The 288,358-nt window shown below is 45.3% G+C and overlaps 3 protein-coding genes across 5 annotated transcripts in view; 2 read left to right on the top strand and 1 right to left on the bottom strand.

Annotated features, from left to right (window-relative positions):
- Positions 1-53,546: 53,546 nt before the first annotated feature.
- Positions 53,547-218,337, top strand: LOC134344219 (DENN domain-containing protein 2C-like). 3 transcript variants are annotated; one of them, XM_063043651.1, is made up of 20 exons: positions 53,547-54,289; positions 109,002-109,094; positions 111,698-112,795; positions 123,383-123,531; positions 134,604-134,710; positions 139,762-139,953; positions 143,536-143,632; positions 160,556-160,600; positions 165,561-165,748; positions 178,174-178,283; positions 180,675-180,744; positions 185,755-185,832; positions 197,849-197,989; positions 199,018-199,166; positions 199,920-200,097; positions 202,756-202,797; positions 203,832-203,943; positions 207,795-208,034; positions 211,327-211,413; positions 215,571-218,337. In XM_063043651.1, exons 2-20 carry the CDS (start codon positions 109,033-109,035, stop codon positions 215,600-215,602), a joined length of 3,177 nt encoding a protein of 1,058 aa, XP_062899721.1. In that variant the 5' UTR covers positions 53,547-54,289; positions 109,002-109,032; the 3' UTR covers positions 215,603-218,337. The 3 variants fall into 3 exon arrangements, with proteins under 3 accessions (XP_062899721.1, XP_062899720.1, XP_062899722.1); XM_063043650.1 differs by having other exon boundaries at positions 53,547-54,689; XM_063043652.1 differs by lacking the exon at positions 53,547-54,289 and adding an exon at positions 82,178-84,270.
- A 52,805-nt stretch (positions 218,338-271,142) lies between these two features.
- The window catches only part of LOC134343730 (GATA zinc finger domain-containing protein 14-like), a 55,433-nt gene continuing 38,217 nt past the window's right edge, over positions 271,143-288,358 (top strand). The window contains exons 1-3 of the mRNA XM_063042479.1: positions 271,143-271,229; positions 271,362-276,014; positions 283,281-283,450. Of these exons, the coding sequence (XP_062898549.1) occupies positions 271,143-271,229; positions 271,362-272,783 (1,509 nt within the window). The 3' untranslated portion in view covers positions 272,784-276,014; positions 283,281-283,450. The remainder of the gene's footprint in view (positions 271,230-271,361; positions 276,015-283,280; positions 283,451-288,358) is intronic.
- Positions 276,126-288,358, bottom strand: part of LOC134344218 (AT-rich interactive domain-containing protein 2-like) — a 378,430-nt gene continuing 366,197 nt past the window's right edge. The window contains exons 18-21 of the mRNA XM_063043648.1: positions 287,957-288,045; positions 282,599-282,722; positions 279,469-279,560; positions 276,126-279,160 (exon numbers count right to left, since the gene is read on the bottom strand). Coding sequence (XP_062899718.1) covers positions 279,028-279,160; positions 279,469-279,560; positions 282,599-282,722; positions 287,957-288,045 — 438 coding nt within the window. The 3' untranslated portion in view covers positions 276,126-279,027. The remainder of the gene's footprint in view (positions 279,161-279,468; positions 279,561-282,598; positions 282,723-287,956; positions 288,046-288,358) is intronic.

The following is a 288,358-nucleotide window of genomic DNA, read 5'->3' as shown; positions in this document are numbered from 1 at the left end:
GACACTGCTGGGTAGTGATCACTGACCCTCTGGCCCTATCGCTAGTGAACACTGACCCTCTGACCAATTCGGAGTGACCGCTGACCCTCTGACCTCATTGGGAGTGATCACTGACCCTCTGACACGTTGGGAGTGATCACTGACCCTCTGACCCATTGGGAGTGATCACTGTCCCTCTGACCCATTGGGAGTGATCACTGATACTCTGACCCATTGGGAGTGATCACTGACCCTCTGGCCCCATTGGGAGTGATCACTGACCCTCTGAAACGTTAGGAGGGTTCACTGACCCTCTAACCCATTGGGAGTGATCATTGACCCTCTGACCCATTGGAAGTGATCAGAGATCCTGTGACCCCATTGGTAGTGACCACTGACCCTCTGACATGTTGGAAGGGATCACTGACCCTCTGACCCATTGGGAGTGAGCAGAGATCCTCTGATCCGTTGGGAGTGATCACTGACCCTCTGACCCCATTGGGAGTGATCATGGACCCTGACACGTTTGGAGTGATCATTGACACTCTGACCTTTTGGGAGTGAGCACTGACCCTGTGACCCATTGGGAGAGATCACTGACCATTAGAGACATTAGGAGTGATCACTGACCATCTGACCCATTGGGAATGATCACTGAATCTCTGACCCATTGGGAGTGATCACTGACCCTCTGACTCGTTGGGAGTGATCACTGACCCTCTGACCCTGTTGGGAGTGATCACTGACACTCTGACCTGTTGGGAGTGATCACTGACCCTCTGACCCGTTAGGGCTAATCACTGACCATCTGACCCGTTGGGAGTGATCACTGACCCTCTGACCACATTGGGAATGATCACTGACCCACTGACCCTATTCGGAGTGATCATGGACTCTCTGACCCGTTGGGAGTGATCACTGACACTCTGACGCGTTGGGAGTGACCGCTGCCCTCTGACACTTTGGGAGTGATCACTGATACTCTGACCCATTGGGAATGATCACTGACCCCCTGAACCGTTGGGAGTGATCACTGACACTCTCACTCTCACCCTTTGGGAGTGATCACTGACCCTGTGAACCATTGGGAGAGATCACTGACCATTTGAGACATTAGGAGTGATCACTGACCCTCTAACCCGTTGGGAGTGATCTCTGACCCTCTGACCAATTGGGAGTGACCACCTGACCCTCTGACTCCATTGGGAGTGATCACTGAACACTCTGACACGTTGGGAGTGATCACTGATACTCTGACCCCATTGGGAGTGATCACTGATACTCTGACCCATTGGGAATGATCACTGACCCTCTGGCCCCATCGCGAGTGATCACTGACCCTCTGACCAATTCGGAGTGACCGCTGACCCTCTGACCCCATTGGGAGTGATCACTGACCCTCTGACACGTTGGGAGTGATCACTGACCCTCTGACCCATTGGGAGTGATCATTGACCCTCTGACCCATTGGGAGGGATCAGAGATCCTCTGACCCCATTGGGAGTGAGTACTGATCCTCTGACCCGTTGGGAGTGATCACTGACCCTGTGACGCATTGGGAGTGATCACTGACCCTCTGACTCGTTGGGAGTGATCACTGACCCTCTGACCCCATTAGGAGTGATCACTGACACTCTGACCCGTTAGGAGTGACCACTTTCACTCTGACACGCTGGGAGTGATCACTGATACTCTGACCCATTGGGAATGATCACTGACCGTCCAGCCCCATCGCGAGTGATCACTGACCCGCTGAAACGTTGGGAGGGTTCACTGACCCTCTAACCCATTGGGAGTGATCATTGACCCTCTGACCCATTGGAAGTGATCAGAGATCCTGTGACCCCATTGGGAGTGATCACTGACCCTCTGACACGTTGGGAGGGATCACTGACCCTCTGACCCATTGGGAGTGATCACTGACCCTCTGACCCATTGGGAGTGATCACTGACGCTCTGATCCCATTGGGAGTGATCACTGACCCTCTGACCCCATTGGGAGTGATCACTGACACTCTGACCCGTTAGGAGTGACCACTGTCCCTCTGACACTTTGGGAGTGATCACTGATACTCTGACCCATTGGGAGTGATCACTGACCCTCTGACACGTTGGGAGTGATCACTGACACTGACACTCTCACTCTCACCCTTTGGGAGTGATCACTGACCCTGTGACCCATTGGAGTGATCACTGACCCTCAGACACATTCGGAGTGATCACTGACCCTCTGACCCGTTGAGAGTTATCTCTGACATTCTGACCCCATTGGGAGTGATCACAGACTCTCCAACCCGTTGGTAGTGTTCACTGACACTCAGACCCGTTAGGAGTGACCACTGTCCCTCCGACACGCTGGGAGTGATCACTGATACTCTGACCCATTGGGAATAATCACTGACACTCTGACATGCTGGGAATGATCACCGACCCTCTGGCCCCATAGCGAGTGATCACTGACCCTCTGACCAATTGGGAGTGACCGCTGACACTCTGACCCCATTGGGAGTGATCATGAACCCTCTGACCTGTTGGGAGTGATCACTGACCCTCTGACCCCATTGGGAGTGATCACTGACCCTCTGACTCGTTGGGAGTGATCACTGACACTCTGACCCGTTAGGAGTGACCACTGTCCCTCTGACACGCTGGGAGTGATCACTGATACTCTGACCCATTGGGAATGATCACTGACACTCTGACATGCTGGGAATGATCACTGACACTCTGGCCCCATCGCGAGTGATCAGTGACCCTCTGACCAATTCGGAGTGACCGCTGACCCTCTGACCCCATTGGGAGTGATCACTGACCCTCTGACACATTGGAAGGGATCACTGACCCGCCGACCCATTGGGAGAGATGACTGACCATTAGAGACATTAGGAGTGATCACTGACCCTCTGACCCGTTGGGAGTGATCTCTGACGCTCTGACCCCAGTGGGAGTGATCACAGACTCTCCAACCCGTTCGGAGTGTTCACCGACACTCTGACCCGTTAGGAGTGACCACTGTCCCTCTGACACGCTGGGAGTGATCACTGATACTCTGACACATTGGGAATGATCACTGACACTCTGACACGCTGGGAATGATCACTGACCCTCTGACCCATTGGGAGTGATCATTGTCCCTCTGACCCGTTGGGAATGATCAGAGATCCTCTGACCCCATTGGGAGTGAGCACTGACGCTCTGACCCGTTGGAAGTGCTCACTAACCCGGTGACGCATTGCGAGTGATCATTAACCCTCTGACACGCTAGGAGTGACCACTGACCCTCTGACCACATTGGGAGTGATCACTGACACTCTGACACGTTGGGAGGGATCACTGACCTTCTGACCCATTGGGAGTGAGCACTGACCCTCTGACCCGTTGGGAGTGACCGCTGACCCTCTGACCAAATTGAGAGTGATCACTGATACTTTGATCCGTTGGGAGTGATCACTGACAATCTGACACATTAGGAGTGATCACTGTCACTCTGACCCATTGGGAGTGATCACGGACCATCTGACCCGTTGGGAGTGATCACTGACCCTCTGACCAATTGGGAGTGAACGCTAATCCTCTGACCCGTTGGTTGTGATCATCTGATCCTCTAACCCCTTTGGGAGTGATTACTGACCTTCTGACCCATAGAAAGAGTACAATACATAGTTCAATCCGATCATCTGAATCTCAGAACATCAAACACTCCTCCACGAATCAGAATACGACCCATCCAAACGGTGGCCTCCAGAGCGAGGGATCACTGACCCTCTGACCAGTTGGGTGTGGTCATTGACCCTCTGACACGCTGGGAGTGATCACTGACCCTCTGACTCCGTTGGGAGTGATCACTGACCCTGTGACCCATTGGGAGTGATCACTGACAATCTGACACATTAGGAGTGATCACTGACCCTCTGAGCCCATTGGGAGTGATCACTGACACTCTGACACGTTGGGAGTAATCATTGACACTCTGACCCCACTGGGAGTTACCGCTGACCCTCTGACGGCACTGGGATTAACCGCTGACCCTCTTACCCCATTGGGAATGATCATGTACCCTCTGACCGGTTGTGAGTGATCACTGAAACTTTGACCCGTTGGGAGTGTTCCCTGACACTCTGACCTGTTAGGAGTGACCACTGTCCTTCTGACGCGCTGGGAGTGATCACTGATACTCTGACCCATTGGGAATGATCACTGAATCTCTGACACGCTGGGAATGATCACCGACCCTCTGGCAACATCGCGAGTGATCACTGATCCTCTGACCCCATTGGGAGTAGCACTGATCCTCTGACCCGTTGGGAGTGATCACTGACCCTGTGACGCATTGGGAGTGATCACTGACCCTGTGACCCATCGGAGTGATCACTGACCCTCAGACACATTAGGAGTGATCACTGACCCTCTGACCCGTTTGGGAGTGATCACTGACCCTCTGACCAATTGGGAGTGACCGCTGACACTCTGACGCGTTGGGAATGATCACCGACCCTCTGGCCCCATAGCGAATGATCACTGACCCTCTGACCAATTGGGAGTGACCGCTGACCCTCTGACCCCATTGGGAGTGATCACTGACCCTCTGACTCGTTGGGAGGGATCACTGACCCTCTGACCCATTGGGAATGATCACTGACACTCTGACACGCTGGGAATGATCACTGACCCTCTGGCCCTATCGCGAGTGATCACTCACCCTCTGACCAATTCGGAGTGACCGCTGACCCTCTGACCCAAAAGGGAGTCAGCACTGACCCTCTGACCAGTTGGGAGTGATCACTGACCCTGTGACGCATTGGGAGTGATCACTAACCCTCTGACACATTAGGAGTGACCACTGACCCTCTGAGCCCATTGGGAGTGATCACTGACCCACCGAACCGTTGGGAGTGACCGCTGACCCTCTGACACTTTGGGAGTGATCTCTGATACTCTGACCCATTGGGAGTGATCACTGACCCTCTGACACGTTAGGAGTGATCACTGTCCCTCTGACCCCATTGGAAGTGATCACTGACACTCTGACCCGTTAGGAGTGACCACTGTCCCTCTGACACGCTGGGAGTGATCACTGACCTTCTGACCCATTGGGAATGATCACTGAACGTCCGGCCCCATCGCAAGTGATCACTGACCCGCTGAAACGTTGGGAGGGTTCACTGACCCTCTAACCCATTGGGAGTGATCATTGACCCTCTGACCCATTGGAAGTGATCAGAGATCCTGTGATCCCATTGGGAGTGATCACTGACCCTCTGACACGTTGGGAGTGATCACTGACCCTCTGACCCATTGGGAGTGATCACTGACCCTCTGACCCATTGGGAGTGATCAGAGATCCTCTGACCCCATTGGGAGTGACCACTGACGCTCTGACCCGTTGGAAGTGCTCACTGACCCTGTGACGCATTGCGAGTGATCACTAACCCTCTGACACACTAGGAGTGACCACTGACCCTCTGACCACATTGGGAGTGATCACTGACACTCTGACACTTTGGGAGGGATCACTGACCTTCTGACCCACTCGGAGTGAGCACTGACCCTCTGACCCGTTGGGAGTGACCGCTGACCCTCTGACCAAATTGAGAGTGATCACTGATACTTTGATCCGTTGGGAGTGATCACTGACAATCTGACACATTAGGAGTGATCACTGACCCTCTGACCAATTGGGAGTGACCGCTGACCCTCTGACCCCGTTGGGAGTGATCACTGACCCTCTGACCAATTGGGAGTGAACGCTGATCCTCTGACCCGTTGGTTGTGATACCTGACCCTCTAACCCCTTTGGGAGTGATCACTGACCTTCTGACCCACAGGGAGAGTACAATACACAGTTCAATCCGATCATATGAATCTCAGAACATCAAACACTCCTCCATGAATCAGAACACGACCCATCCAAACGGTGGCCTCCAGAGGGAGGGATCACTGGCCCTCTGACCAGTTGGGTGTGGTCATTGACCCTCTGACACGCTGGGAGTGATCACTGACCCTCTGACCCCGTTGGGAGTGATCACTGACCCTGTGACCCATTGGGTGTGATCACTGACAATCTGACACATTAGGAGTGATCACTGACCCTTTGAGCCCATTGGGAGTGATCACTGACATTCTGACCCGTTGGGAGTAATCATTGACACTATGACCCCACTGGGAGTAACCGCTGACCCTCTGACGGCACTGGGATTAACCGCTGACCCTCTGACCCCATTGAGAGTGATCACTGATACTCTGACCCGTTGGGAGTGATCACTGACAATCTGACACATTAGGAGTGATCACGGACCCTCTGACCCGTTGGGAATAATCACTGACACTCTGACCCCACTGGGAGTAACCACTGACCCTCTGACTCCATTGAGAGTGATCACTGATACTCTGACCCGTTGGTAGTGACCGCTGACCCTCTGACACTTTGGGAGTGATCACTGACACTTTGACCCGTTGGGAATAACCGCTGTTCCCCTGACACTTTGGGAGTGATCACTGACCCTCTGAACCCATTGTAAGTGATCACTGACACTCTGACCCGTTGGGAGTGATCACTGACCCTCTGACCCCGTTGGGGGTGATCACTGATTCTCTGACCCCATTGGGAGCGAGCACTGACGCTCTGACCCGTTGGGAGTGATCACTGACCCTGTGACGCATTGGAAGTTGATCACTACCCTCTGACACATTAGGAGTGATCACTGACTCTCTGACCCCATTGGGAATGATCACTGACACTCTGACCCGTTGGGAGTGATCACTGTCCCTCTGACACGCTGGGAGTGATCACTGATACTCTGGCCCCATCGCGAGTGATCGCTGACCCTCTGACCAATTCGGAGTGACCGCTGACCCTCTGACCCCGTTGGGAGTGATCACTGACCCTCTGACACGTTGGGAGGGATCACTGACCCTCTGACCCATTGGGAATGATCACTGACACTCGGACACGCTGGGAATGATCACTGACCCTCTGGCCCTATCGCGATGATCACTCACCCTCTGACCAATTCGGAGTGACCGCTGACCCTCTGACCCCATTGGGAGTGATCACTGACCCCCTGAACCGTTGGGAGTGACCGCTGACCCTCTGACACTTTGGGAGTGATCACTAATACTCTGAGCCATTGGGAATGATCACTGACACTCTGACCCGTTAGGAGTGACCACTGTCCCTCTGACACGCTGGGAGTGATCACTGATACTCTGACCCATTGGGAATGATCACTGAATCTCCGGCCCCATCGCAAGTGATCACTGACCCGCTGAAACGTTGGGAGGTTTCACTGATCCTCTAACCCATTGGGAGTGATCATTGACCCTCTGAACCATTGGAAGTGATCAGAGATCCTGTGACCCCATTGGGAGTGATCACTGACCCTCTGACACGTTGGGAGGGATCACTGACCCTCTGAACCCATTGTAAGTGATCATGGACACTCTATCCCATTGGGAGTGACCGCTGACCCTCTGACCCCTTTGGGAGTGAGCACTGACGCTCTGACCCCTTTGGGAGTGATCACTGACACTTTGACCCGTTGGGAATAACCGCTGTTCCCCTGACACTTTGGGAGTGATCACTGATACTCTGGCCCATTCGGAGTGATCACTGACCCTCTCACCCTTTGGGAGTGATCACTGACTATTAGAGACATTAGGAGCGATCACTGACCCTCTGACCCGTTGAGCGTTATCTCTGACCCTCTGACCCCATTTGGCGTGATCACGGACTCTCCGACCCGTTGGGAGTTTTCACTGACACTCTGACCGGTTGGGAGTGACCGCTGTCCCTCTGACACGTTGGGAGTGTTCACTGACACTCTGACCCATTGGGAATGATCACTGACACTCTGACATGCTGGGAATGATCACTGACACTCTGGCCCCATCGCGAGTGATCAGTGACCCTCTGACCAATTGGGAGTGACCGCTGACCCTCTGAACTCATTGTGGCTGATCATGGACCCTCTGACACGTTGGACGTGATCACTGACCCTCTGACCCATTGGGAGTGATCACTGACCCTCTGACCCATTGGGAGGGATCAGAGATCCTCTGACCCCATTGGGAGTGAGTACTGATCCTCTGACCCGTTGGGAGTGATCACTGACCCTGTGACGCATTGGGAGTGATCACTGACCCTGTGACCCATAGGAGTGACCACTGACCCTCTGACCACATTGGGAGTGATCACTGACACTCTGACACGTTGGGAGGGATCACTGACCTTCTGACCCATTGGGAATGAGCACTGACCCTCTGACCCGTTGGGAGTGACCGCTGACCCTCTGACCAAATTGAGAGTGATCACTGATACTTTGATCCGTTGGGAGTGATCACTGACAATCTGACACATTAGGAGTGATCACTGTCACTCTGACCCATTGGGAGTGATCACGGACCATCTGACCCCGTTGGGAGTGATCACTGACCCTCTGACCAATTGGGAGTGAACGCTGATCCTCTGACCCGTTGGTTGTGATACCTGACCCTCTAACCCCTTTGGGAGTGATCACTGACCTTCTGACCCATAGGGAGAGTACAATACACAGTTCAATCCGATCATCTGAATCTCAGAACATCAAACACTCCTCCACGAATCAGAATACGACCCATCCAAACGGTGGCCTCCAGAGGGAGGGATCACTGACCCTCTGACCAGTTGGGTGTGGTCATTGACCCTCTGACACGCTGGGAGTGATCACTGACCCTCTGACCCCGTTGGGAGTGATGACTGACCCTGTGACCCATTGGGTGTGATCACTGACAATCTGACACGTTAGGAGTGATCACTGACCCTCTGAGCCCATTGGGAGTGATCACTGACACTCTGACCCGTTGGGAGTGTTCACTGACACTCTGACCCCACTGGGAGTAACCGCTGACCCTCTGACGGCACTGGGATTAACCGCTGACCCTCTGACCCCATTGAGAGTGATCACTGATACTTTGACCCGTTGGGAGTGATCACTGAACATCTGACCACATTGCGCATGATCACTGTCACTCTGACCCATTGGGAGTGACCACGGACCCTCTGACCCGTTGGGAGTAATCACTGACCATCTGACCCCATTGGGAGTGATCACTGACACTCTGACCCGTTAGGAGTGACCACTATCCCTCTGACACGCTGGGAGTGATCACTGATACTCTGACCCATTGGGAATGATCACTGACCGTCCGGCCCCATCGCAAGTGATCACTGACCCGCTGAAACGTTGGGAGGTTTCACTGATCCTCTAACCCATTGGGAGTGATCACTGACCCTGTGACCCGTTGGGAGTGATCACTGACCCTCTGACCCCATTGGGAGTGATCACTGACCCTCTGACACGTTGGGAGGGATCACTGACCCTCTGACCCATTGGGAGTGATCATTGTCCCTCTGACCCATTGGGAGTGATCAGAGATCCTCTGACCCCATTGGGAGTGAGCACTGACGCTCTGACCCCTTTGGGAGTGATCACTGACACTTTGACCCATTGGGAATAACCGCTGTTCCCCTGACACTTTGGGAGTGATCACTGATACTCTGTCCCATTCGGAGTGATCACTGACCCTCTCACCCTTTGGGAGTGATCACTGACTATTAGAGACATTAGGAGTGATAACTGACCCTCTGACCCGTTGGGAGTGATCTCTGACCTTCTGACCCCATTGGGAGTGATCACAGACTCTCCAACCCGTTGGTAGTGTTCACTGACACTCAGACCCGTTAGGAGTGACCACTGTTCCTCTGACACGCTGGGAGTGATCACTGATACTCTGACCCATTGGGAATGATCACTGACACTCTGACATGCTGGGAATGATCACTGACCCTCTGGCCCCATCGCGAGTGATCACTGACCCTCTGACCAATTCGGAGTGACCGCTGACCCTCTGACCCCATTGGGAGTGATCACTGACCCTCTGACCCGTTGGGAGGGATCACTGACCCTCTGACCCATTGGGAGTGATCATTGACCCTCTGACCCATTGGGAGTGATCACTGATCCTCTGACCCCATTGGGAGTGAGCACTGACGCTCTGACCCGTTGGAAGTGCTCACTGACCCTGTGACGCATTGCGAGTGATCACTAACCCTCTGACACACTAGGAGTGACCACTGACCCTCTGACCACATTGGGAGTGATCACTGACACTCTGACACGTTGGGAGGGATCACTGACCTTCTGACCCATTGGGAATGAGCACTGACCCTCTGACCCGTTGGGAGTGACCGCTGACCCTCTGACCAAATTGAGAGTGATCACTGATACTTTGATCCGTTGGGAGTGATCACTGACAATCTGACACATTGGGAGTGATCACTGACCCTCTGACCAATTGGGAGTGACCTAATCCTCTGACCAGTGGGTTGTGATATCTGATCCTCTAACCCCTTTGGGAGTGATCACTGACCTTCTGACCCATAGAAAGAGTACAATACACAGTTCAATCCAATCATCTGAATCTCAGAACATCAAACACTCCTCCACGAATCAGAATACGACCCATCCAAACGGTGGCCTCCAGAGGGAGGGATCACTGACCCTCTGACCAGTTGGGTGTGGTCATTGACCCTCTGACCCGCTGGGAGTGATCACTGACCCTCTGACCCCGTTGGGAGTGATCACTGACCCTGTGACCCATTGGGTGTGATCACTGACAATCTGACACATTAGGAGTGATCACTGACCCTCTGAGCCCATTGGGAGTGATCACTGACACTCTGACCCGTTGGGAGTAATCATTGACACTCTGACCCCACTGGGAGTAACCGCTGACCCTCTGACCGCACTGGGAGTAACCGCCGACCCTCTGACCCCATTGAGAGTGATCACTGATACTCTGACCCGTTGGGAGTGACCACTGACCATTAGACACATTAGGAGTGATCACTGACTCTCTGACACGTTGTGAGTGATCTCTGACCCTCTGACCCCACTGGGAGTGACCACTGACCCTCTGACTCCATTGAGAGTGATCACTGATACTCTGACCCGTTGGTAGTGACCGCTGAACCTCTGACACTTTGGGAGTGATCACTGACACTTTGACCCGTTGGGAATAACCGCTGTTCCCCTGACACTTTGGGAGTGATCACTGACCCTCTGACCCCATTGGGAGTGATCACTGACACTCTGACCCGTTGGGGTTATCACTGACCCTCTGACCCCATCGCGAGTGATCACTGATTCTCTGACCCCATTGGGAGCGAGCACTGACGCTCTGACCCGTTGGGAGTGATCACTGACCCTGTGACGCATTGGGAGTTGATCACTGACCCTCTGACCCATTAGGAGTGATCACTGACTCTCTGACCCCATTGGGAGTGATCACTGACACTCTGACCCGTTAGGAGTGATCACTGACCCTCTGACACGCTGGGAGTGATCACTGATACTCTGACACGCTGGGAGTGATCACTGACCCTCTGACTCCATTGGGAGTGATCACTGACCCTCTGACCAATTGGGAGTGACTGCTGACCCTCTGACCCATTGGGAGTGATCACTGACCCTCTGACCCGTTGGGAGTGATCACTGACCCTCTGACCCATTGGGAGTGATCACTGACACTCTGACACGCTGGGAATGATCACTGACCCTCTGGCCCCATCGCGAGTGATCACTGACCCTCTGACCAATTCGGAGTGACCGCTGACCCTCTGACCCCATTGGGAGTGATCACTGACCCTCTGACCCGTTGGGAGTGATCACTGACCCTCTGACCCCATTGGGAGTGATCACTGACCCTCTGACGCATTGGGAGTGATCACTGACCCTCTGACCCCATTGGGAGTGATCACTGACCCTCTGACGCGTTGGGAGTGACCACTGACCCTCTGACACTTTGGGAGTGATCACTGATACTCTGACCCATTGGGAATGATCACTGACCCCCTGAACCGTTGGGAGTGATCACTGACACTCTCACTCTCACCCTTTGGGAGTGATCACTGACCCTGTGACCCATTGGGAGAGATCACTGACCATTAGAGACATTAGGAGTGATCACTGACCCTCTGACCCGTTGGGAGTGATCTCTGACCCTCTGACCCCATTGGGAATGATCACTGACACTCTGACCCGTTGGGAGTGATCACTGACCCTCTGACCCGTTGGGAGTGATCACTGATACTCTGACCCATTGGGAATGATCACTGACCCTCTGGCCCTATTCGGAGTGATCACTGACCCTCTGACCCGTTGGGAGTGATCACTGACCCTCTGACCCCATTGGGAGTGATCACTGACCCTCTGACCCATTGGGAGTGATCACTGAACCCTCTGACCTCATTGGGAGTGATCACTGACCCTCTGACCCGTTGGGAGTGATCACTGACCCTCTGACCCATTGGGAGTGATCACTGACCCTCTGACCCATTGGGAGTGATCACTGACCCTCTGACCCCATTGGGAGTGAGCACTGACGCTCTGACCCCTTTGGGAGTGATCACTGACACTCTGACCCGTTGGGAGTAACCACTGTTCCCCTGACACTTTGGGAGTGATCACTGATACTCTGACCCATTCGGAGTGATCACTGACCCTCTGACCCTTTGGGAGTGATCACTGACTATTAGAGACATTAGGGGTGATAACTGACCCTCTGACCTGTGGGAGTAATCACTGACCCTCTGACCCCATTGGGAGTGATCACAGACTCTCCAGCCCGTTGGGAGTGTTCACTGACACTCTGACCCGTTAGGAGTGACCACTGTTCCTCTGACACGCTGGGAGTGATCACTGATACTCTGACCCGTTGGGAATAATCACTGACACTCTGACATGCTGGGAATGATCACTGACCCTCTGGCCCCATCGCGAGTGATCACTGACCCTCTGACCAATTCGGAGTGACCGCTGACCCTCTGACCCCATTGGGAGTGATCACTGACCCTCTGACACGTTGGGAGGGATCACTGACCCTCTGACCCATTGGGAGTGATCATTGACCCTCTGACCCATTGGGAGTGATCAGAGATCCTCTGACCCCATTGGGAGTGAGTACTGATCCTCTGACCCGTTGGGAGTGATCACTGACCCTGTGACGCATTGGGAGTGATCACTGACCCTGTGACCCATCGGAGTGATCACTGACCCTCAGACACATTAGGAGCGATCACTGACCCTCTGACCCGTTGAGCGTTATCTCTGACCCTCTGACCCCATTGGGCGTGATCACTGACCCTCTGACCCGTTGGGAGTGACCGCTGACCCTCTGACCAAATTGAGAGTGATCACTGATACTTTGATCCGTTGGGAGTGATCACTGACAATCTGACACATTAGGAGTGATCACTGTCACTCTGACCCATTGGGAGTGATCACGGACCATCTGACCCGTTGGGAGTGATCACTGACCCTGACCCTCTGACCAATTGGGAGTGACCGCTGACACTCTGACGCGTTGGGAATGATCACCGACCCTCTGGCCCCTTTGGGAGTGATCACTGACCTTCTGACCCATAGGGAGAGTACAATACACAGTTCAATCCGATCATCTGAACCTCAGAACATCAAACACTCCTCCACGAATCAAAATACGACCCATCCAAACGGTGGCCTCCAGAGGGAGGGATCACTGAACCGCTGACCAGTTGGGAGTGATCACTGACCCTCTGACACGCTGGGAGTAATCACTGACCCTCTGACCCCGTTGGGAGTGATCACTGACCCTCTGACCCATTGGGAGTGTTCACTGACACTCTGACCCATTGGGAATGATCACTGACACTCTGACATGCTGGGAATGATCACTGACACTCTGACCCGTTGGGAGTAATCATTGACACTCTGACCCCACTGGGAGTAACCGCTGACCCTCTGGTGGCACTGGGATTAACCGCTGACCCTCTGACCCCATTGAGAGTGATCACTGATACTTTGACCCGTTGGGAGTGATCACTGACAATCTGACACATTAGGAGTGATCACTGACCCTCTGACCCGTTGGGAGTGATCACTGACACTCTGACCCCACTGGGAGTATCACTGACCCTCTGACTCCATTGAGAGTGATCACTGATACTCTGACCCGTTGGGAGTGACCGCTGACCCTCTGACACTTTGGGAGTGATCACTGACACTCTGACCCGTTGGGAGGACCACTGACCCTCTGACACTTTGGGAGTGATCACTGTCCCTCTGACCCCATTGGAAGTGATCACTGACACTCTGACCCGTTGGGATTAACCGCTGACCCTCTGACCCCATTGGGAGTGATCGCTGACCCTCTGACCCCATTGGGAGTGATCACTGACGCTCTGACCCGTTGGGAGTGATCACTGACCCTCTGACGATTGAAGTTGATCACTGCCCTCTGACACATTGAGAGTGATCACTGACTCTCTGACCCCATTGGGAGTGATCACTGACACTCTGACCCATTGGGAGTGATCACTGATCCCTCTGACACATGGGAGTGATCACTGACTCTCTGACACGTTGGGAATGATCACTGACCCTCTGGCCCCATCGCGAGTGATCACTGACCCTCTGACCAATTGGGAGTGACCACTGACCCTCTGACCCCATTGGGAGTGATCACTGACCCTCTGACACGTTGGGAGTGATCACTGACCCTCTGACCCATTGGGAGTGATCACTGACACTCGGACCGCTGGGAATGATCACTGACCCTCTGGCCCATTGGGAGTGATCACTGACCCTCTGACCCGTTGGGAGTGATCACTGACCCTCTGACCCCATTGGGAGTGATCACTGACCCTCTGACCCCATTGGGAGTGAGCACTGATCCTGTGACGCATTGGGAGTGATCACTGGAGTGACCACTGACCCTCTGACCCGTTGGGAGTGATCACTGACACTCTGACGCGTTGGGAGTGACCGCTGCCCTCTGACACTTTGGGAGTGATCACTGATACTCTGACCCATTGGGAATGATCACTGACCCCCTGAACCGTTGGGAGTGATCACTGACACTCTCACTCTCACCCTTTGGGAGTGATCACTGACCCTGTGACCCATTGGGAGAGATCACTGACCATTAGAGACATTAGGAGTGATCACTGACCCTCTAACCCGTTGGGAGTGATCTCTGACCCTCTGACCAATTGGGAGTGACCACCTGACCCTCTGACTCCATTGGGAGTGATCACTGACACTCTGACCCGTTGGGAGTGATCACTGATACTCTGACCCATTGGGAATGATCACTGACCGTCCGGCCCCATTGCAAGTGATCACTGACCCGCTGAAACGTTGGGAGGTTTCACTGATCCTCTGACCCGTTGGGAGTGATCTCTGACCCTCTGACCAATTGGGAGTGACCACCTGACCCTCTGACTCCATTGGGAGTGATCATGAACCCTCTAACCCGTTGGGAGTGATCACTGACCCTCTGACCTCATTGGGAGTGATCACTGACCCTCTGACCCGTTGTGAGTGATCACTGACCCTCTGACCCCATTGGGAGTGATCACTGACCCTCTGACTCCATTGAGAGTGATCACTGATACTCTGACCCGTTGGGAGTGACCGCTGACCCTCTGACACTTTGGGAGTGATCACTGATACTCTGACCCATTGGAGTGATCACTGACCCTCTGACCCTTGGGAGTGATCACTGACTATTAGAGACATTAGGAGTGATCACTGACCCTCTGACCCGTTGGGAGTGATCACTGACCCTCTGACCCCATTGGGAGTGATCACTGACTCTCTGACCCGTTGGAGTGATCACTGACACTCTGACCCGTTGGGAGTGACACTGACCTCTGACACGTTGGGAGTGATCACTGACCTCTGACCCGTTGGGAATATCACTGACACTCTGACATGCTGGGATAATCACTGACCCTCTGACCCTATCGCGAGTGATCACTGACCCTCTGACCAATTGGGAGTGACCACCTGACCCTCTGACTCCATTGGGAGTGATCATGAACCCTCTGACACGTTGGGAGTGATCACTGACCCTCTGACCCATTGGGAGTGATCACTGACCCTCTGACCCATTGGGAGTGATCACTGACCCTCTGACCCCATTGGGAGTGATCACTGACCCTCTGACCCGTTGGGAGTGATCACTGACCCTCTGACCCGTTGGGAGTGATCACTGACCCTCTGACCCGTTGGGAGTGATCACTGACCCTCTGACCCCATTGGGAGTGATCACTGACACTCTGACCCGTTGGGAGTGATCACTGACCCTCTGATCCATTGAGAGTGATCACTGACCCTCTGACCCGTTGGGAGTGATCACTGACCCTCTGACCAATTGGGAGTGATCACTGACCCTCTGACCCGTTGGGAGTGAACACTGACCCTCTGACCCATTGGGAGTGATCACTGACCCTCTGACCCATTGGGAGTGATCACTGACCCTTCTGACCCGTTGGGAGTGATCACTGACCCTCTGACCAATTGGGAGTGAACGCTGATCTCTGACCCGTTGGTTGTGATACTGACCTCTAACCCCTTTGGGAGTGATCACTGACCTTCTGACCCATAGAAAGAGTACAATACACAGTTCAATCCAATCATCTGAATCTCAGAACATCAAACACTCCTCCACGAATCAGAATACGACCCATCCAAACGGTGGCCTCCAGAGGGAGGGATCACTGACCCTCTGACCAGTTGGGTGTGGTCATTGACCCTCTGACACGCTGGGAGTGATCACTGACCCTCTGACCCCGTTGGGAGTGATACTGACCCTGTGACCCATTGGGAGTGATCACTGACAATCTGACCCATTGGGAGTGATCACTGACCCTTCTGACCCGTTGTTAGTGATCACTGACACTCTGACCTGTTGGGAGTGATCACTGATACTCTGACCCTTTGGGAGTGATTACTTACCCTCTGACCCCATTGGGAATGATTACTGACCCTCTGACCCCATTCGGAGTGATCATGGACTCTCTGACCCGTTGGGAGTGATCACTGACATTCTGACCTGTTGGGAGTGATCACTGACTCTCTGACCCGTTGGGAGTGATCACTGACCGTCTGACCCGTTGGGAGTGAACACTGACCCTCTGACCCATTGGGAGTGATCACTGACCCTCTGACCCATTGGGAGTGATCACTGACCGTCTGACCCGTTGGGAGTGAACACTGACACTCTGATCCATTGGGAGTGATCACTGACCCTTCTGACCCGTTGGGAGTGATCACTGACCCTCTGACCCCATTGGGAATGATCACTGACCCTCTGACCCTATTCGGAGTGATCATGGACACTCTGACCCGTTGGGAGTGATCACTGACACTCTGACGCGTTGGGAGTGACCGCTGCCCTCTGACACTTTGGGAGTGATCACTGATACTCTGACCCCATTGGGAGTGATCACTGATACTCTGACCCTTTGAGAGTAATCACTAACCCTCTGACCCGTTGGGAGTGATCACTAACCCTCTGGCCCCATTCGGAGTGATCACTGACCCTCTAACCCAATGGGAGTGATCACTGACCCTCTGACCCGTTGGGAGTGATCACTGACCCTCTGACCCCATTGGGAGAGAGCACTGACCCTCTGACCCGTTGGGAGTGATCACTGACCCTCTGACCCATTGGGAGTGATCACTGACCCTCTGACCTCATTGGGAGTGATCACTGACCCTCTGACCCGTTGGGAGTGATCACTGACCCTCTGACCCTGTTGGGAGTGATCACTGACACTCTGACCCATTGGGAGTGATCACTGACACTCTGACCAGTTGGGAGTGATCACTGACCCTTCTGACCCATCGGCAGTGATCGCTGAACCTCTGACCCCATTGGGAGTGATCACTGACCCTTCTGACCTGTTGGGAGTGATCACTGACCCTCTGACCCATCGGGAGTGATCGCTGAACCTCTGATAACATTGGGAGTGATCACTGACCCTCTGACCCGTTGGGAGTGATCACTGACCCTCTGACCCGTTGTTAGTGATCACTGACACTCTGACCTGTTGGGAGTGATCACTGACACTCTGACCTGTTGGGAGTGATCACTGACCCTCTGACCCTATTCGGAGTGATCATGGACTCTCTGACCCGTTGGGAGTGATCACTGACACTCTGACCCATTGGGAGTGATCACTGACACTCTGACCAGTTGGGAGTGATCACTGACCCTTCTGACCCATCGGGAGTGATCGCTGAACCTCTGATAACATTGGGAGTGATCACTGACCCTTCTGACCCGTTGGGAGTGATCAATGACCCTTCTGACCCGTTGTTAGTGATCACTGACACTCTGACCTGTTGGGAGTGATCACTGATACTCTGACCCTTTGGGAGTGATTACTGACCCTCTGACCCCATTGGGAATGATTACTGACCCTCTGACCCCATTCGGAGTGATCATGGACTCTCTGACCCGTTGGGAGTGATCACTGACATTCTGACCTGTTGGGAGTGAACACTGACTCTCTGATCCATTGGGAGTGATCACTGACCCTTCTGACCCGTTGGGAGTGATCACTGACCCTTCTGACCCATCGGCAGTGATCGCTGAACCTCTGACCCCATTGGGAATGATCACTGATACTCTGACCCTTTGAGAGTAATCACTAACCCTCTGACCCGTTGGGAGTTATCACTAACCCTCTGGCCCCATTCGGAGTGATCACTGACCCTCTAACCCAATGGGAGTGATCACTGACCCTCTGACCCGTTCGGAGTGATCACTGACCCTCTGACCCCATTGGGAGAGAGCACTGACCGTCTGACCCGTTGGGAGTGATCACTGACTCTCTGACCCATTAGGAGTGATCACTGACCCTCTGGCCCCATTCGGAGTGATCACTGACCCTCTGACTCGTTGGGAGTGATCACTGACCCTCTGACCCTGTTGGGAGTGATCACTGACACTCTGACCCATTGGGAGTGATCACTGACACTCTGACGAGTTGGGAGTGATCACTGACCCTTCTGACCCATCGGCAGTGATCGCTGAACCTCTGACCCCATTGGGAGTGATCACTGACCCTTCTGACCTGTTGGGAGTGATCACTGACACTCTGACCCATTGGGAGTGATCACTGACACTCTGACCCATTGGGAGTGATCACTGACACTCTGACCAGTTGGGAGTGATCACTGACCCTTCTGACCCGTTGGGAGTGATCACTGACCCTCTGACCACATTGGGAATGATCACTGACCCTCTGACCCTATTCGGAGTGATCATGGACTCTCTGACCCGTTGGGAGTGATCACTGACACTCTGATGCGTTGGGAGTATTCACTGACCCTCTGACACTTTGGGAGTGATCACTGATACTCTGACCCATTGGGAGTGATCACTGACACTCTGACCAGCTGGGAGTGATCACTGACCCTTCTGACTCATCGGGAGTAATCACTGAACCTCTGCCCACATTGGGAGTGATCACTGACACTCTGACCCGTTAAGAGTGATCACTGACTCTCTGACGCGTTGTAAGTGCCCGCTGCCCTCTGACACTTTGGGAGGAATCACTGATACTCTGACCGATTGGGAGTAATCACTGACCCTCTGACCCGTTGAGTGTGATCACTGACTCTCTGACCCCATTGGGAGAGAGCACTGACCCTCTGACCTGTTGGAAGTGATCACTGAGCCTCTGACCTCTTTCGGAGTGATCACTGACCCATTGATCCATGGGAGTGATCACTGATCCTCTGACCCATTGGGAGTGATCACTCACCCTCTGGCCCCATTCGGAGTGATCACTGACCCTCTGACTCGTTGGGAGTATTCACTGACCCTCTGACCCTTGTGGGAGTGATCACTGACACTCTGACCCATTAGGAGTATACACTGACACTCTGACCAGCTGGGAGTTATCACTGACCCTTCTGACCCATCGGGAGTGATCACTGACCCTCAGACCCATTGGGAGTGATCACTGACACTCTGACATGTTAGGAGTGATCACTGACTGTCTGACCCATTGGCAGTGAATACTGACCCTCTGACCCTATTGCGAATGATCACTGACCCTCTGACCCAATTCGGAGTGATCATGGACTCTATGACCCGTTGGGAGTGATCACTGACACTCTGACCCGTTGGGAGTGATCACTGACCCTCTGACACTTTGGGAGTGATCACTGATACTCTGACCTCATTGGGAGTGATCACTGATACACTGACCCATTGGGAGTAATCACTGACCCTCTGACCCGTTGGGAGTGATCACTGACCCTCTGACCCGTTGGGAGTGATCACTGACCCTCTGGCCCCATTCGGAGTGATCACTGACCCTCTGAACCCATTGGGAATGATCACTGACCCTCTGACCTCATTTGGAGTGATCATGGACTCTCTGACCCGTTGGGAGTGATCACTGACCCTCTGGCCCCATTCGGAGTGATCACTGACCCTCTGAACCCATTGGGAATGATCACTGACCCTCTGGCCCCATTCGGAGTGATCACTGACTCTCTGACCCGTTGGGAGTGATCACTGACACTCTGACGCGTTAAGAGTGATCACTGACTCTCTGACGCGTTGTAAGTGCCCACTGCCCTCTGACACTTTGGGAGTAATCACTGACCCTCTGACCCGTTGAGTGCGATCACTGACTCTCTGACCCCATTGGGAGAGAGCACTGACCCTCTGACCTGTTGGAAGTGATCACTGAGCCTCTGACCTGTTTGGGGTGATCACTGACCATCTGACCCGTTGTGTGTCATCACTGACACTCTGACCTGTTGGGAGTGATTACTGACCCTCTGACCCCATTGGGAATGATCACTGACCTTCTGACCTCATTCGGAGTGATCACTGACCATTTGATCCATGGGAGTGATCACTGACACTCTGACCTCATTGGGAGTGATCACTGATGCACTGACCCATTGGGAGTAATCACTGAGCCTCTGACCCGTTGGGAGTGATCACTGACTCTCTGACCCCATTGGGAGAGAGCACTGACCCTCTGACCTGTTTGGGGTGATCACTGACCATCTGACCCGTTGTGTGTGATCACTGACACTCTGACCTGTTGGGAGTGATCACTGACCCTCTGACCCCATTGGGAATGATCACTGACCCTCTGACCCCATTCGGAGTGATCATGGACTCTCTGACCCGTTGGGAGTGATCACTGACACTCTGATGCGTTGAGAGTGACCGCTGCCCTCTGACACTTTGGGAGTGATCACTGATAATCTGACCTCATTGGGAGTGATCACTGATACACTGACCCATTGGGAGTAATCACTGACCCTCTGACCCATTGGGAGTGATCACTGACCCTCTGGCCCCATTCGGAGTGATCACTGACCCTCTGACCCGTTGGGAGTGATCACTGACCCTCTGACCCGTTTGGGGTGATCACTGACCATCTGACCCGTTGGGAGTGATCACTGACCCTCTGACCCATTGGGAGTGATTACTGACCCTTCTGATCTGTTGGGAGTGATCACTGACACTCTGACCCGTTGGGAGTGATCACTGACCCTCTGACCACATTGGGAATGATCACTGACCCTCTGACCCTATTCGGAGTGATCATGGACTCTCTGACCCGTTGGGAGTGATCACTGACACTCTGACGCGTTGGGAGTGACCGCTGCCCTCTGACACTTTGGGAGTGATCACTGATACTCTGACCCTGTTGGGAGAGATCACTGATACTCTGACCCATTGGGAGTAATCACTGACCCTCTGACCCACTGGGAGTGATCACTGACCCTCTGGCCCCATTCGGAGTGATCACTGACCCTCTGACCCAATGGGAGTGATCACTGACCCTCTGACCCGTTGGGAGTGATCACTGACCCTCTGACCCCATTGGGAGTGATCACTGACCCTCTGACCCATTGGGAGTGATCACTGACCCTCTGACCCATTGGGAGTGATCACTGACCCTCTGACCCGTTGGGAGTGATCACTGACCCTCTGACCCATTGGGAGTGATCACTGACCCTCTGGCCCCATTCGGAGTGATCACTGACCCTCTGACTCGTTGGGAGTGATCACTGACCCTCTGACCCTGTTGGGAGTGATCACTGACACTCTGACCCATTGGGAGTATACACTGACACTCTGACCAGTTGGGAGTTATCACTGACCCTCTGACCCATTGGGAGTGATCACTGACCCTCTGACCCCATTGGGAGTGATCACTGACCCTCTGACCCGTTGGGAGTGATTACTGACCCTCTGACCCTATTGGGAATGATCACTGACCCTCTGACCCTATTCGGAGTGATCATGGACTCTCTGACCCGTTGGGAGTGATCACTGACACTCTGACGCGTTGGGAGTGACCACTGCCCTCTGACACTTTGGGAGTGATCACTGACCCTCTGAACCATTCGGAGTGATCACTGACCCTCTGAACCCATTGGGAATGATCACTGACCCTCTGACCTCATTTAGAGTGATCATGGACTCTCCGACCCATTGGGAGTGATCACTGACACTCTGACGCGTTGTAAGTGTACGCTGCCCTCTGACACTTTGGGAGGAATCACTGATACTCTGACCCATTGGGAGTAATCACTGACCCTCTGACCCGTTGGGAGTGATCACTGACCCTCTGACCCCATTGGGAGTGATCACTGACCCTCTGACCTGTTGGGAGTGATCACTGACCCTCTGACCTCACTGGGAGTGATCACTGACCCTCTGACCCGTTGGGAGTGATCACTGACACTCTGACCTGTTGGGACTGATCACTGACCCTCTGACCCCATTGGGAGTGATCACTGACCTTCTGACCTCATTCGGAGTGATCACTGACCCTCTGACCCATTGGGAGTGATCACTGACCCTCTGACCCGTTGGGAGTGATCACTGACCCTCTGACCCATTGGGAGTGATCACTGACCCTCTGGCCCCATTCGGAGTGATCACTGACCCTCTGACTCGTTGGGAGTGATCACTGACCCTCTGACCCTTTGGGAGTATTCACTGACTCTCTGACCCATTGGGAGTATACACTGACACTCTGACCAGTTGGGAGTTATCACTGACCCTTCTGACCCATCGGGAGTGATCACTGAACCTCTGACCCCATTGGGAGTGATCACTGACACTCTGACATGTTAGGAGTGATCACTGACTGTCTGACCCATTGGGAGTGATTACTGACCCTCTGACCCCATTGGGAATGATTACTGACCCTCTGACCCCATTCGGAGTGATCATGGACTCTCTGACCCGTTGGGAGTGATCACTGACATTCTGACCTGTTGGGAGTGATCACTGACTCTCTGACACTTTGGGAGTGATCACTGACCCTCTGGCCCCATTCGGAGTGATCACTGACCCTCTGAACCCATTGGGAATGATCACTGACCCTCTGACCTCATTTAGAGTGATCATAGACTCTCCGACCCGTTGGGAGTGATCACTGACACTCTGACGCGTTGTAAGTGCACGCTGCCCTCTGACACTTTGGGAGGAATCACTGATATTCTGACCCATTGGGAGTAATCACTGACCCTCTGACCCGTTGAGTGTAATCACTGACTCTCTGACCCCATTGGGAGAGAGCACTGACCCTCTGACCTGTTGGAAGTGATCACTGAGCCTCTGACCTGTTTGGGGTGATCACTGACCATCTGACCCGTTGTGTGTCATCACTGACACTCTGACCTGTTGGGAGCGATTACTGACCCTCTGACCCCATTGGGAATGATCACTGACCTTCTGACCTCATTCGAAGTGATCACTTACCCTTTGATCCATGGGAGTGATCACTGACCCTCTGACCCGTTGGGAGTGATTACTGACCCTCTGACCCATTGGGAGTGATCACTGACCCTCTGGCCCCATTCGGAGTGATCACTGACCCTCTGACCCGTTGGGAGTGATCACTGACCCTCTGACCCTTGTGGGAGTGATCACTGACTCTCTGACCCATTGGGAGTATACACTGACACTCTGACCAGTTGGGAGTTATCACTGACCCTTCTGACCCATCGGGAGTGATCACTGAACCTCTGACCCCATTGGGAGTGATCACTGACACTCTGACATGTTAGGAGTGATCACTGACTGTCTGACCCATTGGGAGTGATTACTGACCCTCTGACCCCATTGGGAATGATTACTGACCCTCTGACCCCATTCGGAGTGATCATGGACTCTCTGACCCGTTGGGAGTGATCACTGACACTCTGATGCGTTGGGAGTGACTACTGCCCTCTGACACTTTGGGAGTGATCACTGATACTCTGACCCTGTTGGGAGAGATCACTGATACTCTGACCCATTGGGAGTAATCACTGACCCTCTGACCCACTGGGAGTGATCACTGACCCTCTGGCCCCATTCGGAGTGATCACTGACCTTCTGACCCGTTGGGAGTGATCACTGACCCTCTGACCCTGTTGGGAGTGATCACTGACCCTCTGACACCATTGGGAGTGATCACTGACCATCTGACCTGTTGGGAGTGATCACTGACCCTCTGACCCGTTAGGGGTGATCACTGACCGTCTGACCCATTGGGAGTGAACACTGACCCTCTGACCCATTGGGAGTGATCACTGACCCTCTGACCCGTTGGGAGTGATCACTGACCATCTGACCCGTTGGGAGTGATCACTGACCCTCTGACCCATTGGGAGTGATCACTGACCCTCTGACCCCATTGGGAGTGATCATGGACCCTGACACGTTTGGAGTGATCATTGACACTCTGACGCGTTGGGAGTGACCGCTGCCCTCTGACACTTTGGGAGTGATCACTGATACTCTGACCCATTGACAGTAATCACTAACCCTCTGACCCGTTGGGATGATCACTGATCCTCTGACCCATCTGGAGTGATCATTGACCCTCTGATCCCATTTGGAGTGATCACGGACCCTCTGACCCATTGGGAGTGATCACTGACACTCTGACCTGTTGGGAGTGATCATTAACTGTCTACCCATTGGGAGTGATTACTGACCCTCTGATCACATTGGGAATGATCACTGACCTTCTGACCCCATTTGGAGTGATCATGGACTCTCTGACCCGTTGGGAGTGATCACTGACACTCTGACGCGTTGGGAGTGACCACTGCCCTCTGACACTTTGGGAGTGATCACTGATACTCTGACCCATTGGGAGTAATCACTGACCCTCTGACCCGTTGAGTGTGATCACTGACCCTCTGGCCCCATACGGAGTGATCAGTAACCCTCTGACCCAATGGGAGTGATCACTGACCCTCTGACCCGTTCAGAGTGATCACTGACTCTCTGACCCCATTGGGAGAGAGCACTGACCCTCTGACCTGTTGGGAGTGATCACTGACCCTCTGACCTGTTTGGGGTGATTACTGACCATCTGACCCATTGTGTGTGATCACTGACACTCTGACCTGTTGGGAGTAATCACTGACCCTCTGACCCCATTGGGAATGATCACTGACCTTCTGACCTCATTCGGAGTGATCACTGACCCTCTGACCCATGGGAGTGATCACTGACCCTCTGACCCATTGGGAGTGATCACTGACCCTCTGGCCCCATTCGGAGTATTCACTGACACTCTGACCAGTTGGGAGTGATCACTGACCCTTCTGACCCGTTGGGAGTGATCACTGACACTCTGACCTGTTGGGAGTGATCACTGACCGTCTGACCCATTGGGAGTGATCACTGACCCTCTGACCCTATTGGGAATGATCACTGACCCTCTGATCCCATTCGGTGTGATCACTGAGCCTCTGACCCGTTGGGAGTGATCACTGACCCTCTGACCCGTTGAGTGTGATCACTGACTCTCTGACCCCATTGGGAGAGAGCACTGACCATCTGACCTGTTTGGGGTGATCACTGACCATCTGACCCGTTGTGTGTGATCACTGACACTCTGACGTGTTGGGAGTGATCACTGACCATCTGATGCCATTGGGAATGATCACTGACCTTCTGACCTCATTCGGAGTGATCACTGACACTTTGACCCATGGGAGTGATCAATGACCCTCTGACCCATTGGGAGTGATCACTGACCCTCTGGCCCCATTCGGAGTATTCACTGACACTCTGACCAGTTGGGAGTTATCACTGAGCCTTCTGACCCATCGGGAGTGATCACTGAACATCTGACCCCATTGGGAGTGATCACTGACCCTTCTGACCCGTTGGGAGTGATCACTGACACTCTGACCTGTTGGGAGTGATCACTGACCGTCTGACCCTTTGGGAGTGATCACTGACACTCTGACCTGTTGGGAGTGATCACTGACCCTCTGACCCCATTGGGAATGATCACTGACCCTCTGACCCCATTCGGAGTGATCATGGACTCTCTGACCAGTTGGGAGTGATCACTGACACTCTGACCTCATTGGGAGTGATCACTGATGCACTGACCCATTGGGAGTAATCACTGAGCCTCTGACCCGTTGGGAGAGATCACTGACCCTCTGGCCCCATTCGGAGTGATCACTGACCCTCTGACCCAATGGGAGTGATCACTGACCCTCTGACCCATCCAGAGTGATCACTGACCCTCTGACCCCATTGGGAGAGAACACTGACCCTCTGACCTTTTGGCAGTGATCACTGACCTCTGACCCGTTTGGGGTGATCACTGACCATCTGACCCGTTGGGAGTGATCACTGACTCTCTGACCCATTGGGAGTGATTACTGACCCTTCTGATCTATTGGGAGTGATCACTGACACTCTGACCTGTTGGGAGTGATCACTGACCCTTTGACCCCATTGGGAATGATCACTGACCCTCTGACCCCATTCGGAGTGATCATGGACTCTCTGACCCGTTGTAAGTGATCACTGACACTCTGACCCCATTGGGAATGATCACTGACCCTCTGACCCCATTCGGAGTGATCATGGACTCTCTGACCCGTTGGGAGTGATCACTGACATTCTGACCCGTTGGGAGTGATCACTGACCCTCTGACCCATTGGGAGTGATCACTGACCCTCTGACCCGTTGGGAGTGATCACTGACCCTCTGGCCCCATTCGGAGTGATCACTGACCCTCTGACCCAATGGGAGTGATCACTGACCCTCTGACCCAACCAGAGTGATCACTGACCCTCTGAGCCCATTGGGAGAGAGCACTGACCCTCTGACCCTGTTGGGAGTGATCACTGACCCTCTGACCCGTTAGGGCTAATCACTGACCATCTGACCCGTTGGGAGTGAACACTGACCCTCTGACCCATTGGGAGTGATCACTGACCCTTCTGACCCATTGGGAGTGATCACTGACCCTTCTGACCCGTTGGGAGTGATCACTGACCCTCTGACCCCATTGGGAATGATCACTGACCCTCTGACCCCATTCGGAGTGATCATGGACTCTCTGACCCGTTGTAAGTGATCACTGACACTCTGATGCGTTGGGAGTGACCACTGCCCTCTGACACTTTGGGAGTGATCACTGATACTCTGACCCCATTGGGAGTGATCACTGATACTCTGACCCATTGACAGTGATCACTAACCCTCTGACCCGTTGGGAGTGATCACTGACCCTCTGACCCATTGGGAGTGATCACTGACCCTCTGACCCATTGGGAGTGATCACTGACCCTCTGACCCGTTTGGGAGTGATCACTGACCCTCTGACCCATTGGGAGTGATCACTGACCCTCTGACCCGTTGGGAGTGATCACTGACCCTCTGACCCGTTGGGAGTGATCACTGACCCTCTGGCCCCATTGGGAGAGAGCACTGACCCTCTGACCTTTTGGCAGTGATCACTGACCTCTGACCCGTTTGGGGTGATCACTGACCATCTGACCCGTTGGGAGTGATCACTGACCCTCTGACCCAATGGGAGTGGTCACTAACCCTCTGACCCGTTGGGAGTGATCACTGACCCTCTGATCCCATTGGGAGTGATCACTGACCATCTGACCCGTTGGGAGTGATCACTGACCCTCTGACCCATTGGGAGTGATCACTGACACTCTGTCCTGTTGGGAGTGATCACTGACCATCTGACCCCATTGGGAGTGATCACTGACCCTTTGACCCGTTGGGAGTGATCACTGATGCTCTTATACATTAGTAATGATCACTGACCCTCTGACCCCATTGGAAGTGATCTCGGACCCTCTAACCCCGTTGAGAGTGATCACTGATCTTCTGACCCATCTGGAGTGATCACTGACCCTCTGACCCCATTGGGAGTGATCACGGACCCCCTGACCCGTTGGGAGTGATCACTGACCCTGTGACCCACTGGGAGTGATCACTGACCTATGACCCATTGGGAGTGACTGCTGTCCATCTGACACATTGGGAGTGATCACTGACCCTCTGACCCCATCGCGAGTGATCACTAACACTCTGACCCATTGGGAGTGACCTCTGACCCTCTGACCCCATTGAGAGTGATCACTGACCCTCTGACCCCATTGGGAGTGATCACTGTCCCTCTGACAAGTTGGGAGTGATCACTGACCATCTGACCCATTTGGGGTGAGCGCTGACCCTCTGACCCATTGGGAGTGATCACTGACCCTCTGACCCAAAGGGAGTGATCACTGACCCTCTGACCCTGGGAGTGATCACTGACCGGGTCTGACCCATTGGGAGTGATCCCAGACCCTCTGACCCATTGGGAGTGATCACTGACTGGGTCTGAACGCCTTCACCTCGATGCATCAATCCTCCTCACTGCTTCAAGATGGAGTTGGTCATGACCTCACGTCCCATTGTTGTTTTTCCTCCATGAGTCAGCCTGTGTTCTCGGTCCCTTTCGGCCCTCTCTCATCTCTGGTCTCCATGAGACAGCTCTCTGGATCAGCATAGTGGTGGATCATTTGATCGAGATCCAAACTGTACGTCACAGGCACTAACAGTGTCTGTAACACTAACAATATGAAAAGGACAAGCAAAAGGCTTAGAAAAAGTGATATAATGTGTGGAAGATGTTGCTCAAGGAATCATTGTTTGCTGGTGCCATCTTGACACTACAAAACACTTTATGTAACAGCAGGATAGCAGCTGACTTTGAGTCTGACAGTTCGTATTGTCAGGCTCTGTACCTCCTCCCCAACAAGAGAGAGGAGAAGACAGATTGACTGGTCTGGGAGGGGTCCTTGATTATGTTGGTTGGTCTTGAATGCACATGCTGTCCAGATGGACCATTGGGGAAAATAACTAAGTGTAGAAGAGGGAGGCAGTTCCCCCCCCCCCCAGCTCTTCTGGCCAGTTTCAACATGGAAATTGTGTCAGCCCAATGACCCAAGCCGATCAGACTATAAGAAACCAGCTTCCGTTCACAAACTGTGCAAATGCTTGCTATACTGCCCTCTGATGGGAAAGGCTGGTGCTGCAACTCTAACTCACTTAAATAATCATCTCTCTTGACAGACAATAAACTTGGATTAATTCAGCAGATTTCAATTCCTCAGGACATTTCATGGTTTTGAAGTGCAATGTGTTTCACTTGCAGACACACAGCACTGACACAGAACAGATCAAAATGTGAAATAATTCTGATGTGACAGTGGTGAAGACATCATCTCCTTGCTGACAACCAACCCAGACACACTTCAAAGATGCACGTCTTTCCCACTACTCTACTCTCTCTATACTCAAGACTGTGTGGCTAAGCACAGCCCAAAAGCCATCTGCAAATCTGTCATAACACCACTATTGTTGATCGAGTATCAGAGGCGGTGCCCAGGAGTGAGGCAGACCAGCTGGCTGAGCGGTATCGCAACAACAACCTTGCAAGTTCAAGGAGTTGGCTGTTGACTTCAAGAAGGAAAAGTCAGGGGGGGACACCAGTCCTCATTGAGGGGTCAGCGGTGAAAAGGATGAGCAGCTTCATGTTCCCGGGTGCCAACATCTCAGAGTACCTATCCTGTGCCCAACACATTGATACAATCATGAAGAAATCTTGCCAGTGACTAGTCCTTGTTAGGAATTGGAGTAAGTATGGTCTGTCACCAAAGATCCTAGCAGCTTTCTATAGATGTACAGTGAAGAACACTCAGACAGTTGCATCACATTCTGGTGTGGATGCTCCAGTGCACAGGATTGTAAACTCAATCAGCTCCATCATGGGCAATAGCCTCCTTACAAAACCAGGATAGGTGGTACCTCAGGAAGGCAGCATCCATCATTAAGGACCCTTGCTGTTCAGGATATGGCTGCTTCTCATTACTACCATCAGGGAGGAGGTACAGGAATCTAAAGGCCCACTAAAGACTCAATGTTGTAGGAACAACTTCTTCCCTTCCATCATCAAATTTCTGAATGGTCCATGAACCCATGAACTCCACTTTGCTACTTCAGTCCTGAAGAAGAGTCTTAGCCTGAAATAGGCATCCGTCAGTCTCGTGAGACCATGGATTTGCGCCTTGGAAGGTTCCCAGGGCACAGGCCTGTGCAAGGTTGTATGGAAGACGGGCAGTTGCCCATGCTGCAAGTCTCCCCTCTCCACGCCACTGATGTTGTCCAAGGGAAGGGCACTAGGGCCGATACAGCTTGGCACCGGTGTCGTCGCAGGGCAATGTGTGGTTAAGTGCCTTGCTCAAGGACACACACGCTGCCTCAGCTGAGGCTCGAACTAGTGACCTTCAGATCACTAGGCGAACGCCTTAACCACTTGGCCATGCGTCAACCTGAAATGTTGACTATTTATTCATTTCCATGGATGCTGCCTGACCTACTGAGTTCTTCCAATATTTTGTGCATGTTACTTTGCTCTTGTTTTATTTAATTGTCATATTTATTTATTTTGTCATTTATAGTAATTTTAAGTCTTTGCACTGCACTGCTGCCACAAACCAAAAAACTTCACATAAGAGTCAGTGATGATAAACCTAATATACCGTATTAATATTTTAGGTAAAATGGAGAGACCTGCTGTCCTTGGAAATAGTGCAAAGTGCAATCCAGGATTGGCCCTTAGCTTAGAAATTGTGTTGTGTCATAAAAGGCTGTAATGCAGTGCACCAGTATCTGTTTCAGATGTTACAGGTCTCAGTATTGCCCATACTGCAACAATATTTGTTGCAACTTTTCCCTTGTAGGCTGCAGAATATATGAAAGAAATGCCGTGCCCCTCAACCAAGACTGGATCCAGAGTGAGTGTGGTAGTAGTGTTGGGGTGCAGGCAGCTATCAGAGGCCCATCAAACATCTGAGATTCAATTGGCATCAATGGCCATTTGGACTTTGGAATTGTTGCAGGAATGACCAGTGATTACTCCTGATTCAAGTCCCACAAGAAGAAAGTATCTCACAAGGAAGAAAGGGTCCGAGGCTCATGGAGAACCTGAAAAAGATGTGATCCCTTTCATACAGGATCCAACAAACCGTTATACTGTGAGTTACTGTGAATTCCCTTAAAGAGCCCTCAGTGAACAAGATTAGTAAATGTCTGGACACTCTGTAACAGAAATACTTTGCACAAGAAGAAAGCATCACACATGGAAGAAAGCATTTGATAAACACCTGAAATGGAAATAGAAAGATATTCACAAATGCCATTCATGCCAGAAAGTGCCCAGCCACCTATCCAATCATACAAAACATTCTCAAAGTTGCTGGTGAATGCAGCAGGCCAGGCAGCATCTCTAGGAAGATGTACAGTCGACGTTTCAGGCCGAAAGTAAGGGTCTCGGCCTGAAACATCGACTGTACCTCTTCCTAGAGATGCTGCCTGGCCTGCTGCGTTCACCAGCAACTTTGATGTGTGTTGCTTGAATTTCCAGCATCTGCAGAATTCCTGTTGTTTGAACAGTCACTCAGACTCAGCCACTACTGTTTGGCTGCCCATTTATCTGGTCTGGTCTTTGCTAGTATTACTCACAAGTTATCCCGAACCTGTAATGCAAGAATATTTCTTTTGGTATCTTATCTAAATTTACTTACCATTAGTTTACAGTTTTCTTGATACGTCTTAACAATGGCATTCACTAGATAAACCATGGCATTGTACAAAGGGATTTCTGGGATCTGAAGCTTAAAGTCATACCATTTAAGCTGCATTTAAACTGTTAAACCACTAAAACATTCAAAGTATGTTTAATTGTTAACCTGTTGTGTACTTTTGGATCTCCTGTTGTCTGATCACAGTGAAAGAATCACAATCAGAAACAGGTTTATTATCACCAGCATGTGACGTGAAATTTGTTAACTTAGCAGCAGCAGTTCAATGCAATGCATAATCTAGCAGAGGGAAAAAATAATACTATTTTTTTTAAAAATAATGATAATAATCAATAAACAAGTAAATCAATTACATACGCAAACACGAGAAAATCTCCAGATGCTGGAAATTCAAGCAACACACACAAAATGCTGGTAGAACACAGCAGGTCAGGCAGCATTTTGTGTGTGTTAAATCAATTACATATATTGAATAGATTTTTAAAATGTGCAAAAATAGAAATACTGTATATTAAAAAAAAGTGAGGTAGTGTCCAAAGCTTCAATGTCCATTTAGGAATCGGATGGCAGAGGGGAAGAAGCTGTTCCTGAATCGCTGAGTGTGTGCCTTCAGGCTCCTGTACCTCCTACCTGATGGTAACAGTGAGAAAAGGGCATGCCCTGGGTGCTGGAGGTCTGTCAAAATGGACGTTGCCCTTCTGAGACACTGCTCCCTGAATCTGATCCTGATTCTGACCTCAGCCCAGCCCAGTGTGCGCTCTTCACTCAGCTGGGGAATACCTGGACAATGAAGGCTCATACGTTAGGATACTCTTCAGTGACCACAGCCCAGCATTCAACGTTATTGTCACATTGACATTCATCACCAAGTTCCAAGATCTAGGCCTTGATACCTCCTTGTGTAACTGGATGCTATTATTTCCTCACTTGCAGGCTCCAATCAGTTCAGACCGGCAATAATATTTCCTCTAAAGTCACCTATAGCATAGGTGCTCCACAGGGCTGTGCTTGGCCCCCTGTTCTACTTGTCTTATACCTATGACTGTGTGGCAAAGTACAGTTCCAATGCTGCTGCAGTTAAGTTTGCTGACACCCCTGTTGCTGGCTGAATCAAAGATATTAAAGAATGGCAAAATGGGAGAGATTGAAAATCTGATTGGATGGGACCATAACAACAACCACAACTGAACCCTAAGAGACAATTAACGACTACAGGAGATTGAAGCTGGAAGTCCATGAGCCAGGCTTCATTAGGGGATCGGAGGTGGAAAGGGAACACACAGGGAAATCAAGGGAACACACAGCAGTCCCCATCGAGGGACCAGCAGTGCAAAGGGGGAGCAGTTTCAAACTTCTAGGTGTCAACATCTCTGACAATCTATCCAGGGCCCGACATATTGATGCAATTACAAAGAAGGCACGACAGTGGTTCTATTTCATTTGGAGCTTGAGGAGAATTGATATGTCTCTGCAACTTGGAGCATTGTGAGCAGTCTCGGGGCCCTTATCTAAGAAACGACATGCTGGTATTTGAGAGAGACCACAGGAGGTTCATGAAAGTTATCACAGGAATGATGATAAAAAATGAAATCAAATCATTAGAAAGAGGTGACAAAGGGTGGGAAGGTGTTGAATCGTTGTGGATAGAACTAAGGAACTGCAAGAATAAAAGACCCTGAGGGGAGTTGTATACACCCCCCCGAACAGTAGTAAGAATGTGGCCTACAAATTGTAATGGGAGATAGAAAATGCATGCCAAAAGGACAATGTGACAGTAGTCATGGGGGACTTCAATACGCAGGTTGATTGAGAAAATCAGGTTGGTGTTGGATTACAGGAGTGAGAGTTTCTAAATGCCTACAAGATGGCTTTTCAGAGCAGCTGGTGGTTGAGCCCACTAGAGGATCAGCTATTCTGGATTGGGTGTTGTGCAACAAACCAGAATTGATTAGAGAGCTAAAGGTAAAAGAACCCTTAGAGGAAAGTGATCATAATATGATCGAATTCAGCCTGAAATGTGAGATGGAGAAGCTAAAGTCAGATCTATCAGTATTACAGTGGAGTAAAGGGAATCACAGAGGCATGAGAGAGGAGTTGGCCAAAATTGATTGGAAAAGAACACTGGCAGGGATGACAGAGAGCAGCAATGGCTGGAGTTTCTGGAACCAAATCAGAAGGCACAGGATATATACATCCTAAAGAAGGAGGAAGTATTTCAAAGGAAAGATGACACAACCATGGCTAACAAGAGAAGTCTAAGCCAAAGAGAGGGCATATAATAGAGCAAAAATTAGTGGGGAGTTAGAGGACTGAGAAGCTTTTAAAAACCAACAGAAGGCTACTAAAAGAGTCATTAAGGTATCAAAGATGGAATACAAAAGTAAGCTAATAATATTAAAGCAGATACCAAAAGTTTCTTCAGATACATAAAGTGTAAAAGAGAGGCGAGAGTGTATATCAAACCACTGAAAAACGATGCTGGAGAGGTGTTTATGGGGGACCACAAAACAGCATACAAGCTGAATAAATATTTTGCATCAGTCTTCACTGTGGAAGATACTAGCAGTATGATGGAAGTTCCAGGTGTCAGGGGCCACAAAGTGTGTGAAGTTATCATTACTAGAGAAAAGGTTTTAGGCAAACTGAAAGGTCTGAAGGTAGATAAGTCACTTGGACTCAGTGGTGTACACCATAGGGTTCTGAAAGAGGGGTTGAAGAGATTGTGGAGGCACTAGTAATGATCTTTCAAGAATCACTGGATTCTGGAATTGTTCTGGAAGACTAGAAAATTGCAAATGTCACTCCACTTTTCAAGAATGGAGAGGGGCAGAAGAAAGGAAACTATAGGCCAGTTAGTCTGACCTCAATGTTGGGAAGATGTTGGAGTCAATTATTAAGGATGAGGTCTCAGGGTACTTAGGATATAGCCAGCATAGTTTCCTCAAGAGACAATCTTGTCTGAAAAAGCCATTGGAATTCTTTGAAGAAATAAAAAGCGGAATAGACGTAGAAGAATCGGTGGATATTGTGTACTTGAATTTTCGGAAGGCCTTTGACAAGGTGCCACACATGAGACTGCTTAACAAGCTACAAGCCCATGGGATTACAGGGAAGGTTCTAGCATGGATAACCAGTGGGTGATGGCAGGAGGCAAAGAGTGGGGGAATAAAGGGAGCCTTTTCTGGCTGGCTGCCAGTGTCTAGTGGTGTTCCACAGGGGTCTGTGTTGGGACCGATTCTTTTTACGTTGTACGTCAATAATTTGGATGATGGAATTGAAGGCTTTTTTGCAAAGTTTGCAGAAGATATGAAGATAGGTGGAGGGGCAGGTAGTTGTGATGACGTAGGGAGGCTACAGAAGGACTTAAAGAGATTAAGAGAATGGGCAAAGAAATGGGAGATGGAATAATGTCAGGAAGTGTATGACCATGCACTTTAGTAGAAGAAATGAAATGGTTGATTATTTTCTAAATGAAGAGGAAATGCAAAATCTGAGGTACAAAGGGACTTGGGAGTCCCTGTGCAAGATTCCCTAAAAGTTAATTTACAGGTTGAGTCTGTGGTGAGGAAGGCAGATGCAATGTTAGCATTCATTTCAAGACGACTAGAATATAAAGGCAAGAACATAATGTTGAGACTTTATGAAGCACTGGTCAGGCCTCACGTGGAGTATTGTGAGCAGGTTTGGGCATCTTACCTGGAACTGGAGAGGGTTCAAAGGAGGTTCACAAAAATGATTCCAGGATTGAATGGCTTGTCATATAAGAACATTTGATGGTTCTGGGCCTGTATTCACTGGAACTCAGAAAAATGAGAGGTGACCTCATTGAAGCCTACTGAATGGTGAAAGTCCTTAATAGAGTGGTTGTGGAGAGGATGTTTCCTCTGCTGGAAGAGTCTAAGATCAGAGGACACAGCCTCAGAATAGAGGGGTGTCCTTTTAAAACTGAGATGAGAAGGAATTTCTTTAGCCAGAGAGTGATGAATCTATGGAAATCTTTGCCACAGGCAGCTGTGGAGGCCAAGTTTTTATGTATATTTAAGGCAGAGGTTGACAGATTCTTGATTAGTCAGGGCATGAAGGGATATGAGGAGAAGGCAGGAGACTGAGGCTGAGAGGAAAATTGGATCCGCCATGATGAAATGGTGGAGCAGACTTGATGGGCCAAATGGCGTAATTCTGCTTCTATACTTTATACTTTATACTTCATTGTCGCCAAACAATTGATACTAGAACGTACAATCATCCCTGCGATATTTGATTCTGCGCTTCGCGCTCCCTGGAGTACAAATCGATAGTAAATATTAAAAATTTAAATTATAAATCATAAATAGAAAATAGAAAATGGGAAGTAAGGTAGTGCAAAAATCCGAGAGGCAGGTCCAGATATTTGGAGGGTACGGCCCATATCCGGGTCAGGATCCGTTCATTAGTCTTATCACAGCTGGAAAGAAGCTGTTCCCAAATCTGTCCGTATGAGTCTTCAAGCTCCTGAGCCTTCTCCCGGAGGGAAGAGGGACAAAAAGTGTGTTGGCTGGGTGGGTCGTGTCCTTGATTATCCTGGCAGCACTGCTCCGACAGCGTGCGGTGTAAAGTGAGTCCAAGGATGGAGGATTGGTTTGTGTGAAGTCTTATGGAAGACAGCTGTGTATGCCAAGTCTTGGTTATATTTAAGGCAGAGGTTAATAGGTTCTTGATCAATCAGGGCATCGAAGGTCTTGGGGAGAAGGCAGGAGAATGGGATTGAAAAGGATAATAAATCAGCCACAATGGGATGTTGGAGCAGACTTGATGGGCCAAATAGCCTATTTCTGCTCCTAGGTCTTATGGTCTTACATCTCCAAAGACACTCGAAATTTTTACAGATGTACTGTGGAGAGCAGGCTGACTGGTTGCATCACTCTTTGGGATGGAGGGGCCACTGCACAGGATCGGAAAAAGCTGCAGAAAGCTTCAAATTCAAAGTTCAAGGTCCAAGGTAAATTTATTATCAAAGTACACACATGTCATGGCATACAACCCTAAGATTCATTTTTTTGTGGGTATACTCAGTAAATATATAACAATAACCATAGAAGAATCAATGGAAGACCATACCAACTAGGCATCCAACCAGTGTGCAAAAGACAACAAACTGTGCAAATACAAATAGCAAAAAAATACTAACAACAAATAAATAAGCAATAAATATTGAGAATGTAAGATGAATTGTCCCTGAAGCCTGTGACAAATTCATGCAGATTTACAGATCATTCCTTGAACACGGCCTAGTCCACTGAGTTGAAGCGATCCTGTGATCACTCCCCTGCCTCTTGCAACCACCCCTTTATTGTCCTCATCCTGTAGTTTTGCTCTTTAGCCTCTACCTGCATGCACCTGATCGAATTTACGAAAATGCGTTCTGGGCATGGAACGGTAGGCATTCCTTATCCTAGAATAACAGCGCTCGAGTGTGTTGGGACCTCCAGTGCTACCGGTAATTGGGCAAAATTTTCTTCAAACGAGCCTGGTCAAAGTCCTCAGCAATGATTTGAAAATGTCAGGATGGACTATTTCTTGTTTGGAGACTGCATCATGCAGCATCTCAAGCATGTGATTATAGTCGGCCACTGATAGTATGTAAACTGTGGTCAGGATTATGGAGGTGAACTCCCTAGGTAAATAGAACAGGCGGCATTTGATCATGAGGTATTTGAGGTCAGGGGAACGTGTGTTTAACAATATCGCCACATCAGAGCACCATAAGAGTCTTTATGAAACGCACACCTCCATCTTTTGCCTTTTTCAAATCAGCAGTTTGGTCCATTTGGCCTTCTGTTTGTTTGCTGTATCTGGCATTCCCGAAGAAAGTCACATCTCACTCAGACATAGAACACAACAATCTCTCATTTCCCTGCAATCTTGCCCTCAGGTCCTTAATTTTGTTCTCCAGCGACTGCACATTTGTTAACAAGATGCTGGGCAGAGGGGGCCTCATCCCTCTGTGTTTCAGCTTGGCCTGTAGCTCCTCCCTCCTGCCTTGCTTTGGCCATGGCGATGAACTTTCATCCACTTAAAGCTGCCATAACTGCTTGGTCCACCAAGTCATTCAGACGATTGTGAAATCTGTAGATCTTTAAGTTGATTTAAAAATACATTGCTTAAAGGGAAATCACATGTGTCAGATTGCAGCAAGAGTAATTCGAAATGGTATACTTAGAAGTATTGGCTGTAGGCCGCAGGATGTCACCATGGTTGACAAGCAGCACCACTTTGCAAAGACAGCTGTATCATGGGCACTGGCCTCCTCAGCATCAAGGACATCTTCAAAAGGTGGCTGCTCAAAAAGGTGGCATCCGTTATTAAGGACCCCCATCACCCAGGACGTGCCCTCTTCTCATTGCTACCATCAAGGAGGAGGTATGGGAGCCTGAAGACACACGCTCAAGCTTTTAGAAATAGCCTCTTCTCCTCCACCATCAGATTTTTGAATAGATAATGAACTCATATACCCTACCTCCTTTCCTTTTTCCTTTTTTTACTGTCTTTTTCACTTTTTATTTAATTTATTTTTAATATATTTCTTGTTGCAATTGACAATTTTCTTACTATGTACTGCTGTCGCAAAGCAACCAATTCCATGACCTGTGCCAGCGATGTTAAACCCGATTCTGATTCTGATATGGTGGATACAGCCCGATCCATCCATCACAGGCAAAGGCCTCCCACCACTGGAGTGTGGAGTGGCATCTATCATCGAGAACCCCGACCATCCAGGCCTTGCTCTCTTCTCACCATTACTATTGGGCAGTAGGTACAAGGAGCCTTCATGCTCAGGAACAGCTATTACCCTGCAACCGTCCGGCTCCTGAACCAGTGTGGATAGCTTCACTCACTCCAACATTGAACTGATAGTCCACACTGCACAGGCTCATTTTCAACTCGTGTTCTCAGTATTATTTATTTTTTATTTATACAACTTGTCATCTTTGTTTATGTATAGATTTTCATAAATTCTATTCGATTTCTTTATTTTCCTGTTAATGCCTGCAAGAAAATGAATCTCAGGGTAGTACGTAGTCGCATATGCGTACTTTGATAATGAATTTACTTTGACTTTGACTTGAGATCACGATGTTCAACCTGCTGATACCACTGCTCTCTTCATTCCATTAGAGTGCCCATGTGATTTTGAAAGCCTCTCTGATTATTCACACCATAACAAAAGAATCATGTTTGCATGATTTGTTTGATTTCTTTTCCTCTGAGCACATTGGGGGTTGGTCTTTATTTTTTTTAAATTGGGTTATTTCGGGTTCCTTGCTTTGTGACTGCTGGTAAGCAAGCAAATCTCAAGGTTGTATAATTTATACATTCTTTGATAATAAATGCACTTCAAATCTTGAACCTTTGAACCTTGAGGAAGCAATCCATTAGTTTGAAGTAAACAGGACAGTAAAAACAGAAAATGCTGGAGACAGTCAACAGACCAAGCAGCATCTGTGGAGAGAGAGGCAGAGCTGCTTCATTCTGAAATATCCTTTGCTCACCGACACTACCTGACCTGTTGAATACATCTAATATTTCCTGTTTTATTTCAAATTTCCAGCATCTGCAGGTTTTAAAAATTCACAACCATTATGTAGTGATGTTGTAAAATCATGCTAACAAATAAACTGTTGAATTAAATAACTTTAAAATGTAATATTGAAATGAGAGGAAGAGTCATTTGACTGAAAACTTTTCACTTCTGTTTGAAAGCAGGATTGAAGTGAAACTATGAGTACTTGCTTTTTCACACATTTAGTCACTTCCCCAGATGGGAATTCATCCTGTCAGTCCAGCATTTCCTTCTCAACTTTAACTGTGGCTAAATTGGAAAACACTTCTGCTCTCCACTGAAGGATGTTAGCTCAAGTCTTGTTCTAGACACTGGAGCATAAAAATCCCAGCGAGCATTCCAGAGCCATACTGTTGCCCTGCCTTTGAGGTGGCGGTTTGCTCAGGATAGAACAGATCCCATTAAACTACTTCCAAGGATGAGCAACCTTGGCCCCATGATCAGTACTTACCCTCAATCAACACAACTTCATATTGTTGTTACAGGAGCTGTTACTGGATGCCTTTGCAAACCACAGCAAGAGACTTGAGGGCTGTCGGGATAAGGAAGCTGGACCAGCCACGATTTTGTTGTGGAATGGTCAAGCAGACTTGAGGGGCCACTTTCTCTTCTCCTGCTCTTACGTGTTTGATGGTGTCCCAGCATGGTCACGAGCTCTTTACTCATCATGACAGCCAAGTTCCATGGGACACATCCAGCTTTAACAGTACAGCACAGTTCAGCATGCTGTGCCAAACTTATTAAACACCTAACTAAACTAATCCTTTCCACCTGCCTGCACAACGGCCATATCCCTTCAGATCCTGCACATTTAAGAGCCTCCAACATACTTCCCTCCACCACCACCCCAGCAGCACATTCCAGACACCCACTCACCTCCCTCTTGCCCAGCACATCTCCTTTTAAATGACACCCTCCCCCTCTCGCTGTCTGTCAGAATGTGGGAAAAGGACAGATACTCCATTACACAAGAAAGTCTGCAGATGTTGGAAATCTAAAGCAACACATGCAAACTGCTGGAGGAACTCAGCAGGTCAGGCAGCATCTATAGAAAAGAGTAAACAGTCAATGTTTCAGGTTGAGATCATTCCGCAGGATTGGGAAGGAGGGGGGAAGATGACTGAATTAAAAAGGTGGAGGAGGGGAAAGAGGCTAGCTGGAAGGTGATTGGTGAAGCCAGGTGGGTGGGAAAGGTCAAGGGCTGGAGAAAAAGGAACCTGATAGGAGAGGAGAGTGGACCATAGGGGAAAGGGAAGGAGGAGGGGCCCAGGGGGAAAGTAATAGGCAGGTGAGAAAAGGTAAAAGGTCAGAGTGGGGAATAGAGGAAGTGGGGTAAGATTTGTTCACCGGAAGGATAAATCAATATTCATGCCATCAGGTTGGAGGCTACCCAGACAGAATATAAGGTGTTGCTCCTCCACCCTGAGGGTGGCCTGATCTTGGCACAAGAGGAGGCCAGGGACCAACACGTCGGACCGGGAATGGGAATCAGAATTAAAATGTCTGGCCACTGAGAAGTGACGCTTCTATGGATGGTGCAGAAGTGCTCGATAAAGCCCTTGCCCCAATCTACTACGGGTCTCACCGTTGTAAAGGAGGCCACATGGGGAGCACCAGACATAATAGACAACCCCAGCAGATCCACAGGTGAAGGACTGAATGGAGGTAAGGGAGGAATTGCATCGGCAGGTGTAGCAAGCACGTAGGCGCCTGCAGGGATAAGTGCTGAGATGGAGATTAGTGGGGAGCGACGAATGGACAAGAGAATCACAAAGTGAGCGATGCCTGCAGGAAGTGGAGGGAGGGGTGGAAGGCAAAGGTAGGTTTCGTGGTAGGATCCCTTTGGAGATGGCAGAAGTTGCAGAGGATGATGTGTTGGATGTGGAGGCTGATGGGGTGGTAGGTAAGGACAAGAGGAACTCTATCGCTGTTAAGGTGACGGGAAGATGGGTGAGCGTGGATGTTCAGGAAATGGAGGAGATGTGGGTGAGGGCAGCATTAATAGTGGAGGGAGGGAAATCCCATTCTTTGAAGAAGGAGGACATGGAATGGAGAGCTGCATCCTGGGAACTGATGCAATGGAGAAACATGAATAGCATTTTTACAGGAGATGGATGAGCTGGGAAGAGGTATAGCCGAGATAACCATGGGGATCGGCTGGTTTATAAAAGATGTAGGTCGACAGTTTTTCTCCAAAGATGGAGACAGAGAGATCAAGAAAGGGGAGGGAGGTATCAGAGATAGGCTGAGTGAATTTAAGGGCAGGGCAGAAGTTAGAAGCAAAGTTGATGGAATTGACGAGCTCAGCTCAGCATGGGTGCATGAAGCAGCAGCACCAATGCAGTTGTCAATGTAGCGGAGGAAGAGTTGGAGAGTATAACCAGGGAAGGCTTTTGAACATAAACTGTTCTACATAGCCGATAAAGAGGCAGGCACAGCTTGGGCCCACGCGAGTGCCCATGGCTACTCCTCGGGTTTGGAGTAAGTGGGAGGAGCCAAAGGAAATTTTTTTTCAGGATGAGGACCAGTTCCGCAAGATGGAGAAACAAGCCCTGAGAAGACCCTCAGAGTCCTGAGCTGAGTTCCTGTTTCATTTTAACTTTTGCCATCTGAAGAGAGCTGTACACACAAATAAATTTTAGATGCCCCCTAGCACCACGTTTAGGGCAAGGCATTAGAGGTTTAGAGTAGTTTTAAGAATTATTCTTCTTGCCCAAAGCATGGTTGGAATATAGAATGCAGATGGAGGAAGCAAGTACTCTCTTCTCATTTGAGAACTATCTAGACAAGAACTTGGAGAAGATTAAGTGCTGGTAAATGGGATGAGTGAGGAAGGTCAGCATAGACGTGCTGGGCTAAAGGTCCTTTTCCTGTACTTTATGACATTACGACTTTTAAATTGAATGCAAGTGAGATTTCAGAGAAACTGCATGAGCTACTCTACCTCAGCAGCTGTTATCAACCTTGAACAGTAGATGGCATACTTGTTATTCAATGTACCAACCACCATATCTTATGAGACCAGACACAGCTGAAAGAAGCTGAGGCAAACATCACAAAATCATGGGTTAGTAAACAAAGCCATTCAGTCCATCAAGGCCGTGTCAACTCATTGCATTGTCAGTGCAGAAAGTTGCACTTCCCTGCCCTTACCCCGCTGAAGTGTACTTCTTTCTTCCAAGCATCGATCCAATTCCCCTTTTAGAGTAAAACCATGATAACTATGAAAGGAAATTAAAATTTCCATTGGAATCGCTTTATTATTTGGATAGCTGCGATAAGAAAGGTATCTTTGCCCTCTTTGAAGCATCTATTGATTTTCAACACCATATGTGTTTGGGGAGAGGTTATTGAGAGACATAAAAGGGCCAAGTTAAAGTGTGGGGCACAAAAGCAACCAAAACTGGCAGATGCAGGATATCTGAAGGAAATGCTGGGCAGGTCAAGGCAGAAGGAAGAAGCAGAGTTAGTGTTTCAGTTCCATGACCTTTCAGCAAAGCTAGGGAAAGTTAGAAAACAGGCAGAGAAGGGGAGGGGCACGGGAACAACGGGAAGCTGTGATAGGGTGAGACTTCCCTGCACTGCCCTGTCAGACAATACGTTCCAGATGTTAACTACTTACTGCATTGAAATGTGTTTTCCTCATGTTGCTGCTGGGCCTTTTGTGAATCAATTGCATCTTAGATATAACATTGACCCTCCTGCACAGATCGATGCAGACCCCTTAACCTACAAAATCTGCATGACCAGCAACCACCCATTTTTACTAATCCAACCCAGAAGCACTCTCTCCTTCCCACATTCTGACAAATTCCCCTCAAATACTACTGCTTATCTGCACACTCAATACAATTTCCAATGGACAATTAACCCACTAACCCACACAACACACACAAAGTGCTGGGGAAATTCAGCAGGTCAGGCAGCATCTTTGGAAATGAATAAACAGTTGGGCCAAGGCCCCTCTCCAGGACCGGAAAAGAGAGGGAAGACACTAGAATAAAAAGGTGAGGGCGAGGGGAAAGAAAATAGCTGGAAGGTGATAGGTGAAGCCAGGTGGGTGGAAAAGGTCGAGGGCTGGAGAAGAAGGAACCTGATAGGAAAGGAGAGTGGACTATAGGAGAAAGGGAAGGAGGAGGAGGCCTAGGGGGAAATAACAGGCAGGTGAGAAGAAATAAAAGATGAGAGTGGAGAATAAAGGAAGCTGGGGTGGGGGGAGATTTGTTTCTGGAAGGAGAAATTGATATTCATGCCATGAGATTACAGACTATCCAGATGGAACATAAGGTGTTATTCCTCCACCCTGAGGGTGACCTCATTTTGGCACATGAGGAGACCATGGTTCGACATGTCGTAATGGGAATGGGAATCGGATTTAAAACGTTTGGCAACCAGGAAGTCCCACTTGCGGCGGGTGGTACAGAGGTGCTCAACTAACACACACATCTTGGTTGTGAGAGGAAACGGGAACTCCCAGAAAAAAGGCAGCACGGTAGTGTAGTGGTTAGCACAACGGTTTACAGTACAGGTGACCCGGGTTCAATTCCTGCCACTGTCTATAAGCAGCTTGTACTTTCTTCCCGTGACTTTGGGTGCTCTGGTTTCTTCCCACAGTAGGACAGGAAGGGCCTATTCTGTGTTGTATCTTCATAATTAAATAAACAAATAAACACACCATTACAGAGAGAATGTGTAATCCACACGGACAGCACAAGAAGTCAGGTCACTGGAGCCCCATGGTTGTGGCAAAATGAGCCATGACTCTGCGCTGTTTCATCTCCTGGCTCTTCCTTCCATAACGTATCATCTCACTACTTCCTGCAGCGGGGCCCGTTCATTCTGCTTGAGTGCCCAGACACTCGTGAAAACCTTACTTTCCAAGTCTGCGTCACCTGCACAGTTTGAAAGTGTCACTGCACATCTATATCCAAGTTATGAATAAACTACAGCAAAGGTATTAGTCCCAGCACTAACACCAAGGAACATGAGTACCATTCATCATTCTTTTTCTCATTCACACATGTGCTTTCATTTTGCCTTTTACTCCACAGGTGACAAATCTGTGAACAAGCTGGTGAAGTGACACTGTATCGAACGTCTTTTGGAAGTTCATTGACACCACAGTAACTGCACTATCTTCTTTTCCTCTCTGCCAATTCATCAAAAAAATTCAGTCTGGTTAGTTGACCAAGACTTGCCTTTTACAAATAAGTGCTGGCTTCTGTAACATTGTCCATCACAATCCAAGTGTGTTCGTTCTAGAGTTTTGTTTCTCAAAGCCTCCACGTTACTTAGGTGTAAGTGAGTGTCCTCTGGTTTTATCCGAACTCCATTTTTAATGAGTGATGTTTCCAAATGCCTGCTGCTCTGACACATTCCTTGTATCTCAGAGTAATTGGGAGGTTATGAGCAATGCCTCTGTAATTTAAAGCCTTGCTTCTTTCCGCAGTTTAGAATGCACCCCATCTGGAATTTGTGAACTATCTACATTAAGGACAGACTTTCCAGTTCGTCTGTCTTGTCAGATTTTTATCCCGTGCCACAATGTAGCCTCTTCGTTTTTCTCTATGGTTGTTAGACTCTTTTAGATCCAAACTGGTCTTGCACTTCCTTTTATTATATTTTCACAATTGAAATCCCCTGGGTTCCTTGGCTGCGTAAGTAAAGAGTAAAGATGTGAACCAGGGCATTACACTATTTAAGAGCCTACCAAAGATATTTGGCTGTTTTTGTAATGTTAACTACCATATTCTCTGTCCTTATCCTTTCTCATTTTCTCCCTGTGTTTTCTAAATTCAGTCTGGCTCTCTGTGGTACTATTACTCTGATGTCTGCCACGGACCCACTTTCTCTGAACCATCTTATTTTCCTTTAAACCCTGGTTTTAATTGCCTTACACTTGCACCTGCTAAGTACAGTGCAACTGTGATAACCTGGCATCTGTTGTTTGGAAATCCATAAGATATAGGAGCAGAATTAGGCCATTTGGCCCATCAATGATTCTTTTGGCCCATGGCTGATCTTTTTACCCCTCCTCAGCCCCACTCCCCGACCTTCTCCCAGTAACCTTTGATGCCACGTCTGCCTTAAATACATCCAACTACCTGGTCTCCACAGCTGTCTGTGGTAATAAATTCCACAAATTCACCTCCTTCTGGCTAAAGAAATTTCTCTGCATCTCTATTTTAAATGGATGCTCCTCTATCCTGAGGCTGTGTCCTCTTGTCCTAGACTCCCCCACCATGGGAAACATCCTTTCCACATCTACTCTGTCTGGGCCTTTCAACATTTGAAAGGTTTCAATGAGATCCCCCCTCATCCTTCTAAATTCCAGTGAGTACAAACCCAGAGCCCTCAAACATTTCTTGTATGATAACCCTTTCATTCCCGGAATCAACCTTGTGAACCTAAATCCTGACAGTGTGGCATCTGGGGTTGATGGTGGTTGGGGGAGTGGAGGGTCATTCACTCATCAATCCAGAGTCGGGACCTGGGATGCTAACTGTGTGCAGGTTGTGGGGTCAGAGCCTGGTTTGGGTTGGGTTAATCTGAAACCTGCAAACCCCTCTGTTCCCCTCTCCCTTTCAAGTCACCGGGTTTAATGGACAACTTACTCACTATGCAACATGGAGAAAAGTCAAATCAAAGTGCGTTTGGATACTAATCGAAGTGACATCCAAAAGTCTACAAAATCAATGAGCTTTCCATGATGGTGCCAATAACCTATGGTGACAGCTTACAGATAGCTTACAAAACTACGGGATACTCTCCATCTCCTAGACTTTTTCTTCTGAACTGCAATCAATTGCAGCCTGTAATTTCCCTTTTAAGAATTTATTTTTTGGACTACTGAATGAATTGATGCTTCTGAGATCTCCCAGGGGATTCAGCATGAAGTGGAACCGTGGTCGACCCCGGGTGTGGCTGCGTCGATCTCTAACGGCGGAAAGTAAACCCATGGTTTGCTCCATTACTCTGTGTCAATTAATGTGTCGAGCAAGATTAAAACTGGCAGGGATGAGAGCGAAAAGCTAATAGGTGTTCAGTGCCACCTGCCTGTATTTGACTGGAGGAAGGTTCATGAGTCTTGGGTCCCATGCTTCAAGGTCTGATCGCCTCCAGGGCTTGTGGATGTGGGCTTTCTTTCAGCTGCGGTTTGATGTTTAAGTTCCCCCGTGCTGAAGGCGCTTTACTATTTGTGCAATTTGTTGGAGGCACTTCCGCGTGGAACTGGAACCGTGGCTTGCAGCCAATGACCCAGCGCTGAACTGAGTAACTCCGTAGAGGTGGTTGCGGCTGTCAACTCCCGGACCGGCTTCACTCACCTCGACGGCTCTTTTGGGGATTCTGTGCTTGGACGTTTAATGTTCTGTGTGTTACTTGCTTGATTTTCGTTGTTTGCGCGATTTGTTCTTTGTTGGTGCAGTTTTGATGATCTTATTGCATGCGAGGTTTCTTTAAATGGGTTCGAAGGTGTTTCTTTGTTTTGTGGCTGCCTGTGAAAAGCTTGTATACTGTATACACACTTTGATCCATGTACTTTGAACTTAGAACCGCTAAAGACCCAAAAATGTTGTTGTTACTATCCTAACGTGCTTATGTTGTGCTCACTCCATTTCTGCTTTAAGAAACACACACTGTCAAGTTCTGTTTTGTCTCCCCTTCTTTGATTCTGATTGACCATGGCCAGGTCCATTCTCAACCCTCTAGCTCTGGCCTTTCTCTTCAGTTAATCACTTTTGCTCCACATTGTTCCTTACCCTTCTCTTTGGCTAGTCTGCATCCTATGGTTTGGTCTGGGTATGTCTAGCAAATTTCTACAGAAGTGTGGTGGAGTGCATCACCGCCTGGTATGGAGGACTGTAGATTAGCCAGCTCTATCATCCCCACCACTGGCGACATCTTCAAGAGGCAACGTCTGAAGAAGGCAGCATCTATCATTAAGCACCCCCACCATCTGGGACATATACCCCCTTCCCATTTCTACCACAAAAGAGGAGGTACTGGAGCTTGAAGACCCACATTAGGAACAGTTTCTTCCCCCTTGCCGTTAGTTTTGGGAGCGGTTATTCTGATTCACCTTGCATCTGGGAACATTTAGCACCAAACTTGCCCAACCTGGTCTGAGCCAGCTAACTCCCAATTAATGCTAAAATATCAGAATTCCACAGTGGTACTTTGCATCTGTTCTGAAATGAATAAATATCATGTTTGTTTATTTATTTATTTGCTGATTTATTTACAATATCTGTTTATCTTGTTAGTCCTGACGAAGGGTCTCGGCCTGAAACGTCGACTGCGCCTCTTCCTATAGATGCTGCCTGGCCTGCTGCGTTCACCAGCAACTTTGATGTATGTTGCTTGAATTTCCAGCATCTGCAGAATTCCTGTTGTTTATCTTGTTATTTGTTTGTTTATTTATTTATGTATGTATCTATCTATCTATCCTCAGCTCGAGCTGGTAAAGTCTGAGGTACGGGCATAACCAAGTACCTTCATTTGTCAATTGCTTTTGGACTTTCAGACTACTCTAGCGGTGTTTAGTACTGTGGCTTTCTGGAGATTTATATCAATATTGCTGTGTAGGCCTAATTGTTTCGTGCTATTTTGCACTGACTTTGGGATGATACCAGTTGTAGATATTACTAATGGGACAATGTATACTCTGTTCATGTTCCATAGTCTTTCAGTTTCCTCTTTTAATGCAGCATATTTCTGGTGTTTTTCACTTCTTGACTTCTGTATGTGTGTTTGGAATGGCTATAAGTTGTTCTTGCTTGTTTATCCTGTAATATCATATCTGGACGGTTATTATGGATTGTCCTATCTGTAATAACCAATCAGTCATATTGTAATTTGTGAGAAGTTGACTCTAAAACTGGATCAGGCTTGTATTTATAGAAAGCTATGCTGTCTTTTATAAGTTTGAATTTTAAAGCAAGATTTTGGTGAATGATGTTTGCCATTTGATTGTGCCTGTGTAAGTAATCAGATTGAGTTAAACTGCTGCAGGATATTGTAATGAGTTGAATTGTTTCCGGTTTCTCTTGGCATTTTTTGCAATTATCATCTGGAATTTGTTGGTATTTTATTACGTATTTTTGATATTTTATTGTTTTAACCACCTGGTCCTGCATTGTCACAAGGAACCCTTCTGTTTCTGGGAAGAGGTCTCCAACTCTGAGCCAGGTGTTCAACGCTTCCTTGTCAACACCTAATCTGCTCAGATCGTGAAGATGTCTTCCAAGGAGGGTCATGATCTTCCATTGGTTAACTTTTTCTTCTATAATAGTAATTTCTTCATTTGTCTTGGTTGTGCTTTCATTTAAGTTTAGTGGTGTGTATTTCTTATCAGAATTGCCTATGCACACATGGAGTGCTTAATCCTGTTTTTGTTGATGAAAATACATCCTTAGAAGTTTTATCTGACTATTGTGTAATTTTTTTATGTCTGTTATCCTCTTCCTCCTCCTGTCTAGGTAGTGTTAATCCAAGCTCATTCAAGTGTTTTCTAAAATTTGTCATTTCAGTACTTATTTTTCTTTGTAAGTTTTCCAGATCATTTTCGGACCAACATATTATGCCAAAAAATTATGCTAATATGTGTCTATTGTCGTTGTTATATTTTTACTATTGAGCTCTCTTTGGCAGATTTTCTTAAGCCTTGAAGTAAGTTTTGTTGAAAATTTTCCTTTTGTCGCACTATGATCATTTTCTTTAATTGTAGATATCCCAGATACTTAGATGTTTCATATTGATCCATCTGTGTATTGTATCCTGCTGCTCTGTTTTATATTCTATAGGCTCTGTTGCACCTTTCTCTGTGTTTAATGTTCGGCACTTGTCTAGTCCAAAGCCCATGTTTAGATCTCTCAAAAATAGTTCCACTATTTAAATTAATTGCTTTAGCTTTACTGATGAAGGAGTGTATAATTTCAAATCATCCATGTGTAGATGGTGTGTCAACGTATAATTTGGTTGTTTCTGATTTGATACCCTATTTTCGTCCAATTCAGTAAATTAGAGAGGAGTTTAAAGCTGGACAAAACCATAGTAGACTCAAAGAGTCATGTTGGAAAATGCCTTGGCTTATTTTGATTAAAATGGTGGTTCTTTTTTGGTTGTTGATATAGTGATTACAGTATGCCAATGCTTCACCAGATGTTGGAGGAATTTCATAAGTAGTGGGTCTGGTTTATGTATATTGAGAGCTGCTATTAACCATGAGTGTGGGGCAGAATCAATGCTTCTTGGTAGACAATGTAATAAACTGAAAGATTTCTGCCTTTCCACCAGGCTTGATTTGGAATTACAGAATCTAATATTTTGATGTGTCATTTTAGATTTCTCCTTTAGGTAAGGGATATGTTTTGCCTTCTCTCAAAAACTCGGGCACTTTTTCAAGATTTTGAAGAAAGTTGTTGATATGTATTAATAGGTACGGATAAGGGCAAGTAAAATTTTTATACCAATAATTATGGATATTATCATTCCTGTACTTTTCCAGTTGTGGGTGTTTTTTATAACCGCCTTTAGCAAAACCATTGTAACTTCAGGTGTTTGCTTGTCTTCAACTGTGAATGTGTTCTTTTTCCTCCCTAATTGAGCTTGCTTCTTGATTATTCATGGTAAATTTTCCAGTTTGGTTTCAGACCAAGATATTATGCTAAAAGAATATGTTAATATGGGTATAGTGAAAGTGTTTATTGCTTTTGTTGTTATTATTAATATTATTTCTTTTTCTATTTGCACAGTTTATTGTCTTTTGCACATTGGTTAGCTGTCCGTCCTATTGGGGGCGATCTTTCATTGATTCTATTGTGTTTCTTGTATTTACTGTGCATGCCCACAAGAAAATGAATCTCAGGGTTGTACAAGGTGGCATATATGTGCTTTGATAATAAATTTACCTTGAACTTTGAACTGTTGAACTTTAAACTTTATCACTGTTTATGTGTGTCCACTGCAAACTTCACCCCCATCGAAGTAGATACAGAGTCCATGGAGAGGACGAGGCTGTTTTCTGTGATGTACCACAGTACTGGTATCTATCCAGGGTACGTACCTAAGACTTTTGCACAGTATTGTAGTAATTTTATGCTGCTCCTGCTGAAAAAAAAATATGTGAGTGATGATAAATCTGATTCTGACATGGGTCTCCATTGTGGACTGAGAGTGGGAAGGGGGGCAGAGAGAGGGGAATTGTGGCTGGGAAAAGGGGAAATGCGAGGGGAGGGAGTGGGAAGAACCACAGAGACATTCTGTAATGATCAATAAACCAATTGTTTGGAATTAAATGACCTTGTCTGGTGTCTCAGGACTGGGGGCTTAGTGCACAACTCACCCCCCTCCTACCCAGCACTCCTCTGCCACCTGCTCCACCCTCACCATTCCCAACATCCTTTGCTCCCACCAGACTTACAAACACGCTATCCGCTCCATGTTCGCAAGTACAGTACTGTGCAAAAGTCTTAGCTCTATATACATGCCTGAGACCTGCAGAGGTGAACACAGCTGTGTTCACAACTCTGCAAGTCCTTGCAGTCCAGTGCAGGGCAGCTGCCATGCCAAACTGTTATGCATCCCGACGGGGTACTTTCTATGGTGCCTCAGTAAGGGTCGATCGGGACATGCCCAGTTTCATTAGCCTCCTGAAGAACCGGAGCTTTCTTGGCCATGGTGTCTACATGGTTGGAACAGCACAGGCCTGGTGACTGGGGATGCTCACACCCAAGAACCTAAAGCTCTAAACCCTCCAGCACCAACACCACTGATGTAAATATGAGCATGTGCAACATCCCCCCCAACCCCCCACTTCCTGAAGTCATTGACCAGCTCTCTTGTTTCATTGACTTTGACGGAAGAATTTTTTCTTATGACAGCATGTCATTAAGATCTCCATCTCCTTCACATACCTTGGCTCATCCTTATTTGCATATTGTTAGTTGTTAATTGTGGCTGAGCTGTCTGAAGCCGGTGTAAAGAGTGAGAGATAAATAAGAATATGGGAAGGGAAAAAAAAGTCATAGAACAGTGGGTTATATAACATAGCTGCTGTTGGAAAATCTGGAATTAAAGAGAAAGCTGGAAATAGCTAACAGAGCAGGTCAGATCAGTCTGAAGGGAGTAAAATTGACTTAACATTATGGGTTCATTAGAACGGTCTGGTCGTGAAATGAACAGGAAAGGGCTGTTATCTGAAATTGTTGAATGACAGAACAGTGCAAGGGGTCATGGGATCAGAAAGGAGAACGAACTGACACGATCATCCCTATGGAATGAGCAGGGTCATCACTCAGACAGTGCTTGTTTTCCCTATTTTAGAGGAGACCACATCATGGGCACTGAATTAGTACATTGAATTGAAAAGAGGTAGAAGTGTGTCAGAAGTGTTTAATATCACCGGCATATGTTACGAAATTTGTTGTTATGCGGCAGCAGTACAATGGTTTCAATAGGTTTCAAAAGGTACATTTAATGTCAGAGAAATATATCCAATAGACATCCTGAAATGCTTTTTCTTCACAAACATCCACGAAAACAGAGGAGTGCCCCAAAGAATGAATGGCAGTTAAATGTTAGAACCCAAACCCAAAACCCCAAACCCTCCCTTCAACTCCCCCCTCCCACCCATAAGCAGCAGCAAAGTGACGACTCCCCCCACTCCCCACCAGCAAAAATGCATCAGCACCCTCCACTGAGCACTCAATCGTGCAGCAAAGCACCAATAAAGACACAGATTTGCAGTACCCCAAAGACTATTCATTCACCCGGTAATTTGACATACCACAGGCTCTCTGTCTCCCTAATAAGGGGGGAAAAAAGGTGTCTCTGTTTCACAGTGAGCGGGAAAACATAACAAAACAACTTGCCGATTTATGGCGTTAAAAGTCTATTGTGTCGCTTTTTTTCAAACTCTCTATAAACTGTATGTTACAGTAAGAAATATATAGATTTAAAAATTAAATAGTACAAAAAGAGGAAAAAGTAGTGAGGTAGTGAAAAAGGATCTAGCGCCTTCCTGGCGTATATGATGAATAAACTCTTCTCGGGCTTCCGGCCGGGTACAGGTATCAATTATAACCAACATTTCGATGACAAACGCTGCCATCTTCATTAGCGATAATGCCTGGGCACGTCAAGTCTGGTGGTATTTATACCCCGTAGTCCGTCCCTCCTGATTGGTTAGTCCTCTTCCAATCAGGTTTCCGCTCTCCCACCTTGTTTACAATTGAATTCTAGTTCTTACTTAGAGCGAGACCTTCGTCTTTGTTAAAATTCTTTTTCTCTAGTTATTGGTTTTTGGGACTGCCTAGTAAAGGAAGCCATTGAAATAAAAATAGAGAAAAAGAATTTTAACAAAGGCAAAGGTCTCACTCTTAATAAGAAATGGAATTCGATTGTTAATAAGGTGGGAGAGCAGAACCCTGATTGGATGAAGACTAACCAACTAGGAAGGGTGGTCTACGGGGGGGGGTATAAATACCACTGGACAAAACATGCCTAGGCTTTGTCCCTGATGAAGATGCAGGAGTTTGTCATTGTAAAGTTGGTTATAATCGATACCTGTACCCAGCTGGAAGCCCGAGAAGAGTTTATTTGTAGTGAGACAGTGTTCATGGGTTTAATGTCCATTCAGAAATCTGATGGCAAAAGAGGAGAATTGATGAGTGTGTGCCTTCAGGCACCTGTACCTCCACTCTGACGGTAGCAATGAGAAGAGGGAACGTTCTGGGTGATGGGGGTCCTTATTGATGGATGCTGCCTTTTTGATGCATCGCTCCTTGAAGATGTCCAGAATGCTGGGGAGGCTGGTGCCCATGATGGAGCTGACTGAGTTCACAACTTTCTGCAGCTTCTTTTGATCCATGCAAGTGCATCTCCATACCAGATGGTGATGCAACCAGTCGGAATATCAAGCACTGGTAAATCAAGGCAACTGAGCTGCTGTGTTGTCTAGAAGACATTTCGCCTCTCATCCGAGAGTCTTCTTCAGTTCTTATCCGTGGTGGGTAGTTCTGATCCATCTGTGAATAGAGTTTACAAGCCGGAAAACTACCCAGCACGGATCAGAACTGAAGAAGCCTCTTGGATGAGAGACGAAATGTCTCCTAGGCAACACAGCAAGTCCAGTTGCCTTGACTTACTAGTGCTTGACATACAAGGACCTGGATGACTGAGAACCTCCATCGACATAATGCCAGTCAGAATCCTCTCCATGGTACCTATGTAGGAACTTGCAATTGTCTTTGATGACATACTGGATCTCCTCAAATGGAGCCCTCCATGTTGAGATGGTAAGAGATAAAGGGCATAGAAGGGGAGTGGGTCTGGTACCAGTTATGTCATTCTCTCCGACCCAAACTTCTGACTTTTTCCTCTAGTATTGAAGAGTCTGCACTGTATCTCTTGGTCCAGAGACGCTGCCTGAACTGCTGAATATTTCCCGTACTTCCTGTTCTTTAGAACCATTAACTCTGTTACCCCCTCCACACATCCTGCATGACCTCGAGCCTCTGCCTGAAATATTAACCCTTTCTCTGCCCACTCTGCCGAGCTTCGTGAACACAGTTTCATCTAATTCCCTTTCGTATGTGAATTTGGGATGTCGTTTCGCCGCCTGCTCGGGCCGTATACACGCGAACGCAAGGAATTGGGAAGTAACATCGCTGGGCACGACTGGAGTGTCGGAGCAGGCGTTATCCTGCCTGCGCTGTGTGGCTGGGTTCATTGATATGCAGGCACACGACTTCCGCTGAGGTCGGTCCAGCCAGAATCTCAGTGAACGTACGGCCGGAGTGGAGTAGCCTCGACCACTACACTACGGTCTGTGCATGTTCTCGAGCCCGGGAGTAATCTCGCTGAAACAGGAAAGGTGCCTGAAATTAACCGGCTGATAAAATGGAAATTGACAGCTGCCGAGACGGGGTGGTAAGCAAAAGGCTTTTCCATATGAATTTGTTTGCAAAGTTTATTGAAACTTTTTAAAGTGACTCATTCTGCTGCCTTCATCTGCGGAGTAGAATTTGCCGTCGATGTGTGAAACAGTTGGCCTTTGGTTTGTTAAAGGCGGCCACTTACCCGGGCTCCAATAAGAGTCTAGTCTTACCAAACCCCTCCTAGTTAAACCGGCTCCGAATCCATTTCTTCTCCGTTGCCTGTCACTCGTACGTAATGATTTAAGACACAATGCGAAGAGAAGACCGGCTAGTTTTTTTCAGAAGCAAATGAGGTTGATGTTCTCTCCCGCACTCGTGAGGAGTTTGTCTCGCTCTTGGTTTGCCGGTCGGTGTGGGGCGAGGGAAGCTGACTGCAGAAAGCCAGGGAATAGGTAAGGAGTTGGGTGACTGACGTCCCAGCACACATCTGCCTGGCTGGGATTGTATCAACAAAGTAGATACAATTGTCGAGTTTTGTTTTCTAATGCGGGCGGGGCCACATTTAGGAACACTTCATTTATTTCGCCCCGACGTTAAGAACCTGAGTTCAGTTGAATGTCTGCAGCGAGGAGTCCCGTTGCCGTGTCGAGGGGCACTGGTGTGGCTGGAACTGGGGCGGGCGTCTCTTTCCCCAGACTTCCCCGTGGTCTGGCCTCCCGATAGCTGGATTTCTGCCGCCTTGTTTCCACAGTGTGTCATGATCAGCCTCGACGTGTGCAATTGGAGCTGAATGCCGCTTTCCAGAGGGAGAGTTTTGATCTCTGGCTGGTGGTCCTGGAGAAATGCTGGAGTGGGGGTGTGGGGTGGGGGTGGAGGGAAGTGGTCTGGTTTCCAATCCTTTAGGTTAGTCTGTGAACTGAAATTTAATCTCCAGGAAATTGATGCAGCCAACATTCAAAGCGGCGTGAAGCAAGACAGTGCGGGTTACTTCTAAAACTTTCGGTTATACTGTACAGTAATTAGAAAAGTTTTGAAGTGGTAGAAAGTAACACTCTCTTCGGTTTGTAATTGTTGCGAAATGCTGTTGTACCTGGCGGATGGAGCCTTGGTGCAGGAGGAGACGGTGGACAGTCAGAGCTGGCAGCGCGGTTGCAGTGTTAACCGTCCTTTGGGTAAACACGTACAGTAGAGATTAGTTCCTCTGGGAAAATTGGCCCACCTGCGAAAGATGGAGGCTTGTACCTTTAATAAGGTCTTCCTTGGCTTGTGGCAAGGTGGTTTTCAGCTGATTAGCACTTTTATAAAATTGTAGCCATTGATAGAGGAGATATGGCATATTAATTCCTGAAAGCGAGGTTCCATAAACTGTCATGTGATAATGACAAGTAGCCTCTCCCTGATTACGACACACGAGCAGAATTAGGCCATTCGGCCCATTGAGTCTGCTCCACCCTTCCGCCATGGCTGATTTATCATCCCTCTCAACCCCGTTCTCCTGCCTTCTCCCCATAGCCTTTCACGTCCTGACTAATCAAGAGCTGATCAACTCCTCCTCAATTATAACCAATGACCTGGCCTCCACATGTTAATGTGTTTTGAGAAATAAGTAATGGTCAAGACAGCCTATTCGCCAAGAAGTGTGTGGTGTCTTTTATGTTATTTTTAATTTGGGCAAGTATAAGTTGCTGCACTTTGGGAAGTTTCACTCAAGAGGAAAGTGTGCAGTAAACTGCTGGACCCTCGGAGGCACTGATGCACAGGGGGGCCTCGGGGTGCATACATAGTCCCCTTGGCTATATTTAAGAGGGAGTTAGATATGGCCCTTGTGGTTACGGGGGTCAGGGGGTATGGAGGGAAGGCTGGGGCGGGGTTCTGAGTTGGATGATCAGCCATGATCATAGTAAATGGCCGTGCAGGCTTGAAGGGCCGAATGGCCTACTCCTGCACCTATTTTCTATGTTTCTATAACGAAGCTGTGTAGCCTGCTTGCCTTCAATCATCACGACAGTGAATGTGCAAAGCCATGTTGCCATGTATGCAACTTTGGTGAGACCACAGCTGGTACACTGTGTGCTGGTCTGGTCACCGCATTCCAGAAAGGTTGTGGAAGCTTGGAGAAGGTGCAGCAAAGGTTCACCAGGGTGCTGCCTGGATTAGAGAGTATTAGCTACAAGGAGAGGTCTGACAAACTTGGACTGTTTTCTCTGGAGTGTTGGTGGCCAAGGGGAGACTTAATACAATTATGAGAGGCATAGATAGGGTAGGTACCTTTTCACACCATGCTGAAAATGTCAGATACTGGGGGACATAGCTAGAAAGTGGAGGGAGGAGTGCAAAACAAGTTTTTTAGAGAGTAATGGATGTCTGGGTCAAAGAGAGATGGAAGCAGGGATAACAGTGAGATTAGAAGGCATTTAGGCAGACACCTGCCATCCAGGATATGGATGTTCTGCACACAGGTGGGGTTAATTTGTAGTGGCATCATGGTCAGTATATACATTGTGGCCTGAAGTGCCTGTTCCTATGCAATTCTTTGCAAAATGGGGTTAATACAGATGGATGCCCACTTTAGGCTGAATGTGATGGGTCAAGTGCCCCATTTGATGCAGTATAACTCTTAACTATAACATCTGTCAAAGCACTCATAGATGGACATTGATTGGAATGTGGGGAGAATTAACAGTGATTAATGAATGCTTGAAGTTCAAAGTAAATTTATTATCAAAGTACATGTATGTCACAGTACACAACCCAGAGAATCATTTTCCTGTGGGTCCTCAATAAATCTACAGAATAAAAACCATAACAGAACCAATGAAAGGCCACCCAACCAGGGCATTCAACCAGCGAGTAGAAGGCAACACACTGTGAAAATATAAAAAGAAGAAATAATAATAAATAAATAAACAAAAGCAGTAAGCATCAAGAACATGAGGTAAAGAGTCCATTGTTTGTGGGAACATTTCAATGATGGGGCAAGTGAAGCTGAGTGAAGTTATCCTGTTTGATTCAAGAGCCTGATGTTTGAGGGGCGATAACTTTCTGACCCTGGTGGTGTAAGTTCTAAGGCTCCTGTACCGGTTTCCTGATAAGAAGAGGGCATGTCCTGGGTGGTGGGAGTAAATGATGATGGACACTGCCTTCCTGTGACAGCGTTCCATGTAGATGTGCTCAATGGTTGGGAGGGGTTTACCTGTGATGGACTGGGCCAAATCCACTACTTTTTGTGGGATTTTCCGTTTAAGGGCATTAGTGTTTCCATACCAGGCTGTGGTGCAACCAGTCAATACGTTCTCCACTACACGTATAGAGACGTTTGTCAAAGTTTTAGATGTCGTGCTAAATCTCTGCAAACTCCTAGGGAAGTAGAGGTGCTGCTGTGCTCACCTTCTAATTGCCCTTAAGTGCTGGGCCCAGGACAGGTCCTCCAGAATTTAAAGTTGCTGACCCTCTCCACCTCTGACCTTCTGAGGACTGGCTCAGGGACCTCTGGTTTCCTTCTCCTGAAGTCTATAAATCAGCTCCTTTGTCTTGCTGACATTGAGTAAGAGGTTGTTATTATGACACCACTCAGCCAGATTTTCAATCTCCCTCCAATATGCTGATTCATCAGCATCTTTTATTTGGCCCGTGAGAGTGGTGTCATTGAACATGGCATTGAAGCTGTGCTTGGCCACAGAGTGAGTAGAGCAGGAGGTGAAGTACACAGTCTGGTTGTGCATCTGTGCTGATGGAGATAGTGAAGGGGATGTTGTCGCCAATCCAGACTGACTAGTATACATGGGTGTTTGATGGATGGCATGGCATTAGTGGCCTGGGGGGGTCGGCCTCCATGCTACCGGACTCGATGCTCTCAGCAGCACAGGATTGTTGGTTCAGATCCCTGCAGTGGGGCTCGAACTAACTTCTGGAGGGCAGACTGCAGCCACTGAGCCACAGAATGGCAGCAGAAGGGGAGAGAGACTAGGGGATGGAATTAGCAGACAAGCTTTGCTCTTTGGGAGTCTCATGGAAAAAGCATGTTTGTTCGATGGAGCTGACTCCTTGAAGGCCCTCAATAGATAATAAGATACAAGTGGAACGAATGTTAAGTAGTGTTCAGACTTTCTCTTTGATTATTCAAGTGGCAGAACCATGCAAATACTAAATGGAGTAAAGGTTGCTATTACTGGGATGACTCAATTAGAAAGATAGTGTCAAAACAGGAAATGCTGGAAGCTTTCAGCTGGTCAGACAGCACTCACAGAGAAATAGAGTTAAGCTTTGAGGTTGATTTTAATGAAAAATCTACAACTCAATATTTTAACACACTGCATCTTCTCAAGCATTGCCTGATCTGTGAATTTACGCCAACTTATAATTTCTGATTTACAGTGGTGTTTTAGTGTTACCATACAGGTGGAAGACAGTGGATCTGTTGGTTAATTAGGTCATTGGATAATCGAGACAGCCACTTACTTGGGACAACTCTTTTATTTAAAAAAAACAAAAACACATCAAGAAAATAGCTGGGATTCCCCTCATTTATTTGGGACACCACACAGCTTAATTGGAGCAGGAGATGGTTGCCACACATTAGTTAGTGTCAGTTGTGTGGCTGTTAGACACTATAACGTACTAGAGCGAACAGTTTTTTAAATAGCATCACTTTCATGTTTGTGTACACAAAGCAGTGACTTTTGTTGCTGATAGTTGGCGAGTCACTGTAAATACAACTCAGAACGGTTTTGCTCACTGTGGTTTCAGGCATTCAGACTTAGAGATGCCAGAGACAGCTGGGGGTGAAAATGAAACAATTTCACAACTCCAGGTTACAAACTATGAAGAATTTGAAAGTATCAACAATCATCTTGAATGTTAGAATGAAAATGAAGATTTGGGGGATGTAATCATTGAAGGCACTGTTTAAAGGCAGTTCACCATATACACTAGGTGTCTGAATTGTTTTTGTTCATTTACAGTCTATCAAAAGGACATGTCAGCGTACAGCCAGATAACTGTTAGGAACTAATAAGTTTTATCGTACCATAGTAATTTTGTAGTGTTCTAATTTATTCTATATTTTATTTAACTACATAATTTGTTACTTAGTTAAACAGTAGCTTGTCTTTTTTTTACACACCTTTCTAACTATTTTCATGAAACTTTGGCGAACTGGGCAGCCGCTTAATTGAGTCGTGAAGTATTGGTCCCAATGTGTCCCAGTTAATGGGAATCCACTGCACTTTGAAATTTGCCCTTGTTGCTAAGCATAATGAAAGATGACCGTGGCTTTCAGTTCTGTACGCAGGAGGTTGGTGCATATTTTGCATCTCTAAGCAGCAGAGCGAGTGTCAGCTGCGACTGAGGAGAGCTGTGCTTGCTGATAGCAGCAATGTCCCCAAGAGAAGGCTGTGAGGGAGAGATAGAGGAGACAGCAAATAAGCCAAAACCTAAATGACCTCAAATGAAAGATCCTGAGATATGGAGCATTGAATTTGTAGCTTTATGTCCTGAGTATTTCAACAAGGCTTCGCTTGTTTGAAGCTCTGAATGTTGAAATGAGAATTCTTTGCTCTGCTTCATGTTGTACAATGGAATCTGATCTGATCTGAGGGGAGGGTCTCTGATTAAATGTCTCACTGTCTGTGCGATGTTCCTTTCCTTTACAATGGGCGGCGTTGGCGTGGGGGCATATCACGGGAGCAGAACCTGAACCATGCCGTGTTACTGCAGTCACCAGGAATTCACTTCCTTGTGAGGATCCCAGCTCCCCAATTTCTCCTGGAGCCTTGGGAAATCCAGATCAATCCACAACATTCCTGCAAATAAGTAATGAGGAAAGCACAGGCAATGGAAAGTGGAGCTTTATATAAAATAATGGACAATTTTTGTATTGTCAGTGGTGGAAAGGCGATTTGATAGGATGTTTTCTTGGCCATCTGCGGTTATGGGAAGTGGATGGATGACTTTTCTTCCTAAGATAACAAATAAAAACAAGAAAATCTAAAGAGATAGAAATAGGACATATACATTTTTTAAAAAACTGCTGGACATTTGGCTCAATTTAACACCAACTGTCCATTTTCCCCTCACAGATTCTGCCTGGCCTGCTGAATTCCTCCAACAGTCTGTTTTTTTTGATCCAGATTCTCGTTACTTCTGCTTCTTGCATTGTAAAATAAGGACCATGGTTCTCAAGAAAGAGGTTGGTCTCTGCTCTATTAGGCTTGACCTGTGACTGAAAGTGTCTGTTGCCTAGGCAGCCTGGCCTTCATTCAGAGACTTTCTCATTCTGTTTACAAAGTTCAAGGTACATTTATTATCAAAGTATGTACAGTTGCAAGAAAAAGTTGTGAACCCTTTGCAATTACCTGTTTTTCTGCATTAATTACTCATAAAATGTGGTCTGATCTTCATCTAGGTCACAATAATAGACAAACACATTCTGCCTAAACTGGTAACACACAAACAATCGTACTTTTCTTGTCTTTATTGAACACAATGTTTAATCGCTCACGTTCCAGGCTGGAAAAAGTATGTGAACCCTTGTATTTACTAACTGGTAGAACCTCCTTAGCAGTAATAACCTCCACCAAATGTTTCCTGTAGCTGCTGACCAGACTTGCACAGCAGTGAGGAGGAATTACACTATAGACCATTCCTCCATATAAAACTGTTTCAGTTCATTAGTATTTCTGGGTTACCTTGCCTCAGCATTTCAATTGGGTTAAAGTCTGGACTCTGACTTGGCCATTCCAAAACACAAATTTTTTTCTTTTTAAACCATTCTGTTGTTGATTTACTCTTGTGTTTCAGGTCATTGTCTTGTTGCATCATCCAAGCTTCAGTTGACAGACTACTACCGTGACATTCTCCTGTAAAGTGTCTTGATACAATTTTGAATTCATTGTTCCCTCAACGATTGCAAGCTGTCCAGGCCCTGAGGCAGCAAAGCAGCTCCAAACCATAATGCTCCTTCCACCATGGTTCACAATTGGGATGAGGTTTTGGTGTTGGTCAGTAGTGTCCCTTTTTCCCTCCGAACATAGTTGAACTTTTCTGCCAAAATGTTCAATTTTTGTCTCATTTGTCCACAGAACATTGTTCCAGAAGTGTTGTGGAACATCCAGGTGGTCTTTTGCAAACTTGAGACATGTAGCAATGTTGTTGTTGTTTTTTTTTGGAGAGCAGCAGTTTCCTCTGTGGTGTCCTTCCATGAACACCATTCTTGTTCAGTCTTTTTCTTCTAGTGTGGATGCATGAACAGAGACTTCAGCAAGTTCTAGAGATTTCTGCAGGTCTTTTGCTGTTTCCCTTGGGTTCTTTTTCACCTCCTTCAGCACTGCACGTTGTGCTCTTGCTGTGATCTTTGCAGGATGTCCACGCCTAGGAGAGTAGCAACAGTACTGAATTTCCTCCATTTGTAGACAATTTCTCTTACTGCAGACTGATGAACATTCAGGTCTTTAGGAATGCTTTTGTAGCTTTTTCCAGCTTCATGGATCTCTACAATTCTTCTCAGTACCTCTGAAAGTTGTTTTGATTGAGACATGGTGCACATAAACAGATCTAACTTGAGAAGAGCAGGCTCTGTCAGTAACCTGACCTTGTGTCTTTTTATACAGCAGGGCACCTCCACAACCCACACCTCCAATCTCATTCCATTGATGGGAACACCTGACTCCAAATAGCTCTTGTAGAAGGCATTACCCCAGAGGTTCACATTCTTTTTTGAACCTGGACTATGACTATTTAAATGGTGTACTTGGTACTGATGAGAAGTATAAATGTTGGTGTTATTACTTTAGGCAGATTGTGTTGTCTATTATCATGACCTAGATGAAGATTAGACCACATTTTTTAAGGAATTAATGCAGGAAACCAGGTAATTGCAAAGGGTTCACAAAATTTTTCTAGCAACTATACTCCATACAACCTTGAGATTCATCTCCTTACGGAAATTACAAGACAAAGAAACCTATTTAAAGCACACCGTTAAAGACCGTCAGACTCCCAATGTGCAGAAAAAAAGCAATAAAATAGGCAAATAACAATGTGAAGGGCAAAAAATTCTGCCAGTACCTTGATTGACATTCAGGTCCTCAAACACGACCAGTTGTCTGTAGGTGAGTGGCTAGTGCATTATTCTGCACTCCCAGAACTTCAGTACAAGCGGTAAAATTCACTTAAATGAAGCACTGCAGAGGGTTGAAGCTTTGCACAGCAGAAGTTGATCACTCCTTCTGGAGTTGTCTGAGATATCCCCAGCTTGTTCAGTTCTGTGGAGCTGCAGACCAAGTTATTTTGGTCCCAGTGTGCTTCGCACAACAGAACCTTTAGACAGTAGCTGCAGAGTCATTAGAGGTGGATATAGCCACCACACTTCTCAGTTTTGTTGTGCATGCTGTTGCTTACCACATCAGAATTAGGTTTATTATCACCGGCATGTGTTATGAAATTTGTTAACTTAGTGGCAGCAGTTCAATGCAATACATAAAATAGAATAAAAAAAAGTAAATAAATCAATTACAGTATAAGTAAATTGAATAGATTAAAAATTGTGCCAAAACAAATAATATATATTAAAAAAAGTGAGGTAGTGTTCACAGGTTCAATGTCCATTTAGGAATTGGATAGCAGAGGGGAAGAAGCTTTTCCTGAATCTCTGAGTGTGTGCCTTCAGGCTTCTAATGGTAACCATGAGAAAAGAGCACACCCTGGGTGCTGGGGGTCCTAATGATGGATGCTGCCTTTCTGAGATACTGCTTCTTGAAGATGTCCTGGGTACTTTGTAGGCTAGTGCCCAAGATGGAGCTGACTAAATTTACAATCCTCTGAAGCTTCTTTCAGTCCTGTGCAGTAGCAATCCCCCCTCCCTGCCCCCGTACCAGACAGTGATACATCCTGTCAGAATTCTCTCCAGAGTACATCTATGATTGTTTTTGAGTGTTATTAATTTTGTTGACATGCCAAATCTCTATAAACTCCTAATGAAGTATAAGCGCTGTCTTGCCGCCTTTATAGCATCAATATGTTGGGACCAAATTAAGTCCTCAGAGATCTTGACACTCAGGAACTTGAAGCTGCTCTCTCTCTTCTCTTCTGATCCCTCTATGTTCCTTCATCTTACCCTTTCTGAAGTCCACAATCAGCTCTTTCGTCTTACTGACGTTGAGTGTAAGGTTGTTGCTGCCATACCATTCCACCAGTTGGCATATCTCACTCCTGTACGCCCTCTCATCTCCATCTGAGATTCTACCAACAATGGATGTTTCATCAGCAAGTTTATAGATGGTATTTGAGCTGTGCCTAGCCACAGTATTGTGTATACAGAGAGTAGAGCAGTGGGTGAAGCACATACCCCTGAGGTGCACCAGTGTTGATCGTCAGCGAGGAGGATGTGTTATCACCAATCCACACAGACTGTGGTCTTCCAGTTAGTAAGTTGAGGATCCAATTGCAGAGGGAGGTACAGAGGCCCAGGTTCTGCAACTTCATAATCGGGACTGTGGGAATGATAGTATTAAATGCTGAGCTCTAGCCGATGAACAGCATCCTGACATAGGTGTTTGTGTTGTCTAGGTGGTCTAAAGCCTTGTGGAGAGCCATTGAGATTGCATCTGCCGTTGACCTATTGTGGAAATAGGCAAATTGCAATGGGTCCAGGTCCTTGCTGAGACAGGAGTTCAGTCTAGTCATGACCAACCTCTCAAAGCATTTCATCACTGTCGATGTGAGTGCTACCAGGCAATAGTTATTAAGGCAGCTCACGTTATTTTTCTTAGGCACTGGTATAATTGTTGCCTTTTTGAAGCAAGTGGGGACTTCTGCCTGTAGTAGTGAGAAGTTGAAAATGCCCTTCAATACTCCTGCCAGTTGGTTGGCACAGGTTTTCAGAGCATTACCAGGTACTCAGTTGGGGCCTTCCACCTTGCAAGGGTTAACCTTCTTTATAGACAGCGTCTGACATTGGACTCTGAGACAGAGATCACAGGGTCACAGGGTACAGCAGGGATCTTCACAGCTGTAATTCTCTTTTTCAAAGCGGACGTAAAAGGCATTGAGTTCATCTGGTAGTGAAGCATTGCTGCCATCCATACTATTGGGTTTTGCTTTGTGGGAAGTAATGTCTTGCAAACCCTGCCAGAGTTGTTGTTCATCTGATGTCACCTCCAATTTCGTTCCAAATTGTCTCTTCGCCCTTGAAATAGCCCACCGCAAGTCATACCTAGCTTTCTGGTACAGATCTGGGTTGCCAGACTTGAATGCCACAGATCTAGCCTTTAGCAGATGACGTACCTCCTGGTTTATCCACAGCTTTTGGTTTGGGAATGTACAACAAGTCTTTGTAGGCACACACTCATCCACACAGGTTTTAATGAAGTCAGTAACAACCACAGCATACTCATCCAGGTTCAAAGATGAATCCCTGAGTACAGTCTAGTCCACTGATTCAAAGCAGTCCTGTAAGTACTCCTGTGATTCCCTTGTCCATACCTTCTTGGTCCTCACTACTGATGCCGCAGTCTTCAGTCTCTGCCTGTACTCAGGGAGTAGAAATACAGTCAGGTGATCAGACTTCCCAAAGTGAGGGCGTGGAATAGCATGGTAGGCATTCTTGATGGTGGTGTAACAATGGTCCAGTGTGTTGTTTCCTCTGGTATTGTAAGTGATACGTTGATGGTAATTGCTTAGTGATTTTTTTCAGACTGGCCTGGTTAAAATCCCCCAAAACAATGGTGAAGGCGTTAGGGTGTGCTGTTTCATGCATGTTGATCCCATTACTCAGACAATCCAAACCTGCTTGACACTGGCCTGAGATCAGAGGTGTATCTATGGAAAATAGTGCCTATGGCAAGCACTGAAATTGCGCCCCTGTCCAAACATCTGACACCCATCTTTTAGATCATTTTACCATAATATCAGAGCTCGAAAATACAAGTCAAGCTCGTTAATCTTTTAATTAACAAATTATGGCACTACATGAAAATTATAACTGCACCTTCCTTGCTTTCACTGATGCAAATTGGTCTATGATGTGATCAAAGTCAGTTTTTTCTGTTTCTTCTGTTTCTACTCTCAGCAGAGCAAGATCACAGAGTCTGCCTTGACCCATGGAGGCTCTCAGATACGAAAGTATTAGTTTTAACTTGCTGAATGATCTCTTACAGCTGGCGATGGTTAGCATTATCTGAATAGCAATGTGAAGATTGGGGAAGATGCTCTCATCTCCATACAGAACAATAAATTCAAGAAGCCCGTCAGGTCTTGATATTTTCATGTTGACCTGCCTTGATAGCAATATTCTGCAATCCAAAATTTTTTCAGATGGCTGCTGTCCATCAGCTTTACAGCTGTACAATTCGCCCAAATTTTCACACTTCTTTAGGTTGTTACTGTCGGCGCTGTAACACAGTCCCTCAACATTGAGAAGGAACCCAAACTTGGCATCAGTGTCATGCAAACAAGCGAACCTTCAGTCCATTTCTCTGTGAAGACGGTCGAGTGTTCCCTTCATGACTCTTTCCATTTCCTCCTTAGCTGTTAGCCCAGCGTCTCTCGAGTACTCATTCATTTCTTTCGTCTCTGACATCTTTCAGCTCCACTTTCCTCCTTCGTGAAGAAACGTTTCACGGTCTTCTTACACAATGCTCTGAAATAAGGCCATCCTAGTGCTTCTCACCCATGATAATCAAAGACAGATAATACATCTGAAGAAAATGCTTTTCTCACTATCCAAGAATGGCTTGTCTGACTTTAATAGCCCGGGGCACACGCCATACCTACCATACCTTAGATACGCCACTGCCTGAGATGGAATGTATACCGCTACCAAAATGATCACAGAAATCTCCCGTGATGGGTAAAATGTGTTGTGAAACTTGTACATTTGGTACAAAGAAGCCTCGTAGCCATCATGCCGAGATGACCCTTTACTGCATTAAGTTAGGGGGTACTTCCCTGTTTCTTTCTGAACTCTTGAAAGGTTTTTTTTCCTGTAATTGTGTAACTGTTAAAAATTATGAAGAACTTGGAGCTGTTTCTCAGGTTGAGTATTACAGTTTAAAGTGTAAAAGCTCTTCTGCCACCCAAGATCTTTGACCTGTGCCTCTAGATATTGACACTGCTGGGTTGGGATGTCTTTCCACAATTGACCAATGTCAGGCTGGCACTGGAGAAGCTGAGCACCCCAATCAATAATCATGTGACAGTGCACGCCGATGCCTTCCCGATCACTGCCGAGGACTTCAACCAGGCCGGCGTGAAGAAGTCGCTGACCGACTACCACCAACACGTTCCCTGTGCAATCAGCGGAGACCAGGCACACCACCACTGTTATGTCAGCATCAAGAGCCCTTGCTGTGCCACCCCGTGCTACGCTCTGTCAAGTCTGATCACTCGTACTCCGGGCAGATAGACTGAGGACTGCAGCACCAGTCAGGAGAGGTGGAGGAGTACTTCGAGGGCTGCTCAGAATCGGTGGTCTGGACTGTATCATCGGTGACTCAACATCAGAACCTCTTTCAAGAGGGTGAATCCTTGCACAGCATCAGGCCCCAATCGTGCACCTGGCAGGGTACTGAAAAACCATGCCAACCGACCGGCTGGAGGGTTCAAAGGTTCATTTATTATCAAAATATGCAATCCTGAAATTCTTCAATTCTGGGTGGCCCTGAAATCAAGAAAGAAAACAAAGGCAGCATGATCATCGACCCCCAAAGTCCTACCTCCCCACCAAAAAAATACAAAGGAAAACGAAACAGGCGCATTAACTCCCAAATCCCTCCTCCTGTACAAAGAAATGAACAAAATGGATCAGGCACATTGAGATGCCAAATCCCTGTTCCCACACAAAAAACAGATCAGGCACATGAACCCCAAAATCCACCCCCCCCCGCACAAAAAAAGACAAAACTGATCAGGGGCATTGACCCCCCCCAACAATCTCCCTCCCCACACAGAAAGCAAACAAATGGATCAGATACATCAACCCCAAAATCCCCCCCCACACAAAAAACACCAAACAAAATGGATCAACACCATCTTCAATCTCTCACTGCTGCAGTCAGCTTCTCACTAGCTTCAAAGGGCGTCAATTATATCACTTGGGGTGAGCTACCTCAGCAGTTTTCACATGATAGCACTCACATCTGTGGGGTAAAATGCTTTGGGAGGTTGATCATGGCGAGAATCAACTCCTGCCTGAGCAAGGACCTGGACTTGCTCCAATTTTCGTACTGGAGAACCATGGCTCCATCAAGCTGTTGTTTATTGATTACAGCTCAGCGTGCAACACCATTGTCCCCTCAGTACTAATCAATAAGCTTCAAAACCACCGGGGCTTTTGACCTCCCTCTGCATCTGGATCCTTGGCTTCCTCATCGGGAGACCACGGTCCATGCAGATTAGAAATAATATCTGACAATCAGCATAAGCACACCACTACTCCACTCTCTACACTCGAGCCTGGCCAGGCGCAGCTCAAATAAATTTGCTGATGACAAAACAGTTGCCGGCATCTCAGGTGGTGACAAGGAAGCGTACATGAGTGAGAGAGGTCCGATGAGTGAGTGCTATCGCAACAGCAACCTTGCATTCACTGTCCGTGAAACCAAGGAATTGAGTGTGGACCTCAGGAGTGGAAAACTGGGCAAACACACAGCAGTTCTTGATGAGGGGTCAGCAGTGGAAAAGGTGAGCAGCTTCAACTCCTTGGGTGTTAACATCTCTGAAGATCTGTCCTGGGCCCAGCGTGTTGGTGCAATTATGAAGAGGACATGCCAGCAGCTATATTTCATTAGGAGATTGAGGAGACTTGGTATGTCACCAATGACTCTTAGTAAATTTCTACAAATGTCCCATGGCAAGCATTTTGACTGGCTGCATCGCAGTCTGATATGGATGTGCCAATGGAAAAAGCTGCAGAGAAAACAGTGGGCTCCATCATGGGCACTAGCCTCACCAGCTTGGAGGTTAATTTCAAAAGGCAGCATCCATCCTGTCGGACCTTCACCATTCAGGGCATGTCCTGTCTTCTTATCACTACATCAAGGAGCGGTAGAGGAGCCTAAAGGTGACCTTTCAATGTTTTAGTAACAGCTTCTTCCTCCATGCCATCATATTTTTGTACTGTCCATCAACATTGCTTCACTATTTTGCTCTTTTTGAATTATTTACTTTTTATTTATGCTCTTTGTAATTTATAGTAATGTTCATATCACACTGTATAGCTGCCCCAAAGCAATACATTTCACGACATACAGTATGTGAGTGACAATAAGCCTGTTTCTGATTATCACTTTGCATAATTTTGAGTAACTGATAATATTCCTCCTTAACCTGCTCTGTTCTAAGAAGAATGACCACAGCACTGCAGTTTTCGCTGAACTGAAGCCTTACATCCCTCCAACCTTACAGCTTGCAATTACACCGTGAGTAAAATTAGCCTTATTTCTTTCTGATGTGGGAGCTGTTCAGTTGGTGCATTGAGACTGTCAGCTTGGTTCTCTTGAGGTCAAGGTTTGATGAGGCTACCACTGACTTGTTTGAACGCACACTTGTATCAACATAACTCCCTCTATAAGGAGACCTACTATGAACAAAGGGACAGAGCGGCCATGGGGTTGCCCTCGTCACCGGCTATTTCTAATTTCTACATGGAGGATTTTGAGGAGAGTTCATCGGCCTTGCGCCCCAAATGCTGCTTCAGTTACGTCGATGACACTTTTCTAGTGCGGCTTCATGGATTCCAGGCATTCCAGCAGTTCAGTGACCATCGGAACAGCAAACACTCAGTTTACGTTGGAGATGGAGAAGAATGGTTGCCTCCCGTTCCTGGACATTCTGATGCCACGGAAACCGGGCGGTGGCCTCAGACATTGCGTCTGTCGAAACCCTCTCATGTGGTTTTGTACCTCAACAATAATGGAGAGCAGACATGGTGTCTGTCGAAACCCTCTCACATAGTTTTGTACTTCAACAATAACAGCCACCATCACGCCTCCCAATGTACTTTGGTTAAACGTGCAAAAACTATTTCAGACCTGGAGAGTCTCAGCAAGGAAATGAGACAATTCTGCACGTCATTCCAACAGAATGGCTACAAGGTGAAGGAAATTAATTGGGCTCTTAACAAGTCTGACAGAAAACCAGGGGACCTTACAACGAGGAGGAACCCGCCGCTACTGCTGTCATGGTTTCTGGAAGGACGCCAGGATCCTTAAGAAGTACCAGATTAATACAATCCACAATCCCATAAGGAAGCTCAAAGAACAATTTATGCAGGTCAAAGGTGACCTGGGACTTGGGACAGCTGGTGTTTACAGGATTCACTGTGAATGCGGAGCAGCATATATCAGCCAGAAGGGACACACGGTGGAAACCCGCATCATGGAGCATAGGACGTGTATCCGTTTGGGTTACCTGGAGAAATCAGTACTAAGAGAACATTGTATTCATAATGGCCATAAGATTGACTTCGATGGTGTTAAATTTCTGGGCCGTACTAATAATGTCTTTTGGGACCACCTGGTAAAGGAAGCCATTGAGATAAAACTAGAGGAAAAGAATTTTAACAAAGACTTGGAGGAAACCAGAGTACCTGAAGGCATCACGGTGTCATGGTCATGGAGAGAGTGTGCAAACTGCACACAATTGGCACCCAGTCTCATGATTAAACCTGGATTACTGGTGCCATGGTTTAGTAGCTTAACGCCAAAGCTAGATCTTCTCCAAACTAATGCTGACTATTGGTGAATCTCCTGGGCACACCTTGCTATGTGATGAAAGACTTGTCGAATATGTCCTGCCCTTTTTTTCCCAATCTGTCACAACTTGAGATGACTGGATTTGTGTTCCCCTGCCACCGCCCTTTTGCATTTGAGTTTTTGTTCTATAAGTGTAACAAAAAAAGCCATTTCACTTGGTTAAAGGATTTTTTCTTTATTATTGTCACATGTATCAAAGTTGAATGAAAAGCTTTTCATTCCATAACTAATCGCATCGAGGTAATAAAGAGGAAAACAATGCAGAATCAAATGCCCCCCTCCTCTCATGACAGAGACTGCAGTGTGGTTTGACTGCAATCCGCCATGTACTGTGTGAGCAAGGTAGAATCCTTCTCTTGTACAAGAGCTGAACTTCACTGGAAAATAATTGTGATCCCAGTGGACATGATGGAAAATCCTGTGATTTCCACATTTGCTGTTTTTCTTGAGTTGCAGAGGGAAGGTGGAAACTAGCTGCAAAGGGAGAAAATTCTATATTGGGTGTCACATCACTAAGGCAAAATCTGTACCTCCCCCCCCACCATTTCTGAACTTCTGCAGTAGTTTAACTCAGTGAATAGTTCTCTTGCACCTGTTAAAGCTGTGGGTGAAGTCCCATCGCAAAGAACAGTAGCATGAGCATAAAATATAGGCTGGTGTTCTTGGCATGCACTGAAGGAATATTGTCCTGGGCTTTCAGGTTCATAAGCACACCTCAAGGATGTTTGCTTAGTCCACTATCGTACTCTCTCTCCACTCACAACTGTGTGGCTAGGATGAAGAAGGGTCTCGGCCCGAAACATTGACTGTTTATTCATTTCCGTAGCTGCTGCCTGACATGATGAGAATCTCTTGTGTTTATGATAGCAGCTTCAAGTTCCTGGCTGTCAGCATCTCAGAGGATCTGTCCTGCACCCAACACACTGATGCAATCGTAAAGAAAGCACGTCAGCTGCTATACCACGTTAGAATTTTGAAGAGATTTGATATGTTATGAAAGGTGTGCAGATGGCGTACAGATTTATGCAGGCGAGTTGAAACATCATTTGGTATAGAACCTCCAATGCACAGGATCACAAGAAGCTGCAGAGGGTGGTGACTCGGCCAGTCTGATCATGGGGGCAACGCTCCCCATCATTAAGGACATCTTCAAGGGGTGGTGGCTCAAGACGGTGGCATCCATCATTGAGGACCCTCCCCATCCAGGACATGTCTTCTTCTCGTTGGGGAGGAGGTATAGGAGTGCTATTTCATGATTCCTGTTTTAGCACTATATTGGTATTAGCATAGCACTATTACAATGCCTTGGCTGGTGGCGTAATGGCATCAGTGCCGGACTTCGGAATGAAGGCTCCCGAGTTCGAATCCAGCCGGCTCCCTAGCACGCTTTCCATCCATGCTGGGTTGAGCGTCGAGCTAGCAACTCAGCCTCGCAAAAATAAGGAAGCCTGCTAAAAAAAACGCCATCATGACGGCGTCCTGATGACTTCACTTGAAGTTAAGGGCTTTCTTCTTCTTCACCTTCATTACAATGCCAGTGGCCTGGATTCAATTAAGCCGTTGTCAATGAGGAGTTTGGATGTTCTCCTCGTGAAGTGTAAGTTTCCTCCGGGTTCTCTGGTCTCCTTCCCTGCTGTATCTCTAAATAAAAAATAAATGTGTTAATTTTGTAATTTATAGGATTATTTATCTTTGCACTGTACTGCTGTAGCAAAACAAATTTCATGTCATGCAACAGTATTAAGAAACCCGATTCTGATATTAAGGCATCCATGGTTGGACCTTATGGTAAGAGGTGCTTCATCCTACACTGTTCAGACCATCAAGCACCCATCTACACTAAATCTACTTTTCCTTTTGCATAAATGACCCCCCCCCAAACATTCCTGAATTTTCCCCGACTATCTACCTACATGGTAGCCAATTAACCCACTGACTTCCACGTGTTTGGTATGTGTGTGAAAGATAGAGAGCTGGACTAAACCCGTGTGGTCTCGGGGAGAATGCAAACTCCACACAGACAGCACTGGATGTCAGGATCAAACCGTGAGAATCCAGGATCAAACATTCCTGGGACTGAGAGAGTGCAGCACTTGCCACCTTGCCAGCTTGATCATTCGAGCACCTTTTGAAAGAGTACGGGACAGCAGAATCTGCTAAGGTAGATTCTGATCATTCATTACGTTGCATTAAGAGTGAAGTGACCTTCCCAGGTACATACTTTAAAGTTATTCTTGTTGCTGTACTCCACATCGCACACACTACCCTGAGAATATTTTTTAAAAAAAACATTGATCTGAGAAGGTGCTTGAGACATCCAAGGTGATGGACGATGCTATATCAGTACAAGTCATTTTACTCTCTCTGTGACTGTAGGTTTGCTACCTTTAAGTAAGGTGTGTGTGTCTCTTCTGCTTTCCTTTGAGAGGGTTACAGTAAAGACTTGGCAACTTTGAAGGCCAGCATCTATTGCCATTCCTGAATGGCACTGAGAAGGTGGCAGGCAACCTCTTGAACAAGCCTACCAGTGAAGGTACTCTCACTGCTGGGGAGGGAGTTCCAGGACTTCAACCCAACAATGATGAAAGGCCAGAGATTGTATTTTCAATTCAGGGTAGTGGGTGACTTGAAGGGAACCTGCAAGTGCTGGTGGTTCTCTGTCCCTAAACTTGGTAGCTTCTTTGTGGAGGTTGCAGGCTGTGCGAGTGAGTAGTCTGAGGACTAACTGCAGAGCACTTTGTAAATGGTACACACTACAAACACTGTAGTGACGTGGAGGAGATGAATACTTAGGGTTGTGGATGAATACCCCGGATGGTGTCAGATGTTTCCTTTACTGTTGCAACAGTTCTCATCCAGACGTGCAAAGTGTTTCCCATTACGCCACTGGCTTGTGCAGTGTAAATAGGGGAAAGGAACGGACAGAACTCGAGAATGCCCTGGTAGAGTAGCGGTGAGCTTATTACAACACGGGTCGGAGTTGGATTCCAGCATCCTCTGTGTGCCCGTGGAGTTCCTCCAGGTGCTCCGGTTTCCTTCCACAGTTCAAAGATGTACTGGCTGGTGGGTAAATCGTCCCGTGATTAGACTAGGGTTAAATCGGTGGGAGGGGGGTGAGGCGGGGAGGGTCAAAGGGCCAGAATGGCCTGTTCTGTGTTGTATCTCTAAATCGTAAAGTAATGCATGTTTAGTCGGCTGTTGTACTCTCTCTACAGTTATTACTGTGTAGCGAGGCACTGTTCAAATGCCATCACTAAATTCGCCAATGACACGACAGTTCCTGGCAGAGTCTCAGCTGGCGATGAGCAGATGTACAGGAGTGAGATGGGTCAGCTAGATGAGTGCTGTTGCAATGACAACCTTGCACGGAGTTTTAACAAATTCACAGCCGGCAGGTAAGCCTTGACTGTAAGGGGTTATAATGGTAACACAGGATTACAACCAGTGATGGCATTGGTCTGGCTGAGGCCAAGCTGTCTCATTGGCAGTGAGGTTGGTGCCGCTGGGTAATGGTCGAAGAGTTCTATTCTAGTGGCACTGTGAGTAAGGAGACACACTATCTTAAATGTCACCAAGGACGGTAATAAATTTCTACAGATTTACAGTGGGGAGCATTCTGACCGGTTGTATCGCTGCCTGGAATGTGCAGAGTCAAAGAAAAAAAGTTGCAGAAATGGGCAGACTCAGCCAACTTCATCACCATCGTTACTCCCCCCACCTCGGGGGACATCTTCAAGAGGATCCTCACCACCCGGGTGGGGACGTGCCCCCTTCTCATTACCAACATCAGGGAGGAGGTACAGGAGTCTGAGGACCTGCACTCAATATTTTAGAAACAGCACTTTCCCCTCAGCTATTAGGTTTCTGAATGGTCCATGAATACTACCTCTTTGCACGATTTATTTATTATAAACTTATAACTTTTTTTATATCCTGCACTGCACTGCTGCCACAGAACAACAAATTTCATGAACACAAGAAATTCTGCAGATGCATGAAATCTAGAATAAAACACACAAAATGCTGGAGTGACTCAGCGCGTCACCAGGATGAGGCTTCACTTCCTCCACCATTGATGCTGCCCTCACTTGCATCTCCTCCATCTCCTGGACATCTGCCCTCACCCCATCTTTCCACTGCTTCAACAGGAATAAAGTTGCTCTTCTCTTTACCTAGTATCTCATCAGCCTTCGCATCCAGCACAACGTTCTCCACAATTTCTGCGTATCTGACCACCAAACCCGTCTTTACCTTCCCCCCACCCCCACACTGTCTGCTTTCTGCAGTGATTGCTCTCTTTGTGAGTCCCTTGTCCATCATCCCTCCCCACTGATCTCCCTTCTAGCACTTATCCCTGCAAGTGGAAGAAATGCTGCACCTTCCCATTCATTTCCTCCCTTACCTCCATTCAGGGCCTCAAACAGTCCTTCCAGGTGAGGCATCACTTCACCTGCAAATCTGTTGGGGCAGTCTACTGTACCCAGTGCTCCTAATGTGGCCTCCTCTACTTTGATGAAACTTGACCTGGATTGGGGGCTGCTTTGTCAAGCACCTTTGCTCCATCCCCAGCAAGCTGGTGGTCAACTATTTGAATACCAATCTCCATTCCCATTCTGATGTGTCCATGACCTCTTCTACTGCCATGATGAGGCCACTGTCCAGTTGGAGGAACAACACCTCATATTCTGTCTAGGTAGTCTCCAACCTGATGGCGTGAACATCAATTTTTGGTGATTTTAACATTCTCCTTCGTTCTTCTTCCATTCCTCACTCTGACTCTACTCTTACCTCTTCTCCTCACCTGCCTATCACCTCCCCCTGATGTCCCCCCTCCTTCCTTTCCACCTATGGGCCACTCTCTGGGCCCTTCAACTTTTCCACCCATCACCTCCCAGCTTCTTGTCTTCCAGGTTGTACTCCTTCCCCTCCTCCTATCTTCTGATTTCGGCTTCTTCCCCTTTCCTTTCCAGTCCTGATGAAGGGTCTTATCCCAAAATGATGCTGGCTGAGTTGCTGAGTTCCTCCAGTATTTTGTATTTATTACAACAAATTTCATGGTGTATGTCAGTGGAAAAGAAAAGCCTGTTTCTGATTTCTTTTACAATCATGAATGTTGACTTCATCAACTGATCTTGGTTAGGAAACTCACTATGCTGTTTTTAATTAATTGAAGTTTGCACTGTATTGTCTCTGCATAAACATCAATGTAACTATGTTGACCCCAGGCCAATAACCTAATACATAAATTCCACTGTTCCCTCTGTACCAATACTCAGAACACTTCTCCAATTTATAACACTGAAATAGAAGATCGTCCATTGGCCAAGTGATTGTTCCTTTTTATTCTCCCAGCCCCTGGTATGTTATTCTTCCTTGCAGCAGTTGATCTCTGGAATTCTCACCACTTTATATTTGAAGATCTTCATTCTTATAGTCTCTCCGTATCAGTTCAAATTTTGTGTTCCAATCTTGTTGGCTCAAGGTTGTCTGACTGACCTGTGTCAGACTGCCATCAGATGTAGCCAGCTCTGTCTGTTGTATTCAATTCTGATTCAAACTAGTTCAACCAGGTCACCCAGACACTGGGCTGAGATAACGAGATAACTTCTGCAAGCCTGCCATCGTACATGATGAATAGCTTACCTGGGAATTCTGACCTCAGGTTTAGCAGACCAATAGCAAAAAGTCATGTTTAATTGCTTTGATTAGGTTATCTCAGAGCAAGAATCAGTTCACAAAATGGAGGTTACAGAACAGCTTCACAAAATGGCAGCCTCCATTTCTTCAAGCACAAAGACGTTTTGTTTGTCTACTTTCACTGTCCTTGACTCATTCAGGTTTGATGTTTCCTTCCATATTTTAATTCCTTCACGGCCACTAATGATTATTTCTGTGCACTTCAGCTCTGTCTTGTTTAGAGTTGATTGACGGGGCCACATCTAAAACTGTGGGGAATATGGACTGAGGGTCATTTGCAGGAGGGTGGAGGGGGAAACTTACTGATGTGACAAGCTATTATCCCCTGCCAGACCTGGGGTGGCACTGAGTTGGGCATGGCTGTGGTGGAGATGCATCCTGCCAGATCTGCTGTTGGTTTAGCGGAGCGTGAACTGTTGTGGATGTGTGAGGCTCCCGACAGGATGGGCAGATGTGGAGGCATGACTTGGGTGAAAGGCCACACTTGGCTTGAGAAGAATCACATTGTTAGATGGGTTATGACTGAGCGGGTGAAGGAGGTCATGACTGACAATTGGGACTATTGGTGATTTTTTGATTCAAAGATCCCATGAGCTAATGGGAATATGAGGTACAGATAGCACAGGACAGGCATGAAGAGGCCAGTGAACTTGCACCTACTTCCAGTTACCTGTGCTCTAACAAGTAAAGTATCCATCTCCTGGAAATTGAAACAAATGGGTAAGATCACTTGACTGATTGATCCAAACTTCAAGGAAATATTAAAGCAATTTTTAAAATCTATAACTATGCAGTTGAAAAATTCTAAGCTCCTTTGGAGCATGTGTCCACCACAGGGACCATAATCAGCAGCAGCAATGTGTTTTTTTAGAATAAAAAACATTACTTGCCAATTCTCAATTTTTTAAGTTCTTTACTCCTCATTTGAAGCATTTGGCTACATTTAAATGCTGGTGTTAGGGTTGCCAACTTTCTCACGCCCAAATAAAGGACAAAAGTAGCAGTCAAATACGGGACACTTGTGTTTACCCCGAGAAAGACTACCGTGACCATGAAGCCTTGCGCGGGCACCTGTGTGCGCATGCGTGATGTGCGCATGCGTGATGTGCGCATGCGTGACGTGCGCATGCGTGACGTGCGCATGCGTGTACACGCCAATTTTTTTTCGACAAATCAGTTTTGTCTTAATCTTCCCGATTCTGATACACTGTACATACATTATTTCTACTTTATATAGGTTGTGTATTTATCATAGCATTCCTGCTTTTACTATATGTTAGTGTTATTTTAGGTTTTCTGTGTTACTTGGTATGATTTGGTAGGTTATTTTTTGGGTCTGGGAACGCTCAAAAATTTTTCCCATATAAATTAATGGTAATTGCTTCTGCGCTTTACGCCATTTCAGCTTACAAACGGTTTCACAGAAGTGCTCTACCTTAGCAGGGGAAATACGGGACAAGGGCTGTCTCGTATGGGACAAGCCAATTTAGCCCAATATACAGGATGTCCCGGCTAATACGGGACAGTTGGCAACCCTAGCTGGTGTACGCACTGGAGCCTGTAACTCAATTCTGCCTGGATTCTTGCTCGGTTGATGGTAGAGTGGGAGAGTCTGTATGGGCTGTGGTTACTGCTATGATTTACAGGATAGGGGAAACCAGTATTCCTTGTAATTATTGGCGGGGTTTGGGGGGTGGTAGTAGTTGGGTATGTGTTATACTCCTCTACTTGAAAGCTGAGGCCTGGCTCTAGTGTTAGGCTAGAGTGGTTGAAGTAGGTATTGAGGTGGTGGGGAACTCCAGGGCCTGGTTCTGGTGGAGGGGACTGTGCATGGTTGGTTCAATGTGCAGATTGACTAGTGAAATGAATTTTAGACAAAACTGTGTCTGATGGTTGTCTATTTAATCTGTGTAACTTTTTCTTGATGCCCCTGCCCTAGTGGCAACTCCAGAGGTGTGTTGTTAAAAGGGAATAAGTTGCTTTGTGGGGCCATTGCCAAAGAAATTTTGAACTACTTAAAGAGACGTTGGGACAGTGGAATAAGAGCTTGATCAGGAGTCACTTTGAAAGAAGAAAGAGAAGTGAGACTTCTCTGTGGATGGTCAATTTAAAATCGAAAGTGCAATAGTTAATGTCATCAGTGGAATACACCTTTACAGAGGACACCAGCACCATGGTTTGTAGATACACTTCTAGTGTGTTGTGCGATTCTAAGCATACTTGCATGATAAGTCCTGGTTTGCTGAGCTGTATGGGAGATTGCAAAGCCCAGAATTTGGCTCTGATATCCTCCCCTTGGTTAATGGTAGGGGTCCAAAGCATTTAAAAAAAAAGAGGTTGGGGTCCCTGCTCTACAGTAATCAACAGCTTCAGCTTGAGATATAACCATTAAGTGTTGGAATGTTACTTCGGAAGGGAGCCATGTGACGGGTTTCATGTTTCAACATTCCCGATGGAAAAATTTGGCCCAGAATCTTTGTATGGCGTAGTTCACTCAATTGACTAACTGTTTCTTTGCCGGGTTGGTGGATCACATGCTTGTAAACACATTCTGACAACAAAATAGAGCTTCAATTGTGACTGGTATAAGGTGTTTGCCTGTCTGGGAGCTGTGTGCAAGTCCAGCTCAAGGCTGGTGGTGTGGCAGATTCCTCTGCTTGTAACCCAGCTGTACGGATGTGAAGTGGAATTGAACCCAGGAAACTTGGAACCGATAATGTTCAGGTAATTGACTGCAGAGATTTTGGCTCTCAAAGTCAGCATGATGTACCTACATGTTGGGCTTGGGAATAAGGTGTAGCACTGAAATTCCAGATGGCATAGAGGTGACTATTCCATGGCAGATTCCCATTCTGACTCATTTATTCATCACATGTACATTGAAACATACAATGAAATGCACCCATTTACATTAACAACCAACACAACCTAAGGATGCGTTGGAGGCTACCCACAAGTGTCACAACATGTTCCGGCACCAATATAGCATTCTAGAAATGTTCAGCGGAACCATGCAAGCAACAACAGCAAAAAAAACCAAAACAAGCTCCTTTTCCTACCCCCACCCCACCCCACCCACTCAGACATGGACAGTCCTCTCAACAGCAGGACAGGCTGCCTCCGGGCCTCCACGATCCAGTGGACTCACAGACCACTAGACGTTGGACCTCAGTGGAATCGCAAACCCATGGCTTTGCCCATTTGGGCCTTGACTTCTGATTGGACTTTGGGCTTTGATCTTTGGTATCAACTCGCGACGATGGGACTCTGAACTCCAGGCCTGAAACACCTGACTTGCTGGCCCTCATACCTCCTGTCCACATGGAGCTCCAGTCACAGGATCTGCTGACCTGAGGGTCACCAGCCCTTGTCCTCATTGTTCTTCGTTTGCAGAGGGAGTTGTGCCCAGATGTGGTGGTTTAGCATGTTGCTCCAGACCTTAACCAGGGCTTGTAAATTAAAACACCACATGGCAGGGAGGGAATTAAACTTTAAAGTTTTTATTTAAATTGTACAGAAGCTAAAAATAGGATATCATTAAAGTGACTGTGTATCAATTTGAAGGGATTCAAAATGTAAGTTGCATCCTTAGGGTGATGCCAGTCTCTTGTAGTGATATGTCAACAGGAAGGACTGATTGGATCTTCATGCCGTATGCAAGATAAGCTTTTCAATGTACCTTAGTACATGTGACGACAATAAACCAGTTTCAGTTGCAAAGGGTGAGACAAACAAGTAACACCGCGACGCTGTGCTCCTGAAGGGACAGTCAGAGTGTGAAGGATAAATGACAGCGAGTGTTGGAGAAGCACTTCAGCTAGAGATGCCAGAATTGTGGCACAGATACAGAAAAATGCCAGGGAAACAGCAGTTCGAGTAGCATCCGGTGAGAAGGAAAGGGTTAATCAGAATCAGATTTAATGTCACTGTCATATATAGCGACATTTGCTGTCTTTAAAACAGTAGTACAATGCAATGCATAATGGGGGAAAAACTGAATACCAGTGTGTGGGCATGTTAGATTAAATTCGTGCAAAATAGAAATAAAAAATGCATTGAGGTGGTGTTCATGGGTTCACTGTCCATTCAGAAAACGCTAGAGGGGAAGAAGCAGTTCCTGAATCGTTGAGTTTATTGCCTTCACACTTCTGTACCTCCTTCCTGATAGCGATGAGAACAGGGTCATGACCTGGGTGTTGGGGGTCCTTAATGAAGGACGCCGCCCTTTCCCTGAGACATTGCTCCCTGAGGATGACCCGGGTACAATGGAGACTATTGCCCATGATGAAGCTGACTAAGCCACAACTCTCTGGAACTTGCTTCGATTCTATGCAGTAGCTCCCTCACCCACCATACCAGACGGTGATGCAGCCAGTCAGAATGCTGTCCGTGGTACATGGGTAGAAATTTGCAAGTGTGTTTGGTGACATACCAAATCTCCTCAAACTCCTAATGAAATACACAGGAAAGATCGAGTAATTACAGCACTTTTTGCTTGGCATAGGTTGTGAAATTTGTTGTTTTGTGGCACAAGTTACAATAAATAAATAATGCAAAAGAGGCAGTGTTCATGGACCCTTCAGAAATTGATGACAAGAGCAAAGAATTTGTTCCTAGAACACAGTGTGGGTCTTCAGTCTCCTATACCGCCGCCACCCCCAACACACAGTGGTAGCAATGGGGAGGAGTCATGCTACAGGTGGTGAGGGTCTTTAATGATGGATGCCACATTCCTGAAGCACATCTCCTGACAATCTCCTTCACGGTGGGGAGGGTTGTACCCATGATGGAACTGGAGCTGACTGCATTTACAAACCTCTGCAGCATCCATCCTCTGTGGTGATGCCCCCAATCAGAATGATCTCTTTCACACATCTCTAGAAATTTGCTAGTCTTTGGTGACTTACCAAATCACCTCAAACTCCTAATGAAGTATAGCCACTGTCATGCATTCATCAATGTAACAGATCCTAGGAACTTGAAGCTACTCACCTTTTCTACCTTTGGCCCCTCAAAGACTGATATATGTTCTCCTCATTTCCCCTTCCTGAAGTCCACAATTGGCTCCTTGGTCTTGCTGCCATCGAATACAAAGTCATTGTTGTGACATCACTCAACCACCCGATCTATCTCGCTCCTCTCCAACTCGTTGCCGTTTAAGAATCTATCAATGACAGTGGTGTCATGGGTGAGTTTACTGATGGCATTTCAACTGTGCCTAGTCGCCGAACCATGGGTCTAGAAAGAGTAGAGCATTGGGATAACTACGTTGTCTTGAGGTGCACCAGTGTCGACAGTTAGTGAGGAGATGCTATTTCTAATCTCCACTGATTGTGATCTCCAAATAAGGAAGTTGAGAATCCAGTTGCAGGAGGAGGTTACACAGGCCCAGGTCTTGAAGATTGTTGATTACTATTGAGGGGATAATGATGCTGAATACTGACCACTATCGTAAACAGATGTCTGACCTACGTTTTACTGTTGTCCAGCTGTTCCAAGGCCGAATGTAGCAGAAAACAAATTGTAGTGGGTTCAAGTCATTGGTGAGGCAGGAGTTAATAGTCATAATCAGCCTTTCAAAGCACCTCATCACAGTAGGTGTGAGTGCTACTTGCTGATGGTTATTTGGGCTGCTCCCCTGCTCTTCCTGAGCATAACTGTTGTCCTTTGGAAGCAAGTGAGAACTCCTGACTGCAGCAGTGAGAGGCTGAAGATGGTCTTGAGCACCCCAGCCATTTGGTTGACACAAGTTTTCAGTACACGGCTATGTACACCATCTGGGTGTGATGGCTTGTAAGCTGTTGTAGAAGCCTCCCACTTTCAAATCTCTTACTAACTCTTCCTTCAGTTAGTCCTGACGAAGGGTCGCGGCCTGAAACGTCGACTGTACCTCTTCCTAGAGATGCTGTCTGGCCTGCTGCGTTCACCAGCAACTTTGATGTGTGTTGCTAGAAATGTTTATTCTGGATATGGGGAAAAAAATAGGGAGGGCGCATTTGGAATTGCTCAGCATTTGGTAGCTTTGCATTCTCCTGGATCCCCAGTGGATTGTGTGGCTGGAGTGGTGGGCCATGCAGAGATCTTTGCCTGTTGGTGTAGCTTGCGTACAAACCAAAGTGCCCAGCATTGGAGTAGGCCAGCCATTACAATGCCTTCAGAACTTCTGCCTCACTGATGCTCCTGATAAGGAGAGAGCAGAGGGGTCTTATTTCATGGGGGTAAATACTAACACCAAAATGTTGGACCAAGATGGCTTTCTTAATTTTTTTTTTTGATGGAGACTGAGGAGGAATTCCAAGCCCCCAACTCTATCAAGTATTGGTTTCTGTTACAGAAAACTGAAAATCTCAAAGCAATAATCCAAACAAAAATGAAACTGCTGAACTGAGTTCTAAATTAATTATTTTCAAATGCAAACAATTCTGACAAACAGTTTCACTGAGATTTTAACAATCCAGTCTTCTGCCCTCTTCCCGCCTGTGACCACATTCAGTTTATTAGATGCTAATAAACTAATCTCCATCATGAAGGAAGATTGTCCAACCTCATCTCCAGTTGTTAGAAGGTTCCTTGCACACCATGCTCCTTGAGCATACATATATCGTTGTTGAGCTTCTAAGGTGGATCCACAGGAACAGACAAATGTACAGTGAGCTTGTGTTAATGTTGGTGTCAATGGGGATGAGAGAGAAAGTAATAATCGCCCTGGATTCCTGGACAATTCTTTGACCATTAGGTCTGGTCATTATGCTATGTCTAATGAATTTGTTTTATACCGGAATTAGTTCTCTCCAATTTACCAAGCTGCCTTACTCCTCACTACCCAGACTGCAAAGTACATCACTCTGATCTTTGTGTAATGTCAGCCATTGGCCTCATCAAAATGAGTTAACCTAGGATCAATAACCCAAGCCATTCCTGATCCGTGACTATCACAGAACGTGGAGCGGAACAAAACTGGAACAGGCCCTTTGGCCCACAATGTCTGAATGAACTATAATGCCAAATTAAATAAATCCATCTGCGTGCACATTCTCCATATCCCTCTATCCCCTCCGTGTTCATGTACATAGTAAACTTGTTATCAAAGTACATATGTCACCATGTACATTCTTGAAGTTCATTGTCTTGATAGAATAATAACCATAACAGAATCAATGAAAGACCGCTCCAGCTTGGATGTTCAACCAGTGTGCAAAACACAACAAACTGCAAATACAAAAAGTAAGAAAAAATAATAATATATGAGCAACAAATATCGAGAACATGAGATGAAGAGCGCATGAAAGTGAGTCCGTAGGTTGTGGGACATTTCAATCATGGGGCAAGTGAAGTTGGGTGAAGTTATCCCCTTTGGTTGAGGAGCCTGATGGTTGAGGGGTATAACTGTTGCTGAACCTGGAGCTGTGAGTCCTGAGGCTCCTGTACCTTCTTCCTGATGGCAGCAGCGAGGAGAGAGCATGACCTGGGTGGTGGGGGCGCCTGATGATGGATACCGCTCTCCTGTGACAAAGCTTCCAAGTGTACCTGCTCCCATCACCATTACTGCAAGAGCCCTAAATCTGTGTGTGGGAGGGTGGAGAAACCTGGCCTGAACACCACTGTTAAACTTCCCCATCTTATCTTAATGGGTATTTGACATTTCCACACTGGAAAAGGACTCTTACCTACTTGATTTTTCCTCTCATAATATGATATACAGTTCGAGTTGCCAAATTTCTCACTCCCAAATAAGGGACAGTTGGCAACCCTTTATACAGTACCTCTATCAGGTGTCCCCTCAGCCTCTCCTTATAGCTAATACTCTATAATCCAAGCAGCATAGTGCTGAACTCCTGCACCCTCTCCAAAGCCTGCCCATCCTTCCCGTAATAGGGTTGTCAGGAGGACAGACCATACAATGCATCGGATCACAGTCTGGCTCCGTGTCGCTGGAATGAATCTCTAATCCCTTTCAAGGGTCTATATTGTGCCTGCCCCAGGCTGGGCTGGGAGTCACAGTACAGCCTTTGTGCCTTGTGTAGCTATATTTGGGTACTTCTTGTTCTTTGGTAAGCCACAAAACACCAGAGGGGTTGCTGGAGCAGAAACAGATTTGTATCTGTAAGCTAGGGTGCCAATTAATGCCAGCTGGCAGTGCAAGCACCAGTTTGACAGATTGTGTTGTGGACCGATATGTGATGTGTGGAGACGAGGAGCAGTGGGGGTAATAGTGCAGGGTGACTGATTGCTTCCTGTGGTTGGCTAGAGCTGTTGCACATCGTGGGAGAATCCAAAGCCAAGGATGTGGAGTAAAATTGCAAGGCCTAGCCACAATCCCTTGCAGCACAACAGGAAATGCAGTCAGTTCCTCTGAAGGACAAGACTGGGTTTCAGCAACTTTTCAATTCACTCTCCAGGGATGTTACGACAGGACAGGTTGAATGATTGCACTGGAGCCTTGGCTTGTATCTCCCTCTCCCTCTTTATATTCTACCTTAAAAGAAACAGCTGCAATAAAGAATGAGGATATTTTTATTCCATATTCCTAGTGGAATGATGAGCAACCAGCGTGCTCAAAATCCGGCTACAGGCATGTGGATCAAAGGTAATGTGAAATTGTGATACCGGTTCTTCTGTGACCGGTTAATAATGAAGGAAATGTGCATGGTGAAGATTTTTGTATTTCTTATAGTCTAGCATATCGGAAGTGCTATTGCAAAATTTCCAGTCAAAAATGGAAACTTTCCAGTCAAAAACTTGTGTGGACTGCAGGAAAGTATAACGTGAGGTTAACCCACTTTAAACATAGTGAGTTGTGTATTGTGACTATTGATAGGACTTTGGTGTAAGTAGGAAAATCCGTACTGCCTGGATAATAACTGTCAGAAGGGAGTAAATTAGCGAGGAAATCCACAGTACGTACTCAAATCTCTCAAAGCAGCTCCGCCATCCATTTCAGGTTTTCATATCTCCAACCCTCATAGTGATCGTAATCACGTCAGCTCGCGATCAGAATTGGGGCTTTCAATACTAATGTGTTAGCGAAAGGGCACTGAAGATGGTGGAGATGCCAAAACTGAGAGGATAGGGCGGGGCTAAAGGTGAACTGGTGGACATTTTATTTTTAAATTATGAAACGATTTGCTAAAGCAATGAATGAGTTTTCAATTGTGGGAGATGCCAATCTGGAGGTCACAAATTAAAAAAGACCTTGTAAATGAAACCAATATATCAGCCTAGGATTTCAGGTGAAACTTCTATTTAAAACAGAGCTGTTATAATGTCACATCTACTACAAGGCAATTTGTCACAAATCACATTTGACATTTTAGAGGAAACTGGGAGAACTGCTGAGGGCAAAAATAACTGCATGGGCTGGATGGGTGGTACCTCTTCTCTCAAGTGGCCACATCTAATCTGAAGGGCCGTTGGAATGAAATATCTGAAGAGCAAAGTGGAAAGCAGCATCTATGGAGGGAAATGAGCTTTAAAAAAAAAGGCCCCGACTTAAAATGTCGACTGTCCATGGATGCTGTTTTCACCTGAGTTTCTGTGCTGCTCCAGATTCCAGCATCTGCAATCTCTTGGGTCTGAATGGTCTGAAACTGGTAAATCGGTTTATTATTATCGTGTGTACCAAGGTACAGTGGGAAAACTTTGCCATTCATACAGATCATTTCATCGGAACAGAACATTGAGATGGTGCGAGGGAAAAGCAATAACTGGATGTAGAATAAACTGTGTAAAAAGCTGCATTCTGCACACCTGTGGACCCCAGTGTCGATGAGCCCAGAATCTGTGTGGAAAGCTGCATTCTGCACACCTGTGGACCCCAGTGTCGATGAGCCCAGAATCTGTGTGGAAAGCTGCATTCTGCACACCTGTGGACCCCAGTGTCGATGAGCCCAGAATCTGTGTGGAAAGCTGCATTCTGCACACCTGTGGACCCCAGTGTCGATGAGCCCAGAATCTGTGTGGAAAGCTGCATTCTGCACACCTGTGGACCCCAGTGTCGATGAGCCCAGAATCTGTGTGGAAAGCTGCATTCTGTGCACACCGGTAGATTCCAGACACACTGTGAGGTTAGTATTCACCCACCCACACAGCAGCTTACTATCAATACTCTCAGTGGACTGCTCGAGAGGGCTGTGGCTCACAGATGGGGTTCATCGAGTTTGGGATGTGAAAGGGTGAGGGGGGAATATACAGACAGCTGCTGACCACAGGAGCTAGGGACGATGGGGGGAGGATGGTCGTAGGCACTGAGGGACTGGGAAGCTGGTCTTGGGTGCCAGGGATTGATCTGGACAGGTTGTGTATGTATTCTGGATCAATTGCTCACAGCTTGGGTGCTGGTGTTTGATTCCTTCAGGCCATACTGGTTTAACGTCCTCCTTCATCTTACCTGGGGGAAGTTCTTGTATAGAAGAAAATGTCGGAAAAGTGATTTAATAAATAATATTCAAAAGGCAAAATCTGCATTCATTATGACTTTATGGGAGGATGTTTCTTCCTGAAGAGGCTGACTGTAGGTATCTTCAGACCTTCAAATTCATACACAATGATAATGGCTGCCTTGTGTTGAATAAAGTACTGGAAATACTCAGTTGGTCGGGCAGCAGTGGAAGTAGAAACCAAGATAAAGTTTCAGGCTGGAGATGCTCTCTGCAATTTCTGCTTTAATTTCAGAATTTCAGCATCTGCAGATTTTTAAAAAATTGTTCAGTTCTACTACAAGGTGATTTTATGTGTTGTCAATGCAGTCTATAATAGTGAAAATTCAAATTGGAATTTCATTTGACAAAAGCAGATTTTCTTTTTTAAAGAGACAAGATTCTGCAGATGCTAGAAAGCTCGAACAACACACTCAAAATGGTAGACAAGCTCAGCATGTCAGACATCATCTCTGGTGGGGAATAAACAATTGGCATTTTGTGCTGAGCCCTTTCATCAGGACCTGTTCAAAACGGTGAAGGGTCTCGACCGGAAACATTAACTGTTTATTCCCGTCCATAGATGCTGCCTGGCTTGCTGAGTTCCTCCGCCATTTTGAGTGTGTTCTTTTTCGGTCGGGATTCTGCTAAAGCACGTATTGAATGGAAATGCACGAGCTGCAGTTTGTTTCCATTTGTCACAAGTAGCCGGTACCATTGTCTGACCTGTTAGCAGTGCAAGTTCCCACCGCTCTGCTTTCAATTCAGTCACTGTCGACTTCCTGCCTTGGTTTTAAAGGCAGTAAATAAGTTGCAGATGGCCGTTGTTGTCAAATCATCCCCAGGACTGGCGTGGCTCCACGTTGGAATCCGTGTACTCTGGGGACACTGGATGATTCAATGGGTGAGAAAATGTTGGCCGAAACTAACTGAATGAAAGTTGCCCTGTTCTCAGTTACATTTGTGTAGACTTGGCTCACTTTAAGCAAAACTATAAAGTCGGTCAGAACTTCACTTTTTCAAGATGAGTGTTTGAGAAGTGCTCAGATTTTTCTGAGATTTTTCTGTAGCTCATGATAAGGAGTTTTCATCTGTCCCTCCAGTGCTTGGCCTAATCTGCAAAAGCTTGATTTTTTTTTCTTTTTTTCCTTAAGGTGGGTATTCTCCAGCTGCTTGGGTTCCCACCACAGTCTAAGGACCCGCTGGTCGGTAGGGTAACTAGTCTTTGTAAATTATCATGTGATTAGGCCAGGGGATTGCTGGGCCGTATGGCTCGCAGGTCTGGAAGGGCCTATTCCACACTGTATCTCAGTAAATGAGTACTAAACTGTTCCTCGTCTCAGTACAGTCTTAAATCACAAGCCAGACTTTTTTGGCCAAGAAGCTCCCTTTCAATATGCTAACTGGGGTCTGGTGCAGCCTTAACCTGAAAGGAGGCTGGGTAAGAGAGCAATGGCTTCTCTGTGTGCTGTGTTTTGGAATCAGGCCCAAAAGAGGCCAAGTGATGTACAGTTTCAAATATATTTTTGTTCTTAGTGTAACCCTTTCATAGTATTGTACAAATGGTGGTGGTTCTTAATTTGCGCTTCACTTTTGCTTTATTTCTTAATTGCCCCATACTTGATACACTGTCATAAAATTCAGATACATTACACTGAGTAGCATTGAATCTAAACCAGTGATCCCCAACCCTGGGCCACGGACCAGTACCAGGCCGCAAAGCATGTGCTACCGGGCCGAGAGGAAATGATATTATTTGGCGGTATGAAGCGATATGAGTCAGCTGCACTTTTCCTCATTCCTTGTCATATCCACTGTTGAACTTGAACGTACGTGAGGTCATTACCCACGCGAGGTCATCAGTCTGTATGAGTGAAAAACAAATGTCGCTTGAGAGTTTCTTTGGAAGACGTGGTAGGGGACATAAAAGGCCTAACGATGCTGATAACGCAGAGACAGCTGAGGCAGAGACTGCAAAAAAAAGGAAAGCTTCCTTCAACAGAAAATACGACGAGTCGTACATAAAATATGGCTTTATTGCGATCGGTGACTCGCACGCTCCAAGCCCCCTGTGTGTGATATGTGGAGACAGGCTGTCTAATGAGGCAATGAAGCCCTCAAAACTGCTTCAGCACCTTGAGTCCAAGCACCCTGCACTTAAAGACAAACCCGTTGAGTTTTTTGAGGGGAAAAACCGGGAGCAAGCGGGCCAGAGTCACCGATGGCTATCTGTCTGACATCTTCAACCTGCTGAATGAACTCAGTTTGTCACTTCAGGGAAGAATGACGACTGTCTTCAAGTTGGCAGATAAAGTGTCTGCTTTCACAGCCAAACTGGAACTGTGGGGACAGCGAGTGGACAGGGGCATATTTAACTTGTTCCCAACATTAACTGGGATTTTGGGAGAGACTGAGGCTGCACCGTCTTTCTCACAGCTGGTGCGCGATCACCTAACTTCGCTGTCGGCAGAATTCGAGCATTACTTCCCAACCGCAAATGATCCAAGATGTGCAAAGGAATGGGTCCGTGAGCCATTTGTGAATGCCCCCGGTGAATCATCCATGTCAGCACGGGGAGAAGATCAACTCCTTGAGCTTGCAAATGACGGTGGGCTGAAAAGTATGTTTGACATAACATCTCTGCTGGCATTCCGGATCAAAGTCAAGGCTGAATATCCTGACATAGCCACGAAAGCGCTGAAGACGTTGCTTCCATTTCCAACATCATATCTCTGCGAAGCAGGATTTTCTGCAATGAATGCAGTGAAAACTAAATTGCGGAATAGATTGGACATAAGGAACCCCCTTCGTGTATCGCTGTCTTCCATCACCCCTCGATGGGACCGTCTTGGTGCAGGGAAACGAGCCCGGGGCTCGCACTGATTCAGCGATATTGGTGTGTTGCAATGATTTTATAAGTTCATACGAGGAAAATATGCGCTGTGTTTAATATCCAAACGTTACTTAAAATGTTACGATGCTATTGACTTATAAGTGACTTATAATTGATTTATCATTATATTCATGGGAGGAAAATATGTGCTGTGTGTTTAATATTAAATACATTAGATAAACCCTTTCAGAAATGAAATTAAGTGTATTATTAACCCCTTGTAAGTGACTTATAGTTTCACCTATATTCCAGTCGTGATTAACGCATCCCCCCCACCCACCCCTGTTGGCCGGTCCGCAAGAATATTGTCAATATTAAACCGGTCTGTGGTGCAAAAAATGTTGGGGACCCCTGATCTAAACCACTCAGCTTTACACTTTGATTGAAGTCATTTAACATTTCTTTGGTAAATCAGGCTGTTGAATAAAAACTACATATTGGATTAAGACTCATGTACTGTCATTGTCAGACTAAGGAATGTTGTTTATATTCTTTAATGGGGAACTTCGTTATGTACCATGTTGTATGACAAATTTTTCTACAGAAGTCATTTGCCATTGCCACCTTCTGGGCAGTGTCTTTACAAGATGGGTGACCCCAGCCATTATCAATACTCTTCAGAGATTGTCTGCCTGGTGTCAGTGGTGGCATAACTAGGACTTGTGATGTGCACCAGCTGCTCATACGACCATCCACCACCTGCTCCCATGGCTTCAAGTGACCCTGATTCGGGGGGGGGGTGGTGGGAAGGGGAGCTAAATCTCACCTTAAACCTATGCCCTCTAACTTTAATTCCTTTTCCATGGAGGAGAAAGACTGTGCGTTCACACTACATGTATGAAACCATGATTTCATACGTCTCCAAGGAGTAAGGTCCTAGCCCGCCCAACCTGTCGCTTTATCTTAGGCCCTCAAATCCTGTTGACGTTCCCACATGCAGTCTTTCCAGTTTAATGATGCCCATCCTGTAACAGGGTAACCAAAACTATACACAATGCCCACTGTGATCTTGCACAACTACAACATACCATTCCAACTCTTTCATTCAGGACCCCTACTGATCGTGCCCAGTGTACCAAATGTCGCCTTCATCACCCTGTCTACCTGTGATAACACTTGTAATCCTAGTTGCCTCTGTTCTACAATTCTCCCAGGTCCCTATCACCACGCTGAGGTAGAGCTACTCTGATTGCCAGTAGGACTGTGGAGCCAATATTAGAGAGGTTATTTATTAGAGATTTGAGCAAATAATCTGGGCCAAGAGCAATGAATCCAGTGGTAGTAATTAAAGAAGGGATATTCCTGTTTAGGTTATCTCTAACTGTGGTGTTGATTTCACAGCACTTTCCATTGTCAACAATAGAAGTGGAAAACTGTTTAAAACATATCAGCATTTCAGTCTGGGGAACTGGATCAACCCCTAGGCGGAGCTTGTCTGAATAATTAACCCTGCTGACGAGTGAGCAGAGCTTCGCTCAGCAAAATGCACCAAATCCTGGAGGAACTCAGCAGGCCAGGCAACATATGTGGACAGTGAAAGAGAATTAAGGTTTCAGGCTGATGGCCTTACACCAGAGTATTATTGAATTTGCTGGGAGTCGGGGTGGCGTGATGCTGGTGGTAAGTCTTGTTCCCATGGATGAGGCACGTGATCAACTGAGATGGTTCCAGGTCCCAGCTTGGATAATTGTTGCCTGGCCTTTTTGGTTTGTTCCAACGCATTACAAAATGCTGGAGGGCAGCATCTAAGGAGAGGAATAAAACATTCAACGTTTCAGACCAAGACCCTTCCTCAGGACTGGAAAGGAAGGGGGCAGAAGCCAGAATAAGAAGGTGGGGAAAGAGGGGAAGGAGTGCAAGTTGGCAGGTGAGAGTGTGGAGAGAGCTGCCAACAGAAGGGGTGGATGTGGGTTTGATTTTGATATTTAAGAGAAATTGGGATATGTACATGGATGGGAGGGGTATGGAGGTGTGGGACCCAGGTAGAGTTCGATGGGACTCAGCAGAATAATAGTTTGGCATGGACTAAATGGGCCGAAGGCCCTCTTTCTCTGCTCTAGTCTCTTGACTCTAAATAAGAAACTTCGATTCTCAAGCCGCACAGTGTCTCGGCCATGTTGTGGGGGGTTTGGGTGTGGGCTTGGAAGAGAAGGCTGGGACAATCCAGGCCTAAAATTCTGTCCAGTCTGCAGGGGACGGGTTTGTAACCCAGATTAAGCATGTTCTCTGGTGATTATTGACATCGTGAGGTGGGCATCTTGTGGAACAGAAAGCAGCCTGTCAGCCCAGTTACTCCCCTGTAAGATGTGCCCACTTACAGCCCTTTCTCTATCTATAAGGAGGATGTGAAGAGTGAAGAAGTTTCCCCTGATGTTCCCCTTAAACACTTCACCTTTCACCCTTAACCCACGACCTCTAGTTCTAGTCTCACTAAACCTCAGTGGACAAAGCCTCCCCAGGAGATGAATGCCCCTGGAGTTTTGTTTGGCTGGGAAGTTGTAGGTAGAGTAGGAAGAGGAAAGAGTGAGTGACGCAAGAAATGTTTGGCAGAGCAGGACACCCCCACCCCCACTTCCTGTGCACACCCCCCCCCCCCGACCAGTGACAGAGCTGGGATCTCTCTGAGCAGCTGATGTGCTGTTGCTTTGCAGGAAATGTAACTTACTGCTCCTGCTGGAGGCAGCATTTGGGACCCTGGGGTGAGGGAGGCAGCAAGCAGGTGCTGCTGATCTTTGGCAGTTCATTAAGAATGAGTTCAGCACAGGGATTGGGAAGAAATATCCGTGCAGATTGGAGCAGCTATATTTATTGGCAGCGAAACAGGAGCTTAGTTTGTGCACGTCTTACCATCTACCCGTCTGTCTGCCTGACTGTTTGCCGGATACTGTCTTTGTCTTTGCCTTTGTTGGGAATATTTGAGTTGCTTCCTTCCATGCACAACGGGAGACAATGTGCTGTTATTTACTATTGTGTTGGAAGAGCTGTGCACAGCCAAAGCTCCAGAGCAGCTAGGCTCTGATCCAGCTCAGCATTTTGAGTGTGTCATTGTATTTTCCACTGTAATTGGACACTTTGGAGAAAGAAGCCTGGAATCTGCCTGTTTGTGATTTGCGTCTAGCTGTGCGATCATTTGATTCATTATGGACCCTGCCTGGTGTTCCATAGTTTTAAAACCAATTTTCTTGGTACATACACAAACCACGAGGCACATTGTCAAATGCTTGATTATCATTACATTATTTATCTAATTTTCCTAATTAGTACTTCAATTAGGCATCTTGTCATTTACTTGGTTGAAACAGGGAAAGATTTTCTGTGGATGGTAGTTAATTGTCCTGGAAAAATAAATTCCCGCTAAGCTTTCCTTGGTCTTTAAGTTAATTGACGTTACCTCTTATTGTTTTGAAAGGTACTGGATTCTTAAGGGGCTTGTAAGAGCAGATCCAGAGAAAATGCTTTCTCTCACTGAGGTGTCTAGTATTGAAAGTCACAATCTTGGAGTAAAGGTGTAGCCTGCTGTGGACTGAGATGATGAGATGTTGCTTCACCCAAAAGATGAATCTTTGAACTTCTGTACTGTGGAGGCTCAGTCACTGATTTCATTCAAGACTGAGCTGAGCTGATTGTATATTCGAGGACCTGAGGGGTAGGGACAGGACAGGGAAATGGGAGCGGTATGGAAGATCGGGTGTAATTTCAATGCATGGCTGATTTGCAGGAGGAACCATTCAGCTCCTGTGGTGATATTGTCTTTTTTTTCCATTCCCTCACTCAGTCGTAGACTTGTTTAGCACAGAAATATGCTGACCATCAAACACTAATCCCATTTATTTCCTTTCTCACTTTACTTTCAAGTCCTTTCTCCTCCCTCCCCCTCCTCACCAGTGGTACAGCAATGCACTGAGGTCAGTTAGCCGACTAGCCACACATCTGTGGGATGTGAGAGAATACTACTGTGCTGATTCTGCCTGCTTTTCCTCCTAGTGACTCTGTTATTCCTTTCAAACGCATCCAGCCGCTGTGTCGTACCTTAAAAACTGCTTGCAGTGTAATTACTTGTCATCGTCTATGTGCTAATGATCTGGATGAAGGAATTGATGACTCTGAGGCCAAGTTTGAGGGGTTGAGGTGGTGGGTGGGGGGGTGGGGAAGGTGTAATATATCAGCCATGATGGAATGGTGGAGTAAACTCTGGACGAAGTGGTCTAGTTCTGTTCCTGTGTCTTATGGTCTGGTAGAGCTGAGGTAGCAGGGAGTCTGCAGAAGGACTTGGGCAGATTAGGAGAATGGGCAAAAATGTGACAGATGGAATACAGCATAGGGAAGTGTATGGTCATGCATTTAGGTAGAAGGAATAAAGGTGCAGGTTATTTTCTAAATGGGGAACAAGTTGAGAAATCAGAGGTGCAAAGGACTTTGGAGTCTTCATGTAGGGTTCCATGAAGATTAACTTGCATGTTGAGTCAATAGTAAGAAAGGCAAATGCAATATTAACATATATATTGAGAGCACTAGAATATAAAAGCAAGGATGTAATGCTAAAGCTTTGTAATGCATTGGTCAGACCATATTTGGAGTATTGTGAGGCCCCATATCTAAGGAAGGAACAGCTGGCTTTGGAGAGGGTCCAGAGGCAGTTTATGAGAAGGATCCCGGGAATGAAATGGTTAACGTATAAGGAATGTTTGATGGTTCTAGACCTGTACTCATAGGATTTTAGATGAATGACAAGGAGATCTCTTTTAAACCTCCTGAATATTGATAGACCAAGATAGTGGATGTAGCGAGGATGTTTCCACTAGGGCCAAAGGACACAGCCTTAGAATAGAAGGACGTCCTTTTAGAACAGGAATAAAGAGGAGTATCTTTAGCCAGAGGGTGGTGAATCTGGAATCCGTTGCCATGGATAGCTGTGGATGCTGTTGTGTTGGGTATATTTAAAGCAGAGGTTGAGGAGTTTGATTAGTAAGGATGTCAAATGTTATGCTGAAACTAGAGCCGGTTCACGAAAATGATTCCAAGGTTGAACGGCTTGTCATATGAAGAGCGTCTGATGGTTCTGGGCCTGTGTTCACTAGAATTCAGAAGAATGAGGGGGGACATCATCGAAACCTATTGAATGGTGAAATGCCTTGATAGAGTGAATGAGGAGAGGGTGTTTCCTTTGGTGGGAGAGACTCAGAATAGAGGGGCCTCCTTTTAGAATGGAGATGAGGAGGAACTTCTTTAGGCAGAGGGTGGTGAATCTGTGGAATTCGTTGCCGCAGGCAGCTGTGGAGGCCAAGTCTTATTATGCATATTTAAGGCAGAGGCCGTTGGTCAGGGCATGAAGGGATATGGAGAGAGGCCAGGAGATTGGGGCTGAGAGGAAAATTGGATCAGCCATGATGAAATGGTGAGCAGACTCCATGGGCCAAGTGGCCTAATTCTGCTCCTGTATCTTATGGCCTTGTGTTTATGGTAGAAGGCAGGAGGATTGGGTTGAGAGGGAAAATAAATCGGCCAAATGGCCGAGCAGGTTCAATGGGACAAGTGGCTTAATTCTGCTGTTATGTCTGATGGTCTCAATATAATTTACAATGGACTTGTTTTCCTTTGGTGTCCAAGAAGACTGTCGTAACCTGCCTCAGTAACTATCACTCAGTAGCACTTGCATCCACCGTGAGAGGTTGGTGATGAAACCTATCAACTCCTGCCTGAGGATCTGCTCCATTTTACCTACCCCCACAACAGGTTAGCAGCTGATGGCTCTTCACTCAGCTCTGGTACATCTAGACATTGAGGATGCATACGAGGGGTGATTGATACGTTTGTGGCTTAAGGTAGAAGGAGTCAATTTTAGAAAACCTAGCACATTTATTTTTCCTACGTTTACACACTTAGTTCAGTGGTCGTGGAGCATACGGATCCCTTCTTTGTAGAAGTCGGGGTCTGGGACCTCCAGAAAGTGGTCCACATCAGGGGTGATTGATAAGTTTGTGGCCTAAAGGAAATGAGGAGAAACTTCAAACTTTCTGCATATTCACTCAAAGAGTTGAACTACACGTGCATGTAACGAGAGCAGTAGGACACATCTCCTTCTACCTTAGGCCATGAACTTATCAATCACCCCTGCTGTGGACCACTTCTACAAAGAAGGGATTCGTATTATGCTCCACGACCACTGGACTAAGTGTGTAAATGTAGGAAGGGACTATGTTGAAAAATAAATGTGCTAGGTTTTCTAACATTGACTCCTTCTACCTTAGGCCACAAACTTATCAATCACCCCTCGTACATCAGGATGCTCTTCATTGATTGTGCTCAGAATTCCACACTCTCATCCCTTTGAACCTAATCAGTAAGCTTCAAGACCTAAGGCTTGATACCTCATGCAAATGGATTTTTGATTTCCTCATTCAGTTTAGATTGTCAACAGTATCTCCTCCACGATCTCCATCAGCACAGCTGCTCCACAAGGTAGTGTGCTTAGCCTGCAGCTCGACTCAGTTTATACTTGTGACTGTGAGGCTGTGACAGCTCCAATGCCTTACTGAAGAATGCCAAAGACACTGCCATTGGCCTAATCAAAGGCGGCAATGAATCAGCAGATTGAAAATCTGACTGAGTGATGCCACAGCAACCTCTCACTCAGTATCAGCAGAGCCATGAGCCAGTCCCCATCGGGGGATCAGAGGTGGAGAGGGTCAGCGGGTTTAAATTCCTCAGTGCTTTCATTTCAGGGGACTTGTCCTGGGACCAGCGTGTAAGTGCCATTGCAAAGTAGGCACAGCAGAGCCATGAGCCAGTCCCCATCGGGGGATCAGAGGTGGAGAGGGTCAGCGGGTTTAAATTCCTCGGTGCTTTCATTTCAGGGGACTTGTCCTGGGACCAGCGTGTAAGTGCCATTGCAAAGAAGGCACGGCAGAGCCTTGACTCTCTTTGAAGTTTTCACAGATCCAGCATGTCATCTAAAACAGTGTTTTCCAACTTTTTTTTAGCATTTTCATACTTGTCTTTAAACGCTTTCACAGTACCTATGCACTGTACAGCAGCTTCGATATCAATGTGATCCTAGAGTTTGATGGTTTTTAGCGAGAGTTGAAATATCTGGTTCAAGTTGAGACTGCAAAAGCCGCAAGTCCCCACACGTAACAATGTTTAAGGGGTTTCTATTTTTTGAGTATGCGGTTCGCTGCACTGAAGCCCCTTACAACAAGGTTTTTTTTATATGCTATATTCTGCCAAAGCCTTGGTGAGCACTTTATTTCAAGTGGTTGTCTTGGAGGAAAGATTCTGTGAGTGGTCCCCCATGTCCTTCTCACAGCACAGTTTTTTTTTACGAGGCTGAGTTGCGAGCTTGACACTCAACCAGGCACGGATGGAAAGCATGCCCAGGAGTGGCTCGACTGGATTCAAACTCAGGAACTTCCGCTCCGGAGTCCAGCGCTGATGTCACTGCGCCACCAGCCGGTGCTACAACAAGGTTGGAGGGTGGAAATGCAATGAAGAGCGGTTTGGTTCTTCTGCAAAGACCAGGAAACTTTGTTTGACAGTGTAGCTACATACCGCAAAAGCTGATCTTTTGGAAAAGCATTTTTGCTTTCTTGTTATTCTGAATTACGATAATTTCTTCTTGCAATCACTCTTCCTGTTCTACCATAAATGTCGCACGTAAGTTAATCTCAGGGTATTTAGTGATATATAAATACTTTGATAATAGATTTACTTTGGACTTTGAAATCTTGTAGGACATGGGACTCAGAAAATTTGAGTATAAAGTCAGGAAATCATATTTCAGCTGTATGAAACTTTGTTTAGGCTGAATTGTGAGTGTTGTGTGCAGCTCTGGTAACCACATTACAGGGAGGAGGTAGAGGCTTTTCAGAGGGTACAGAAGAGGTTCACCAGGATGTTGCCTGGATTGGAGAGTATTAGCTATAAGAAGTTGTACAAACTTGTATTCTTTACTGTAGAGCAGGTGTTCCCAACCTTTTTAATGCCATGGATCTTTATCACTAACTGAGGGGTCCATAGGTTGGGAAACCTGCTCTAGGATTTCCAAGGCTGATGGACGACCTGATAGAAGTTTATAAAACTGAGAGGCCTGGATAGAGTAGATAGTGTAAATGTCAAATACAAGAGAGCTTTGCTTTAAAGTGAGAGAGGGAAACTAAAGTGGATGTCCATGGCAAGTTTATTTTTCTCACAAAGAATGGTAGGTCAGGAACGTGCTAGCTGGTTACAGAAGCAGGTGCAAGAGCAGCAGTTCAGAAACATTTGACCTACCACAGCCAGTGGCTTAGAAAGTATTGGTTTATTATTGACACGTGTACCAGTGGAAAAAAACCTTGTCTTGCACACTGTTCATACAGATCAAATCATTCTAATGCATTGAGGTGGAGCAAGGTCAAACTACAATTCAGAATAAAGTGCAACAGCTACAGAGAAAGTGCCGTTCAGGTAAATGATAAGGTAGATTGTGATGTCCAGAGTCCATCTCGTCAGACAGCGAAGAACAGCTGAGGAAATGGAATTTGGAAAGGCCGATTCCCATCCGGGAAACTCATCCACTCTGGAGTTGAGCTGGTTCCAGTTTCTCATTGCATCTATATTCTTAGCTGTCAGCAAAAATGAGCCATTTATGCATTGCAGCTACTTGTCTGTAGTGTATTGCAGTTGACAAAAGCTTTTCTGTCCAAACATTTGGTACCAGTTTCAGCAGGCAGTGAGGCGGTGGCTGCCCTACGGCTAATGTGGAGTTAGGAATGTTGGCACCAGCTGAATTGACTGGGATTGCGTTGTTGCAGTAGGATGCCTCGATATTCTCATCCCTATTCATGAAGTGGCAATTAATTCAGGCATTTGATCAAATCACAAAGCATGTTGGTTAAGGTTCAGAGCTGATGCTTGAACTTCCTTTGTTCTGCTGTGACCATAATTTAGTACTATGAGGAGCTATGATTGCCGAGCAGAATGTAACTCCAGAGGGAAGCTGTCCTTTTACAGGACTACAGATGAACGTGTGTGGGATAAATTTAATGTGCAAGTCAGCAGTCCTGGCTTCTGCTGGTGCTCAGTGTGGTTTGCTTTGAGAGTCTGCCTCCATTCTGTCTCTGGAGAAAGTTGCAATTGTGGCAGGAGATTCCACAAGGTAAATGTGAAGTGAGAGATCAAAACGTGTGCATGGGCTGTAACAATGTATTGGTAATGTCTGAGCGCAGGGTCTGGGGAAACCCGGGTAGCTCTGAGCACCAGCTGGATGTAGTCCAAATCTTCACTGACACGAACTGTACAAAAGGGCTGAATCTTTAAGCTGGTAATTTTGTTCATAATAGTGTGATGATTAATGCTCTTGGTGAAGGATGTAATGTTATGATCATACATATTGCTCAATATTAGACTGTGCAGCAACGTGCACTATACATTATTACATATGGTAGCTTGACAAAAGTATTCCACACTCAGCAGCACAAATTGTATAGTAACGTGTACGTTGTGTAAATTGAGGTAAAGTATATTGTCAGCAAATCTGACCTAGGTTTCTAGTGGTGCATTGTATATAATTGCACATCAGTACTACACAATAATGTGTGTATGGAATTCGCACTACATTGTGTTGTCCTCTGGTCATGCATGCATGGCTATTCAGTAATAATACACATTTTATCAACTTTGGTACAATACTCACTACATAATTTTTAAAGATAAACTATATCAGAAATGTCATACCAATATTCTAAGTCGAACCTGACCAGAGGGCTTAAAAAGAGGATTTTCATAGCAATCAGAGTCCATTCTCACGTACGGATGCGAGACATGGACACTCACCAAGACGATGTGAAAATCTCTTGATGGTTGCTATACGCAAATGCTCCGGATGGTTCCTTACGTGAGTTGGCAACAACACATGACGAACGTCGAGCTCTATAACAACCTACCAATGCTCACCATTAATATCGAGGTGAGAAGACTGCAACTAGCGGGGCACTGTCTACGCCACCCCGAGCTACCTGCCAGGCTACTCATCATATGGGAGCCCAAGCACGGGAGGATGAACCCTGGGCTATGAACCCAAGACTATGGTCAACACGCTCCTAGAAGACAGCGGCGCGGCTAATGTAGATGAACTAAACACACTGATGAGGGAGAGGGAGAAGTGGAGAGTCTGTCATCGTGCCCGACGCCGGCCCCCTAGGCCTGAGTCGACGTAGTAGTAATATTCTAATACAAATATATAAAAATGAAGTCTTGTGTATTTAATATTTCAGTAATATTTAACAAATATTGTAAACATATTTGGTACAAAGTTCATTACAGGTTATATGTAGAAATATGTAAATGGCATATGTCTTAAGTGCATGCTTTGCTAAAGTAAAATCTAAATGGAGACACATTATCCCTATGTCTTTGTTTAGGTTCTGTGTTTTTCCCTTGATCTGTTTTAGAGTTACAGAACATTAACAGTGGCAACGAGCAAGATTTAAAATAAACCCAGGACGACTACCTACCTGTTGAAGCTCAGTGAGACATTAGAGTTTAAAAAAACCACAGCATGTGTTTTTTTTCTTTGAAAGGGGGAGAGTAAGACATTTTGAGTTTTTTAAATAAAGGCAGAAAATGGAGGAAATTCATGCATGAACAGTGAGTACTGGTTGATAAGAATAATAAACACAGTAATAAATAAAAGGAGAAATCACTGGCTATGGTGGAAAGATAGATGTGTTCCATTGCACAAAAGATAACTGGCTGTTGCATACTGAACAATTTGAGAAGTATTTTGAAACAACTGAAATAGCTGAAGAGTAACAAGTACCATTTTTGCTGAGTGTAATAGATGGAAGAGCATACAGTTTTCTTGGAAGTTTGACTGCTCCAACCAAAACAGCCTAAGTGAGCTTTAGCTGATATCGTGAAAGTAATGGAGGAACATTTAGAACCAAAATCGTTGTTGGTTACAGAACACTTCAGGTTTCATAAGCAGAATCAAAAGGAAGGGGAATCCATTTCAGCTTATGTGGCTGAATTGAAGAAATTGAGCATTGCCAGTTCAGAAACCAAAAGCTGCTCCTAAATGACACAACTGAAATCACTGTATCAATAGAAACACGGCAGACGCAATTGAGTTGCAGTTGGGAATGAAAATGAGCATGAACAAAATTGCCAAGCCTATACAGAAACACAAACACGAGGAAATCTGCAGGTGCTGGAAATTCAGGCAACACACACAAAATGCTGGTGGAACGCAGCAGGCCAGGCAGCATCTCTAGGAAGAAGCACAGTCGATGTTTTGGGCTGAGACCCTTCGTCAGGACTAACTGAAAGAAGAGATAGTAAGAGATTTGAAAGTGGGAGGGGGAGATCTGAAATGATAGGAGAAGACAGGAGGGGGAGGGATAAAGCTAAGAGCAGGAAAGTTGATTGGCAAAAGGGACACAAGGCTGGAGAAGGGAGAGCATCATGGGACAAGAGGCCTAGGGAGAAAGAAAAGGAGAGGGGAGCACCAGAGGAAGATGGACAGCAGGCAAGGAGTGATTGTGAGAGGGACAGAGAGAGGAAAAAAAAAGGAAAAAATATAAATAAATAAGGGATGGGGTAAGAAGGGGAGGAGGGGCATTAAGGGAAGTTATACTTTTGTATTTGTATCTTATTCCAATGCTTTGAACTGCTGCTGGATTATTGCTGTGAATGGCCCAGAACAAAAGAACTTCTCATCAATCTTTGGCTCAGTCTTTGAACACCTCTGTGATTGAAATATTGTGCTATATTTATCTGCTTGCCAGTTGTTCACCAAGCAGTCACAGATTAACCAAATAGAAATACTATCTGTTGTCACTATTATGAAAAATAATCAATAATCAACTGCTATTCTCTAGGAAGCAGGTGTGATGAAGGTGTTTGTTATTAGTCAGAGTTTGTATCTTTTCTGCAAGAACTCGAACACTGGTTTGCAAATTGGAAAAGGTCATGGGGTAAAAATAAGAACTCACTAATTTTATAAACTGAAATCTTGGTGGCCACGTGGAAGTAACCATCAGCAGACTTAGTGGAACGAGGAACATTTGAAGGGTTTCAACAAGCAACTGTATGATAAATAAGGTGAGGGTTGAGGCTTAATGCTCATTTGTGCAGATCCAGTGTTACTTCAGTCTGAATCTGCTGGGGCATCAACAAATGTTCTGAGTTTGGTTTAATTCCCTTAAAGGAATTGGGGCCACCTCAGTCATGGCTCCCACTCTAGTACCAGTATGGTAATCTTCTGTGGAAAACCATCGGTGCAGGGATGAGATGAGGAGTATTCTTGGCTCTGACGTCACTTAGCAATCTAAATACTACTTTGGGCTAAGAGGGTCAAACTGGGGGTAGATTGCATGATAGCTCCTCGATTATTGATGTTCAAGCAACGGTTCATCTAATTGATATGGTTACAATGATTTTAAAAGGGGAAATAGTGACTATTTACCTCCTAAAGGAGTCTAGAACAAGGAGACATAGCTTTTGAGAAACAGTTGGCCTGTGTAGGAAGTTTTCAACAGTGTTCAGTGAAATCTCTTAACTATCTCTCCAGTCCATTCATGAAGCAAGGAGTGAGTGGATTTGGAGAGTAAATTTACCTGAGCCTATCATCCCTATGGGGTCATAGGCCACTGACAGCAGCATGCCAGAGTCCTCTGTTCTGGGCCAGTCTTTCACTCCCAAGTGAAAATCCTTCCTCTCCCAGAGAAGAGGTCTTTGGAGCATCTGTTGGTGTTTCTGTAGCTCTTGGTTTTTAATAGAATATGGTTGCTAGCCCTTTGTCCAACCCCCCTGATCTTGCAGCTGGACAGATTTAGGGAAATTTAAAGCTGAGGGGTTATTTTTTCAGGAAGGGCAGGACCATGGTATACAGTGAGAACCAAATGCAGATTAGCTGTGCTCTGATCAGATAGACTAGGTGTGCTACTTTTGAAATAGTGTGTTGTTAAAGTTTGTCTGGAAACTCAGTAACTTGATTTTAGAGAGAAGGGTAGGGCCCAGTGAGTCAGCACGCTAACTACATTCAGCCCCATAAAAGGTGACACCTGAAGATTAGACCTGCTCTGTTTTTCCAGTTGTTTTGCTGGATTGCAGTCATGTGATTTCCTGAAGTTGTCTCCATGGAAATGCCAAATCAAAAAGGGCTCTATTCTGATTACCTGTGGTGGTGCTGCCCTTGCTGGTTACTCAACAAAAAGTACTCACAACTTTTCTTGCATGATCTGTCCAGATAACTTGGACACCTTTGGTGTGGATCCAGTCACCACTTGATTTTAATCATATTGAAAGCAATGCTGGAAAGGTGGATATGATCTTTCAATTCTTCGTTCTATGTTGATGGTAGATTTAGACATTTTGTCAGAACGTCTTCATTTAATCCCCAGCAGTCAGTAGCCAGCATATTGGATTTAGCTGCTGACGTACTTGGCATTGAATTGTTGTGATGAAAAGCTATCAATGCAAAGCACTGACAATTTCTTCCTCCATGACCAGGATCACCGGCATGAAATGTGTTGATATGTGGCAGCGGTACAATGTGTAAGTAATAGAAACCGTAACATACATTAAGAGTGCATATGTACATAATTTTTAAAAGTTCATGGGTTCAATGTCCATTCAGAAATCTGTTGGTAGAGGGGAAGAAGAATATGTGGCTTCAGACTCCTGTGCTAGCTCACTGATGGTAGCAACGAGGTGTTAGGGGTCGTTAATGATGAATGCCATCTTTTCCCGGCATCACACCTGGATGTCCTGGATACTGGGGAGGCTAATTGCTATCTTGCCTTCTTTGTAACTGCATCAATATGTTATGCCCAGGATAGGTCCTCAAAGATGTTGATACCTAGGAACTTGAAATTACTCACTCACTCTCTCCACTTCTGATCCCTCTAAGGACTGGTGTGTGTTCCATCATCTTTACCCTTTGTGAAGTCCACCATCATTTATTTGGTCTTACCGACATTGAGTGCAGGTTGTTGCCACGACTCCGCTCAACTAGCTGATATCAACTATCTCACTCTGGTACACCCTCTCATCACTATCTGAAATTTGCTAGTAATAGTTGGTGCTACTAGAAAATTTATAGATGATATTTGAGCTGTGCCTAGCCACACAGTCATGGGCATAGAGAGAGTAGAGCAGTGGGCTAAGCACACATCCTTAAAGTGCACCAGTGTTGATTATCTACAAGGTGGAGATGTTATTTCCAGTCTGCACAGAGGGCGGTCTTCTGATGAGGAAGTGGAGGATCCAGTTGCAGAGGGAGGTACAGAGGCCCAGGTTCTGGAGGTTTTTGATCAGATCTGTAGGAATGATTGTGTTGAACACTGAGCTGCTGTCAATAAACAGCAGCCTGGCGTATGTGTTAGTATTGTGTCCAGGTGATTCAAGCCGTGTGAAGAGCCAATGAGATCGCATCAGCTGTAGACTATTGTGGTGATGGGCAAATTGGGTCCAGGTCTTTCCTTGAAACAGGAGTTGACTCTAGCCATAACCTACTTCTCAAAGCACTTCATCACCGTAGACATTACTGCTACTGGACCGTAGTTGTTAAGGCAGCTCACCCTGTTCTTGGACACTTGCCTTATCTGCTGTATACTTCCAGCATTTAGTTTTTATTTAGAGGACCAGAGAGCAGTGTTGGGTCAAGGACAGGACAGAACAGGCACTGTTATCCATGTTTGCTTTAAGGCCTACGATCATGAGTCATTGGAGCATTCAAACTCTGAGCCCGTGAATTTTACTTGACATAAATAAACCAGCAGAGAAGGTGGTTTGGTTTCAAAGGAAGTGGGCATTTTTGCATTTCGAGTAGTTCTTGAGTAATCAAATGTTTGTGCAATAGTTGTCCTCATTTTGGCAAAGACGCTTGTGGCACAATGTGGAATTGCATGGAATTTTACCAGAGAGGAATGGATTATTCAATTCGTGTTTGAGTCTCTTTCAACCTTGCTACATGCCTTTCTGATGCTATCCTCCCCAATTTCTGTCAACACCACCACACGTACCACTTGTACTTCTATTAAAATGGTTGCAAATCACCGTACTTAACTCGTTGCTAATCTTCATGCTTTTTTTAATCAAAAAAAAAGACAGCTTGTGAAATTGGCACTGGTATAATGTCTGTTGTCGTGCTGTAGTCAATGGGAAGGGTCATTCCGTACCAGCAACTCTGAAAAGACAGGCAATGCTAGGATTGTTCCCAGAAACATTGTAAGCAGTTGCCCCACCCCCATCCAGTCACCTCCTCAAGTCCTCACTTAAAGCCTGGGTAACAAAAATATTGTTTTGTTACCCTTGTGTTTTAAAGGCCCCCCCCCCGATTGTTACACAGTTTGAGATGGACTTATGTCGGCAGTAAGCACCAATCTTCCTTTCCACCTCCCTGTATTTCCATCTGCCTCCCAAACCCGCCAGCATGGATGTAGCCCCACCTTCTGCTGTCAAGTTCAAGTTTATGAACTCAAAAGTATGCGCCCAGACCCAAGGGGAGCTTTTAACCCACTTTAAGACAAAATAAATAGTTCCTTAATACAGCAAGATGGACTCCTGACCTCACAATCTATCTTGTTATGATCTTGCACCCCACTGTCCACCTGCTCTGCACTTTCTGTGTAGCTGTTACACTTTATTCTGCAGTGTTACTGTTTTACCTTGTTCTGTCTCAGTGTAACACACATCAAAGTTGCTGGTGAACGCAGCAGGCCAGGCAGCATCTCTAGGAAGAGATGCAGTCGACGTTTCAGGCCGAGACCCTTCGTCAGGACTAACTGAAGGAAGAGTGAGTAAGGGATTTGAAAGTTGGAGGGGGAGGGGGAGATCCAAAATGATAGGAGAAGACAGGAGGGGGAGGGATGGAGCCGAGAGCTGGACAGGTGATTGGCAAAAGGGATACGAGAGGATCATGGGACAGGAGGTCCGGGAAGAAAGACAAAGTGGGGGTGGGGGGAACCCAGAGGATGGGCAAGGGGTATATTCAGAGGAACAGAGGGAGAAAAAGGAGAGTGAGAGAAAGAATATGTGTATAAAAATGAGTAACAGATGGGGTACGAGGGGGAGGTGGGGCATTAGCGGAAGTTAGAGAATTCGATGTTCATGCCATCAGGTTGGAGGCTACCCAGACGGAATATAAGGTGTTGTTCCTCCAACCTGAGTGTGGCTTCATCTTTACAGTAGAGGAGGCCGTGGATAGACATGTCAGAATGGGAATGGGATGTGGAATTAGAATGTGTGGCCACTGGGAGATCCTGCTTTCTCTGGCGGACAGAGCGTAGGTGTTCAGCAAAGCGGTCTCCCAGTCTGCGTCGGGTCTTGCCAATATATAAAAGGCCACATCGGGAGCACCGGACGCAGTATATCACCCCAGCCGACTCACAGGTGAAGTGTTGCCTCACCTGGAAGGACTGTTTGGGGCCCTGAATGGTGGTAAGGGAGGAAGTGTAAGGGCATGTATAGCGTAGGGAGCGACCACTAAGCACATCTTTCCCTCCCCCCACCTCTGCTTTCCGCAGGGATCGCTCCCTACGCGATTCCCTTGTCCATTCGTCCCCCCCATCCCTCCCCACTGATCTCCCACCTGGCACTTATCCATGTAAGCGGAACAAGTGCTACACATGCCCTTACACTTCCTCCCTTACCACCATTCAGGGCCCCAAACAGTCCTTCCAGGTGAGGCAACACTTCACCTGTGAGTCAGCTGGGGTGATATACTGCATCCGGTGCTCCCGATGTGGCCTTTTATATATTGGCGAGACCCGACGCAGACTGGGAGACCGCTTTGCTGAATACCTACGCTCTGTCCACCAGAGAAAGCAGGATCTCCCAGTGGCCACACATTTTAATTCCACATCCCATTCCCATTCTGACATGTCTATCCACGGCCTCCTCTACTGTAAAGATGAGGCCACACTCAGGTTGGAGGAACAACACCTTATATTCCGTCTGGGTAGCCTCCAACCTGATGGTATGAACATCGACTTCTCTAACTTCCGCTAATGCCCCACCTCCCCCTCGTACCCCATCTGTTACTTATTTTTATATACACATTCTTTATCTCACTCTCCTTTTTCTCCCTCTGTCCCTCTGAATATACCCCTTGCCCATCCTCTAGGTTCCCCCCCCGCCCGGCTTTGTCTTTCTCCCCGGACCTCCTGTCCCATGACCCTCTCATATCCCTTTTGCCTATCACCTGTCCAGCTCTTGGCTCCATCCCTCCCCCTCCTGTCTTCTCCTATCATTTTGCATCTCCCCCTCCCCCTCCCACTTTCAAATCCCTTACTCACTCTTCCTTCAGTTAGTCCTGACGAAGGGTCTCGGCCTGAAACGTTGACTGCACCTCTTCCTATAGATGCTGCTTGGCCTGCTGTGTTCACCAGCAACTTTGATGTGTGTTGCTTGAATTTCCAGCATCTGCAGAATTCCTGTTGTTTGCGTTCTATCTCAGTGTGCTGTGTCTGTAGAAGCCGCATGCAGCACAAGCTTTCCTCTGTATCTTGGTACATGTGACAGTAATAAACCCATTCCAATTCTAATTTGGTTGAGATTCCGATATATACACGCATATCAAAATAGACAGTGAAATGTATCATTTGCATTAACAACCAACATTCGCTTTGTGCCATGCCGTGACATTTAATGTGGGTGATCATGGTCTTTCCATGACTATGATTGTTTTCTACAGAAGTGGTTTGCCGCTGCTGCCTTCTGGGTCGTGTTGTTATACGCCAGGTGACCCCGTCATTATCAGTACTCTTCAGCGATTGTCTGCCTTGTCACCAACGCACCCGAGGATGTGCTAGGGGCAGGCCAAGTACATCCTTGTTGCCACTCATTCCAACGTAGCATGCCTACAATGCTCGGCAGAACAACACAGAACACAACAAGCAACAAAACAACAACAGCAAAACAATCCCTGTTCTTGTACTTGGCCTCCAGCAGACTGGTGGATTTGCAGACATTAGGCCTTCGACCTCCCTAGCAGACCTGGAATTCTGGCCATTGGGCATCGACCCCTGAACTTCTGATCAATCTCCAGACTTCGATCAGGACTTCTGATCAACCTTCAAGCTTTGGTCTTCAATATCGATCCAGGGCTTGCCGATGGCAACGAATGAGGACCCAAACTCCGGATTTGCCGATGACGGGATCCTGCACACTAGGCCTGGCCTTGCTGAGGCACAGGTGCAATTGAAGTACTTGCAGCCACATCACAGGCATGCAGGTACAGACACTCAATACATGGAACAAATTAAAGCTGGATGTTAAGTTGTGGTCAGTGTAAGGGGTCAGCTTAGGGGTACCTCAGTTATCTGTGTCCAGCCAGCTGGCACATTCCCTTACAGTGCAGTCACTGTTTGGTTGTTGGTGTCCTGGGAGTTATGTCAGGGCTAGCACCACCAAGCTGGATTCTACCTTGTCGGTTTTTGGGTGGAGACTACTGAGTTCTGGAGATTATTTTAAAATTAATGATTGTAGGTGATTAGCAGACCGCTCTTTGCCTGTATAAAACTTGGACTGCTCTGCAGCCCGAGTCTCTGAATGAACAGGGGTGCTTGGAACCGCAAACTTGTTCTTCGAGTGAAGGCTTACCCGTCCCCACGCGAGCATTAGTGGGCCTCTGTCCCCTGGGTAACTCGCGCAATCTGACTGCATTCAGTGTTGTGCAGGCCCGGCTTGGCCCTCTGGGCTGTGGCTGCTGTCGTTCTGGGTCCTGGTGTTGTACCATTTCCCCTTGGAGAGGGTGAACCACTGCACGGCTTCCTGTCACTCTGGCTGCGTCACACCTGGGCCTGCGATGCTGGAGAGGATGACTAGAGGATATGGATTTAGGGGATGTGGTAAGAGTTTTACAGGGGGTGTGAAAGGGACTACTTCACTCAGAGGGTGATGTGATGAGGTGAGTACGTAGGATGCACTGCCAGAAAGAGTGGTAGAAGAGGAGTCACTGACAGTGTCAAGATGAGCACTTGAATCACCGAGGCATAGAGGGCAATGGGCCAAGTGCTGGAAGATAGGATTAATATGGATCTGTGCTCACTGGTCAGCATGGATGTAGGGGCCCGAATGGTCTACCTGCATGGTTTATGATATTATAAGACTCTCAGGCATTGCTGCAAAGTCCAGAGAAGGCGAATTCCTGCCCTAGCAAAATTCAACACTCACACAACTTGCGTAGTGCCATGGAAAGCAAGACTTGTTACCCTCGGAGTTCAACGTAAGTTCATGATGTTCTCACTCTCCTCTCCTGCACTTTCACTCAGTCGCCTGTGCTCCCAGCCTCGCCCATGACTCCCTGTTGGTGAACTAGTTTATGATGTTCCTGGTTTGATTCCTCATTGAGATTTTTATCAGTAGAAGGAAGTGTCCGTTTCGACAGGACCTGTGTAACTGGATGCTGAGGTTGTGGTCATAGTCACAGTCCATCTTGCTTTCTGCTCTTTTACCCTCCCCATGGAGCAGGGTCCATAGATTACCTGTCTCGATACGGATTTGCTGTTCAGTTCCCTGCCTGACCCGCTGAGTTCCTCCAGCGCATTGTGAATTCACTGCCTCTTATCAGCCTGTTTTTTGAACGTTGGTGGAAGTAAAAGGCAGCGCTGGAGTTTGGACCCAAAACTCAGCGGGTCAGGCAGCATCTGTGGGAGTGTGGGGGTTGGGGGAGTATGTAACGTGTAAGTTGTCTTGTTTTTTGTGTTGCAAACTTGTTGCAGGTGAAGGGTCTTAACTCAAACTGTTAGCATCACACTTTCTGTGGCCCCTGATGCTGTTTGACCTGCTGAATCCCTCCGGCACTCTGTTCTGCATTCGTGAATGTTGCCCAGATCTGACTGTACACTGGCATGGGCTTTCAATTGCTGAAGAGGTACAAGTTGCCACTTTTGTGTGTAGTTGGGGACACCTCCTTACAAGAATGTGGCTGCCCTGTTACCACTGCTGCCAAGACGACCTCTGCTTGGTGTTTTATCCTTAGCTGACATTGTTCCTGTTTAAACAGCACTTTGTGTCCTTCCCTTCCAGGTGACCGTGGGAGTTCTCAGGAGATGGAGTAATGAGTAGGAGCAGGCTTGGGACAGCTTCTAAGGAGCCCCTCAATCCCCTGGGTTCTGGCAGGTCAGTTCATCTGAGGCATTGTGCTTTCTGTCAATCTCATAACCAGATTTGTTGCAATACATGGGCAGTGTTTTATTGACTATCCCTCATTTATCCAGGACTGGGGTGGTACTTATGTCGATCACCTTAGTGGGTCAGCAGGAATAATGGGACAGATTTCCCCTCTGGTGGGGAGTCAGTGGTGTGTTTTTGCTGCTGCAGCTGGTAGATTGTACATTTCAGCCTACTCATCCTGAATTTCAGCTAGCGCAGTGGTGCTGTGGGTAGTCACGTTGCAGTCTCTCCACCCAAACTGCCAACCACCCCTCCTTCCTCCACAGATGCCACTCGACCCACAGAATCTTTCCCGCAATTTGTTTTTTTTTTGGTGTAGCAAGTAGTTTTGCTGCCTCTTTGGCCTAGGTTGAGTTGTGAACTTTGGAGCTGACTGTGTGTGGAGTTTGTGTGTTCCCCGTGTGACTACGAGGGTGGACGCTGGGCGTTCCAGTGTCCTCACGTGTTCCAAAGACCTGCAGCTCAGAAGGTGGTTGCTTGCTCTAAAGTGCCCCTAGTGTGGGCAGACGATAGGAGAACTGGGGAATGCTAATGGGTGTGAGGGAGATAATAGGCTGCAGGAAGTGAGCTGATATACTGACGGATGGAATGGTTTCTGGCAGTGTATTGTAAGCAAATTATGGAATAATCTGAGCTGTTGCAGTTTAGTTTGAACTTGGGTCTTTGGATCTCTTGAAACTTTACCCACCAGTCACAGGGTAAACATGTCCCTTGCCCCTCCCATCTCCTCCTTCCAAACCACCCTCAACAATCCCCTCATTCCCACCCCATCCCCCTTCAAGCAATGGCAGCTACCCTCTGTGAAACCTACTGAGCTCGTTCTAACACTCTTCCCTGGAGTAAGCCACAGTAATGATTACTTAAAGCTGAGGAAGGGCCAATTTACATTTTTCTTGTTGCTTTGGATTTTCTGTTGGAGTTAATCACAGTGTCAACCAAAAATGCTTGTGATGCATTCTCTAGGCCCAGAGGTGCATGAGGAGCTGCTCAGGATGATGAGTGAGTAGAGAGCGAGTGAGAATGCTTTGCGCTGTGGAACACGGGGTCCTGTGTCATCACTGCACCTCCACTTTTCACCCCTTCCCACACCCCACCCCCACCCTGGGGGCTATGGTGACCTGAAAATCATATCAGCACAGGGTGAAGAGGGGAAACAAATCTCATTCTGTAGTTCCCTGCCTGCCTGGAGGGTAAGGCAGTGAAGGGGTGGCAACTCCGATACTGCTGCCTTGTGCACGGATTTGAGGCGGCAGCAGAGAGTTACAGGTGGTCTACATCCCACTGCCCGCTGTGTGCTTGACTTGATATAGCCCTTTACTCTCCTCCCGATGTGGCTGCACAAAATGGGGTGCCCTTGTCGTCCCTCACCAGTTTTTACAGAAAGCATCCTGTCTGGATGTACAATGGCTCGGTATGGCAACTGCTCTGCCTGAGAGTACGGAGTAAAGGGCACAGTTCAGCATCTCCCGGAAACCAGCCTGCCCTCGGTGACCTCTGTCTGAATTTCTCAGTACCCCGGTAAAGCAGGCAACATAATCAAAGACCCCACACTGACCATTCTTTCTTCTTTCCCCTTCTCCCCTTCTCCTACCCCCCCCCCACCACCCAAAGGGCTGAGTATACAAAATCCTGAAAACACAGCCCACCAGGCCCAAAGATGGCTTATATCCTGCATTTATAAGGTTCTTGGATGAACCTCTTGAATGATGAGGTGGACCTTTGACCTCACAATCTACCTCTTTGTGGCCTCGTACCTTATTGTCTGCCTCATCTGCACTTCCCCTGTAACGGAAGCACTTTATTAATGATGCCGTGTTATTGCTTTTTCCCTTGTACTACCTCCATGCGCTGATGTAGTGGAACTATGTTGTAGGGATGGCATGCAAAACCGTGTTTGTTCACTGTGTGTGTGACGATAGTAATTTACAATTTACGGGTTTCCACTGTTACTTTACTCCCTTCCAGCAGGCAGCTTCTGAACCCCTCCTCACCTAGTATCAATACTTCTGTGCCATGCCTTTCACAAGGTCTAAGTGTTAATTCCTGCTACCTATCCATTAGTGTTGTGGCCTCACTGACTCATTGAGGAAAACAATGTAGGAGATTTGCTGTGAAACTTAATGAGGGAAGTTTCATCTATTTGAGAAAAAATACCAAATGGAAAGCTGAATGGACTTCAGAGATGATTGTAAATGTTTTTTTTTCTGCTACCTGCCTCCCCATGTACTTCAAAAACTTTGTGTTTCAATATTTTGTCAGTTTCCTGTGATTTTTTTAAAATACTCGGTCACCTCTGTTCCGGTAACTCTGTAGTTTTCCCTCTCTGCTTTGCACATGAGCTGAATGTTGTCCGGCAGATCTGCCAACTCAGATGTTGCTGATTGTCATGTGATCAATTCTTATTCCTTGGCTTCATTTTCCCATTCCCCTGCCAAGTAATAGTCCCTTTTGACACTGAGCTGCCAATTTTTCCCTCTTGCTATTACGCCTCTTAGTCAACAGGGTGACTAATCAGGTTTTAATACAGTCATATGTTTTTGTTTTGGCAGTGTCAAGAACATAGTGAAAAAAATCGAAGACTCCCTGAGCCAGAGGTCTTGTACTACAACCAGCAAGACTCTCTGGAAATACAACTGGCCTCTGACCAAGAATCTGGAGAAGGCTAGACCCTCTGAGGTTCCCAAGTTAGAACCACAGCCTCCTCTATCGGGAAAGCCAGCGCTCGCAGGGGACATTGGTTCAAGCAGAACGGGGCCAAATGACCCGCAGCTGCCCAGATACAAAGCATCGGGGAGGGGGGTTGCCATTCAAAATGGACAAGCGGTGAAGAATTTACCAAAGAAAATGCACTCATCAGATAGTGCCCCAAATCTTGGCGAGCGCGTTACTTCCCGGCACCATGGCGTGAATATTAAACAAAAAATTTTGCAATGGGAGGGGAAATCCAATGTTGTCTCCAGCCCAAACAAGCAGACGGATGGTGCTTTTCCTTCGGAGCATGAGTGTTTGTTTCCTTCAGATGCAAAAACTGAGAGTCTAGTGGACAACAATAAGAGGGGCCTAGTGAAAGCAAAAAGCCTGGGCCTGGACTTCAGGGAAGGATGGAATGCAAGTGACCAAAAGGTAAAAAGTACTGTTGACAAAAATGGAGGAGAACCAAATACAAGAGTGTTGTCCTCTGTCCTCTCTCAAACAAAGAAACTGGAGAACTTGGCCAAGAAGACTCCAGACTCTGCAAAGTTGCTACCTCCAGGAAATTTTTATACATCGCAGAAATTTTGGAGGAAGATTCAAGACATTCCGCAGGATCAAAATGCAGTATCTGCCTCAGAACTGAAAAGGAAGCGAGAAAGTTCTAGTTCAACTGAAAAAGACTTGGATTTGTCAAATTTTAAGGTCAGCGATACTGGCACCAGGAATGCAGAGAATGTGTACAGCGCGGATTCTGAGGAAACAGCGGAATCGTGTGGGATTAATCCCGTTCCCAAACCTCGTCGGACATTTAAGTATGCTGTAGATAAAAATTCTGGCTTTGCCTCTCAAGTGAAGGGGATGTCCCCAAGAGGAAATGCACCCCCACTGCCAATGCACCCACCTCCTTCAGCAAGGACACCTGGGACTGAATCACAACTAATAAAGGCAAAAAGGTAGGCTGATCTCCACTCATTTCTGAGCCTATTATTTCTGGAGAATTTACTGTTTTCAGATGTAGATTGTTACAGATCAATATTGGCTGAAAGATATCAGTGAATGCCAGGCAAAGGTGATGTGATTGTTAAAGTTCCAGATGATTACGTGGGTGGATAATGAGAAAGCTGACAACACCGGTGTGTCACCTTAGTTGGTTCTGTTCACTTATTATATTTGATTGTTGCTCATTGCATATTCGACCTACATGTTGCATATGGTTTAATGGTGATTACCAGATTTTGAGTGTCAAGATATTTCTGATCCCCTGTTTCATTCTGTTGCTATTTAAGCAAAGATCAGTGTTCCACAAAGCACTTTAGCTATCTTATTCTCCACTTCCTTGTTCCCCATTACAATCTGGCTGCCACAAAGTGCCGGATATCCCAGTGGCTCCATCCACTGCAAAAGGCAGGATGTCCCAGTAACACCTGTATCTGCTGCTCCTGGTGCTGTCTCCATGAAATCCTCTACTCTCTATCAGTGAGACCCAAGGTAGATCGGGGGACTGCTTTGTCAAATTCTTCCACTCCATCCGCTACGACAGGCGGGATTTCCTGGTGGCTACCCATTTCAATTTGATTTCCCGTTCCCGTTCCGACATGTTTGTCCATGGCCTCCTCTACCGCTACGATGAGCCACACCCAGATTGGCAAAGCAACACCTCATATTCCGTCTAGGTAACCTCCAGACTGATGGCTTGGACATCAGTTTGTTGAACCTCCGGTAATTTCTACCCTCTCCCTCCTCCCTTTTTTCATTCCCCAATCTGGTTCCCTTTACCTGCCCATCACATTCCTCTGGTGCCCACCTCCATGCTCTTCCATGGGCCACCATCCTCTCCTATCTTCGCCTATTAGGTTTACCTCCTCCGCCTAACACTTCCCAGCTTCTTAATTCATTCCCCCTCCCCATCTACCCAGATCCCTGCCAACTGGTTTGACCTAACTCCTGCCAGCTTGTACTTCTTCCTCACCCCACCACTTTCTTATTCTGACCTCTGCCCCCTTTCCCTCCCAGTCCTGTAGAAGGGTCTCAGCCCAAAACATCTACTCTTTGTTCCCCTCTACAGTTGCTGCCTGACTTGCTGAGTTCTTCCAGCATTTTGCGTGTGTTGTTCAAGATTCCCAGCACTGGTAGAAACTCTTGTTTCCAATACCCTAGGGGGTCCTGTGTTGCAGCTGTCACGTTTTTTCAGATAGGTTCACTCCTCCCAATCACTCCAGCTCCATGACTCCTACTACTGTCCAGCCCCAGAGTGTTTGAATTCTAGTCGTGGCCTTTTCCACATGGTCCCCATCTTCGCTCACCTTTGGACTCCTGCCTTCAGCCACCTGAACATTTGTTCTTAAATCCCTCTACCTTTCCTTTCAATGAGATGGCTCTTCATCTCTTTGACCATGCAGTGTCCCGAGCAAATGACCAAATGCATAAAGGTTGGTGTTATATTTTGCCTGAAAACTGGCCTTTTTAAGAATCTCAGGAAGCTTCATTGCATTAAGATTCCCACATGAATCTAGCTGGTGATTTTTTCATTATGCCATGTTGCAAGGTCCTGGTGTATGCGGAAACCTAGATTGTTTAGCAGTTCCAGTGGATCAGCATAGGTGAAATCCTAGTATTCTGCTTCCTTTCTGGTTATGTGATCTAATGGTTCCTCTTGCCAAGGAGACAGACCATGTCTCCATGAGTCACTGTTTTGCTAAGCTTGGCTGGGACAGCGATGAGCAAACAGGAAGATTCAAAATTATGAATCTCTGTTCTTCCAGCTCCTGGAATTGTCAATTAGTGGCCTACTTGTCTGTGTTTACCCTCCATAATTGAATAGCCTTCGTGTGCATTCACTAGATGCAGAGATTCACAATACAGAAACAGGTCCTTGAGGTTATCCAATCTGTGCCGTAACATTAATCTGCCCAGACCATAGCCCCCCGTACCCCTCCCACCTATCTACCCATCTAAATTTCTCTTAAATGCTGAAGTCGACCCCAGATCCACCACTTGCATTGGCAGCTCATTCCGCACTCTTCCCCACCCTCTGAGTGAAGAAGTTCTCCCTCATGCTCCCCTTAAAACATTTCACCTTTCACCCTTAATCTAGTTGTAGTCTCGCCCAACCTCAGCAGAAAAAGTCTGCTTGCATTTACCCCGGTGTAGATCAAACTTTGTCATCGTCGTCTTCTTTCTCTTCTTGCTATCCATCCCATAGGATGATGATGGTTCCTTTCAGTCAGTTAGTGGGGTTTGATATGTGCATCCTGGAGTGACTGTACAGGCCGATCCTTGACGGGCACTGCTTGCCACATACTTGGCAGGTGAGGCCTGGAGGGGCAGCAGGGCAGAAGCTCTGTTGTGGCGCTTCCTGTGCCTTTCCTCTGTTGCCTCGTTGAGCTTGTTCTCAGCAGCGTCCACACCTTTTCTGATGGCGTCCCTCCACTGTGAGCGATCTTGAGCCAGATCCTCCCATGTTGATGGGGCAATGTCAGCTTTCTTGAGGCTCCTGTGCAGAACATCCTTGTACCGTAGTCACTGGCCTCGTTTTCAGGTACCACTGGACAGTCGGCCGTACAAGATGTCCTTGGGCAGGCTTCCGCCAGGCATTCTGACAACATGTCCTGCCCAGCGCAGTTGGGCTGACATCACCAAGGTTGAAACTGCTGGCATTCCGGCTCGAGAGAGGACCTCGGTATTGGAGACCTTGTCTCGCCGGGTGATCTTCATCAGAGAACGTAGGTAACGCTGCTGCAGTTGGTCAAGCTGGTGTAAGTGTTTCTGATATGGGCACCTAGTCTTACATCCGTATAACAAGGTTGATATGACAACGGCCCTGTATACCTTGCACTTGGTGGCCAACCTGATGTTCTGTGACCAAACTCAATCTTTCAGCTGGCCAAAGACAAAGCGGGCTTTTCTGGTTCTTGACTCAATCTACATCCAGAGAAGCTGAGGATGCTATTATGCTGCTGCCCAGGCAGCAAAACTTGTTGACAGCATTGAGACGAGTGTCATCAATGAGGACAGTTGGTTCTTCGTAGCTTGAGCCAGGAGCCAGTTGGTACGAAACTTCCGTCTTTTTCAGGCTGGTTGTCAGTCCGAAGCTTTTGGCTGCACTGGCAAAGCAATTGGTGATCTCCTGTAAATTTTTGAGAGAATGGGTAACCAGTGCACAGTCATCAGCAAACTGTAGCTCATGCACCACAATGTCCCTGACTTTTGTTTTTGCTCTCAATCTTGCAAGGTTGAGGAGCCCGCCATCAGCCCTTGTTTGTAGGAAGACCCCTAACTTCAGGTCTGATGTGGCATCCTGAAGAACAGTAGTGAAGAATAGTCCAAACAGAGTAGGAGCCAGGACACAACCCTGTTCTACGCCGTTGCTGATGGAACATGGGTCTGACAACTCACTACACATGTTGATGCGGCCTTCCATGCCTTCGTGGAACTGACGGATGATGTTGGTTAGCCTTCCCTACCAACAGTGTCAAGCGCTTTGGTTAGATCAACAAATGTGACATAGAGACTTCTCTGCTGCTCAACACATTTCTCCTGGAGCTGCCTCAGTGAAAAGATCATGTCCACTGTACGACGGCCTGTTCGAAAACCACACTGGCTTTCTGGAAGGATGTTGTCACTGATGTTGGACACCAAGCGTCTAAGGATGATCTTCGGAAGGCATTTTCCCACAACTGACAGAAGAGAGATGCCACGGTAATTGTTGCAGTCTGTCTTGTCTCCCTTGTTCTAGTAGATGGTCACAATTGATGCATCTTTGAAGTCTTGTGGTAGTTCTGCAGCTCCACACAACTTTGTGAACAGCTGGTGCAGGCATGATGTCAGTGTGTGACCACCATACTGGTAGATCTCGGCTGTGACCCGGTCAGGTCCTGGTGCTTTGTTACGTTTTAACTGCTTGATGGCTTTGATGACCTCGTGAAGAGTAGGGGGAGCATCTAGCTCGAACAGTATGGGTCAAGGGTTTACTCTGCCCAGTGCTTCATCAGTGTTGGTTCCTGGTCTGTTCAGCAGCTCGTGGAAGTGTTCTTGCCATCTTTTCATGTGCTCTGACTTCTCAGTGAAGATGGATGTACTGTCCTTGCTCAGGAGTTGTGAGGTACCTTGTTTTGATGGACCATACACAACCTTGATTGCTTCAGAGATGCTTTTTGAGTCATTACAGTCAGCGAAGGCTTGTAACTCCTTGGCCTTGTTTGCCCACCATTGGTCTTTCATAGCCCTGAGCTGCCTCTGCAAAGTTGATTTTACACTCAAAAAGGCACGTTTTTTGGAACTGGAGTTTGGGTTTCGAAGAAGATCCTGGTGTGCAGCTGCCTTAGTTCTCAGAAGGTCTTGCGCAGATTGGTTGCTCTCATCAAACCAGTCCTGATGCTTGCGCTTGACTTTCCCCAAGGTGACATGGGCAGCGCTGTAGACCGTTCCTTTGAAGGCATTCCAGTGCTCAGTAATATCGTCTGGTGGATTCTCAACCAGTCTGCTCAGGGCAGTTTCCATAGAGGATTTCAGGGCATCAGCACACTCGCGATGTTTCTATTTGGTGGTGTTCAGCTTTTTTGGTGGTTTGGCAGCATTCAGTCTGCGTGGAGGTTTGATCGATAGACATAGATCCGACCACATCATTTGATGATCAGCTGAGCACTCAACTCCACGCTGAACTCTGGCGATACGAACGTCAGAGATGTCTTGTTGTTGGGTGATGACATAGACAATGAGATGCCAGCATTTAGATTGTGGATGCATCCATGTGCAGTTGAGCTTGTGTGGTAATCTGAACAGTGTGTTAGTAATGCACAGTTTGAATTCTGTGCACATCGAGAGGAGCAGTAGACCATTACTGTTACTGTTGCCAACCCCTTGGCATCCAATCACACCAGGCCACACAGTGGACTCCTTGCCAACCTGAGCATTAAAATCCCCCAGCAATAGCAGCTAATCGGAAGTTGCCACGCTACTGATGGTGGTTTTCAGCTCACTGTAGGATGCCTCCTTGACTTCACTGGGATCAGTCAGAGTTGGGGCGTAAACGTTGACTATGGTGAGGTGGCATTTTCCTTGCAAAACTGTATGCAAGGTCTGGATTCGATCATTTACAGCAACAGACAAGGTTGGTAGCTTTGCTGCGAGGCAGTTCTTGTTAGCCAAGCACACACCAGATTCTCTTCATTCTTCTTCGGGCCTGCCAGACCAGAAGAATGTGTGCCCTCCTTTCTCTTCACAATGCGCGCCCTCTCCAGCGAGACAGGACTCCTGGAAGGCCGCAATGTCCACTCTGTAGTCCTTGAGCACATGAGCAACAAGTGCAGTGCCTCTCTCTGGGTGATCTGAGTTAGCATTGTCCAACAGAGTTCATATGTTCCATGAGGCGACGATCAAATTCTGCTTGTGATTCTTACTGCTAACGCTGGACGACCCGCCAGCTGCGGCAGACTGGCCAGGTTGGTGTGAGCGGGCTTTGTTTGAGCCACCTTGTCTAGGCCCTTCCCTAATTGTAGCGTGAGCAGTGACTCCCTAAGCAGGGCTGCTCAGACACAGAGGGTGCTGCCTCACCGGATCTCCGCTCTGTAATCCATGTGCGACCACTCTCCCCCTGCCCCCTGCCCCCTGCATGCAGACTTGTGACTACAGCTCCCAGCTAGTCAAGCCTACTGCTTCGCCACTTGTCCGTCGCTACAGGACTTGGGTGTGTTGAGGATACCCCACTCCTCAGAAAGGAACAGTGTGTGCGTGAATGGATTTTAGGTGAGAAGGGGGTTGCACAGGTCCAGACCCACCCTCTCGACATCCCCTCCCGGATCCAGCGGCATGGTGGGGTCCAAGACGGCTGGGGGAAGTTCTGTTGAAGTGAATGGCCAGACCAAGCTTCGATGCAAGGGATGCCCTTTCCGCGCTTCATGGCACGTGTTTGCTAGATGGCCGTTGACCCTACGAGAGGGTTCATCCGCCCTTTGACAGGTCTTGTTTTTCATCCTGCAGGGTGTCTAGCCACTTTGTATACGTCTATCAAATCTCCCCTCAATCTATGTTGTATGGAATAAATTCAGGTCCTCAAGTCCTGGCATCGTCCTTGTAAATTCTCTCTGCATTCTTTCAATCTTATTTACATCTTTCCCGTAAGTAAGTGAACAAAACTTCACACAATACTCCAAATAAGGCCTCACCAACATCTTTTACAATATCAACATAACACCCCAACTCCTGTACTCAACACTTTGATTTATAAAGACTATGGGGTGGGGTGGAGATTCGTCTCTACCAGTGCAGGTGTAAGGTGCTGCGTCCCTCTGCTAGCCTGCAGGTCACCGTTGGGCAAGGTGTAGCCCCTGCTTAGTCGCCCTCCCCCCACCTGCTGATTAGGATCACGTGGAGCCATGGGAGCAGGTGGTGGATGGTCATATGAGAAGCTGGTGCAGATCACAAGCTCTCGCTGTGCAACCACTGACACCAGGCAGACCATCTCTAATGATTATTGATAACGGCTAGGGTCACAAATGTGCTTTCTTTATGACCCTATCTACCTGTGACACCACCTCAATTAATTATGGAGCTGTAGTCCCAGATCCCTCTGTTCTACCTCACACCTCAGTGTCCTACACTGTGTAAGACCCACCCTGGTTGGTCTTTGCAAAGTGCAAAAGCTCATACTTGGCAGATGGAATTTAAAACAGGCTTTTTTTTCCACACATTTTTCCAGCTGATTCAGATCCTACTGCAAGCCTTGATAGTCTTCCTCGCTGTCCTTTGCACCACCAATCTTGGTGATCTCCGCAAATTTGATCCAGTTAACAGTATTAGCGTTCAGGTTATTGACGTAAATGACACAGAACAATGGACCCAGCACCAGTCCCTGTGACACACCACCAGTCAGAGGACTTCAGTCAGAAAGGCAATCATCTATAACCACTTGGCTTCTTCTATGAAGCCAATGTCCAATCCAATTTACTACCTCATCTTGAGTGTCAAGCGACTGAACCTTCTTGACCAACCTCCCATGTGAGACCTTGTCAAAGGCCTTTCTAAAGTCCATATAGACAGCATTCACTGCCTTGCCTTTTACAACTTTCCTGGTAACTTCCTTGAAAAACTCTATAAGATTGGTTAAAAGTGACTTACCACGCATGAAGCCAAGTTGACTACCCCCAATCAGTCCCTGTTTATTCAAATATCTATATATCCAGTCTCTTAGAATACCTTCTAATAACTTTCCCACTATTGATGTCAGGCCCACTGGCTTATAATTTCCTGGCTTATTCTTGGATCTTTTCTTAAACAATGGAGCAGCATTACTACCCCGCAATCCTCCCGCACCACACCCATGGCTAAGGATGTTTTAAATATCTCTAAGGCCGCTGCAATTTCTGCACCAGCCTCCCACAGGGTCCGAGGGAACGCTTTGGCAGGTCCTCGGGATTTGTCCTAAATTGCCCCAAGGCAGCAAACACTTCCTCATTTGTAACCTTGCTGCTGCATTTCCTCACATCTATTTACTGTGTCCAACTCCTGAGTGAATACAACTGCAAAGAATCCATTTAATGTCTCTTTTGACTCTATGCACAGATTACCAGTGTGATTTTACAGAGGGCTAATTTTGTCGCTTGCAATCCTTTTGCTCTTTATATATCTGTAGAAGCTGTTAGGATTCTTCTTCAGTTTGTCTGCGAGAGCAACTCCATACCTTCTTTCAGCCCTCCAGATTTTTTTTCTTAAGCGTTCCCCTGTATTTCTTGTGCTCAAGTATCTTTCTTGTTCCTGCCTGCCTGCCTATACCGGCTATGCACCTCCTTTTTGTTACACAGGGCCTCAATATCTCTCAAAACCCAACATTCCCTAAACTGGTTGTCTTTGCCTTTTATTCTGATGGGAGCAGCCAAGTTCTGTACTCAATTGGCGTTTATCCAATATAGAATCTCAACGCAAGGACCTTTTCCATAATTACTTTGAAACTAATGGCATTACGATCACTAGATACAAAGTGTTCCCCCTGCATAAACATCTGTAACCTGCCCTGGCTTATTCCTTCATAGGAGATCTAGTACTGCATTCTCTCTAGATGTGACTTCTATGTACCGATTAAGGAAATTTTCCTGAGCACATTGGACAATTTCTATCCATCTAGTCCTTTTACAGTACGAGTTGGTTCCTCCTGCCCCAGCTTCTTGGCCGCATGTTAAACAGTACGATCTAAGCTGATGAAGGATCCCAGCCCAAAATGTCCACTGTTTATTCCCATCCATAGATGCTGCCTGACCTGCTGGGCTCCTCTAGCACATTGTGTGTATTGTTCTAGATTTCCAGCATCTGCAGTACTTTGTGTCTATGATAAACTTTATGATCTTACTGTATCTGGCCTCACTAGCACGTGGCACAGGTAACAGTCATGAGATCGCAACCCTGGAGGTCCTGTCCTTTAACTTAGCACCTAACTCCCTGAACTGACTTTGCAGGGCCTCGTCACCATCCCACCCATGTCATTGGTACTGATGTGGACCATGAGCTCTGGCTGATCACCCTCCCATTTAAGAATGCTGTAGAGTGAATCCGAGATGTTGCCTCCCGGGTGTTAGGGTTGGAGACAAACCATCCAGGAATCTCGTTCTTATCCACAAGTCTCCTTTCTGTTTCCCTAACCAACGAATGCCCAATTACTGGGTTGCAGAGACCTACTTAACTGTGGATTCTCCCAGGTAAAGCGTGGGTAAAATCTGTCAACAATATCCTGATCTGTCTGGTACTTTCAATAGCTTTACCCACATTAAATAATTTGACAATAAGTGCAGAGGCTCTTCGATAAGAAAAATCACTGCTCTGGAGGCTGCAGGTTGCTGCAACAACATTTCATTCTGGTGTAGCTAGTCCCGAATCGAAGTGTGGGAAATGTGAAGCCTGCTTTGGGAATGGGATTAAAGAACTGCAGGAGAAATCCCAGTCTGGTGCTTCCCTTTCCCATGACATTTCAGAAATTACTGACTGTACCTTTCCACTTTAATGAGCTGTTGAACTAGGCCTCTGTTGGTTGTGATAAATAGTGCTAAATGTTGAGGGCTCTGTCAAAGGAAGAGATCACTTGGTAGACGGAAGAAAAGACTAAAAGATGATCTTCATAAATCCTTGGTGGAGGGTGGGGTGGTTGGGGGAGCAATGCAGTATTCCCACTAGCTTCCAGAAATCCCTGGCCCATGGCGGGGAAGGAACATTCAGTCTGGGAGAAGCAGGAGTCAGTGCTGCAGAGATGGCAGGTAGAGCAGATCATCTTGCCCCAGCACCCAGCCACCTTGTGAGGCACAATCCCCATCCTGCCCCAGCTGTGTGACAGACTGCAGTTTTATCATTGCCCTCATCCACACCCAGAAGTGGGTGCGAGTGATCACGTCTGAAGTAGTAACAGGTTTGTGTCAACAGAGGAGACTAAAAGCTGGAGTGCTGACCCAGTGGAGTCAGCGGCCTGTCAGCCTACACAGACCATTGTGTCAGGCTGCACAAGGGGGGAAATAGGACAGGTCAGATGAGACAACCGATTGATGACCCCATCATACACACTGAACATTAAAACAACAATCCACACATGAATGTAAAGGAGATGCAGGTGGAAAGGTGTAAATCTATGAATGACTATGGGGCATAACTAGCAATGGAATGATAACAGACCTTGGAACTTGCCACCCAAATTATCAGAATGTACCTTTGAATACGATCTGTTAAAAGACCAAGTGAGACCCATCTCCACGTTGGAATAATAATAATGTCTCAGAAATCTTGCTCTGATTAGGAGGGGCATCTCTGTTGGGTGACTCCAAGGAATGCCATAGGCATAGTTTCTCTGTTTCTGTCTCTCCTCATGACCTTCTCTTCCACCTGTGTTTCTCTTCCCTTCTGTCTCCCTCCTGCCACTGTACCCTCCCCCATGCAACTTTCCTCTCTCTCTCTCTCTCTCTCTCTCTATCTCGTGCATCGCTAACTTTCCTCTCCAACAGATACAGTATGTCTCGTGCCTCCCATTATCACCTCCATACCTATCCCCATCCCTCCACGACCACCTTAGTGTTGTATTCAGAGATTTCTTCGTCAAGCTGACCAGTTGTCTATCTTGGCAGCCATACTTGCTCCTGCCATGATCTTTAATCTTTGAAATTGACGTCCCACTACCATCCTCACTCTATATGCTTCCATTTTTTTTGCCACGTAAGAGGTTCGGATTAAATCTGGTTTTTTTTGGTCTGGGTGTCTGGTTGTGTATCCCATTAGAAGTCTTGGTGACATTTTATTTGACGTCAATGGTGTGGAGAACTGTTTACAGCAGAACTTTTGTGCTGTATTCAGGATGCTAGACGTGGTCGTATGTGCCCCTGTGTACCTGCCTGCCTTCTCTCCTTCCTTGGCTTCCCACTGTTTCCTCCTTTTCTTTGTCCTTCTTCGCTCCCCCTATCCTGGTGTTCTTCCCTGCCTATCCAGTTTCTTTCTTTCCCTTCCCCTCTCCGAGCCCATTTAGCTCTGAACTGCAAGCCTGACTCCAAACATTGCAACTCACTCTCTATTTGTAGGAAGTCCTTCGAATTTGAGGATGTGGACAGTCTCAAGGTCCTCCTGACTCCTGTAGGTCACGAGAAGAATCACAGACAAGGTGTTAAGGATATGGAGAAGACACTTCCCCAAACGCTGTCCGAAGAGAACATCTACGAAGATATCATAAGTAAGCAGTCGAATTTGGAGATGAAAGTATTCTTTGCCATACTGGTGTGATTATTTTTGCTCTGCCTGTTGCTACTTTCCACCACACTGCATTTTGCAATGCATTCCTCGATATAGCTTTTCTTTTCTATTATTTATTGATCGATCAGTAGAAATGGAACATTCTAGAAGTTAGGGGAACAGTACATGGCTCCTTCAATAAAACCATAGGCACAAAAATGGGGCCTTCAGACCACTACATTCCTGCTAGCCCTTTTGTTCATCTGCACTGACCCCATGTACGCATTAGAGCTGTATCCTTCTACACTTCTCTTGGTTAATTGCTTTTCAAAGTACCTCAGCACCATCTCCTCTGGCTGCAAGTTCCAGATTGCAGCGGTTTCCTGTCTATTTAAAAACACAGTATTGTGCAAAAATTCTATGTGCAGATAGGGAACTTATGACTTTTGCACAGTACTGTAATAATTTTATGTGTTGCACGGTACTGCTGCTGCAAATTTTAAAAAATCATGGCATATGTGAGTGATGATAAACGTGATTCTGATATGGGTCTCCATAGTGGACTGAGAGTGGAACAGGGGCAGGGAGAGGGGAATCATGGTTGACAAAAGGGGAACGGTTAGTGGAGAGAGCAGGAAACACCAGAGAGACATTCCGTAATGATCAATAAACCAGTTGTTTGGAATCAAAGACCCTTGCCTGGTGTCTCAGGGGTGGGTGTGTCTGCACCCGTGCCACTCCCTGCCCTGGCACTCCTCTGCCACCTGACCCACACCCTTCCCGCGGTGCCCCAATCTTGCCATTCTCAACATCCTTTGCTCCTGCCAGATTTACAAATTCCCTCTCCGCTCCATATTGACAAAATGCAGTACTGTGCAAAAGACTTGGGCACCCGAGCTATATACAGTATGTCCCTAAGACTTTTGCACAGAAATCCCCTTTAAAACGTTTCCCTTCTCAACTTAAACCTTTGCCCTTGTGTATTTTAAATCATTTTCCATGGTGAAAAGATTCTGACTTTCTACCCTACTATGCATTTCGTAATATAATATACTTGCATCAGATCATGCCTCGGGCTACTCAGCTCCTGGGAAAACAAGCCCAGCGTATCCATTCTGTCCCCATCACTTTAGCTGTTACATTAATGGTGTGTGTATGTGTATGTACTTGTGTGCATCAGCCCCACATTTCAGGCCTTTCCATCAAGAACTCTTGACTTCCCGGCCCACCTCATCATGGCCCTTGTACCATATTGTCTGCCTGCACTGCACTGCACTCTCTCTGTAACTGTGATACTTTATTCCACTTTGTACTACCTCAATGCTCTTGTGTTTCGGATGATTGGTATGACAAGCTAAATTTTTCACTATATCTCAGTACATGTGACAATAGTAAACCAGTTAACATCATCAATCCCAAACTTTAGAAATTTGTTTTCCTACTTTCCTCTCCGGCTTTCATTTATTTGGGAAAAAAAAGCTTCCCAATTCTCTAACTGCCTGTCCTATTGATTTCTGTGCTGTCAAGACGACAGCATTTCCCTCTGTATCGTCATAACAAAAGCTCTCGTCATTGACTTCAGGAAGAGGGTGGTGTACGTGTGCTTGTCCATATCAACAATATTGAGATTGAGAAGGATGACAACCAAGAGGTGGATCACTAATTATCTGTCCTGATCCAACCTTGCAGGCATCACAGCCAGGAGAGCTCATCAATGCCTCTGCCTCCTCAGGAACATAGAACAGTGCAGGCTGTTCCTACCCACACTGAGCTGACATTTTAATTTTCAAGGTCAATCTAACTGTTCCTTTCCATGTGGCCCTCCATTTTCCTTTCATCCTTGTGACTATCATGTAGTCTCTTAAATGTATCTGCCTCTACCAACACCTCTGACAGTGCATTCTGTGCACTTTTCTCTGGGTGTTTAATTAAAAAAAACTACCTTTTACAGCACCCCCCATACTTTTCTCCAATCAGCTCTCATTAGCCAATGTTGCCCTGGGAAATGCCACTGGCTTTCCACTCTGTCTCTTGTCATCTTATACACTCTAACCAGGTCTCATCTCATCCTCTTTTGCTCCAAAGAGAAAAGCCCTGGCTTGCTCAACCTTTCATCATTAGACATGCTTTCTAATCCAGACCGCATACTGGTAAATCTCCTTTGCACCCTCTCCAGAGCTTCCACTTGCTTTCTATAATGAGGTGACCAGAGATGAACACAATATTCCAGGTGTGGTCTAGTCATGGTTTTACAGAGCTGCAATATGACCTCACGGCTCAAATTCAATCCCACAAATAACAAAGGCCAACATACCAGATGCCTTCTTAACCACCCTATCAATTTGTGTGATAACTTTGAGGGGTCCAGGGTCAAGACCCTCTGTTCCTCCACACTTCGAAGAATCTTCTAATTATTCTTGTACTCGGCCTTCAAGTTCAATCTACCAAGGTGTAGGACTTCACACTTTTCTAGATTGAACTCTATCTGCCACTTCTCAGCCCAGCTCTCCATTCCGTCGAAGTCTCGTTGTAACCTATGACAACTTTCTAATCTATCCACTTCCTCACCCGAGTCATTGATTAAAGATGACTTGCAGGGATCCCAGACAGATCCTTGCAGAACACCACTGGTCACAAGCCTCTAGGCAGAAAACCCTCCATCTACTACCACCCTCTGCCTTCTGTGGGCAAACCAACTCACTATCCACGCAGCCAAGTTTCCCTGGATCCCATGCCTCTTGACTTTCTGGATGAGACTAGCATGGGGAGCCTTGTCAAATTCCTTATTAGCATGCATATCAACAACAACCACTGCGCTACCCCTTTATTTTGTCACTTCCTTGAAAAAGTCTGTCAGGCTTGTGAGGCACAGACTGCGTCTCACCAAGCCACCTGACTATCCCGAATGAGACTATTCTCCAAATGCTTGTAAATCCTGTCTCTGAGAACCCTCTCCGGTAGTTTGTCCATCACTGATGTAAAGCTCACTAGTCTAATTCCCAAAATTGTCTATATTCCCTTTCTTAAACAAAGGAATAACATTTGTTCTCCTCCAGTATTCCGGTACTACTCCTGTGGCCAGTGAGGATGCAAAGATCATTGCTAATAGTGCAGCTTCCTGTGCTAATCTGTGATATATACCATCTGGCCCTAGGGTCTTGTCTACCCTCATGTTTTTCAAAGGTTCCTACTCATCATCTGTCTTAACCTCTGCGTTCCAGCACATTGGCTTGTTTTATGCTGACCTCCCATTCATCAAGGTCACTCTTACTGGTAAATACTGAAGCAAAGTTTTCATTGAGATCCTACCCTCAGTCTAGCAATCCTCCTATTCTTCAAGTGATTCCTTAACTCTACTCGACGAGGCCTTCTCATCCGCCCCTTCTAGCTCTCTTAAGCTCTTCCAGGCCACCTTGTAAAACGCAAGAGTCATGTCTTGTTTTTGCTTTCAAAACATTAAATATACCTCCTTCTTCCTCTTGATTAAATGTTCCAGCTTTCTTATTATCCAAGGTTCCTTCACCCTACATCTTTTCCCTGCTTCTATAGAATAAACCTATCCAGAAACCCCTGCAAGTACTCCAAAAACAATCTCCTAATTTCCATTGTACATTTCCCTGGGTACATCTGTTCCCAATTACCATTCCAAGATCCTGCCTAATAGCATCATAATTAGCCCTCCCCAATTAAATACTTTCCCATGCCGTCTGCTCCTATGCTAAAGGTCAGGGAGTTATGGTCACTGTTGAAAGTTTGTTCACTGAGATCTGTCACCTGATGAGGTTAGTTGCCCAGTACTAAGTCCACTATGGCTTCTCCTCCAGTTAGCCCGTCCTCATATTATGTCGAAAATCTTCCTGGACACACCTAATCAATAAGTAATGATCTTTCAAAAATCACAAGTTCTGGGATGGTTCAGGAGGACTGGACAGTTGAAAATATCACTCCACTCTTTAAGAAGGGAGGGAGGGAGGCAGAAAAAGGAGCTAGTGGTAGACCTGAGGAGAGCTAAGGTACCAGTGACCCCTGTTTCCATCCAGGGGGTCAGTGTGGACATGGTGGAGGATTACAAATACCTGGTGATACGAATTGACAATACACTGGACTGGTCAAAGAACACTGAGGCTGTCTACAAGAAGGGTCAGAGCCGTCTCTATTTCCTGAGGAGACTGAGGTCCTTTAACATCTGCCGGACGATGCTGAGGATGTTCTACGAGTCTGTGGTGGCCAGTGCTATCATGTTTGCTGTTGTGTGCTGGGGCAGCAGGCTGAGGGTAACAGACACCAACAGAATCAACAAACTTATTCGTAAGGCCAGTGATGTTGTGGGGATGGAACTGGACTCTCTCATGGTGGTGTCTGAAAAGAGGATGCTGTCCAAGTTGCATGCCATCTTGGTCAATGTCTCCCATCCACTACATAATGTACTGGTTGGGCACAGCAGTACATTCAGCCAGAGACTCATTCCACCGAGATGCAACACAGAGCGTCATAGGAAGTCATTCCTGCCTGTGGCCATCAAACTTTACAACTCCTCCCTTGGAGGGTCAGACACCCTGAGCCAATAGGCTGGTCCTGCACTTATTTCATAATTTACTGGCATAACTTACATATTACTATTTAACTATTTATGGTTCTATTACTATTTATTATTTATGGTGCAACTGTAACAAAAACCAATTTCCCCCGGGATCAATAAAGTATGACTATGAAAAGTAAATTTTAATCCAGCTAGCCTGACTGCAGTGGTTGGGAATATGTGTGTTAATAAGGATGGGGTTTCGAGGCACCCGAGTATGCATGGAAAAAAAGTAGGCCAAAGTCAGCATGGTTTCCTTAAGGGGAAATCTTGCCTGACAAATCCGTTGGAATTCTTTGAGGAAATAATGGGCAGGATAGACAAAGGAGAGCCAGTGGATGTTGTTTACTTGGATTTTCAGAAGGTCTTTGACAAGATGCCATACATGAGTGTGCTTAACAAGATAAGAACTCATGATATTACAGGAAAGATACTAGCATGGATAGAAGATTGGCTGACTGGCAAGAGGTAAAGAGTTGGAATAAGAGGGCATTTTCTGGTTAGCTACTGGTGGCTAGTCATGTGCTGCTGGGGTCGGCTTCTTTTCACGTATGTGAATGATTTGGATGTCGGAATCTGCAGAAGCACCTGGACAGATTTGGAGAATGGGCAGTAGACTGGCAGATGGATTGTAGCATGGAGAAGTGTATGGTGATACTCTTTGGAAGAAGGAATAAAGACGCAGACTATTTTTAAGTGGGGAGAAAATTCAAAAATCTAAAGTGCAAAGAAACTTGGGAGTCCTTGTGCAGGATTCCCTAAAGGTTAACTTGCAGGTTGAGTCGGTGGTAAGGAAGGCAAATGCAATGCTATCATTCATTTCAAAAGGACTAGAATACAAAATGCTGAGGCTTTATAAGATCATAAGACATAGGAGCAGAATTAGGCCATCTGGCCCATCGAGTCTGCTCCGCCATTCAATCATGGCTGATCCTTTCTTTTTCTCCTCCTCAAACCCACTTCCCAGCCCTCTCCCCGTAATCTTTGATGCTACATCCAGTCAAGAACCCATCAACCTCCGCTTTAAATATACCGAACGACCTGGCCTCCACAGCTGCTTGTGACAGCAAATAAGGCTACACTGGTCAGACTACAGTCAGAGTATTGTGAGCAGTTTTGGACTCCTAATCTAAGAAAGGATATGTTGGCATTCGAGAGGGTCCAGAGGAGACTGACAAAAATGATCGTGGGATTAATGTATGAGGAGTGTTTGATGGCTCTGGAATGATGGGGATTGGGGATCTCATTGAAGGGTCTGATAGAATGGATGTAGGAAAGATGTTTCCAATAATGATGAGTCTAGGACCAGAGGGCACAGCCTTGGACTAGAAGGACTTCCATTTAGAACAGGTGAGGAAAAATTTCTTTAGCCCAGAGGGTGGTGAATCTGTGGAATTCATTGCCATGGACAGCTGTGGAGGCCAAGTAACTGGGTATGTTTAAAGCGGAGGTTAATGGGTTCTTGATTAGTCAGGGCATGAAAGGTTATGGGGAGAAGGCAGGAGAATGGGGTTGAGAGGGGTAATAAATCAGCCGCGGTGGAATGACAGAGAAGACCTGATGGGCCAAATGGCCTAATTCTGCTCCTATGTCCTGTGGCCCATCTAAACCTTGCACTAAGGAGGTGCCAATCAATATTAGGGAAGCTGAAGTCCCCTGTGACAGCTACCCTGTTATTTTTGCACCTTTACAAAATCTGCCTCCTGATCTGAAGATATTGGCAAGCCTATGGAATACTCTCAATGGAGCAATTTCTCCCTTACTGTTTCTAATTTCAATCCACACTGACTCAGTGGGCAATGTCAGAATGTCCTCTTTTCTGCAGCCCTGATACTATCCCTGATTCACAATGCCACTCCCTCATCTCTCTTACCTCTCTCCCTGTCCCTTCCAAACGTCTAAAAACCCAGAACATCCAGCAGCCAATCCCACCCTTGTGACAGCCGAGTCTCCTTAATGGCCACAGCGCCATAGTTCCATGTACTGATTCAACTGTTTTTTAAAATGTTATTTTTGTTAGGGTGGTGAACTTGCTTGTTTAGAGATACAGCATGGAGCCTGCCCTTCTGGCACAATGAGCCCAGCATCAGAGGGCAATTTACAATGACCAGTGAACCTGCTAACTGGTACGTCTTGACTGTGAGAGGAAATTGGAGTAGCCGGAGGAAACCCATGCATTCACAGGGAGAACATAGGAACTCCAGAATTGAACTCTAAATTCTGGACTACCCCAAGCTGTTGTAGCACATTGCTAACTGGTATGCTGGCCCACTTCAGTTAATGAAAGAGGCATTTCTCCTTTGAACTTCACCAACTTTCCTCGATGCATCCCATCTGCATAACATCTCGGTATGATAACTGCTCTGCACGTAACTACAAGGAACTGCAGGGTTGTGGACACAGCTCAACGCCTGTCTCCCCTCTATACGGCACACAGAAAATGCTGGAGGAACTCAGCAGGTCAGGCAGCATCTACAGGAAAAGAATAAACAGTTGACATCTCAGGGTGAGACTCTTCACGAGTCCTGATGAAGGGTCTTGGCACAAAACATCAACTGTTTACTCCTTTCCATAGATGCTACCTGGCCTGCTGAGTTCCTCCAGCATTTTGTGTGTGTCTTACTTGGATTGTTAGCATCTGCAGGTTTTCTTGTGTTCGTGGTCCCCTCTATGGGCTCTATTTATAATCCTCACTGCCTCAGTAAGGCAACCAGCATAAATTGAGACATTCTCTCTTGTTCCTCCTCCAGTCAGGCAGAAAATACAAAAGCCTGAAACACGTACCACCTGGCTGAGGGACAAATTCTGCCCTACAGTTATAAATTTATTTGTTTATTTATTTATTGAAATACAGCATGGAGTTGGCCCTTCTGGTGTCTCAAGCTGCAATACTCAGCAAACCACCGATTTAACCCCAGCCTAATCATGGGACAGTTTACAATGATCAAATCAACCTACCAGCTGGTACATATTTTGACTGTGGGAGGAAACCGGAGCACCCGGAGGAAACCCGAGTGGTCACAGACAGCGGCGGGAATTGAATCAGGGTCGCCTGTTCTGTAAAGCATTGTGCTGACCACTCCGCTGGTAGATGATGAACTTGTGGAAGGCAGATAGTCCCCTCGTACGATGAGTTGGACTCTTGACCTCCTGATCTCCCTCTTCAAGACCTTATTGTTTACCTGCACTGCACGTTGACATTATTTTCCCTTGTTTAACCTCACTGTACTGCGTAATGATCTGATCTGTATGAACAGCATGCTTTTTTTTATATCTTGGTACACATGACAATAATAAACCAGCTCCAATTTCCTTACAAGAGATAACCCTTGGGTTATTTCATCAATTCATACACAAATACAAAAAAAAGCTGGAGGAAGCAATTAGATCCCCTATGCCAGTGCCACTATTCAGTAAAATAGAACATAGTCCTGTACAACACAGAACAAGCCCATCAGCTCACAGTGTTGTGGCTTGCTAACTAAACCAATGATCCCCAATTAATCTAATTCCTCTGCCCTTTGCATTGATCATATCCCCTCCTCCATATTCATGTGCCCATCTAAGAGCCTGTTAAGCACCCTATGCTAATCTCCCTCTACCACCATCCCTGCCAATGTATTCCAGGCCCCCACTGCTCTGTGTATTTTATTTTTGAAAAACTTGATTGGCACATTTTTAGTAGCTCCCCCTACTCCAGCCCCACCTCCACCCATCCCATGTGCCTTAACGTACTAGACATTTCATTTCTGGGCAAAACTACCGACTGTCTTTCTATGAACTTCCAAATCTTTCTCACCCTCTGCTGCTCTCGGGGGGAAACGGCCCCAGCCTGTCCAACCCCTCCTCAGAAAGGAGCACATGTCCTCCACACCATGCAACGTCCTGGTGAACCACCTCTGCACAAAGCCTCCATTTCCTTCCTGTAATGTGGCCAAGACTCTAAATGTGACCTGGCCAGAGTTTTGTAAAGCCACCTCCAATATCAGTTGAAGTCACTTGTTGCAAGCTCCTTCTCCCTGGCTGGAAGTGGTCCAGCAGTTCCCTGGAATGTAACCTCCCCTGCTACAAATTGCCTGTCGAAGTCCTGGAGTGTGGAGCCGACGCTGTCAGTATCTGTGTGCTGGGTGGGTTGTGGAGAGCTGTGAGAAGCTCTGGTCCTCAGTTTCTAGATGCCTTTGATCCACCTCTTTGGTTACAGCAACACGTGGGTTGGAAAGAATTCAACATGTTAGGGCAGCACAGGTAGAGCAGTGCATTGTATCCAGTGCTGACCCTCAGCAGCTCGAGGAGCATCTGTGGGAGGAAAGGAATTGTTGACATTTTGGGTCGAAGCCCTGCGTTGGGACTCAGGGTGGAGAGGAGATGAAAAGGCGAAGGGGACTGGTGAGATGGGAGTCTGAGGTGACAAGTGGACTGAGGAGGGGAATGTAAGATGATGAACAGTCTGTGCTGGGAGGGGCTGTGTCTCCACAGCACCTCCTCTTGTTGGTCAGCAGTCCCCACCCGAAACAGGAAGATGGGCACCTGGGGCCGAGTCATGCCTGTTTTAAGGGGGGGGGGCGGGGTGCTGAGATATTGTCAGATGGAAGATCTTTTCCTTTAAGGAAACGCAGTGGTAGTCTCATCTGTTTGGTGATGATTTTGAATTTCAGTGCCACACCACCATCCAATCACTTCATTAGTGGAGGGTCTAGTTGGTGTTCCTGCTGAATAACTGACGGCACAGGAAATGGCTAATGGCCACATTCTGTACATCGAAGCCATTACATAAACTGTGCATGACTCCATTCTTAACATATTTCATCTAATTCCAATTGTAAACCCTCATGCTCAAATCCTTCGTATAAATGACAGACGCCGAGCAGATGCAACATCTAGAACCAATTTCTAGGCAGTGTTCAATGCAGTATCTCCAAGGAGAATGTGTACTCTCCACGAGTGACCGCTAGCCAAAAGGTAGCGTTGAGCAGACTGACAGCATAACTAGTAGCCTTTTTCCTGCCAAGCAAACCCACCCCTGGATAGAGTCTGACATGTCCTCTGGGAAGCCTCCTGTATATAAGGAGTTGCCCTGTAAAGATGACATCTGGGGTTCCAGTGTCAAAGGTAGTGCATTCCAGCTCAAGGCCAGACCACTATGAATCCATAAATGCATTTATATTGCAATAAGGACCACTCTTCCTTCATGCATAAAAACAGAAGAAAACCTTCTGCCCATCAGGTTCCTGCTGGCTAGTAGCAGAGCTGTTTCTCCCCTTGTTTCCCTGTAGCCCATCTGGGAGGTGTGGGACTTGTTCTCTTGTACCCACACTTCTCTTGTTGCTTAATGACATTAAGCAGAAGTGGCCAGAAGCTAATTAACCTACCTGCACGTTTGTTGGCATGTGGGAGGAAGCTGGAACATCCTGGACAAACCCATTTTTGGTACGAGCAGTGAAGGGCCTGGCCCTGGAACTGTGGGACTGCAGCGCAGTGTGATGCAGCACATGGTCATCCAGTTAGAGAGTAACCAGCTATCAGTGCAATGCTGAAAGTGATCACACTCACACCACCAGGTTCAGGAACAGTTATCACCCCTCGACCATCAGGCTCTTGAACCACAGGGGATAACTTCGCCTAACCTCACTTGCCCCATCATTGAAATGTTCCCACAACCAATGGACTTACTTTCAAGGACCCTTCATCTCATGTTCTTGATATTTATTGCTTATTTATTATTTTTATTATTATTTATTATTATTGTTCCATTATTTTTTGTATTTGCAGTTTGTTGTCTTCTGCACTCTGGTTGAATGTCCAAGTTGGGCAGCCTCTCAGTGATTCTGTTATGGTTATTATTCTATAGATTTATTGAGTGTGCACACAAGGAAATGAATCTCAGGGTTTATATGATGATGTATGTGTACTTTGATAATAAATTTACTTTGAACTTCGATCCTTCTGTTTCAGAGAACAAACTCTGCCATGTTGAACGCAGTGTCCCTCTTACATTCTCTGTTAAATGCCGAGGTAGTTATCCCTTGACAATCATCTGCATTGGTTGATGGGTCTGTGATTATACAGAAGGGGTGATCTGCTTGGAAAAACATACCATCCTAAGGAGGCATGACAGTGTATTAATGTTTTCACCAACAGAAAACTCGTGAACAGGGGTTAGAGTTTCAAGAAAAGAGGGTGATCGTATAAAAGCAGGTGACACGGAAATCTCTTCTTGTGGAGGGTAGTGAATCTCTGATTCTCTAGCCCAGAGCTGGGGAAGCTGGCTCAGCAGGAGAAGGTAAAATAGAGAGAGATAATTCTGGAAGCTTGATATTTGGGATAGTGGGCTGTGGGAATCTGGCACAGAGGAGGAGATGTGTCCTGGGATAGATCAGCCATGACTATATTAAATGTTGGGGCAGGAATGAGGGGTGGAATGGGCTACTCTTATTTTCCAGTGTCCCAGTATGCAGAAATCAGGCATTCTGAGTCTTCTTCTGCGTTGACTCTAGGTCCTTCGAAGGAGAATCCATACGAAGACGTCAAGTTCTCACCGTTTCTATCTCGGGGAAGGCGAGTTTGGGCATCACCACCGAGTCGACCCAGGAGGCCTCCAGAGGTAGGAATCCCAAACAGCATGTCCTTTACACCTCTACTTTTCAGGATCCCGGAAATAAAAGTGGACTTATTAAGCACTTTTCACAATATGTCTTGAATCCACTGCTGGCAGTTTTGCAGTGTGGTCCCTGTGTGGGACAGGAAATGTAGCTGCTAGTTTAGGCTCAGCCAGGTCTCACCAGAAGCACACTTGTGATGTTGGATGGTTGAGAAACATGTCTGGGCCAAGCCACTGGAGAGAACTTGTTACATAGAACAATACAGCACAGGAACAAGCCCTTCAGCCCACAGTGTCGTGCTGAACAAATATAATCATTCTTGCCTGCACATAGTCCATATCGCTCCATTCCCTCTTTTCCCATCCAACTATCTAAGAGCATTTTAAGTGCCTCTATTAAACCTGCCTCCACTACCACCAGTGCCAGTGCATTCCAGGCACTCACCACTCTGTTTCAAAAACAAACTTGCCCCGCATACTCGCCCCTTGTACCTTAAATGCATTCCCCTATTGTTAGACCGTTTGACCACAGGGAAGAAAATTACCAGCTGTCTATCTATGACTTTCATAATTTATAAACTTCCATCGGTCTCACCTTGGCCTTCGCTACTTCAGAGAAAATAACCCTAGTTTGTCAATCCTCTCTTTATGGCGCGTGCCCTCTAATCCAGGTTGCATCCTGGTGAACAACATCTGCACCCTCTCCAAAGTCTTGACGGTCTTCCTATAACAGAGTAACCTGAACTGAATGCAGCAGTCTGGGAGCAGCCTTACCAGAGCTCGATAAAGCCAAAAGCTTGGCTTCTTGTCTCACAAGCCTGATGCCTAGAATAATAAAGGCAAGTATGCCATATGCCAACAAAATTGGCAACATTATTGGAGGAGGCTATTCAACTCGTCTGGTCCATATTGACTCCCGAGGGAGCAGTTTCATTCTCCTTCCATGGTCCACTCTTTTTATTTTACCTTTAACCTGTCCACTGTGGCAATTTGTGGTAACTAACTAACCCTCTAGCACGTTTTTGGGATATGGTTGGAAACCAGAGCACCCAACTGAAATCCACTCGGTCAGTTAAGAACGTGCCTATCTGGTTGAAGATATCACAGGAGCTGGGGTAGCAGCACGATCTGCAGCATGACTGCTCTAACCTCTCATGTTTCAAAGTGTAGCCAAGAGGCTGTGTATCCATGCACTAAGTGAAACCATGGATTAATATGATTTAAGGCAGGGGTGCCCAAACTTTTTTGTGCCATGGACCAATACCATTGAGCGAGGAGTCCATGGACCCCAGGGTGGATATTTAAAATATTGTAGTTGTACAAAACATTGGTGGGGTTACACCTGGAGTATTATGTATATTTTTGATTACCCTTTTGTAGGAAAGACGTAGTTATGCTGGGAAGAAGTGCAAAGATTTACAGGAATATTGCCAGGACTTGGGGGCATTAGTTACAGTGAGAGGTTGGGATTGTATTCTTAAGACTCTGAAGGGTAATCTTAGAAGTGAATTAGGGGCAGAAAATGGGTGAAGGCAGACAATTGTTTCCCCAGAGCAAGGGAATCAAAAACAGGAAGGCAGAGGTTAAAGGAGAAAGATTTTAAAGAGACCTAAGGGGCAACGTCTTCACTCATAAGGAACTAGCTGCCAGAGGAAGTGGTTGAGGCAGGTACAATAATAACATTAAAAGACATTTGGACAGGTAAGCAGGTAGGATAGGTTTAGACCAAGGGTTCCCAACCTGGGGTCCATGCACACTTGCTTAATGGTATTTCTCCATGGCATAACAAAGGTTAGGAACCCCTGGTTTAGAGGGATGTGGGTGAGTAGGACTAGCTCAGATGGGTGTCTTGGTTAGCATGGATGGGTTGGGCCAAATTGCCTGTTTCCCTGCGGTATTGCTCTTGACTGCATCAGTCAGCTTCTGTTAAGACCAAGTTGTCATTTTGGGTTGATGACCTTTCATTAGATGGGTTAAAATAAAAGGAGAGAAAATAGAGGGGCTGAGAGAGTAAGAGAGAAGCTCAGTGATGGGATAGAAGCCAGTAGATTCTGAGTGACACAAATGATGGTACCAGCTAAAACAGGCAAAGACTGAGGTAGTGTCTGATGGGGATTAGTCTCGCTTCAACTGCAGTGCAGTAATTGGGTCTGTGGGCAGTGAGAAGGGAAGAGATAAAAGGCAGCTGTTAAATTGCACTAAAGGTGAGGAGAGTTGATTTGGGTCCCTGTTCAACGATGAAGAGCAGGTGAGATGAACGTATAGATGGATTGGATTTTGGTAAAACAGCTTGATCAGCCCTGGACACCAGAATCTTTTAAAATAGTAAGCAACGCCAGAAATGAGATGAGTGTAGGTAGGTGTGGGGTAGCGGGGTGAGATATGTCTCTACTAAAGGACGTATAAGGTACTCCATCCCTCCGCTACCCTGCAGGTCACCCTGGGCCAAGGTGTAGCACCTGCTTAGCCCCCCCAGTCAGGGTCAGGTCATGGGAGCAGGTGGTGGATGGTCGTATGAGCAGCTGGTGCACATCAAAAGCCTTGGTTGTGCGACCACTGAAGCCAGGCGGACAATCTCTGAAGAGTATTGATAATGACTGGGGTCACCCATCTTGTAAAGACACTGCCCAGAAGAAGGCAATGGCAAACCACTTCTGTAGAATAATTTGCCAAGAACAATCATGGTCATGGAAAGAGCATGATCGCCCATGTCATATGGCACGGCACATAATGAATGAACGGACGCAGTTAGGTGTACGCAGGAGAGAAAGAACTGATCAGGAAGAAGTGCTTTGTGGGGTGAGAACAGACTGAAAAGGAGTTCACCAAGATGGTCTTGCTTGTGAATCTTGAGCAGGGAATAGAATTGGGCTATGTGTGTTTTGATGATCAGGGCTGAGGGAAGATTCCACATTCGAAACAGAGTTAAGTGTTTTGGTAACAAAGGTCTGGTGTTCAGTGGTGGAGCTCTGGTCCAGAGCAAAGAGGAAGTGTCTGAGATCTGAGGTCCATATGTACAAGTGTGTTAGCAAAGCAACACTAGTAGTGCCTTTATTGATAGGTCTGATGACACTGATGGGGTTAATTATAACTGAGCAGAGAGGGTTAGGCAAGAGTGAGAGGGTGCAGTGAAAAAATTTGAAGGTCTGTGTCAGGCCAGAAGTTGATCATAAATAAATCGGGTAAGATGCTAGAGCAGTGTGTCTAGATTCACAATCAGGATTAAAGACTAGCAAGTGAAATGGGTGTATACGAGGTGGGTAAGTGGAGTTAGAATATAGTCAGAATTAAGTAAAATAGGAAAATGAGGATGGAAGCAGGTCCTCCGGTTGGAACTGATGATTCAAAGAAATGAAAAAGTGGAAAAGAAACTGAAAATGCTGCAGGATCCAGACTAGGAGAGAGGCAGGATCAGGGGAAGAGAAATTCAGGAGTTGAAATCTGTAATATTCTTGAATCTCTTTGACTTGTGATTGACTCACTTGTGGTTCATTGGTGCTGGATTCTTGATGTTGTGAACGTGGGACATAGAACTTGAATACTTTGACTGGATAGTAAGATGTTGCCAAGAATACCACTGATCAAAGAAACGCAGACAAATTGTACCCTCTGCTTGGGGAATCGAGAATAAGGGGATCCACCCCTAAAGATTGAAGATGTTTTCCTCACTAGCTACAATATCGGGGAGCACGTTGGCACCGGAGTGGATGGCGATACTTGCAGGACGTCCCCAGCACATCTTCGGGCTGTGTTGGTTGTTGACATAAACAATGCGCTTCACTGTATGTTTCAATGTGCATGTGACAAATAGAACTAATATTTATTTTAAAAGGTATTTGGAAATTGGAAGGTCTTAAGCAGGCTGTTGTGGTTAGCAAACATTACTACTTTTGTGTTAGCCAGGGATACTGATAGTTACAGAGCAAACCAGGAAACATAGAATTAAGAGTGGGATCAGCTGCTATCTTACTGAGTAATTGGTGGGTTGGAATTAACTACCCTGAGCTGCATTGGACAGATTGTAAGCAGCAATACCTGCCTCAGTCCAGCAGAAGTAACTGCACTGAAAATGCTGTCTGAAGTATGCAAGCTACGGCCAGAGGCAATAGGAATGAGCCTCTCACCAGTGTGGCTTACACACTTTACACCATGTTCTAGTGACAGTACATAACTACAGGTGTCCCCCGCTTTTCAAAAGTTCGCTTTACGCCACTTGGCTTTCAGCATTTGTTTTGCAGCGAGCTGTTATAGAGGCAACGCGCACCCCGAGCAGCGGGACTGATGCCGCCAAGCCCCTTCCCCACAAACTACACTCCGCTATCAAGTCGCCATAGCTTTGAACTGTGCCTGTGAGCATCTGTGCTTTATCTCGATTTATTTTCTGCATCCGTTAACAAGATGTGTCCTAAGGTATCAGAAAAGCCTAAGAGAGCTCGTAAGGGTGTTATGCTTAGCGTAAAACTGGACGTAATTAAGTGTTTTGATCATGGTGAATGAAATAAAGACATTGTGCGTGCATTGAACTTGCCTGCGTCCACCAGTCATACTATTTACACGCAGAAGAAAGAATTTTGAAAGCTGCCGATGTTACCATTGGTTCTGCTAGTAGCAAAGTGGTCTCTTTTAGTCGATATCCAGTGTTATTTTAGGTTTTATGTGTTATTTGGTATGATTTGGTAGGTTATTTTTGGGTCTGGGAATGCTCAAAAATTTTTCCCATATAAATTAATGGTAATTGCTTCTTCGCTTTATGCCATTTCGGCACGAAAGGTTTCATAGGAACGCTCTACCTTCGGATAGCAGGGGAAACTTGGACCACTTTGTTTTGAGGCACTGATTCTGTTTTATGACCACAGTATCGTGACTGACTTTAAAATGTGGAAAAGACTGTGTTAAACTGAGCAAACTGCCAGCCTAGAAAAAGTTTTTAGATGGGTATTTAAGTATGTGCAAAGGAAAGTTATCTGATTAGATGGTGCTTTTTTCCCAGCTCTTTCAGGTCAGGAATGGGCAACCTCAACCTAATGTTTGTATATTTATTCCACTCCCGTCAGCTCCCACCAAAGCCCCCCGGTCTTCAGGGACAAGCTCAGGAAAGTAAAACGTTGAAAGCTGGAGAGCAGAGGAAGGTTGGTAAGGACTGCACAGTACCTCTGCTTCGCTCTAGTCCCCTGTCTGTGCCGGGCACCCCTGAGGATTCTGTCAGTGGAGACGTGTTTGTGAAAAAACGAAAGAAGATCCCTTTGGTGAGTTAATTGTGCAATCTGGTTGGTTGTTTATACAGCAGATCTCCAATAATCCACTATTTTGCTATGTTTTAGAATCTCATTCATCAGGTAAGGTTGGTCTCTTGCTGAGGCACCATTTGCCATCTTCCCTTCCAGATCTGGATTCACCGCAACATGTTACTATTCGACTATCTTAACGTGCTGATTAATGTGGAATAACATCTGGTCACAGAGTCATAAAGCACTGCAGCACAGAAACAGTACTGAACTGTTGTTCTGCCTAGACCCATCAACTCACACCTGGACCATAGCCCTCCCATCAGTGTACTCATCCAAACCTCTTCAATGTAGACGTTCATCCAGATCCACCATTTCCACCGGCAGCTCAGTCCACATTTCCATCACTTCTCCCTCAGTTTCCCCTTAAATATTTCACCTTTCAACCTTCACCTATACCCTCTAGTTCTAGTCTCACTCAACCTCAGTGGGAAAAGACTGCTGTACCCCTCTTGATTTTGTATACCTCTATCCAATCTCCTAGACTCCAGAGAAAATGATCCAACTTATTCAAACTTTTCCTATAACTTAGGTCCTCAATTCCCAGCAACATCTTGGCGTACATTTTCTGTTGCTTTCTTTCAATCTAATTGGTATCTTCACTGTAGGCAGGTGACCAATTTGGCCTCACCAACTTGCTCAACTTCAACATAACATCCAAAGTACTCCTGTACTCAGTTCGATTTATGAAGGCCAATTTGCCAAATGCTCTCTTTCCGACACTATCTACCCGTGACACCACTTTCTAGGAATTATGGATCTCTTTTCCCAGATCCTCCTTTTTCTACTGCACTCCTCAATGCTGTACTGGTCATTATGTATGTCCTCTCCCGGTTTGTCCTTCCATATTACAACACCTCACTCTTGCCTCCATCTGCCATCTTTCAGCCCACTTTTTTTGCAGCTGGTTCAGATCCCATTTCAAGTTTTCATGGCCTTCCTGGTTATCCATTAAGCCCCAAATGTTGGTGTCATCCACAAATCTGCGGATCCAGTTAACCACATTATCATCCACAGTATTGATATAGATGACAAACAACGACAGACCCAGCAGCAGTATCTGTGGCACTCCACTAGTCACAGGCCTCCAGTTAGAGAGGCAACCATCTAATACGACTCTCTGACTTCTCCCACTAAGTTAATGTCTAATCCAGTTTACTACTTCACCCTGAATGCCAAGTGACTGAACCTTCTAGACCAGCCTCCAATGCATGAGGGACCTGGTCAAAGGCCTCATTAAAGTCCATGTGGCCACAATATCCACTGCCTTTCCTTTACCAGCTTCCCTGGTAACCTCCTTGAAAAATTCTAAGATTGGTTAGACACGACGTATCATGCACAAAGGAGCATATCATGGGAGGCTAATCCAGAAGATTAAAATGCACGGGGCAAATTAGCTGTTTGGATTCAGAACTGGCTTTCCACAAAGACAAAGAGTAGTGTTTGAAGGGAGTTATTTGAGCTGGAGGTTTGTAATTAGAGGTATTCCGCAGGGATCTGTGCTGGGACCTCTGGTGTTCATGATGTATATAAATGACCTGGATGAAAATGTAGATGGGTGTATTTATAAATTTGCAGATGATACCAAGCTTGCTAGAGTTGTGGATCGTGTAGAAGACTGGCAAAGAATACAGCGTGATGTAGATCAGTTGCAGATATGGGCAGAGAAATGACAGGTGGAGTTTAACCCAGATAAAAGTGAGGCGTTGCACCTCGGCAGGGCAAATGCAGGGAGACAGTACATGGTTAAGGGCAAGATCATTAAGTGTTGCTGAACAGAGAGATCTTGGGATCCAAGTTCATAGCTTCATGAAAGTGGCTACACAGGTCGAAAAGGTGGTTAAGAAAGCTTATCGAATGCTTACTTTTATTAGTCAAGGCATTAAGTTGAAAGGTCAAGATGTTGTGTTGTAACTTCATAAAACTCTGTTAGGCCACATCTGGAGTATTGCACATTGGAGTATAGGTCGCCCCACTGTAGGAAGGATGTCGAGGCTTTGGAGAGGGCGCAGAAGAGGATGCTGCCTGGTTCAGATGGAATGTGCTATCATGAGAGGCTGGATAAACTTGGCTTGTTTCCTCTGGAGCGTCAGAGGCTGTGGGGAGATCTGATAGAGGTTTACGAGATTATGAGAGACATGGATAGAGTGGACAGAGAGCATCTGTTTCCCAGGGTAGAAATGACTAATACGAGAGGGCATTCATTGGAGGTGAGAGGGGTTAGGTTCAAGGGGGGAGGTGAGGGGTAAGTGCTTTTAATCCAAGAGTCATGGATGCCTGGAGCGTGCTGCTTGGTCTGGTGATAGGGGCAAATACATTGGAGGCTTTTAAGCGATACTTGGATCAGCACATGGATGTAGGGAAACTGGAGGGATATGGCCACGGTGTAGGTCGGAGGGATTCATGTTTGGGTGTCTTTGATTTGCTTTTTGCTGGTTCAGCACAACACTGTGGGCCGAATGGCCTGTTCCTGTACTGTATTGTTCTTTGTTCAAAACCAGATACTTGTATATATCCTGTCTGTTAGCATACCTTCAAATAATTTACCCACAACTGATGTCAGACTCTGGTCTACAATTTCCCAGCTTATTCTTAGGGGCTTTCTTGAACAATGGAACATTGGCTATACTCCAGTTCTCTGACACCTTGCCTATGGTTAAGGATTTTTTTAATTCCTCTTCCAAGCCCCCTGTAATTTCTGCAGTAGTTGGGGTCATGGAAAGACCATGATCACCCATGCCTTACGAAATGGCTCATAACAAAAGAGTGAATTGTTCGGCTTCGCGCACTGGTGACCGCACTGACCTTCAAGTTGACCAATTTTCTGAAAACTGATCATTTGGAAAATCTGCTGGTCCAGCATCACCAAGTCCAATGTATGCTGGATTGTTGTATCTTCAACTTTAGGAGAACACCAACAGAATGTCACTTAAAATAATTGCCATGGGAAGGTTCTGCACTGTGTTTGGTGTGTTATCAGAAAATTAAGATGTCTAAATTTTAAGCACAGTGCTTAAGATGATTACACCTTTGTGCAAGGTACTAGGTCAGAGGTACTTACCTGTGTTTTTCAGAAGTGTGGCAGTTTGCGTTTTACCCCACAATAAACAGACTCCAGTATTTGTGGAATGCCATAATCTCACTGGTTTAGTGTGATTGCAGATGCTCGAATCTTCAGCAAATAAACTGCTGGAGAAACTCGGTGGGTCAAGCACCATCGGTGGGTAGGAGAGGAATTAATCTGAGTCTTGATTTTAAATATCAGCAGTTTCTCTCTCCCCACAGATGCTGCTCAACGCTCTGAGTTCATCCAGCAGTTAGTTTTTATATTTGCTCTGGTGTTGGGGAGAAAATTACCTTGTACTTTTATAGGGAGCAATCACATAATAGTTACTGCTCCAAGTTAGTACATAACTTGCCACACTGGATAAAGTCTTCGGCATTTGCAACACCATACCCTACTGGTCCCCTGTGTTCCACGGTTTCTAGCAGATAGAATGGACAGTGATGCTCTGGTGAATGACAGCTGTCATTTCCTTCCAGCTGGTTCTGAAGATCCAGGCAGCATATGATGCAAAAAGAGGAAAGAAAAAGGTGAGAGCTCTGACGTTCACAGGACCAGAGTCCACACCACAGAAAGGTAAAAAGTTTGTGCTTGCATGTTTATACTGAAAGTTTCCGACTAAATCATAAAAATCCAGTAACTCTAGACTTTGTATCACACATTGGAATTTTTAAAAGTCCGTGTAAACAACTTCTCAATGACAATCTACTTAAGTGGAAAATTTAGATAATATAGAAGGCACTTTTATATTAAATATTTCTAGTTTCCTTTTTATTCAACAGAGTAAGTTCGATTCACTGTGGCAATTTGTGGTGCTCCTGCTTATTCAGCAGGATCTAGTTTATCAGACAGAACAATGGCAGATTGCCACTTCCGAAAGTGGGGCATTGTATTTGGTAGGTTGTCAGGAAACTGTCTAAAAGGAATAGGCTGAGAAAGTTGGTCAGTGGTGGGAATAGTTCAGAATCACAGAACTCTCAACAACAAGTGCATTGAACTTGGCATTCTTGCGATCTAAAGTAAGTTTGTATTCGAAGTATATATATGTCGCCATATACGATCCTGAGATTCATTGTCTTGTGGGCATACCCAATAAATCTATAGAATAATAACTATAACAGAATGAATAAAAGACTGCCCAAACAGGGCATTCAATCAGAGTGCACAAGACAACAAACTGTGCAAATACAAAAAGAAATAATCAATAAATACGCGATAAATATTGAGAACATGAGATGAAGAGTCCTTGAAAGTGAGTCCATAAGCTGTGGGAACAGTTCAATGATGGGGCAATTAAAGTTCAGTGAAGATATCCCCTTTGGTTCAAGAGCCTGATGGTTGAGGGATAGTAGCTGTTCCTGAACCTGGTGTGAGTCCTGAAGCTGCTGTACCTTCTTCCTAATGGCCACAATGAGAAGAGAGCATGTCCTGGATGGTGTGGATCCCTGCTGATGGATGCTGCTTTCCAGCGACAGTGTTTCATGTAGATGTGCTCAGTGGTTGGGAGGGCTTAACCCGTGGTGGTTTGGGCCTTAGCCACTACTTCGCTGACAATAAAGCAGCGACTTATCCTGGCAGCGAGTGCCATGGCTCTTGCTGTGTGTGTATGGCAACAATCACAGTGTAATAGTACGTTTGAACTGCAGGTGGGAGCCAAGTCAATGGGGTAGTGTGACCAACAGTACTATCGTGGCAGCAGCTAATGCTGCAAGTTTGATTCAGGAGATGCTGGTGGAACTCCTGTGTTGTCGGATGGTGTGAACTTTAATCTTGTACAGTAATGACCCAGGAACTGTGGTCAGTTGCAAGCAATCTCATTCAACACACAACCTCGTGGTTTCCACAGTCAACAACCTGTCCCAAGCTTCACCAAAATCCTTCGTGCCAGCAGGTATTTGCCCATTGTTCTGGGGTTACAAAATGGGGGAAGACTGCTATTTCAGTTACCAAAGCTACTAAATTGTAAATATCTTTGGATGGTTCTGATATTCAGAATATTTCAAGCTGTTAACATGAATCTTTAATAAAAACTTTTTAAATGTTCAAAAAAGATTTAAACATTCTAAAATTAAGTGTTGCTGTATCAAAGTGGAGGTTGATAGTTTCTTGATTAGTAAGAGATCAAAGCTTATGGGGCGAAGGCAGGAGAATGGGGTTCAGGCGGATAATACATCGGCCATGATGAAATGGCAGAGCAGACTAGGTGGCCTAATGCTGCTCCTGTTCCTTATGGCCTTAACAAGGATGTGATTGAATTAGAGAGCATGCAGAAAAGAAGTTCACAAGTATGTTACATGGATTGGAGAGCTAGAGTTTTTTTTTAAAGTTTGGATAGGCAGTGAAGGCAGCTGAGGGTTGACCTTACTAGAGGCTTATAAAACTGGGGACACAAAGGTAATTCTTTCTCTCAGCCAGGAGAGAGGCACCTGAAACTGGATTGCAGAGGTTTAAGGTGGAGGAAGGATTTGAAGGGGATCTAACAGGCAAATCTTTCATACGGCAGGTGATGGGTATGTGGAACAAGCTGCCAGAGGAAGTGCTAGAGGCAGCTGTACACTTAAATATTTAACGTAGAAACATAGAAAACCTACAGCACAATACAGACCCTTCGGCCCACAATGCTGTGCCAAACATGTACTTACTTTAGAAATTACCTAGGGCTACCCATAGTCCTCGATTTTTCTGAGCTCCATGTACATATCCAGGAGTCTTTTAAAAGACCCTATCGTATCCGCCTCCACCACCATCACCAGCAGCCCATTCCACACACTCACCACTCCCTGTGAGAAAAAAAAACTTACCCTTGACATCTCCTCTGTACCTACTTCCAAGCACCTTAAAACTGTGCCCTCTTGTGTTAGCCATTTCGGCCCTGGGAAAAAGCCTCTGACTATCCACACGATCAATGCCTCCCATCATCTTATACACCTCTATCAGATCACCTCTCATCCTCCGTCATTCCAAGGAGAAAAGGCCGAGTTCACTCAACCTATTCTCGTAAGACATGCTCCCCAATCCAGACAACATTCTTGTAAGTCTCCTCTGCACACTTTCTATGGTTTCCACATCCTTCCTGTAGTGAGGTGACCAGAACTGAGCACAGTACTCCAAGTGCGGTCTGACTAGGGTCCTATATAGCTGCAACATTACCTCTTGGCTTTTAAACTCAGTCTCACGGTTGCTGAAGGCCAATACATCATATGCCTTCTTAACCACAGAGTCAATCTGCACAGCTGCTTTAAGTGTCTATGGACTCGGACCCCAAGATCCCTCTGATCCTCCACACTGCCAAGAGTCTTACCATTAATACTATATTCTGCCATCATACTTGACCTACCAAAATAAACCACCTCACACTTATCTGGGTTGAACCCCATCTGCCACTTCTCAGCCCAGTTTTGCATCCCATCAATGTCCCGCTGTAAATTCTGACAGCCCTCCACACTATCCACAACACCCCCAACCCTTGTGTCATCAGCAAATTTACTAACCCATCCCTCCACTTCCTCATCCAGGTCATTTATAAAAATCACAAAGAGAAGGGGTCCCAGAACAGATCCCTGAGACACACCACTGGTCACTGACCTCCATGCAGAATATGACCCGTCTACAACCACACTTTGCCTTCTGTGAGTAAGCCAATTCTGGATCCACAAAGCAAGGTCCCCTTGGATCCCATGCCTCCTTACTTTTTCAATAAGCCTTGCATGGGGTACCTTATCAAATTCCTTGCTGAAATCCATATATGCTACATCTACTGCTCTAACTTCAATCAATGTGTTTAGTCACATCCTCAGAAAATTCAATCGGGCTCGTAAGGCACGACCTGCCCTTGACAAAGCCATTCTGACTATTCCTAATCATATTATGCGTTTCCAAATGTTCATAAATCCTGCCACTCAGGATCTTTTCCATCAACTTACCAACCACTGAAGTAAGACTCACTGGTCTGTAATTTCCTGGGCTATCTCTACTCCCTTTCTTGAATAAGGGAACAACATCCTCAACCCTCCAATCCTCCAGACCCTCTCCTGTCCCCATTGATGATGCAAGGATCATCGCCAGAGGCTCAGCAATCTCCTCCCTCGCCTCCCACAGTAGCCTGGGGTACATCTCAACTAGTCCCAGTGACATATCCAACTTGATGCTTTCTGAAAGCTCCAGCACATCCTCTTTCTTAATATCTATATGCTCAAGCTTTTCAGCCCGCTGCAAGTCATCCCTACAATCGCCAAGATCCTTTTCCATACTGAATACTGAAGCCAAGTATTCATTAAGTACCTCTGCTCTCTCCTCTGGTTCCATACACACTTTTCCACTGTCACACTTGATTGGTCCTATACTCTCATGTCTTATGCTCTTGCTCTTCACATACTTGTAGAATGCCTTGGGGTTTTCCTTAATCCTGCCCACCAAGGTCTTCTCATGGCCCCTTCTGGCTCTCCTAATTTCATTCTTAAGCTCCTTCCTGCTAGTCTTATAATCTTCTAGATCTCTATCATTACCCAGTTTTTTGAATCTTTCGTAAGCTTTTCCTTTCTTCTTGAATAGATTTTCAACCGCCTTTGTACACCACGGTTCCTGTACCCTACCATCCTTTCCCTGTCTCATTAGAACGTATCTATGCAGATCTCCACACAAATATCCCCTGAACATTTGCCACATTTCTGCCATACATTTCCCTGAAGAACATCTGTTCCCAATTTATGCTTCCTACCTGATAGCCTCATATTTCCCCTTACTCCAATTAAACATTTTCCTAACTTATCTGTTCCTATCCCTCACCAATGCTATGGTAAAGGAGATGGAATTGTGATCACTATCTCCAAAATGCTCTCCCACTGAGAGACCTGACACCTGAGCAGGTTCATTTCCCAATACCAGATCAAGTACAGCCTCTCCTCTTGTTGGCTTATCTACATATTGTGTCAGGAAACCTTCCTGAACATACCTAACAAATATTCGGACTGCTACATTGGACCAATTAGATTAGCTTATTTCAGCATCTTGGTAAGCACAGGCAAGTTGGACTGCAAAGCCTGTTTTCACATTATATAATTCGAAGCACTCAAGCATTTACAGTCCCTAGTTTTTATTGTTTTACAACATTGAATCATAGTGGATTTAATTTGGCTGTTTTTTGACACTGGTCAACAGAAAAAGACTCGTGTCAAAATGAAAACAGATCTCTAGAACATGATTTAAAATAATTGCATATATAAAACACAAAGTGATTGTATAAGTGTTCACCCCCTTTAATATGACATACCAAATCATCAATAATGCACCCACTTGGTTTTAGAAGTCACATAATTAGTTAAATGACGATCACCTTGTGCTGTCGAGGTGTTTCAATTGATTGTGATAAAAATACACCTGTATCTGGAAGGTCCAAATACTGGTGAGTCAGTATCCTGGCAAAAACTACGCCATGAAGACGAAAGAATACTCGAAGCAACTCTGTGAAAAGGTTATTGAAAAGCACAAGTCAGAAGATAAGTGCAAGAAAATTTTCAAGTCACTGAATATCCCTTGGGGTAGAGTTAAGTCAATTATCAAGAAATGGTAAGAATATGGCACAGCTGTAAATATGCCCAGATCAGGCTGCCCTCAAAAACTAAGTGAACGTGCAAGAAGGGGATTAGTGAGGGAGGCCACAAAGAGACCTGTGACAACTCTGGAGGAGTTACAAGCTTCAGTGGCTGAGCTGGGAGAGGCTGCACATACAACAACTGTTGTCCGGGTGCTTCACCAGCTGCAGCTTCATGGGAGAGTGACAAAGAGAAAACCACTGTTGAAAAATACTCACATGAGATATCAAATAGAGTTTGCCAGAAGGCATGAAGTCAGCTGGAAGAAGGTTCTATGGTCTGAGGAAACCGAAATAAAGCTTTTTGGCCATCAGACTAAACGCTATGTTCTGAATAAGCCAAACACCACACATCATAAAAAGCACACCATCCCTACCATGAAGCATAGTGGTGTCTGCATCATGCTGTGGGGATGCTTCACTGTAGCAGGCCCTGGAAGGCTTGTGAAGGTAGAGGGTAAAATGAATGCAGCAAAATACAGGGAAATCCTGGAGGAAAACCTGATGCTGTCTGCTCGAGAACTGCGACTTGGGACAAGGTTTGTTTTCCAGCAAGACAAAGACCCAAGCATAAAGCCAAAGCTACACAGGAATAGCTTAAAAACAACAAAGTTAATGTCCTGGAGTGGCCAAGTCAGGGTCCAGGCTATAATTCAATTGAGAATTTGTGGCTGGACTTAAAAAGGTCTGTTCACCCACAAACCCCATGCAATCTGACAGAGCTTGAGTAGTTTTGTAAAGAAGAATGGGGAAAATTTTTGCAGAGCCCAGATGTGCAAAGCTGATAGAGATCTATCCACAGAGACTCAAGGCTGTAATTGCTGCCAAAGGTGCATCTACTAAATACTGACTTGAAGGGAGTGATTAATTAAGCAATCAATTATTTGTTTAATAATTGTAATAAATTTAGACTAATTTGCAGAAATTTATTTTCATTTTGGCACTGAAGAGGCTTTTCTGGTGATCAATGTCAAAAAAAAGCCAAATTAATTCCACTGTGATTCAAAGTTGTTAAACAATAAAACATGAAAACTTCCGGGGGGGTGGGGTAAATACTTTTTATAGGTCCTGTAAATAATATTTTAAAAGAAATTTCAATTACCAAGTCCCTCACAACAGTACTTCTCGTATTGGACGTTCACAAATCTTCCATGCATGCTGGATCAGGTTTTCACTAGAGGTGACCCAGTGGTCAGATTACTGGATTGGTAATGGTGGCCGAGACAAAGCAATCCCAAGAAAAGGGTTCATATACCAGCATACCAGTAGTGCAGTTTAACTTCAGACTATAACATCAATAGTAATGATAGTAATGCTTTAGTAATGATAACCGCAAGTTATATAAGTTGTTGGAAGGAAAGGGTAAAATGATGGAGCAAAGATAGTTCAGATGATATTGACGGGGGTTGTAGAACTGGAATGACAGGGCTGAGGGTGAGGCAGCTGGTATACAAGTAGATGCAGTGTGCAGTGAGACTGTGAAGAAGGACAGGCAGATGACAGGGCAAAATCGCATTCTGTGGGATGAACTGAAATGTATCGTGGGAGCAAAGTTGAAAAGGATGATGAATACAGGACTGAATGTGATATATTTGAACGCATCTAGTGTACAGAATATGGTAAATGATCTCCTAGTGCAGTTAGAGATTGGCAGGTACAACTTTGTGGGCCATCTCTGAGTAGTGTCTGAAAGAAGAACATAGTTGGGAGCTCAACATCCAAGGATAGGCAGGGGGAGTGGGGTGGTTCTGTTGGTTCAAAAAAAATGAAATCAAATCCTTAGAAAGATTGGAAGATGTAGAATCCTTGTGGGTAGAGTTAAGAAACTGCAAGGTTTAAAATACCCTGATGGGAGGTAGATCCTTCACATCATGGTGGTGTGAGGAGGTCGAGAAGAAGAGGAAGGTCAAGCGGCCAGCAATGGCAGATGAGAAGGCTTGGCATGTGTTTGATGAGGATATCAGTATGATGTTGGAGAACATCCTCAGGGAAACATCAAAGAGAAAGTTGGAAGTGATGGGCGATATGATTTACGATGTTGGAAAGTACCAGTTCGGTTTGGTTGAGATGAAGAAAGCAAAGCCTACACAGACACCAAGCAGGTGCCAGAAGGAGATTAGTAGGTTGAGGAGAGAGCTTAGATCGTTGAGACAGAGGTGGAAGGTAGCAAGTGAGGGTGACAAGCCAGGGCTTGCTGATCTCCGAGAGCATTTTCGAATAAAGTTAGCATCACTCCATCGTGCAGAGTCACAACATAAAAAGAGAAAGAAGAGAGAGAAGGCAGGAAAGTCATTCTTTGAGAACCCTCACCAGTTCACAAAGAAATTGTTTGAACAAGGTAAGAGCGGGCAGCTTAACATCTCTCAACAAGAACTTGAGGATCACCTGGCAAGCACTTACTCTAACGAACAGCGGGAGGCTCCTTTGCTTGACATTTCAGGGCTTGTGAAGCCTACCAAGCCAGGAGTGAAGTTCGATCTGTCAGAACCCAAACTGGCAGAAGTCGAATGGTTTATCGGAAAGGCAAGGTCAGGCTCAGTGCCAGGACCTCATGGAGTGCCGTATAAGGTGTTCAGGAAGTCTGAAGAACTGAGGAAATACTTGTGGAGATTGTTAAAGGTGGAGTGGAGACAAGGTGTTGTTCCTTTGTCATGGAGTGAGGCTGAAGGAGTGTACATCCCAAAGGAAGAGAATTCTACTACATTGAATTAGTTCCAACCAATTTCACTCCTGAATGTAGAGGGGAAGATTATGTTTGGCATTCTAGCAGAAAGAATATCTTCATTTGTGATAGAGAATGGATTGGTAAACACATCTGTGCAGAAGGCAGGAATACCAGGCTTCCCGGGATGCCTTGAACATACTAGTATGATATGGCATACCATCCAGGAGTCAAAAAGTTTGAGAAGAAATCTGGCTGTAATTTGGCTTGATCTGGCAAATGCATATGGTTCTGTTCCCCATGTCCTGACTGAGTTTGCGATGGAGTTCCTATGGATTCCTGCTAAGGTGAGTAACTCTGTTATGCAGTACTACAACGATTTCCGGATGAGGTTTTCCACTCAGCAGTTTACAACTAGGTGGCAGAGCTTGGATGCTGGAATCCCAATGGGATGTGCGATTTCACCCATCCTTTTTGTGTTAGTCATGGAGGTCATTGTGAGGGCTGCAGAATCAGTGGGACCAGGTGTCGCACTTGATGGCGGAGAGGAGTTACCACGAATACGAGCGTTCATGGATGATCTCGCCCTTTTGGGTCCCAGCACAGTGGAAAGTGTACTATCCAGACTCGAGGAGCTAATGGATTGGGGAAGAATGAAGTTCAAGACCAAGAGCCTTGTTCTTAGGAGAGGAAAGCTGGTTGACTTTCATTTCACCCTTTGTGGAGAGGAGATTACATCCATTCAGGACCAACCAGTGAAGAGCCTCGGGCGATGGTACACAGAGGAGCTGAGAGACGCCAAGAGGGTTCAGGAGAACAGATCAGCAGAGGTTTGATGTCTGTTGACAAGTGTGGCTTGCCTGGCAAGTTGAAGTTGTGGTGCTTGCAGCACGGACTGATGCCACGGATAATGTGGCCACTAACTGTCTATGGAGTGGCAATGTCCCATGTTGAGGCAATGGAACGGAAGATCAACAAGTATGTGAAGAAGTGGCTTGGAGTACCGAGCAGCCTCACCAATGTTGCAATCCACAGTAGCCAGACAAAACTTACCATCCCAGTGCAATCCTTTGTTGAAGAGGTCAAGGTAGCCAAGGTAACATCATTCTTGATGCTTCGAGACTCAAAAGACCCTGTCGTCAAGAACACCCAGCCAGATGCGAGATCAGGCAGGAAGTGGTCAGCCCGTGTAGCAGTTGATGAGGCTGAGTCTAGATTGAAGCGCAAGGAGACGGTTGGGGCTACCCATCTAGGTCACCAGGGACTTGGGTGGAAAACCCACAAGTGGTGGTCATCTTCTGCAGGTAAGGAGCGCTGTGAGCTTGTAACACAAGAAATACGAGAGGTAGAAGAGGAGAAGAGGTTAACTAAGACAGCTGGCCTGGCCAAACAAGGGACTTGGACCCGGTGGGAAAGTGTTGAACAACGACATCTATCTTGGAATGTTCTGTGGCAGATGGAACGGCTCCGCATTTCTTTTCTATACAGAGCAGCGTACGATCTGCTCCCAACACCTGCCAACCTCAGCACCTGATATGAAGATAAGACAGACAGGTGTGCTGCTTGTGGCGAGAAGGGAACATATCAACATATCTTGAGTGCGTGCAGAGTCAATCTTTCCAGCGGCATGTACACTTGGAGACATAACAACTTTTTCAAAGTTGTAACAGAAGTGGTTGAGTTGAGAGTACTGCAGCACAACTTATCTCATGCCCCATGTTGCACAGAACATCACGTATCATTTGTGAAAGAAGGCTCCAAGTTGAGGGTGTACAGCATAGGCTCACGATCAAGCATACTTTCTTCAGCCAATGATTGGTGTGTCAAGGCTGACCTGGACGGGAAAGGCAGTTTCCCGGAGCAAATAGCTTTCACCACATTGCGTCCAGATATAATCGTATGGTCTGACAGCAGTAGAGAAGTGGTTATTGGTGAACTCACAGTCCCCTGGGAAGACAACATCGATGAAGCCCATGAGCGCAAGTTAACCAAGTATGCAGAATTAAGATCAGAGTGCAGAGACAGAGGGTGGAAGGTCTCATGCTATCCATTCGAGCAGGTTGCTGTGGCTTTATTGCGTTCACTTTCCAGAAGTGGCTGTGTGACCTTGGCTTCACTAGAAGAGAGATCAAGTCAACCAGCAGGGCTGTAGCTGAGGCAGCAGAGAAAGGATCAGCACGGGTGTGGACCAAGTACGTCGAGAGGGGCAGATAGTCAGACAGTGTATCCATCTTTTTCCAAACCCTTCAGTAGTTGCATAGACACCTGAAGAGTGGACTATCTGTTGAATGGAAGTGACCAACAACTCTGACAGAGGCAAATGCCAGGTTTTTAAGCTCACCAGTGGGAGGTGGTGCTTTAGCACTGCTGGCCCACCACCTCGAGGGAGTCTTGATCATAAGCGGGCCGAAACTCCTGAAGACAGGTGGCAGATCAACTGATGATCCCACTGGTGATAGCACAGGACAGTTAACATCTTAGTCCAAGTATATTTTCGATTCTTACAGGCCTCCAAATAGTAGCCAGGATGTGAGATACAAATTACAAAAGGAGATGGAAAGGGCATGTAAAAAGGACAATGTTATGATAGTGATGGGACATTCCAATATGCAGGTAAATTAGGTTGGAGCTGGGTCCCAAGAGAGGGAGTTTGTAGAATGCCTACAAGGTGGCTTTATAGAACAACTTGTAGTTAACCCCAGTGGGGAAAGATAATTCTGAATCGTGTGTTGTGTAATGAACCAGATTTAATTAGGGAGCTTAAAGTAAAGGAATCTTTAGGAGGCAGTGATCATAATATGATAGAATTCACCCTGCAATTTCAGCAGGAGAAGCTAAAAGTGGATGTGTCAATATTACAGTGGAATAAAGGGAATTATAGAGGCATGAGGGAGGAGCTGGCCAAAGTTGATTGGAAGGGGACACTAGTGGGGATGACAGCAGAACAGCAATGGCTAGTGTTTATGGGGGAAATTCAGAAGGCGCATGATAAATACATCCCAACAATGAAGAAGTATTCTAAAAGGGGATGATACAACCATGGCTGACAAAGAAAGTCAAAGACAGCATAAAAGCAAAGGAGAGGACTTAGAATATAGTAAAAATGAGTTAGGACTGGAAAAACTGTCACGTACTCTTTAAGAAGGGAGGGAGGCAGAAGAAAGGAAATTATAGGCCAGTTAGCCTGACTTCAGTGTATGGGAAGTTGTTGGAGGCCATTATTGAGGATGAGGTTTTGGGAAACTTGAAGGTGCATGACAAAATAGGCCAAAATCAACATGGTTTCTTGCCAGATCTTGCCTGACAAATCTTTTGGAATTCTTGAGGAAATAACAGGTAGGATAGACAAAGGAGAGTCAGTGCATGTTATGTATCTGGATTTTCAAAAGGCCTTTGACTAGCTGCCACACATGAGGCTGCTTAACAGGATAAGAGCCCATGGTATTATAGGAAAGATACCACCGTGGATAGAAGATTGGCTGACTGGCAGCAGGCAAAGAGTGTGAATAAAAGGGGCCTTTTCTGGTTGGTTGCCGATGACTAGCGGGCATTAGGGTTGGGATAGCTGACAAAGAACATCGGCAGTCCAGGCTGCTTGAAGCGACCAGGCACCTGCAAGCAGAGGCATGAGGGCAGGTGACTTGGTAACTCAACGTGCCCGGTGTTCAAGCCTTGAGTTTTGAGTCCTGTCATTGGCTAGTCAGTGAGCTGATACCTAAGATCACTGGGTAGCCCAGAATTGGAAGCCTGAAGACCGGAGGTCTGTCCTAGAGTTGGAGGACTGTTCGTGTGTGTGGGTGGGTAGAAGGCAGGATGAGGCTGAGGAAAGAGGCTTGTTGTGTTCTGTGCCGTTTTGCCTAGCATTATGGGTGCAGTGGAAAGTGTAGCAACACTTACGGGCTGTTCCCAGCACACCCTTGGGTGTGTTGGTTGTTAATGCAAATGATGCATTTCACAGTAGGTTTTGGTGTACACGTTATAAATAAATTTGCATCAGTAAAGGAGTTGAAGACACTATAGATCAGCCATGACTATTGAACGGCAGAGCAGGCTTGTAGGGCTGAGTGACTTACAGATCCAACTTAACTGTGTTCTTACGTGATGTCCAGTTCTTGGGTGCTTAGAAAGCAATGGGTTTGAATCCTCCTTCAAAAAGCAGGTACCAGTGTGAAAAAGGTCACCCAAAAATGGCCTAGCATTCCTTGAAATTCTAATGCTGAGCGTATTATGGAAGTACAACATCCCAATCATTGAGTGTGTGACTCTGTTAAGGAGACATTTCCCTTCAAAATCCTTATGGTCTTAGGCAACTAAGCATCCTAGATTTCAGTGGGCTTGTTCTACAAGTGTTCACACTGTAACAACACTACAGAGTCGATAGAAGCTCCCAGAGCAGCAACATCTACAACTACAGGAAATGCTGTTGTAGGACAGCAGCATCCATCATCAGAGATCCTCACCACCAAGGCCACGCTCTTTTCTCACTGCTGCCATCAGGTCGAAGGCACGAGCGCCTCAGGACACACACCACCAGGTTCAAAAAACAGTTACTACCCCTCAACCATCAGGCTCTTGAACAAAACAGGATAACTACACTAATATATTGAGATTCCTACAATCAATTATCTCACTTTAAGGATGCTTTATCTTGTTATTTCATGTTCTCATTATTTATTGCTATGTATTTATATTTGCATTTGCACAGCTTGTCTTCTATGCTATTGGTCTGTCATTGATCTTGTTTACAGTTACTATTCTATAGATTTTCTGAGTATGCCCGTAGAAAAAAGATTCTCAGGGTTGACTGTGGTGGTGTATGTACTCTGATAATAAATTTTAATTTGAACTTTGTTCTCATTGCTGCTATCCACTGTTAAAGTTCTGATATTCCCTACTTATATCAAACTTTGTGCTGAGCCTTGCTGACAATGATTGACTATTCTGCCTTTTGTTTTTGCCCTGTGATTGTTGGCCTTTTCCTTCCCCACTTCTGAGGCTGCAGGCTCTCCACAGCTCTGAGTGGGGAATTAAAGCTAACATTTGGTAAATTATGTGGTCTTATAGCTTGTGGAAATGAGCCCTTCAGCCCATCAAGTTCATGCCAATCCACAAACACCCACCTGTGTGAGCCAGTTGTCCTGCATTTGGTAAACAGCCTTGGCAATTTGAGTGTTTGTCCAGATACTTAAACATTATGAGAGCGCCTGGCTCCACCACCCATTCAGATTGTGTGTTCCTGAGTCCAACCACCTGGCTAATAGGCTTACATGTATTGGAAAAGGTTGCATAATTGGAAAGACTCAGCAGTCCAACTCCTCTAGCATTTTGCGTATGTTGCTTGGATTTCCAGCATCTCCAGATTTTCTCTTGTTTGTAATTGGAAAAACTCTGGAAAATGTTATTTTTCTAATCCACTCTTAAACCTCTGAGATTTGTCTTCAACCCTATTGTGTGGGGGAAAAAAATTCCTTCTATCTACCTTATCTATGCCCTTATAATACTGTATACTTCTATCAACTTCCCCAGCCTCCTCTGCTTCAAGATCCAGACTTTCCATCCCAGGAAGTCCTGGTAAATCTCCTCCTCACCCTCTCTAGTGTAATCAAACTCTTCCATAATGTGTTGGTTAAAGTTATCCCCACTACTCCGACTGTGGCCTCACCAAAATTTTATAAAGTTGCACCATAACCTCCCTACTTTTGTCTTGTCAGTCTTGGCAAATAAAGGTTAGTATCTCAAATGTCACCTTCATGGATTTTCAAACATGAACACTGAAGTCCCTTATTTCCCTTCCCTGCTCACTGGAGCCTACTGTTCATCATGTATGTCCCACCCTCAAAGGGCATCACCTCGTCATCTCATCCTGCTGCCTTTGACAATTCTACTTAAAAACACCCACACTAGCAATTTGTATGCCATCTGCAACTTACTAATCATACGTCCTATATTCATATCCAAATCACTAATCTATGTAACAAACAGTAGGGTGTCCCGGCACCAATAACAACAAAAGCAACCATCCCTCATTGCCCTCTACCTCTAAACCAAGGCAATTTTGGATCCAGTTTGCTTACTTGACCTGGATTCCATGGGCTCTAACCTTCTGGACCAGCTTCCTTGTTGAAGTCCACGTGGAATACATCAAATGCAATGCCCTCATCTGTCTGGCAGAATCTCCCCCAGACAACACTGTGCTGATTATCTTTGGTTGTTCTCTCATTTTTCAGAGCAGGTTATTGCTATCCTTCAGAGCTTTTCCCTGTAATTTCCCCATAAGTGTTGTTAGACTCTCAGACCTGTAATAACCTAATTAATCCCTGCCGTCACCTTGAACAAGGGTGGCATATTTGCTGTCCTTTGGCACCTCACTATGGCCAGTGAAGCATATACAGTCTGTCCATTTGTTCCGTGTAGCTGAAGTTTCGATTTCTAAAAAACATCCTTGTACATCTCCTCTGCACCCTCTCTAGTACAATTACATCTTGGCCCTAATGTGGTAACCAGGACAATATACAGTCCATAAGCTGTGAAATGCTTGTGGTTATTGCATCTTCTACCTGTGCAAAACTCCAGCCTCCGTTTTGGTTCCTCTGATTGTTTTTATTGCCCTGTTATTCTTTTGCTGTGCAGTGTCTTGAGTTTGATAAATGTTTGAAGTCTGCGTACAAAATTCATGTTGTTCTTTTTAGATTATGAGAACACTCAGTCCTCTTTTATTGTCATTTAGAAATGCGTGCATGCATTAAGAAATGATACAATGTTTCTCCGGAGTGATATCACAGAAAAACAGGACAAACCAAAGACTAACACTGACAGAACCACATAACTATAACATATAGTTACAGCAGTGCAAAGCAATACCATAATTTGATGAAGAACAAACCATGTGCATGGTAAAAAAAAGTCTCAGAAGTCCCCGAGTCGATCGACTCCCGAGTCCCCGATAGCAGGCAGCAAAAGGGAGAAACTCCCTGCCATAAACCTCCAGGCGCCGACAACTGCTGATGCCTTGGAAGCAGCCAACCACAGCCGACACTGAGTCCATCCGTCCGAAAACTTTGAGCCTCTGACCAGCCCCTCCGATACAGCCTCCTGAGCGCCATCCTCTGCCGAGCGCCTTCGACCTCACCCCAGCCGCTGAAACAAGCAAAGCCGAGGATTTTGGGGCCTTCTGCTCCAGAGATTCCGGTTACCACACAGTAGCAGCGGCAGCGAAGCGGGCATTTCAGAAGTTTTCCAGATGTTCCCCCGTACTCTCACGTCTGTCTCCATCAAATCAGAATTGTGCACGGTCCCCTACTTGACAGATAACAGATATTCATCACCGGAGAGACCGCGCACGCTGCAGTCGCACCGCCATCTTCACCTCCTTTCAAGAGCCAAGAGAGATATTTGATGCAAAACAACACACACAAAGTACTGGAGGAACTTGGAAGGTCAGGCAACCTCTATGCAGGGGCTCCCAACCTATTTTATGCCACAGACCCCCTACCCTTAACCGAGGGGTCTATGGACATTCAGGTTGGTGATCCCTGAGATGAAAATGAATAAGCAGTTGATGTTTCAGGCCGAGACCCTCCTTCAGCAGAACTGCAGAAGGATCTTGGTCCGAAATGTTGACTGTTTATTCATTTCCATAGGTGCTGCCTGACCGGCTGAGCTCCTTCACCATTTTGTGTGTGTGTGTGTGTCTATCTGCATCTGTGTGTGTGTGTGTGTGTGTGTGTGTGTGTGTGTGTGTGTGTGTGTGTGTGTGTGTGAATTCGTTCCTTTGGAGTTTCAGCATCTACAGAATTTCTCATTTAGAGATACTAGATGTATGGATTTCTGTTCTCCATCTCTTGTAAAGAACTGATCTGAATAATGGGGTGAAGAATCATAAGCACTTGTTATTGTTCTGGATACTAAACAGTCCATACTGTTCCAGTCCATACTGTTCCAGTCCATACAACCAGCAGAGGATGGCTGGCTGAGAGTATAAGGGTACAACGCTTCCTGATGACCATGGGTTGGCTTGACTCGAGCTTCCTTCCCCTTGAGTGGCCAAAGCACCACAACGTTTCTGAGCTCTTTATTTCCTCATCTCAGATGAGTTTGAGCACTCACTTCCAAGTAAAAGGTCAGGGTTCAAATTCCATTCCGGAGTCCGGAGCAGAAACTCTGGGCTGATATTCCTGTGCAGCACTGGGCGAGGTTACATAGGGTGCTGCAATGTAACACTGTGGTGTCATCTCTCTCTGGCTTGACCCTAAGCATTTCCCATAACAGAAAGCCAGGAGAGTTTGCACTGGTGTCCAGACCTGCAGACTCTTCGGCTAACCGTGCTTTTAGTTTGCTGTTTGTCGGCATCTTGCTGTTCACTGGTTGCTGCATTTCTGGCACAACTGTACTTGGCTATTATAGGCTACCTAGAGGTCTAAAACAAAAATAAATCTTTTTTTTCTTATCATCTGACAGATATCCGGCATATCTTGAGTTCCACAATCACAGGCCTTCTTATTCAGCACCTTATTAAATCCATTCCTTTTAAGACAGGGTGATTTAAAATAAGTACCAGTAATGGATTCATCAGATATTGCAGTTTGAGTGTAGAGAGACGCGAGTCTGTTCCTGGCCTCCCTCTGGTCATGAGGAGGAGGAGTTAGCTGTATTCCACCAGTCCTTTCACTTCTTTCTCACCATCTCTCATTCAAGCCAGCATCTCTCTCACTTCTCTTGATCCAAGAATCTATTGCTTTTGGCTTTCAATATAAACCACAATGTCCATTGCATACTTGGGTAGAACATTCCAAAGATTTATACCCCTTTAAGAAATGTCTCTCTCGGGCAGAGACCCTGATCCTTAATCCAGAGTCTGTGCCCTGCCAACCTCCTCTCCACCCTTGCTCTGAGCTCCACCCTGAGGCACAACCTGCAAGCCTCCTTTCAAAATCCTGTATGTCTAACAGAAATCGCCTCTCCTAAACTCCAGCAAGTGTGTACCATCTTCTTCCCTGACCCGCAGCACTGTCTGCACACTACACTTGCACTCCAGCTCCCCAGCTTTGCGTTCTGGACCAAGGGTTTCCGAGCAGTCGCATCCTGGATTATCTGGGTTTTAGATTAGGAACGATATTTTTGTATCTGACATAAATCCAAATCGCCCAATCTTGCTTCTCTGGAGGGGTTGGGAACATCACATTGCACTTTAAGGGTGTGGTTCAGCCATTTAACCTTTCTAATCTCTCTACGTTCTTCTCTCTTTCAGATGAGAATAGTGAGACGGAGAGCGATACGGAAGAGCAACAGAAAGGTGAAAATGACCTTGTGATGTGTGCATTTGGATGGGATGTTGGCAGTGGTCTTCATTTTTAGACAGTCCTCTGGGACTGGGGATGCCCTGTTCTGGAGTTGCTTTGATGAGGGGCTGCAGTCTATTCATCAACAGGGACAGATGTGCCCTTGGGGAGGAGGCTGCTGGTTAGTTTGAGGCAGACACCCCACTATCCATAGATCGGAATTCCCAATGCCATTCCGAATACTCCCCCTCCCAGTGAATGTTTGTGGATAAGAGATTCCAGAGAGTTGGGGAGGACAAATGAGAATCAGTTTTATTATCCCTGAAATGTGTTGATCTATGGCAGCAGTACAATGCAATATATAAAGAGTTACAATAAAACAAATAAATAAATCCTTCAAAAGAAGAGCAGCAAGGTAGTGGGCCACTCGGGAATCTGATGGCGGAGGGGAGGAATCTGTACCTAAAACAGTGTGCGGGCTCAGGCTCCTGTGCCACCTCCCTGATGTTGGTAATGAGAAGAGGGCACGTCCTGGATAGTGACAATCCTTAATTGTGAATAAGCATCAACTCTTGAAGATGTCCTCCGTGGTGAGGAGGGTTGTGCCCGTGATGAAGCTGGCGTGAGTCTACAACCCACTTTCGATCCTATGCATTGGAGCTCCCATACCAGGTCAGAATGTAGCTACTCAGAATGCTTTCCACAGTTCATCTGTAGAAATATGCTGGAGTCTTTGGTGAAATGCCAAATTTCCTCATACCTCTAATAAAATATAGCCACTGAGCTCATCCTTCAGTCTTCACTCTGTCCACCGACTAATCTCTTACCATGACAGAGGTCAGACTCGAGTGCATGTTCCAGTGGTCCAGGATCACGCATGCAAACCACATGCCCTGCCCAATGTAAGTCACTGAGCAGAATAAGGGCCAGAACACTGCTAATGACAGCTTTGGAGGGGACGTCTGCGTTGGTTTCCTTATCCTTCCAGTGTCTAAGATAAGCTGCTGAGGGCAGATGACTTATAACCTACTTTCCTTTCGAATGAAACAAGTTGGCAGACAGTATATTATTCCACATGGTTAGTATCCCTCTGACCTGGCACAGATTTACAACATTCCTGAAGTTCACTGATGCAGGCCAACTAAGAGCTGAACCTTTCATTTTTACAAACCTCTCATATTCCAACATTTTTCCTGTTTTAGGATTTTCTTATCCTGACCCTCGATGATTTTATAATGTACAGAGGGCAAGGAGTCAAATTAGCATGAACACCTCATGGAGCGATAGTAACCCTAAGCCATCTCCAAGCAGATCCAAACTATTTCAGATCTTTGGCGATTGACCATCCAACTTTGTTCTGGAAACTGGAGAAATAAGTTTTCAGGAGAGACTGGGGAACTACTACCTAATCTAAGATAATCTTGGACTCCAAAGTTTAAAGGATAGAGTAGATACACGAAAAGAAATACAACTAAATACTTTATTAATAACACTTATGTAAAAAAACACTGTGGTAAACGATTGCCATAAACAATGAAGTGGTGAACAAAGGCAAGGCTGACTCGAGGGTCAACCTTGTGCGGGCATGGGGCAAGGTTGAGGTATGTTCGAGGAGAAGGTGGGGTGAGGTTGAGGCAGATTCAAGGCCCATCCACCTAAACCAAGAGCGAGGTTTGGTCGATCTAAGCACTGGGCTGGTTTGGAAAGGTCAGGTACAGTCTGAATCGTGGCAATGGGGGTCTAGGCCCAGAGTGTATCGATGCAACAAAGCCTGGGTCTTGGAGGAATGACACGATGTTTGGAAGGTTTAAACAACAGGCCAGATGGGTTGAAAAGGGAGAGTTTCAGGACCAGAGGTGAAGGTTGGGCCAGTTCTGCTCACAGCTCCATGACATTTACTCCACTCTTCACTGTGCTGAGGCTGTGGGCTTGGTATCTTGGGGGGCTCGATGATGTTTACTCTGCTATGTTTTGAACTGAGTCTGAGGATGTGGGCCTGCCCTGGCTGTCCCAGGCTTCATGTCTAGGGACCAACTTTCATTCTAAAGTAGTTTTGTGAAGTGTCTGAAGGATGTCGTCATTGGTTGCATTGTTCACTGGCGCCATCTTCTGTCCTCTAGAAAGGGCGACAATCATACCAGTGCCCAAGAACAGCAGGGTGAGCTGCTTGAATGACTATCACCCTGTAGTACTCACATTTACTGTGCTGAAGTGCTTTGAGCGATTTGGTCATGGCCAGAGTGAACACCTGCCTAAGCAAGGACCTAGATCGGTTGCAGTTAGCCTGTCACCATGATAGATCTACCACGAATGCAATCTCACAGCTCCTCTCAGCATTCCATCACCTTGACAATAGGAATACCTACTGCTTGCTGTTTATTGACTACAGCTCGGCATTCAACACATCCATACCCTCAGTACTAATCAACAAGCTCCAAAACCTGGGCCCCTGTTCCTCCCTCTGCAACTGGACCCTTGACTTCCTCACCAGGAGACCACACCTGTGCAGATCAGTAATAACATCTCCTCCTCACTGACAATCAACACTGGTACACCTCAATGATGTGTGCTTAGCCCTCTGCTCTACTCTGTCTATACCCATGACTGTGTGGCAAGGCACACTCAAATGCCAGCTATAAATTTGCCAACAGCACGACTATTGGCCCAATCTCCGCTGGTGACGAGGAGGCATACAGGAGTGAGATAGATCAGCTAGTTGAGTGATACCAAAAAAAAAACAACCTTGCACTCAGTATCAATAAAACCAAGGAAATGATTGTGGACTTCAGCAAGTGGAAGTCAGGAGAACATACACCAGTCCTCTTCGAGGTATCAGAAGCGGAAAAGCTGAGCAGTTTCAAGCTGATGGGTGTCAACATCTCTGAAGCTCTATCCTGGGTCTAACGTATTGATACAGTTACAAAGAAGGCACAAAAGTGGTTGTATTTCATTAGGCGTTTGAGGAGACTTGGTATGTCACCAAAGATTCTCAAATTTCTACAGGTGTACCCGTGGAGAGCATTTTAACTGGTTGCATCACCGTCTGGTATGGAGTGTCATCACCACCGCACAGGATTGGGAAAAATTTGCAGAAAATTGTAAACTCAGCCTGCTCCATCAAGGGCACTAGCCTCCCCAGCATCGAGGACTCCTTCAAAAAGCAATGCCACAATAAGGCTGCATCCATCATTAAGGACCCCCATCACCCAGGACATGCCCTCTTCTCATTGCCATCATCAGGGAGAAGTTACAAAAAAAACCTGAGGACACACACTGAGTATTCCGGGGACAGCTTCTTCCCCTTCACCGTCAGATTTCTGAATGGATAATGAACCCATGAGCACGAGTCCACTTTTTTTTTTGCTCTCTTTTTGCACTACTTTAATTTTATTTATATATTATTGTGTTTTATTTTTCACTTATTGAGTATTGCAATTTACTGCCACTGCAAAACAACAAATTTCACAATAATGCCAGTGATTTTAAACCTGATTCTGATTCAGGCACAGGGTACTGATTTTTGGCTGGTCACCCATAATAATATTGAATAGTAGTGGAGTGGATAGCCTCCTCCCACGTTCTGATAGAACCTTTGGTGAGGTACAGCAATTTTAAAGGGTGTCATTGACACAGCTGAGTTGGGCTTCTGACATTGGTGATAAAGCAGCAATGGCTGTGTTTTAAATCTGGTCTGTTCTGGTGTAGAATCCATCCACTCATGCTACAATGCACGTATGTTGTTCCTGCTGACACGTAATTCTGCACTCGAACAGTGCCATAAAAAGCATTCACCACCCCCCACCCCCGGAAGTTTTCATGTTTTATTGTTTTACAGCATTGAATCACAGTGGATCTAATTTGGCTTTGCTGACACAGATCAACAGAAAAAGACTTGCATGTCAAAGAGAAATCTAATCTCTACTAAATTATCTAAATTAATTACTAAGAAAATGCAAAGTAATTGCTTAAGTATTCAAGTCAGTATTTAGTAGATGCACCTTTGGTAGCAATTACAGCCTTGAGTCTGTGTGGATAGGTCTCTATCAGCTTTGCACATCTGGACACTGCAACTTCTTCCCCATTCTTTACAAAACTGCTCAAGCTCTGTCAGATTGCATGGGAATCATGAGTGAACAGCCCTTTTCATGTCCAGCCACAAATTCTCAATTGGATTGAGGTTGGACTCTTGACTTGTCAACTCCACGACATTAACTTTGTTGTTTTTAAGCCATTCTTGTGTAGCTTTGGCTTTGTGCTTGGGGTCATTGTCTTGCTGGAAGACAAATCTTCTCCCAAGTCGCAGTTCTCTTGCAGATTGCATCAGGTTTTCCTCCAGGATTTTCCTGTATTTTGCTGCATTCATTTTACGCTCTAATGTCATAAGCCTTCCAGGGCCTGCTACAGTGAAGCATCCCCACAGCATGATGCAGCCACCATCATGCCTCACAGTAGAGATGGTCTGTTTTGTTGATGTGTGTTGTTTGGCTTATAGCAAACATAGCGTTTAGTCTGATGGCCAAAAAGCTCAATTTTGGTTTCATCAGACCATAGAAACTTCTTCCAGCTGATTTCAGAATCTCCGACATGCCTCCTGACAAACTTGAGCCAAGATTTCATGAGAGTTTTTTTCAACAGTGGCTTTCTCTTTGCCACTCTCCCATAAAGCTGCGACTGATGAAGCACCCAGGCAACAGTCGTTGGGTGCACAGTGATTTAATGTTGTAAAACTGTAAAACAGAAAAACTCTTGGGGGGGGGGGTGAATACTTTTTATTGGCACTGTATGTCACCCTGTTAACCCAGCCCCTGAATTTCACTGTCACTGTGCTAGCTGAAGGTAGCTCTGTTCCATTTAATACATTATTCTCCATTGGAACCTCTCAACTCATCCTGAAACAAGTTTCTCTCATTTGATATCAGTGCAGTGCTTTTCCATGTGTGAGTAAAGTAACCCTTCTGGTTTTGATGTTCGCAGCACACAGCCAGCGCCTGGTGTATGTACATTCCACGTTGAAAAGGAACACACGTTACCAGACTCTCGAACGAGATTTAATCGAGTTGCAGGAGCAGCAGCTTTTTGAGTACTTTGTGGTGGTGTCTCTTCGGAAGAAAGCTCCCTCCAACACTTATGAGCCGCAGGTCACGCAGCAGTTCCCAAGTAAGGTAAGACGGATTTGCACGCTGTGCGCATACATTTATGAATGACATCATGAAAGCTCACCCACATTGTTGCGTATACTTTCCAAGCAATCCTGTTTTTGCTGCAAGTAACCACATCCAAATCATCAGGGAATATTTCCAAGATCCCCAGCTGAAACCTGTATTTCAATGCGAGGTCAGTGTAATTCTGAACTGGCACTGCGTTCCCTTGCTCTGAGGTCAGTACAGTGAAGGATCAGGCCTGCGTTCCCTTGCTCTGAGGTCAGTACAGTGAAGGATCAGGCCTGCGTTCCCTTGCTCTGAGGTCAGTACAGTGAAGGATCAGGCCTGCGTTCCCTTGCTCTGAGGTCAGTACAGTGAAGGATCAGGCCTGCGTTCCCTTGCTCTGAGGTCAGTACAGTGAAGGATCAGGCCTGCGTTCCCTTGCTCTGAGGTCAGTACAGTGAAGGATCAGGCCTGCGTTCCCTTGCTCTGAGGTCAGTACAGTGAAGGATCAGGCCTGCGTTCCCTTGCTCTGAGGTCAGTACAGTGAAGGATCAGGCCTGCGTTCCCTTGCTCTGAGGTCAGTACAGTGAAGGATCAGGCCTGCGTTCCCTTGCTCTGAGGTCAGTACAGTGAAGGATCAGGCCTGCGTTCCCTTGCTCTGAGGTCAGTACAGTGAAGGATCAGGCCTGCGTTCCCTTGCTCTGAGGTCAGTACAGTGAAGGATCAGGCCTGCGTTCCCTTGCTCTGAGGTCAGAAAACTATTGGACTGGGACATGTTCTCCTTCACTCAGACCAATTGGCACCGTAGAGCACTAATTATTCTTACATATTTAATCTGGCACTCAGTGAATCCGCTCCCCCCCCCCCCGCCGCCCCCCAAAGTTTGTACTGTTTTAACCAGCTTAGCCTATTCTGGCCTCTTTCTGCCATTGTTCATTCATTATGTGCCTTGTCCTGTGATGTGGCCGATCATGGTCTTTCCATGACCATGACTGTTCTTGGCAAATATTTCTACAGAAGTGGTTTGCCATTGCCTGGCATATTCTTTACATTAATAACCCCGGCCATTATCAATATTCTTCACAGATTGTCTGCCTTGCATCAGTGGTTACCTAACCCGGGCTTGTAATATTCACTACCTGCTCATATGACCAACTACCACCTATTTCTGCTATACCTGTGCTGTTAGCACACACTCTACCTGGTTTGAATGACTACAGTATCTGACTCTAAAGGGTTAGGACCCTGTCTTGGTCCTGACTACCATTTTGGTTCTGTCTGGTGTTACAGGTCTTCCATTTCACCTTCTTAAGGTTTACTGATGAGATTTGCCACCATTGTTCTCCTGTCATTATCAAAATCACAGAAATAGCCCACCTCCAGACATTGAAAATAGAGTGTACCTTAATCTTCAGTTTTAACACCTTGGGGATGTAGGCCAGTTCCAGGTAAAACACCTGACCTACAGAACCACCTACAATCGAACAAGCTCCCGTAATATTGCTAATTTCAAAAATTTGATGTACAGTTGTAAGAAGAAGTTTGTGAACCCTTCACAATTACCTGGTTTTCTCATTTGTTACTCATAAAATGTGGTGCGATCTTCCTCTAAGTCACAATAATAGACAAACACAATCTGTTTAAACTGATGACACACAAACAATTGTACTTTTCATGTCTTCATTGAACACATTGTTTAATCATTCACAGTCCTGGCAGGAAAAATTATGTAAACCCTTGTATTTACTAACTGGTCGAACCTCCTTTAGCATCAATAACCTCCACCAAATGTTTCCTGCAGCAGATGATAAAACTTGCACAACAGCGAGGAGGAATATTTTACCATTCCTCCATACAAAACTGTTTCAGTTCATCAGTATTTCTAGGATATTTTGCATGACTGTGCCACAGCATCTCAATTGGGGAAAGGTCTGGACTCTGACTTAGCCTTTCTAAAACATAAATTTTCTTCTTTTTCTTCTTTTTAAACCATTTTGTTTCGGATCATTGTCTTATTGCATCACCCAACTTCTGTTAAGCTTCAGGTGACATTCTACCCTGTCAGCTACTCTTGACATTGTCCTGTTAAATGTCTTGATACAATTTTGAATTCATTGTTCCCTCACTGATTTGCAAGCTGTCCAGGCCCTGAGGCGGCAAAGCAGCCCCAAACCATGATGCTCCTTCCACCAGTTGGGATGAGGTTTTGATGTTGGTGTGCAGTGCCCTTTTCCCTCCAAACATAGCAGTGAGCATTTTTGCCAAGAAGTGCAACTTTTGTCTCATTTGTCCACAGAACATTGTCCCAGAAGCATTGTGGAACATCCAGGTGGTCTTTGCAACCTTGAGACGTGCAGCAATTTTGTGTTTTTATTTTTGGAGAGCAGTGGTTTCCTCCATGGTGACCTTCCATGAACACCATTCTTGTTCAGTGTTTTTCTTATAGTGGACACATGAACAGAGACTTTAGCAAGTTCTAGAGATTTCTGCAGGTCTTTTGCTGTTACCTTTGGGTTCTTTTTCACCTCCTTCAGCATTGCACATTGAGCTCTTGGTGTGATCTTTGGAGGATGCCCACTCCTAGGGAGAGTAGCAACATTACTGAGTTTCCTCCATACGTAGACAATTTCTCTTACTGTGGACTGATTAACACTCAGGTCTTTAGAAATGCTTTTGTAGCCTTTTCCAGCTACACACATCTTTACAATTCTTCTAAGGTCCTCTGAAAGTTTTGGTCGAGGCATGGTGCACATAAGCAGATCTTTCTTGAGAAGAGCAGGCTGCGTCAGTAACTTGACCTTGTGTGTCTTTTTATAGGGCAGGGCACCTCCACACCCTACACCTCCAATCTCATCTCAATGATTGGAACACCTGACTCCAAATAGCTTTTGTAGAAAGCATTACCCCAGAGGTTCACATTCTTTTCGAACCTAGACTGTGATTATTTAAATGGTGTACTTAGTATTGATGAGAAGAAATATGAATGTTTGCATGTTATTAGTTCAGGCAGATTGTGCTTGTCTGTTTGTGACTTAGATGAAGATGTGACTGCATTTTATGAGCAGAGAACCAGATAATTATAAAGGGTTCACAAACTTTTTCTTGCAACTGGTACATGTTTCCTTCCCGTGAACGGCAGGACCAATTTTCTCTGTTTCTCTGCCTTTAGCAATTGTTCTTTATCAGTCTCGTGCTCTGTTGATGCCATTCATTACGATACTGTGAAGGCGTTTTTACCAAATCGAGTGATAGTTCTCTATTTTCCAACTTGCGGGCTAACTCAACTAGAAATGCCTGTGAAAATGGAAACTGTTCATTGCTTGATGATGGCCTACAGCAAAGAAGGAAAGAAAATCCAATTATTGGCTAGAGCTGACAGAATAGCAGCTGGCCATGAGTAGCTGTCGGGGGCGGGGGGGGGGGAGGGGATAGGCAGCCAGTGCAGAGTAAACCTGTGGCCGTTCCCCCCGCGACAGGTATATTACTTTGGATACCGTTGGGAGTGAGGGGGATTGATCTAGCAGCTAAAGGCCACAGCGGTCTGGTCTCTGCCACTGGATCTGTCTCTGTGGCTCAGAAGGGAATGGGGGAGAAGAGGCCAGGTGTAGTGATACGGGATTCAGTGGTTAGGGGAACAGAAGGGAGGGTCTGTGGACATTGCCTCCCAGATGCCAGGGTATGGGACATGTCAGGTTGAGTCCACAGCATTCATAAGTGGGAAGGAGAGCAGCCAGGGGAGCAGTCGGTAATGGTACCAGTGATATGGGGAGGATGGGTGACGAGGTTCTACAAAGAGAGTTGGGTGCTAATTTGAAGGACAGGCCCTCAATTGTTGTGATCTCAGAATTACTACCCATGCCATGTGCGAGTGAGGCCAGAAAGAGGAAGGGTATTCCTGGTCCTCTGGTTAAGATTCTAGATCAGAGAAGGACCAGCTTTGATGGTATCAAAAAGGCTCTGGCAAATATGCATGAATGGAGCCAAAAGGGATGGGGGAGATCGTAAATGGATTTTTTGCATCTGTATTGACTCGGGAGGCAGACACAGAATCGAATGAAATGAGGCAAAGCAGCAGCGTGGTCATGAACCATATACAGGTTACAAAGGAGGAGGTATTTGTTGTCTTGGGGCAAATTATGATGGATAAATCCCCAGTGCCTGCCACTATGATCCCTTGAACCTTGTGGGAGGCTAGTACTGAAACTGCAGGGGCTCTAGCTGAGAGATTTTAAATATCCTTAGCTACGGGTGAGGTGTCAGAGGACTGGGGGATAGCTAATGTTGTTTTCTTGTTTAAGAAAGGCTCGAAGAATAAGCCGTGAAATTGTAGGCCACTGCGTGTCACATCAGTACTGGGAAAGTTATTGGAAGATGTTGTAAGAGACTGGAAATGGAAGTATTTGGAAAGAGTGGCAGAAGCCATTGTGCATGGTCGGTCATATCTAACCAAACCTAGAGTTTTTTGAGGAAGTTACCAGAGATGTTGATGAAGGCATATCTACACGGACTTTAGCAAGGCCTATAATAAGGTCCTGCGGGAGGTTGGTCAAGAAGGTATTTCAAGATGAAGTAGTAAATTGGGTTACCATTTTGGATATTGTTGTGGGGGATGACCTCCGAGGGGAATGCCACAGAGACCAGGCTGCTGGCACTGAGCATGGGTCCATGTAGCAGAAGGGAAAGAGGGAGAAGAGGGGAACGGTAGTGATAGGGGACTCAGTAGTCAGAGGAACAGACAGGAGATTCTGTGGACGTGAACAGGACACCCGAATGGTATGTTGCCTCCCAGGTGCCAGGGTCAGGGACGTCTCGGATCGTGTCCACAACATTTTGGAGGAAGAGCAGCCACATATCCTGCTACATATTGGTACCAATGGCAAAGGAAGGAAAAGCAAAGAGATCCCCAAGAGAGAATTTAGAAAGCTGGGCAGAAAGCTAAGAAGCAGGACCTCCTGGGTAGTAATTTCTGCATTGCTGCCTGTACCACGCACCAGTGAGAGTAGAAACAGGATAAATGCAGATAAATGTGTGGCTGAGAAGCTGGTGCAGGGAGAAGGGCTTCAGGTTCTTGGATCATTGGGATCTCTTCTGGGGGAGGTATGACCTGTACAAAAGTGACCGGTTGCACCTGAACAAGGAGGGGAGGGACCAATATTCTCGTGAGCAGGGTTGTTAGAGCTGTTGGGAGGGATTTATCTAATTTGGCAGGAGGATGGGAACATGAGTGAAGGGATGCAGGATAGGGGAGATGGTAAAAAAGCAAAGATAGCGTGCCGTCAGACTGTCAGGAAGGGCAAGCAGATGATAGGACAAAACTGCAACCAGCAGGGTGATTATCAGTACACTAGGGATGCAGAATACATTACTCAGTGTTATATCTCAGTGCACAGAGTATAAGAAATAAGGTGGATGATCTTGTTCCTTTATTACAGGTTGTCAGGTATGACATTGTGGCCCTCACTGAATTGTGGCTGAAGGATGGTTGTAGTTGGGAGCTGAATGTCCAGGGTTACACATTGGATTGGGGGTATAGGAAGGTCGGCAGAGGGGGTGGCATTGCTTTGCTGGTAAAGAATAGCATCAAATCAGTAGAAAGATATGACATGGGATCCGAAGACGTTAAATCCTTGTGGGTTGAGTTAGAAAACTGCAAGGGTAAAAGGATGTTGATGGCAATTATATACAGGCCTCCCAATAGTGGCTGGAAGGTGGACCACAGATTACAACAGGAAATAGAAAAGGCGAGTCAAAAGGGTGATGTTATGCTAGTCATGGGAGATTTTAACATGCAGGTCTATTGGGAAAATTATGTTGGCAATCGGTCTCGAGAGAGAGTTTGTTGAATGCCTACGAGACGACTTGTCATTGAGCCTGCTAGATGATCAGCTATACTGGACTGGGTGTAATGTACTGAAATGGAGATTATTGGGAAGCTTAAGGTAAAAGAACCCTTAGTAGACAGTGATCACAATATGATTGAGTTCCACTTGATAGGGAGAAAGTAAAGTCTGATGTAGCAGTATTTCCGTGAAGTAAAGGAAATTACAGCGGTATGAGAGAGGAGTTGGCCAAAGTAAATTGGAAGGAGATATTGTCAGGGATGACAGCAGATCAGCAATGGCATGAGTTTCTGGGAAATATAAGGTAGGTACAGCACAGATGTATTCCAAAAATGAAGAAATACTCAAATGATGAAATAGCATAAGGGAAGTCAAAGCTAATATAAAAGCAAAAGAGAGGGCATACAACAAAGCAAAAATTAGTGGGAAGATAGAGGATTGGGAAGCTGTTAAAAACCTACAGAGAGTAACTAAAAGAATCATTTGGAGGGAAAAGCAAGCTAGTAAACAATATCAAATGGATAGTAAAAACTTTTTCAAGTATGAGTGGATATAGGACCACTAGAAAATGAGCTGAAGAGATAACGGGGGACAAGAAGATGGCAGATGAGCTAAATGAGTATTTTGCATCAGTCTTCACTGTGGAAGACACTAGCAGTGTGCCCAATGTTGTAGTGTGTGAAGGAAGAGAAGTGAGTGCACAGGGTAAGGTGCTCAAAAAGCTGAAAGACCTAAGGGTACATAAATCACCTGGACCCGATGTACTGCACCCTAGGGTTCTGAAACAGGTAATGGTAGAGATTGTGGAGACATAAGTAATGATCTTTCAAAAATCATTGCACTCCAGCATGGTGCCAGAGGACTGAAAAATTGTAAATGTCACTCCACTCTTTAGGAAAGGAGGAAGACAGCAGAAAGGAAATTATAGACCAGTTAGCCTGACCTCAGTGGTTGGAAAGATGTTGGAGTCAATTGCTGAGGATGAGGTTATGGAGTGAGCACTTGGTGACACAGGACAAGATAGGACAAAGTCAGCATGGTTTCTTTAAGGAGACATCTTGCCTGCCAAACCTGTTGGAATTCTTTGAGGAGATTATAAGTAAGATGGATAAAGGGGATGCATTAGATGTTGTATATTTGGACATTCAGAAAGCTTTTGACAAGGTGCCACACCTGCTTACTAAGTTAAGAGCCCATGGTATTACCGGAAAGTTACTGTCTTGATTAGAGCATTGGCTGATTGGTAGGAGGCAGCGAGTGGGAATAAAAAGATCCTTTTCCAGTAGGCTGCCAGTGACTAATGGTGTTCTGCAGGGGTCGGTGTTGGGACCACTTCTTTTTATGCTCTTTATCAATGATTTAGATGATCAAATAGAGGGCTTTGTTACCAAGTTTGCAGATGATACGTAGACTGGTGGAGGGGCAGGTGGTATTAACAAAACAGGAAGACTGCAGAAGGATTAGGAGAATGGGCAAGAAAATAGTAAATGAAGTATAATGTTGGAAAATGCATGGTCTCGCACTTTGGTAGTAGAAATAAATGTGTGGACTATTTTCTAAATGGGGAGAAAATCCAAAAATCTGAGATGCAAAGGGACTTGGGAGTCCTTGTGCAGAATATCCTAAAGGTTAACTTGCCGGTTGAGTCGGTGGTGAGGAAGGCAAATGCCATTGTTACGTACCCCGTAACTGGGTTGCCAAACCAGCAGAAATGGATCACTCAGTTGGAGTCTGGATTACTAGAACTAAGAAAGTTTTATTAAAGAAACAAGCAACACAGTAATCGAAAGGATAATAAATGCAACAGTTTAGCAATGATAAACACACATGTGCACAGAATTAAGATAACAGCATCAATCAAGCTCTATCGTTGTCTAGGGGTAAATGACCAAATTTCAAAGTGACTCAAAGTTCAGTCCAATTTAGTAGTTCAGTTCGCAGTAATCGTTGCCATGGCGATGGACAACGTGGGGGAGAGAGAGAGAGAGAACGGGAACAACTGATCATTCAGACACGGCTTCACTCACAGACCGGCGATATTTCTCACAAGCAGCTTTTGGGCGGGTCCTTGGTGATGTCACCTGAGGTCACCGACTGTGACCCCTCCTCCAGATGCGGTCGACCCTCTGCAGTGAACCCAGCACCCAGGCAAGGGCGGACACACACCGGGTTCCCGCTGATCGTACCTTTCCACCCTGTGCGTTGTCCAGTACTTCCCACCTACTCGTGAGAGGCTCATCGCTTCCAGGGTCTCGTTACCTCGGGTGTCGTGTGTGTCTTGCCTTAGCGAACCTGTCCCTTTTTATCCCCCTGCTGGGGTATCGCCTGTCCATCACTTCAAACAGTTCAGGGTTCAAAGGGGGAGCCGCTCCAGACAGCTCTCTACACATCTCCAGGTGCTGTTTCATTGTGTCCCTTATCTCTCTCTTGAGGACAGGTGGCAGACCAACTGCTGATCACACAGGACAGCTAACATCTTATCTATGTGTATTCTCGTCACACCATGTTGGCATTTATTTCAAGAAATTTGGGATACAAGAGCAGGGATGTGATGCTGAGGCCTTATAAGGCACTGATGAGGCCTCTCCTTAACTATTGTGAACAGTCTTGAGCTCCTCATCTTAGAAAAAATGTGCTGGCATTGGAGAGGGTTCAGAGGAGGTTGACAAGGATGATTCTGGGAATGAAACAGTTATCATTTGAGGAATGTTTGATGGCTCTGGATCTGCACTCGCTGGAATTCTGAAGGATGGGGAGGTGTTGGAGATCTCATTGAAACCACTCATATGTTGAAAGCCTAGACAGAGTAGATGTGGAAATGATGTTTCCCATGGTGGGGGAGTCTAGGACAAGAGGGCACAGCCTCAGCATAGAGGGGCGTCCATTTAAAACAGAGATGTGGAGAAATTTCTTTGGCCAGAAGATGGTAAATTTGTGGAATATGTTACCACAGACAGCTGTGGAGACCAGGTCATTGGGTGTATTTAAGGCAGGGACTGATAGGTTCTTGATTAGATACGACATCAAAGGTTATGGGGAGAAAGCCGATGAGTTGTGCTGAGGAGGGGGAAAGATGAATCAGCCATGATGAAATGGTGGAGCAGACTTAATGGGCCAAATGGCCTAATTCTGGTCCTATGTCTTATGGTCTAAATTGGATTAGATATTGGCTTTGCGGGAAAGCCAGGGAACGGTAGTAGATATTGCCTCTCTGACTGGAGGCCTGTGCCCAATTGAGTGCCACAGGTATCAGTGCTGGGTCTGTTGTTGTCTGTCATCTATGTCAAGTATCTGGATAGTAATGTAATAAACTGAATCAATAGTTTTGCGGATGATGCCAAGATTGGGGGTGTAGTGGACAATGAGAAAGACTATCAAAGCCCTCAGTGGGATATGGACCACTGGAAAAATGGTCTGAAAAATGACAATTCATTGCAGACGTGTGAAATGTTGCACTTTGGGAAGACAAGTCAGAGTAGGTCTTACACAGTGATCAGTGAGGAGTGAGGTAAAACAGGGATCTGGGAATACAGATCCATAATTCCTTGAAAGTGGTGTCACAGGTAGCTGGGTGGTAAAGAAAGCTTTAGACACGTTGGCCTTCGGAAATCGAAGTATTGAGTTCAGAAGTTGGGATGTTATGTTGAAGTTGTATAAGACATCGGTGATGTCTAATTTGAAGTATTTTGTGCAGTTTTTAGTCACCTACCTACAGGAAAGAAGTCAAAAAGAATGAAAGAGTAAAGAGAAGACGTACAAGGATGTTGCCAGGACTTGAGGACCTGAATTATAGGGAAGGATTGAGCAGGTTAAGACTTCATTCCCTAGAACATAGAAGACTGAGAGGAGATTTGATAGAGATGTACAAAATTGAGGGGTATAGACAGGATAAATGCAAGCAGGCTTTTTCCACTGGGGTTGGGTGAGATTAGAACGAGAGGTTGGTCATGGGTTAACGGTGAAAGGTGGAATGTTTCAGGGAAGCACTTGGGGGAATTTAACGCAGAGTGGTGAGAGTGAGGAACGACCTGAAAGCAGAAGTGGTGGAGGTGGGTGCAATTTTACTTTACTTTATTGTTGCCAAACAATTGAAACTAGCGTGTACAATCATCACAGCGATATTCGATTCTGCGCTTTGCACTCCCTGGAGTACAAATCAATAGTAAATATTAAAAATTTAATTTATAAATCATAAATAGAAAAGGGAAAGTAAGGTAGTGCAAAAAAACTGAGAGGCAGGTCCGGATATTTGAAGGGTATGGCCCAGATCCGGGTCAGGATCCGTTCAGCAGTCTTATCACAGTTGGAAAGAAGCTGTTTCCAAATCTGGCCGTATGAATCTTCAAGCTCCTGAGCCTTCTCCCGGAGGGAAGAGGGACGAAAAGTGTGTTGGCTGGATGGGTCGTGTCCTTGATTATCCTGGCAGCACTGCTCCGACAGCGTGCGGTGTAAAGTGAGTCCACGGACGGAAGATTGGTTTGTGTGGTGTGCTGCGCCGTGTTCACGATCTTCTGCAGCTTCTTCCGGTCTTGGACAGGACAACTTCCATACCAGGTTGTGATGCACCCTAGAAGAATGCTTTCTACGGTGCATCTATAAAAATTATTGAGGGTTTTAGGGGACAGGCCAAATTTCTTTAGCTTTCTCAGGAAGTAAAGGTGCTGATGGGCCTTCTTGGCAGGGAACTCTGCTTGGTTGGACCAAGTCAGATCATTTGTGATATTGACCCCAAGGAACTTAAAGCTTTTGACCTGTTCCACTTGTGCACCACCGATGTAAGTGGGGTCGTGTGGTCCGCTACTCTTTCTGAAGTCAACAACCAATTCCTTCGCCTTGCTGACCTTGAGGGATAGGTTATTGTCTTCGTACCATAGAACATAGGACATAGAATAGTACAGCACAGTACAGGCCCTTCAGCCCACATTGTTGTGCCGACCCTCAAACCCTGCCTCCCATATAACCCCAACCTTAAATTCCTCCATATACCTGTCTAGTAGTCTCTTAAATTTCACTAGTGTATCTGCCTCCACCACTGACTCAGGCAGTGCATTCCACGTGCCAACCGCTCTCTGAGTAAAAAACTTTCCTCTCATATCCCCCTTGAACTTCCCACCCCTTACCTTAAAGCCATGTCCCCTTGTATTGAGCAGTGGTGCCCTGGGGAAAAGGCGCTGGCTATCCACTCTATCTATTCCTCTTATTATCTTGTACACCTCTATCATGTCTCCTCTCATCCTCCTTCTCTGCAAAGAGTAAAGCCCTAGCTCCCTTAATCTCTGATCATAATCCATACTCTCTAAACCAGGCAGCATCCTGGTAAATCTCCTCTGTACCCTTTCCAACGCTTCCACATCCTTCCTATAGTGAGGTGACCAGAACTGGACACAGTACTCCAAGTGTGGCCTAACCAGAGTTTTATAGAGCTGCATCATTACCTCGTGACTCTTAAACTCTATCCCTCGATTTATGAAAGCTAACACCCCACAAGCTTTCTTAAGGAAGATGCCACCAGGTTCTTAATTTCCTCTCTGTACTCAAACTCATCATTACCCAAGATACGGCCTGCAATTGTGGTGTAATCAGCAAACTTATATATAGAGTGCAAAGGAAACTTGGCTACACAATCATGGGTGTACAGTGAGTACAGCAGGGGGCTGGGTACACAGCCTTGTGGGGCTCCGGTGCTCAGAGTGATTGTAGATGAGAGCTTGTCCCCTATTTTTACAGCCTGGGTTCTGTCTGTGAGGAAGTTGAAGATCCAGCTGCAGATCTGAGTGCTAAGGCCCAGGTTCCGGAGCTTAGGAATCAGTTTGTTTGGAATGACGGTATTAAAGGCAGAGCTGTAGTCAATGAAAAGGAGCCGTACATATTCTCCAGGTGTTCTAAGGATTTCAGCATTTCAGAGAAGTTTAGATAGGTGCGTGGATGGGAGAGGTATGCAGTGCTGTGTCCAGGTGCAGGTTGATGGGGTTAGGCAGATTAATAATTCAGCATGAACTAGGTGGGCCAAAGAGCCTGTTTCTGTGTCTAACATGGACTACGACCTCTGGCTGTTCACCCTCCCACTTAACAATGTGGAAGATTCAATCTGAGATGTCCCGGACCCTGGCACCCGGGCGGCAACATACCATCCAGGAATCTCATTCTTGCCCTCAAAAGCTCCTGTCTGTTCCCCTAACTATTGAATCCCCTATCACCACAGTGTGCCTCCTCTTCCCCACCCACCTTTCCACAACCTCTAACCTTTGTGATGCCTGTTGCAGTTGCGAAGCTAAGAGGAGCTCTTGTATGAGGAAAAGCCACTGGGAAGCAAAGGAGTTGGATATTGTTCTTGGGAGCGAGAGAGGTTCAAGGAATATGGTGGGAGGGGGAAGCTGGAACAAGCTACTGAATTAGGATGATTAACCATGCACAACAGAACAGGCTTGAGGAGCTGGATGACCTACTTTATTTTTTTAGGTAAGCTGTGCTACCAATGGACTAGGAACATTCATCACAGTTGAGCAACACCTGGAATGCGGGGGCATTTAGCCGGGGAACAAGGTGATCCTGAGCTGTGTACATTGTTTGCTTCATGAGGCTTCTTCACGTGGTCTGTTACAGTTCGAGAAATCAACAAGGCAAGCTCGTGATGCCGAGGAGAGACTGAAGGCTATCCCACAATTCTGCTTCCCGGATATCAGTGAATGGGCTGCGGTTTCCCACCTGAACAGGTAGGGCTCCTGGGCTCCTGGGACCCTGGGTGGTTTTTGAAAATGGGGCCTCTTTCCTGTCACATGAAAGCAGCCCAGTGAAATTCCAACAGCAGCCGGTGGTGAATTTGACAGAGCAGCACATTTCCTCCGAGTTGCCACAACTTAATGGTAGGTCTGGTAGAAGCCCTACCGTGTACTGTTCTCATTTACAGTCAGGCCAGCCCATAGCAAGTTCTGGGTGAAAGTGAAAAATAGGAATAAATATCGGTCAGGATACTGGAATGAGCTCCTGCCCTTCATTTGATGAAGAGTTTATTGGCGTCCATTTGGCAAAGAGTATAGCACGGTACAGCACAGGAAGGGGTCCTTTGGACTACTGTTCTTGGCGAATGTGATGCTTGTCTGTTTGCACATGGCCAATGTCCTTCTGTTCCACGGCTAATCGTGTGTCTGTCTAAATGTCTCAGATGTTGCTATTGTATCTGCTTCCCCCACCTCCCCGGCAGTGGGTTCTGAACACCTATCACTTTACGTTAAAGAAGAAAGCTTGACTCATATATCTTTAATCTTTCCCCTCTCACCTTAAGTATTTGGCAATTACGATTTGGAAAAAAGATTCAGAATTGTACCCTATCAATATTTACTGTAATGTTATTTACACTTGTACAGCAGGGAAACAGGCCATTCGGCCCAACTCATCCATGCCATCCTGATGAAGGGTCTCGGCCCAAAACGTTGACTGTGTACTCCTTTCGGTAGATGCTGCCTGGCCTGCTGAGTTCCTCCAGCATTTTGTGCGTATTGCTTTGATTTCCAGCATCTGCAGATCACTATCCATGTGCTTGCCTAGATGGCTTGCAAATGATGATTATGTGGCCACCTCAGCCACTATTACTGGCAGCTCATTCCAAATATGCACCACCTTTTGCGTGAAAAAGCTGCTCCTGATGCCCTATATAAGTCGCTTGCCTCTGATCTTAAACTTGTGCTCACTTTTTTGTTTAATCACGCCCTCTGGAAAAAAGGCTGCGTCTATACCAGTCAGGGACCTTATGCATTCCAGGGAATAAAGTTTTGGTCTGTACTCCCTCTTCTCATGACTCAGGACCCCCAGCCCAAACAACATCTTGATAAATCCTTTCTGCACTTTTGCTAGTTTAATAACATCTTCCCTGTAATGGGATGATGAAAACTATACACAATACTCCACGTACAACCTTGCTGAAGTCTTATATAACTGCAACATCACTTCCCAACTTCTGACTGAAAGCCAGCACACCACACACTACCCTCACCTCTCTACCCCTGTGACACCACTTTTAGTGAACCCCATAACACTGCCCAGGGCCCTGCCACTCACTGTATAAATCCTGCCCTAGTTTGATCTGCGAAAATGCAATACCTCATACTTATCTGAATTGAAACCATTTGCCAATCAGCCAAATACCTGTATGATCAAGATCTCCTGGTATTTTTTCATTACCTTCCACACTTTCTACACCACCACCTAATTAGTATCATCTGCAAATTTTCGAATCAGGCCTTGTACATTCACTTCAATTCCATCAGGTCATCCCTTTGTCATTCCGGAGAAATGTATCCAAGTTTGTCCAAACACTCCTTTCAGCTAACACCCTCTAATCCAGCCAACATCCTGGTGAACCTTTTCCGCACCATCTCCAAACGCTCTACATGCTCCTTGCAATGCTCCAAACAGAACTACACATAATATTCCAAGCATGCCCGGACCGCGCTGCAACCTGCCTTTCTCACTTTTACAATCAATGCCCAGACGGAGAGTGAGACAGGGCTTTTGTTTCCTCCTGTGGAGAGTGGCTGTCTGAGGTGATACAAGGGCTGATTTTGAGCAGCAGTTTGTGGTAGGAATATGGAGGGATATCCTGGAAAACATTGATGTTTGAACATGCCCAGTCTCACACAGGTGAATGTTTCAATAGGCTTGGAATGGGCCATTGGAAAGGAGAGAGGCACACAGCCTGCTTAAAGTCAATTAGAGGGAATGGAAGAGGAGGTTGCATATTGTAGCAGTAAAAGTTGGATTAACCAAGTGGTTATCTAACTTGTTCATCAAGCTGCATCAAGGGTTCCCAACCTTTTTTATACCCTGGACCATATCATTAAGTAAGGGGTCCATTGACCCCAGGTTGGGAGCCCCTGAATGATTTGATCAACCCACTGATTGTAATAGTGTACTCGAGGGGCCCTGGAACCCGAGGAGTGATTCGCTGCACTGTTTGAATTGACCAGCTTTTGGGCCGGTGAAAGTAGAGCAATAAGTACACTTTATCATGGTGTGTCTCAACACTTGTGAAGGTCCTGCCCACCAAAATGCTGTGGGATGTTCTCTGATGTTGGCTGTAACCAGGGTTATCATCGTTATGTCAACAGTGAAACCTTCTCCTTTGTTCTGACTGGCGAGGATGGAGGCAGGAGATTCGGATACTGCAGGAAGCTCTTGGTAAGTCGGTCACTCAGCCCTAACGAGCCTGTGATCGGTATGAATTGTTACACATTTTTACAAAGCATACAGTATACCGGCTGATTTAAAATTGTTCTAGACCCAGAAACAGTAGGCCCGGCACATTCACCCAGACAACCTCCTTAATACTCTTTGCACTCGTCTGAGTTAAATTTCCTCTGCCATTTCCTTGCTAACTTTCCTAGTTCACCTTGATCCTGTTGCATCTTTAGATAACCTTCACTGTCATCTGCAATCGCACTGTGCAAATTCGAGGTAAATTTATTGCCAAAGTGCATGTTTGTCACCATATACAACCCTCAGATTCATTTACTAGCAGGGATACTCAATTAATCCATAATAGAATAATACCCATAACAGAATCAATGAAAGACCACACCAGCTTGGATACTCAACCAGAATGCAAAAGGCAACATACTATGAAAATATAAAAAGAAAGAAAGAATAGTAATAAATAAATAATAAATATTGAGAACATGAGATGAAGAGTCCTTGAAAGTGAATCCATAAGTTGTGGGAACATTTCAGTGATGGGGCAAGTGAAGATTATCCCCTTTGATTCAAGAGCCTGATGGTGAGGGGTAATAACTCTTCGAGAACCTGGTGTGAGTCCTGAGGCACCTGTACCTCCTTCCCGATGGCGGCAGCGAGAAGAGAGCATGGCCTGGGTGGTGGGGGTCCCTGATGATGGATCCACTACTTTTTGCAGGATTTTCCATTCAAGGTCATCTCCATACCAGGCAGTGTTGCAGCCAGTCAATATGCTCTCCACCACACATCTATGGAAGTTAGTCAAAGTTTTAGATGTCATGCCAAACCTTCGCAAACTCCTAGGGAAGCAGAGGCGCTGCTGTGCTTTCTTCGTGATTGCCCTTGCATGCTGGTCCCAGGGCAGGTCCTCTGAAATGATAACACCAACAGATTTAAAGTTGCTGACCCTCTGCACCTCTGATTCTCCGACAAGAGGTAAGACCTCCATGATTGGTGATCTGATTGTCGTGGCTGGACGGGAGCCTGAGGCAGACTGAGTCTGTTGCAGGGCATCAGCCAGCAAAGTGCAAGCTGCCACCAGAATGTGGTGACACTCTGCAAGTTCTCTCAGAAGACCTCTTCATTACACCTATGAAAATCGTTCTGCTGTCTTGAGTCTCAATTCCATGAGCAGCACTGCACTTCCTCTGTAACTGTAACACTATATTCTGCATTCTGTTATTACTTTTCCCTTTGCACTTGTGTTTAGAATGATCTCTTTGTTTGGCATGCAGAGCAATGTTTTTCACTGTTTCTCAGTTCTTGCGACAAAAATAAACTACTTAAATGCTTCACACCTCAACCCTTGCTCAGCAATGAAAGTTCAAAGTGGGTATGAGGATTGAATAAAAACCGGGATCGCGAGAGCCTCCATCACTCACTATATTTCAATAGTGCTGGGTACAGTAGAAGATTGAACCTATCCCTAATAGTGCAGTGCAGACTGGGACGCTTCAGCCAAGAGTGGCCTGCGGCCTGCAGTGGGCTAGCAGCATGATACTGAGCTAAACTGACTACTACTGGGCTCCTGGTTTGATATTCCATGTGTCATTCACCCACTTTTTAATCGTTTGCATAATTTGTTCTCTTCTCTTGTGTTGGGTGTTTGATGTTTTCTTGAACGTGTTCCAAGGTGTTTCTTTGTTTTGTGGCTGCCTGCAGGAAGACGAGACTCAGAGTTGCATTTTCTATGTATCCTTTGATAACAAATGTACTTTGAATCTTTGAATAGTGAAGTAGATATCTTGGGTCAAGCGGTCTACTCCCAATTTCTTATGTAAACTTTGACATTGTTTCTGCATTCAAAGTCAGCAGCGTTTAACACCATCGTACCCCTTGTTCTAATCAACAAGCTCCAAAACCTGGTCCTCTGTACCTCCCTCTGCAAATGGACTTCCTAATCAGAAGACTACAATCTGTGCAGATCGGAAATAGCATCTCCACCTCGCTGTCAATGAACACTGGCGCACCTCAGGGGTGTGTGCTTAGCCCATTGCTATATCCATGACTGTGTGGCTAGGATGCCATCTATAAATTTACTGATGATACAACCATCGTTGGTGGAATCTCAGATAGAGATGAGAGGGTGTACAGGAGTGAGATATACCAGCTAGTTGAGTGGTACTGCAGCAACAACCTTGCACTCAACATCAGCAAGACTAAAAAACTGATTGTGGATTTCAGGAAGGGTAAGATGAGGGAACACACACCAGTCCTCACAGAGGGATCAGAAGTGGAGAGAGAGAACAATTTCAAGTTCCTGGGTACCAATATTTCTGAGGATCTAACCTGGGCCCAACATATCGATGCAGCTACAAAGAACGCAAACAACATCTTATAGAACGCAGAAGAACACCTTATATTCTGTCTGGGTAGCCTCCAAACTGATGGCATGAACATCGACTTCTCTAACTTCTGCTAATGCCCCACCTCCCCCTCGTACCCCATCCGTTATTTATTTTTATACACACATTCTTTCTCTCACTCTCCTTTTTCTCCCTCTGTCCCTCTGACTATACCCCTTGCCCATCCTCTGGGTCCCCCCCACCTTCTCTTTCTCTCCAGACCTCCTGTCCCGTGATCCTCTCATATCCCTTTTGCCAATCACCTGTCCAGCTCTTGGCTCCATCCCTCCCCCTCCTGTCTTCTCCTATCATTTTGGATCTCCCCCTCCCCCTCCCACTTTCAAATCTCTTACTCACTCTTCCTTCAGTTAGTCCTGATGAAGGGTCTCGGCCTGAAACGTCGACTGCGCCTCTTCCTAGAGATGCTGCCTGGCCCGCTGCGTTCACCAGCAACTTTGATGAGGAGTGTTGCAGCTACAAAGAAGGCATGACGGTGGTAATATTTCATTAGCAGTTTGAGGAGATTTGGTTTGTCACCAAAAACACTCACAAATTTCTACAGATGTACCGTGGAGAGCATTCTAAATGGCTGCATCACTGTCTGGTATGGTGGGTGGGGGGCTGCTGCACAGGATCAAGCTAAGCTGCAGAGAGTTGTAAACTTAGTCATCTCCATCATGGTCAATAGCCTCCATAATATTCCAGACATCTTCAAGGAACAATGCCTCAAAAAGGCGGCATCGGTCATTAAGGACCCTCATCATGCCTTGTTCTCATTGCTACCGTCAGGAAGGAGGTACAGAACCATGAAGGTACACACTCAATGATTCAGGGACAGCTTCTTCCCCTCTGTCATGTATTTTCTAAATGGACATTGAAGCCATGAACATTGTAATTCAGTTTTTTCTATTGTTATGTATTGCATTGTACTGTTGCCGCAAAGTCAGCCAGTTTCACGACATACGCCAGTGATATTAAACCTGATTCTGATGAGAGAGGGATTTGGTGTTTCAGAGCACAGGAATTTAAATCCACGAAACAAGCCTCTGGCTCACCAGTATGACTGCAGATGTGCAGCGGGAGTTATGGGACTTGCATTGGGCACCAAGTGTCTCCCAGGGAAAGGGCCATCAGTATATCTGGGGCTTCAGTTTAACTTTGCACTGAGGCATTGGCAGAGTTCTCGCCACATGGGAACCCAGGTTCGATTCCTGGTCAGCGTCAGCGCAGCAGTTATTCTTGGGGCATCACGGTGGTGCTACCTCACAGCTCCAGGGTTCAGACCTGACCTGTATGCTGACTGTGTGGAGTTTGCATGTCCTCCCTATCATCACGTGAGTTTCTCCGAGGAAGTGCTCCAATTTCCTCCCACATCCCAAAAACATGCAGGTTGGTGGGTTAATTGACACTGTAAATTGCCACCAGTGTGCAAGTGTAGTGCCCCTGAAAAGGGGTAAGGCAAATAAAACATAGATACACTATGTTCATGCATCAAACACTTCATGGAACAAAACTAAATTACAGTACATCCAGTTAACTGTATAACAATAGGCAATGAGATGTACATTAAATCAAGTTCAATCCTTTTCCCTTTTATACTGTTATCCATTTAACATTCAGGCCTTTTTTGGTTTAACCATTATTTCTGTTATTCCTTTGGGAACATCTCGCTTTAATTCTAAAATATCAAAAATATAACACAAATATAAAACTGCTCTAATAAACCATCATTTTCTTTTATCAGCAATAGTCTGCATCCAAACAGTTACATTGCATGCTTATGACACTTGTGCAGCTTTAACATTTCGATCATACAAGCCACAAGGCTGAAAACAGCCTTTTTGTTTTCACAGTTTCAAACAAACATATAACTCAACGAATTACACAAAACTTTGGAAAAAAAATACTTAGCGTTTTTTTCTGAAAACGTGGATGTGCCGATTCACTTAAAATTCCAATTATTTTCTGAATTTCTTTCCCAACCAGGAAAAGGGATATAGCAAGTGAAATATAGATACGTGTGCTGAAGATCGAATGCAAGCTCTTACAAATCAATGGCAGATTCAGTGCTCAATACTATAAAAGAATACCTTGCACACAGTCTCAGAATTTTCAACCGAACACATTTGCATGTTTTTCAAGTAATATCCCTTTTCTCAACATGTAATGATATTCACATGAAATCAATTATTTTAACTTAACAATTATTTATAACTAAATTCAGCAGATTTCAACCTTGTCACACGTGATTGGTAGAGTCTGAAGGAGATGGGGGTGGGGAAGTAATTGATGGAAAGTGGGGAAAAGTAAACTGGGGCGCTATAGTGGATTTTTAAAGGCTTGCTGGTTGTAGAACCTTCCACACTGTGAAAACTCTGAGACCTCTATGATCTATAACTGAGCACACCACCTCCATCATATAAACTGGGTGACCCTATATTAGGGAATTCGGGGGTGGGAGGGTGCAGTGAATTGCTCATGGTTTAGTGAGATCTATGTGGTGGAGGTAGACGACCACTTTAAACATTAAAACTCCTGAGAATGATATCATCCTGCCTCACCAGCTACTCCTGGCTGACTGTTTTATCTGCTCTGTTCCATGTGGTCCGTCCAGCCGAACGGGAAAGGTAAAAGGCTGCCAGAGGTTTACTGCATCATCAGTCGTCTAGGCTGCTTCAATCTCTTCTCCAAGGTAAAAGCAAATCCAGAGTTTGTCTGCTTGTGTCTGTGTAGCTGTCAGTGTGCCTGTCTTGTGTCCTCCCATCACCCGGCACAGTGTCCTTCCTGTCCCCACCTGGTGAAGGAGCAGTGTGTAGTGGTTCTCCAGAGATTGCCAAAACAAGAATTCTGCTCTGATCAAAAGTGCTACAAAGCTGTGGGTTGCCAGCTCACCCTTCCTGGAGCCCAGGGCTTTTGTCCTACACTGAGGAGGTACCAGCAGTTCAGAGGACTGAATTTCAATCAGGAAGCACCATACTTGATGGGGTTTCTGGGCTAGGAAATGCTCCGGGAACCCCGGCTACTAATTGTTGCCACATGAAACTGTGGAAATGAATCTGCACTTAGAGTTTCACTGCAGATACAGAAACCGGCCACAGGACCCAATCAACGTACTACATTGACGTCACAAATGAGGATTTAGTGGTTTGCGTGACGCTATTACAGCTTGGGGCATCAGCGTTCAGTTCCGGTGTCCTCTGTAAGGAGTTTGTACGTCCTCCCCGTGAATGTGTTCGTTTCCTCCCACAATCCAAAGACTGACTGGTTGGTAGGTTAATCGGCCATGTAAATTGACCTGTGACAGGGCTGGGCTTAAATAGGTGGGTTCTTTGGCACTGCATCGCTAAATAAATAAAAATAAATAAATACATTTGTAAACAAGAGAAAATCTGCAGATGCTGGAAATCCAAGCAACACACACAAAATGCTGGAGGAATTCAGCAGGCCAGGCAGCCTCTAAGGGGAAAGAAGTCTAGTTGACATTTTAGGCCGAAACCCTTCGGCAGGACGGGAGAAAAAAAGCTGAGGAGTTGATTTAAAAGCTGAGGGAAGGGGAGAGAGAAACGCTAGGCGATAGGTGAAACCTGGGGGGGTGGGGGGGTGGAAGTTGATTGGTGAAAGAGACAGAAGGCCATGGAAAAAGGAAAAAGGAGCCGGGAGGAGCACCAGTGGGAGGTGATGGGTGGACAAGAAGGTAACATGAGAGAGGGGCAAGGGGATGGGAAATGGTGAGGGGGGCGGGGAGGCATTACTGAAAATTTCAGAAATCGATGTTCGTGCTATCAAGTTGGAGGCTACCCAAACAGAATACAAGGTGTTGTTCCTCCAACCCAAGTGTGGTCTTATCCTGACAGGGGTGGAGGAGCAACTGGGAGATCCCACTTGTTTTGGCGGATGGAGCGTAGATGCTCGGTGAAGCGGTCTCCCAATCTACATCGGGTCTCACCGATGCACAGGAGGCCACATGGGGAGCACCGAACACAGTATGTGCCCCAACAGACTCTCAGGTGAAGTCTCGCTTCACCCAGAAGGACTGTTTGGGGCCCTGGATGGCAGTGAGGGAGGAGGTGTTGGGGCAGATGTAGCACTTGTTCCGCTTGCAAGGGTAAATGCCAGGAGGGAGATCAGTGAGGAGGGACGAATGGACAAGGGAGTTACCTAGGGAGCGATCCCTGCATGAAGCAGAAAGTGGGTGGGGGAGGGAAAGATGTGCTTGGTGGTGGGATCCAGTTGAAGGTGGCGGAAGTGTTGGAGAATTATGTGCTGGCCACGGAGGCTGGTGGGGTGGTAGGTGAGGACGAGGAACCTGGTAGGGTGGCGGGAGGATGGGGTAAGAGCAGACGCATGTGAAATGGAAGAGATGTGGTTGAGGGCAGCATTGATGGTGGAGAAAGGGAAGCCCCTTTCTTTGAAAAAGGAGCACATCTCCTTCGTTCTAGAATGAAAAGCCTCATCCTGAGAGCAGATGTGGCGGAGATGGAGGAATTGAGAGAAGGGGATGGTGTTTTTACAAGTGGCAGGCTGGGACGAGGTATAGTCCAGTTAGCTGTGAGAGTCCGTTGGTTTATAATAGACATTGGTGGATAAGCTGTCTCCAGAGATAGAGACAGTGAGTTCGGGAAAGGGGAGGGTGGTGTCAGAAATGGACCAGGTGAATTTGAGGGCCGTGTGGAAGTTGGAGACAAAGTGGATGAAATCATGTTCAGCATGGGTGCAGGAAGCAGCATCAATGCAGTTGTCGATGTGGCGCAGGAAAAGTGCAGGACGATCACCAGTGTAGGCTTGGAACATAAACTGTGTGACCATGACATGGGTGATCATGGTCTTTCCATGATCATGACTGCTCTTGGCAAATTTTTCTACAGAAGTCATTTGCCGTTGCCTTCATCTGGGCAGTATCTTTTCTATGCTTCTAAGACGAGTGACCCAGCCATTATCAATAATCGTCAGAGACTGTCTGCCTGGCACAGTGGTCGCATAACCAGCACTTGTGATATGCACCACCTGCTCATACGACCATCCACCACCTGATCCCGTGGCTTCAGGTGACCCTGATCGGGGGAGGAGCTGCACTTTGCCCAGGGGTGACCTGCAGGCTGCCAGAGGGAAGGAGCACCTTGCACTTCCTTTAGTGGAGACCTATCTCCAACCTGTCACTCGTATCTCTATCATTTATCAGTGTTTCTTCATATTTAACCCCTCAACAACTAGAAAGTATCCATTTCTATCCACTGCATGCCATGTTCCAAATGTCATTATCCTATCAGGCTTTGTTTTCACACACTCTGTCCCTACATTTGAAGGCCTCGATAGAGTGGATGTGGAGAGGATGTTTCCCGTGGTGGGTGAATCTAGGACCAGAGGGGACAATCTCAGAATAGAGGGGCGGGTGTCCTTTTAGAACAGATGAGGAGGAATTTCTTTAACCAGAGAGTAGTGAACCTGTGAAATTCATTGCCACAGGCAGCTGAGGAGGCCAAATAATTGGGTATTTTTAAAGCAGAGGTTGATAGATTCTTGATTCGTCAGGGCATGAAGGGATACGGGGAGAAGGCAGGAGATCAGGGCTGAGAAGGAAAATGGATCAGCCATAATGAAATCGTGGAGCAGACTCGATGAGCCAAATGGCCTAATTCTGCTCCTATATCTTATGGTCTTAGAATAGTTTTATTCAAATCCTGTCATCAGTTGTTCTCCCAGCACACATTGCTGACACCAAGATGCTCAGGGAGGTAATACCAGCCAATGGGAAGGAAGGCAGAAGTGCGTGTGAGTAAAAACCAAGGCTGAGACTTTAAATAGCTTCATCGTCACTTCCCGATAACCCCTCTCACCAGAGAGAAAACTTCAGTGGTTCTCTCAAGTTCCTGGATGTATGCATAATCCGGCAGATAAAAGCCCCTGACTTGCTCCTGGCCAAACAAATCTCGGAAGTGCTTAAATGGGAAGCACAGGAAGCAGCAGCGAGACAGACTGTTACCTGCTGTTTCCGGTCTGGTCTCTGGTGTTTTTCAAGGAGATCCCATGTATTGCCTCTGGCAGCTTCTCTTGTGTTTTGGAAAGAGGCCAAGAATTACAATCAACAGAATAAATTAGTTTTTGTCCATAAGATAAAGGAGCAGTATTAAGCCATTTGGCCCATTAAGTCTGCTCCACCATTCCATCATGGCTGATTTATTATCCCTCTCAACCCCATTCTCCTGCCTTCTCCCCATAACCTTTGACGCCCTGACTAATCAAGAACTTATCAACCTCTGCTTTAGATATACCCAATGACTTGGCCTCCACTGCAGCCTATGGCAATGATTTCCACAGATTCACCACCCGCTGGCTAAGGGAACTTATCTTCATCTCCGTCCTAAATGGACTATTCTAAGGTTGTGCCCTCTAGTGCGAGATTCCCCCACTATAAGAAGCCTCCTCTCCACATCCTCCACATCCAGTCTATATGGACATCTCAATATTTGATAGGTTTTGTTGAGATTCCCCCTTTGATTCTTCTAAACTCCAGCAAGCACGGGCTCAGAGCCATCAAACACTCCTCATACATTAACCCTTTCATTCCTAGAATCATTTTCATGACCCTCTCAGGAAAGCGGGCCAAAACTGCTCACAATACTCCAAGTGCAGTCCGGCCAATGCCTTATAAAGCCTCAGAATTACTTCCTTGCTTTTAATATTCTAGTCCTTTCGAAGTGAATGCTTACATTGCATTTGCCTTCCTTACCACTGAGGGAATCGTGCTCAAGGACTCTCAAGTCCTGCTGCACCCATAGTCATAAGAATGGTTTAACCTCTTTGCTCAGACGCAGCTGCAAGTATTGTTGCATGGTAGAATCTGATCCCATTTGCAGCTCCAGGCTGCGATGAAATAGCACCAATGCGTAAAATAACAATGGAAGTAACGGGATCTCAGCAGACTCCCCGAGAAAGTGCTGCTCAGTGTCTGCTTGTACTAAAATGGTACGGAATGTCTGCATTCTGTCAGGAATTGGCTACTACTTTACTGGGTAGGCTGACATCCACTAACTTGGCACAGATAATGGGTTAATCTGATGTCTCTTTAGTTTAGTGAAACTGCAGGGCCACAGGCCCTTCCAGTCCAATGACCCCCCCCACTGTCCAATTGTACCCCTGTGACCAATTAACCTACTGACCCATACACCTTTGGCCTGTGGGAGGAAACCAGAGCACTGGGAGGAAATCTATGTGGTCACAGGGAGAGCACACAATCTCCTTACTGACAGCTCCAGGAACTGAACCTATGTCCCTGTCATTGTAATAGTGTTACACTACTGTACCGCCCCTGCTGAATACTATCAGGACTGGAAATACTCATAAATGTTTTGGGCCGGTGACCATTCATCTGAACTTGAACTGTTTACTGTTTCCCCTTCCACAGATGCAACCTGATCTGCCGAGATTTTCCTGCATTTTGTTTTTATTGCAGATTTCCAACATTTGCAAGGTTTTTTTTTATTTTTCAGTCTTTATAAATGTACCTTCATGATTAATTGCAATTCTTTCTCCCCATCCCAGGATGTGCTGCATTTCACCAACCCTGGGATATGCATTTTCATTACAAAGAATGCATCTTGCAGCCCCAGGGATTTCAGTCTGTCTAACTTCATGACTTTCCCCTTTTTTAAATAGTAAACTCCCCTTCAACTCTGCACCATTGAATCAGAGAAATTGCCACAGAGATCAAGAGTGTTGGAGCCACTCTGCTCTCACTAGCAAGAATGGAATTATTCTTGTTACTCCAACCTGCCAGCTTTCCACCTCTACCCTTGTCTTGAGGCTCTTTGAGGAAGAAGCTTACCGAGTACGAGAAGTTATCAGTGGACAGGTTAGTCCAGACTTGGTGTTTAGTCCAGAGAAGTGAGATGACATGTATGGGGCTGAACCATGTCAGGAAATTTGTGATAGATAGTAAGACAGCAGAAGATCACTATGGACTCTCACCATTCTGGTTGTACCATCTTCTCATTACTAGCATCAGGGAGGAGGCACAGGAGCCCAAAAACCCACGTTCACTGATTCAGAAACAGCTTCTTCCCCTCCATCAGATTTCCGAGCGGTCTGTATAACACATTATACCTTTCTGTTTGGCAGTATTAATTTAATTTAAAATTTTATAGGAATTGTCTGCCTTTGCACCGAACTGCTGCTGCAAAACTGCAACATTTTCATAGTATAAGTTGGTTATAATAAATCTGATACAGAAATGTAGAGGAAAAGGGTGATTTTGCACTACAGCCTGTAGTCGGAGACCTGTATGAGGAGTGTACAGCTCGAAATGGATCCTTTGGACCTGATTCACAGAGAACAGCATTGATACAGGCACTGATGTGGAGGCAGTATTGGAAATATAAACAACCATCCACTCCTACAGCACTATCCTTGTAGCCAAAGAGCACTGGAAACTGTGGGTCAGAGTCTGCATTGTCCCATCCCTGGCTTGCTGTAAGTAACCTGGGATGCATGTTCTCCGAGCCTGGCAGTTTACTCATTGTTAAAGGTGTGGAACCACACAGTATCCAGGCTACAGTTTGCCTCATTAATAGGGCAACTCATTTTCTATCACTTGCCTGACAATACTTTCTCTCTTTTATAATTGCACACCAGCACTTTCCATTCTCAGGTATTTCTACAATGTTGAGTTGCAGGTTTTCCTTTCTTCTCTTTTTCCTACCCTGCATGATTGGGGATGTGGGGGCCGGATGTGAGAGTTTCCCTCAGTCCCTTGCTATGTGCTCCCCACTGTACCCTCCAGTCCATACCCACCTCCACTGCTCCGTTTCTAATTTACCAACAAGTAACTTTCTTTACTACTTTTGGGCACATCCCATTTCAAAACAAAATCCAGTCTACTTTATGTCCCTCTGTCAAACTTGTGCACTGATCTCAAAAGTTCTCTTCAATGAATTTTAAGAATTCTTTTCCTCCTTTACCTATTGTTACTGACTTCGTTTGTTATGTGCACCTACCTACAGGAAAGATGTGAATAAGATTGAAAGAGTACAGAGAAAGTTTACTGGGACTGGAGGTCCTGAGTTATGAGGAAAGATTGAATAGGTTAGGACTTTATTCTCTAGAACATAGAAGGCTGAGGGGAGATTTGATAGAAGTATTCAAAATTATGAGGGGTATAGATGGGGTAAAAGCAAGCAGGCTTTTTCCACTGAGTTTGGGTGGGACTACAACCAGAGGTCATGGGTTAAGTGTGAAAGGTGAAAAGTTTAAGGGAAGCGTGGGAGGAAACCTCTTTACTCAGAGGGTCGTGAGAGTGTGGAACGAGCTGCCAGCACAAGTGGTGGATGCAAGCTCGATTTCAATGTTTAAGAGAAGTTTGGATGGGTACATGGATGGCAGGGCTATGGTCCCGGTGCAGGTCGATGGGAGTAGGCTGTTTAAATGGTTTGCATGGACTAGATGGGCTGAAAGACCTGTTTCTCTGCTGTAGTTTTCTATGACTCCATGTTACGTTGCTTGGTATCCCCACTAACCTGCCCACATGTTTGCTTTTAATCTCTGCTCCAGTCGAGTGGCTTCCCTTCTTTAGTTCAACTCGTATACCCTCATTTATTGATTTCTCTAGGACCTTAACCTCCTCACAGCCCATTTATTTTCTTTGCTGACACTGATGTGCTTCCTTAATCCTCTCCCCCATCCAAAAGGCTTGTACTCCTGTACGCTAAGGCTCAGCTGAGTAACAGCCACATCATACACCCATGTGTTTGACTGTCTGCCTCCCTTTCAGTGCCAATCTTCACAGAATCATACTGGCATACATCTTTTTCCCTGAATCTTCTACATTCCAAATTTGTCACTAAACCCTTCTTTTGTCCTGGCCTTCTGAAACTGCTGTTGAGTTCTCATCCCCAGGCCAGGTAGTTTCCATCCACCCTGAAGTCAAATGCCGTCCTTGTCGCCAGAATGTTGATACTTGAGATCCTGTTGAGATGTTGCCCTCCCTTCCTCTCACCTGAAGAGAGTCCACCTGCCCTGTTTGCACTGTCCTCTGTTTGTGATCAACACATGCTGGCACCTCCTGAGGCCCTACGTTTTTAATCATATTCCCAGCACTGCTTGGAGGACCTCGTCATTCTTCCCATCTCCTGATGGCGTTGCTCTGGACCATAATCTCATTCCGCCCCAATACTCTGCAGCCACTCGCCACACCTCTGGGACTGTTGAGACAAGATGCCATCTCTGAGTCCCGGCGACATTGATTACAGACTAGGCTCCGGCTGTACTTCCCTGAGAAACCGTGGCCAAATCCAGTGTCCAGAGAGAAACATAAGTGGTTGCACTTGGGGCTCCAGCACCATCTGTCAGTTTACGGCAGGTCTCACCAATGTAGAGCCGGCGGCATCGGGAGCACCAAGCACGGTAGGCAAGCCCAGCACTTTTGCAGAGGAAGTGCAGACCTGGAAGGACTGTTCAGGGCCCTGAGTGGTAGTGAGGATCTAGAGGCCAGGTGTATCACTTGCTCTGCTTGCAAGGCTAAGTGCTGGGAGGGACAAAAGGAGAAGGGAATCACGGAGGGAGCAATCCAGGCGGAAAGCAGAAAGGGGGAGAGAAATAAAGATGTGTTTGGTGGTAGGATCCCTTTGAAGATGGTGGAAGTTGCAGAGGATGATGTGTTGGGTGTGGTCGCTGATAGTGTGGTAGGTAAGGACAAGAGGAACTCTATCACTGTTAAGGTGTCAAGATGACGGGGTGAGCACAGATGTACGGGAAATGGAGGAGAAGTGGGTGAGGAGGAAGGGAAATCCCGTTCGTTGAAGGAGGACACCTCCCGGTCAAGATGGTGCCTGCGTACAACGCTCCTTTGGTCGGCATCTTCGGGATAGATCAGGAAACCATTCTTTTCACTTCTTTTATGTCTTTTGCACTTGCTTCTTGTCTTGAATGTGACTCTGGAACTGTTGGAGACTGTGTTTTGCTGTTTGGAGATCGTTTGAGTGTCTCTGCGCTCTGCAGTCTGTGAGAATTCCGGGAGGCAGAGGCAGCGTGAGTGAACGTTGTGGTGAGAAAGCTGCAGGATGGTGCACAGGCTCACATTTGATCCCATTTTGCCAATTAAAGCAACGAGGGAGATTGAAGCATCGAAGTGCGTGCAGAGGGTGAGCACCGTCTGCTTGCCTTCTGATCTTTTGTGCTGTGCTGGAGAGGGGTGAGGCTGCCGCTGTGCCCAGAGAGAGTTGCTCAGGCTTGTTCTGCATTTTGGATGTAGACCTGGACTATAAAATCTCTTAAACACGAGGAAATCTGCAGATGCTGGAAATTCAAACACACATAAAAAATACTGGTGAACGCAGCAGGCCAGGCAGCATCTCTAGGAAAATTACTATCTCTTACTATCTGTTCTTTCAATTAGTGCTGACGAAGGGTCTCGGCCTGAAACGTCGACTGTACCTCTTCCTAGAGATGCTGCCTGGCCTGCTGCGTTCACCAGCAACTTTGATGTGTGTTGCTTATAAAATTTCTTTTTCAGTCTGATAGTTTTTATATTGTATTGCTTTGTCTGATCAACTGTTTTTGGTGCAGGGAGGGAGATTTGGGGGGGTGGGTCGATGTGCCTGTTCAGTTTGTTTTTGTTTGTATGGGAGGAGAGATTTGAGGGGGGTTGTAGAACTGCCTGATCCAATTTGCTCTGTTTTTGTGTGAGAGCAGGGATTTGGGGGTTGATGTGCCTGTTCACTTTTTGTTTGCTTTTTTGTAGTGGGGAGTTGGGATTTGGGGTTGGTGATCACGCTGCCTTTCTTTTCTTTCTTGGTTCCATCGCTACCCAGAGCATTGAAGAATTTCAGAGTTGTATACTTTGATAATAAAAAGAAACTTGGCCCTTTGAATCTCTGTTCTCTAAAGGGAAAACCACATCCAAGGAGCAGGTGCAGCAGAATTGAAGCAATTGAGAAAAGGGAATAGCATTGTCACAGGAGACGGGGTAGTATGAGAATTGTCAAGAAAATCAGTAGGTTTATAAAAGGTGTCAGTCAACAGTTTGTCTTCAGCAGGGTGGAAGTTAGAGACAAAGCTGATGAAATTGATGAACTCAGCTTGGGTGCATGAAGCAGCACCACTGCAGTTGTCAATGCAGCGGAGGAAGAGTTGGGGAGTATTACCGGGGAGGTTTGCGAACATATACTGTTCTGTAAACACAAAATACTCTGCAGATGCTGGGGTCAAAGCAACACGCACAACACGCTGGAGGAACTCAGCAGGTCAGGCAGCATCCGTGGAAACGATCAATCAACGTTTCGGGCCGGAACCCTTCATCAGGACTGAAGAGGGAAGGGGCAGAGGCCCTATAAAGAAGGTGGGGGGAGGGTGGGAAGGAGAAGGCTGGTAGGTTCCAGGTGAAAAACCAGTAAGGGGAAAGATAAAGGGGTGGGGGGGGGGAAGCAGGGAGAGGGATAGGCAGGCAAGGTGAAGAAGGAATAGGGGAAAACACAATGGGTAGTAGAAGGAGGCGGAACCAAGGGGGAGGTGATAGGCTCCTTCTCTACCCATTGTGCTTTCCCCTATTCCTCCTTCACCCTTCCCGCCTATCCCCTCCCCCGCCCCTTGATATAGGGGCCCCTATAGGGCCCCTGCCCCCTCCCTCTTCAGTCCTGACGAAGGGCCTCGGCCCGAAACGTTGACTGTTCATTTCCACGGATGCTGCCCGACCTGCTGAATTCCTCCAGCGTGCTGTGCGTGTTGCATGTACTGTTCTGCTTAGCCAATGAAAAATCAGGCATAGCTGGGTGCCTATGACTACCCCTAGAGTCTGGAGAAAATGGGAGCAGCTAAAGGAGAAATTGTTGAGAGTGTTGACTAGTTTTGCCAAATGGAGGGGAAAGCTGGTTAGTTTTTTTGAGAAAGAAGCACAGATCTTTAGGGCCATCTTGATAGGGGATAGAGGTGTATCTGGGCGTCCATGGTGAAAATGAAGTGGTCGGGGCCAGGGAATTAAGAGTTAGTGAGGAGACTGGGAGTGTGAGAAGTGCTGTGGATGTAAGTGGGAAGGGACTGAATGGAGTTGAGATCTGAGGATGCACGTTCAGTGGGGCAGGAGCAGGTAGGGACAATGGGCCTACCCAGACCATCAGACTTGCTCTGCACAAACAATGCTGGCTATCCCTAATTAGGCCATTTTATTAAAAATACTATAAAAATACTATTTATTTTCAGTGCCCAGCATCATTTCTGCATTGAATTGCTAAACTACCCAAATACCCAACCTTTTCTCTTTGTGAAAACACCACTGGTGGGATCAGGGGAGTGGTGGTTGCCAGGTTTCAGAATAAGGATGTCAGTCACTGAGATAGTGGTGAAGAGGAATTTCTTCTTGGGTCAAGAATCTTGCAATTTCCTTACTCCAGAAAATTGCGAGGCTAAAATTGAGAAAGCGGCACAGGGACAGTTAATTAATCTGCTGGCTCCCAGAGCCAGTAACTCCGGTCCAACCCTGAGCTTGTGCAAAGTTTTCACATTCTGTCTGTGACAACATGGATCACTACCCTCTTCCCCCTCCCCCCACCAAGTATCCCAAAGACGTGTGAGTAGTTGAATTGCCTGTGGTGCGTAGCTGCATGGTGTTGGTGAGAATGTGGGCAAGTAAACAAGGGGTTAACGTACAGTGAGACTGGGTGGCTGATGTTCAGTATGAGTGTAGCAGAAAGAGACGTTCACATGCTGTATCACTCTAGGTTTTTGAACTATGGGAATGTTAAGGATTTTGAGGAACAGGCAATGGTGGAACAGAAAACTAGATCATCAGTGCAGTGATCTTAATTGAATTAATTAAGACCAGAAGGTATAGGAGTGGAATTAGGCCATTTGGACCATCAAAATGGTCTGCTCCACCATTTCATCATGGCTGATCCATTTCCGCTTAGCCCCAATCTCCTGCCACCTTCCCTTATCGCTTCATGCCTGATCAGTCAAGAAAATAATCAACCTTTGCCTTAAGTATACATACAAACTTAGCCTCGACAGCTGCCTGTGGCAACAAATTCCACAGATTAACCACTCTGGCTCACAAATTTCCTCCTCATCTCCATTCTAAATGAACATCCCTATATTCTAAGGCTGTCCTCTGGCCTTAGGTTCCCCCACCATAGGAAATACCCTCTCCACACTCACTCTGTCGAGGCCTTTCAGCATTCAATAGGTTTTAATGAGATCCCCCTCGTTCTTCTGAATTCCAGTGGGTACAGCCATCAAACACTCCTCATATGATGAGCCTTTCAATCCCGGAATCATTTTCATGAACCTGCTTTGAACCTTCTCCAATGTCAGCACATCCCTTCTTAGATAAGAAGCCCAAAACTGCTCACAATGCTCCAAGTGAGGCCTCACCACTGTGCCTTATACAGCCTCAACATTACAACCTTGCTTTTATGTCTAGTTCTCTCAAAATGAATGCTAAGATTGTATTTGCTTTCATCATCACCGACTCAACCTGTAAATTAACCTTTAGGGAATCTTGTGCAAGAACTCCCAAGGCCTTTTGCACCTCAGATTTTTGAATTTTCTCTCCATAGTCTGCGCTTTTATTCCTTCTCCCCAAGTACATGACCATACAGTTCTTCCCATTTCTTATGTTCTGAGTTGTTAGCCCTGACCTCAACCTGACTGAAATAGTTCACAGCCAGGGTTACTTGCATCTGTGCTTATCACCTTACACGTATCTTTCTTCATTCTTACCCCAGATATTAGATGAAGTGGAGAAAAGACGAGAGCTTTCGCCCGCCCTCGTCCACCCTTTCATGAGGAGCGTCATGGAGGCCCCTTTCCCTGCCCCGGGTCGAGTCATCACGGTGAAGAGCTTCCTGCCAGGTTCAGGAAATGAGGTAATGGCAGGCACACTGCCTCAGGTAGATGGCACAAGAACTGGTGGTGGTCCAGAGATGAGGCAGGAACTGAATGGGAGACCCAAGGAGAGATGAGGTGAAGTGAAACGAAGCCTAGAATGGGGAGGAACTTGTGGTTTATACATGGATTCTGGCCAGTGCAGGAGGCTGGGAAATGCTGAGTACTGCATTAGAAGGTCTGTAGACAAGGTGGACTGAGACTGTTGGGTCTTGTGAAGAATATTTTCTTGACCAACTAGATGTAACCATGCAGGATTTGTAGTTTCAGTATTGGCTTGTCCATCAGTGACAGCATAGTGGTCAGTGGCTTAATCTGGCTGGAAGTCCTTGATGAGTGGTGTTCCACAGGGATCTGTATGGACTTTTGCTATTACTCTATATAAATGTCCTGGTTGGAAAAGTAGGTGTGTGGACAATACAAGGACGGGTGGTGTGAAGAGTGTAGCAGGTTTCCAAAAGATACGGCAGGATCCAGGCAAGGAGATGGAGTATAATCCGGGCACGTGAGAGGTGTTGCACTTTGGGAGATCAAACATAAAAGGACAGTACGCAGTGAATGGTGGGACCCTGAACAGTGTTGGTGGACAAAGAGATCTTGGGGTCCAAGTCCATGGCTTAAAAGTGGCTACACAGGTTGATAGGGTAGTAAAGAATGCACATATGGTATGCTTGCTTTTATTGGTTGAGACAGGAGTCAGGAAACTATGTTTCTGCTTTATAAAACTCTGGTTTGGCTACATGTGGAATTCCTGCATTTAATTCTGGTTGCCCCATTATATAAAGGATGTGGATGCTTTGAGTGGGGTACGGAAGAGGTTTGCTGGTTACCTGGATGAGAGGGCACGTGCTATAAGCAGAGGTTAGACAAATCTGGGTGGGTTTTTTTTTTCTGGAATGGCAGAGGTTCTCAACTGCGTATCCTCGCGTCCCTTTTGCTCCTCGTTGCCGGTTACCACTACCAGTTAGGCTGTAATGGCCCGCGCTGACGCAAGACTGACATCCCTCAGGTGATTGAGCTCTGCCGCCCCACGGATTCGAGGCTGGAGCACGTAGACTTTGAATGCCTCTTCGGATGTTTGAATGTGCGTCATGTGGTCCACGTGTTTGCTTCTCTGCTCCTGGAACGGAGGGTGATCTTCATCGCAGACAAGCTCAGGTAAGGAGTTAAAATCACTGATCTCATCGTGGGTTCTTAAACCAGGACCCAGGATCTATTCAACATGGAATTTGGGAGTGGAGGGGGAGCTTCTGGACTTGACGGAAGGTGGAATTCACAACTAGAGATGCTGGGGGCTGCACTAAAGGGAAGCTCAATACATGAGGGAGAAGGTAGTAGAGGATATGCTGATAAAATGGCGTCAACAGAAGGGGAAGCAGGCTTGTATGGAGCATGCACACAAGTGTAAGGCTCAATCAGTTGTCACGACACTACAATTTTGTCTGTTGGCATTACCTGGGGAGGCTTGTGTATTGGAATATGAGCGAACAATGTGGGGCTCAAACTCTTTCCTCTGCTTCTGGATTTAAATGTCACTGTTGTTTCTCTTCTATGGCTCAACCCGCCATTTTTAAACCTATACCTTTTCCTGCCAAGGCTCATCTTTGTGTCTTGTGTCTCCAATTTTAAAAAAATCTCAAAATCTCAACTGATTTAATGCTCTTCCCTCTACACACCATTTTGCTTTTGTATTCCTGTAATGAAATTCACTCACTGGCTTACACGGCCCACTCAATGGAATTTATCCACAATGTTTTTGCGGTCTTATGACTAACGTGTGCTGGCCCAGCCTTCCTGTAACCTGCTTTCTGTCCCTCTTTCCCTGCCGTGTTTCTCGCTCACTCTAAATTCTCTTTGAATTTATAATGATTAACCGCTCTCCGGTCAGTGATGGTTCCTCTTGTTTTCCAGCACCCTGTCTAAGTGTGGGCATGCAGCTGTGGCCATGCTGTACCCATTCACCTGGCAACACACCTACATCCCTGTGCTTCCTGCTGTCATGATTGACATCGCTTGTTCTCCCACACCCTTCCTTATTGGAATCCTTTCCAACTCGGTGCCTCTGCTGAATGACCTGCCAATCGAGGAGGTGAGACTTCAGAAAACCGTCAGGAAGTTCCTGTTAGGACCTGGAAGTGGAAAATAATGAACTCTGAAAGATGTAATTTCTGTCTAATCTAAGTGTGAGTTCAGTGACGGGGTGTTAAAATTAGAATTGTGTTACTGTCACATGTACTAAGGTATCTGCGGTACCTGATAAAGTGGCCACTGAGTGTATGTTCATGGTCTGCTGCTGCTGTAGACCACCCACTTCAAGGTGCGACATGATATGCCCTTCCTTACACCACTGTTGGAACGTGCGGTTAATTAAGTCACTGTCACCTTCCTGTCATTGACAAGCTGTTTCCACCACAGAACTGCTGCTCATTGGATGTTTTTGATTGTTTTCTCACCATTCAGGAGATCAGTAGTTTCTCAGATACTCAAACCACCCCATCTGGCACCAACAATCATTCCACGGTCAAAGTCACTTGGATCAACAGTTCTTCGCTAATCTGATATTTGGTCTGAACAACAACTGAACCTCTTGACCATGTCTGCATGCTTTTATATATTAAGTTGCTGCCTCATGATTGGCTGATTAGATATTTGCATTAATGAGCAGGTGTACCTAATAAAGTGGACACTGCGTGTAAATCGAGTCACTGCACAGTGCATTGAGATAGTCAGGGTAGAAAAATCAGTGAATGCAGAATAAAGTGCAACATCTACAGAGAAAGTGCAGTGCAGATAGATAATAAGATGCAAGATCATAATGAAGTAGATTGTGTGGTCGGGAGTCCACCTTGTCCCTAAGATGTTTAGTAACTCCTGAGGGCAGGGAATGTTCAAACAGTTTAATTTCTGTCTCCAGGACAAGTCTGTATGTTTGAAAGTTTATTTTATGTGTAAACCTTAAAACAAGACCTGCAGTTGCTGGGAACAGAGCCGGAACAGTTATGAAGATGGGTTGCAGGCCTGGAATGATAACTGCTTCTCTTTCCTCTGACACTGACCCACTTGCTCAGCTCTGCCAGCGTTTTCCTCCCTTGTTTTTAGTTTGTATCTGTCTCTCAGGCAACGGACAGAAGTGCGGGGCTCCAGCTGAAAGGTTGACTGTCCATGTCCCTCCACAGATGTTGCCTTACCTGCTGAGTTCCTCCAGCACTTTGTTGCTCCAGATTCCAGCATCTGCATTCTCTTCTTTCTCTGTCCCTGAGGCAAGGCGTGTGTTCTCCCCGTGAGTGTGTCTCCCAGTCTAGCGACCTGCTTGGGCAGTCTGTCAGTGTGTCTCAGAGGGCAGGGGAGGGAGTATGCAGTCAGTTTTTGTGTGCCTCTAAGGAATGCCTTCCCTTAGTGATCTGAACAAAAGGTCTTGTGTAAAGCTGAACCTTGCTGTCTGTGTATGGAAGCTCGAGTGAGCACATTTGCTGTAGGGATTATGCCATACTGCTAAATAAGTATTAGATTTGATTCTGGCTGCCATTTATCTCTGTTGCTGGCAGGAATATTCCAGCTTCTTTCTGGAATGTCAAGGTCCCTTTGTTCAAGGGAGCTCACTGCATGCCTTGTGGAAGAGAATTCCCGTCACTATTTTGGCTCCTGTTGGTGGTGATGTGCCTCCGAAGGTCAATGTTCAAATCCAGGCATCCAAGTATTTGAGAGCACCAGCCCCAGTTAGAGTGGTGGGGTGGGGATACGTCTACCGAGGGAAGTGTAAAGCACTCCTTCTCTCCGCTATCCTGCAGGTCACCCTTGGGGGAGGTGTAGCATCTTCTTGGCCCCCAATCAGGGCCACGAGAAGTCACGAGAGCAGGTGATGGATGGTTGTATGAACAAGTGGCACATATCACAAGTCCTGGCTATGGGACCACTGACGCCAGGCAGACAATCTCTGAAGAGTATTGATAATGGCTAGGGTCACCCGTCTTGTAAAGACACTGCCCAGAGGAAGGCAATGGCAAACCCTTTCTGTAGAAAAGTCTGCCAAGAACAGTCATGGTGAAGACCGTGCTCTCCCATGTGGTGTGGTACGGCACGTGATGATGATGAACCCCAGCTTGCACTCCAGTGTAAATCTAAGGTGATGTTGCACAGTTAGAGGTCCCGGGTGTGATACTGATAGCGATGCCAGCTATTTCGTCTGTTCCTCATTGCCCCCGCATGTGCTAGGAAGTTGAGGAGTTTTGACAGCTAATGGTTCTGCATTCTGGTTATGGGCTCAATGATAAGGACAGCAGTGAAGCAAATATTTTTAAATCAACAACCCTCTAGTTTCACAGCTAGTTTCCCTATCTGTGTTATCAGCTCTGCTGTGTTTGTTTATATTGCTCTGGTGCAGCACGTCAAGGCTGCTTGTTTGATTTTTTAAAAATTCTAAATGGATTTAATTGCTTGGAAGTTACTTCTCCAGCTGCCACAGTGGGGCTTGAATTTTTTGGGCGGTGATTGTGAATGAGCCATGAAATGGATGCCTGTCTACACTCTGAGGAGCGCCATGGAGCACAGCCACTGCATCGCTGCCACGTGCTGATTACAGAAGGGGTTTTTCCCAACTCCCTCCATTCAGTGATTTTAACTGTTTGTCCAACTGGGCTCTACAAACTAAAGAGGTGTTGGGTTTGACTGAGCTGTGTGTCATTATGAAGTGGGGCCATCAGGGAACAACAGAACTCACTCCCTGTCCCTTATGCTGTCTGTTTTCCAGGTGCTGGTAGTGGACTTGTGTGCCAACAGGTTTCTGAGAAAGGTAAGTATGGCGCTGTCCAACGAGCAAAAGCTGTGGAGTTCCTCACTGACGTGTCCGGCTGAAGTTCCCTCCCCATTCATTCCCTCCCTCCCTCAGACACAGAACGAACCAATCACTGTAAATACATTCCTAGTTGAATGGACTTCCGGCGGCAAGCAACACGCCCAGACGAGGCCGGAGCCTCACTGGCTGAGACTGGAGGGAAATGTGTGCTGAGCCTTGGGACCAAAGCCTCCGGTAGCGCTGGCCGGAATAGAATCAGGCTGGCTTATATCTGGGTGCCTCCAAGTCATTGAGGGGGTGACTACCTCGTACAGCAGCATCAGATTCCATCTCAGGGGTTGATGGTAAAGAAGCAACGAGGGAAGTTGCAGCTTTTTCCATTTCTGTTGGTGCCCTCCAGATAATTTTCCATCATGTGGCTGACACTAATGGTTGCTCTCACGTTCTTCTAGCTACTGAAACAAGTAACGTGAAGCGATAGATGCAGCTTCACAGTGGGTGCTGTAACTGTTGATCAGCCAGCCCTTCCTGTGCATACGCAGCACACCCCTACACACACCCTTGCACGCGTGAGCAGCATGTGTGCACACTGGACAACAGGAAACGTTTGTTTAGTGGTTTCCTGCTTCCTGTGGTTTCCGTTTCCTTTGAGATCTCCTGGTTATTTAAGGGAAGCCTGTGACCTCAGGAGTTGAAGTACTTTTGTCTCATCCATGCCGATGTTATTAAAATCTGTGTACTGTATTTAGGAGCCATTAATGTTATTTAGTGTGTACTGCGTTTACCAAACCACATCAGTGTAGACAGTGACGGTTTGGTGTGGATATTGTAAACAGTTTGCCTGTTACTAATGGCTCTCCTGAAATACTATTGCATCCCTCTGACCCCACACTGAGTCCATCTAACCATACATCTAAGGTGTAGAGTATGTACCTCCCTCTAACTGTTAAATAGCCACTGTCAACAGTGAGTCCACAGCTCTGAGGGACACAGTTTGCATGGCTGAATCTCCTGATCTTTGCCGCCCATAGATGGATGATGAAGATTGCATCCTTCCCCACAAGCTCCAAGCTGCACTGGTGCACATCTTTGAGCAGAGAAATGAAATACTTGCTTCAGAGGAGGGAGCAGAGGCTGGAGATGGTGAGTACAATGACCGGTGACTGCTAGACTCTGTACTTTGTCTCTGGTGATGCCAGTAGTTGATGAAAATCATGGATTTAATGGTGCTAGAGGAGCACACAGATTCAGCAAGTAATTCAGAACTGGTGTGATGATTCTCTGTGGGAGCTGGAGTACAAGGGAATCATACAAACCTTGAGTGAGTTTGCATGTACAGGTTTAGGCTGGGTATCTAAGGAAGGATCTCCTTGCTTCAGGAAGGAGTGTTCCTTTAACTTGTTTGTTTGTTATGTGCTGTGTCGTTTCATGTGTCAATCATGGTCTTTCCATAACTCTGATTGTTCTTGGCAAATTTTTCTACAGAAGTGGTTTGCCATTGCCACCTTCTGGGCAGTGTCTTTACAAGATGGGTGACCCCAGCCATTACCAATACTCTTCAGAGATCGTCAGTGATCATGTCACCAGGTCTAGCGATATACACTGGCTTTCCATACAACCATCCCCCACCTGCTCCCATGTCTTCACGTGACCCTGATCGGGGGGCTAAGCAGGTGCTACATCTTTTCCAAAGCTGACTTGTAGGCTGATGGAGGGAAAGAGCAACTTCACACCTCCTTTGGTAGACGTATCAACACCCCGCCACCCTTTCCCAATGGCTTGATCTCAAGTAGAGTAGTCCTCCACTCTCTGAATTCTGATAAATAACAGTGAACCTCATAACAAAGGGCTGGCCAGATACCTGTTGAATGATTGGTTTCCTCAGGTTAGGTAGTCCAAATTCAGAGAACACAATCTTAGTACGTCGGTCTTCTTGGACAGTGGTAAATCTTTGGAATACTCTGCCTAGAGGTTGCTCAGTCTTTACAGATATTCGAAGCCACAGGAGAGCTTTTTGAACCCATTAGAAACATGGTAAATCACACTGAATAGCAGGGCAGGCTTCTTGCATTCTTAAGTTTGAATCCGATCTTGCTTGCATGTGACTGCTTAACTCTTAAATGCTCTATGAAGTGACCCAGCAAGCAACTCATTGTATGAAATCATGAGTGTAAAGTAGATAATAGACAACATTGGACTAGCCACCATATTTGGATACAGTAAAGTTTCCCCAGACCAGGATATCTTCAACAGTCCTCTCTAACATCTGGGATTTGCTGTCTCCTAAAGTGGAACAGATGAGGTTTTATGAAAAATTGGTAGGATTTTGGTCGTTGGCTCTTTCACAAGTTGTGTTTTTAACTTGTCAGCAGAGTTTAAATATGATAAATGCATAGCCAGGCTTTGAGCTCATGCCTGTGGATTGTGGATCCAAGCCTCTGTTTCTTGACTGTGTTTCAAGATTGTTTCTAGACCCCTGTGCCACAGCTGTATGCCAAGTTACACAGACATTAAAAAAGTGGTAAAATGTTATAAACATGAGAAATTCTGCAGATGCTGGAAATCCAAAGCAACACACACAAAATACTGTAGGAACCCAGCATGCCAGGAACTTCTATGGAAATGAATAAGCAGTAGACGTTTAGGGCCGAGACTCTTCTCCGGAACTGAGGAGGAAGGCAGAATATCAGGTGTTACTCCTCCACCCTGGGAGTGGCCTTATCTTGACACAAAAGAAGGCTACGGGCCAACGTGTCCGAACAGGAATGGGAATGGGAATTAAAATGTTCAGCCATCGGGAAGTCCCACTTGTGTTGGATGGTGCAGAGGTGCTCAAAGAAGCCATCCCCCAATTTACGATGGGTTTCACCGGTGTAGAGGAGGCCACTTTGGGAGCACCGGACACAACGGATGACCCCAGCAAATTCACAGGTGAAGTGCTGCCTCACCTGGAAGGACTGTTTGGAGCCCTGACTGGAGGCGAGGGAGGGGGTGAATGACCGCCTGCAGGGAAAAGTGCCAGGAGGGAGATTAGCAGGACAGGATGAATGGACAAGGGGATCACAGAGGGAGCGATCCCTGTGGAAAGCGGATGGGGAGGGAGGTAAATACATTTGGTGATAGGATCCCTTTGGAGATGGTAGAAGTTGCGGAGGATAGTGTGATGGATGCAGGAGCTGATGGGGTAAGGACAAGAAGACTCTCACGATTAAGGAGGTGGGAAGATGGTGAAAGCATGGACATATGGGAAATGGAGGAGATGCGGGTGAGGGCAGCATCAATAGTAGAATGAGGGAAGCCCCCTCCTTTAAAGGAGATCGCTGATGTCCTCAAACAGAAAACTGCATCCTGGGAATGGAGGAGAAGGAACTGAGAAAAAGGAACAGCATTTTTATAGGACATGGGGTGGCAAGAGGTATAGTCGAGATCACTGGGAATCAGTAGGTTTATAATAGATGTCCGTTGACAGTTTGTCTCCTAAGGATGGAGACAGAGAGATCGAGAAAAGAGAGGATGGTGCCAGAAAAGGACCAAGTGAACTTAAGGGCAGGGTGGAAGTTAGAGGCAAAGTTGATGAAATTGACGAGCTCAGCATGGGTGCATGAAGCAGCACCAATGCAGTCATCAATGTAGCGGAGGAAGAGTTGAAGAGTATAACCGGGGAAAGCTTCAAACATGGACTGTTCCAGATAGCCAACAAAGAGGCAGCATATCTTGGGCCCACGTGAGTTTGGAGAAAGTGGGAGGAACCCAAGGAAAATTGTTCAGGTTGAGGATCAGTCTGTCATACAGAGGAGGTTGGAGTGGAGGAAGGGGATTGGTTCTTTTGTCAAGCAAGAAACAGAGAGCTTAGAGGAACTAAAATGTTTGGCCTTCGGGAAGCTCTGATTTTGATGGATAGACTGAAGGTGATGGTGAAACAGCCTCCCAATTTACCTCCTCCTTCATCTTTATTCAGGGCCCTAAACAGTCCTTCCAGGTGAGGCAACACTCTGCCCGTGAATCTGCTGGAGTCATCCATTGTGTTCGGTGCTCCTGATGTGGCCTCCTCTATATTGGTGGTCTCCATTTTAAATCGGGGGATCTCTTTGTCAAGCATCTCCGCTCCATTCACCAAAAGCAGAACTTCCTGGTGGCAAAGTGTTTTAAATCCCATTCCCATTCTGACATGTCGGTCCATGGCCGCCTCCTCTTCTGCCATCATGCGGTCATCCTCAGGATGGAAGAACAACCCCTTGTATTCCGTCTGGGTAGCCTCCTACCTGATGGCATGAATGGTGAAAAAAAAATTCCCTCCCTATTCCGCCCTCTGGCTCTTTACCTCTTCTCACCTGACTATCACCTCCCCCTGCGTCCCTTCCTCCTTCCTTTTCTCCTACCGTCCACTCTCTTCTCCTTTCAGATTTCTTCCACTCCAGCCTTTTATCTTTCTTACTCACCTGGCTTCACCTATCACCTTCTAACTGTCCTCCCTCCCCTACCCGAGGGTTTTATTCTGTCATTGTCCCCCATCCTTTCCAGTCCTGAAGAAGAGTCTTGGCTTGAAACATCGACTGTTCATTCATTTCCACAGATGCTGCCCGACCTGCTGAGTTCCTCCAGCATTGACTGGGTGTTGCTCGAACGTTTATTTTGCTAAAACAACATAAGATGGGTGATTGTCTTTCTTTGGATTCCTTTCCCTGGACAAAATAATGATCCCAAAGGGAACTAAAACTATCAGAGGATTTCTTTCACTGCACCCCCACCCCTCCACACACGCACAAAGTTGTTTTAAAGAAAAGCTCTAGAATGTGGTATGCATATGGGAACTTGTAACCGATATCTGCAGGTTTGCCCTTAAAGTGTGGAAAAATTATTCCAAGCAAATTTGTTTCTGGCCCCACCCGCCCTTGGGGTGACCAAAACTTTTTGGAGAATTGGTATGAAAACCTGTAAGCTGATGTGCCTGGGTGTTGGTTTGTAGTGGGCACTCACTCTGTCCCTTTCCCCAGCCCAGCCCTCTCTCAGCTCTCTCGTCTCAGAAGCGTGCGTCAGGTTCTTCGTGGAGATTGTGGGCCATTACTCCCTGCACATGTCAGTCGGTGAGAGGGGGGAGCGCTGCTTCCAGAGGGATGCCTTCCGCAAATCCCACACCTCCAAGAGCATTCGGCAGTTCCTGGAGCTCTTCATGGAGACTCAGATGTTCGCTGGCTTCGTGCAGGACAGGGAGCTCCGGAAAAGTGGAATCAAAGGTTGGTGCTGCTTACGCCATTTACCTATGCCTATCCTTTATACCTCCAGTCTGTTTTTCTTTCCCAAATGCTTGCTCTTGTGCTCTCTTTTTATTCTGTCTGATTATTACTTCCATATTTTTCATTCTGTGTTTCGAAACCTAGGGAGCACCTGGTGATTCCTCCTGATACAGTTGACAATAATTAGTACAGATTATAATAAAAAAAAACCTTCACAGTGCTCATTAAGTGAGGAGTAGTACACTCTGAAATGTAAATACCTGTCTCGTCCCGTGTATTTGGCAAACCTATTCCATGCTCCTTTCAAGGCTGCCGTGGCCCTATTGAACAAAGGTTACGGCTGCCTCAGGAAGTGTTCAAAATGAATCCATTGCTGTATTACAGCACTTCACTTTGGTTAGTCTAAAGGGCAACCTTCACTGACGTTGATTCTGGAGGGTGACTTATGGTGGAGGCAGCTGTGCTTGTTTGCTCTTATTCTATCAAATCTGCTATGTTAGCTTGGACAAGGGTACAAATGGTTCAAATAATTAAAAATCAGAAAAATATACAATATACAACCTGAAAATCTTACTCTTCACAGTGATCCACAAAACAGGGAACACCATAGAATGAATGACAGAAACATCAGAACCCCAAAGCACCACCCCCCCCCCCAATCATCTAAGCCCAATCTGTAGCTTTAAAACCTTTCTGGGCAACTACACCACTCTGGTGGAGTAGGATAAGTTATTTTTCTCTAATCATGATAATCCTTTGCATAACGTTTGTTGACTCAGCCAAGCTCTTGCTTGCTGGGTACCATGGGGATTTTTATTGTGCTGTCAACTTTATAAACGTTTTATCTAAAGCAAGGGATCTGAACTTTTGTCATGGACCGCTTTGTCAGTCCAGTGATGCCCGTGGGGCCCTTTCTCAGAATCATGTATTTAAATATATAAAATAAAATGCACAGGATTACAAAAGAAACCAATTTCATTGAAATATAGTGATTAAAATATTTTTAAAAACAAACTTGTGATATGGTAATATATTCATAATTGAAGGAGATGCTAAATTTCAGTTAGAGGTTATTGAGAATAGAGACATAATTTTTTTCCCCATCCAAGTTTACGGACCCCTGGAATCTATCCATGGACCCCGAGGGTTCCCTAGACCCTAGGGTAAGAACCTCTGATTTGCTTTTCTCAGATTTGATTTCTTGGTTCCTAAATCCGGCTTTCTGATCTCACTTCACTTCATTTTTTAAAAAATAAACGTGTCCAGCATGTCCACTCTTGCAAAAGATCATTTCTGTTCATTTCAACCACACTGGGTGATAAACACAGCCCTTCCTGTCTTGCACACTGTTGTTTATTCCTGTTGTCAAATGACATCTCCACTACTTCCCCTTGAGATCTCCATTTGAACACATTCCCTGGCTTGTACTATTCGTTTGCTCCTTTCTGAATTCTTAACCATGTTTTAAACAGACCTATCCCAAAATTGTGAATCTTCTGTAAAACAAACAGCCACTGTCTCAGATAATTGTTGTAGAATGTTATCACTAGTATTATCATAATTTCTAAGGCACAATTATGTCGCAAATCTATTGATGTATTTTATGTCCTCTGGTGCATTCCTGGAGTTTTCAAACAATTTGTTCCTACAGTGTCAAATGATCAACTGTCTGTTATACTGTAAATAGCTGCATTAAGCTATATAGTGACAGACACTGGCGGAAGGTGATCGATCCTGAAGTTAGGCTGCTTAATTCACTGGCTGTGGCTCTTGGGCAAGTTTGGTCTGTCTGGTTGAAAGAACGTGTTATACAAGCAGGAGTGTTCATGCGTGTAAATGTCACACGGAAGAGAGCAAATGGTCCATCACACCTGTCCCACAGTTACTAGAGAGGCAACAATGTGTCCTGTTGAAAGTATTCATATGGCTTTAAGCTCTATGGTATAACTTTAGTTTTGAGGGACCCTTTTAAGTTGGTCTTACGCAAAGGTGGTGGTGATCCATTTGAGTTCTTCATTGTGGAGGCGTTAGTTAGTAATGATAAGACCATAAGATATAGAAGCAGAATTAGGCTATTCGGCCCATCAAGTCTGCTCCACCATTTTATCATGGCTGATCCATTTTTTCCTCTCAGCCACGTTCTCCTGCCTTCTCCCCCCATCCCTTCATGCGCTGACCAATCAAGAATCTATCAACTTCTGCCCTAAATATATGTAAAGACTTGACTCCACACTGCCTGTGGCAATGAGTTCCATAGATTCACCACTTTCAAGAATCAATGGATTCTAGTATGGTTCTGGAGGACTGGAAAATTGCAAATGTCACTCCACTCTTCAGGAAGGGAGAGAGGCAGAAGAAAGGAAATTATGAGCCAGTTAATCTGAATCTGACCTCTGTGGTTAGGAAGATGTTGGAGTCGATTGTTAAGGATGTGGTTTCAGGGTACTTGGAGACACATGATAAAATAGGTCAAAGTCTGCATGGTTTCCTTGAGGGAAAATCTTACCTGACAAATCTGTTGGAATTCTTTGAAGAAATAACAGACAAGATAGACAAGGGAGAATTGGTGGATGTTGTGTACTTGTATTTTGAGAGGCCTTTGACAAGGTGTCACACTTAAGGCTACTTAACCAGATAAGAGCCCATGGTATTATAGGAAAGATACCATTTCTGCTCCTATATCATATGGTCTTCATTGGCTTGGCAGTTATCCAAACACTAGGAGTAAGTTTGAGATAATACTGAGATCTGGTATTCCCAAACACTAGGAGTAAGTTTGAGATAATGCTGAGATCTGGTATTCCCAAACACTAGGAGTAAGTTTGGGATAATGCTGAGATCTGGTATTCCCAAATACTAGGACTAAGACTGGGATAATGCTGAGATCTGATATTCCCAAACTCTTCCTTTTATTCTTTTAAGCTTTTTTCATGTAATGTTTAGTCTGAAAATCAGTCACCAGAAAGGTTGGGTCTGGAAAGAGCATGTTCTGTTTGATTCAAGCTTGGATCGGGTGAAAAGGGGCAACTCAGGCAGTGTCCAGGATGGGGGCGAAGAGAGATGTCAGTAAATGCCAATGGCATCATGCTGTTTTCCCAGTGAGCCATAAAGTCAGGGGCAAGGGTGACGGAAGAGTTAGCCAGTAAATGCTTCCGCAGTCAATCCGTTTGTTCACACTATTATGCAGTTTACAATCCGCATCCCAAATCTATTGTCAAAGAATATCTATGCTTGTGGATAGATGACGATGAGCTACTTACTGAGCAGTGATATCTGGATGTTTCCAATGCAGGCCTCTTTGAGGTGCGAGCTGGGGAATATCTGGAGACCATCCCTGAAACTGAACCAAGAAGCGTTAACAGGTTCCTTAAAGGCCTTGGTGAGTATTGGCGGCTTCAGTGACCTCCATCCTGAGTATTGTTATGCATGACACCCACCATATTTGCATCATGCATCTTGTCCTAAGGAAACCTCTGATTAATTACAGGGGCAGCTGGGTGCTGCAAACAGCAACCTGCCAGTGTATGGTGGAGCACTGGTGTAGCACTCGCAAAATCTCAGCCAGTGGCACGAGATTTTCAGTTGGCATCAAAGTCCCAACGATAGTGAGAGCTCTGACCCACGTGAATGTTGCTGCATTACTGGAAGACCATAGGTCATGGCAGCAGAATTAGGCCATTCAGCCCATCAAGTCTACTCTGCCATTTCATCATGACTAATCCACTTCCTTGTCAACCCCATTCCTCTGCCTTCTCCCCATAATCTTTGATGCTCTGACTAATCAAGAACCTATCAACCTCCGCCTTAAATACACCCAATGACCTGGTCTCCACAGCCACCCGTGGCAACATATTCCACAGATTCATCACCCTCTGGCTAAAAGAATTCCTCCTCATCTCCATCTAAATGGACATCCCTCCATTTTAAAGCTGTGCTTTCTGGTCTTGGACTCCTCCAGCAAAGGAAGCATCCTCTTCACATCCACTCTATCTAGGCCTTTCACCATTCAACAAGTTTCAATGAGTCCCCTTCATTCTTCTGAATTCTACTGAGTACAGGCCCAGAGACTTCAATCACTGCGCATGTGATAACCTTTCTTTCCAGGAATCATTCTCATGAACCTCCTCTGAACCCTCTCCAATGTCAGCATGTCCTTCCTTAAATAAGGGACGCCGAACTGCTCACAATCAAGTGAGGCCTCGGCTGTACCAGTGCCTTTTACAACCTCAGCATTACATCCTTGATTTTATATTGTAGTCCTTTTGAAATGAATGCTAACCACATTTGCCTTCCTCACCACTGATTCATCCTGCAAATTAACCTTTAGGGAATCCTGCACAAGGACTCCCAAGTCCCTTTGGACTCTTTTTTTAAATTTTCTCCCCTTTTAGGAAATAGTCTATACTTTTATTCCATCTACCAAAATGTATGACTGTACACTTCACAACTCTGTAGTCCATCTGCAACTTCTTCGCCCATTCTCCTAATCTGTTTAAGTCCTTCTGTAGCCTCTCTGCTTCCTCAACACTACCTGCCCCTCCACCTATCTTCATATTGTCTGCAAACTTGGCCACAAAGCCATCAGTTTCATCAGCCAAATCGCTGGCGTACAATGTAAAAAGAAACGGTTCCAGCACAGTCCCCTGCGGAACACCACTAGTTACTTGCAGCCAATCCAAAAAGGATCCCTTTATTCTCACTCTTTGCCTCCTGCCAATCAGCCAAACCTCTGTCCATGCTAGTAAAACTCTCCTCACCATCGACCACATCTACACAGAGTATTTTCATAGGATAGCAGTATCCATCGTCAGTGCCCCCACCATCCAGGCAATGCTCTTTTCTCCCTGCTACCGTCAGGAGCCTGAGGACTCTCCACCAGGTTCAGGAGCTGTTATCACCCCTCAACCAACAGACTCTTGAACCAGAGGGGATAGTTTCACTCAACTTCACTTGCCCCATCACTGAAATGTTCTCACGACCAATGGACTCACTTTTAAGGACTCTTCATCTCATGTTTCCTAAAAGTGGCGTCACAGGTAGATAGGGTCGTAAAGAGAGCTTTTGGTACATTGGCCTTTATTAATCAAAGTATTGAATATAAGAGTTGGAATGTTATGGTGAGGTTGTATAAGGCATTGGTGAGGCCGAATTTGGCGTATTGTGTACAGTTTTGGTCACCAAATTACAGGAAAGATATAAATAAGGTTGAAAGACTGCAGAGAAGGTTTACAAGGATGTTGCCGGGACTTGAGGAACTCAGTTACACAGAGAGATTGAATAGGTTAGGACTTTATTTCCTGGAGTGTAGAAGAATGAGGGGAGATTTGATAGAGGTATATAAAATTATGATAGGTATAGATAGAGTGAATGCACGCAGGCTTTTTCCACTGAGGCTAAGGGAGTAAAAAACAGAGGACATGGGTTAAGGGTGAAGAGGGAAAACTTTAAAGGGAACATTAGTGGGGGCTTCTTCACACAGAGAGTGGTGGGAGTGTGGAACGAGCTGCCAGATGAAGTGGTAAATGTGGGCTCACTTTTAACATTTAAGAAAAAGTTGGACAGGTACATGGATGGGAGGTGTATGGAGGGGTATGGTCCAGGTGCAGGTCAGTGGGACTAGGCAGAAAAATGGTTCGGCACAGCCAGGAAGGGCCAAAAGGCCTGTTTCTGTGCTGTAATGTTCTATAGTTCTATGTTCTCAATATTTATTGCTTATATTTTATCATTGTTGCTATTTTTTTTCTCTAAGTATTTACGCAGTTTGTTGTCTTCTGCAAACTGTTCGTTCACCCTGTTGATGTGGTCTTTCATTGATTCTATTATAGTTATGAGATTTATTGAGTATGCCTGCAAGAAAATGAATCTCAGGATTGTATATGGTGACATATACGTACTTCGATAATAAATTTACTTTGAACTTCATTATTTTTCCCTCCTGACTAGCATTTCCCCCATCCCAGTAGTCACCTGCTGCTGTATGCTATTATTTTGCTTGGTAAGCTGTCCAGGGTTTTAAATGTGTAATGACCCCATCAGAGTCTGAGAGGCGGCTGTGATTCCAGAGGACCTTTAGACAAGTAAATGGATGGACAAGAGCTAGAGGGGAGACTGGGCAAAAGTGGAGAAATGGAACTAGATTGGATGGACATCTGGGTTGGCATTACAGGATGGGCTGAAAGGACAGTTTACTTGCTTCATAAGTCTTTATTACCCTGTCAGGGTCGTGTCTCTGGAACAGCTGTTCTTGGTCAGAAATGTCTTCCCGATTGTCTGTATTAACATAGAAATCTACAGCACATTACAGGCCCTTCAGCCCTCAACATCGGGCCGATCATGTAACCTACTCTGGAGACTGCCCAGAATTTCCATTCCACATGGTCCTCTATTTTTCTAAGCTCCATGTACCTATCTAAAAGGCTCTTAAAAGACCCTATTGTATCTGCTTCCAGCACCACCACTGGCAGTGCATTCCCCATACCTACCACTCTCTGTGTGGAAAAACTTACCCCTGACATCCCCTTGGTACCTATTTCCAAAGGCCTTAAAACTATGCCTCCTCGTGCTAGCCATTTCAGCCCTGGAAAAAAGTCTCTGACTATCCACATGACCAATGCCCCTCACCATCTTGTACACCAGGTCACCTCTCATCCTCCGTCGCTCCAAGGAGAAAAGGCCGAGTTCACTCAACCTATTCTCATAAGGCATGCTCTCCAATCCAGGCAACATCCTTGTAAATCTCCTCTGCACTCTCCCTCTATCCTTCCTGTAGTGAGGTGACCAGAACTGAACACAGTAATCCAAGTGGGGTCTGACCAAGGTCTTGTGTAGCTGTAACAGCTATTGCACCAGCCATTGCATTCCAAAAGTCATGTTCATTAGGTAGAAATTATACTATGGTGTACCAATGTTACCGACCGTGTGGGGAAAACAAGGTTGCCGATACACAAGACCCTAAATCAGAGGCCCACTTCCACCCATGTTGGTTTAAGTATCCAAGGCTCATGTTGGAATACACATCTTCATTGAATCAAAGAGTGTAGAAATAGTCCAAGCCGACCGAGACGCCCATCTCAGCTAAGCCCATCTGCCTGTTCTTGGCCCACATCCCTTAAACCTGGGGTCCACAATCCTTGGCCTAAAAAAGGCTGGGAACCCCTGCTCTAAACCTTTCCTAACCACATTACCTGTCCAAATATCCATTAAACAATGTTAATGTCCCTGCCTCAGTCACTGTCTGACAGTTTGTTCTATATATCTATTCTTCTGTGAAAAATTCACCTCTTGGTTTCCTATTAAATCTGTCCCCTTCACCTTAAGCCTGTGATTTTCTTTTGTGAATGTGGATCTCAAACCTTGTAGCAATGTGTTATGATTAAACAATATACATATTCTGTCTCTGAAATTAAAGTATCATTACACAGTTCTAATAAGTTTTATGGGAGGGGGTGGAATGTAAGAGACAATTTGTGCAAAACGTGTAACTTGTGACTGATTACGCTTCTGACTGTTAAACTTCCTGTTTATTCTCATCAACAGGGAATAAAATGAAATTTCTTTCCAAGAAATGAAAGCAGATGCAGTAATGCAGACACTTCAGCATGATGGATGGTATAATGAAGCAGCTTGTTACCAAGCAGTGAGAGTACTCCTGAACTCAGTCCCTCCAGAGTCTGCCTTTGCTGGTCATTGGGTTCTCTGGATTGATTCCGCTCGGTGCAGTTTGCCCTCCCCCCCATGTCTGTGTGCACTCCTCACTGCACTACATTTGGAAGCAGTCTCCTAGCAACAGGCCCTGGATTTAACCCTGTGATGCTGAGGAAAAGCAACATTCCATCTCAGCCCCGCAGCAAAGTGTTCAGAAGCAAACTGGATGTGACTGAGAGTAGAGGTTGGATCAGTCCTGGCTGTTCTATCTGACAAGGGTTGTCCTCGCAATCAAAATAGTGCTTCACTTTGTTCTGGTGTTATTTTCGAACTCACCGCCTGTAGGCAATTGTTCCTTTCACTCTGTGAACCTGTTCTTGGGTTGGCATTCCTAACTGAAGTTATTGGTGACTCTACGCTATTTCCGATGTGAGGCACAGTGCTTGTACTCACAGTTGTGCGTGCACTCGTACTGTCTCTCTCTGAAAGCTGCTTTGTGGTTGGGACCAGCACTCTGGGCTAGAAGCTGATGGTATGAGGAAGGATGTGAGGCGAGAACTGACTGGGCCTGAGACAGCAGCACTGCATCTCAAGCTGGTGTCAGGGCTAAAAGGGCCGTCCTCCCACAGCTGGTTTGCACAGTCCGCAGCTCCAAGCACTGACTCATTTTGGAACTGGACCACGGCTGGAACTTTCCCTCGGTCACGTCAGAGAGATTGATGGGAACTTTCCCGATCAATATCCTATTCGCTTCCAGGGAAAGTTCTTGGATTTGCAGAAGGGGAAAAGTTAATCCAGCTAAAGAAAGCTCACAGTTATAGGCTCTAATTAACCATCGGTCGCAGTGAACCACACCACCACCCATCTCTCTGTGTTATTACGGAAGCAGCATCTGCCTTTCCCCTGTTCTGAAGAGATGTGTCATACAGCTGTTTTTCCTCAGTCAGATCACGTTTGTGGGAGACCGGATTTAGCAAGCTCCTGTCCAACCCGGGTGCCTTGTATTCCTGCTCTCCCTCACCCCTGTAATGCTTTTCCTCCCTCACTATAAAGTGATCCGATATAGGAGGTGTCACTGATTCTAATTTTCTTCGCCACCCCAGAGTGCCTGAAGCCAGTTGGGGTAAATGAAGGTGTTCTGCAAAAGAACTGGGAAAAGCGAAGCAATAGACTCATTACCAATTTCCACCTGGGTGTCACAGCATCATGGACACTGGTTCAGGCAATTTTTTTTTTAAGAGAGCCACAGATGGTAAAGGCAGGAGTTTCCTGCCCTCAGTGGCTGTGAAGATTCCGCCCTGTCTACGGCATTCCATGGATTGTCCCATAATGTGAATGGTGGTGTCTCAGTCCCCTGCATGCTTCATAGGGTCAATCACAGAGAATATTCATAAGCTAGTCTTGTAAAGCTGGTTAGCTGCTCCCCCGCTGAAACATAGATCTATAGTGATTCATCAAGTGATGGACTCCATGGAGGCCAATGTGCAGAATGGCAAGAGGGAGAGATTGTCCTGCAGAGCGTTCCCCAACAGCCCTGCAGCTGTACTCCCTCGAAATGTGTAGTTTGACATGTACACTAGCCCTCGGGATCTTACCAAAGGCAAGTGTCAAACAGCTGAGCTCAGGGCCCAGTCAAAGCCTCTTGGCTTTCCATTACTAAAACTGTTTCAAGTCTTGTTCTGAGTGCTTGCCTGGTCAGAATGAACGTGTTCTGTTTCAGAAAATGCCATGAGCGCACATGAGGTCAGGCAGCATCTGTGGGAAGAGTAAGTTGAGGTCTGAGGTGGAAGACTTTGTCAGACTGTTCTGAAAAAGAGGGCTTCTCTTTTTCTCTCCCCACAGCTGCTTCCTAATGTGCTGAGTGTTTCCAGAACTTTCTATTTTTACTTCAGATTTCCATTTCTTGGGTCAAACCAAAGAATGCAGACCAACAGCACTCCAGTAAACAGAGGGATAAATCTCACCTCCTCCCTGCACGGGCTATCTGTGTGTGTATACCTGTACCTCGCCTAGTCTTTATTTGTGCCCATTTGTCCTGGGGTAGAGTCGCACATGCGGGCACATGGCTGACTCCCTGGAGACCCTCTCAGAACTTTCATATGATTTGCACAAATATTCTCTGGACGTTAGCCATTGTCTGTGAATAAATTGAATGTAAAGCGTGAAGTTAAGTTTCACAGGCGTATTTCATTTAAAATAAAGCACTTCGTGATATCCTGAGGTGATATTGTATCGATTATTTTCTTTGTAAATCTTTTGTATAAATCTTTTCATTACCCATACTTTGTTCTCTCTGTCTGTGTGTGTCTCTGTCAGTCTGTGTATCTCTCATCCCATTACTGCTTTTCTCTGATGCTGAGCTCTTTATAGAGCTCAGGGGACCAAGACAGGAGCTACCAGTTTCTGAATTATTGTGAAAGGGTCACTAAAAACTGTAGCAGGGGGCTGCAAGTTTTAGGAGAACTGCAGTGAACGTTTGCAGAAAACTGATATTCTGATTAGTGAAACCACTAATACCTAGGTCACCAAGGCAGCCAGTCACCAAGCACCTCCAATCTTTGCAGTATGATCGGTTGGTGCTGTTTGGCTGCCTGTGTATGTAGGAGAAATAACTGTAACAAATACTTGTTTACATGTGAATTTTAAAATAAACATTTTGAACCAAAACTCTTTGCATCCTTGTTCTTTACTATTGCCCAGATGAATTCTTCACCCCAAACTTACTGCAGTCAGTTTGAGTAAGGTTTTTCAGTGACTCAGTGGGCTAGATGGCCTGATTCTGTTCCGATGCCTTACAGTCCAAAAAGTGCCGTTGTGCCTGGACACCCGTTACTAGAGGGTCTCACTGACTGGACACAAGGTGAGTGGGGAAGGAGTCCACAACATGGTCAGAGCTTCCTGCTCTCGGTCTTCAGAAGGGAGGTAATACACAGAAGCACGGGTAATGTCTGCCACCCCAGCAGGTGAAGCTTGCTGTACATTCCCAGAAGAATTCAGCAGGTCAGGGGAAAAGTGCAGACAGCATTTTCAGGTCAGAACCTTTTCATCAGAAGTGGAAACATGAGAAAACATTGCATCGAGAAGACAGAATGGAGAGAGCTGTGAAGGTAACACTTACTTTATAAAACCAGTAGTAGGAGACAAACCAAGAAGAGGTTGAAAGTGAAAAATAGAGCCGCATAAAAGGGAAAGAGGAAAGGGGGAATTATCTAAAACGGTTAAATTCAATATCAAGTCTTGCAAGCTGAATTTACCCACACAAAAGATGAGGTGCTGTCCCTCATACATGGGTTTTTTTGTTCGAACAGAGGTCAGAGAGGCTTTAGCGCACCAAATTAACACAACAGATGACTGGAAGCCTACTGCAGATTGAACAGAGGTGGTCACACAATCTGTGTTTGATTGCATGGGTGCAGACACTCTTTGGTGAATGTTGAATGCAGTGCACTGAGGCGCAAGGGGAATACTGCAACGTCTGGAAGGAATGGTTGGATCCCTGGATAACAGGAAGGGAAAGAGGTCAAAGGGCAGATGTTGCAGGGTTTCAACCCAAAACATTACTAATTCCTTTCCTCCCACAGATGCTGCCCGACCTGCTGAGTTCTTCCAACAAGTTGTATGCTGTTTTCTTGCTTTTCCAGTTCTGAGTGTTTCTCTTCCCACCAGTGCTGAATGCTTCTAGTATTTTCTGTTTGTGTTTCAAATTGATTCTATTATGGTTATTATTCTATTATGGATTTATCAGAATCACATTCAGATTTAATATCACCAGCATATGTCATGAAATTTGTTATCTTTACAACAGCAGTACAATGAAATACTTGATAAATAAATATAGAGAAACTCAATTACATTACATATATATGCCCATTAAATAGTTCATTTAAAATAAGCAATGCAAAGTAACAATTTTAAAAAAGTCATGAGGTAATGTTTAAGGGTTCAATGTCCATTTAGAAATGAGATGGCAGAGGGGAAGAAGCTGTTCCTGAATTGCTGAGTGTGTGCCTTCGGGCTTCTGTACCTCCTTCCTGATGGCAACAGTGAGAAGAGGGCATGTCCATGGTGGTGGGGGACCTTAGCGGTTCCTAAGGCACCGCTCCTTGAAGACGTCTTGGATAATAGGGAGGCTGGTACCAATGACTGATCTTACAAGTCTCTGCAACTTGTGAAGTCCCCCCCCCCCCCACCATACTAGACATTGATGCAGGCAGTCAGAATGCTCTCCATGCTACATCTATGGAAGTTTTCAAGTATTTCAGTTGACACACCAAATCTCCTCCATCTCCGAATGAATAGAGTCGCAGTTTTGCCGCCTTCATAGCTGCATCAATATGGTGGGACCAGGTCAGGTCCTCAAAGATCTTGACACCCAGGAACTTGAAATTGCTCACTCTCTCCACTTCTGATCCCTCTATGAGGATTGGTTTGTGTTCCCTCATCTTACCCTTCCTGAAATCCACAATCAGCTCTTTGGTCTTGCTGATGTTGAGTGTAAGGTTGTTGCTGCAACAGCACTCAACCAGCTGGTATACCTCGCTCCTGTACACCCTCTCGTCTCCATCTGAGATTCTGCCAACAATGGTTGTATCATCAGCAAATTTATAGATGCTGTTTGAGCTATATTTATTGAGTAGGCCCACAAGAAAATTAATCTCAGGGTAGTATATGATGCCATATATGTACTTTGATAATAAATTTAATTTAAACTTTGAAATATCCAGTATCTTTAGCTTCTCTCTCGCTGGTCTGTAATGTACATACACCTCCTCAATCTCTGATCAAGTCCACTGTATCTGTGCTGCCTTGTTCCAGTATCTTAAATAAATCAACGTCTCAAGCATCAGCAAGAGGTGATAATGAATTGAGTCAGAGAAGGAACCAACATCAAGTTCATCTCTATTGTTGTTCAACATCTCAGGCTATTTTTAAATGCTAAATATAATTCACCCTAAAGAGCCCATGGTATTACAGGAAAAATTCTAGCATGAATAAAGCAGTGCCTGTTTGGCATGAGCAAAGACTGGGGATAAAGCGAGCCTTTTCTGGTTGGCTGCTGGTAACTAGTGGTGTTCCACAGGAGTCTGTGTTGGGACCACTTCTTTTTAAACTATATATCAGTAACTAGGATGATGGAATTTATGGTTTTGTGGCAAAGTTTGTGGATGGTCCAAAGATAAGTGGAGGGGCAGGTAGTTTTGAGGAACTGGAGAGGCTACAGAAGGACTTGAACAGATTGGGAGAATAGGCAAAGAAGTGGCAGATGGAATTTAGTGTTGGGAAGTGTATGGTCATGCACTTTGGTAGAATAAATAAAAGCATGGATTATTTTCTAAATGGAGAAAAAAATTTAAAAATCTGAGGCACAATGGGATTTGGGAGACCTTGTGCAGGATACCTTAAAGTTTGATTTGCAGGTTGAGACATTGAGAAATGTAAATAAGAGGTTACCATGCATTTCATGAGGACAAGAATATAAAAGCAAGGATGTAATGTTGAGGCTTTATAAGGCACTGGTGAGGCCTCAGCTGGGGTATTGTGAGCAGTTTTAGGCCCTTTATCTAAGAAAAGATGTGGTAACATTGGAGAAGGTTCAAAGGTTCATGAAAATGATTCTGGGATTGAAAGACTTGTCATATGAAGAGCATTTGATGGTTTTAGGCCTGTACTCACTGGAATTCAGAAGAATGAGGGGAATCTCATTAAAACCTACTGAATGTTGAAAGGCCTTGAAAGAATGAATGTGGAGAGGGTTATTTCCTATGGTGGGGGAATCTAAGACCAGAGGACAGCCTTAGAATAGAGGGATGTTCATTTAGAATGGAGATGAGGAAGAATTTCTTTAGCTAGACAGTGGTGAATCTGTGGAATTCATTACTACAAGTGGCTGTGGAGGCCAAGTCATTGGGTATATGACTTGGCCTCCGCAGGTTGATAGATTCTTGATTAGACAGGGCATGAAGGGATGGGGGAGAAGGCAGAAGATTGGAGCTGAAAGGGAAAATGAATCAGCCATGCCGAAATGGGGGAGCAGACTTGATGGGCCAAATGGCCTAATTCTGCCCCTATAATTATGGTCTAAATAGCCAATAAATGTAACATCCATTTTTGGGGAAAATCATTGTGTAATCATGAACAGTAAGTCATTGTTTGATCAATATGAAGTTGCACAATGCATCAACAATAGGTTTTCCTGACAATTCTCTCCTATTCCTAGACATTGATTCACTGAGTTTGTGATTTCAATAATTGGTCTGCAGACCTGGACCTTCCCAGTGGTCATGTTCTGTACTTTCAAGATGGCACTGGTGAAGCGGGGTGATGGTCTGCGGGCAACGTACAAGCCTACTTCAGAATGTTCTTTATCAACCACAGCTCAGCATTCAATACCAATACCCCCTCAAAACTAATAAGCTTCAGGACATTGATCTGAATACCTCTTATTGCAATTGGGTGCTAGACATTCTCACTTGCAATGCACCACAAGGCTGTGTGCTTTGCCTCCTGCTCTACTCACTTCATAGCTAAGCACAGCTCCAATGTCATAGTTAAGTTTGCTGATGACACCACTGTCATAGGCTGAATAAACGGTGGTGAAGAATCAGCATACAGGAGGGAGACTGAAAATCTGGTCCAGTGGTACCACAACAACAACCTTTCACTCAATATCAGCATGACCAAGGAACTACTTTTGACTTGAGGAAACCAGAGTCCTTGAGCCAATCCTCATTGAAGGATCCGAGGTGGAGAGGGTCAGCAATTTTAAATTCCTCAGTATTGTCATTTTGGAGGACCCGTCCTGGGCCCAGCATGTAAGGGCAATTACGAAGAAACATAGAAAATAGGTGCAGGAGTAGGCCATTCAGCCCTTCGAGCCTGCACCGCCATTTATTATGATCATGGCTGATCATCCAACTCAGAACCCTGCACCAGCCTTCCCTCCATACCCCCTGATCCCCGTAGCCACAAGGGCCATATCTAACTCCCTCTTAAATATAGCCAATGAACTGGCCTCAACTGTTTCCTGTGGCAGAGAATTCCACAGATTCACCACTCTCTGTGTGAAGAAGTTTTTCCTAATCTCGGTCCTAAAAGGCTTCCCCTTTATCCTCAAACTGTGACCCCTCGTTCTGGACTTCCCCAACATCGGGAACAATCTTCCTGCATCTAGCCTGTCCAATCCCTTTAGGATCTTATACGTTTCAATCAGATCCCCCCTCAATCTTCTAAATTCCAATGAGTACAAGCCCAGTTCATCCAGTCTTTCTTCATATGAAAGTCCTGCCATCCCAGGAATCAATCTGGTGAACCTGCTTTGTACTCCTTCTATGGCAAGGATGTCTTTCCTCAGATTAGGGAACCAAAACTGCATACAATACTCCAGGTGTGGTCTCACCAAAGCCTTGTACAACTGCAGTAGTACCTCCCTGCTCCTGTACTCGAATCCTCTTGCTATAAATGCCAGCATACCATTCGCCTTTTTCACCGCCTGCTGTACCTGCATGCCCACTTTCAATGACTGGTATATATAATGATACCCAGGTATCTTTGCACCTCCCCTTTTCCTAAACGGCCACCATTCAGATAATAACCTGTTTTCCTATTTTTGCCACCAAAGTGGATAACTTCACATTTATCCACATTAAATTGCATCTGCCATGAATTTGCCCACTCACCCAACCTATCCAAGTCACCCCGCATCCTCATAGCATCCTCCTCACAGCTAACACTGCCGCCCAGCTTCGTGTCATCCGCAAACTTGGAGATGCTGCATTTAATTCCCTCATCCAAGTCATTAATATATATTGTAAACAACTGGGGTCCCAGCACTGAGCCTTGCGGTACCCCACTAGTCACTGCCTGCCATTCTGAAAAGGTCCCGTTTATTCCCACTCTTTGCTTCCTGTCTGCTAACCAATTCTCTATCCACATCAATACCTTACCCCCAATACCGTGTGCTTTAAGTTTGCACACTAATCTCCTGTGTGGGACCTTGTCAAAAGCCTTTTGAAAATCCAAATATACCACATCCACTGGTTCTCCCCTATCCACTCTACTAGTTACATCTTCAAAAAATTCTATGAGATTCGTCAGACATGATTTTCCTTTCACAAATCCATGCTGACTTTGTCCGATGATTTCACCGCTTTCCAAATGTGCTGTTATCACATCTTTGATAACTGACTCCAGCAGTTTCCCCACCACCGACGTTAGGCTAGCTGGTCTATAATTCCCCGGTTTCTCTCTCCCTCCTTTTTTAAAAAGTGGGGTTACATTAGCCACCTTCCAATCCACAGGAACTAGTCCAGAATCTAACAAGTTTTGAAAAATTATCACTAATGCATCCACTATTTCTTGGGCTACTTCCTTAAGCACTCTGGGATGCAGACCATCTGGCCCTGGGGATTTATCTGCCTTTAATCCCTTCAATTTACCCAACACCACTTCCCTACTAACATGTATTTCGCTCAGTTCCTCCATCTCACTGGACCCTCTGTCCCCTACTATTTCTGGAAGATTATTTATGTCCTCCTTAGTGAAGACAGAACCAAAGTTGGTCTGCCATGTCCTTGCTCCCCATAATCAATTCACCTGTTTCTGTCTGTAGGGGACCTACATTTGTCTTTACCAGTCTTTTCCTTTTTACATATCTATAAAAGCTTTTACAGTCAGTTTTTATGTTCCCTGCCAGTTTTCTCTCATAATCTTTTTTCCCCTTCCTAATTAAGCCCTTTGTCCTCCTCTGCTGAACTCTGAATTTCTCCCAGTCCTCAGGTGAGCCACTTTTTCTGGCTAATTTGTAGAAGAAAGCACGGCAGCACCTCTTCTTCCTCAGGAGTTTGTGAAGACTCAGCACGACATCTAAAACTTTGACAAACTCCTATAGATTTGTGATGAAGAGTATATTGACTGGTTGAACCAAAGGCTGATATGGAAACGCCAATGCCCTGAAACAGAAAATCCTACAAAAAGTGGTGGATACAACCCAGTCTATCATGGGTGAAGTCCTACCCATCACTGAGCACATCTACACAAAGTGCTGTTTCAGGAAAGCAGCATCCATCCTATGGGACCACCTCACCACTCTTGCTGCTGACATCAGGAAGAAAGGGTTAGCAGTCTTGGGACTCACACCAGCAGGTTCAGGAACAGTTATTACCCCTTGAACCAAATGAGGTGACTTCACTCAACTTCACCTGCCCTATCATTGAAATGTTCCCTCAACGTGTGGATGACTCATGGTCTTGATATGTATTGCATGTTTATTTATTATTATCATTTCCTCCTTTTGAACAAGGGCTGAATGCCCAAGTTGGTGTGGTCTTTCATTGATTCCATTATGGTTATTATTGTATTATGGATTTATTGAGATAAATCTCAGGATGACATACATGGTTGGGGGGTGGGAATCAAATTAAAGAGGCTAGGCGTGAGGAGGTTAGTTCACAACAGGGGGATGGGAACCAGTGCAGAGAGACAGAGGGGTGTAAAATGAGGGTAGAAGCAAAAAGTACTAAGGAGAAAAGTAAAAGTGGCAGGCCGACAAATCCAGGGCAAGCATCAAAAAGGGCCACTTTTCAACATAATTGTATAAGGGCTAAGGGAGTTGTAAAAGAGTGCCTGAAGGCTTTGTGTGTCAATGCAAGGAGCATTTGTAATAAAGTGGATGAATTGAAAGTGCAGATTATTATTAATGATTATGATATAGTTGGGATCACAGAGACATGGCTCCAGGGTGACCAGGGATGGGAGCACAACGTTCAGGGATATTCAATATTCAGGAGGGATAGACATGAAGGAAGGGGAGGTGGGGTGGCGTTGCTGGTTAAAGAAGAGATTAACGCAATAGAAAGGAAGGACATAAGCCGGGAAGATGTGGAATCGATATGGGTAGAGCTGCGTAACACTAAGGGGCAGAAGACGCTGCTGGGAGTTGTGTACAGGCCACCTAACAGTAGTAGTGAGGTCGGAGATGGTATTAAACAGGAAATTAGAAATGTGTGCAATAAAGGAACAGCAGTTATAATGGGTGACTTCAATCTATATGTAGATTGGGTGAACCAAATTGGTAAAGGTGCTGAGGAAGAGGATTTCTTGGAATGTATGCAGGATGGTTTTTTGAACCAACTTGTCGAGGAACCAACCAGAGAGCAGGCTATTCTGGACTGGGTTTTGAGCAATGAGGAAGGGTTAATTAGTGATCTTGTCGTGAGAGGCCCCTTGGGTAAGAGTGACCATAATATGGTGGAATTCTTCATTAAGATGGAGAGTGACATAGTTAATTCAGAAACAAAGGTTCTGAACTTAAAGAGGGGTAACTTTGAAGGTATGAGACGTGAATTAGCTAAGATAGACTGACAAATGACACTTAAAGGATTGACGGTGGATATGCAATGGCAAGCATTTAAAGGTTGCATGGATGAACTACAACAATTGTTCATCCCAGTTTGGCAAAAGAATAAATCAAGGAAGGTAGTGCACCCGTGGCTGACAAGAGAAATTAGGGATAGTATCAATTCCAAAGAAGAAGCATACAAATTAGCCAGAGAAAGTGGCTCACCTGAGGACTTGGAGAAATTCAGAGTTCAGCAGAGGAGGACAAAGGGCTTAATTAGGAAGGGGAAAAAAGATTATGAGAGAAAACTGGCAGGGAACATAAAAACGGACTGTAAAAGCTTTTATAGATATGTAAAAAGGAAAAGACTGGTAAAGACAAATGTAGGTCCCCTGCAGACAGAAACAGGTGAATTGATTATGGGGAGCAAGGACATGGCAGACCAATTGAATAATTACTTTGGTTCTGTCTTCACTAAGGAGGACATAAATAATCTTCCAGAAATAGTAGGGGACAGAGGGTCCAGTGAGATGGAGGAACTGAGCGAAATACATGTTAGTAGGGAAGTGGTGTTAGGTAAATTGAAGGGATTGAAGGCAGGTAAATCCCCAGAGCCAGATGGTCTGCATCCTAGAGTGCTTAAGGAAGTAGCCCAAGAAATAGTGGATGCATTAATGATAATTTTTCAAAACTCATTAGATTCTGGACTAGTTCCTGAGGATTGGAGGGTGGCTAATGTAACTCCACTTTTTAAAAAAGGAGGGAGAGAGAAACCAGGGAATTATAGACCGGTTAGCCTAACGTCGGTGGTGGGGAAACTGCTGGAGTCAGTTATCAAAGATGTGATAACAGCACATTTGGGAAGCGGTGAAATCATCGGACAAAGTCAGCATGGATTTGTGAAAGGAAAATCATGTCTGACGAATCTCATAGCATTTTTTGAGGATGTAACTAGTAGAGTGGATAGGGGAGAACCACTGGATGTGGTGTATTTGGATTTTCAAAAGGCTTTTGACAAGGTCCCACACAGGAGATTAGTGTGCAAACTTAAAGCACACAGTATTGGGGGTAAGGTATTGGTGTGGGTGGAGAATTGGTTAGCAGACAGGAAGCAAAGAGTGGGAATAAACGGGACCTTTTCAGAATGGCAGGCAGTGACTAGTGGGATACCGCAAGGCTCAGTGCTGGGACCCCAGTTGTTTACAATATATATTAATGACTTGGATGAGGGAATTAAATGCAGCATCTCCAAGTTTGCGGATGACACGAAGCTGGGTGGCAGTGTTAGCTGTGAGGAGGATGCTAAGAGGATGCAGGGTGACTTGGATAGGTTGGGTGAGTGGGCAAATTCATGGCAGATGCAATTTAATGTGGATAAATGTGAAGTTATCCACTTTGGTGGCAAAAATAGGAAAACAGATTATTATCTGAATGGTGGCCGATTAGGAAAAGGGGAGGTGCAACGAGACCTGGGTGTCATTATACACCAGTCATTGAAAGTGGGCATGCAGGTATAGCAGGTGGTGAAAAAGGCGAATGGTATGCTGGCATTTATAGCGAGAGGATTCGAGTACAGGAGCAGGGAGGTACTACTGCAGTTGTACAAGGCCTTGGTGAGACCACACCTGGAGTATTGTGTGCAGCTTTGGTCCCCTAATCTGAGGAAAGACATCCTTGCCATAGAGGGAGTACAAAGAAGGTTCACCAGATTGATTCCTGGGATGGCAGGACTTTCATATGAAGAAAGACTGGATGAACTGGGCTTGTACTCGTTGGAATTTAGAAGATTGAGGGGGGATCTGATTGAAACGTATAAGATCCTAAAGGGATTGGACAGTCTAGATGCAGGAAGATTGTTCCCGATGTTGGGGAAGTCCAGAACGAGGGGCCACAGTTTGAGGATAGAGGGGAAACCTTTTAGGACCGAGATTAGGAAAAACTTCTTCACACAGAGAGTGGTGAATCTGTGGAATTCTCTGCCACAGGAAACAGTTAAGGCCAGTTCATTGGCTATATTTAAGAGGGAGTTAGATATGGCCCTTGTGGCTACGGGGGTCAGGGGGTATGGAGGGAAGGCTGGGGCGGGGTTCTGAGTTGGAGGATCAGCCATGATCATAATAAATGGCGGTGCAGGCTCGAAGGGCCGAATGGCCTACTCCTGCACCTATTTTCTATGTTTCTATGTTTCTATATGTACTTTGCTAATAAATTTACTTTGAACTTTATCGTGGATGTCTGGCATCTATACTGCCAATCACTGCTTCCTTGTTTTATCATGTCAATACTCTCATTACTGCTTCATGTAATTTCTTGTACACAGCTGTAAAGGAGACCGGAATAATTATTACTCCAGATCTGGTGCAAGACAAAAGATGAGGAACGCAATAATAATTAGTAAAACACAATAAATATAAACCTATAAGATAGCTATATGCATAGATTGTATGTCCATAAAGTGAGCTAGGTTGTACATAAGGTGACTGACAGGAAAGAATAAAGTAGCCTTACTACTTGGGGAAAGTAACTGTTTTCGAGTGTGGTGGTCCTGATGTGGATGCTATGTAGCCTCCTCCCTAATGAAAGTGGGACAAACAGTCCATGAGCGGGGTGAGGTGGAGTCTTTCATGATGTTACTGGCCCTTTCCTAGCACCCTTCTGTAGATATGTCATTGATGTTGGGTGGACTGGTGATGTGTTGGGCAGTTTTAACTACCTGTCAGCCTTCCTGTCAGTCACAGTGCAGTTTCTGTACCATGCAGTGGCACGGCATGTCATGATGCTCTCTGCTGTGCATCTATAGAGTGACATGAGTATGGATGTGCAAAGTCCAGCTCTCTTCGGCCTCCTCAGAAAGTAGAGGTTTTGGTGAGCTTTCTTGACTCTGTTGGATGTGTTCTGGGACCATGAGAGATGTGTGATGTGCACTCTCAGGAGTTTGAAACTGCTGTGCCGCCGATTTAAAGAGGGATGTGAGTGGTGCAAGATCTCCTGTAGTCGATAACCATCTCCTTTTCCTCAATGTTGGTGATGAGCCCCACCACTGTTGTGTCATCAGTGAACTTGACAATATAATTGTTTGGGTGTTTGGCCGTGCAGTCACGTGTGAACAGCACGTACAGCAATGGGCTCAGCATACAGCCTTGGGGGTGGGGTCGGGACACCTGGATTGAAGGTGATGGGGAGCATGTCCTGACTATCTGGTGGGAAAACTCAGAAGTTGTTGAGGGAAAGAACAAGTTGTGCAGGCAGCTGAGGAGAACTAATTGGATCTTTGAGAACGAAACAGACCTTCCTGAACAAGGGGGATAAGGGTCTATAGAAACTGTGGATGTCCAGAGTTGATGTAATTGGGACTAATTATTAAAACGGTGGAGGGCATGAGAGGTGTCCCAGATGCAGCTGGAGAGGGGATTGGAGAAGAGGAGACAGATAGAGATGCACAATGATGAATATGAGACATATCTATTGAGTTTGAGGAGATTGGGGATGTCACCAAAAAACACTCACAAATTTCTACAGCTATACTGTGGAGAGTGTTTTAACTGGATGCATCACCCTCTGGTATGGAGAGGGGTGCTGCACAGGATTGAAATAAGCTGTAGGGTGTTGTAAAATTAGTCAGCTCCAACAAGGCACTAGTCTCTATAGTACCCAGGACATCTTCAAGGAGCGATGCTTCAAAAAGGCAGCGTCCATCATTAAGGACCCTCATCACCCAGGACATGCCCTCTTCTCATTGCCATCATCAGGAAGGAGGTACAGAAGCCAGAAGGCACACACTCAGTGATTCAGGAACAGCTTCTTCCTCTCTGCCAACTGATTTCTAAATGGACTTTGAAGTGAACACTAGCTCACTACTTTATTTCTATTTTTACACTACTTATTTAATTTAACTGTACTGCTGCTGCAAAGACAACAAATTTCACAACATGCTGGTGATATAAAACCTGATTCTGTGTCTGCTTGATGATGATTTGAATGAGGCTGATTTGTTTTCTTTCTCAACTCCATTTTCCTGCCTTCTCCCCGTAACCTTTGATGCCCTTGTTAATCAAGAACCTATCAACTTATGCTTTAAATTCTTGCAATGACTTGGCCTCCATGCTGTCTGTGGCAATGAATTCCACAGATTCACCACCCTCAGAACTGAAGGGTGTACTCTTAGAACATCCTTTAGTCAGAGGCTCTGCCCTCTGCTTTTGGACTCTCCCATTATTGGAAACGTTCTTACACATACCCTCTATCTAGGCCTTTCAATGTTCATAGGTTTTAATGAAATCACGCTCACAAACTCCAGCAAATACAGGCCCAGAGCCATCAGATATTCATATTTAATCCTTTCATTCCTGGAATCCTTCTCATAAACCTCCTCTAGACCCCCTCCAATGTCAGCACATCCCTCCTGAGATGTGGGACAGAAAACTGCTCACTATACTCCAAATATTGTCAGACCAATGTCTTGTAAATCTTTGGCGTTACATCACTGCTTTTGTTGACCACTTAAGTTGGGCTAACAGACCTAAAACTCCCTGCCTTTTGCCTCACTTCCTTCTTAAAGATTGGAATGATACTTGCAATCCTCTGGAGCCATTCCAGACCCTAGTGATTCTTGAAAGATCATTACTAATGCCTCCACATTCTCTCCAGCTACCTCTTTCAGAAACCTGTGTTGTAATCCATCTGATTTACCTAACTTCAGGCTTTTTAGCTTGCCGAAAGCTTCCTAGTAATAGTGACTACACCCCACTTCTGCCCACCTTCACCTAGTTTGTACAGTTAATTTGATGGTTTTGTTATTTTCCTGTCTAAATTGATGTTCGGCCCACAGTTTTGCTCTGCTAACTTGGGAAAAAGATGTAGTAGTATTGGAGGCAGTCCAGTGGAGATTCACAGGAGAAGTCCTGGGATGAAGAGATGTTCAATGGATCGAAGACAGGCAGAAACAAAGTGTTCACCTGTGCCAGCCACTTTATAGATCTGCTCAGGCAACAGAAGGTGGCATTAGTGATCAACTAGAACCATCCTCTCATCACCGCCTGAAATTCTGCTGACAATAGCTGTATCATCAGCAAATTTATAGATGGTATTTGAGCTCTGTCTAACCACACAGTCATGGGTGTAGAGAGAGTACAACAGTGGGCTAATTACACATCCCTGTTGTGCACCAGTTTTGATTATCAGTGAGGTGGAGATGTTATTTCCAATCCACACAGATTGTGATTTTTTGGACAGGAAGTCGAGGATCCATTTGCAGAAGGAGGTACAGAGGCCCAGGTTCTGAAGCTTTTCAATCAGAACTGTAAGAATGATGGTGTTCAACATCAAGCTGTAGTCAATGAACAGCATCCTGACATGGGTATTTGCATTGTTCAGGTGATCCAAGCTTTTTGGAGACCATTGAGATCACATCTGCTGTAGACCCGTTGGAGAAACAGGTCCTTGCTGAGACATATGTTGATTCTAGCCATGACCAACCTGTCAAAGATTCTGGTCACTTGTATTGGTTCCCAATTGCACTGTAAGAATATATTATGGTTGGTATTCTATTTAGGTAAAGGTATGACAAGAGGAGATTTGGGACAATCAGCCCATTGAGTCTGCTCTACCATCTCAACCGCATACTCTTTCCTTCTCCCCATAATCCTTGACACTCTTACTACTCAAGAACTTATCAACCTTCGCTTTAAATATACCCAATGACTTGGTATTCACAGCCATCTGTGGCAATGAATTCCACTGATTTATCACTCTCGAGCTAAAGAAATTCCTCTTCATCTCTGTTCTAAATGGATGTCTTGCTATTTTAAGACTGTGCTCTCTGGTCTTAGACTTCCCTCATCATAGGAAACATCCTCTTCACATCCACCATGTCCAGGCCTTTCAATATTCACTGAGAACCCACTTCATTCTCCTGTGAGTAGAGGCCCAGAGCCATCAAGTGCTCCTCATATTGAGAATCATTCTGAGAACCTTTCTTGTGAATCTCCTCTGGACCCTCTCCAGTGCAGCAAATTCAGCAATGGCTCCTGGGACAGTATTTTGTTTTGTGTGAAATGTGGAATAACCACATCGTCACCTGTTTCAGGGAGCTGCAGCTCGATGACACTCATACGGGAGAATGAGGAGGTGATAGACAGGAGATAAGGGAAATGGGTAGTCAGTACAAAGAATCCCTATGGCCATTTCTGTTAGCAATATGATTCCACTTTGGATACTTTTGAGGGGACAACCTTGAGGGGGAGCCACAGTGACCGATTCTCTGGCACTGAGTCTAGTGCTGTGGCTCAGAAGGGAAGGGAGGTGAAGAAGACTGAAGTAGTGATCGAAGATTCCACAGTCATAGGAATAGAGACACCTGAATGGTACGCTGCCTCCCAGCTGCCAGGATCAGGGTCACTGGGTCCACAGCATTCTAAAGGGTGGGGGGTGAGCAGCCAGAAGTCTTGGTACATATTAGCACCAATGACTTAGATAGGAAAAGTGAGGAGGTCCTGATGAGAGATTTTAGGGAACGAGGTAGAAAGCTGAAACGCAGGGCCTCCGGGGTGGTAACCTCTGATTTGGCAGATGAATGTGTGGCTGAGGAACCAGTGCAGGGGGCAGGGGTTCAGACTTATAGATCATTGGCATCTCTTCTGGGGGAGGTATGACCTCCATAAAAGGGAGAGATTACACCTGTATCTGAGAGGGACCAATATCCTTGCGGGCAGATTTGCTGAGCAGCTCAGAAGGATATAAACTAATTTGGCAGGGGGATTGGTGGGAACCAGAGTGATCGGCTGAGGATAGGGTACTCGATATACAAACAGAGGCAGTGAGTAGTGAGTGTGGAGGAGCTGATTATAGGGCAAAATTGCAGTGAGTGGGATGAGTTGAAATGTAAAACTTAGGGAGACAATATTGAAAAAGGTGATGAATACAGGACTGGAGATGTTATATTTGAATGCACGCAGTATACAGAATATGGCAGCTGAACTTACAGATTGGCATGTGTGACGTTGTGGGCATCACTGACTTGAAAGAAGATTTTAGTTGTGAGCTCAACATCAAAGGATACACATTGTATGAAAAGGTCAGGCAGGCAGGCAGAGAGGGTAGTGTGGCTCTGTTGGTAATAATGGAATCAAATCATTAGAAAGAGGTGACATAAGATAGGAAGGTGTAGAATCATTGTGGGTAGAGTTAAGAAACTACAAGGGTAAAAATAGTTATATACAGACCTCCAAACAGTAGCAAAGATGTGGTCAACAAATTGCATTGGGAAATAGAAAATGCATGTCAAAATGCATGCAATGTTATAATAGTCATGGGGGATTTCAAGATGTAGGAAGGTTGGGAAAATCAGTTTGGTGCTGGATCCCAAGAAGGGGAGTTAGTAGAATGCCAAGGAGATGGCTTTTTAGAGCAGCTTGTGGGTGAGTCCTCTAGAGCATCAGCTATTTTGATTAGGCTGTTTATCACAGAGTTAAGCTGAAGAAAACTTGAGGCCAGTGATTATAATATGATAGAATTCACCCTGAAGAAGCTAAAGTCAGATGTATCGGTATTAGAGTGGAGTAAAGGGAATCATAGGGGTGTGAGAGAAGAGCTGGCCATAATTGATTGGAAGGGAACACTAGCAGGGATGATGACAGAGCAGCAATGGCTGGAATTTTTGGGAGAAATTTGGAAGGCACAGGATAGATACATTCTAAAGAAGAAGTATTCTAAATGCAGGATGATGCAACGGTGGCTGACAAAGGAAGTCAAAGCCAACATAAAAACCAAATAGAGGGCATATAATAGAGCAAAAATTAATGGGAACAGAGAATGGAGGATTGGGAAGCTTTTAAAAACCAACAGAGAGCAACTAAAAAGTCATAAAGAAGGAAAAGATGGAATACAAAGATAAACTAACCAATAATATTAAAGAGGGTACAAAAAGTTTCTTCAGATATATAAAGTATAAAAGAGAGGTGAGAGTAGTTATTGGACCTCTGGAAAATGATGGTGAAGAGGTAGTAAAGACGGACAAAGAAATGGCAGGTACACTGATTAAGTATTTTGCATCAATTTTCACCGTGGAAGACACCGGCAGTATGCCGGAAGTTCAAGAGAGTCAGGGGGAAGAAGTGTGTGAAATTGCCATTCATAGGGAGAAGGTGTGTGGGCAACTGAAAGGTCTGAAGGTAGATAAGTCACTTGGACCAGATGGTCTACGTACAGTCCAGACTTGATGGACCAAATGGCCCAACTCTTCTCCTGTATCTTATGGTCTTATACTGCTAGTATCTTGTTCATTTATCTTTTCCTTAACCGCATTACTACCTCTCCAGCATCAATTTCCAGTAGTCCAATATCTAGTCTTGCTTCTCTTTTTCTCTTTATATCCATAAAAAATTTTGGTAACCTCTTTGATATTATTGTCTAACAGACCTTAATATTTCATCTTTTCTCCCTTATGGGTTTTTAGTTGCCTTCTGCTGGTGTTTAAATTTTCCCAATCCATCAAGTTCCCACTAATTTTGCTCTATTATATGCCTTCTCTTTTGTTTTTATGTTGGCTTTGATTTCCCTTGCCAGCCATGGTTGTACCACCCTTCCTTTGGAATACTACTACTACCTCTTTTGGGTATATTTAGCTTATGCCTTCCAAATTGCCCTTAGAAACTCCAGCCATTGCTGCTGCGCTGTCATCCTGCTGGTGTCACCTTCAGGTCAACTTTGGCCAGCTCTTTTCTCATACCTCTGCAATTCCTTTTACTCCATTTAACTGTAACTTCTCCCTCTCAAATTGCAGAGTGAATTCCACCATATTATGAACACTGCTTCCTAAGGGTTCCTTTACCTTAAGCTCCCTAATCAAATCTGGTTCATTACAAAACACCTAGTCCAGAATAGTTGATCCCCTCGTGGGCTCAACCACAAGCTGCTCTAAAAAGCCATCCTGTAGGCATTCTACAAATTAGGATCTGGCACCAACCTGATTTTTCCAATCTATGTGCATATAAAGCAGAGAGGAATAGCCATTGTAAAGTTGTGTGAGAGGGGTGTGGAGAAAGAGCTGGCAAGCTATAGAGCTGTACATTCCAATATTGCCCCAAAATCTGGTTCCAGTTCCAACTACCTTGAACCTCTCCTCTGATGGTTCCCATTGTCAACTTTTTCATTTATCAGTGTCCAGCATTGGTAGTTCTTTGTGTTCCTCCAGAGCTGTTTCCAATCTTCACACTCTCCTCACCCCAATTTACCCCATCTGTCTCTTCACATAATTTATTTTAGTTTCCAGGGGGTTAGCAGAATCAGATACATACGGGACGTTTAGATAGGCACATGGATGATATAAGCTTTATCTTATTGACAAAATCTTGATGGGTATTGTTACCACTGAGGATTTATCAATCATTGGCCAGACCTCACAGAGTATTTTGAACAGTTGTGGGCTCCTTATCTAAGAAAGGATAAGACCATAAAACATGGGAGCAGAATTAGGCCAATTGGCCCATTGAGTCTGCTCCACCATTTTGTCATGGCTGATCCATTTCCCCCTCAGCCCCAATCTCCTGCCTTTTCCCCATATCACTTTGTCAAGAACCTAACAACCTCTGCCTTAAGTAAACCCAGTGATTCAGTCTCCAAAGCCACCTATGGCAACAAATTCCATAGTTCACCATTTTCTGGCAAAAGAAATTCAGCCTCATCTCCATTCTAAATGGATCTCCCTCTATTCTGAGGCTGTGTCCTCAGGTCTTAGACACCCCAGCATTGAAAACATCCTCTCCACATCCACTGTATCAAACCTTTCAACATTCAATAGGTTTCAATGAGATCCTTGTTCTTCAGAATTCCAGTGAATAGGGTCCCAGAGCCTCCTCATAGATGAGCCTTTCAATCCCAGAAACATTCTGATTAACCTCATTCGAACCCTCTCCAGTGTCAGCACATCCTTTCTTGGAAAAGGGGGCCCAAAACTGCTCAAAATACTCCAAGTGAGGTCTCACCAGTGTCTTATAAAGCCTCAACGTTACATCCTTGCTTTTATATTCTAGTCCTCTCAGAATGAATGCTAACATTCCTCAACACAGACTCACCCTGTAAATTAACCTTTAGGGAATCCTGCATGAGAACTCCCAAGTCCCTTTGTACCTCATATTTTGGAATGTTCTCTCCTTTTAAAAAATAGTCTATACTTTTATTCCTTCCACCAAAGTGCATGATTGTGCACTGCCTGACACTATATTCCATCCTTACTTTACTTTATTACTTTACTTAATACTTTATTGTCGCCAAACAATTGATACTGGAACGTACAATCATCACAGTGATATTTGATTCTGCACTTCACATTCCCTGGAGTATAAATCGATAGTAACTATTAAAAATTTAAATTATAATTCATAAATAGAAAATAGAAAAGGGAAAGTAAGGTAGTGCAAAAATAACGGAGAGGCAGGTCCGGATATTTGGAGGGTATGGCCCAGATCTGAGTCAGGATCGATTATCCTGGCAGCACTGCTCCGACAGCGTGCAGTGTAAAGTGAGTCCAAGGACGGAAGATTGGTTTGTGTGATGTGCTGCGCCGTGTTCACGATCTTCTGCAGCTTCTTTCGGTCTTGGACGGGACAACTTCCATACCAGGTTGTGATGCACCCTAGAAGAATGCTTTCTACGGTGCATCTATAAAAATTAGTGAGGGTTTTAGGGGACAGGCCAAATTTCTTTAGCTTTCTCAAGAAGTAAAGGTGCTGGTGGGCCTTCTTGGCAGTGGATTCTGCTTGGTTGGACCAAGTCAGGTCATTTGTGATATTGACCCCGAGGAACTGAAAGCTTTTGACCTGTTCCACTTGTGCACCACCGATGTAAATTGGGTCGTGCGGTCCGCTACTCCTTCTGAAGTCAACAACCAATTCCTTCGTCTTGCTGACATTGAGGGATAGGTTATTGTCTTTGCACCATGCCACCAGGTTCCTAATTTCCTCTCTGTACTCAACCTCATCATTACCCAAGATACGGCCTGCAATTGTGGCGTAATCAGCAAACTTATATATAGAGTGCAATGGAAACTTGGCTACACAATCATGGGTGTACAGTGAGTACAGCAGGGGGCTGAGTACACAGCCTTGTGGGGCACCGGTGCTTAGAGTGATTGTAGAGGAGAGCTTGTACCTTATTTTTACAGCCTAGGTCCAGTCTGTGAAGAGGTTGGAGATCCAGCTGCAGATCTGAGTGCTAAGGCCCAAATTCCGGAGCTTGGGGATCAGTTTATTTGGAATGATGGTATTAAAGGCAGAGCTGTAGTCAATGAAAAGGAGCCTTACATATGTGTCTTTATTCTCCAGGTGTTCTAAGGAGGAATGTAGGGCCAGAGAGATGGCATCTGCCACTTCTTTGCCCATTCTTCTAATCTGCCTGTCTTTCTGTAGCCTCTCTACTTTGTCAATACTACCTGCCCCTCCAGCTCACAAACAAGAGAAAATCTGCAGATGCTGGAAATCCAAGCAAAACACACAAAATGCTGGAGGAACTCAGCAGGTCAGGCAGCATCTATGGAAAAGTGCAGTCAATGCTTTGGGCTGCAGGACTGGAGAAAAAAGAATGAGGAGTGGGTTTAAAAGGTGGGGCGAGGGGAAAACACGTGATACGTGAAACCTGAAGGGGGAGGCTCACCAATATACAGGAGGCCATATCGCAAACATCGGATACAGTAAATGACCCCAACAGACTCACAGGTGAAGTGTCACCTCACCTGAAAGGACTGTTTGGGGCCCTGGATGGTAGTGAGGAGGAGGTGTAGGGGCAGGTGTAGCACTTGTTCTGCTTGCAAGGATAAGTGCCAGGAGGGAGATTAGTCGGGAGGGACGAATGGACAAGGAAGTCATGTAGAGAGTGATCCCTGCAGAAAGCAGGAAGTTGGAGGGGTGGGAGGGAAAGATGTGCTTGTTAATTCTTCAAAGAATGCCATCAGCTTTGTTGGGTGAGATTTTCCCTTAAGGAAACCTTGCCAGCATGCCAGAAGTTGGAGAGAGATGGGGGCAGAAGTGAATGCAGCAGTCATTACTAGGGAGAATGTGCTTGGGAAACCGAAAGGTCTGAAGATAGTTAAGTTACCCGGGCCAGATGGAATACACCAGCAGAGTTCTGAACCAGGTAGCTGACGAAATTGTAGAGGCATTAGTAATGTTCTTTCAGAACTCATTAGATTCTGGAATGGTTCCAGAGGACTGGAACATTTCAAATGCCACTCTTCAAGAAGGGAGGTTGGCAGAGAAGGGAAATTATGGGCCAGTTAGCCTGATTCAATGGTTGGGTAGATGTTGGATTCCATTATTAATGATGAGGTTTCAGTTTACATGGAGACACATGATAAAATAGGCCAAAGTCCTTAAGGGAAAATCTTGTCTGACAAATCTGTTGGAATTCTTTGAAGAAATAACAAGCAGCATAGACAAAGGAGAATTGGTGGATGTTCCGCACTTGGATTTTCAGAAGGTCTTTGACAAGGTATTGCACATGAGGCTACTTAACAAGAGCCCATGGTATTACAGGAAAGATGCTGACATAGCTGATTGGCTAGAGGCAAAGAGTGAAATAAAGGAAGCCTTTTCTGGTTGGCTGCCAGTGACTAGTGGTGTTCCACAGGGGTCTGTGTTGGGACCACTTTTTACGTTGTACGTCAATGATTTGGTTGAAGGAATTGATAACTTTGTGGCCAAGTTTGTGGATGATATGAAGATTGGTGGAGGGGCAGGTAGTGTTGAGGAAGCAGAGAGGATGCAGAAAGACTTCGACAGATTAGGAGAATGGGCAAGAAAGTGGCAGATGGAATACAGTGTCAGGAAGTGTATGGTCATGGACTTCAGTAGAAGGAATAAAATCATAAAATATTTTCTAAATGGGGAGAAGATTCAAAAATCCAAGGTACAAAGGGACTTGGGAGTCCTTGTGCAGGATCCCAGAGGTTAATTTGTAGGTTGAGTCGGTGGTAAGGAAGGCTAATGCAATGTTAGCATTCACTTCAACAAGGACTAGAATATAAATGCAAGGATGTAATGCTGAGGCTTTAGAAGGCACTGGTGAGGTCTCACTTGGAGTATTGTGAGCAGTTTTGGGCCTCTTACTTGAGAAAGGATGTGCTGACATTGGAGAGGGTTCAAAGAAGGTTCACAAAAATGATTCTGGGATTGAAAGGCTCATCATATGAATAGTGTTTGATATCTCGGGACCTACACTCGCTAAAATTTAAAAGGATGATGGAGACTCATTGAAACCTATCGAATGTTGAAAGGCCTAGACAGAGTGAACATGCAGTGGATGTTTCCTATGGTGCAGGAGTCTAGGACCAGACAGCACCACCTCAGAATAGAAGGATATCCATTTAGAATAGAGATGAACCTGAATTTCTTTAACCAGAGAGTGGCAAATCTGTGAAATTCCTTGCCACAGGCGGCTGTGGAGGCCAGATCATTGAAGGTATTTAAGGCAAATATTGCTATGGAATGTGAAGTATGTACTAGTGATCATAACCGTGGGACATTCAGTAGCAAGCCCTCTAACAGAGAGAGTGGGAAGAATCGGCTACTGACATAGCTCATTACAAGCTTACGCAAGGTGAGCGAGGAAACACTTGAAGGAAATACGGATATAGGATTAGTTTCCTTCCAATATTATGTGTTGCTTCCAGCTGGTTGGTTTGGAGGAGTGCAGGAGTCTAGCATTGGTTGACATTGATCAGCTGATGTTGGGCTGCAAGAACAACCAGGTGTGTGTGGGTTAGGGGGAGTGGTGGAGGGCCAGGTGAAAGGCAATGCAACATGTCTTTGTGGGAAATGGGATGGTCAATGATACTGGTATTACTTCATTATCATCGCACATGCTGAAACTCAGTGAAAAGTTCTGGGTGCATCAAAATGAGGTAGCAGAAAGCAACCAGACTGCCATTACAGTGTAAATGCAGTTCAAGGTCCATGATGAGAGAGACTGGGAGACCAAGAGTTCATCTTTTAACATCTGAGAAGTCAGTTGATGAATGTGATATCTGACTCGTTGTCCTTCAAGCTGGTGATATGTGGCCTCAGGCTTTTATATCTTCTGCCCATTGGAAGAGGGTAGAAGTGAGAATGTTTGGGGTGAGAAGGCTTTCTGTTATGGTGGAAGCTTTCCTGAGGCAGTGGGAAGTGTAGACGGAGTCAATTGAGAGGAGGATGGTTAATGTGAGATATTTTGGGAATGGATTCCACAGAAGATCAGGAGCAGAGACAAGGGTCCTAAGATGTGCCCTGATGTCCCTCTCCTCCCTCTCCCTCACCAGCAGTATGGCCACTGTGAAGTGAACGCTGTGTGTTGGCTTTTCCTACAGCACATGATCCTGAACAACCAGGAAATTTCATACACGCCTTCCATATAGAAAAAGACCATTCAGTTTATCAGATCTGTACTGGCTCTCAGACAACCCCCATTTATTTCCCTATAACCCAATCTCATTCATGGGCCTGCCAACTTCTCCACCACTTCTCCCCACATCTGCGCACACAGGGGATAACTTGCTGTGGCCAGTTAACATACCGATCCCCATATCTCCGGAAAATGGAGCATCCAGGGTTCGTCCACACCATCGCTAAGATGATGTGCCAGCTCTACACTGCCATCGCCAGTGGCTGCAATGTGACCCTGGTCCCCAGAGCTGTGGAAGAGCAGTTCTCCACTCAGTGCCACTGTGCTGGCCAGCACACTCACTTTGATCACACCTGAGATGAGCAGTTCAGGCAGTATGGTAGTGTAGTGGTTAGCAGAACTCAATTACTGCCCTAGCTTCCCAAATTCAATTCCCAGTGCTGTCTGTAAGAAGTTTGTACGTCTTATATTTAAGACAAGGCTGGATAGATTTTTGCACAGCAGGGGAATTGAGGGTTATGGGGAAAAAGGCAGGTAGGTGGAGATGAGTCCATGGCCAGATCAGCCATGATCTTATTGAATGGCGGAGCAGGCTTGATGGGCCAGACGGCCAACTCCTGCTCCTATTTCTTATGTTCTACTGACCCCAGAACAACAACATTCAAGACAGGAACCAGACGGAGCATGACAGAGAGGGATACAGGTTCCACGCATAGCAATCCACTGCCAGTACTACAATTACAGCTGTACTTCATCATGTCAGCAAAACCTCTCGCAAATTTCTACAGATGTACCATGGGGAATATTCACCAGAGTCTGGAGACACCAATGCACAGGATTGGGAAAGGCTGCAGACTCAGGCAGTCCCATCATGGCCTCCCCACCATCAGGGGCATCTTCTTCAGGGTGATGCCTCAGGAAGGTGGTATCCATCACGCAGGTCCCTCACCACCCAGGACATGCCCTCTTTCCATTACTGCCACCAGCGAGGAGATACCGGAGCCTGAAGGTGCATTCTCAGGCTTAGGAACATTTCCAACATCAGATTTCTGAATGCTCCATGAACACTACCTCACCATTTGGCTCCTTTTTGCACAGCGCTGTGCTTGTCAGTGTGGAGCGGAGAGTGAGTTTGCAAATCTGCCCGGAGCAAAGGATGTTCGGAATGACAGGGGTTGAGCGCCATGGGAGGGGTGTGGGACAGGCGGCAGAGTACCAAGGGCATGGTTTGGTGTGGGTACAGACACACACAGCCCTGAGGCACCAGGCATGGTCACTTGATTCCAAGCAATTGGCTTATTGATCATTACAGAATGTCTCTCTGGTTCTTCCTGCTCTCTTCCCTCTCCCTGCCCCCTTCCCACTCTCAGTCCACAATAGAGACCCATATCAGAACCTGGTTTATCATCACTCACACGTCATGAAATTTGTTTTTTTTTTGTGGCAGAAGTACAGTCCAATACATAAAATCACCAAAGTACCGTGCAATATTCTTTGGCACCCTAGCTATATATACAGTATGATTCTAAGACTGTTGCACAGAACTGTATTCATTGTAATATATTCTTATTGTAACTTATTATAATGTTGATGCCTCCCACGGCACTGCTGCCACAAAACAACACATTTTATGCCATAGGTTAGTGATAATAAACGTGAATCTGAATCTGATTCTGAACTAAGTAGACCTTCTTCCATTCATTCACAGAAACAGAGCGAATGCAGCAAATGCTGAGAGTGAAAGTATTGCAGACAAAGGATCACGTACAGGAAGAATCCCAGAGGAGCACCCCAAGAGCTACAGAAGTACTTAGCCAGCGGTGATAGCAGAGAAAAAGATACAGAAAATGCTGGAAACACTCAGAAGGTTGGACTGCACCCGAGGGAAGAGAAACAGGAGTTAATGTCGCAGGTCTCACAACTGTTCACCAGTGCTGGGGAAGAGAGGTACAAAAGATAACTTCAATTTGCAGAGAAGGTGGCAGGAGTGATGGACAGGATAGAAGGAACATTTGTGCTAAGACCGAAGCAAATGAGCTAACAGAACAGTTGCACATTACGGTTCCATACAGACAAGCCTGTGGTGAATGTAAAACTAGCAACAATGCATTTGGTTGTTGTATTGATGCCACAGCAGACACGCTAATGTGAGGAAGCACTTTCATCCGCCACATACTAATAAAGAGCAATGTCCTACTGTGAACATAGTGCAGAGCACAGAAAGTTATGAGTGTGCTATTGACTGAGATAACAAGAGATCAGTTGCTGGGTGCTGTGACAGACTACATTAAAAACTAAGTGTGGGAAGGGTCTATACTGGGCATAGTTTATTCCACCTGCTTATTTCAGCAGAGTGAAGCAGAGGAAGACCCTAAACAAATCAACAGGAGTGTCAGAAAGGTTGTGGTCACAGGAAAGACAATGCAGCACATTCACACTGAAAACCAGGGCATGGACTAACACAGCAGAGTGTGCACAACTTGACAAAAGGACTGCTGCCTCTCTCAAGATAACAGAACGTAATACCAATGAGCAAGGAGTTGCAACCACAGTCTAACAATATTATGTCCCGGGGAAGTGGGGATGGGTAGTCAGTCATTAGAATAGAGAACAGTATAGTACAGGAACAGGCCATTCGGCCACAGTGTTGTGCTGAATCAGCCAGAGAAAAAATCAAAGACACCCAAACACTAATCCCTCCTACCTACACCATGTCCAGACCCTTACATCCATTTGCCTATCCAAATGTCTCTTAAAAGACTAATATATTTGCCTCTACCACCGTAGTAGGCATCCCATTCCGGGCATCCACGACTCTCTGAGTAAAAAACTTACCCCTCACATCCCCCTTGAACCTAACCCCTCTCACCATCAATGCATGCCCTCTGGTGTTAGACATCTCAACCCTGGGAAACTAATATCCTCTGTCCACTCTATCTATGCCCCTCATAATCTTGTAACCCTCTATCAGATCTCCCCTCAGCCTCTGAAGCACCAGAGAAAACAAGCCAGGTTTATCCAGCCTCCCGTGATTGTACATTCCCTCTAAACTGGGTCTTAGTAAATAAGGTTCAAGGATTTAAAGTGAGCATTGAGAACTTGCTCTTGGGTCAAAGATCTTGGAAGATGCAAATGTCATAACTGAAGAACATTTGCCTGAATTGAGGAATCATTTCCTGAATGTAATGATAGTGATGTAGTTTCACTGCAGCCTAGACTTTGACAGAAAAGACTTGAGAAGAGGAATATGAATGAAGTGTGCTATCTCACTACATCAGACAAATGGAATTAATCATCTCATTTTGCATTGGGTGGCTCCCAAGAAAATCCTGCTGGGATCTGTCAGTTTTGTAAACACAGGGATGTGGAAATCCTCAAGCGGATTGGCTGATTTCAGTAAACTGGAACAAACATATTTGTGCCTTGGAGGCTTCAGGGAAAGCAAAATCCACATCAGAGTTAGCCATAGTCGCACAGAATGCTTTAAGGCAAGATCACAAGCTCATGACACTGAATAAAACATCCATCTCATGCAGAGCTGCTAGCCACATGAACCTCTGATGTAATCCCTTGAGTTTCCAAGTCCAGGTGAGTTTATGTTTTAATGCACATTGTTGTTGATTGTTGCCATGTATGCACTGTGCTAATGCAGGAGGACTTGGATAAATTACGAGTAGAACTGCAGCATCTGGGCCCTGAACAAGAGACCGAAGTCAGAACATCATTGGAACTATCCGCTGTTTGCTCAGTTCCTAAGTGAGGCAGATCTGCACTCAGGCAAGGAGTAAAGCTATGAAAACAGTCTTCAAAGGCAAACAGAGGTAAGGCCCATAGGAAGGATTTTAAAGGGATAAAGGAGAAGAGAAGCCAGAAAGGAACAAGAAGATCCTGTGCAGAAACTTAAATTAATGGGTAAATGTCACAGTCTTGAAAGGGGGACAGGGAATACAATGAGGGCAGAGCTTTTCCCATAAGAGTCCAAAGGAATAAATGTGTCTACTGTGGGGGTTCACAACCTTTTTTATGCCATGGAGCCTTATTATTAACCGAGAGGTCCCTGGACCCCACGTTGGGAATCTCTGGACTAGAAGAATGTCAGTGAACTTGGCAATTTTTTTTTATTGCTCATTTACGGGATGGGGGCAGTATCAGCTAAGCTAGCATTTATTGCCCGTCCCTAATTGCCCCTGAGAAGGAGGTGATGAGCTGCCTTCTTGAACCGCTGCAGTCCCTGAGGTGTGGGTACACCCACAGTGCTGTTAGGGAGGGAATTCCATGATTTTGACCCAGCGACAATGAAGGAACGTTGATATGTTTCCAAGTCAGGATGGTGAGTGACTTGGAGGGGGATTTCCAAGTGGTGGTGTTCCCAGGTATCTGCTGTTCTCATCCTTCTAGATGGTAGTGGTCGTGCTGCCTTAGGAACTTCGGCAGTGCATCTTGTAGATACTCAGTGAAGCAGATAGTCAGAAGAATGTCTGTGAACTTGGTGATTATTCAAGGCACAGTAGATCTTGAGTGCGGTCCCTGTGGAAGAGTAATTAAACAGGGGCGAATAAAGGATGAAAAACCTACATGTCTTTGCCATGGAACCAGACTTACAAGTTCGTGATTGACATGTTAACATGTTTTTTAAAGTGAGTAAGGTCACATCTGTAGGGGATACTTAGAGATTGTAAGACTATAAGACATAGGATCAGAATTAGGCCATTCAGCCCATCGAGTGCACTCCACCATTTTATTGTGTCTGATCCCAGATCCCACTCAACCCCATACACCTGCCTTCTCATCATATCCTTTGATGAACACAAGAACATAAGAAATAGGAGCAGGAGTCAGCCATCTGGCCCATCAAGCCTGCTCCACCATTCAATAAGATCATGGCTGATTTGACCATGGACTCATCTCCACCTACCTGCCTTTCCCCATAACCCTTAATTCCTCTACTATGCAAAAATCTATCCAAACTTGTCTTAAATCTATTTACTGAGTTAGCCTCCACTGCTTCATTGGGCAGAGAATTCCAGATTCATCACTCTCTGGGAAAAGCAGTTCCTCATCTCCGTCCTAAATCTCCCCTGAATCTTGAGGCTATGTCCCCTAGTTCTAGTCTCACCTACCAGTGGAAACTACTTTCCTGCCTCCGCCTTATCTATCTCCTTCATAATTTTATAGGTTTCCATAAGATCTCCTCTCATTCTTCTGAATTCCAGTGAGTAAAGTCCCAGGTGACTCAATCTCTCCTCATAGTCTAACCCCCTCATCTCTGGAATCAACCTGGTGAACCTCCTCTGCACTGCCTCCAAAGCCAATATATCCTTCCTCAAGTAAGCAGACCAGAACTGCACATAGTATTCCAGGTGTGGCCTCACCAGTATTCTGTACAGTTGCAGCATAACCTCCCTGCTCTTAAATTCAATCCCTTTAGCAATGAAGGACAACATTCCATTTGCCTTCTTGATAACCTGCTGCACCTGCAAACCAACCTTTTGTGATTCATGCACAAGCACTCCCAAATCCCTCTGCACAGCAGCATGCTGCAATCTTTTTTTACAATTTAAATAATAATCTGCTCTTTCATTTTTCCTTCCAAAGATGACCTCACATTTCCCAACATTGTACTCCATCTGCCAGAACTTGCCCACTCTATATCTCTCTGCAGGCTCTCTGTATCTTCTGTACACTTTGCTTTTTCACTCAGCTTAGCATCATCAGCAAACTTAGATACACTACACTCCGTCCTCTCTTCCAGATGCCCTGGCCGATCAGGAAACTATAAACTTCTGCCTTAAATATACCTATCTGTGGCAGAGCTACTACTCTGGCTAAAAAAAAATCATCCTTACCTCTGTTCTAAAGAGTCACTCCCATTAGAGTACTTTCACTCTTGCAGTTTTAGCTATGCCCACAATGATTCAACATCTTCTGATCCTATGTCAACTCTCTCCAAGGATTTGATTTCATTTTTTACCAACAGAGCCACCCCTGCCCCTCTGCCTACTTTCAATACGATGTGTGTCCTTGGACATTAAGCTCCCAGCTATAATCTTCTTTCAGCCACAATTCAGTGATGCCCACATCATACCTGCCAATCTCTAACTGTGCTACAAATTCATTTACCTTATTCCGTATACCGCGAGCATTCAAATAGAATGCCTTCGGTTCTGTATTCAGGCTTTTCGATTTTGTCCGCCTTTTACACTGCATCTCATCCCATTGACTGCAATTTTGCCTATCATCTGCCTGTCCTTGCCAGCAGTCTCACTACACACTGCCTCTGTTTGTAAACCAACTACCCATCCTCACCCCTATCACTCCAGTTCCCATCCCTTGCCAAATTAGTTTAAACCCTCCTGAACAGTTCGAGCGAATCTGCTCATAAGGATATTGGTCCCCCTCAGGTTCAGGTGTAACCCAACCCTTTTGTACAGGTCATACCTTCCCCAGAGGAAATCCCAGTGATCTATAAATCTGAAACTCTACCCCCTGCACAAGTTCCTTAGCCACACATTCACCTGGCAAATCATCCTATCCTTGCCCTCACCGGCATGTAGCACAGGCAGCAATTCAGAGATTGCTACCCTGGAGGTCTTATTTTTCAGCTTTCTACCTAGCTCCCTAAAATCTCTCATCAGGACCTCCTCACCTTTCCTAGCCATGTGACTGGTGCCAAAACATACCAGGTTTTCTGGTGCTTACATTCCCCCTTTGGAGCCCCGTGGACCCAATCCAAGAGATCCCTGGCACCTGGGAGGCAACGTAACATCCGGATGTCTCTATCGTGCCCACAGGATCTCATCTTTGTTCCTCTATGGAACCTCCTATCACTCCTGCAGTCCTCTTCACCTCTCTTCTCTTATGATCCACAGAGCCAGAGACCTGGTTGCTGCGCTGGGTTGTCCCTCTCAACAGTATCCAATGTGAAATACTTAGTTTTGAGGGGAACAGCCACAGGGTTATTCTGCGCTGGCTGCCCACTTCCCTTCCTTCTCCTGACTGTCATCCAGTTACCTGCCTCCTGCAACCTAGGGGGATTACCTCCCTGTCGCTCCTATCACCTATGAGCTGAAGGTCATCGAGCTGCATCTCCAGTTCTTTATAACACATTCCCTGAGGAGATGCAGCTCAGGGCACCTGGCACAAATGTAGTTATGCGGGAGGCTGGGGCTCTCCCAGAATTCCCATATCTCACACACAGAATAAATCACAGCCCCTGGAGCCATTGTCACTGTGTTAGCAGACAAAGAATGAAAAAATAAAGAGAAAGAAGAAACTTACTTGATACTTAACTCACACAAGCCTGATGAGCCAAAGGCACTTTAACACCGGCCCACTCACACAATGGCCGCTCCACTTGCTCCTGCCTTATTTTTATTTGACCTTCCTAATGAATCCTGTTCACTGATCGGGTGCAGTCCAACTCCAGAACCTGCCACGAAATGCTGCCTTTTATCAACTTCAGCAGCGGACCCAACTGAAATCACTGCTTCTTCTTGTGCTCCCGCTCACTGATTAGGCGCAGTACAACATAAGGTTTGTCATGCAGGATTTTTCCTTAAGGAAACCATGCTGACTTTGGCCTATCTTGTCATGTGCCTCCAAGTTCCCCAAAATCTCATCCTTAACAATTGACTCGAATAGCTTCCCAACCACTGATGGTCAGGCTAACTGGCCTATAATTTCCTTTCTTCTGCCCCCTGCCTTTCTTGAAGAGTGATATTTGCAACTTCCCAGTCCTCCGGAACCATGCCAGAATCTAGTGATTTTTGAAAGATCATTACTAGTCCCTCCACAATCCCTTCAGTTACCTCTTTCAGAGCCCTGGGTTGTAGTCCATCAGAATCAGGTTTATTATCACCAGCATGTGATGTGAAATTTGTTAACTTAGCAGTAGCAGTACAATGCAATACATAATATAGAAGAAAATAATAATAAATAAGTAAATTAAATACAGTATATGTATATTGAATAGATTAAAAATCGTGCAAAAACAGAAATAATATACATTTTAAAAGTGAGGTAGTGTTCATGGGTTCAATGTCCATTTAGGAATTGGATGACAGAGGGGAAGAAGCTGTTCCTGAACTGCTGAGTGTGTGCCTTCAGGCTTCTGTATCTCCTACCTGATGGCAACAGGTCCATGCAACTTATCTACCTTTGGACCTTTCAGTTTCCCAAGTGCCATCTCCCTAGTAACGACAACTTTGTTCACCTCTGCACCCTGACACGCTCGAATGCGCTTAATTGTAACTGGAACAAATGGAGCAAGCAACAGTTTCATTGAGACACACAAACAGCCCTTTGTCAGGAAGGGACCCAGATGCTGGTTAATCTCAGGCGTTAATTTAAGAGGGAGTGTGACAGTGTGCAGGAGCAGTGTTAATAGATCACCTTATGCTACAGACACAAGGGTGATGTTCAGACAGGTGACACCAGTGTTCAGCAGAAGTTCAATCCGCCTGTTTACACACTGTTACACTCTTCAAGTCAAACATAATTACACAGAATGATATGATTCAGTTACCTTGGGTAATCAGTGTAATAAAAATACTCAGCAAGGTAATGTTTAACCAGTGTCCAGGTTGGAACCGGGCGGCTGAACAAGAGGAGGCGTGTGTTGAGAAACCAGCTGCCCACCCATTTTGGAATGGTGCTGTGCAGGGAGGAGAGGGGTAGGTGGGCTCAGGGATAACTATATCAATAAGGTAAAGACATCAGAAGTAAATTTGGGAACCGATGATCCCTCCTTGCATGGTCCCAGAAGGAGACGTTGTCCAGTCGATGCCCCTCCAGGATTTCATCAGCCGCTGTCACACGCACAGTGAGCTGAGAAACACAGTATGCGCTGGACAGAGGCTAACCAGGATCCTGGACTGTCTCGGCTCCCAGGCTGAGGAGCTAGTATCGATTCCGCCCTGCAATTTCACATGGTGTTGTCCTTGAGATGATGTAGATGTAATAACTCCCACCGTCGCAATCGTCCCCATCAAACCCCTTGCCAAAAGACAAGTCCACTGATCTCGTCACAAGGTTGTGATTAAAAATTCACAGGCCATCTTAAAGGCTGCACTTTAACGAATGGCTTTTGGAAATCCCACTGCACTACATTTCACTGACTCTCCTTTACCCTACTGGTTCAGGCTCAGAGAACTCCAATAATTATATAAATACAATTTCTCTTTTATAAGGCCACGTTGACTCCGCCTTTCTAAACAATATTATTCACATCTTGCTGGCAACAGATTTAGTCTAACTGGTCTCTGGTTCTATTTTATTAATTACTGGGTCTTAGGTTCTGAGCACCAATATTTACTTTAGCTACTTGTTTGTTTTTTACGTACAATCTGTTTTATATTTCTTGCTGATTGAGACTTATTCTACTCCCTTTGTCATGGTTTGTCCATTGTTAGTTTGTAAGATTCTTCCAATCCACAGGCCGCCTTTGGTAACATAATAATTTTATTTTAATCTGCCATCATCCTTAACCTCATGGATTACTTTTCCTCATTAAAGTCTTATTTTGCAATTACATCTTGTTAAATGCTCCCATTTGCTTATTTTCTTTAGCCAGAGAGTGATGAATCTGTGGAATTCGTTACCACAGACAGCTGTGGAGGCCAAGTCTTTATGTACGATTATTTTACGTACGTATATTTTAAGGCAGAGGTTGATAGATTCTTGATTGGTCAGGGCATGAAGGGATATGTGGAGAAGGCAGGAGATTGGGACTGAGAGGAAAATTGGATTAGCTATGATGAAATGGCGGAGCAGACTCGATGGGCCAAATGGATTAATTTTGCTCCTATATCTTATGGTCTATGGTCTAATCTATCATAACAAATATACCCCTCATACTTATGTAACTTCCTGTCCTTAAGTTTAACACTTCTCTTTTGACTATCAGTTTGTCACTCTCAAACTGAATGTAAAAGACTACCATTCATATTACAATGAGATTACTAATTATCCCTGTTCTATTAGAAAGACCAGATTTGAAGCAGATTCTTCCTGGATTAAGTTCCAGGAATTTAAAAACAACATAAAATCCCAAACGTGAACTGTAATCATAAAACATTGGGGGACACTCAGCAGGTCAGGCAGCATCTGTGGAGAGAGAAACACAGTTAACATTTCAGGTTGATACTTTCATCGTAACAGTTCAGAATTTTTCTAAAGAAAAGCCTCAAATATATTCTATGAACTCAAAAACTACTTTTGATAACTTGATTTGTCTGATCTATATAAAGTTTAAAGTCACCTATGGCTAAGCACATCTTCATCACATTTGGATTTGTCCAATAATACAGCTACCTTCAGAGTATTTATTTATTATTTAGAGACTGATAAAACCACTTTGCAATTTTTATTTTCAGTCAGTCTTATTTCCGGACCTTTTGTCACTTTCCTCTACCAATTTCCATTTGTCCTTTATTCACACAATGTCACGTACTATGGAATATTTTGCTGTTGCTTTTGGTCATCTCTGTGCCACCATTTCATAAAGACTGTTAGATCAAACCATTAGTCTCAATCTTTGGATTAATTCATATACAAATGCTCCATGCATTCAGAATAAACACTTTAATATTGCTTCGTACTAAACCTGATTGTTATTGTACTCTGAAGATATGCACTGTTTCTTTCTGCTGTATTCTACCTATCTGGCCACTGTACACCATGCTATTACTTTAATAAGAATCTTTACTGTTTTGAATTTCCTCCCACTTGACAACCCTTTCCAGCGTCCAACTTAAAATTGTATCTGGTATCACTGATGACCTGACTTGTCCAGGTTCAATTCAACCTCCCTATGAATCAGCTGTCTCTTTCCTGGGTACTGGGTAAATACTCTACACTGGCAACACCCTTACTCTACCTCAGCTTCCAAGCACCAATATTTACTTTAACTACTCGTTTGCTTTTTTTTACAAACAATCTGTTTTATACTTCTTGCTGGTTGAGACATTCTATTCCCTTAGTCATCTTTTGTTTTGCTCCCCAGAATCAGAATCAGAATCAGGGTTATTATCACCGACATGTGTCATGAAATTTGTTAACTTAGCAGCAGCAGTTCAATGCAGTTCATAATATAGAAAAAAGTAAAGTATATATACGAATATTGAATAGATTAAAAATTGCGCAAAAACAGTAATAATACACAGTCCCTATAAAAAGTATTCACCACCACGGAAGTGTTCATGTTTTATTCTTTTACAATATTGAATCACAGTGGACTTAATTTGGCTTTTTTTGACACTGATCAACAGAAAAAGATTTTTTCATGTCAAACTGAAAACAGATCTCTACAAAGTGATCTAAATTTATTCCAAATTTAAAACACAAAAAAAAGATTGCATAGGTATTAACCCCCTTTAATGTGACACACCAAAGCATCACTGGTGCAGCCAATTGGTTTTAGAAGTCACATAATTAATTAAATGGAGATCACTGTGTGCAGTCAGGGTGCTTCAATTGATTGTAGTAAAAATACACAATCTTCGCATCACCAATGGGGATTGTAGGTTTGTGTGTGTGTGTGTGTGTGTGTGTGTGTGTGTGTGTGTGTGTGTGTGTGTGTGTGTGTGAGCGCGATTGGGTGAAGGGATTTAGAATGTATGTCTAGTGCACATTCTGGAGCAGAGGGTGGCGGTAATGCACCATTAAGCTGGATGCCGACCGCCGTAAAACAAGATACAGACAGATAGACACCAATGGGGATGGGAGAGGATCTGGAGGATTGGAGGGCTGCAGATGTTGTTCCCTTACTCAAGAAAGGGGCTACAGATAGCCCAGGAAATTACAGACCAGTGAGTCTTACTTCAGTGGTTGGTAAGTTGATGGAGAAGATCCCGAGAGGCAGGATTTATGAACATTTGGAGAGGTATAATATGATTAAGAATAGTCAGCATGGCTTTGTCAAAGGCAGGTTATGCCTTACGAGCCTGATTGAATTTTTTGAAGATGTGACTAAGCACATTGATGAAGGTAGAGCAGTAGATGTAGTGTATATGGATTTCAGCAAGGCACTTAACAAGGTACCCCATGCAAGGCTTATTGAGAAAGTAAGGAAGCATGGGTTCCAAGGAGACATTGCTTTGTGGATCCAGAACTGGCTTGCCCACAGAAGGCAAAGAGTGGTTGTAAAGGGGTCATATTCTGCATGGAGGTCGGTCACCAGTGGTGTACCTCAGGGATCTGTTCTGGGACCCCTATATGGGTAATGTTACAGCTATATAGAACCCTGGTCAGACCCCACTTGGAGTACTGTGCTTAGTTCTGGTCGCCTCGCTATAGGAAGGATGTGAAAAACATAGAAAGGATGCAGAGGAGATTTACAAGGATGTTGCCTGGATTGGGGAGCATGCCTTGTGAGAATAGGTTGAGTGAACTCGGCTTTTTTTCTTTGAAACGACGGAGGATGAGAGGTGACCTGATAGAGGTGTATAAGACGATGAGAAGTATTGATCGTGTAGATAGTCAGAGGCTTTTTTCCCAGGGCTGAAAAGGCTAACACGAGAGGGCACAGTTTTAAGGTGCTTGGAAGTAGGTACAGAGGGGATGTCAGCGTAAAGTTTTTTTACGCAGGGTGGTGAGTGTGTGGAATGGGCTGCCAGCGACGGTGGTGGAGGCAGATACGATAGGGTCTTTTGAGAGGATAGGTACATGAAGCTTAGAAAAATAGAGGGCTATGGGTAACCCTAGGTAATTTCTAAGTAAGTACATGTTCGACACAGCATTGTGGGCTGAAGGGCCTGTATTGTACTGTAGGCTTTCTATGTTTCTATATACCTGGAAGGTCCAGCTGCTGGCAAATCAGTATCTTGACAAAAACTACACCACGAAGACAAAAGAACACTCCAAGAAAAGGTTATTGAAAAGCACAAGTCAGGAAATGAACACAAGAAAATTTCCAAATCACTGAATATCCCTTGGAGTACAGTTCAGTCAATCAACAAGAAATGGAAAGAATATGGTACAGCTGTAAATCTGCCTAGAGCAGGCCGTCGTCAAAAACTGAGTGACCGTGCAAGAAGAGGACTAGTGAGGGAGGCCACCGAGAGACCTGTGACAACTCTGGAGGAGTTACAAGCTTCAGTGGCTGAGATGGGAGACACTGCACATACAACAACTGTTGTCCGGGTGCTTCACCAGTCATAGCTTTATGGGAGAGTGGCAAAGAGAAAGTCACTGTTGATTTTTTTAAAAATCAAAAGAAATCTCAGCTAGAGGTTGCCAAAAAGCATGTGGGAGACTCTGAAGTCAACTGGAAGAAGGTTCTACGGTCTGATGAAAGCAAAATTGAGCTTTTTGTCCTTCAGACTAAATGCTATGTTTGGCATAACCAAACACCGCACATCATCAAAAACACACCATCCCTACTGTGAAACATGGTGGTGGCTGCATCATGCTGTGGGGATGCTTCACTGTAGCAGGCCCTGGAAGGGTCGTGAAGGTAGAGAGTAAAATGAATGCAGCAAAATACAGGGAAATTCTGGAGGAAAATCTGATGTAGTCTGCAAGAGAACTGCGACTTGGGAGATTTGTTTTCCAGCAAGACAATGAATCCAAGCATAAAGCCAAAGCTACACAGGAATGGCTTAAAAACAACAAAGTTAAAGTCCTGGAGTGGCCAAGTCAGAGTCCAGACCTCAATCCAACTGAGAATTTGTGGCTGGATTTGAAAAGGGCTGTTCACTTCCGAACCCCACACAATCTGACAGAGCTTGAGCAGTTTTGTAAAGAATGGGGAAAATTTGCAGTGTCCTGATGTGCAAAGCTGATAGAGACCTATCCACACAGACTCAAGGCTGTAATTGCTGCCAAAGGTGCATCTACTAAATACTGACTTGAAGAGGGCAAATACTTACGCAATCAATTATTTTCTGTTTTATATTTGTAATTTAGATTATGAGATCACTCAGTCCTCTTTTATTGTCATTTAGAAATGCATAAATGCATTAAGAAATGATACAATGTTTCTCCGGAGTGATATCACAGAAAACAGGACAAACCAAAGACTAACACTGACAGAACCACATAATTATAACATATAGTTACAGCACTGCAAAGCAATACCATAATTTGATGAAGAACAAACCATGGGCATGGTAAAAAAAAGTCTCAAAGTTCCCGAGTCAATCGACTCCTGAGTGCCCGATAGCAGGTGGCAAAAGGGAGAAACTCCCTGTCATAAACCTCCAGGCACCATCAACTTGCCGATGCCTTGGAAGCAGCCAACCACAGCCGACACTGAGTTCATCCATCCGAAAACTTCGAGCCTCCGACCAGCCCCTCTGATACAGCCTCCTGAGCGCCATCCTCTGCCGAGCGCCTTCGACCTCACCCCAGCCGCTGAAACAAGCAAAGCCGAGGATTCGGGGCCTTTTGCTCCAGAGATTCCGTTTACCACACAGTAGCAGCGGCAGCTAAGCGGGCATTTCAGAAGTTTTCCAGATGTTCCTCCATACTCTCACGTCCATTTCCATCAAATCAGAATTGTACACGGTCCCCTACTTGACAGATTACAGATATCATTCACTGGAGAGCTCAATTTATAGAAATTTGTTTTCACTTTGACACGAAAGAGTCTTTATCCGTTGATCAATGTCAAAAAAAACAAATTAAATCCACTATGATTCAATGTTGTAAAACAATAAAACAAGAAAACTTCCAAGGGGAGTGAATAATCTATAAAATATAGAGACTGCATATTTAAAAAACAAGTGAGGTAACGTTCATGGGTTCAATGTCCATTTAGGAATCAGATGGCAGAGGGGAGGAAGCTGTTCCTGAATTGCTGAGTGTGTGTCTTCAGGCTTCTGTATCTCCTTCCCAACGATAACAATGAGATCTTTAAAGATGGCAACAGTGTACATGGGTAACTCTCTGCGGGCTGCAGGAATTGGAACCTAAGTATGCTCCTTCTGAACAGCTTTCGCTGCAATCTGCAGCAGGTAAATTTCTTCTTAACAAAAATATCAATGATCTTCAGATCGCACGTCGACAGTTAAATGCGAAGCGGTTAAGCACGGTGCCTTAAGGGTCAAGGCCAGGCCAAAGCCGAAAGCAGGTTAGGAGAGGCGGGATTCAAATCAAGCTGAGGCGCAGAGAGATGAGGCTTCCTCTGCCCACCATCTAGTTTGCAAATGTACAGTCACTGGAAAATGAGACTGCTGTATCAGGGGCAGACGAGGCAAACAACCATTGTTTATTGCATTGAGACTTGGTTAACAGCGAACATGCCAGTTGCAGCTACCCGACCAGAACCTCAAATTCTGGTAAGGAAAGAGATGGCAGTGCATGCTTTTTGGTCAATTCTTGTTGGTGCAGGTATGTTGGGGTTATGTCAATTACTTGTTCCCCTGACTTAGAACAACTAACGACTAAACATTCTATTTGCCTTTAGAGTTCTCACCCGTGATCCTGACCACAGTTTACAAACCACCGGCGGCCATTTATAAGCAAGCACTCACAAAAATGCACAATGCTGTCTGTAAACAAGGAACTGCCCTTCTTGATGCATTTCAAATTATAGTTGGTGACTTCAACCAGGCCTTTCTGAAGAAAACCCTACCCAATTAAAACTAGCACGTAACCTGTTGCACCAGAAGTCCCAACATACTAGACCACTGCTACACTACAATAAGGAATGCCTATCGTTCCTTTCTGAGACCGCATTTTGGCAAGATGGATCATTTGGCTGCACTCCTGCTACCTGCATATAGACAGAGCCTAAAGAGCCAGGCTCCAGAGATAAGACAACCAAGAGACTGAGGAACGGTTACATGATTGTCTTCAGTCATTGGAATGGGCAGTGTTCAAGAACTCATCTGAGGACCTGAATGACGACACCAGGGTTGTTACAGACTTTATTAAAACAGCTGTGGATGAATGTGTTCCCATGAAATCACTCAGGGTATTCCCTAATCAGAAGCCTTGGATGAACAATAAAATCTGGAACCAGCTGAGAGCCAGTTCAGAGGCATTCAAGTCTGGAGATCAAGAATGCTACAAGAGCTTCAGGTATGATCTCCAGAAAGCCATCTCTCGGGCAAAGTGAAAATTCTGGAGTGGACTGGAATCAACAGGGCATGCTCAATGGCTGTGACATGGTTTGAATGCTATAACCTCCTACAAAGCTAAATCTTGCAACGTGAGGACAGCAGGGCTTCGCTCAATATCTTCTATTCTCGCTTGATCACTAGGACAAGGAGGAAGCATCGCGCACACCCCTATGTCTTCCAATGATCATTTGGTCTCAGTATCTGAAGATGACATGCGGGCTGCCTTCAAGAGAGTGAATCCAAGGAAAGCATCCGGTCTGGACAAAGTACCTGGCTGAGAACTGGAGACCTGTGCTGACCAACTGGCTGGTGTTTTCAAGAATAGGGAGGAGAAGATGGCGGCGCGCCTGTGTGTGCGCAGCCCTCCGGTGAAAAATGATATCGTATCTGTTAAATAGGGGCCGTGGACAATTCTGATTTTAACATAGAAAATAGGTGCAGGAGTAGGCCATTCGGACCTTCGAGCCTGCACTGCCATTCAGTATGATCATGGCTGATCATCCAACTCAGAACCCTGTACCAGCCTTCCCTCCATACCCCCTGATCCCTTTAGCCACAAGGGCCATATCTAACTCCCTCTTAAATATAACCAATGAACCGGCCTCAACTGTTTCCTGTGGCAGAGAATTCCACAGATTCACCACTCTCTGTGTGAAGAAGTTTTTCCTAATCTCAGTCCTAAAAGGCTTCCCCTTTATCTTCAAACTGTGACCCCTCGTTCTGGACTTCCCCAACATTGGGAACAATCTTCCTGCATCTAGCCAATCCAATCCTTTTAGGATTTTATACGTTTCAATCAGATCACCCCTCAATCTTCTAAATTCCAACGAGTATAAGCCTAGTTCATCCAGTCTTTCATCATATGAAAGTCCTGCCATTCCAGGAATCAATCTGGTGAACCTTCTTTGTACTCCTTCTATGGCAAGGATGTCTTTCCTCAGATTAGGGGACTAAAACTGCACACAATACTCCAGGTGTGGTCTCACCAAGGCCTTGTACAACTGCAGTAGTACCTCCCTGCTCCTGTACTCGAATCCTCTTGCTATAAATGCCAGCATACCATTCGCCTTTTTCACCGCCTGCTGTACCTGCATGCCCACTTTCAATGACTGGTGTATAATGACACCCAGGTCTCGTTGCACCTCCCCTTTTCCTAATCGGCCACCATTCAGATAATAATCTGTTTTCCTGTTTTTGCCACCAAAGTGGATAACTTCACATTTATCCACATTAAATTGCATCTGCCATGAATTTGCCCACTCACCCAACCTATCCAAGTCACTCTGCATCCTCTTAACATCCTCCTCACAGCTAACACTGCCGCCCAGCTTCGTATCATCCGCAAACTTGGAGATGCTGCATTTAATTCCCTCATCCAAGTCATTAATATATATTGTAAACAACTGGGGTCCCAGCACTGAGCCTTGCGGTACCCCACTAGTCACTGCCTGCCATTCTGAAAAGGTCTCGTTTATTCCCACTCTTTGCTTCCTGTCTGCCAGCCAATTCTCTATCCACATCAATACCTTACCCCCAGTACCGTGTGCTTTAAGTTTGCACACTAATCTCCTGTGTGGGACCTTGGCAAAAGCCTTTTGAAAATCCAAATATACCACATCCACTGGTTCTCCCCTATCCATTCTACTAGTTACATCCTCAAAAAATTCTATGAGATTTGTCAGACACGATTTTCCTTTCACAAATCCATGCTGACTTTGTCCGATGATTTCACCGCTTTCCAAATGTGCTGTTATCACATCTTTGATAACTGACTCTAGCAGTTTCCCCACCACCGACGTTAGGCTAACCGGTCTATAATTCCCTGCTTTCTCTCTCCCTCCTTTTTTAAAAAGTGGGGTTACATTAGCCACCCTCCAATCCTCAGGAACTAGTCCAGAATCTAAAGAGTTTTGAAAAATTATCACTAATGCATCCACTATTTCTTGGGCTACTTCCTTAAGCACTCTGGGATGCAGACCATCTGGCCCTGGGGATTTATCTGCTTTTAATCCCTTCAATTTACCTAACACCACTTCCCTACTAACATGTATTTCCCTCAGTTCCTCCACCTCACTGGACCCTCTGTCCCCTACTATTTCTGGAAGATTATTTATGTCCTCCTTAGTGAAGACAGAACGAAAGTAATTATTCAATTGGTCTGCCATGTCCTTGCTCCCCATAATCAATTCACCTGTTTCTGTCTGTAGGGGACCTACATTTGTCTTAACCAATCCTTTTCTTTTCACATATCTATAAAAGCTTTTACAGTCCGTTTTTATGTTCCCTGCCAGTTTTCTCTCAATCTTTTTTCCCCTTCCTAATTAAGCCCTTTGTCCTCCTCTGCTGAACTCTGTATTTCTCCCAGTCCTCAGGTGAGCCACTTTTTCTGGCTAATTTGTATGCTTCTTCTTTGGAATTGATACTATCCCTAATTTCTCTTGTCAGCCACGGGTGCACTACCTTCCTTGATTTATTCTTTTGCCAAACTGGGATGAACAATTGTTGTAGTTCATCCACGCAACCTTTAAATGCTTGCCATTGCATATCCACCGTCAACTCTGTAAGTGTCATTTGCCAGTTTATCTTAACTAATTCACGTCTCATACCTTCAAAGTTACCCTTCTTTAAGTTCAGAACCTTTGTTTCTGAATTAACTATGTCACTCTCCATCTTAATGAAGAATTCCACCATATTATGGTCACTGTTACCCAAGGGGCCTCGCACGACCAGATTGCTAACTAACCCTTCCTCATTGCTCAATACCCAGTCCAGAATGGCCTGCTCTCTAGTTGGTTCCTCGACATGTTGGTTCAGAAAACTATCCCGCATACATTCTAAGAAATCCTCTTCCTCAGCACCTTTACTAATTTGGTTCACCCAATCTACATGTACATTGAAGTCACCCATTATAACTGCTGTTCCTTTATTGCACACATTTCTAATTTCCTGTTTAATACCATCCCCAACCTCACTACCGTTAGGTGGCCTGTACACAACTCCCACCAGCGTTTTCTGCCCCTTAGTGTTATGCAGCTCTACCCATATCGATTCCACATCTTCCCGGCTTATGTCCTTCCTTTCTATTGCATTAATCTCCTCTCTAACCAGCAACGCTACCCCACCTCCTTTTCTTTCATGTCTATCCCTCCTGAATATTGAATATCCCTGAATGTTGAGCTCCCATCCATGGTCACCCTGGAGCCATGTCTCTGTGATCCCAACTATATCATATTCATTAATAACAATCTGCACTTTTAATTCATCCACCTTGTTACGAATGCTCCTTGCATTGACACACAAAGCCTTCAGGCGCTCTTTTACAACTCTCTTAGCCCTTATACAATTATGTTGAAAAGTGGCCCTTTTTGATGCTTGCCCTGGATTTGTCGGCCTGCCACTTTTACTTTTCACCTTACTACTTTTTGCTTCTACCCTCACTTTACACCCCTCTGTCTCTCTGCACTGGTTCCCATCCCTCTGTTGTGAACTAACCTCCTCTCGCCTAGCCTCTTTAATTTGATTCCCACCCCCCAACCATTCTAGTTTAAAGTCACCTCAGTAGCCCCCGCTAATCTTCCTGCCAGGATAATGGTCCCCCTAGGATTCAAGTGTAACCCGTCCTTTTTGTACAGGACACGCCTGTGCCAAAAGAGGTCCCAATGATCCAAAAACCTGAATCCCTGCCCCCTGCTCCAATCCCTCAGCCACGCATTTATCCTCCACCTCATCGCATTCCTACTCTCACTGTCGCGTGGCACAGGCAGTAATCCCGAGATTACTACCTTTGCGGTCCTTTTTCTCAACTCCCTTCCTAGCTCCCTATATTCTCCTTTCAGGACCTCATCCCTTTTCCTACCTATGTCATTGGTACCTATATGTACCACGACCTCTGGCTCCTCACCCTCCCACTTCAGGATATCTTGGACACGATCAGAAATATCCCGGACCCTGGCACCAGGAAGGCAAACTACCATCCGGGTCTCCGGACTGCGTCCACAGAATCGCCTATCTAACCCCCTTACTATCGAGTTCCCTATCACAACTGCCCTCCTCTTCCTTGCCCTACCCTTCTGAGCTACAGGGCCAGACTCTGTGCCGGAGGCACGGCCACTGTCGCTTCCCCCGGGTAAGCTGTCCCCCCCAACAGTACTCAAACAGGAGTACCTATTGTCAAGGGGCACAGCCACCGGGGTACTCCCTATTACCTGACTCTTCCCCTTCCCCCTCCTAACCGTGACCCGCTTGTCTGCCTCCTGTGGCCCCAGTGTGACCACCAGCCTGTAACTCCTCTCTATCAACTTCTCACTCTCCCTGACCAGACGAAGGTCATCGAGCTGCAGCTCCAGTTCCGTAACGCGGTCCCTTAGGAGCTGCATCTCGATGCACTTGGCACAGATGTGGACGTCCAGGAGGCTTGGAGACTCCAGGGCCTCCCACATCCGGCACCGAGAACAACAAACTGCCCTCACACTCATACTGCCCCTCTCCTCAAATAACAACAAAAAATGAATACCAAACCTTCCTCGCCTCGCCTGTTTCCGCCTAAGCCCCTTGAGCCGAAGCCCTTAAGCCTTCACTCTGCTCCCAGCTCACTCCGCCACCCGCAAACTACGCTGCCCACTGTATGAGGCTCTGTTCCTTTTAAATCTTCTGCGCTTCACTGCCTGACGTCACACGCCTGCGCAGTCCCGCCTCTCTGAATGCCGATGGAGAATGGACGTGAAAGCACAGAGGAACATCTGGAGAAATTTCTGAAACGCCCGTTCGCTGCTATCGTTACTGTGTGGTCGGTAATCTTTTGGAGGGTAGGCATCAAAATTCCCGGCCTTGCCTGCTTTTGGTGACAGAGAAGGAGGTTCGAATCGTTCGGACAGAGATGGCGCTCAGTACTCGGTGTCGGAGAGCTGATCAGAGCTCGAAGTTTTCGGATGACTCAGAGTCAGATTGTGGTCGGCATGGCAGGGAGAGTTTTTCTTCCGTCTCCCGTCTGCGTGAGATGTGGGACATTTGAGAAACTTTGGACTTTACTGTGCTCATGGACTTCATCAAGTTATGGTATTGTTACACTGTTTGTAACTATATGTTATAATTATGTGGTTTTGTCAGTTTTTTCAGTCTTGGTCTGTCCTGTGTTTTGTGATATCACACCGGAGGAAATAATGTATCATTTCTTAATGCATGCATTACTAAATGACAATAAAGGAGGACTGTGTGTCCTCATAATCATTATCTCCAACCTCGCGCTCCGGCAGTGTGTAATACCCACTTGCCTCAAGGAGGCTTTAATCATACCGGTGCCCAAGAGGAGTGTGTTAACCTGTCTAATGACTAGCATCCAGTAGCCCTTATATTCACAGTGATGAAGTGTCTTTTAGAGGCTGGTGTTGAAGCACATCAGCTCCTGTCTGAATGGATCTGCTCCAACTCACCTACCGAATTGGCAACAGGTCGATCAACAGTTGAGGCCAGTTCATTGGCTATATTTAAGAGGGAGTTAGATATGGCCCTTGTGGCTACGGGGATCAGTGGGTATGGAGGGAAGGCTGGGGCGGGGTTCTGATCAGCCATGATCATAATAAATGGCGGTGCAGGCTCGAAGGGCCGAATGGCCTACTCCTGCACCTATTTTCTATGTTTCTATGATCCTTATCACGTTGGCTCTTCACACAACCCTGGAACATCTGGCCAGCAAAGATCAGGATGCACTTTATCAATTACAGCTCAGCATTTAACACCATCATCCCTTCAAAACTAATCAGTAAACTCCAAGATCTGGGCCTCAATACTCCCTTGTGCAAATGGATCCTCGATTTCCTCATTTGCAGACCCCAATCAGTTCAGATTGTAAAAAACATCTCCTCCATGATCTCCATTAGCACAGGAGCACCACAGGGATGTGTAGCTAGCCCTCTGCTCTACTCACTTTAAACCCATGACAGTGTAGCTAAGTACAGCTCCAACATCGTATGTAAGTTTGCTGATGACACCACTGTTGTGGACCACATCAAAGGTGGTGATGAATCAGCATGCAGGAGGGAGATTGAAAATTTGGCTGAGTGGTGTAATAACAACAACCTCTTACTCAACAAAAACAGAAGAAAATCTGCAGATGCTGGAAATCCAAGCCATGCACATTAAATACTGGAGGAGCTCAGCAGGCCAGGCAGCATCTATGGAAAAGAGTACAGTCAACATTTCGGGCTAAGACCCTTCAGCAGGACTGGAGAAAAAAAGCTGAGGAGTAGATTTAAAAGGTGGGGGAGGGGAAGGAGAAACACAAGGTAATGGGTGAAACCGGGAGGGGAGGGAGGGGTGCAGTAAAGAGCTGGGAAGTTGATTGGTGAAAGAGATACAAGGCTGGAGAAGGGGGAATCTAATAGGAGAGGACAGAAGGCCATGGAAGAAAGAAAAGGGGGGAGGAGCACCAGAGGGAGGTGATGGGCAGGCAAGGAGATAAGGTGAGAGAGGGAAAAGGGATGGGGAATGGTGAAGTGGAGGAGACAATACTGGAAGTTCGAGAAATTGCTGTTCATGCCATCACTCAATGTCAATAATGTCAATCTCTCACTCAATGTCAATAAGACCAAGGAACCGATAGTAGACTTCAGGAGAGGGAAACCAGAGGTCCATGAGCCCGTAATCATCCGAGAGTAAGAGTTGAAGAGGGTCAGTAACTTTAAATTTATGGATGTCATTCTCTCAGAGGATCTGTCCTGGACCCATCATATAAGCATAATTCAGAAGAAAGCATCACAGTGCCTCTACTTCCTCAGGAGTCTGCGGGTTTTCGGCATGTCATCAGAAACCTTGGCAAACTTATGTAGATGTGTGGTGGAAAGGTTGGCTGTATTACAGTCTGGTATGGGAACACCAATGCCTTTGAGTGGAAAAATCCTAAAGGTACTGGATTCAGCCCAATACATCACAGGTAAAACCCTCCCAACCATTGAGCACATCGACATGAAACACTGCCATAGAAAAGCAGCATCCCTCGTCAAAGATCCTCTCCTCCCAGGCTATGTTCCCTCTAAGCTGTGCGCACGCACACACGTTTTTCAACCAGCACACAAAGGAAATTAATGTGCGCACAAAAGGTTAGTTACCTAAAATAGCGTAGTAGTTAATAATTATATTTATTGAAAATAATCTTTTAGCTAAATGTTTCTGTTAACTAGTTAGTTGGTTTTTTGAATACTACAATGCACGTCACTAATTTACGTCACCTCACCTTTCCTGTTCCGGTTTGCACAGCTGCATCACGGCGGCAGACATCTTTGGCGGACAGTGTTCATATCATAAAGTTTATAAAGATGTGTTTCAAATCCTGTAGATAGCTTACTAAATTTTTATTGAAAAAGATCAGTCAAATGACCCTGTGCCTAAATACTCTCACAAGAAATCGATAAACTTCACATACAAAGTAGCTTCACAGGTTTTGAGTGATGTCTTTGATGAACTGGCTGCACTGTGCAAGATTCTGCAAAACAGTGGCCTGACACCGATTGATACACTTCACTTTGCGCCAGGCAAAATTAACAAGATAAGAGACAATGTTTCGTGGAGTAACGAAGTTAAAGTTTTGCTAAGCCAACAACGTGAAGAAAACGCCACAGTAGATACAAGTTCACTGTTGACTCTTATAAATAGTCTTTGTGTTCATTTAGAAGAAAGGTTTCCTGAATGGTCAGCTTTTGATTTCTCCGCAATTGCAGATTGTGACTTCACATTTGGTGATGAACAAGTTAATGCCTTATGTCTAAAATATCATGATTTTCTAGCTGAAAATACTGTAATAGTTAAGACAGTTTAATGATTTCAAATTTTCCGTGCAAGAAAAAATTAAATCCAAACCGATTTCAAACTTTGCTGAAATGGTGGCATTTGTACTTCAAAATGAACAGTTTTGCGACCTTGCACAGTTGATGGACATTGGGGGATCCTTTCTTGTGTCTAGTGCGGACTGTGAGCGAGGTTTTAGCCTAATGAATCAACTCAGAAACAAGCTGAGAAACCGTTTAGGTGAATGTCATTTGGATATGTTAATGAGAATCAAAAGCTTATCAATTGAATGCAAGTTCTATTAGTCTAGATAGAGTTTACAAAGAATGGGTAAATGCCAAAGACAGGAGAGAGAAAAAATAACTGAGTGACTTAAATATTTATTTTGTTGTGATTCTGTGCAGTTTTATGTCAAATATTTTGTAAACCTACATAGACTGTGCCATGTGTGCATTCAGTGCCCACATACTTTTGTCACAGGAAAAAAATGTGCACAAAATAAGATCTTTGCGCACACTGACTACTAAAAATTAGAGGGAACATTGCTACCAGGCCATGCGCTGTTCTCACTGCTGCCGTCAGGTAGAAGGTACAAGAGCCTCAGGACCCACACCACCAGGTTCAGGAACAGTTACTACCCCTCAACCATCAGGCTCTTGAACAAAAGGGGATAAACTACACTCATTTAAGGGCACTGTTAGATTGTTATTTCAGGCTCATTATTTATTGCTATTTATTTATGTCTGCATTTTCACTTTGTTTACAGTTAACATGCCAGCAGACAAAAGAATCTCAGTGTTGTTTGTGGTGACGTGTATGCGCTCTGATAATAAATTTTACTTTGAACTTTGAGAAGAGTGCATGCCCTGGGTGATGGGGTCCATAATAAATGACGTCACCTTTCTGAGGCCCCATTCCTTGAAGATGTCTCGGATACTACGGACTAATACTCAAGATGGAGCTGACTAATTTAACAACTTGCTGTAGCTTCTTTCAGTCCTATGCAGTAGCCCTCCCACATACCAGACAGTGATGCAGCCTGTCAGAATGCTCTCCACAGTACATCTATAGAAGTTTTTGAGTGTTTTAAGTGACAAACCAAATATCTTCAAACTCCTAATGAAATATAGCCGCTGTCTTGCCTTCTTTACAGCTGCATCAATATGTTGGGACCAGGTCAGATCCTCAGAGATAGAATCATAAAAAACCTACAGCACAATACAGGCCCTTCGGCCCAAAAAGCTGTGCAGAACATGTCTTTACCTTAGAAATTACCTAGGGTTACCCATAGCCCTCTATTTTCCATGTACCTGTCCAGGAGTCTCTTAAAAAACCCTATCGTATCCACCTCCACCACCATCGCCGGCAGCCCAGTCCACACACTCACCACTCTGCATAAAAAACTTACCCCTGACATCTCCCCTGTACCTACTTCCAAGCACCTTAAAACTGTGCCCTCTCATGCTAGCCAGTTCTGCCCTAGGAAAAAGCCTCTGACTATCCACATGATCAATGCCTCTCATCATCTTATACACCTCTATCAGGTCACCTCTCATCCTCCGTCGCTCCAAGGAGAAAAGGCTGAGTTCACTCAACCTATTCTCGTAAGGCATGGTCCCCAATCCAAACAACATCCTTGTAAATCTCCTCTGCACCCTTTCTATGGTTTCCATGTAGTGAGGCGACCAGAACTGAACACAGTACTCCAAGTGGGGTCTGACCAGGGTCCGATATAGCTGCAACATTACCTCTCAGCTCCTAAACTCAATCCACGATTGATGAAGGTCAATGCACCATATGCCTTCTTAACCACAGAGTCAACTTACACAGCAGCTTTGAGTGTCCTATTTTCTTGGACCCCAAGATCTTTCTGATTCTCCACACTGCTAAGAGTCTTACCATTAATACTATATTCTACCATCATATTTGACCTACCAAAATGAACCACCTCACACTTATCTGGGTTGAACTCCATCTGCCACTTCTCAGCCCAGTTTTGCATCCTGCTGTAACCTCTGAAAGCCCTCCACACTATCCACAACAGCTCCAACCTTTGTGTCATTTGATCTTGACACCCAGGAATTTGAAATTACTCACTCTCTCCAGTTCTGATCCCTCTTTGAGGATTAGTGTGTGTTCCTTCATTTTGCCCCTCCTGAAGCCCACAATCAGCTCTTCGGTCTCACTGACGTTGAGTGCAAGTTGTTGCTGCGACATCACTCCACTAGTTGGCATATCTCACTCCTGTACGCCCTCTCATCTCCAGCTAAGATTCTACCAACAATGGTTGTATCAACAGCACATTTATAGATGGTATATGAACTATGCCTTGCCCACAGTCATGGGTATAGAGGGAGTAGAGCAGTGGGCTAAGCACACACCCCTGAGATGTGCCAGTGTTGATTGTCAGTGAGGAAGAAATATTATCACCAATCCACACAGATTGTGGTCTTCTGTTAAGGATGTAATTGCAGAGGGAGGTACAGAGGCCCAGTTTCTGTAGCTTATCGATCAGGACTGTGGGAATCCTGGTCAATGAACAGCATCCTGACAAAGGTGTTTGTATTGTCCAGGTGACCTAAGGCCCTGTGAAGAGGCATTGAGATTCCATCTACTGTGACCTATTGTGGTGATAGGCAAATTGCAGCGGATCCCGGTCCTTGCTGAGGCAGGAGTTCATTCTAACCATGACCAACCTCTCAAATCATTTCATCACAGTAGATGTGAGCGCTACTCCATTGCTAGTTTATAGAATTCTCCCAATCCACAGGTTCTGCTTGTCAGTGAAGCACACTTTAACTGAATGCCCATAGTATTCGAAACAAGATGAGGGAATTTGTGGTACAAATCAGTACAAAGGGCCATTTAGTGGCCAACACAGAACGTAGTTGCAGGGTGGAGATGACTGGGAATTAAATATTCAAGGGGGATAGGCAGGAAGGTGATTACTGCTCTTAATTAAGGATAGTGAGAGGTGATGAAAGAGCAGAATGCTGAGTCCATCTGGGCAGGGACTGGGAATGGTAAAAGGGAAAAAAATCTCTGGTGGGAGTTGTCTATAGACCACCAAAAAAAACAATACAGCAGCATGGGCAATAAACCAGGAAATACTGAGCATGGACTGGGAACAAAGGCTATATAGTGGAACAGTGCAACTTCCCAGTCCTCTATCTTCCCGCAAATTTTTGCTTTATTATATGCTCTCTCTTTTGTATTTACATTAGCTTTGACTTCCCTTGTTGGCTACGGTTGTACTATTTTGCCATTTGAGTATTTCTTCATTTTTGGAATTAACATGTCCTGCACCTTCCTCATCTTTCCCAGAAACACACACCATTGCTGCTCTGCTGACATCCCTGCCAGCAGCTCCTTCCAATTTACTTTGGCCAACTCCTCTCTCGTACCACTGTAATTTCCCTTACTCCACTAAAATACTGCTACGTCAGTCTTCACTTTCTCCTTATCAAATTTCAGGTTGAACCCAATCATATTGTGATCACTGGTTCCTAAGGGTTCTTTTACCTTAAGCTCCCTAATCGCCTCCGGTTCATTACACAACACCCAATCCAGTATAGCTGATCCCCTAGTAGGCTCAATAACAAACTGCTCTAAAAAGCTACCTCATAGGCATTCAACAAACTCACTCTCTTGAGATCCATTACCAACCTGATTTTCCCAATCGACCTGCATGTTAAAATCTCCCATGACTATGGGAGAGACAGAAAGGAAGGCATTAAACTAAAACCAACACATACAAAATGTTGGAGGAACTCAGCAGGTCAGACAGCATCTATGGAAATAAATAAACAGTAGATGTTTTGGGCTGAGATCCTTCTTCAGGACCGGAAAGGAAGAGGGAAGAGTAAAAAGGTGGGGGGGGGGAGGAGGAGGAGGATAGCTAGACAGTGATAGGTGAAGCCAGGTGGGTACGAAAGGTAAAGGGCTGGAGAAGAAGGAATCTGATAGGAAAGGAGAGTGAGCCACAGGAGCAACAGGAGGAAGAGAAGACCCCAGGGGAAGTGATAGGCATGTGCAAAGAGGTAAGAGGCCAGAGTGGGCAATAGAAGAAGAGGGGAGTGGGAGGAAATTTTTTTTTTACCAGAAGGAGAAATTGATATCCATGCCATCAGGTTGGAGACATATCGGGACGGGAATGGGAATTTGGGAATTGAAATTAAAATGTCTGGCCTCCAGGAAGTTCCACTTGTGTACGGATGGAGTGGAGGTGCTTGATGAAGCAGGCCTCCAAATTACAATGGGTCCCACCAAATTACAGGAGGCCCTATCGAGAGCACCAGACACAATAGATGACCGCAGCAGATTTTCAGGTAAAGCGTTGCCTCACCTGGATGTTTGGGGCCCTGAATGGAGATGAGGGAGAAGGTGAATGGGCAGGTGTAGCACTTTGGCTGCAAACAGGGAGAAGTGCCAGGATAGAGATTATTGGGAAGGAACGAATGGACAAGGGAATCATGGAGAGGGCGATCCCCATGGAAAGTGGAGAGAGGGTGGTGGAGGTAAAGATATGGTTAGTGGCTGGATCCCTTTGGAGATGGTGGATGTTGCGTGGGACACGTGCTGCCAAGTCACCAAGAGTAGTGGGAAGCTTGAAAATTGGGAAAACTTTTAAAAGTACCAAAGACTACTAAGTAAGCATATCAGCCTGTACCACCTCCCCCGGCAGTGCATCCAGGCACCTGTGCAACAAAAAACTATCTCTGAGCATGTCCTCTGGTACTGGCCATTGCCACCCTGGGAAAAGGTGCTGGCTCTTCGCTCTGCCCATGACTCTCATAGTCTTAAATAACCTGATCAAGTTGCCTCTCTTCCTCCATCACACCAAAAACAAAAGCCCTAGCTCGCTCAACTTGCCCCATAAGAGGAAGATGAAGTGAAAGGGATTTTTGGAGATAAAGGTGAAGTAGATGGTGAGGGAGGGGCTCAAATGGGAAATGTTCAGCATGGAAGTGAGAGGGGTGGCTTCAAGAAAGATGGTCTTAAATGGGGAGATCTCTGAAGAAATAACCTTGAGAGAAGAAGGCCATGGAGACTCATATTAAAGCAATATTCACCTGGAAATGTCCTAAGGCCGCCATTAATGAAGACACTCACACAGGCCTTTAAGTTCTCAAATAATGTTAAACGTATTTTTAGAGGTTCTATTAATTTTTTTATCAATCAGGTTCATTCACAAACTTACTTATACTGTATGTTTCTGTCAATGCAATAACTCACTTCCACCTCAGGAAAGTGTCAGAAATCTTCCCCAGGTGAGGTTCCTCTGAGCAGATGCTTTCTACTGTCTCTGGCAAGGTTGTTGACGGGAACTAGTCTGAAGGTGAGAGATGGATTTCCGGCCACAGTCCGTAAGGAGTTTGTACCTTCTCCTCGTGACTCTGTGGGTTTTCTCCCATTTGCCCCCACAGTTCAAAGATGTACCAGTCAGTAGGTCAATTGTCCATTGTAAATTGTCCCTTCTGATTAAATCGGGGGTGGCTGGGTGACAAGGCTCGACAGGCCAGAAGGGCCTACTCCACACCCTATCTCAATAAGTGTCTTATGTTAAATGAAATGTGCCTGCAAAATCTATCTTCCTGCATTACATTTAATTTACTCACAATAGATGGCAAAAATCAGGAGAATATTTGTGCAAATCATATGAAAGTTCTGAGAGGGTCTCCAGGGAGTCAGACATGTGCCCGCATGTGAGACTCTACCCCAGGACAAATGGGCACAAATAAAGACTAGGCGAGGTACAGGTATATACACACAGATAGCCCGTGCAGGGAGGAGGTGAGATTTATCCCTCTGTTTACTGGAGTGCTGCCGACAGTTCGAAACCTTCCTCCAGGCAGTGCAGTGCCAGAGTTTGGTTAAACCTGACATCACTCGCCTCTACTTCCAGCAGACTTCAGCCGACACCACCTGTTGCGCTGGGTTCCTTCCCAGGTGAGCTTCCTCTGTGCAGATGTCCCCTGCTCTCTCCGACAGGGGCTTTAAGCCTGAACACCAACGCCGTTTAAACGTAAATCAAACCCAAGCCGCCAGAAGCTTTGGTGGGTGAAGTGTGGCAGGTGGCGTCATGTTCGGCGAACAGCGCGCTGCTCAAGTTTAGTTCTCAGGGACCGAGGTCTCGGTGGGGAAACCGAACTGAACTCTCATTCCAACCGGCAGCCTCTGAAAGCGGAGAGAGGGGACGTCGGTGCAGTTTGACATGCTCCTCAGTCAGCCCCTGACTGTCGGATTCAGAGTGTACACACTCAGCAGGGCTGCAGCTGGGCGGAGAGTTAGCCAGCAAGGGGCTCAGGTTCAGAGGGCGGCGTTCAGCATTTCTACTTGATGGAGTCGGAAGTTGAAAGGAGTCGCCAAGTCCAAGACTTCAGTTAAACGGTGTGAAACTCTGACAGGACAAGGCGTCGAGGGGCGCATGTTTTCCCTAACAGTTTCTTCTCTCGGGCTACATTTGGAGTTAGGTGCATCTCGCCTGTAGTACTCACACAGTGGACAGGAAGACAGCGAGCCATGGCCGTGGAAGGTGGGGTCGGCGGAGGGATGGGAGCGCGGTGGGGCCCGGGTTAGCCAAGATTCTGAAATACTTCAAAACGGCTCAAGTAGTTTCTTACTCACCTGGCGCTCTGCAAACGCTGACAAAGTGGGGAGACTCGAAGGCAACACAAAAAGCAAGAGGCTGCGAGGCAGTTCCTCACTCCAGGGAGACAGCCCGCTCCCATCACTCACAGTCCTGCGCTTCCTTGGAAGCGTGTAGCCGTACCCTCCGCTGCTGGGACTCTGTCCTCTCCCTACACGTCTTCATCCGGAGAATCCCTCAGTCGGGGAGCACTGGCGAAGTTTCGCCGCTGCTCTCTGCCGGCGGGGTGTGCATGGAGCCATTGTCTGCGTGAGAGAGCGCACGTAATGCGGTTCCAGCTGGCTCGGAGCTGGGGAAGGGCAGCGATACACTCACAGGAGCGACATCTGCAGGAGCCGAGCAGAGACCTCGGCGTGCAGTCTGAGACTGGGAGGCCGCGGTCAGTTCATGAATGTTTTCACCACCCAACCCAGGGACATCTTCACCAACCAACACAGGGACAACTTCACCAACCAACACAGGGATATCTTCAACAACCAGCATAGGGTCAACTTCACCAACCAACACAGGGACATCTTCACCAACCAACACAGGGGCATTTTCACCAACAAAGGGACAACTTCACTAACGAACACAGGGACAACTTCACCAACCAACAAAGGGACATCTTCACCAACCAACACAGGGACAACTTTACCAACCAACACACGGACATCTTCAACAACCAACAAAGGGACATCTTCACCAACCAACACAGGGACATCTCCACCAACCAAAACAGGGACATCTTCACCAATCAACACGAGGACATTTTCACCAACCAATGCAGGGACAAATTCACCAACCAATACAGGGACATCTTCAACAATCAACACGAGGACATTTTCACCAACCAACACTGGGACATTATCACCAACCAATGCAGGGACAACTTCACCAACCAATACAGGGACAACTTCACCAACCAAAACAGGGACATCTTCAACAATCAACACAAGGACATCTTCAACAATCAACATAAGGACATCTTCAACAACCAACACAGTGACATCTTCAACAACCAACACAGTGACATCTTCACCAACCAACACAGGGACATTTTCACCAACACAGGGACATCTTCAACAACCAAAACAGGGACATCTTCAACAAGCAACACAATGATATCTTCAACAACCAACACAGGGACATCTTCTCCAACCAACACAGGGACAACTTCACCAAACAACACAGGGACAACTTCAACCAGCCAACATAAAAACATCTTTGCCAAGCAACATCTATACTGGGATATCCTTACCAACCAACACAGGGTCATCTTCTCCAACCAACACAAGGACAACTTCACCAACCAACACAGGGACATCTTCACCAACCAACACAAGGTCAACTACACCAACACAGGGACATCTTCAACAACCAAAACAGGGACATCTTCAACAAGCAACACAGGGACATCTTCTCCAACCAACACAGGGACATCTTCTCCAACCAACACAGGGACAACTTCACCAACCAACACAGGGACAACTTCACCAACCAACACTGGGACATCTTCAACAACCAAAACAGGGACATCTTCACCCATCAACACAAGGACATCTTCAACAAGCAACACAATGACATCTTCAACAACCAACACAGGGACATCTTCACCAACCAACACAGACAACTTCACCCACATAGGGACATCTTCATCCAACCAACACAGGAACATCTTCACCAACCAACACAGGAACAACTTCACCAACCAACACAGGGACATCTTCACAAACACAGGGACATCTTCACCAACCAACACAGGGATAACTTCAACCAGCCAACATAAAAACATCTTTGCCAAGCAACATCAATACTGGGATATCCTTACCAACCAACACAGGGGCATCTCTCCAACCAACACAGGGACAACTTTACCAACCAACACGGACATCTTCAACAACCAACACAGGGTCAAATTAGGGTAAATTCGGTGGCTGCAGGGTGGTGTGGCTTAAAGGGCGCTGTATTTCAATGATAAAAAATAAAACTTCAGAGGTCAAATGAAAGAATATGTGCAGTTAATGGTTAGACTCCTTAATAAAACTTAAGTACAAAGGGAACTTCAGGTCCAAGTCCATAGTTCACTGATGGTGGCTGCACAAGTTCATCAGGTGGGGACAAGTGTGTACGGCATGCTTGCATTGCTTGAGTCTCAGAGTAAAGAAGTCACGCTGCAGGTTTATTAAGCTTTAATCAGATTGAACTTGGAGTATTGTGTGCACTTCTGGTTATCTCATTACAGGAAGGAAATGGAGATTGTGGAAAGAGTGCAAAAAATAATTAGAGGATGCTGCCTGTATTAGAGGGCATGAGTTCTAAGGAAAGGTTGTACAAACTTGGATTATTCTTCCTAGAACATTGGAAGCTGACGGGATACCTAAAAGAGGTTTTTAAAACTGGGAAACAGATACTGTCAGAATCTTTTCCTTTGAGTAGAAATGGCAAATACTCCAGGAAATACTTTTTAGGTTAGATCGCGAAGTTAAAGACAATGTTAGGGACGAGTTTTATTTTAAACACAGTGAATGGCAGATGCTTGGAATGGGTTGCCTGGGGTAGTAGTGAAAGACCAAGTGAGCTAATGGGCCACATTTCACCAGCAGTCTATGTACATTCCTATGAAGGGGAAGGAAATTAAAGCCATGACCCCTGAGATGACCCAAGAGATGGACACTAAAAGGCAGTAGAAAGAGCATATGCCAGGTGATTAGAGAAAGCTCAGAGGAAGAGTGTGAAAGGAAACAAAGACAAAGCATCAGAAGAGGCTGTAAACAAACATACAAGGGAATCCAAAGTTTCTCCTTGGACTCCCTTGTATGGAAAGGGTTGCAGGAAGAGAGGTGGACAGTCAAAGGGCAGGAAGGAAATTTGCTCATGTTGGCAGGAAGCTGAGGTCCTTTACAACAGTCTTCCCAGCAGAATTGTCAGCACAGTAAGCAGTAATTAAAGTTCTGAATGGGCTGAAAGCTGGAAGAGAATATACCATATACCTACATTTAAGATGGATGAGTCACCCGAGCCAGCTCAGATGCATCCTTGATTGTTAAGGGAGGGAAGAAATAGCAGATACTTTGGCTATCATCTTCAAACATTTGTGGATGCATCCATTAATTGCAAATATTGTACCTCTGTTCAAAAAGAGATGCAGGAATAAATCCAATAATTACAAACCAGTTCAGCCTCAGTAGTGGGAACAGTGTTTAGACAATAATCACACGCAGAATAAGCAGGTATTTGAACAAAACTGGGCCGTGTTTGAGGACTCATCTGTGCATTCGAATGAAAACACCATGCGCGTCACAGACTTTATAGACAAGTGTGTCCCCACAAGATCACTCACTCTTCCCCAACCAGAAGCACTGGATGAACCATGAAAGTCACAACCTGCTGAAGGCCAGATCAGAAGCATTCTTGTCTGACCATGAAAATTACAAGCAATCCAGTCACGATCTCTGGAAAGCAATCTCATGGGCAAAGTGGTAATTCTGGACAAAACTTGAATCAAAAGAGGATGCTCAACAGTTGCGGCAAGGCTTGAATACTATCATCTCTTATTAGTATAAATCAAATGACAACAGGGCTTCGCTTGCAGAAGCCTTCAATGCTTGCTTTGACCATCAAAACCTGGAGGAACCATCACGAACTCCCGCATCCCCTGATGTGATTTCAGTCGCTGAGGCTGACATGTAAGCAGCCTTCAGGAGGGTGAACCCATGAAAAGCATCCAGCCCAGACAGGGTACCTGGCCAAGTACTAAAAAACCTATGCTGATTAACTGGCTGGAGTTTTCACTGAGACCTTTAACCTCGTGCTTCAGCAATGTGAGACACCCACCTGCTTCAAAGAGGCTTCAATTACACCGGTGCCCAAGAAGGTGGTAACCTGTCTCAATGACCATCATCCAGTAGCACTTACATCCATAGTGATGAAGTATTATGAGAGGTTGATGACGAAACACATCAACTCCTGCCTGATAAGTGACTTGGATCTGCTCCCATTTGCTTACTGAAGCAGTAGGTGCAGAGCAGATGCCATCCCACTGGCTCGTCACACAACCCTGGAACATCTGGACAGTAAAGATGCCCTTTGACTACAGCTCAGCTTTCAAAACCATCTCCTGAAAACTAATCAATAAGCTTCAAGACCTTAGCCTCAATACCTCCCTACGCAATTGGATCCTCAATTGCCTCATTTGCAGCCCATCAGTTCAGATTGGCAGCAACACCTCCTCCACTCATGACTGTGTGGACAGCTCCAATGACATATTCAAGTTTGCTGATGACATCACTGTCGTAGGCCAAATCAAAGATGGTGACAAATCAGCATATTGGAAGGAGACTGAAAACCTGGCTGAGTGGTGCCATAACAACCTGTTATTCAATGTCAGCAACACCAAGGAGCTGATTATTGACTTGAGGAGGAGGAAACCAAAGATCCACGATCCTGCTATCACTGGAGGATTAGAAGTGGAAAGGATCAGCAAATTCAACTTCTTCAGTGTTCTGGGCACAAGTACAATTACAAAGAAAGCTTGGCAGTGCTTCTACTTCCTTATGAGTTTGCAAAGATTTGGCATGAGATCTAACACTTTGACAAACTTCTACAGATGTGCAGTGGAGAGTATATTAACTGGTTACATCACAGCCTGGTATGGAAGCACTGCTGCCCTTGAACGGAAAATCCTACACAAAGTAGTGAATACAGCCCAGTCCATTACAAGTATAGCCCTCCCCATCACTAAGCATATCTTTACAAAGCATTGTTGCAAGAAAGCAGTATCCATCATCAGGCAGCCCCACCACCCAGACTATGCTATCTTCTTTCTGCTGCCATCAGAAATAAGGTACAGGAGCCTCATGACTCACACAACCAGGTTCAGATATTACCCCTCAACCATCAGGCTCTTGAACCAATATGGTTATTATCTATTATGGATTTATTGAGTATGCCGTAAGAAAATGAATCTCAGAGTTGTATATGGTGACAATATATGTAGTTTGATATTAAATTTGATCTTTGATACATGGCAAAAAGGAATAGTCCACATTCTGGGCCAAATCATTAACCCATACAAGATGCTGCCTGACTAGCACACTCCTCCAGTAGCTTGCTTTTTGGCTTCAGGTTTCAGCATCTGCAGTCTCTTGTGACTCCAGGTAATTATATATGGTTTATATACATTCCGTTTGAAATTTTCTTACCTGCATGAAACTTTGAAATTAGATACAAGTAGCAAGTTGTGAAAGAAGACCAAAAATGTACCATATTTTATATTTTTACTGTAAAACAGAACTTAGATCATACAGTGCACAAAAAACAGTACTGCACATACATCTTAAAATACATTCTTTAAAAAAACTTTTTTTTTTGCATTGCAGTTTGGTGAATGTTCTGTTGAATGTACTAGGAGATACTAAATTATTTTTATATACTTCTTGCAATTACACAAAGAATAATGGAATCTGGGACATTTTACAACATGGCAATCTAATCAATGGCTTCAGATGTTGCTCATAAACTGAATGAGTAAATCTCAAGCAATTTGTGAAAGTCAACCAAACCTCAGGACTGTCTGTGCCTTCCAATAACTCCAAAGCTTTAAAGCAAGGATGGATTTATTCAGAATATTTTGGTTTCTGCAGTGTGTGCTGCACAGTGATGCTCATTCTGGGAAATTAGTAATTGCGAGATTGCCCTGTACTGGAGAAATGCTCTCTCCCTTTTCCTCATCCTTTCCTCTATCACTCCACATTCTAAATGGCATTCAAGTCATTGTCAGGATTTAGTTCTGTAAAGTTTCTTTCTGAAGTCTAGGCTAGACAGAACTTTTGCAAGCTCGTACTCAGGAAGGTAGCTGAGCATGATGTGGTCCTCAACATCTTTCATGTACATTTTGCCAAGATGCTACTAATAGTATCAGAGTGGGAGCATAACTAACAGTCCTTTCACTTGCTCAGGCCACCAAAGCTATTTGCAGAACCCTGATTCACTAAATGGATGAGATCAGAGAATTTTGATTAACATTGTCAAACTCAACTGCAGGTCTGCGAAAGTGTGATCCTCACAGATTTAATCTGTTGAGCAAAATGAAATTCTAGGAGTAGTGTGTAGTTACATTTAATTCTGTATTTAATTATCCTTCTTCACCCAAACATTTCAGGGTCATCAGTGGTGAGGCACACAAAGAAACCAAGGGAACACAAACCGGCCATAGGCAGGATAATCACATTGTACCAAAAGCAGAGGCACTATACTGTACACTAAAAAACACTTTAATATGTCACGGGTAAAAAACAGAACAAAGGAATAACAAGGGAACTATCACACCTACACAAATTACAAATATAACAGGTGAAAATAAAGCTGTATAAAACATCATGTATTTAAATACATTTACAAATTAAAAAAAAATCCTATACAAGTTTTGAAGGTTGTGCTGCGACTAAAGATTTTCTAAAATGGGCCCTATCTCAGGAAAAATGCTATAACAGATAGTTTTTAAAATTCTTTTGGAATTTTTACCTTTTATAGAAAAATGATGTGATATATTATTTCATAACAAGCAAAAGCTTTACATGGTGTATAATACAAAAACCACAGCTGCACAAAACTGTGCCAATCTTATTATACAGCATCAGTACCTTTGTGAAGTTATGTACAAAGTTCCACACTGTTTGCAGTGTCTTATGTATATGCTTTTACATACATATGGCAGGTAACATACAAAAATTTAGAACCTTTGATTCTAGGTAGGCGCTTGCTCTTCATAGTAGCCAGAGGTGTAATGAATACGAACTGACCAAATAAAAAGGTGCCATCAAAACAAAATCAAATTCATGCCATTAATAGAGGACAAGGGTTGGGGAGCAAATTTTCTTTAGGAATATTTTCCTCAAGCACATTCTGTGCAGTTCGATCTGTACTGATTGTCCCTTTAGAAACAAATTTTTTTTGATAAATAGGAAGATTAAATATCACCCTGGTGTCCCAAATAACTAGCATCGACTGCAGTGGGAAATTTGTTGCACTCGTGCCTTACTTCCATAAGGTAAGCTTTGTTACTGTTTCAGTTGCATTTTGGTTTAAAAAAGAATGCTGGTGACATCTAGTGGCACAAAATTCACACTGCAACTGATAAAATGCCACTTGGTATAGATGAATGACACCTCACATCTTTGACCTGTGGCTGTACCACGTTCAATTCTAGCGCTCACCCAGATTTCACTCCTTGCAAAGTTGCACTCCTCCACCCTTCGTTCTCCTGCAATGGTATGTAGGCATTCTTTGATATTCACAAATATTTACAAGATTGAAATGGAAACATCAAATCTGTGGTAGTTATAGACAATAAATAATTGGAAATGCTCCACTTCAAATAGGGAACAAAGTGGGAAAACCTCAAGTGTTGTGCAGTTTTTAAAACCGTAAACATTAAATGCAAAGCTGTATCCAGACATCTCAATGTATGAAATTCTATTATTCTATTCCGGCAAGAATCTAAGGGGCCATAGCTCTTGGTACAACTTGTGCCCATCAGCCAATAGCTGTCTTGCAGGATTTCAGGGCAAGTGAAACCTACTAAGTAGGAACACTAGAGAGTGATGCTCTTAAGAGCAACAAATCTGTAACATTTTGAAAAAAGTACAAAGAAATGAAATATAACTCATTTTTTATATAAATATATGGACAAACATTCTTGGGTATTTTGTTTTCAAATCTCGAATCTCTCAGATGAAGAATATTTGTAGGTTCCTAGGGGCAGGTTGCAGGTACCTAGACTGACTGCACAGTTTTCCAAGTGCCTGGAAACAGTACCTAGCAGTTTTTCTGTCCTGATTTTTTTTTATGTGCGTGCATACATGTAATCAGGTTATTGTTCCTATTTTAGATTGATCACATCTTCAGGTGTCATAAAACCTTCTGTTCTGACAGAAATGCCTGCAGCGAGATGACAGTTTAAGGTGATACAGGAAATTCTGTTTTCTGGCAAAACAGGGACTTTCCCGCAAAACTAATAATTTATAAAGATCAGTCCTTTTAGCTTCACGTTATAGTAACCGGGTACAAAATGTAGACAGCAAGGTTCCAGTTCTTCATCTGCACAATAATTACATTTCCTCCTTTGGCCCTTGTTTACTGTTGCTATATTTTTACGATGTCCATTTCTTGTCAGCGTTTGCTTTCTGCTGGTTCTGATTGTTCTTGCGAGTTTAGTTCATAAAGGCATTTAGCAAGTGCAGTGGAAGCCTCCATACCACTGATGGCCAGTACAGAGAGGTGGTTCTCATGACGCTTCAGCAACCTGAGGTGGGAAGCAAATAAGTTTTACATCTATTGCTCATCAGCAGAACATAAAACTGATATCTCTACTTATTGCACATAAATGTTATTCCTGTAAATCTTTAAATGTGCTTTACTTAAAAAAATAAACATGAAATGGCTGACTTAGTGAAAAGTCATAACAAATGGATTACGTATTTGAATACTCAAAAGAGCTACTGTTCTTACTTCAGTGCTAGCTGGAAGGAATTGAATTTCACAATTTTATGTAAACAGTCATTCTTACAGAAAGATTACTGTTCTTTTATAAAGAGGAAAACTGTATCTTACATTCGCCCAAGCTCAGAGTATCTTGCAATATTCTTCAAGATTAAGGCAGAGGTCAAACGAATATGCTTCACAATCGGTCCTTCCTTCTCATCCTGCCAATGAACAGAACAATCATGAAAACTCAGGAAGCTAATCACCTAATGGAATAACTTAATATGGAGGGTAATAGACCTTTCCCTAGCAGGATTAGATATCAGGTTCACACTCATATTCTTGCCTAAATTCCAAAAACACACATGAAAATTAGCAGTCACTGAAAAGGCAAAACTCTAGATCCGCTCTCCAATACAAGAACAGGTTATGATACAAAGAGTGTGGTTATTTGTCCATCCGTGTTTCACTGTTATTTCCTTAGTTTTCTCCTCCTGTCATGAATTATTAATGACTTTACAAGGAATGGGTCTAGGGCAGGCATTGACCTCTATTCAGTCAGTTGAATTCAAACCTTGTCCTCACCAACTTCCATATTCAATTACCAATTACTAAGTAAAAATAACAAGATACATGACTGCAGCACACACAAAATGCTGGAGGAACTCAGCAGGCCAGGTAGCTTCCATGGAAAAGAGTATAGTCGACGTTTCGGGCCGAAACCCTTCAGCAGGACTGGAGAAAAAAAATGAGTAGATTTAAAAGCTGGGGGAGTGAAGGAAGAAACACAAAGTGATAAGTGAAACCAGGAGGGAGAGGGGTGAAATAAAGAGCTGGGAAGTTGATAGGCAAAAAAGATACAGGGCTGGAGAAGGGGCAATATTATAGAAGAGGACAGAAGGCCATGGAAGAATGAAAAACAGAGAGGAAAAGAGGTAAAAAAGGGGGTCAGAATGGGGAATGGGGAAAAAAAGAGAAGGGGAGGGGAGAAATTATTGGGTTAAAGAAATTGATGTTCACGGTGTCCAGTTGGAGGCTACCCAGATGGAATACGAGATATTGGTCCTTTAACTTAAGAGTGGTCCAAACCTGGCAGTAAAGGAGCCCATGTCAGAATGGGAATGTGATGTAGAATTAAAATGGGTGGCCAATGAGAAATCTCCCCTTGTGTGTATGGAGCAAAGGTACCACTGGAAAATCCCACATGTTAAAAAATCCACCATAACCAGAATCAGAACATCTGAGACAGGGTTTCTTCTCCTCTACAATCAATGCTGCCTTCACCCACATTTCCGCCATTTCCATGACATTCATCCTCACCACATCTTTCCACCATCATATCAGGGATAGAGGTTCTCCTTTTCCTAACTTACATCTCACGAGCTTCCACATCCAGCACATCATTCTCCATAACTTCTGCCATCTGCAACAGGATCCTATCACTAAAAACATCTTTCCCTCCCCCTCAGTTTCTGGTTTCCATAGGGATTTCTCGTTACATGATTCCCTTATCCACTCATCCCTCCCCACTGGTACCCCTCCTGGCACATCCATGCAAGCGGGACAAGTACTGCACCTGCCCCTTCGCTTCCTCCCTCACCACCATTCAGGGTGCCATACAGTTCCTCTAGGTGAGGCAACACTTCACCTGCAAGTCTATTGGGGTCATCTACTGTATATGGTGCTCACAGTGTGGTTTCCTCTACTTCGGTGAAACCCAGCATCGATAGGACAACCACTTCATCGAGCACCACAGTCCACTGTCCTCTGCTGTGAGATTCCTTCTTCTTTTAACCCTTTACCTTTTCCACCTATCATCTCCCAGCTTCTGACTTCATTCCTCCTCATCCACCTACCAATCTTCTCCTTCACCTGGTTTCACCTATCACCTGGCAGTTTGTGCTCCTTCCCCTCTGTGTTAGTTCAGAAAGGAATGTTAATTCAGACATTAGCACAACTTGCTGATTTCCTTGGTGGAATCTTTCATATTTTCTTTCTGACATCCTTTTAGTATCTCACTTGAAAGGCGGTAATCCTTACAGCAGGACACTGAAGTATTAGCCAGTATTTTACGGGCTCAAACCCTTGAGGAAAATCTGAATGCATTACTGTCTGCCTTTGATTATTCAAATTATGTTAATCAGATATTTAGAAGTACTTAATTTAAGATAAAATGTTTTCCCTTCCAGAAAACGTTTGAGCAGATCTACTACTACTACTACTACTACTACTACTACTACTACTACTTTGACTCAGGCCTAGGGGGCCGGCGTCGGGCACGATGACAGACTCTCCACTTCTCCCTCTCCCTCATCAGTGTGTTCAGTTCATCTACATTAGCTGCGCCGCTGTCTTCTAGGAGCGTGTTGACCATAGTCTTGGGAGGGCGCCCAGGGTTCATCGTCCCATGCTTGGGCTCCCATATGATGACTAGCCTGGCAGGTTGCTCAGGGTGGCGTAGACAGTGCCCCGCTAGTTGCAGTCTTCTTGCCTCGATTTTAGTGGTGAGCATCGGTACGTCGTCATAGAGCTCGACGTTCGTCATGTGCTTTTGCCAACCCACGTCAAGAGCCATCCGGAGCATTCGTGTATAGCAACCACCTAGAGACTTTAGCATAGTGTCGGTGAGTGTCCACGTCTCGCATCCGTACGTGAGAATGGACTCTATGACTGCTATGAAGATCCTCTTTTTAAGTCCTCTGGTCAGGTTTGACTTCCAGATTTCCTTCATGTCATTCATAGCCCTCCACGCCAGCGCCTTCCACATCTTTATGTCCTTCTCCGAACTCACCATTCTTGACCCGAGGTACTTGAAGTCAAATACTTTCTTAATGGTATTATTCTTTACGGTCTTGAGAATACTTTCGTCACAGTTAAACGCCATGTACTCTGTCTTTTTAGCATTTAGGTCAAGTCCAACTTTATTGCACTCAATTTCCACTTTTGTCAGTAGCTGCTGCGCTTCCTCCATCTGGTCAGAGAGCAGGACTATGTCATCTGCAAAATTGAGAACCGTGAGCGTAACTGGTCTGACCCTTTTGGTTCGCCCTGGTTTTATGGTAAAACCAAGCTTGTCATGATCTTTGGTAGCTTGACGCAGGGTGTAATCAAGGACGATTATAAAGATGTAGGGTGCCAGAGTGTCTCCTTGCAGCATACCAGCTAGGAGCTCGAACACTGCTGTTTCTCCGTCTGGTGATACAACTTTCGCCATGGTTTTGGTATAGCTGAGCAGATTATTATTGAGCAGATCACTTACCAAGTAATTTCTAAAAATAAGGTTGCGGGAGCCTTTCCTTAGAGCCATTAGGGCAGCACTGGGATGGTTAGCCAAGGCTTTGTGAGTCTTGGGTGTTGAAGATGTAATCTCTGATGGAGATTGCCTGAATAACAAAATAATGAGATAGATTAATGTATGGAACTTAAATATATTTTGAATTGCATTATTAATTCAAAGACAACTATGAGTTATATATATTAATAGCAATCAGCATTTCATCCAAAGAATTGTAACTGGTTCATACGGACTCAGACATTTAACAACCCAATAAAGAAGTAAGCTAAGAAATGAGGTGCCACCAAAGACTAATAACGTTATTCTAAGCAATAAACAGGTCCTGAAAATAAACTCGTGCTACACAATTCAACATGGGATCTTTGTTGCACTTATGATCCATTACAAGGGTCACAAGCACCAAATCTAGTCTGCATAAATGACATTACTTATAAGTTGTCCAAAATTTTGATCTCTAGTATGAAATTACAAATGTTCAAAAATGTATAAATTTGCTTGCAGGCTTAACAAGGTTCGTGGATATATGAATTAGTTCCCCAGGACCTCAAGCACACTCTGCCATTCAATATGTTCATGGTTGATCTGATAAGAACTTCAACTCTACATTCTCATTTAGTAAGTATAACCTGTAATGATGTGATTTCAGGCTGATCGGGCAATCTGACATGTGGTTATCTCCAAGAGCGTTCCCAAGTCTGCAACCAAACCGTGCGGCACAGAGGCCAGGAAGCCAGAAGGGGTGTGGGCCATGATTGACTCCATCTCTCACCGACCTCACTGATTAAAGCACCGAGGTAGATTGACATCACCAAGGTGGTAAGCCCCAATTCCTGTTCCCAATCTACCCTAATCTTATCAAATGGAGCTTTCCTAAGTTTCATAATAATATTATAAATCATAGCCGATGCACCTTTCTGACATGGATTAAGGTTAATTATCGAATCTAAAATATATATAGGAGGAAGCATTGGAAAGGAAGAAAGTATAGTACTTAGGAAATTTCTAACTTGTAAATATCTAAAAAAATGTATTCTTGATAAGTTATATTTATTAGATAATTGTTCAAAAGACATAAGGGAACCATCTAAAAATAAATCCAAAAACCGTAAAATACCCTTAGTCTTCCAAGTTTGAAAAGCGCGATCCGTAAAAGAGGGAGGAAAAAATATGTTGCCTAAAATAGGAATCGCTAACCCGAATTGATTAAGATCAAAAAATTTTCTGAATTGAAACCAAATGCGCAAAGCATATTTAACTATCGGGTTAGAGACCTGCTTAAGGCGTTTCGAATCAAAAGGAAGAGAGGAACCTAAAATAGAACCAAGTGTATAACCCTGAACAGATTGTAATTCCAATGCTACCCATTTAGGAATAGATAGTATGTCCCGGTCAAGTAACCAAAATTTCATATGTCGAATATTAATAGCCCAATAATAAAATCTAAAGTTAGGTAATGCTAAACCTCCATCTCTCTTAGCTTTCTGTAAATGTATTTTACCCAGTCTCGGATTCTTATTCTGCCAAATAAATGAAGAAATTTTAGAGTCAACTTTATCAAAAAAAGATTTAGGAACGAAAATTGGTAATGCCTGAAACACATATAAAAATTTTGGCAAAAAAAACATCTTAACTGCATTAATACGACCAATCAAAGTTAAATATAAGGGAAACCATTTAGATGAAAGTTGAGTAATATGGTCTATTAATGGTAAAAAGTTAGTCTTAAATAAATCTTTATGTTTACAAGTAATTTTAATCCCAAGATATGAAAAGTAATTATTAATCAATTTAAATGGAAATTTATAATTTAAGGGAAGATGTTTATTAATCGGAAAAAGTTCACTCTTACTAAGATTTAATTTATAACCTGAGAAAAGACCAAATTGTGCTAATAACTCTAAAACACTAAAGGGAAGGTTTAATTGATGCAGATTATAGATTTGGACCCTAATTCAGGTTTATGATGTATTCTAATTCTGGTCACTCTTTTTTTGTTACTACTTTTTGAATCGGGGCAGCCTACAGATAACAAATACAGAACTGAACTTAACTGAAATATGCCTTTTGATTTTGTGTTTTATAATGTGTTTCGCTAATTTTTTTTGCTGTTTGCATGATTTTTTGTACATGGGGTTTGATGATTTTCTTTGAACGGGTTGGTTCCATGGTTGTTCTTCATTTTGTGATTATTTGTGGGGAAGACAAACTTCAGGGCTGTATACTTCGGTAATAATATTACTTTGAACTTGAAACCCCTTGCTCACTTATTAAGTATTGATCCAACTTTACCTTTAAGTACTCACAGACTGTTTTAACTGCCTTTTGAACAGAGCCGCAAAGTCTCATAACCAGTGGGAAAAAAAGGATCTCTTTCTTTAATGGGCAACTCATTTTAAAATGTGACCTCACAAGTAAACATCCTCTCTACACTCACATTGTTAAAACACATTAGACTCTATATTTTTCAACCACTCTTTAAACGCCTGTGAATACAATACAAGCCTAGCCTGTCCATCTCCTCAGAAGACAACATAACTATTCCTTATATTAGTCTATTAAATGAATCTAGAAGCTTCTCAGACCTAAAAGAGCAACTGCTTCTCTCTCCACAGATGCTACCTGACCTGTTGTCCATTTCCAGCATTTTTTGTTTTATTTCAGGTTCCCAGCATCTACTGGTAGATTTTTTTTTAAATTTTGATTTTCACTAGTCTAGTGAACATTCTCCAAATTTCTTCCTATACATTAACATCCTTCCCGAAATAAGGAGGTCAACACAGTATACGTTATTCAGAATGTGGTATTACTCAGGTGAATGAGTAGTTTTTGGGGTACTGTAAGTCTGTATCTTTATTCATGCTTTGCTGCATGTTTGAGTGCTCGGTGGAGGGTGCTGATGCTTTTTTGCTGGTGGGGGGGTCATTGCTTTGCTGCTGCTTGTGTGTGGGAGGGGGAGCTGGGGGGGCTTTGGGGTTCAAACATTTTAACTGTCATTCGTTCTTTGGGGCACTTCTCTGTTTTTGTGGAAGAAGAAGAATTTCAGGATGTATATTGTATACATTTCTCTGACATTAAATGCACCCACTGAACCTATTACCAATGTCCTACATAATGGAAGCATAACCATCCCAACCTTTTATTCCATTGCTCTTGGAGTTTAGGACAATGTCGTTGACATTCCAAATTACTTGCTATACTTGCTTACTAGCCTTTTGCAAATCATGTACAAGACTCGCAAATCTCTTTGCAATCTCTCACCATTCAGGTAATGAGCTTTTTTTCTTAATTTTTCCTATTAAAGTACACAATTTCAGAGCTGCCCATACAACATCTATCAAATTTTTGCCCACCTACCCAACATCTGTATCCTTTTTATAGCCTCTATGTACATCCCACACCTTACATTGATATACGTACATTATTGTGTCATCAGCAAATTCAATAATCATTTCTTATGTTTTTTTATCCAAATCATTTATGTAAACTAAAAAGCCAAGGTTTCAGCACCGATTCTGGCGCACCACTCATTACATCTTGCCAATCAGTAAAAGACCTATTTACGCCTAGTCTGAATAAACCAATCTCCTATCCGTGCCAAAATTTCATTAGTAATACCAGGAGAGCTTATTGCCCACAATAAGCTATAGGGCAGTACAGTAGCATAGTGGTTAGCACAACGCTTTACAATACACGCAATTCCTTCCACTGCCTGTAATAAGTTTGTATGATCTCCCCATGACTGAGTGGGTTTCCTCCAGGTGTTCTGGTTTCCTCCCATAGACCAAAAACCTACCTGTTGTTAGATTAATTGGTCATTGTAAACTCTCCTATGATTAGGCTGAAATTAAATCAGGGGATTGCTGGACAACATGGCTCATGTGGTGGTATTAATAGTGTTGTTACTATGTCATTCCATTAGCCGCTCCCACATGGGAGGAGGAGTTCACATACTGTTCAAGCAGAATGATCAATAAAGGGCAGTTGAATATCCTACATGCTGGCATCCTGGTGTGTGCTCTTCACTATTCCAACGCTGTGTCTCAATAAATGAATAAACAAACATTTGATGATGTAATTTGTATAACTTTAATATATGTATGAAATATTGCATCAAAACACTCCATATCCCTCTCATCCATGCACTTATCCAAATTTCTCTTAGATGCTGCAATCGACCCACATCCACCACTTCCGCTGGCAGCTCATTCTACACTCGCACCACCCTCTGAATGAAGAAGTTTCCCCCTCAGGTACTCCTTAAATATTTCATCTTCCACCATTATCTTATGAATTCTAGTTTTAGTCACATTCATTTTCAGTTGAAGAGCCTGTTTGCATTTACCCTATTCTATATCCCTCATAGTTTTGAATACCTCTATCAAATCTTCCCTCATTCTCCTACGCTCTGGGGAATAAAGTCCGAACCTACTAAACCTTGTTCTATAACTCATGTCCTCAAGCCCTGCCAACATCCTTATAAATTTTCTCTGTACTTTCTCAATTTTATTGGTAACTTTCCTGTAGGCAGGTGAGATATAAGTGCATATTGGAAAAAAAAAACTCATGGCTAAAATTTAAAATACGTAACAGCAAATGGTATAAAATCTATTAACAAAACAAATTCAAGAATAATACCAGACAATCTGAACATAACACAGCTCAGAAAGTGGCCTAGTAAATGTGCTATCTGATCCTGAGTGATTTCTCATCAGTCCAAAACACTTCTCGTCAAATATTTATCCAGTTACCTCAAAAAGTCATTATTTAACCTGTTCCTATACTCTTAGGTAAACTATTACAATCATGCCATATTTTTTTCTCTTGTACAACCTCTGCTGCTTTTGCTAATTCCCTTAGATCTGTGACATCTAATTTTCAATTATTTCTTTGTTTACTCTATCAAAATCCTTTTGAGATTTTAAATTCTCCCATTACACCCAGCTTTATCTTTCTCTGGTCAAAGGAACCTTTTAGTCTCAGTTCTCTACATGATGTTACAACTCCTACTCTGTATATCGACTCCAGTTCAACCATCAAAACTACCCATACTTCTTGCACCTAAGCGCACATGTATGGTGCATCAGAGTTACATGAATTTGCAGCAGAGAAAACAATTATCTAATGCAATGTTTTTGTGCTAGCATTTTTTCTTGCTGATTTTAGTCTTGCTGTGAAAATGTTAGTTCTCCAGCCAGAATTCACTAATAGAAGGTCTAATAAAGGATCGATGACATAAGGATCTGCAAATATAAATCTATCTTTTAACAGTTCCTTCATACATTGAATAAATCAATACTAGCTCAATAGGAGGTGGGCATTTACCTTATTGAACCTTGTGCATTACTCATTTGTGCTTTCTGCTCCAACCTCTTCAGTCCATTCAGCAAAGCCTCTCTTGAACAGTGTTTGTCCTATTGAAATGACACATCATTTGCAAAACAATTAAAGATATTCCGAACTTAAAAGAAAAATATTCCATTTCTACATAGTGTAGTTTCAGTTGAATCATCTTATAAGCAATGCAACATTCTTAAGTATTTCATTTTAAAAATTTTCCTTTGTCCCATCTCTTTAAAAAACTCACTTTTTCTTATTTGCAATCTGCCAGGTAGGTATGAAAGGTATTCAACTCTTCACCTCCTGATCTTGATCTTAAATTATATTTGTCTTGTCTTTTCCAATGTGAGAGTGACCAGTGAGGTTACATTAAGTGAAACTTCCCCT

Source organism: Mobula hypostoma, chromosome 3 (genome assembly GCF_963921235.1).
Source record: "Mobula hypostoma chromosome 3, sMobHyp1.1, whole genome shotgun sequence".
Classification (NCBI taxonomy): domain Eukaryota; kingdom Metazoa; phylum Chordata; class Chondrichthyes; order Myliobatiformes; family Myliobatidae; genus Mobula; species Mobula hypostoma.
Note: the sequence above shows the minus strand (reverse complement) of the source record. Positions and strands in the feature narration are given on the sequence as shown.

What these genes read in the sequence shown, in the direction of transcription:
- LOC134344219 (XM_063043651.1), top strand. Translation starts at nt 109,033, where the DNA reads ATGAGTAGGAGCAGGCTTGGGACAGCTTCTAAGGAGCCCCTCAATCCC. An exon ending in TACGGAAGAGCAACAGAAAG is followed by an intron (nt 160,601 to 165,560) that starts GTGAAAATGACC and finishes TGATGTTCGCAG; the next exon opens with CACACAGCCAGCGCCTGGTG. An exon ending in GCGGTTTCCCACCTGAACAG is followed by an intron (nt 178,284 to 180,674) that starts GTAGGGCTCCTG and finishes TTATGTCAACAG; the next exon opens with TGAAACCTTCTCCTTTGTTC.